This window comes from Nyctibius grandis, chromosome 4 (genome assembly GCF_013368605.1).
Source record: "Nyctibius grandis isolate bNycGra1 chromosome 4, bNycGra1.pri, whole genome shotgun sequence".
NCBI classification, from domain to species: Eukaryota; Metazoa; Chordata; class Aves; order Nyctibiiformes; family Nyctibiidae; genus Nyctibius; species Nyctibius grandis.
The window spans coordinates 23384136-23672493 of NC_090661.1; positions in this window are offsets into that span (position 1 = coordinate 23384136).

Genomic DNA, 288358 nt, shown 5'->3' on the forward strand with positions numbered 1-288358 from the left:
CTTGTAGCTGATGAGGATCTGGGATCAAATGGAGCATCTCAGATGTCTGAGCCTGAGCCACACATAACTACTAGAAGGAAGCAGTGAGTGACAGTGGTAGGAGACTCCCTACTACAGGGGCCAGAAACACTCCTCTGCTGACTTGACTTGTAACCTTGGGAGGTGTCCTGGTTTTGCAGGTATAAAATTTATAGAATCAACTTTCTGTTACATTTTGTTTCAGTTTGTGGCCAGGTGTGATACAGTGATCAAGGCCATTACCAGTAAGCCAGGGCAGCTGACCCAGGCTGGCCCGCAGGTGTATTCTCTAACATTAATGTCACGTTCACTATAAATGGGAAAGATTGGTTGTGGGGGAAAGCTTTTTGCTCCACCTTGTGGTTACTATCCCTGGAGGGACTTGCCACCACTCTATGAGCTAAGTATAGTTTTTTGTCTTTTGTATTAATATTCATTTTCTTATTTGATTAAATCTGTTTGAATTTCAACCCACAAGTCTCCCTCCTTTTCCCAGTTCCCTTTCTCAGCTGGGGAGGGGAGATTGGGTGATAGAACAACGGGTTAGTGTTTAGCCCTGTGTGCAGGCTAAATGGAGACAGGAGGTTTGTTGGTTTGTTGCTTGCCAGGGATTTGCACTTGGAATCTTGTGGAGAGACTACAGTGGCTCTTTTGCCCTTTGATTGCTACTCTGCTGTTGTTCCATGTAGGCACCAGTGATACTACTGGGGTGACCTACGAAGTATCAAGCGTGACTGTAGGGTTCTGGGGGAAGTGATCAGGGGAATGGAAGCCCAAGTGGATTTCTGATCCTGCTGGTAAAGGGAAAAGGCCTGAGGAGTACTCAGTAAATCCTGTGGGTTGTGCAGGTTGTGGTGCAGCAAGGTTTTGGTTTCTATGACCGTGGGACCCTTTTTGAGGTTCAACAGCTTTCTGAAAGAGAAAGAATCCATTTGACTAAATGGGGCAAAAATATGTTTACCAACAAGCTGGCCAACTGAAGCTGAAGAGAATAATTTTGAGGTTTGATGTGTAAACAAGGTAGTACCTGCAGAACGTCTTCAAGGGGAAAGCCCTTAACATGTACTAGGGAATTAGCACACTTGTCTGCCTCTCTGAAGTGCCACTGCACTAATGTGAGCAGAATGAGGAGCAAACAGGAGAAGTTAAAAGTCTCTGTGTAGTTACAGGGCTAAGACCTCACTGGGATAATGGGGACGTGGTGGGCCTTTATGCAGGAGTGGTCTCTAAAGGAATGTTCTTGGCCTTTCTGGTGTGATTTCAACTATGGTACAGTTTGTGCTTGCTAATATTTCTCTAATTTTTATGAGGTCCTTTGATCTCCTGACAGACCGGTAACTATACTAGATGGAAAATCTGATTGTTTTCTCCCTGCAAACAATTAAACGAAATACCTGTCACAATCACAGAATGGTTAGGGTTGGAAGGGACCTCTGGAAACCTAGTCCAACCCCATGACATAGCAGGTTCTCCTAGAGCATGTTGCACAGGGTTGCATCTGGGCAGGTTTTTAATATTTCCAGAGAAAGAGACTCCACAACCTCCATGGGCAGCCTGTTCCAGTGCTCTGTCACCCTCAAAGTAAAGAAGCTTTTCCTCATATTCAGATGTAACTTCCCATGTTTCAGTTTGTGCCTGTTGCCCCTTGTCCTGCTGCTGAGCACTACTGAGAAGAGTCTGGCCCCATCCTTTTGACACCCACCCCTAAGGTATTTGTAAGTATTGATAAGATCTTCCCTCAGTCTTCTCTTCTCCAGACTAAACAGACCCAGCTACCTCAGCCTTTCCTCATAAAAGAGATGCTCCAGTCATCTGATTGTCTTCATAGCCCTCTGCTAGACTCTCTCCAGTAGCTCCTTGTCTTTCTTGAACTGGGGAGTCTAGAACTGGACACAGTACTCCAGATGTGGCCTCACTAGGGCAGTGTAGAGGGGGAGATATCCTCCCTCAACCTGTTAGCCACGCTCTTCCTAATGCACTTAGGATACCATTGGCCTTCCTGACTACAAGGGCACATTGTTGGCTCATGGTGAGCTGCTTGTCCACCAGAACATCCATGTCCTTCTCTGCAGAGCTGCTTTCCAGCAGGTCAACCTCCAGCCTCTACTGGTGCATGGGGTAATTCCTCCCAAGGTGCAGGACTCTACACTTGCCTTTGTTGAACTTCATGAGGTTCTTCTCCACCCAGCTCTCTAGCCTATCCAGGTCTCAATGAACAGAAGCACAGCCTTCTAGCGTATAAGCCATTCCTCCCAGTTTTGTGTCATCAGCAAACTTCCCGAGTGTACACTCTGTCCCTTCGTCCAGATCATTGATGAATAAGTTGAACAGGACCAGACCCAGTACTGACCCCTGGGGAACACCACTAGCTGCAGGCCTCCAACTAGACTCAGTACTGTTGATCACAACCCTCTGAGCTCTGCCATTCAGCCAGTTCTCGATCCACCTCACTGTGCACTCATCTAAGCCACACTTTCTGAGCTTTCCTATGAAGATGTTATGGGAGACAACCTTGCTGAAGTCAAGGTAGACAACATCCACTACTCTCCCCTCATCTACCTAGCCAGTCATGTCATCATGGGAGTCCATCAGCTTGGTCAAGCATGACTTCCCCTTGGTGAATCCGTGTTGACTACTCCTAATAACCTTTTCCTCCACATGCTTAGAGATGGCATTCAGGATGAGCTGTTCCATCACCTTTCCAAGAATGGAGGTGAGGCTGACTGGCCTGTAGTTGCCTGGGTCCTCCTTCTTGCCCTTTTAGAAGACTGGAGTGACATTGGCCTTCCTTCAGTCCTCAGGCACCTCCCCTGTTCTCCTTGACCTTTCAAGGATGATAGAGAGTGGCTTGGCAATAACATCTGCCAGCTCCCTCAGCACCTGTGGGTGCATCTCATCGGGGCCCATAGATTTGTGGGTATCCAGTTTGTCTAAATGATCTCTAACTTGTTCCTCCTCAATCAAGGGAAAGTCTTCCTTTCTCCAGACTTTCTCTTGTACCTCTAGGGCCTGGGATTCCTGAAGGCCAGCCCTAGCAGTAAAGACTGAGGCAAAGAAGGCATTCAGTAGCTCTGCCTTCTTTGTGTCCTCTGTCACTAGGGCAGCCTCCTCATTCAGCAGTGGGACCACTTTTTCCCTAGTCTTCCTTTTGCTGCTGATGTACTTGAAGAAGCCCTTCTTGTTATCCTTGATGTCCCTTGCCAGATTTAATTCCAAGTGGGCCTTGACCTTCCTTGTCGCATCCCTGCATACTCTGACAACCTTCCTATATTCCTCTCAACCGGTGTGTCCCTTTTTCCACATTCCATAAGCATCCTTCTTCCATTTGAGTTTTCCTAGAAGCTCCTTGCTCGTCCATGCAGGTCTCCTGCCCCCTTTGCTTGATTTCTTACTCATAAGGATGTACCAATCCTGAGCTTGAAGGAAGTGATACTTGAATATTGACCAGCTCTCATGGACCCCTCTACCATCTAGAGCCCTAACCCATGGGACACCCCCAAGTAGGTCCTTGAAGTGGCCACAGTTAGCTCTCCTGAAGTCCGGGGTTGTGATCCTACTTATTGCCCTGCTTCTTCCATGCAGGATCCTGAACTTCACCATCTCGTGATCACTGCAGCCAAGGCTACCCCCCCACCTTCACATCCCCAACAAGACCTTTGTTATTTGTTAGTACAAGATCTCTGCATTGGCTCCTCCACCACCTGTGTTAAAAAGTTATCATCAATGCTCTGCAGGAACTTCCTGGACTGTGGGTGCCTAGCTGTGTTGTCTTTCCAGCAGATATCCAAGTGTTTGAAGTCCCCCATGAGAACCAGGGCCTGCGATCGTGAGGCTACTTCCAGCTGTCTGTAGAAGGCCTCATCTACTTCCTCTTCCTGATCAGGTGGCCTGTAGTAAACACCCAAAACAGTGTCACCCATATTAGCCTGCCCTTCAATTCTTTCCCATAGGCTCTCAACTCGTTCTTCATCCACCTCTAGGCAGAGCTCAATACATTCCAGTTGCTCTCTCACATAAAAGGCAACTCCACCTCCTCGCATTGTTGGCCTATCCTTCCTAAAAAGTATATACCCATCCATGACAGCATTCCGGTCATGTGAGCTATCCCACCATGTCTCTAACTGCAATGAGATCATGACCCTGTGATCACACACAAATCTCCACTTCTTCCTGTTTATTCCCCATGCTCCCTGCGTTGGTCTACAGGCATTTCAGAGAGATAGTCAAGCATGCAGGTTACCCAGAATAGGTGCAAGAGGATCCAACATATCTATACGTACACTTGAGGTGGTTGGCCTTCTGGTTTCTGTCTTGGGAGGCAGCTCACCAAGTTGGCCAGCTTGCTACCAAAGATTCTCTTGCCTCTTCTAGACAGGTGGATCCCATCCCTCCCTAATAGGTTATAGTTATCAAAGAGTGTCCCATTTTCATAAAAGCCAAAACCCTCACAATAGCACTAGCCATGAAGTCAAGAGTTGATTTATGTTATATGTCTATTTCTGGCTGCCCCCTTTCCTCTGACTGGTAAGATGGAGGAAAAGATAACTTGGGCACCAATACTTTTCACTTACACCTCCAGGGCTTTGTAGTCTTCCTTGATTCTGCCCAGGTTCTGGCTTGCAGTGTCATTCATGCCCACATGAAAAAGCAGCAGTGGATAGAAGTCTGTTCTCTTGACAAGTTGTAGCATCCTCTCAGCAATATCTCGCACTTTAGCGCCTGGAAGGCAGCATACCTCTTGTGACTCTCTGTCAGGTCGGCAGATGGGTGCCTCACTGCCCCTCAACAGAGTGACCCACTACAAGCAGCTGTCATTTCTTTTTGCGGTATCCACTGCGTGCTGCTGGTACAGTTTCACCTTGTGGATCTTGCTCGTGGGTATCTGTAGCTGTTAGAGCTTCATATCTGTTCTTGGTTGTGATACTGGAGGGTGGAGACTTAGGCAGAGTCCCATTTTTGTGGGTCACCAGCGTCCAAGGAGCCTCTTTCTCAGTGGTGCCTTCTAAAGGGGCGTGGTGCCTTCTAAAGGGGCGTGGTGCCTTCTAAAGGGGCATGGTGCTGATTCCACCTACCTATCTTTGCCTCGACTCCTCTAATACTGCACAGCCTTCTAACTGTTTCTTTCAACTCAGCCACTTCACGTAACAGATCATCAATCCATGCACAACCTCCCTGCATGCCCTTCTGTCTGAACTGCTGCATAAACTGTGCACCATGCTCTGTTTGCCCGCTCTGGTCGCTGGCACTCCCTAGGCCACATTTGTAGGAGTGGCTGCAGTTGCTCTGGCAATGGCCACACCTGGTCAGCGACTTTCCGTGAGAGCTGCTGTCTCCTGGCAGGTCTCTCCGTTGTTCCGGCGTTTCTGTGCCTCAGGAAAACCCCTTCTGCACCAAGATCTGCCACTCTGCTGCAGGATGGGCTGGCTCTGGAGCAGCTCCCCTCAGTGACTGATAATACAGGCTATTTTGCGACAAGGGTCCTAGGGTATTTGAATGGATATAGTAGAAAGGAAATACAAAAATATACATTTCTCCTTATCCTTTGTCCAAAGGGAAGTAGGTCATACTAGCCATTTAAAAAAAAAATCTTAAAGTAGATAATTGTTAAATTTCTAATACAATTTAAGTGTTTGATACGATTTATCCCTGTTAATATTTGTGAGAGGCCAAATTTAGACTATTTTTAGAGTAACTTATGTAAATTTGCAGCCATTTTGACAAGATTCTCTGTGTGTGCATCTGTGTGAAATATTCATGAAGCACATCCAACTATCTTAATGGACACTTATTGTCATCATGTATGTGCCCCTAATTTCAAGATGATGTTGTAGTTACTGCTTCCAGGAACCCAAACCCCATTTTTGATAAGTGAATGACTTTGTGTTTACTGAGTTGAAATTTGGCAAGCAAACTCATGTCCCTAAAATACTACTTCAGTTTATTGCAAATTGATTCTACTATGAAATGTTAAACTCATGCTCTCCATTTTCTCAGTTCTCAAGGGGCCAGCTGAGTTAAATAATGGCTACAGAATTGCTTTCAAGGGTTCTGATAGATGTCATACTGATATTTCACATGCCATTCTTCCTGCTTGTTCAAAACAAAAGTAGGTTTTCAAGCAGAAGGGAAAAATCTATCTGAACCCATTTCAGAATAAACTATACGCACTTGTATGAAAACAAACTTTTTATTTTATTTCTATAAATTCATATTGCTTCACAACTATTCTCAGGAAGCCTAACTACAACAACATTTTCTTGCTACGGTTAGGTTTGTATAAATATAAATATAATAAATATAAATATTCCTTCTCTCTTTCTTTGACCCTTTTTTCTCCTTATGCCTGAAAAAAACTCACTGAAAACGAGCTCCAAGGTAAAGTTTCAAACAATTCAGAGGATTTAAAATGCATTATATTAAAAATAGAAATATAATTTTTTTTGAACGTATTTACCCAATATAATGATTAAAATAATTTCTTGAGGCTTAAAACATAACAATTACATAGCATTCAAGAAATCACTCCTATATAGGGAGGGTATGTACATGTCATTTTTCAATCTTCTTTAACCCAAAGCGGTTCATATATTTATAACCTTAAGTATTGTCCTGGTTTGGCCTAAACCAGGCCAATTTTCCTTTCAGTGATTTTTTTCCTTTCAGCTAAGTCTCTTCTAAGTAACTGCACTTTCTGAAAGTAACTGCATGTTTTGCAGACAGTGTCTGCTTCCAGAACTGATAACGCTCAAAGTTTGTAGTTATCGCTGAGGCACTGGTAGGGATGTTATGCAGAAAGACTCTTGCTGTACTTAGTCTTAGAGAAACCAAGGTCACTGCTAAATTCCTCACTGCTTATGAGTGAAGAGCCGAAGAGGGGTCGCACCTGCAGGGAGGAGCGGACAGGGCAGGTGACTCAAAATTGAGCAACGAAGGTATTCCATCCCATACACGTCATTCTCGGTATAAAGTGGGGGGATCACGAGGGTTTTGCTCTCTTTCTGCTGTGGCCAGTGTCTGAAGAGGACTCTGTCCATTTTCCTGCTGCTCCTGATCCTGATCCGTGCATTCCTGAATCCAGCTCTCAACCGTCGCTAGGCCCAGCCTGGGCCTTCCCAGAGCCTGCCCTGCAGTGCCAGTGGTGACGTGGCTGACATCGGGGGAGCTCGATTTTGGTTTTGTATATATATATTTGTATATATTTGATTATTTCTATTATTATTATTATACTCTTTTTTATTATTATAGTTTACTAAAACTGTTTTAACTTTTCCAACCCGGAAGTCTCTCTCCCTTTTCCCTTTCCCTTTTGAGGGGAAGGGTTAATAGAGAGCATCTGCTACAGGCTTAATAACCGACCCAGCTTTAAACTGTGACAAGTATATAATCGAAGAATGATTTGACACATATGTTACAATAGTTTCCTTACTTGGGAAATTATACTGTATTCCAAAACATGCTTTTAACCAAAATGTCAAATACCAAAAATGAAAAAAAAACCCACATCTTTTTTGTACCTTTTATTTCATTTTTCCTTTTAACAAAGTATCAACAAGTTAAAAAAAAAAAATAAATCAAAGACCAAACTTCTGACTTAAGATGTCCTCAGACACAAACCATCAATGTTGACAAGCGTTCCTAACATACCTTGGGGGAGGGGGAAGAGTTAGGCTTAGATGTGTCCTTTTATCACATTTAGTGTAGGAAGGAAGATACATTCTATGGTTAAGATGCAGGGTTGGAAGTTAAGCAATCCAAGGTAAATGTTTAGCTACAGATTTCCCATGTCATCTGCAAATCAATTGAATGTTCTGGGCCTTCTCTTCCTCAGGATTGCAGGTTTTGCACTGGTGTATTTCTAGTGATACTATTGCAGGGAACTGAGGTCCTAGAGTTTTCATTTTCCAACTTTTAAATAGAGATAGTGATGTTTCTTATCTTCTTATCCTTGGGTTATGGGTCTTCATTAATTCATATCCATGTATTTTTCTCCAGGGAAAAGTTGTAAATGTATCACTACAGAATGTTGATATATTGATTAATTGAATACAAGAGGCTACGTAGTTCCAGGAAGAAGGCAAGTACACAGGAGGATAGAAAATATAGGCTTCATTGTTCACATATGCTAGTGTGCTATGTAAACCTGGCAATCATTTCACCTCTCTGTGCCTGTTCTTCTGATTCCATTTCTTCTACTTAGAGAACAGACTTTTTAGTACAGATATTGTGTCTTAATATTCCTCTCCTTAGCATGATCATACTTTTCTTTATTATGGTTTCTAGGTGCCTCCTTAACAAAAATAGCACAGAAGAAAAACATTTTACTTAGTTTCTCTTTTCTCTAAATCTAGAGGTTTAACTGCAATCAGACATGGAATGTAAAAATAAAATTAAAACAGGCCCATAATTACCCACTCAATTTCCATTGTTCCCGCTTGTAACTATTTTTTCAAAAACGGTTAAAGATATCTAAAATGTAAAATCTTGAGTTCCAAGAAATACTAGTGAATTAAGGAAAATGTAAAGAACAATATATATAAATTTTAAAGTATATTAGTAAGAAAATCAACCAAAATATTAGAAAGCTGTATCTGGACTGTAGCATTCAATGAACAGTGGGAAAAACCCCAAACCTTTGGATAAAGTATCCACTACCAGATTTTCTCCTCTCTGGTTTGAACTAAAGAGATAGTGTCATTTTAAAGAAGTATGAGAATAATTGAATGCTTTATTTTAATTGAAAATATAATGCAAAATATTTTCTACAGAAATTCTCTTGTTACAACTCATTGGAGACTTCCTCATCTTTGGATTTGCTGATGGGAACTTAGCTGCGTGATTATGTTACATGAATTGACTATTCATAATGAAAAAGTTACTCTTGTTTATTTGACGTGTTTTATAAAGTACTAGGGATAATCAGAAACTTATAAAATCAAATTCTGAAACCCTTATTCTGACAAAAATCTCTGACAAGAGATTCTCAAGGCAATGTGAGGTTTACCTGGAGAAGACTGATTCTATTTGCCTGACTGTATTCAAAGCAAGTCCTCAAGTGTTTAATGGAACAAAAGCTAAAGAACTTGATTCATGCAGTGCTATTGACTCCATCCAAAAATCATGGAGGGAATGTAATGGGCTTTTAATTCATTAAACTTTTCAGTTAATGTATTTATGCTTCTTTTAGTTTGCTTCTTTAAAAAGCAACTTTAGAAACTAGATTTTCAAGCTGCTATCTTCAGCATTATGGACAGAAACTTCCATTTTGTAGGTAGTGTTATGTTATGATCTGCTGCAGTTCTAAGAAGAGCACCAAACAGAATGAGACACACTAATATTGGATAATACCATCCATGATTTGGACTGAACAAATATACTTTTGAAATGATACACTAATGAAGATTCCTTGTAATGCCTTTGTTGAGGGAGTTATATTTATACAGAACATTCCACAAGACAATTTTGTGTCTGATGTTGTTACAGTACATTTTGCCTGGAGATTCCAGATTGGGTATGTCCAAGAAACTACTTATTACCAAGTATTAGACTAAGAAAGAATATTTTTGGTTTTAAGGCAATAACACAGAGGAACAAACGCATTTGGTAAATGTCAAGAACCGATAAGGTTCCACTGGACGGGCGGGTTCACTAGCTACAATTGATCAGACTGCAGTCCTCCTCAGTCAGCCCTGCCCAGCCAGCATGGGTCAGAGCCCCCTAAAAACTCCACGGTCAGCCCCACCCATAAGAGTTAGAGCCCCCTAAAAATAATTTCCCCCCCCCTTTCCCTTCTGGTGCACTCAGGAGCAGCAAAGTATTCCCCTCCCCTATGAAAGGGTTCTTAGTTGACCCTTGAGACGAAGATAAAGCACAAATGAGGCATGATATTGATTCATAGTGGGCTATGTTTACTTGGAGAATGATAAGTGGATAATGATATTTTGTGAAAGAGGAGGAAAGACACAGAAAAGAAACCAAGACACAGAAGGAAAAATAAGCTGAGATTACAGACAGTATAGCAAGGATAAGATAGTCACCACCCAGGATCCAGCGGCGTCCCACAGGTCCTCTGTCTTCGGTGTTCGGTCTTCTGGTGATGGTCCGGCACCATGTGTCAGGGGTGGTCTTCCTTTACATCACTAGGTAAGGGTGTGGGTTTTGTCATCTCGACAACAGTGTCTTGGCAATGATGTGGTTATAGTTTTGCATATGCACATACGACTCATGCACTGTTTATGCACCTTAGGCCTTGCTTGTCACTCGGAGTAAACAGGATGTTCTTGGTGGGCTGCTTGCTCAGCCTGGACAATGGTCGGTGACTGATAAGTAGAAGAGTGGTGTGCTGCATCAACAAGCTTGTGGATTCCACAGTGTCGCTGTCTATTCGGTCAAGCGAGTGCACACAAGCAAACTTTGAGACAATCGCTTTACATTTCAGTCTCTCACAGTAAAGCCTTCCTCTTGACCATAAAGAGACCGAAAGGCCCATTATTACAAAAACACAGAAACGAGAGATATATTTTTGTTGTATGTTTTAGTTTTAATGTACCTGTGGGCCCACAGTATTTTATCTAGTGATTGGTTTTTGATTCAGTGTCTGTAAGTATGATTGTCCAAAGTTCACTGGATAAATAATTGCCCAGGTTTAATTTTTCTTAACTGAGAGATAAATAAATGAATGCAGAAGTCAAATAAATCATCTGATACACAAAATTTACTTCTCCAGAATTTTGTCATACTTTTTTGATTCTTAGTTATAATATGTCCCTAAGATGGCTTATATTGAAGTTTGGGAGTACTATTGAGATTTTGGTGGTGCTAGATATTGTGCAAACAACAATAAAATTATCTTACACCAAAAAATATGCACAGTGATGGTTGATTAATTTTTTGAATTTTCAGTTCTGTCTTTATTTTGAGAGTTGAACTTGACACTTGTCTGTTTAGGTCCTACCAATATATTTTTGGAGACCAATTTTTGTCTTCACTTTTACACAATCAGTTATCAAAGCTTGATTTCATGTGAAATGTAAGGTAAACTGCACATATTTCAAGAAGGCTGCTGGCTGTTTCTTGAAGTGTTAAATTATGCCAATAAAAATATAACTAAAGCTTTCATCTTAAGATTCAGCTTCCAAGTTAAAATAAGTGCAGTTTAACAGAAGTTTTTACTCGCATTGCATCTTAAAAGAGACTAGCCAACATAGAACATATTTGCTCAGGTACTACAAGTATCTTATTCATGATTCTACAGACTGTTGTATGGCATAATTTACTGTATTTATTAGTAACTTAATTATGATTGTGTTTATTTTTAAATTACTGGTGTCATTGTTTAAGTCTGGTCTGGCTATTAAACTGGTGGCAGATGCTCTCTATTAACCCTCCTCCTGTTAGTTTGCAGTACAACTGAAAACATTACAATCTTAGCTTTCTAAAACTTAGTTACCTTATCTAAGTGTTCTGGTTTGGACTAGAATGGAACTGATTTTCCTTTCAGTGATTTTTCCTTTCAGCTGTTTCTTCTATGTAACTACACTTTCTGAAACTAACATGTTTTTCAGACTGGATTTTGTAGGATTGATAACGCTTGAAGCTTACAGTTATTACTATGGTAACGGTAAGAATGGTATGCAGAAAGGCTCTTGCTTATACTTATTTCTCTAGAAACCAAGGTCACTGCTAACTCCTCATTGTCCACAAGTGAAAGACTGTAGAAGAGTCGCACCTTTGGGGAGGATTGGACAGGACAGGTCCAATCCCAAAATTGACCAACAAAATGTTCCATCCCATACATGTCATTCTCAGTTTAAAGCTGAGGGATCATGAGGATCGCCCTCTCTTCTGTGGCCGGCATCTGATCCCAATCCATGTCTTCCTGAATCCAATTCCTGTATGCTGCTGAGTGTAGCCTGGGACTTCCCGGAGCCTGCCCTGCAGTGCCAATGGTGACATGACCATCACTGGGGGAGCTCAATATTGGTTTTGTATATATTTGTGTCTATTTAATTATTTCCATTATTATTGTTATACTCTTTTTCATTGCTATTGTTTATTAAAACTGTTTTAACTCTCCAACCCGTAAGTCTCTCTTACTTTTCTCTCTTCCTTTCCCTTCGGGGCAAGAAAAGTGTTAATAGAGAGCACCTGCCATATGTTTAATAGTCAGACAAGATTTAAACCTTGACACTAAGCTATCTGCTTACACGTCTGCTAAAACAGGCAGCAATTTGAATGCAGGAATTTATTGCAGAAATGGTTTTCGCTGTTATCATTGACCAGACAGCTGATTTGTAATTGCATGAAATTCTAGAAGGCTACTGAAGGTAGTCCAGAGAAATTAAAAACCCTAAAGTGAACTTCTACTCAGAATCATCCTCTAGCAGGAGGCATCTGTCTGCATAGACAATATGACTAGTCTCTTAATTCAAATTAGGTGCCTAAATGTAGCAAGTATAATTATCCTCCACCAACTCTAAAACAGAATTTTGTGGATCATATGGTCTTTTACATTTTAAAATTATATCAGGAATAACAAGTCCACACTAAGCTCTGTACATGACAACAGTTCAACTTCCATGTAAACGCTAAATGTTTCCACCAGCCATCTCTCTAGGTTGCACCCAATGATTTGCTGTCTGAAAGGTGCCATTAGAAGTTGTCAGAACCCTGAAAGTAGGAGAGGAAAATCAGATGGCAGAGTAGGAAGGAAAATAGGACTTGAAAATGCTTTTCTTCAAAGAGAATTGACAGAAAACTTTGATCTCGTTTGTACATAAATGGAGCTTTGAAGAGCTTAGATATTGCCTACCTAATTGGGTGCCAAAGTTCATTATCATACAGTCCCTGACTGTTCCAAAATTCGATATTCTTTTTTTCTAACATTGATTTTTATCTAAAAAGTGCTGCAATGACTTTCCCAGAGGCAAGTTCCACCTTTCGGAGTAAAAGAATTACCTTTGATTTCTAAAAGAATTAGGCTAAAGTATCTTTTTACTCTTTGTCATTGTAAGCTTTGGGTTTTGTTTTTTCCTCTAGTGAGATATCATTTGAATTATCTTTTAATTCTGATGTGCCATGGGGAACTACCGGAATGTGATTGTGTTTGTCATGTATTTTCCAGCTGAAAAAGTGAAGTGGGGTGACAAGTTCAAGCTCACAGTGTCTGGTGTGGAAAAGGACTTCAGTTCTGCTATAATAGTATTAAAATAAAATTAAAAAAAAAAGCTTGTAGTTTTAGGTGTCATATGAACTGCAAAATTTACTTTAGCATGTTTGATATATTAAGGAAGAAAAATTCCTTTAAGTATTTGAAACCCCTCCGATACTTACAATATATGGAAATGTCTTACAAATATCACCATTAATACTTAACTAAAGAGAAACGCAGTAAAACAATTTTATACACAATAATTTCCTATGGATGCCTATTATTGCTGTGAGTACTAGAGGAGTTAATCTTTGTTTACAGTCCTATTTTTATATAACAAATTGTTGATAGTATGAACTAGCAACAAAAATAATAATCCTGAAGAAGTTATTATGAGAGTCTTTTGGAATTGTTTAGCTATTTCTTTCAAGAGACTAAATTTTCAAAACATTTCAGAACTAGATATTTTTATGTGATCGTTGCCAGTAGTAGGAACACTGCGTGGTTTTAGTAATCGTCTGGTTACTTGCAGACCTTTACTTAGGAAAGCAGTTAAGTGTGCTGAAATCACACTTTAAAATACTTTGCGTGTCTCAACTCTTACTAGTGACTTGCTCCAATATTGTGTTGAGAACCCATTGCACAAACACTTGCTGTATGTTGCGTTTCTGAGGACTGCAAATGACCAATTGGTATTCACATTAACTGTTTATTTAAAGGTAATAATAAACTCCAAAGTTAATTTTTGCATGCCAATGTGCAAACAGAAAAGCAGAAGCAAAAATACATATCAAGCAAATTGATTTTTTTAATCTTGTTTTCGGAGAACAGATTGGGTTAGAACCATGTGTTACACTTCCAAGCATATCTTCTCCTGATTTTGTTCTCTAGGGCAGAACTATCATTGAGATCAGCTATGTCTACTTATCCTCAGACTCTGAAAGTATTTAATGATGATGTTTGTCAACTTTTTAAAGGTATTTTGAAGAGAAAACAATATTATTGTATTATAAAATACTAATTCCATTTTCTCGTTAGCACATCTAAGTTTAAAAATAATGAAAAAATCTTAGGGGATTTAGTGGAAATGACAATGGATGCAGATCTGACACTTTAGGTCTGGCTTAGACATTTTCAAAATAACTATGTTTTTAATTGGAAAATGATAAAGAAAACCTTTTTTTATATCCTTTTTTCCCTTATGTTTTGAAGTGTAGGTTTAATATAGCTTAGTATATTTTTTCTGTTTTTTTCTTTTTCCCTCATTTATTTGGCAAGGAAATTAGTATAGCATGAAAATAATAGAAGCTTCTTAAGCAATTTAAAGGAAGTCCTTTTGCGTAGAATATTGTTTTTTATTAACAGTGGTCATCAAATACGTGGTAGTTATACAAGGGAAGGGTGCTAATTTTAGTTTGTTGGCAAAGTCTTACAGTTGTTGATTGTGTTCTGCCTTCATAAATTGTATTTGCAGGCAGTTGTTTTATTTGCTTTTTTCCTCAGCAAATATGTTCTTTTGTGAGCAAAGACACTATAGTTTGTGTCTGCTGATCTATTTTAAAGATGTTTGTCAGATATGCATAGCTCTCTAAAGTTCCTAAGCATTTTGTAAAAAGTGACTGCTGGATAGAAATGATCCTTATAGTAATGCATTTTCTACTGGGAAAGCAGGGGGATGAATTCAGCACGTATTAGACATTAAAGAATCCAAATGGAAAGGAAGATATTAACAATACTCTAATCATCCTAAAACCTGTTGCTGGCATTGGTAGCTGACTAGATATCATAACTTCTAATATAAGACATAAATCTTGAGGAAAAGCGCTTTTGTTACTTCTGTTGCATATAAGGTACATTTTTGTCCTCAGTAAAAGAAAACCCTCAGAGCCTTAAAATGAGTGTTTTAAAATGAAAAAATGTGGTATTTATACCACAACAAATTAAACTTACATTATCATTAGTTTTTTAGCAACTGAATTATCCACAGAAAAAAAAAAACACAAACAAAAAAAATCAAACAAAAACAGAATTAATCAAGTCAATAAATGCCAGTGTCAATATAGTTCTCTCTTTTTGTTGGTAACTCTGTGCTGGGTTGATGTTGGCCAGCTGCCAGATGCCTGCCCGGCCTCTCCCTCACTCCCCCTCCTCAACAGGACACAGAGAGAAAATAAGATGAAAAAGCATGTGGGTTGAGATAAAGACATGGAGATCACTTACGAGTTCCTGTCATGGGCAAAACAAACTCAGCTTGGGGAAAACTAATTTATTCTACTGCCAGTTAAAATGGATTTGGGTAATGACAAAGACAAAATTAAAACACCACCTTCCCCCCTCCCCATCCTTTTTCCCAGGCTCAACTTCACTTCTTCACTCCTGATTCCTCTGCTTCCCCTCACCTCTTACCTGAGCAGCTCCTTTCTGCAGTTCCTTCTGCATGGGCTCTTCACCAGCCACAGTTACTTCAGGAAATACTCAACTACTCCAGCATGGGGTCCTCCATGGGCTGCAGTATGGTTATGTGCTCCAGTGTGGACTTGTCTGTGGGCTGCAGGTATCTTCCACAGGCTGCAGGAGAATCTCTGCTCTGCCTGGAGCACCTCCTCCCCCTCCTTCTCTGACCTTGGTGTTCACACTGTTGTTTCTCACTCTTTTTTCCCCCCTCTCCTCTCTGTTCTCTGCCATTTTTGTCTTTTCTTAAATATGATCTTACAGAGAGTTTATTTTCTCAGCCTCCTTGGGAGTTGCTTTTTATCTCGCAGTCTGTATAACTAAAATTATTATCCTTGTCTTTGCTATTTCCCTTTTTAGTTTTCTGACATCAATCTCTTCATTACTTATTCTCTGACCTCCACAATATTGTCCCATTCTTTTCCATCAGAAATAATACATCAGCTTTATTATTTTTCTTAATCGGTCTGGCTTTATCCCTTTTCCTTTGGTCTCCTCAGTTAAAAACCAAATGCTTTTCCCATATTCACTTGGAATTAGCATATCTTCAAGATCCTATGTAAGTTTTATTGCATCAGAAATAACATCTTCCATTTAAAATGTGTTTTCTTTTACATGTCTATAGGGAGGATAGTCTCTGTAATACTCTATTTGCTAGACTTACTTACATTTATTATGTTTTCTCTACTTGACACCATAAAAAAATGGAATGTATAGAGACACAAGAGGAAGATAACCTCCAAAAGCTATTACAGTTATTCAGTAAAGACCTCTGCATAACCCTATGTTTTTTTTATAGTATTTGTTAATCCTCCATTTTGATGTGCACTTATACTTGCTGAATAACAACACATTTAAGAAGGCAGATATAAGTCAGTCACTTGCCCAAACTCAGATAGTACTAGAATAAAAAATAAAAATCATAAGCTCTATTCTCTTATAACTTAAGTCTATAATTACAGTCAGTACTGTAAGTGAAAAATGTCCCACATGAAAATCTTTTAAATTTCTCATTTTGAACCAAGAAAGCTGCTGTTACTTACAGACTCACATCTTTTTTTTAAAAAAAAAATACAAATAAATTAGTTTATAAAACTTGCTTGTTTCCCTAAAGTAAATATCAATGGTTGATTAAGGAACCTTCCTTTCAGGGTGAGTAAAGAGTTCCATTTCAAAACTACTCGTTAGTAATTGTGACTAATTAGTGTGAAGAATAACGAGGTATCTGAAATGAGAGTACCAATAATTAAATTGATTGCATGAATTCTTGGTTTAATAAAACCCTATTATTCTCATATGTAATTGGCATAAATTTCATTTGTATCTCCTTTTTAGTAAGTTTGACAATGCTATCAGAAGGAAAAAAAAAAACAAACAACAAACTAATTGCAAATGGATATGAGATTCAATTAAACCTCAAAAGCCTGCCAAGCCAGCTTTGTGTATAAAGCTAATGGACACAACAATACCCATTTATGAGTGGATGATATGGAGAAATTGGAACAGCATCTTTCATACCTGTGGGGAGAACTAGAGGTTTCTGGGTTTTGTAATGGGCCAGATTTTTCAAATTGTAAGATCATAGAATTTTTACTTGTTATACAAGGAATTACAGTTGCTTTTATAGAATAAGTAAGATTAGTGCCTAAGAGATAAAGCCAGTTTACGATATGACAAGAAAATGGGATTTTTTTATTTTGATGTCAAGAAGATTAATTAATTGATTCTGCTTTGTTTCCACCAAGAAAACACATTCTGTTTTATTAATCATCACTGAAGAATAAGATGAGAATGATCAAGAAATAAATATTTATAACAAGAATGTTCTGAACTAGAATGAAAAAATGTCTCAAATAATGCATACATGGAAGACAAAGTAGTCAGATGTTCAATGGAACTTATTGAATACATTATTAAAAGAGTAACACTTGTTTAGGAAGAAGAGGCTGGATTAAAAAAAAAAAAAAGGGGAATTTTCTTTATATTTTAAGGTTATTTTGATTTGTTTTCTGGGAAATTCACGAGAGTCTAACATGCCAGCTCTCTCTCTGTAAAGGTAATGAAGGAAAAAGAGGAGGATATCATGATAAGCTATGTTATAGAAACATCTATTCAGGAAAGAGGTGAATAATGTGCTTGGAGGGGTGTTTCTAAACAACTACAAGAATTATTCACAAAGTAGGAACTAGTGATAATAGGAAACTTTGATTATTGAATATCTGTTAGAAAAGCAAGGCTCAGATAACTTGAGATGTTCTTGGAAAATCTTGGGATCAGCATTATCATAAACTGTAGGAAATAATTAAGAGATGAGCTATTTCAGATTTAATTTTGACCAAAAGTGGTAGAATAACAATAGAAGTGAATTTCAATAGTTTCTGATTTTAAGAAAGGAGTAATAACAGTGAAATGAAGACAATGGAGTTCAGAAAAAGCAGACCTCAATGACCTGAGGAAACTGATTGTTAGAGACTTTGGAGACTGTCCTAAGGGATAAAGGGTTGTAGCAGAACTCAGAGGTACTGAAAAAAACTGTACTAATTCAACAATGGTAAACTGTCCCATATCAAGAGAAAGACAAGAATCCTAGTAAAAGATCAATAGGGCTGTATCAGGAAATCTCAAGTTTTCTAAAATTAAATATTAAGAAAAGCCACGCACAAATAAGAGAAAACAGGATTTGAAGAAGTAACTCAGGCTTATAGGAATGAAATAATAATTAAAAAAACTAAAACATGAGTTTATAGCCAAGAAAAAGACTTAAAAGAAAATGATAAAATGTATAGAAGTAAAGAAAATATGTCTGTTCCTAGATGGAAGGATATTATTGCTGATGAAGAGAAGACTTCAAATATTCAGCTCTGTCTTAAATTCAGTCTTGACAAAAGAGGTTAATTGTAACCACATAATTAATGGAATTTAATTTTAGCAGTGAAATATAATATTACAGGGTAAAAATGCTTCTTGTTTTGTTTGTTTTTTTTTTTACCACATTTGAAACTCGGGTTTTTATTAACCAGTGCCAGGAAAAATGCAACAGCCTGATCATAGCAAGAAAGATTCTTCTATTATGCAGTTTTATGAAATATTTTATTTTATTTCTAAAAAAAAAAAACCTATTTATTTGCTTTCTAACAGAGTAATGTTTTTGTCTTATTTGAGTGTCTCCAAACTCACAATACCATAGCAGATAAACTGAACTAGGAGTTATCAGGTTTTTTTATGCCAGATAAAATGGCTATTGTTCCTTGTTTTTTTGTTGTTCTTATTCAATATGTGTGTAGGCATGGTGAACCATAAGGGGCCCCATGTTACCTATGCTATTTAGAAATATCTAAAGACAGTCCATTCTCTGAAGATTTTTACTTTTACATATTTGAGAAGTTCAATGCACTCATATGAACAGATATGTATTGAAGGAGGGGAAAAACGGGGAGGCGCGCTTGCAGGTGTTAGGCGACGGTCCACAGTAACAACACAATCTCAATGTGAGTATGGAAGTTCTCCGTTTATTAGCAAAGAACGCAGCGGTTATATAGACTGTGTACATGCTAATCACGTGCCCCGATCGCACTTGTGATTGGTCTATAGATTTACATCCTCAGAGCCGTGACCGCCCCCCCGCTGAAGCAAACGCCGTGGAGCCCCCCCGCCCTGCACCGCTCAAGGGGAGTCCAAGGTCGCTAGCTCTGGGCTTAACCCTTGCTCAAAGCCTGGGTTGCTCAGACTGCTCAGTGGCACAAGATTGTGCCCCTTCTCACTTCTACAATTCCCCCTTCTTGTTTGTGAGCAAGCCAGGCCTCATTTACAAGTTTCATTAAAGCTTTCTGCAAACAAGAAAATAAACATGGTAACACTAACAAGATAACTGCAATCACAAAAACTCCTGTAAGAACCATTTTTACCAGTTCCATCACCCATCCGCCAATTCCCAGGTCTCCAAGCCAGTCATCCAGGAATCCATGGTGTTCACGTAACCGGTTTGTGGATTTTATCAAATCCTGGACTTGCTTATGAATAGACTGAGAAGAATCATTTAAATCCATACAACACATCCCATCAAAGTCTTGGCACCCATGTCCATGCATAAGCAAAAAAAAATCTATAGCAGCTCTATTTTGCAAAGTTGTATGCTTAACACTGTCTACATCATTTGCTAAAGCTTCTAATACCCGGGATGTTTTATTGACCCTTTTTCCACTCCGGCAGGCCAACCTTTGCATCTGCGAGATAGCATGTGCAGAAGCAACCCCGGGGGCAAAGATAGATGCGAAGATTGTCTCAGTTTTTGACCATAGCTCTACCTCATCGTCACACTCCTCATCAAACGCGACATGCCCTGTCACCAATAATGGCTCATTCATGGGCAGTCATTTACATCTGTTGCGTCTCCTCGCCCCTCCGATTTCTTGGGGAGGTGTGGTTTTACTGATCGGCTCAGCACCCCAATTGGTCCCTGGTCAGTGGCCACGCACATATATCCCCGGCCACTAAGGATCACTGGCACCGGTCCTTTCCACTCCCCTGTAGCAGGTTCCCGATAAATCACCTGTAACTGAGGTATAATGGCGTTATTATTAAATTTCAACTGCTGGTGATGTACTACAACTGGTGGTTCTTCTCAGTCCCCTGTTAAACACAGAAAATTCAAAGTAAACAATACTTTATGCAACCGCGATGTTGGATCAGTATCTACCTCCTTCTGTCTCCTCAAATATTCCTTTAAGGTTCTATGGGTACGTTCGATGATCCCCTGACCTGTCGGGGAGTGTGGTATACCAGTAACATGTTTCACTCCCCAGCGTGTTAAAAATACACGAAACTTTTGGCTGGTGTATGCTGGCCCATTATCTGTTTTGATCTGTTCTGGCACCCCCATAACGGCAAAACACGCCAACAAATGTTTACAAACCTGTTGCGCCTTTTCTCCGGACATTGCGGATGCCCAGATTAACTTCGAAAAAGTATCTACTGTGACATGTACATATTTTTGTCTCCCAAACTCCGGAATATGTGTTACATCCATCTGCCATAGCTCAAGTGCTGCCAAACCCTTCGGGTTTACACCAATACCAATGCCTGGTCCCTGAGCCCCACACCTCGGACATGCTTGAACAATAGATTTTGTCTCATTTTCTGTTATACCAAATTGTCTCTGTATTCCTTTTGCATTTTGATGGAAATGCTCATGACTTTGTCTAGCTTGTTGAAATTTGTCTAAAGGAGGAATATGGCAAGCAGGACTAACCAGAGAGTCTGCCACCTGATTGCCCTTCCCCAAACCAAGATCCCATTGATGACTCCGCACATGTACTATGCAACAATGCGCACTGCGTTGTCGCATAATAGACCGTAATTGCAAGAATAACTGCCCAAGGCGGGGATTTTGTGTGTTTCGGAGCAATGCCTCCTCCAAGCGTGGGATGACACCTGCTACGTACGTAGAATCTGTGACTATATTTATAGCCCCATCCAGCCAATTTGTTAAGGCCCAGCCTACGGCAGATAGTTCCAGAGTCTGTAAGGTATCATCGGTCTGACCATACAGCATGTGGTGTACCCAATCCCCTTTTTCCTGCCACACGCACACCTCTTTGCGCTGTTTCTTTCCCGCATCTGTATAGACTGTTAACCCTTCCACTATTGGTGTTTTCTGTACTTTAGATTTTTCTATCCATTGATTTTTCTGTAATATCTGCCATAATTTGCCTTTCGGTTGCTGTGAATGGACTCTTCCTTCGTACCCCAAAAACGCCTCCTGAATGGGTCGAGAATTGCGGAACCACCATTCTAGGTCTACAGCACTAACAGGAATACTAATATCCGCTGGATCCAGTCCCGTTAATTCTATAATCCTAGATCTACCCTTTCTCACTAGTTCCCCTATGGCTTCTGGTCTAGTCTGTATGCTTGTCTTCGGTTGTACACTAAGGAATACCCATTCCAACACCCAAAAAGCTTCATCTTTATCGTGGCATTTGTAGTGCCATTGGTTGTAGCCCTGGGGGAGTTCCCCCTTTTTGTTTTGCCACTGACAAATGACACCACAAACCATATTTTCACTGTTAATTACAAGCAGAGACACAGGTAGTTCACGAATGCTTCGCGAGGACCATGCAGTTTGTAGTTTGACGATGATTGACCGCAACGCGCTTTGTTGAGTCTCAGACAGCTGTATGGTGTCAGCAGGGTGTGATCGTCGCAGCAGTTCGGTGAGGGGGGCGATCTCGGTATTCGAGATACCGACACAGTTACGGACCCACTGAATATCTCTGAGAAGCATTTGTACATCTTTCAGGTTCTTCAAATTTGTGTGTAGTTCCACCTTTTGAGGTCGGATTTGAGCATCCAAAATTGTCCATCCTAAATATTTCCAGGGATCAGTTCGTTGAATCTTTTCTGGTGCAATCACGAGACCTTTCTCCGCCAACGTTGTTAGTTTGTGGAGACTTTCTTCTGAAAAAGGATCGGCCTGGCATAACAAAATATCATCCATATAATGATAGATGATAGTCTGTGGCCATAGCTGGCGCAATGGTTTCAGCGCCCATGCTACATAGAGCTGACATAACGCAGGTGAATTTTTCATGCCCTGCGGTAGAACTACCCATTCATACCGCTGAGCTGGTTCCACTTTGTTGATAACAGGAATAGAAAAGGCAAACATCATGGTGTCCTGAGGATGTAAAGATATGGTGAAAAAACAGTCCTTCAAGTCTACAATCAATATATGCCATCCTGCTGGTAACATGTTAGGTGATGGAATACCTGATTTCAATGTTCCCATTGCTTGCATTTGCTCATTAATTTTCCGTAAATCATGTAATAATCTCCACTTTCCACTTTTCTTAGGGATGACAGAAATGGGTGTATTCCAAGGACTAGCTGAGGGTTTGATATGTCCTGCTTTTAACTGTTCCTCTACTAGTCCCTTAGTAATCTGCAGTCGCTCTTCAGTCATAGGCCACTGGTCAACCCACACAGGCTCATCTGATAACCAAGTCAAAGGTGGATTGGGTGACTGCTCTCCAGCGGCCATTATCAAAAATGGGTGGTTGTAAGAACCGCACCAATCTGACTTAAGACATCTCACCCTATGAGTGCTTCCAAAACCCCAGGTAAGGACAAGACATAAACTTTCAAAGTTACGCGCTGTCCTTCTGGAAAGTGTAAGGTCACAGGGTGGTGACTAACAGCTGTCATAGAATTCCCGCCAACGTCAGCAACATGTGAATCAGGTGTTTCTAGTGTCCAATTCCTTGGCCAGACACGTCGACTGACAATGGTGACGTCGGCACCTGTATCCAGCAAGGCCTATACCTTTATACAGGTGTTGTTCTGAGACATTGTGATTGACATATTTGGTCTGTCGTCCATTATCGTGGTAAAACATACCGCTGGTCCTGTGGAGCCAAATCCACGATCTCCACGGTAGGTAGTCATATTAGCACCTTGTTGATAGGCAGAAAGGTGGATTATTTGTCCAATTCGACTACCTTTTGGTACAAACATAGGTGGATTAAGTGTATACATCATAATATATATGATCCCAGTATAGTCTGCATCTATGACTCTTGGAAGTATTATAAGTCCTTTTATACCAGCAAAAGATCGTCCTAACAAAAGTCCTCCCATGGGATCGAAATTCCCGCTTAGCGGACCCTGCACATTAGTAGGGACCTTCTGTACTTCTTGACTCCGCAACGTGACATCTACCGTGATTTCCATGTCGAACCCCAGGCTTCCTCGGGTTGCTGGTTGGTGTTGTTGTAAAAAGCCTTTGGTTCGTATGATGGGTTGACTTGTCTCCTCACGCGGCCCCTCTCCGTGCTCCTTTGGAAGTTTCCCTGACACGCCTTAGTTGTATGATTATTCCTCTGGCAGGTATCACACCAGACAGCAGCTCGGCAATCTTTTCTGACATGTCCATTCTCTCCATATCGATAGCAATTTCCTTGAAAGGATTGTCCCGCTCGTGTTGGTCGTTGTGTCCCTCTTTGTTGTACCAGCGCTGCCAAAGGTTGAACCACTTCCTTAACAGCACTTTGTACGGCAGCAGCAATGGTATTGCTAGCTCTTTGCACATCAGCACGTTCGACTTGCTTCACCATTTCCTCCACTCCTGCACCTTTAGGTAAGCTAGTGAGCAACTGTTTAGTTTGTTCGTGTTATCAAAAGCCAAAATCTTTAACATCTGCTGCCTGTTATCATCATCAAGATCAGGATGATTCATTACGGCTTCCCATAGTCTATTAATAAAGTTCTCATATTTCTCCGTAGCTCCTTGAACCACCGATCCGAATGACGGGATCGCGGAGCCAGGCAAGGCTTGGAATGCTTCAAATGCAAGCTGTGCAGATTTTTGTAGTACTAATGCCGGTAACTGTAACTGTGCTTGCACCGTAGAATAAGCTCCTTGTCCTGTGAGAATGTCCATAGTAATTCCATGTAAAGGATCATTTGGATCGTTCATCCTTTGTGCAGCTTCATTGGCTGCTCGTTGTGCCCATTCTGAACCCCACAAAAGTAACTGAGTAGGTGTCAGCAACAGTTTCATTAAATTCCGGGAGTCATGTGGGCATAAGAGATCAGCAGAAAAAATCCAGGAGACTATATTCCTCGTAGCGTCTGATTTTACTCCATACTGGGTAACTGCAGCTTTTGCTTGTTGGAGAATTTTCCAATCATGTGGTTCCCAAGTAGCTACTCCATTCTGTTGTAGCACTGGAAAAGCTCCTACTCCTCCTAGATCCGCAGCAGCACTCCAGTGTCCTTCTAATATGGCATCACGAATCACCCCACTCCACCTCGGTGCCCTAGGTGCAGGTGGAAGCGGAGCATCCCTGGAGTTGTCTCCGTTTTGTTGCTGTACCTTTAAATCCTTTAATTCCCACAGGACCTGCTGTAAAAGGCCGGTGGTGTCCGTTTCCGGGTTCCCATGGTCAGGTGGGGTAGATGACGTTGATCTTGACGGACGGGGCGAAGGCGGAAGGGGCGGGTACTCCAGCGGCGCCGAGGGGAGGGGCCGGCCCCCCTCTCCGCCCTCCAGCTGGGCAGAGTTGGGAGCAGCTGACCACTCCTCCTTCTCCCCCTCTTCTGGTTTCCTCTCCCTTTGCCGCGTGACTCTCCGAGAGCCAAGTTTCTCTTTGTTTGCAACCTCCTCCTCTAAATTCTTACAGCGCCATCACTCCCGGGAGACCGCCGCCTCTACCACCGCACGGGCTTCGGCTACAGACGGTTGTATCGGCGCCGACATGCCCTTAACTGCCGGTAACCTGAATAAACGAGCCAGAGCCCAAGGAGTTTTTTCCTTTTTAGCGGGGGGGGGTGGACTCCGGGGCCGCCCGCATCTGAGCAGCCGCGCGGGCGACCTCTCTTTCTGCCCTCATAGTTTTTAAAGTCTCTATCATGTTTTGCCAGAGTCCACGCACCTCCTTAATTTCTTTTTCCTCAGGGTCCCTCTCAAGAGTCTTTTCCCACATAGTGTCTCCCATTTCTCTCCATTCCTCCACAGAAAATACAAGCGCTGTGTCTTTAAAATGTCCCCAGCGCTGGCCCAACTTTATCAGCTTAATTAGCTGTTTCTCCGCTGTTTCGCTCCCTCTCTTAGAGAAGATACATGCGAGTAACGCGGCTGCAGCCTCTGTCTCCATGGCTGCCCTTTTTCCAGTGTCTGCTCTGCCTTCTTTGACCCGAGCAGCACCAACCAGTGTCTGCTCTGCCTTATATGACCAGAGCAGCACCTTTACTCTGGGAGCTGAGTGGCCAACTCTTCCAGTGTCTGCTCTGCCTTATTTGACCCGAGCAGCACCTCTCCCAGCTGTCCTTTTCCCAACACCTCCTGATCGCTGCTTACTGCAGTCTCGGAGAGAGCACACCGAAGGGAACCATCCTCTGCTACCAGTTGAAGGAGGGGAAAAACGGGGGGATGCGCTCGCAGGTGTTGGGTGACGGTCCAGAGTAACAACACAATCTCAATGTGAGTATGGAAGTTCTCCGTTTATTAGCAAAGAACGCAGCGGTTATATAGACTGTGTACATGCTAATCACGTGCCCCGATCGCACTTGTGATTGGTCTATAGATTTACATCCTCAGAGCCGTGACCGCCCCCCCGCTGAAGCAGACGCCGCGGAGCCCCCCCGCCCTGCACCGCTCAAGGGGAGTCCAAGGTCGCTAGCTCTGGGCTTAACCCTTGCTCAAAGCCTGGGTTGCTCAGACTGCTCAGTGGCACAAGATCGTGCCCCTTCTCACTTCTACAATGTATAAGTATTTAGTGCTGAATAAAAAAGGCAAATTAAGAGTGAAGGAAAGAAGACATATCACCTTTTTTGAGTGGAAGAATATAAAGACTAAGTATACATAGGTAATTTTGCGAGTATTAAATAGCAATGCCTCTTTAGGCTCTTTTATCTTATTAATGCACTGTAAATCTGCATGTAAATATATATGATTAAAAATACAAATAACAGCTCTAGAAAACTGTCTGTTCAAACTGTCTGAGACTGTTCTTAATGCAGTGTGACGAACAATAACAACCACAGAGGTTTTTGTATGTTCTTGCTTTCTCTACTGCATTATTAATCCATAGATATAGTATACTATGAATTTTTTGGTTTGCCACTGCTGCTGTTCAGATACACTAATTCCTTTTTTAGTTTTACTTTCTTATATAGAGAAATAGTGAGTTTCTAAAGTTGTCACAAATACACAAGCCTAATGCCTTACTGATTACTCAGAGTCCATGGCAAAAAATACATAATCCTAAATAGAGATGGTCTGATATCATGCTAGAAGATATTACTGCTGCTGTTTAATAATATAAGATTGACTTACTGTCTTTATCATGACCAAGATCACACTCTTATAACACCCAAAATGACACACTGAAAACTGTTACTGAAATGCAGAACTTGGAGACTCGATAATCAGTTCAGTAAAAACTCTCTCCTGCTGGAAGCTACTTTCTCCTGTGTTGCACTCAGACCACATGCTCTCTTTTCTGTGTAGTCAGGTTGAAGACACATTTCCAACTCTTTGAAACAGCCCCCAGCGTAACTTCAGTGTCTGAGCAAGACCCCTTGGTTACCTCCTCTCTGAGACTATACCTTCAGTAGCTGTGGTCTTTTCTGAACTCTCCAAAGAGTCCATAGGAAAAGCTGTGTTAAAACTCATAGAGTTTGTGAAGAAATAATGTAACCAGAAGTAATTACACTGATTCATGAAACCTTTTCAAAACAAAGCAGTGTTTATTATTTAGCTGGCATATACTATACAAAGTTCTGCTATTTGTGCAACCAAGCCAAACCTTAGCTTAGACTGACTTAGCAACATTATCTCCCTTGCTTGCCCAAAGATTCTTCATTTCTGTGTTCTGATCTACTGTAAAAGTTAATAGTCAAGCTGTTCACACTTGGCTCCCTGGCTCCTGGTTATTAAAATCATGATGCCTACTTATTGGCCCCCAAGATGGGTGGATAGCTTTTCAGTTAAAAAAAAAGCGAATTTCTCATATTAAACATGAGCTCAACTTTTAAACTCACAGAAAGAAAAAATTATGTTAAAGTCTCAAATTATGTGTTGATGACATTCAGCCATCATTTCCTTCCATTTTTTTTAAAGCTTACTCAGATGAGTCACACTCATACATTCATATAGAGGTTTATTTTCCTGGTGATGTATTCTTGTCGAGTCACAGATGTCTATGCAGCCACCTATAATGACAGCAGTATTAATGGGACTTTTGAAATACTGTACATTTGAAATACCAATGCAGAGGTTATCACAAGTTGCCATGAATTTGGCAAGTTCTTGGTCTTCCATTTGAGTGTGGTACAAATCACTCATAAGTGTGTCAGATGAATAAGCAATTATTCAAAAACCCCAAAGATTATTTTTTCCTCTATTATCTGCATTTACTAAATGGAAGCTGTCATAGGAATATATAACTTTTAAAAACTGTACAGTTGCTCTATTTTACTCTCAGGTCGACCACATATGCACAAATTCTGTCTCCTCACTCTGCAGCTGCCAAACTTCCAATAGTTCTTTGAAGGGATTGTATAAAGCCAGGGTTTATGAGCTATAATTTGTAAAGTCTCTTTTAGAGTGCTATGTTAAGGATGCAGTGTCCATCAGCAAACTCTAAAGAAAACATTGTTTGAGAACAATATGCTTTTTCCTCTAAAGGATACCAAAGATAATCTACCAAGGATGTTCTTTTTCTACTAAAATCCTGTCCTTACACTTCTCTTGTTCACTCTTCTGTTCCCAGTATATGCAGTCTTTCAATGGGCATTTGGTTAACCCCAAACTTTGAAAATAACATGATAATTGCAGTATGCCAACTATCAGTTGGAGCAGTTCTCCCCTTTAATTCTAAAATCAGGATGCAAGCTCTCACCTTCCAGTTCCCATTATGACCAGCTCCCTTGTGAAAAGCAAGTGGTATTTTAAGTATTATAATAAACCTTCTTTGTAGTTAGGATTTAACCAAAGAGCTAATTGAAGTAAACTCAACTATATCCTGGTTTCAGTTTATTGTCAGAACAATAAAACATAACATCATACACATGTATTAGCAATTTAGGCTGAATTTTTCACTGATATCCAGAAATAAGGATAAAGGGCATATAGTATGGCACCTTATGACAGAGTCCTCAAATAATCCCTTTCTGCACTGCTTATTGTATCATCATCTGCAGTGAAATGTGACTGTTAACTAAAGCTAGTCCATGGTTTAAATCACCCTTTTTCACCAAGATCTGTGCAGCTGAGCCATTTGGCATTTTTATTCAAGGTGTATAAAATAATAGGATCTTATATTCTTTAGCCAATATACTTCAAAATAAGGTGTCAGGAATAAGCCCTTTAACCCATCCCCCCAAGCCTGCTACTTACTTATTTAATTAATTAATTTATTTATTCATTCACACACACACACACAGAGTTTTGGTGTTCCACAGAGAAGGGCAGCTTCAGGTCTTCTATTTGGATTTGTGTTGCAATACAATGTCTGATAATTTCATCTTTTATTTTCTTTATTCATTCAAGGAGATCATAAAGTCTAATAAAGAGCACAAAAACTTACTGGGATGTTTTGGTGTTAGATCGAATAACAGGAGAGGAAAAACATCAGTTTCTCATTAGAACAGTGCAAATATATTGATTTCTTTCTGGTCTTGCTGCTGAACAGGTTAAATTGACATGAAATAGTTTTCTGTATGTGGTTTTAAATTGCATTTGTAAATGTTTGAGTTGTGGAATGCTGGTGCCTCTAAATTTCTTCAATAACCAGTGGTGAGAGAGAGCTGCTTTCAGGGTCTGAATAACCCTTGGAGAAGCCTTTCATTGCTTAATGAACATAGAAGGAGCCTAGAAAAACTGGTGTTCATAGGACAAAATTAGCTTTTGTAAACAGCCCTTTCTTGTTGAAATAAGATCCACCAGCTACCAATTCTTTTTTTTTTTTTTTTTTAATTTGTGCCAAGCCAGAATGCCTTATTTTTAAGTGATTAAAGTCAGATATCAAAAGGCTAAATGCTCATGGCTAGAATCTCTAGTCCACTGAATAACAGATTGCATATTAACAATCCTAGGTCATATTTACTTGTCTACACGGGAGTCTCACAGCTCCTGGTGCAGAAGACAGAGTGGATTCAGTTACCCACTTTCAAAGCTGTATAGTGAAATTGGGAACCAGCATTACTGTCACACCACTGAGGAATATGGTAATTAGAGTTCAGTTTTTATTGCTGTTTTTGTTTTTTATTTTACTTACCTATCTGAATATTTTTTACTAACCTAAACCTGAAATGCTTTGAAAGTGTCAAAACAAAGTTAACTGATCCAACACTCAAAATAGTAATTTTTTGTTTCAGCTGAAGCTGTTTGGTTAATCAGACACAAACTATTTCAGTCACCTTGCAATTATCTTTTAGGCTGCTAACCAATGGATCAAAAAGTCTCCAAACAAACAAAACACAGACAAGAAATCCTCCAATACAGCTGTAATACTAGTGTCTAAATGAAACCACAGAAGTATGAGGTTTGGGAAAACTGTTGTGTGCTATGCCTGAGTACTGTTAAGGGAGGCCAGTATTAGAATTTAATGTGTTACCTTCTCTTTTGATAACACAGCAGAACATACAAGACTTTTGTCAAGTCATAAACCAGATCCTGATTCTCTTAACAGAGACTGTTGACATTCACAGAGTAGCTCTCTGTTAATAGCAGTGGGAGAACAGAGAGTCAGTTTTGTTTTCATTCATGATAAATTGCTAAAAGGAAGATTTTCCAAAAAAAGGTTTGTCTGTATTTGGGATGAGATCCACTTTACCCTTCTACCTAAAAGTTTCCCTTTGAAGAAAGATACACACTTTTTTTCCTGCCTAAGGTTTTATAATAATCTGTAGTTGTCCAGAGGGTATAGAGTGAGTCATGAGAACTTTCTCTGTAAATATTCTGAGTTTGGAACATTTTCCCAGGAACTATCAGATGTGAGTTCTGAACTTTCCTCAGCAGGTACATATGCAGTGTTTTGCCACTGGATCACATTTCACTTTTCTTCCTAAAAGGGATGGTCAATTAAAAAGTAGGCATGTATGACTAAGGTATGTTCACAGGATCCTACCTTACATTTATAACTTTCAGATTCACAAGGTTATGTAAAGACCCAATCCCATAAAGCAATGAATGTCTTCCTCAACAATTGAGAACTCGCAGCTCATATTCAAAAATGTCATTCCAACATGTAGCCATTTGAGGTTGAGCAGACTGTTAAATGGATGGCAAATGCTCTCTATTAACCCTTTCCTTCCCCAGAGGGAATAGTAAAAGTGAGAAAACTCATGGGTTGAGATAAAGACAGTTTAATAGGTAAAGCAAAAGCCATGCACGCAAGCAAAGGAAAGAAAAAAAAAAAAAAGAAAAAGCAAAGGAAAAAAAGAAATTCATTCACTACTTCCCATCTGCAGGCATGTGGTCAGCCATCTCCAGGAAAGCAGGACTCCACACGTAACGGTTACTTGGGAAGACAAACTCCATCACTCCAACTGTTGCCCCCTTCCTTCTTCCCACAGCTTCATATGCTGAGCATGACATCATATGGGGTGGAATATCTCTATGGTCAGTTAAGGTCAGCTGTCCCATCTGTGTCTCCTTCCAACTTCTTGTGCACCTCCAGCCTACTCGCTGGTAGGGTGGTGTGAGAGGTGGAAAAGGCCTTGACTCTGTAAGTGCTACTCAGCAGTAACTAAAACATGCCTGTGTTGTCAACACTGTTTTCATTACAAATCCAAAACATAGCCCCATACCAGCTACCACGAAGAAAATTCCCAGCCAAAACCAGCACAAAGGTATAACACACTTGACACCAAAGTGAGTATTTCACACAGAACTGTTAACAGGAATTATGACAGGACTCTTCACAAAACATTTATCTATAAGTTACTAAAAATATAGCAATGAAAACATGACGACTTTAGCTAGATGATCTGTATAGCACTAAATCTGCAATTCCCACCTCTTCTGTTTGAGATAACAGATTTCTTTAAATCAAGGAGACAGGGAAATGTGCAAACACAATGCACTTTACAACACGGACATATCCTCTTTGCTAGCTTCGCATCTTATATAAAAGGAAAAAAAAATTGGTCAAACACAATACCTGCCATGTTCTCCTTTACTTCCACTTCCAGCATTTGAAACACATATTAAAATTAAAGCCCTGATGAAACATTGATGTATTAACTCTACTGTAAACTGTTCCTTACTAGCAACATGGTCCTTTGTTACATTTCAATAAGTTTTCAAAATTAATATCTGTCAGTTGTACCAGAGGAAGTTATATTAAAATTTATCTGGTGTGTTTCTTTTATATACTGTGAAAGAACTCTGTAGTTTCAACAAAATCTTTTGCTTGTTTTCTGTTGAACAGATATTGGTGACCTCTACTGAAGGAAAATCTAATTCAGGGTCCAGTGACATCCATCACTTTGCCACAGCGAATTATTGTGGGTTAGTTCACAGCTGAATACTTCAGTGGAACTTAAACCTGTCATGGGTTAGTTCACAGCTGAATACTTCAGTGGAACTTAAACCTGTCATTTACTCTGAGTTAGTCCAATATGTTTGTCTTAAATAGATGCAGACTCACAGAAGAGTACTAGTAGAAAAGAAGCATTTTTCCTCATTTAGTCCAGTCAGAATTTCCTTAACAGCATGGGCAAAAAGACAAGATAACACATAACCTAGCATTAAAAAAATATACACAAGGTGCTCTCACCCATGCTTCTCAAAGGTGACAGACTTTGCATTGAGTTTTTAGAGCCCATGAACACATCACTTACTTAGAAGAAGAGCAGAGATTGTCTTGATGACTCTTTCATATCTATGCACAGCTGATTTCATTGCTCCCTGGAGAGGGTGCAGCTGAAGTGTTTCATGGTGCTTCAGAGGCATAGGGTAAAGATAAGCTATGCTAAATATTGAGGTATTACTTGAACAGGGTATATTAAATCTACATTACCAATGACACTATGCCAGCACTTGTCTGTGAAGAGATCGCATCTTGTACTTGTGGTCAAAAAACCCCTTTGATCAGAACAGTTTCAGGGCTAACTCATGCCCAACTCATGAGTTAACTGTACACAAGTTTTGACTAAACCACTAAATATGGCAAGCCTGAAAAATAGCTAGGTATAGTTAAAAAAAATCAGAAACATGAAGAGACTTGAATCTTGTATTACTTGTGTGTGTAAAGTTCTGTTGAATTCATATGGGTCTCTCTGAAAGGTTTTCCCAAGAAAACCCACGGGGGGTTTTCCCGGGGCAGGACCCACCAGGAGCCGGCAGGTCTCTGGGAGAGTCACTGACAAGGCCTGGGTGTTGCCAAAGCAACCACGGCCACATCTACAGAAGGTGGCCTAAGGAGCATCAGTGACCAGGAGTGCTGCAAACAGTGGGCAAACAGAGCGTGGCACATCAGCCAGGGTGTGCTGTGGCAGTTTGCGCAGCAGTTCACATGGAAGGGTGCCCAGGGAGGACGGCTCTTCAAACGAGGGACGTTCCACCAGCTGAGTGGGAGCCTGAAGCACACAGAATCCAGCAACTGTTCTGTGACCATCAGTACAGGTCAAGCGCATACACCCTGCCTGACCCTTAAGGCAGAATGGTGGACACTCGTCTGAGTGCAAGGGCTGCAGTTCCAGCTTGGGGATCTGCAGCATTGACCCCAGCAGTGATGATGCCTCCACCCAGACAGAGCTGCTGAAGGGAGAGGCTGCAGTACAGAACTCGGACTGCAGGAAGTGCCTAAGCCTTTCTCTTGGGGCAGGGATGGGCAGCAGACCTGCCTGCAATAGGTGTGCCCAGGTAGAGGACCTCCTGCAGCAGGTGGCTGAGCTGCAGGAGGCAGTGAGGAGGCTGCATGACATCAGGGAGGCTGGGAAGGATTATGTAACTGGGTCCAAGCACAGTCTGCAGTGGCCTCACAGTCCACGGCCAAACAGCCGAAAACCCAGCAGTGGCATACACAGAAGGAAGCAAGGATAACATTGCAGAAGAATGGAAGGTTGTAAAAGCAAGGATCAGCAGGAGGAAGAGACGTGCCCCAAAGCCTGAGGTGCCCCTGCAGAACCACTTCATTGTTCCGCAGATTGAAGAGGAAAGACCCATCACAGCAGGAGAGATACTAGATCTCAGTAAGGCAGCTTGATGTGCTCTCCGTGTAACGACCAGCGCTACCAAGAAAAAACGGTGGGTGATAGTGGTAAGTGACTCTCTTCTGAGAGGTAGAGAGGTGCCTATTTGCTGACCTGATGCACCCTCTAGAGAGGTGTGCTGCTTACTGGGGGCTTGCATCAGGGATGTCAGTGAAAGGCTACCAAGCCTCATGCAGCCCACTGATTATTGCCCACTGCTGGTGTTTCATGTGGGCACCAGAGACACAGCCAAGAGCCCTCTCCAGAAGGAAATGGGAGACCTGGTTACCCGGGATATGGAGAAGGCTGAGGTACTCAACAACTTTTTGGCTTCAGTCTTCACCAGCAAGTGCTCAAGCCATACCACCCAAGTCCCAGAAGACAGAGGTTGGGACTCAGAGAATGAAGAACCACCCAGTGTAGGAGAACATCAAGTTTGAGACCATGTAAGGAACCTGAAGGTGCACAAGTCCATGGGACCTGATGAGGTGCATCCACAGGTCCTGAGGGAACTGGCAGATGAAGTTGCTAAGCCGCTATCCATAATTTTTGAGAAGTCATGACAGCCTGATGAGGTCCCCACTGACTGGAAAAGGGGAAACATAACCCCTATTTTTAAAAAGGGAAAAAAGTAAGACTCAGTGAAGAACAGGCCAGTCAGCCTCACCTCTGTGCCCAGCAAGATCATGGAGCTTATCCTCCTGGAAACTATACTAAGGCACATGGAAAACAAGGAGCTGATTGATGACAGCCAATATAGCTCCACTTAAGGCAAATCATGCCTGACAAATTTGGTGGTCTTCTATGACAGGGTTACAGCATTGGTGGATAAGAGAAGAGCGACTGATGTCACCTGCCTGGATTTGTGCAAAGAGTTTGACGCTGTCCCACACAATACCTTTGTCTCTAAATTGGTGTCTACGTTTAGCCTGCACCCAGGGTTAAACAATAAACAGTTTTTCTACCACCCAATGTCCCTTCCCCAAATTAGAAAGGGAATTGGAAAAAGGAGGGAGACTTGTGGGTTGAATTTAAACAAATTTAATGAAATAAAGAAATCAACATAAATGTCAACACAAAAGAGACAAAATTATACTTATCTATAAAGCACCAGCGAGTTGCTCCAGGAATCATAATTGTTGGAAATGAGGGAGAGAAAAGGCACAGAAAGCAGGAAAAACCCCACCTCTTCCCAGCAAGCCCTCCCTGTTATAGTGAACTTGATGTTAATGATATAGAATACACCTGTGGGCCAGCCTGGGTCAGCTGCCCTGGATTTAACTGCTAACGGCCTTAATCTCCATGGCTGGCCACAAACTGAAACCAAATCCTAATGAAACCAGCACAGGATTCCACCCCTTATTCTATATCATTTATATGAAGTCACTACTATTTTCTCCATCCCTCAACATACATACACATCCACATATACACACAGATATTCTCTCCAGTCCACAGGCCATCTTTCCAAGAAGTCCATTGAATTAATTCAGTCTAAATCTGTGGGTTCCATTTCTCATAATATTTCTCAGGGCAGGAAAAAACATTGGTGTGGGATTCACTCGATTGGCAGCTCAGGGCCAGGCCTCAATACGGTGTTATAGACTGTTGAAGTGGGAACAGCAGAATGGTATATTGCATCTTGATCTTGCAGCATGTGTATCTGCTGCAGCCCATGTTCAAGGTCTGGGGTGATTCTTACTGTAATAAGTTACACTTAGCATCATACAGTTCAAGTTATTGTCTATTTTTGCCCAGAATCAAATCTCCTTGGGGTACACATTTAACTTCCCAGTCCTCCTGCATCATCCACCACGTGCACCCAGGTCCTTGAGCAAAAGCAATTCCACGCATAGGTTTGCCTTTGCTCGAGGCAAGAGTAATGCAAACTGTTTTCCCCAACATATTTCTTGCATGAACCACAGGGACTTTATCCCCCTCTACAGTGCGCAACAGTTCACATTGAACAGGACCAGCCCGGTTGACAGATCCCCTGGTATTAACTAACTAGGTGGCCTTTGCTAAGTGTTCATCCCAATTTTTGAACATCCCATCACCCATTGCTTTCAGTATAGTCTTCAACAGTCCATTACATCGTTCCACTTTCCTGGCGGCTGGTGCATGGTAGGGGATGTGATATATCCATTCAATACCATGTTCTTTAGCCCAGGTGTCTATGAGGCTATTTCAGAAATGAGTCCCCTGGTCTGACTCGATTCTTTCCAGAGTGCCATGTTGCCAAAAAATCTGCTTTTCAAGGCCCACAATAGTGTTACGGGCAGTGGCATGAGGCACAGGGTATGTTTCCAACCAGCCGGTACTTCCTTCCACCATTGTGAGCACATAGCACTTGCCTTGGCGGGCTTGTGGAAGCAAGATGTAATCAATCTGCCAGGCCTCTCCATACTTATATTTCAGCCATTGGCCTCCATACCATAGGGGTTTTAGTCTTTTGGCTGATTTAATTGCAGCACAAGTTTCACATTCGTGGATGACCTGTGCAATAATGTCCATGGTCAAATCCACCCCTCGGTCATAAGCCCATCTATATGTGGCATCTCTGCCTTGATGGCCCGATGTATTATGGGCCTACTGAGCTAAAAATAATTCACCTTTATGCTGCCAGTCCAGATCTGCTTGGGACACTTTGATCTCAGCAGCTTGATCTGCCTGCTGATTGTTCTGTTGTTCCTCAGTGGCTCGACTCTTGGGTACATGAGCATCTATGTGACGCACCTTCACAACCAGCTTCTCTAATCGGGTAGCAACATCCTGCCATAATTCCGCTGCCCGGATGGGTTTGCCTCTATGCTGTCAGTTGTTTTTCTTCCTGTGCTCCAGCCATCCCCACAAGGCTCCATGAGTCAGTATACAGGTAGAATACTGGCCATTTTTCTTGCTCAGGAATATCTAGAGCCAGCTGGATGGCCTTTACTTCTGCACACTGACTCGACTCACTATCTCCCTCAGCTGCTTCTGCCACTTGTCGCATAGGACTCCACACAGCAGCTTTCCACGTTGGCTGCTTGCTTGAAACACGGCAAGATCCATCGGTGAACAAGGCATGATGCTTCTCATTGTCTGATAGTTTATTGTATGGTGTAGCCTCTTCAGTGCGCATGACCTCCTCCTCCGGCAACATTCCAAAAACCTTTGCCTTCCGGCCAGTCCATTATTACTTGCAGAATTCCTGGGCTATTGAGTTTCCTTATGCGGGCCCACTGAATAATCAATGCAACCCTCTTAGTCCACGTAGCATCAGTTGCATGATGTGTAGAGGGGGTCTTTCCTTTAAACATCAAGTTCAACACTGGCAATCGGGGTGCCAGGAGGAGCTGTGCCTCAGTACCAATTACTTCTGAGGCAGCTCAAACTCCTTCATAGGCTGCCAGTATCTCTTTTTCAGTTGGAGTATAACAGTCTTCTGATCCTCTGTATCCCCAGCTCCAAAACCCCAGGAGTCGACCTCGAGTCTCCCCTGGTGCCTTTTGCCAGAGGCTCCAGGTAGGACCCTTCTCCCTGGCTGCAGTATAGAGAACGTTCTTTACATCTGGTCCCGTCCAGACTGGTCCAAGGGCCACTGCATGAACTATCTCTTGTTTAATTTGCTCAAAAACCTGTTGTTGCTCTGGGCCCCATTTAAAGTCATTCTTCTTCCAAGTTACTTCGTAGATAGGGCTCACAATCTGACTATAATGGGGAATGTGCATCCTCCAGAAGCCTACTACGCCTGGAAAAGCTTGTATCTCCTTTTTGTTAGTTGGCAGAGACATGGATGTTATTTTGTTGATCCCATCCATTGGGATCTGATGGCAGCCATCTTGTTACTCGATCCCTAAAAACTGGATCTCTTTTGCAGGCCCCTTGACCTTTCCACATTTGATGGCAAAACCAGCTTCTAGAAGGATTTGAGTTACTTTTTCCCCTTTCTCAAAAACTTCTCCTGCTGTATTACCCCAATCAATGATGTCGTCAATGTACTGCAGGTGTTCCAGAGCTCCACCCTTCTCCAGGGCAGTCTGGACCAGTCCATGGCAAATGGTGGGGTTATGTTTCCACCCCTGGGGCAATCAATTCCAGGTGTATTAGATGCCCTACTAGGTGAAGGCAAACTGTTACCCACACTCTGCTGCCAAAGGAATGGAGAAAAACATATTTGCAATATCAATCGTGGCAGACCACTTCACTGCCTTTGACTCCAGTTTGTAATGGAGTTCTAACATGTCCAGTACGGCAGCACTCAGCAGTGGTGTGACTTTATTCAGGCCATGATAGTCCACAGTTAGTCTCCATTCCCCACTGGACTTTCGCACTGGCCATATGGCACGGTTGAAAGATGAGCGCGTTTTGCTGATCAAACCTTAGTTCTCCAGTTGATGGATCAGCTCATGGATGGGGATCAGTGAGTCTCTATTAGTACAATATTATCATCGGTGGACTGTTGTAGTGTCAATAGGCACCTTCTGCTCCTCAACCCTCAGCAGCCCGACAGTAAAAGGGTCCTCTGATAGACCAGGCAGGGTAGACAGTTGTCTAATTTCTTCCATCTCCACAGCCACTACACCAAATGCCCACTGGTACCCCCTTGTGTCCTTGAAATACCCTCTTCTCAGGTAATCTATGCCAAGAATGTATGGGCCAGTCACAATATGGTGCATCTGCCACTCAGTCCCAGCCAGACTCACTTCAGCTTCCAATACAGTCAGCTCTTGGGAGCCCCCTGTCACGCCAAAGGCACAAATCGATTCTGTCCCTTTATAGTTTGATGGTATTATGGTGCATTGTGCATCAGTGTCCACTAGAGCCTTATACTGTTGTGGTTCTGACATGCCAGGCCATCAAATCCACACAGTCCAAAAACCACGGTTGTCCCTATCCTCCACCTGGCTGGAGGCAGGGCCCCTCTAATCCTGAACATAGTGTTCGTTATAGACATCTTTGTTCGAGCAGCACACGTAGATTTGATCCCCATTATTCACATCTGGTAAACAGGGATATGAAGTCCATCTACATTGTCTGGAGAGCTTCCCATTGGAAACCAGAGCAACAAATTTCCTGGAAGAAGCCCCGTTCCTAATCGGTTCACCTTGTAAATTACGTACACATGTCTGTAAAGCCAAGGTAGGTTTTCCATCCCATTTCCTCATGTCTTCTCCGTGGTCACACAGGAAAAACCATGGGGCGCCTCGTGATGTGTACTGTCTTTCTTGAGTAGGTCTTGCAGGGGAACGCTCTCTCCAGACGACTGAGACATTCTTCAGTACAAGTGGGGAGTGGGGTCTGTCTTCCATCTGGGACAATTTTTCCAACACCTCACCAAGCAGTTCTGTGGATTTGTCAGACTTTTTTTCCACAGTGGAGACACTGGCCCGTGTGGAGGAAACGAGGTTGTCTGCGTATTGCTTCATCCAACTATCTATGTCACACACTGTTGGTGTGTCAGCATCTGCCCAGATAAATAATGCTAATGAGTTGCTATACATGGTGGCGTGCTCAGTACCCTCTTGTGCCATATGGGTCCGGTAACTTTGAGTGCATCTGGATCTGTAGGTGTCTGCAGGTCACTCAGATCAGCAAAAATCAGCTCCCACACAGCTATTTCCCTTAGATTCTTAACACCTCTCTCAATGGTTGTCCACTTGCCTGGGTAGTATATGACATCATCCCTAAAGGGATACTTGTTCCTCACACTTCGCAGGAGTCACTGCGAGAGAGTGAGGGGCTCTGCACCAGTTGCAAGACACCTATCAATACCCACTTCTCTAGCCATCTGTCCCAGCTGCTTGGCTTCACTACCATCTAACTCTAGACCATCATCTCCATTATCCCAACAACAGAGCAGCCAAGTAACAAATTGCTCGCCTTCATGATGGCTGTAATATTTACGTCTATCTCGCAGCTCACTCAGGGATAGGGATCGAGTGGTTACCTCTGGCTCGGCCTCCTGTGATGTCCCTGGTCAGCCATCACGACCTGCTCTTTTTGTCGTTTTCGTCTTCTGTACAGGGGCGACTGATACTAGCACTGGCTGAGTCCCTAAGTTAGCCACATCACCCATCACTGGAGGCTGATTAGCTGCAGCCCTCGTTGCCAAAGTCTGTGTCATCGCAGCAAGTGCTTCCTGGAGTTGTGTAATTGCAGTACCTAGTGCAGAGATATGAATAGCCTCTGAGGTAGCCAGGATGTCTGCTGTAAGGACTGTCAGGGTCCGAGTATCTGCAATTCCAGTCGTGGGTGCCGGGGCAGCTGCAGTGTCTGTCACAGTGGTAGCAGCAGCTGTGCTGTATCCACACTTATACCGATGTTTAAGCGAAAGCAAGAACTGAAAAACATTCAAAAGGCCTGACAATATGAGCATGGTGGTTGAAACATCCTAAGGGTATTCAAAATTTTCAAAAGCCATGGAGATCAGCTTTGAGGGAAAAAGAACATGCATATCACCCACACCCATTCCATAGAAATCAGAAATGGTCACAGTTCCAAAAGAATTTATAATACCATAAACCAATGCCAAACCACACAGCAGAGTGATACCTTTAAGTCCATGCCCAGAAGTGACAAACCACACAAAACCAGTAACAAACAGCACCAAAACCACACATCTGATTAGCCATCCCAAAAGCGACTTTAAAACCAACCACCAGCAAATTCCACCCAGCGGCCCTGCCACTGACATCAACATGATGAACGTTTGTGACAAAAACAGTCAAAACTGTGAAAACTTCAATGCCCCGAGACTCTGAGATCAAAAGCTTATGGTTCTCCCAGGTGATCTATTTACATTGGACATCAAATAAACTATCCTCATTTAGCCTGCACCCAGGGCTAAACAATAAACAGGTTTTCTATCACCCAATGTCCCTTCCCTAAACAAAGAACGGAATTGAAAAAAAGGAGGGAGACTTGTGGGTTGAAGTTAAACAGATTTAATGAAATAAAGAAATCAATAGAAATGACAAAACAAAAGAGACAAAATGATACCTATCTATAGAGCACCATCAAGTTGCTCCAGGAATGGGAGAGGGAAAAGAGCCCCATATCTTCCCAGCAAGCTCTCCCTTTTATAGTGAAATTGAAGTTAATGATATAGAATACACCTGTGGGTCAGCCTGAGTCAGCTGCCCTGGATTTAACTGCTAAGGGCCTTGATCACCATGGTTGGCCACAAACTGAAACCAAATCCCAATGAAACCAGTACAATTGGAGAGACATAGACTTGATGCATGGACCACTCGGTGGATAAGGAATTGGCTGGATGGTCGCACTCAAAGTGTTGTGGTCAATGGCTCGATGTCTAAGTGGACACCGGTGACGAGTGGCATTCCTCAAGGGTCAGTATTGGGACGGATGCTGTTTAACATATTTGTTGGCAACATAGACAGTGGGATTGAGTGCACCCTCAACAAGTTTGCCAATGACACCAAGCTGTGTGGTGCGGTCGATGTGCTGGAGGGAAGGGATGCGATCCAGAGGGACCTTGACACGTTTGAGAGCTGGGCCCATGCGAACCGCATGAAGTTCAACAAGGCCAAGTACAAGGTCCTGCAAGTGGGTCGGGGCAATCCCAAGCACAAATACAGGCTGGGTGGAGAATGGATTGAGAGCAGCCTGAGGAGAAGAACTTGGGGGTGATGGTTGATGAGAAGCTCAACATGAGCTGGCAATGTGTGCTTGCAGCCCAGAAGGCCAACCGTATCCTGGGCTGCATCAAAATAAGCATGGCTAGCAGGTCGAGGCAGGTGATTCTCCCCCTCTACATCATGCTCGTGAGACCCCCACCTGGAGTACTGCGTCCAGCTCTGTGGTCCTCAACATAAGAACGGCATGGAACAGTTGGAGTGAGTCCAGAGGAGGGCCACAAAGATGATGAGAGGGCTGGAGCACCTCTCCTATGAAAACAAGCTGAGAGAGTTGGGCTTGTTCAGCCTGGAGAAGAGAAGGCTCTGGGGAGACCTTCTAGCAGCTTTCCAGGACCTGAAGGGCACCTACAAGAAAGCTGGAAAGGAACTTTTTACAAGGGCATGTAGTGATAGAATGAGGGGGAATGGTTTTAAACTGAAAGAGGGTAGATTTATATTAGACATTAAGAAGAAAATCTTTCCTGTGAGGGTAGTGAGACTCTGGCACAGGTTGCCCAGAGAAGTTGTGGATGCCCCCTCCCTGGCAGTTTTTAAGGTCAGGTTGGATGAGGCCTTGAGCAACCTGGTCTATTGGAAGGTGTCCCTGCTCATGGCAGGGAGGTCTGAACTAGGTGATCTTTAAAGTCCCTTGAAACTTGAACCATTCTATGATTTTATGAAGATTTCTGCATGATCTTCAGCTGAAAGGAATCAGGACCTCTTTCCTGTCTTTGACTTAGTATCTTTCACTTTTTATATTATACCTTATAGAAATGCAGGCTGAATTGATTATAGAATATCCCTTTCCTTATTATCAAATTCTACTTGACATTCTGATGTCTCTTCACTCACTAGTGAAGACAGTTTCCTTTCTGGTCAATATTTGGAAGTTAAAAGATGAGGCTTGTTGCTCATAGAAATCACCAATATGAAGAATATTAGCAGATTTTGGATACTTAAAGGCAAAGAAATTGCTTTTGTCCAGCCTCTTCAGACACAAAGTGGAAAACTTTGTCTTGACTAAACGAGACTTCATCAAATGAAGAGCAGAGGCTAACAGTTGTTTTATAGCCACTGTTGGCTTTTGTGTAGAAAGGATTGAAATGGACTCATTTTTTTTGTTTCAAGAAGAGACTATCCATGCCCATCCCACATGTCAGTGTTCGCGAGAGGGCACGGAGACACCGCACGCAGACCAATATGATCGTTAAGCAGATCTCGTTTATTTACGTATCTGAAGGTACATTTATACTGTTCCACTGAGCGTACATTTATACTATTCTATTTTTGTACACACTCTGTGTACATGTCATTTCTATTATGATTGGTTAGTATGCTTTGTTCACACGCCTCTATATTAGTTCTGATTGGCTTATGCTAAAAAGTTATATCTTGCAGGTGCAGCATTCTTTCTTATTTTTCAACTTCCCTACATATCTTGTTGGTCTCATAGCCGAGGCCCTTGTTCTGTATTATGATTGGCTAGTTCATCACCACCCCATTACCACCCCCTGGACATGCCTGGACATAGCTCGTTCAGTACCTCGTTCCCACCATTGTCCCGTGGGAACCCCACAAATCCCCCTTTTTGTTTTTGAACGAGCTATGTCCTGTTTTGTCTTTGTTTTTTACTTAATCCTGATTCCCTGTGTCTCGCAAAGTCCGGTCAGAGAATCCCAGCCTTGGTTACCCATAAATCCTGCTCTCTGTTGTTGTGCCAAAAAGGCTGTATTGACCATTCGTTGTACAGTTCTCTGCAAACATGCAAACAAACAGGGTAACACAAGTAGGATAATGCCTATTATAAACATTCCCATAAGCAGACTCTATCTACAAAACATGCAGTTTTCTTCAGAACATACTGTTATTCTCTATTATTCTAGCTGAAAGGAAAATTACTGACAGGAAAGCTGATTCTGTATAAAGGTAACACAGAGCAGGCCTTTTAGTGCCTACTCTGAGGCCTACTCTTGCTAAACCGTTGCTAAACCATCCGGTATCAATTTCCCCCTTTGGAAGTAGTTAGATTTATTATCTCACTACTTCCATATACTCTTCTCAATGATTGTCTTAACACAACCCACGCAGATCCCTATGATAACTGTAATCACAACTACATAAACTATTCCCTCTAACAATGCGGCTAGCTATCCTTTTAGAGACAATCCACCTAATTCTTGCAGGATTTTGTTGAGCCAATTATTTTCTGCTGCATCCCTGATTGCCCTGCTGTCTTCTACTACTCTCTGTCGAACTGCCTCCCAATGTATTACAACTGGGGGTCGCTCCTTATCTCCTGCTAAAGTTAAATGGTTAAGTACATAAACAGCTTTTGCAAATCTCTCAGAAGGTTCAGTCACCTCTCCCCCTTTTTTTTTTTGCAGAAGATGTTTCAATGTACTATGAGCATGTTCCACAATCGCCTGACCTGTAGGCGAATGCGGAATCCCAGTGATATGTGTAATACCCCATAGTTGACAAAATTGACGAAAAATCTGTGAATAATATGCTGGTCCATTATCAGTCTTAAGTTGTTGTGGAACCCCAAGACTTGCAAAGCACGCAAGTAAATGTCGTTTGACATGACGACCTGTTTCCCCAGTTTGTGTTGTTGCCCATATTACATGTGAAAACATATCAACAGATACATGAACATATTTGAGTCTTCCAAATTCTGCAATGTGAGTAACGTCCATTTGCCACAGTTGCAACGCACTCAGTCCTCGAGGATTTACCCCTATTCCAATTCCCATGCCAATTTTCTGACAACTAGGACAAGCATTAACTAATTCACGTGCTTGTGCCATGGTGAGGTGAAATTGTTTCGCTAACATTTTCGCTGATTGATGGAAGAATTGATGGGATAGGCGAGCTTGTTCAAATAAATTTGGTGATATTTGCGTATAGGACACAAGTGTGTCTGCTTTAGTATTGCCAATGCTCAAACCTTGATCAAATTGATGACTAAGAATGTGAGTAACAAAATAAGGTACCTCTCTGAGGTTTATTGCCTGATGCAACTGTAGCAAAATGGTGTAAAGTCGCATATTCTTCACTGGTCGTATAAAAGCTCTTTCAATTCAATTTACAATGCCTGCTGCATAAAGAGAGTCAGTTACAATATTTACAGGTAAGTCCTTCCATTTTACAAAGACCTGGTATATTGCAAAAAGTTCATATGTCTGCAATGAGTCCTCAGTTTGCCCTGAGAATTTGTAATGTTTCCATTGTCCATCCTCTTGCCAGGTAATAACTGCTGAATGTGATCGCTTTCCTGCATCAGTAAAAACAGTTAGTCCAGTCACAGGTATCTCTGATCTGATAGGTTTTTCTTCCCAATCCTGTTTGCAAATAAACTGTAGCTTTTTATCTTTTGGCAAATGTGTTAACAATTGTCCAGTAAAGTCCTGTAAGGCTATTCGAAAAATAGTTGACTGATTTGTTAACCACTGTAGATATTCCTTCTTGATAGGTAAATAGATAACATCTGAGTCTAGTCCAGTAATGTCTAGTCTGGTAATGTCTAGTCTGGTCGAGCATTGCCTTCTGCAATAAACCCAGGCAAATTAGTATGATTTCTTACATGTAAAACATAAAACAATGCAGTTCAGATTTGAATTTCTTGCCACAGAGCTCGCAGCAATTCAAAAACACACTGATTACATATATGCTCTATAACAGATCTATCCAATTGTTTTACAATGCCAGCTACATATGCTGAATCAGTAATCAAATTAAAGGGAATGGGAAAATTCTGAAATATTTTTAATACAGCTCGTAATTCTACCACCTGAGGTGAACCCTTTTGTTGTACTACCATAGATTCCCACTTGCCATCAGAATACCAGACAAGGCCCGCCTTGCCTCTGTTCCCAGATCCATCTGTAAAAATGGTAATTCCATCCACAGGAGTGTCTGTACACCACACTCCCGTGGCAATTGGAAGTTCCGCACTCAATTTTATAACAGGATGGGAGGGCAAGTGGTAAACAACCTGTCCCGAGAAATTCTCCATGGCTGTTTGCAAAGCAAAGCTATTAGCCATACACCACTCAAAATATTGAGCTGCAATAGGAACGGTTAGTGATGCAGGATCTCTGGCCACAAGCTCCCGACATCGCATCCGTTCTTTGATGGTAATCTGTGCCAATAGCTCTGCAATCAGGGGAACAGTTTTCTTTGTTCTTAAAGGTAGAAACAACCATTCCAATACATGTAACGAATTTGATCATTCTGAATTCCATTGACCAATTATTGCATACGGAATTTGCCTATCAAACAAAGTGATAATTTGTATTTCCTGATTCAAATCAATACGATGTACAAATTTGGAATGTAGCCTGCTTTCTACTTCTGTAATCAGTTGCTGTACCTCTGCAGTAGTCTGTCATGGTGTTGTTAATTTTGTGTCCTCTGCTAACAATTGGAATAGAGGCTGCAATTGTGATGACGTAAGCCCCAAGTACGGCCGCAGCCATAACTTGAGCCTTATGTTCCACAGTACCCACTTTTGCACATGCCTTTATCATAACATTGAAATCTGTTTTTCCAGGTAAACCTTCAATGATCTTTTGACAATCAGCATTAGCATTATCCCTGTTTGCCACAGGTCCAAGGCTTGGCAGCCGCACAGGTTAACCCCGCGTGGAAACACCAGCCCTGCGCTCTGCAGCTGGTTGTTATCAGCTGACCTTGAGCATTATACTTAGACCTGCACAGCTTCACAAAATGCCCTAGCTTCTCACAGCAATGACACATCAAAACAGAGTTATCTCTCCCACTCAGCTTCGACTTCTTAAGGCAGTTTTTCTTAAAGTGACCTTCCTGTTCACGTGTATAACAACAATGAACTACCTTAACTGCCACCGCAAAAGTTTTTGCTAAATGCTCCATCTGAAATGTAGTGGTTCCTATTTTCCTGCAAGCATCCATTAGTTCAGTTAAGGTGGCGTTACGATTAGCCATCCCTGCAACAACTTTTCTGCAGTCCTCACCTGTGTTGTCTTTCGCTAAGTATAGTGTAATGCTTCTTTTACAATTTTCCAATCTAACAGTTGCCAAATATTTCTTCCCTCAGGACCCGCACCCACAATCACTGGATACGCTTGTGGAATTATAACTCCTTCTAATAACGCATCTCGAATGATCCCTTTCCATTTCACTCCTCCCTCACCTCCCCCCCCTTCCCCTGTATACGCGGGCGCTGACTCTCTCCCTCACCTCCCACATTACCAGATGGACGCAAACCTCCCCCCCAGCCCTGATTTAAAGGTGGAGTAGGGATTTGCAAAGGAGGTTGAGGTGGCCCTAATACTTGTCCTGAACACAGAGGGGGGGTTTTGGGGAGACATAGTCACGTGTCCCGAGGCGTTGGCTGAACGGTGCTGCTGCAATTCCATCTTTAATTCTTCCAGTCGTCTACCAAGCTCTGTAACGTCAATTTCGTGTCCATTTCGTGATGGTAACGGTCCTTTAAGTCCTTGTGACTCTGGTACTGCTGACTCTGTAACTGGAGACTTTAAAGGTGGTTGTTTAGCGCCAGAATGTAAACTTTGTTCAACAGACTCAGGAAACGGCGAATCCGGTAAAGGTGGATACAAAGCAGGTTTACCCTCCTTCTTGTCCTCCTTCTCAGCCTCATCCGTAGAGAGATCAATGAGAGGAGGAGGGGGTTTTGGCCAAGTCTCCTGTTCAACGTCTGAATCAATTAGTCCAAATCGAGTTCGTGTTTTAGGGCGCACTACCGGTTCTGATGGATCTGTAGGGCGCACTACCGTTTTTGATGGATCTCTATCTATTTTACTCGCTCCCCGCTCCTCAGCTTTTTTCACAGCCGTCCGTACCGACGGCGATAAAGGAGCTGCCACCGGTACAGCCACCGGGGCCGTGGGAGGTGTTGGTCCCGCAAACAGTGAGGGGGTAGTAGACGTCTGCGGTCCTAAAGCCATAAAAGCTGAATGTGTGACTTCTCTCTCTGCTTTTATTCCCTTTAACGCTTCACTAACCAGCTTCCATGTGGCAGACAATTTAAAGGCTTCCTTATCACCACTTGACACCGTATTCCAGAGAGAGTCACCAATCTTCTCCCATAAAGGCACTTCAAAGACATCATTAAAGGTTGTAAAATGTCCTTTGTCTTTTGCCTAAAGCAGTAACTGCTTTAACGCAGCTTCGTCATATTTAATTCCTCTCTCAGAGAGTATATGTTGGAGGAGTTTCACCACTGCCACTTCTGTCTTGGTCAGGGTAGACCCCATTCCTCCCCCAGCTGCCTGGGAAGCCCTACCCAGGTTTTCCTTTGCTAGCAAAACTCGGGCTTACCGCATCCGTTCCTGCCGGTGCGAAAATCCAGTGCCGGGGCAGCACTCTACAGCTGAGTTCCTCTCATCCCCCTTTCGGTCCTCTGTCCTCTGCTTCTCCGCAGTCTCCGGGCCGAAGAGTCCCTGTTCCGGGCGCCACTTGCCAGTGTTCGCGAGAGGGCACGGAGACACCGCACGCAGACCAATATGATCGTTAAGCAGATCTCGTTTATTTACGTATCTGAGGGTACATTTATACTATTCCATTGAGCGTACATTTATTACTATTCTATTTTTGTACACACTCTGTGTACATGTCATTTCTATTATGATGGTTAGTATGCTTTGTTCACACGCCTCTATATTAGTTCTGATTGGCTTATGCTAAAAAGTTATATCTTGCAGGTGCAGCATTCTTTCTTATTTTTCAACTTCCCTACATATCTTGTTGGTCTCATAGCCGAGGCCCTTGTTCTGTATTATGATTGGCTAGTTCATCACCACCCCATTACCACCCCCTGGACATGCCTGGACATAGCTCGTTCAGTACCTCGTTCCCACCATTGTCCCGTGGGAACCCCACACCCACACACCAAAAAAACCTCCTAGAAAACAACATACCTTTCATAGGGAAAATACAGTGTGGATTATAACCCAGTAGAAAAATTACTGACTACCCTGTTTCTGTCCTCTGCCAGAAAATCCTGTTGCAACAAGGTAAAGAGCATCTCATTCAATGTAATGAGGAACATTCACAGAACAATAATTTCTGAAGTGTAAACAAATACAATCGTATTTATTACAATATTTGAGCTTTGTAAGTCTCTCTTCTATTGTTTTCACAGTCTCAAGAAGATGGAGATTCATAACATACATCTTATAATACTCCTTTAAATAAAGATATTTTAAAAAATATTTAATTTAAATCACTTTATACTGCTTTTTAGTACAATATATTTATTAAATATCCTAAACACTACACTTTAATTTGCTTTAGCATTACTTTGAAATTAATTTATTGCTGACTTTTTATCTACCTAGTGACAGTGCTTTAACTTTTGGAACCAAAAAATCCATTTTTTAAATTTGTTTGAATTGATAAATTTAAATAATGAAATGAGAATAGCTCCTTGGTAGGGAATAGGAGAGAAAGTGTATGACTGTGGGCTTTGTGTTGCTGTTGTAAGTACGTACAGTTAAAATTGCTGCAGAATTTTCATTGATATGTCCTAGTCATATTATAGTATGCAGACAGGGGAGTAAAATTTTACCTGAGTTAAAGAATCATAGAATGGTTTGGGTTGGAAGGGACCTTAAAGATCATCTAGTTCCAACTTCTCTGATGTGGGCAGGAACACCTTCCACTAGACCAGGTTGCTCAAAACTCCATCCAACTTGGCCTTGAACACTGCCAGGGAGGGGGCATCCACAAGTTCTCTGGGCAACCTGTTCCAGCATCTCACCACCCTCACAGTAAAGAATTTCTTCCTAATATCAAATCTAAATCTACCCTCTTCCAGTTTAAAACCATTAACCCTTGTCATGTCACTACACACCTTTGTAAAATGTCCCTCTCCAGCTTTCTCGTAGGCCTGTTTTCAGGGATTATTTTCAGGGATCCCTGTTTTCAGAGATTATGAGACTCTTCACTCCTTGTGACAATGATTGAAATGATTGAAATTGTGACTACTCAATAGTCTCTGAAAATCAGAGATTAAGCACAAGAGGAATAATTAATCTTTTATGGATATCTCTAATAAAACTCCTACTAATTCCAGTAGGAGCAGAATGTGGCTTTCAATCAGCAGTTTTGGTCCAGCTGTAAATAGTCCAATTCCTGCTATTTGATACTTCCAAATAAAAGGTTAGTCATGCTCCAAAACTAATGTAAATGCAACTAAAATAAAGGTTAATTTTCCTCTCAGGATTACATTGTCTCAATGTTTCACATGCAATTTCTTTAAAGAAGATGTGTTCAAGCACATGTTACCTGGCAGTGCTTGGAAGAGCATCTGGAAATGTTGGTCTAAACTGGGTAATGCATTATTAATTCCAGATAATATAATAGTAAAATTAAGGTACCTTCTTGAAAAATTACTCTGAGGCAGAATTTATCTTCTGTACTTTGTCCAAAGGACAGAAAGCCAGTTTAGGTGTATTGGCCAGTGTTGTGTAGCTCTAGCAATTATATAGAGAAAACTACCATTAATCTAGGTTGTGTCCGTTGGAAACTACTGTCAATAAAGAATAAAATGTTTCTGTCCAGCTCCCAGTTTGCTGCTGGAGAATTATTTACTGTTGTCTCATGTCTCCTTTATTATTGCAAAATGGCCGCTTAGCTAAACTGAAAGGGATTTGAAATCAGTCTTCACTTACTCTTCTTATAATCCCTCTCCATTCGCTACTATATGATCAGAGTTGCCTTGTATGCTGAGACAAGGAGTTTGCAAGGGATTTTGCAGTGGCTTGGGTTTTCTAACCCCCTCCATAGCTTGCAGTACAGATTGGGCACTAACCAATCTGAAATACAGGCCTGTTCTTTTATTTTCTGAAGTATTTTAAAGTCCTGATATTTTGCACTTTATATTTCTAGCTTTCTGGCCACTGGTGCAGGAATTAAACACGAAAAGAACTGGCTTTCTCCCTCCCTTTAAAGTTTGCCTATTTTCCTCATTTACGAAACCAAAGAGATATTTTTCTCTTAAACATTCTTCTCCTCATTCTGCTCACCTCACCAAAAATACATACACTAACAAATCTGTCCTTGCATTTAATGTCATAGTGGTCCGTACTTTGAAGATGTAGACTGAAACAAGTCTGTCAGTTCTCTGACTCTGGGTTGGTTATGATCTATATCACAATAAAATAAGAAAATAACAAGGACACTGTGCCATTTGGGAAGTGGACAGCATGTCTAGTTATCAGTGAAAGTGGTCAAAACTAGGTAGACATAATCTCATTGAACATTTTATGTAATAAAATACCAGCTGGTAGACAGAAAATAAAATCCCATTCTTGGAAAGCAGTTAACTAGTGGCTGACCTCTAAAACATGATCTAATAATCAAAACAATAAAATATAATAATAATAAATGTAAAATAGAATCATGACTATTCTAACACTAACTAGAGAAGGGAAGCAGGCAACATAAGACAAAGTAAACATCTAAATTGAGTATCCATGTATCTTTACATTTCTTCTGTTTTATAAGAATTGTCAGTAGAGACTTGGAAGTATAATTTTTCTGGCCACTTGAGAAGACCAAGCTTCTGGATGCAAGACGCTTAGTTAAACATTAACCAAGTTCTTGATTACTGAATTCAATCCAAGGAGTAATTGTGTACTCTAATGAGTGGGAGACACCGCTCAGTTACTATGTTAAACTAAGAGTTTGTCTCAGAAAGAGCATAAAGATACAGCTCATAAAATAATCTCTAACTCTGCATAGATCTAACAACAGAGGAACATCAGCAGCATAATTTCATTAGTGTAGAAGATTCAATAACACAGTAAGAAATGTATTTATACCAAAAATTTTACTCTGTTTATTCTAAATTCTCTAGTTTTAGAATATGAACTAAAAAATTTTTATATCAGTACATTTCTTACTGTGTCATTTACTAATTTCCTGATTTATTCTTTACTGTGTTATGTCCTAATAACTGGGGCATATTTTATTTTCTGAGAGAAAGAAGTAGGTGGAGGATCAGAACCTGAATATCTGTGGGTTTTTTGAAACATTAGTATGACAAATAAATCATACATTCAGCAAAACTTCGTTCTCTGAAGAACACTGACAAAACATACTAGTGATTGGAAATTAAAGTCTACATATTCATCCATTTATATACTTTTTAAATTTTCCTGAAAGCTTAATGTCACTGAAAGGAAAAAAAAAGAAAAGGGGAAAAGAAACAACTCAAAAGAAAAGTTAGGTAGAAGCAGAGGGGAAAAAAGTTGAAAAGGAGTTTCCATGTAAAATATTAACCATCTGTGAAGTTTTTGTTTGCTACAATGTTTGGATATTAAAACTAACTTACCATGATGCATATTATAATAAACTAAGAAAAAAATATTTTAAAAAATATTTTAGTTAAAAGAAAACAAAGCAATGCAGACTGAAAAGCATGCAAATAACTGAGTCTATATTTTGTATTTCATAGATGAAATGAGGCTACAGTTTCTCTCTCATAAGCCACTTGTACAGGTGTAAAATATGTCAAGAAAAACAAAGCTATGATAATTACTGTCCTCACAGTAACTCCTATCTTGCTTGCTGGGAGTCAAAAGCTGGCTAAGTCATGTACTGTTCAAGCAGTAGACCAACAAAATGTTCATCACTCCTGGAGCAATTTGCTCACAAGTGCCATTGTTCGTTACTTTTTTGACTTTTGAAAGACACCCTAGGCTCTTGAAGTAATTGACATTTAGCACTTATGAAGTACTGAGACAAGTTCCTTTAGTAACCCACACCAAAGTTAGGAATGCATCGAATAAGAATATCATGAGTCATATCTTCAGCATTATGGATGGTACATTGAACTAACTCTAGTGTAGAATAATCTTTAACAGAATCTTACAAAATCACAAATGGGAGTTTGAGTTTAAAATTTAAAATCAGACAGGAGAAAAATACACGTTTTCCATGTCTTGTTAGCCCTTTAGATTCCCCAGAGATTTTTAAAATATAATTTTATGATGTTGAAATTACTCTTGTATTGTGCTACCACTTGTGCTATCACTTTTTTTGCAGTATCACTTTTTTTTTTCATTCTTTTTTGTTGTTGTGTTTATTTTTGATTTTTGTTTCTTTGTTTGGATTTTTTTTTTTTCAAGCTTATGGTGCAATTTTCAAATTGTCTGCTTCCCACCATAAAAAAGAAAATAAAGAAAGCAGCTTAAAACTCCAGCCAACATCCAAATGTAATCAATAACTATTCTATAAAGTATTTTTTAGGAACTGAAGCACAATATCATCTTTTTCTGCTGTTGCATTGGGTAGAAAATTTTCCTTAATATTCTAGTCTATATAATTATTGATGTGCATTGTTAAGCAGGTCTTCACCCAGCAGAAGTTTTTTCTCAGTAGCAAGAAAAGTGACTGCAATATACCCTGTAACTTTCTCACAGGGTTTTCTGAAAGCTAAATATTTTTCAAAACATTTTGAGTATCTTGATTTATAGTTTCTTTGGAATCACATCATTCTCATTGTCACGTTAAAGCCTTCCTTACCTTTTTTTTCCTTTGTGCATTTTTTACTGTTATTTAAATGGGTTTTTGGGGGGGATTATAAGCATTATATAATAATATCTATTCGTCAGCCTCTGCAAAGTGATAGTAATGTTTTTACCAGCTCAACAGAAAGCATTTTGCAAGTGGCTGTCTGAAATCCTACTGTACAAAATAATGGTGTCCTCCCTGGCTTCAGTGTTCTTGCACAGCTGACTTCATTTACAACATTTGAGCAAGACTTGCAACATCAGACTATATGTTTGATAACAGGAACGTTTGCAGTAGGGCAAAGCCTGGGTGTATATTGATCACTTGGCTGATGGGTCCTACATCTGCTGTAGTAAAGAAAATACATATCTAATGCTACATCTCATCTAAAAGGAAAATTTTTTCTTCTGAATTGGTAACTATCCAACAGATGGCCAGATATTTCAAGGGGTACTGCCAAAATCTGATCAACAGAGGATCTGAAACAAGGATCAGCTTTAATGACGTTGAAGCTCCTTGTGTAACTTCGAAGAGAAAAAGGTTGCTGCCATGTATTTTTTTTTTCAGTACGCAAAATTGCTATATTCTTCTGTACAAAAAGCAACTGTATAGTACATTATGAAAAAATAACAATGCTTTACCTTTTATAGCACCTTCCTTCTAATGATTGAAGTATATTTTAATGTTGAATAATGAAATTTCACAATACCCTTCCTAGATTCAGGTATACGAGGAACTGAGGGACAGGAAAGTAAACACACTTGCAAAATTGCATCAGGGACAAAGCAAAGATACTGGGAAAACTGAGTCAGTTCTTTATGGGTGTGGGGGTTTTGTTGTTGGTTTTGATTTTTTTATCTTTCAGTTTAAAAAAAAACCCTTGTCCCTTAGGTTGTTTACATTTTTTCATATTAAAACAAATAAAATAATAAAGTAAAACTGAGATTTCTTTTCATGCCTGTTTTTATATCTTTCTTGGTTATTTTTAAAACACAGGCTTCTAATAATTTTAAGTATCTCCCCTTTTCCTTTTTTTTTCCCCCTTTTTTAAATAATTGTGATTTTGTTAATCAAGTAGTCTACACTGCATCGCTATGGCTCTTTCTTCTCTGATTTATAACAGACACAATAGTCATGTGTTTTATTTAAGTTTTTATGATGTTCCAGAGATTTCAGAAAATAAGTTCAGGCCTATTTCAGTGTACTCAGTTTTACTTAAATTTGCTGACATAGTAAAAGAAAACTTCTGACCAGAGGATGATACTGTAATATTAGCACTGAAAAGAAGAAACAAATAATAAGATTCGATCGTTTAAAACCTTGTTTAAAATGTAAAAAGAACTAGATCATACCAAGGAAAACAATCTTAAATCACTAGTCCATTTTAAATAAAGAATAATATAAACACAAGTGTGAAAGTGTTATAAATTAGGCATTATATTCTTGTCTTACACGAATACACACATAGCCCTTAAAAAGGTTAGGAATATTAAGTACTTGGTATTTTTGAATGACACTATTAAATTTTTTCTTCAAGAGACTCTAAGCAAATGATTAACTTAAATATGAGTTGTGAAAGAGGAAAGAAATGCCTCTCCTCCTTCAGTCATATTTAGACCACTAGGCTGGAGCAGAACTTAGAAGCCTAGCTCATTTTGCCACCAAAGGCATATTAATTCTATTGTTTCCATTAGATATTTGTCTACCAACTCTTAAAATACTCAAATCACAGAGAGTTTGTAGTTTTTCCAGAAAATTGATTATTTATTAAAAAAAACTCCTTCTATTAAAACCCCTGATTTGTTCTTAACGTAAGTCTCATCATATTTACTGTGAGCCACAGTTTGTTCCCCTCTTGGCTAACAGCCCACTCAGAGCACTTAATACATTTGTGTTCAGTCTTCTCATCCTTACACTTAGCAGCTCCCACTCTTTTGATCATTCTCTAAGCATCATACTTACTAGACTTCTACTCACAGTCTCCTTCTCTGTCCTCAATCACCCTCCTTGAAGTGCTAGTCCAAAAACAGGACTCCAGCTGAGGTTTTGTGAATATTCATAGAAACTGTATTTTGTTTCAAATCTGCCACGAGTTTTTTCTTTTCACAAAAAGCGTAACCTTGTGGTCAGCTTGCGGACGACTAAATCTCCTAAATCTCATTCTGAAAAGCAGCTGCCTAGCTAGCTGTTCTCATTTACTGCTTCTCCTCTACACATGAGGCCTTTCACTTTGTCGTAGGAGGAAATGAGATGAGATTGATAGAATTTGTTCTTGGCTAATCAGTATTTGCTGTCAATCATTTCCTTGTTTGCTTTTAGGAAGTGTTTTTCTTTTAAAAATCATAGAATCACAGAATCAATCAGGTTGGAAGAGACCTCAGGGATCATCGAGTCCAATGTTTGCTAATATAATTGTAACAAGAGAAGCAATGTAGTACCAAGGAGTTATTTTTGATGAGAATTTGCGCTATGTCTACATATGAAGTCCTGTAGTATGTACACAAGTTGAGCTTGAATCAGCTTCCCTCTTGGAGGAGCAAAGATCAAAATCACACACTAAGAAACCAGATAGATGTTGCACTTGCAGTATGGGCACAAGGTCATTTAACAGTTAAATCTCTGTCCTGGTTTGGCCTGAACCAGGCCAATTTTCCTTTCAGTGATTTTTACTTTCAGCTAAGCCTCTTCTAAGTAACTGCACTTTCTGAAATTAACTACATGTTTTGCAGACAGTGTTTGCTTCCAGGACTGATAACGCTCAAAGTTTGTAATTATCACTGAGGCACCGGTAGGGATGTTATGCAGAAAGGCTCTTGCTGTACTTATTCTTAGAGAAACCAGGGTCACTGCTAAATTCCTCACTGCTTACGAGTGAAGAGCTGCGGGGGGGTTGCACCTGCAGGGAGGAGCGGACAGGGCAGGTGACCCAAAAGTGACCAACGAAGATATTCCATCCCATACATGTCATTCTCCATATAAAGCAGGGGGATCATGAGAGTCTCGCTCTTCTTCTCGAGCCTTCTCCCCCTTCTTTTCCCTTCTGATATGGCTGGTGCCTGAAAAGGACTCTGTCTGTTTTCCTGCTGCCCCCGATCCCAATCCGTGCATCCTTCAATCCAGTTCCCATCCATCGCTGGGCCCAGCCTAGGCCTTCCCAGAGCCTGCCCTGCAGTGCTGGTGGTGACGTGACCGACATCGGGGGAGCTCGATCTTGGTTTTGTATATATTTGTATATATTTCATTATTTCTGTTATTATTATTATACTTTTTTTTTCATTATTATAGTTTATTAAAACTATTTTAACTTTCAACCCGTAAGCCTCTCTCCCTTTTCCTTTTCCCTTTCCCTTCTGGAGGAGGGAGGGAGGGTTAATAGAGAGCATCTGCCACCAGTTTAATAGCCAGCCCAGCTTTAAACCGTGACACTCTCTATACATGCACGTTGCTTACTCAAGACCAGCAAATTTTCAAAAATTTTTCTAGGTGAAGCACAATATTCTAGAAGCACAATAGACCCCTGAGAGATCACTGAACATTGAAACCCAATCATTCCCTCTTCACAGCATTCCAGTAAGTAACCTAGATATACCCAGTAACAACACTGAAGGAAATTGAGGTAATTATAGCTTTTTTTTTCTGAGCAGCCTGTGATGGAACTTATTAGATTCAGCTGCCTTGAAAACAGACAAAATATTTAAATACCTTTTAATCTTTTCTTATGAAAGTTTTATTTCTTTGTGTCTGATATTAACTGTGTTTCCCACCTAGGTTTCTCTTTTTGTGGGTGTGGCTAATATAGAAATATACTAAAAGCATTAGCCTGCTGGACTTCATTTTGTTATAGTTTGTCTGGTGAATGGTTATTTTCCTTGGGCTTTCTTTTGTTGCTAGTGTTCTGGTTGATTGATTTCTATATGATTTATTATTTGATTTTTTTTTTGCTAGCTGGCTGTGTCTTAATTATTTGCATATGTTTTTAAAATAAGACTTAATTAAATTGAAAGTGGAATTCAGATTAAAGCAAAATACTTGACATTTGCAATAAATCTACAAGAAAATCTAGAACCTAAATCTTAAGCAAACCTAAGTAAAAAAAAAAAAAAGAATACCTGTTATGGTGAAGAATACCCACATCTTCTTCTGTCATTATTTTGGTAGCTAAGTACTTGTTCAGCTCTGAGGTACCCTTTGGAGATAATGGATGAAATAATCTCTGGTTGTATGTGGAAATCCCAGTTGAAATTACCTGTATCTGTGGGAGAAGAGCATAGGGTATGAGTGTGGTGATCTTGAAAGCTCAGAGACAGGTTAATAAAGTAAAAAGTTTTGGCAAGGAAACTACAAGGGAGAAGGGGTAATAAACAGGATTATGAGCTCCTCTTCTCTGAGAGCCACTTGACCTGCAGTGACAAATGTGTGCTAATGTCACCCAGCTGCTAGCTGCAGCAGGCATTACTGTTGTTCCTGGGACAGTGAAATTCTTGTCATGGACGTGTAACCAAGCTACAGTCACTGTCATCTTGTTCTAGAATCTCATAATTTAGGAGACGCAAAAATTCTAGAAAGTATTTTAGCTTCAGGCTTAATTACAACGTCAAGAGTGTTATTTAATTTTATCCTTGGGATAGGCCTTGTCCATGCTTAGAATTGTGAAGGAATGAAATCCCTTTTAGTACAGTTTTTTGTATCTTCTGTTTCTGAGGACTGGATATCACCATCTCCCTCATACCTATTTGCACACCTTGGGAAACGACTGTCCCATAAAGCCTATTCTCCCCATCCTGCTCTTCCATTTCCTTGATGTAAGTCATGGTTTAAAGCTGGGCCGGCTATTAAACCTGTGGCAGACACTCTCTGTTAACCCTCCCCTCCCCTCGAAGGGAAAGGGAAAGGGAAAAGGAAAAGGGAGAGAGACTTCCAGGTTGGAAATTTAAACTAGTTTTAATAAACTATAATAATGAAAAAGAGTATAATAATAATATTGGAATAATCAAACATATACAAATATATACAAAACCAAGATCGAGCTCCCCCGATGTCGGCCACGTCACCACCGGCACTGCAGGGCAGGCTCCGGGAAGGCCCAGGCTGGCCCCAGCGATGGTCGAGAACTGGATTCAGGGATGCACGGATCAGGATCAGGGGCAGCAGGAAAAAGGACAGAGTCCTCCTTGGACACTGGCCAAAGGCTCAAGCCGCAGAAGCAGCCCGAAGCAGCAGAAGCAGCCCAAGCAGGCAGAAGCACACAAAACCAGCATGCGGAAGGAGGGAGGCCGAGACCCTCGTGATCCCCCCGCTTTATACCAAGAATGACGTGTATGGGCTGGAATACCTTCGCTGGTCAATTTTGGGTCACCTGCCCTGTCCGCTCCTCCCTGCAGGTGCGACCCCCCCGCAGCTCTTCACTCGTAAGCAGTGAGGAATTTAGCAGTGACCTTGGTTTCTCTAAGAATAAGTACAGCAAGAGCCTTTCTGAATAACATACCTACCAGTGCCTCAGTGATAGCTACAAACTTCGAGCGTTATCAGTCCTAGAAGCAGACACTGTCTGCAAAACATGCAGTTAGTTTCAGAAAGTACAGTTACTTAGAAGAGGCTTAGCTGAAAGCAAAAATCACTGAAAGGAAAATTGGCCTGGTTTAGGCCAAACGAGGACAATGTAGCTTTTTACCCCTTTATTCCCATGAGTAGTGTCTGAAAGGAAGACATGGGCTGCTATAATTATTTTTTATTTTCTGTGCCATATATCTAATCAGATCTTAGATATCTTATTTACTATTGCACAGTTTTCTAATGGGTTATGGTTATGTAAATGAGAACACAACTTCTTTAATCTTGCTTGATTCCTTCCTCCCAGATCAGTTTAGAATAACAGAAGTGAGCTGCTAGAAGTGAGTGTCACTGGATGTCTCATAGTAAGCTAATACCAGGGCTTTTTTATTTTGAAATTCTTTGCTGTGTCAAGCAGAAAGATGCTTTTATTTAACACAGGAAAAAAATTGGATGCCTGAGGCACTTGCGTTCTATTCTCATCTGTCATTAATTCACTATGTGTCTTAAGCAATTCACTGAGATCAAGCTGTTTACATTCAATCAGCTAAATATATCTGAATAAACAGCATGATTTTACAATTTTTTAAATGAATCTGCAAAAATTGTATCAGAAAATCATACTTCACTATTAAGTGCTTTCATGTGAATTTAAATTCCTAACTTTTCTACATTTGAAATGTTTAGACTGAAGATTTTGATTTTTCCCTGGGTTTCAACTTTTATTTCATGAATATAAAATATCCACATTATAGCTCTTCTAGGAAATGCTTGGCCTTTTAAAAGGCTGTAATACCCTTAGACGAAAATATTCTATAAAAACAAAATATGATAAAATTCATGGAGAAGGAACAAATTACACAGTGTAGGAAATAAGTAAATAGTTACTGTGTTCTCTTTCTCCCTGTTCCATCTATCTCTCACCTACAAAATCAGGAAAGAAGTCACATGCTGTTCCCTAATCCCTGTGATTCTCATCGGCAACCTAGCTCACTTATGATTTTCTGCTCAGCTATGTTGCACATTGTATCAGAGCAGCATGATCTGGATCAGTTTCAGACAATTCAGTCCCCTGTTATACATTTCTCTCTTATTTGCTTTTGACCAATGCTAAGAGCATAAAAATCAGCAAAAGTTACTGAATTTTTATTGAAATATAAAAATTTCTAAACCACATTTTTGGATCAGACGCTAGGCTTTCGACTGGGTTTCTGCTTGAAACCTTAAATTCTGCATGCATTAGAAAATATTTTCTAGGCAAAGCTATATTTTAAATGAGGATGGTAAAAGTCAAGAATATCTTTAAAGCTTGGATTCATTCTGCTGATGGTACAAAAATATGAAACAAAACCACCAAACTTGAATTACATTTGTGTCAAGAGAAGCCAGTTACTAAGTGCTGATCATACAACCTGTGCTCTGGCTACCATAAACAGATGGGATTAAAAAGCCTCTCTCTATATATACCCCAAAGAACAGATGGATATGAGGACTCAGATACTGTTTTCTCTGATCCATCAGCAATTTATCATCTCTTACCATGAAGTTAAACTGACATGACCTTTTGGGTCTGACCCATTCATCTGCAAGTCTCTATTTGTATGCTGTGACTTGAAAATGTTTTCTGGAATAGCAACTAGTGTTGCAAAGAAAGAAAAGTGTTTCCACAGACAGAAAACCTTAAAACAAGTTCCTCTACAATTATTTAAACATTTATATATAGTTATATCTAAATAAATGGTAAGTCAAGATAGTATACCAAAACTTACAAATATAAAAGAAATTTTTTTCTTTTATTTCATTTTTTACATTTACTCTAAGTTAAATTTTGTGTTTCTTACTTCTTTGAACTAGTTAATCAAGTCGCCTACTCCCTATAATTTATTTACAAGATTAGATTGTCCAAGACTGATATAGATTTCAATTATGAAGCTGTAAATCAGATGTAGCTCCAGTGAAATGACTGTGAGAATCAAATCTGTTACACAAAATAATATATTTCCCTCTTAATTGAACTTTGTCCAAAATCCTAATTAGGAATTTTTCTTTTTATTTTGTACCTATTTCTATTGTATCTGCCACTCCAGAGGTCTGAATTCTATTATAATGAGAGGAGAAAATTTAATCTTAGCCTGCCTGGGGACTTTACAGTAGATGTCTCAAAACCTCTTTTAAAAAGTGCTCTTTCTCAAGCTATCTCCTGCTCACGGTCCAATAAATTGCTTATTGTATCAGGAATCCCTTCAGTTCTCTGTTCTCGTCTTTTTTCCAAGACCATATCTTTTAAATCATCACATGCGGGTGTTTCTGTTGTTTTTTTTCCTTAAGTCAATATTTCTCCACTTCTTGGTTTCTCTTTTCCTAAAACCTGTTTAGTCTGAATTTGGTAATCATTCTGGGCCCATAGTGTTTGAAATATCATTACTCAGTGAGGCAGTTCCAAATTCTTTTTACTGAAATGGTATTTTCTACATCTTCATTCATTGCTTCCTGTTTCTGAAAGCCAAGTCTCCTAAAATTCCAGATATCATAAAGCTTACCTCACACATTCAAGCCTATTTATTCCTTTGAAAATCAGAATGGATCAATTAAAAACCAGCAATGGTAACAAAGATCAAAGAAAATTACATGTTCAACCTTTGAATACTTAATTATGTGAAGGCTTGTCTGTGGTTTCTGATAATTCCAGTGTAGACTGAGATAGAGCTTCATGTACTTCTTACACAAATAATTTCTCTTTGAATTGGAGGATGAGCCTAATAGTCTGCTTCATTATGCAATCTGAAGAATATAAAAAAGAAACGTCTGAAAAACCACAAACAAAGAGTAATGGTTATATAATTATAAGATGTTCCAATATCTTATGTCAGACAAAAGGATCTTAAGTCCTAAAGTTATGTATATGTAAACTGGTGAAGTCTTATTGCTGAGCCCAGACCATCCCCATCTGGGATTTCAAAACTTGCATAATGACTTTCCAGGGTCAGAGGTGTGTCATCAAGATAAGCTTTAGTGACTTTTCATACTTTTGAAATTATCTGCTTCAAAACTTGTTTTTTTGAAGTACATTCTGCCTCTAATAAGAAAGGGATACTTTTGCTGTGACTTTTCTTTTTCCCTTCTTCTGACTTATAAGCTAAATGATTGCTTCTGATTTAACCTTGACTGATTTTTAGTGTTACCTGTACTCACCTGCCAACTCACAAGATAACCAGTCAAGCACTAAAGAGCTAAAGCTTCTTTAGAGTTGTGAATTAAACATTAATATACAACAGAGAGTTAGGATAGATATACCTACTTCTGCCTCTTGGTAGGTAAAAATAGAGCATTAACTCTTTTTTTGTTCCTAAGAAACCTGGACAAAAAGTTGGGGGAATTTTTCCTCCATGGAACTACCACAATCCACCTGAAGTCAGTTATCAATCTCTTAAGAAGTAACACAAGGTATTTCATGGTAATATGCTAATGACACTGACCAGCTAATTCTAAATGTTTAGACAACTCGACAGTGATTTGCTGTATTTCTATAATACACTTTTGAAATTGAGACAATCTCAGCTAAAAACATTGTGTATAGAAAATGTATGTTGCCTTCTAACTTAATGAGTTAAAGCCCAGAGCTCTAACTGGGTCAGACAGGCAGTCTGGAGGTGTAGGAAACCCAACCCTAACAGAAAAACTCAAGACATCACTACTGAATGACTTCTTTCCCTTCTATATTCCTAGTGTGTTCATATTTGAAGTGAATCTGAAATAAAAGTGCTATTTCTCAGTATTGCTATCTTTGATTGGTTAAGACCATCTGGTTCATTTCCTAGTTGATAACAAACTTGAAGGACACATTCTGGCTGATGACAAAGACAGCATAGAGTCAGATAAGGATCAGATAAGGACAAGACTGGTGTCTATACGTTAAGAAGCAGTCAGGTAACATAAAGGTTCTCTGGGAATTTTCAGCAAACTTGCATCAATTATTTCTGAATTAAAATTCCTTAACCAGGAAGATTCACATCTTTATACTGGGATATTGATATCAAGTAAAAAAAAGAATTGTTGCATGTGTTAACAAAGTTGTGGAATGATCTCACATGCATTTGTGAAAGGCATGACATGTATGTGGGAGGCCTAGTAAGCGCCAGACTATTTCTGTCCACTTAATAATAATTGTATTTAACGCACAACTATCAGCTAGTGTTTTCCCTTTATAGACTTCATTTGATGTTCTTCCGCACTGATTACATACCTTATAAACCGTAGGAGGAAATGAACTTTGATAGATGATTGCAATTAGGATGATAATATATAGTTTTGATTAATCAAGGGAGTTTGATTAATTTTGATGTTGAACTTAAAATAATCCTATGCTGGAAGAAAGAGCTCTTTGTTGTCATTCAAGATTGGTAATAATACAGAGTTACGGAAATGCTTATTTACGACTCCTCCAAACACTGAGCTGTAGATTTCCTAAATTTTGTCTGGAAAAGATAAACAAGAGAAAATACTGTATAGTGAATTCCACATCAGTGATATACTTGTGAGTACATACATTGTATGCAATGTCTGTCTATTGCCAAAGATCTCTGGAATAACCCCCATTTATTTATGTGTTCCATTTCCTAAAAGACTTCTGTAATTATGATGTTCAGTATCTTTTTTTCTACTTTTTTTCCCTATGTTATCTATGGCGTCATTTCCACAATAGTCACACTAAGTGTGACTCTGTGCCATCCACAGTTACGTTCTCTTTACAGTCTGTTAGATACTGTATGCCTAAGTAATTTTTAACTGGAAGTCAATTCTCTGTATTGATTTCTGCAGATTTTCCTAAATTTCCTTAGAATTGTCAAGGGACATACTGCATATGTATTTAGTTAATCTTTTTGGCATAATTCCATATTAGTTAACGTGAGCTTTCTACTTCTTTAACAAATAGGACAAACACATGCAGCATGAGAGACCAGGAGAAACAATACTGGGCAATGCACACTGCATATGAACAAAAGGACGTATTAAAAAGATGAAAGAAAGGAAACCATGAAGTTACGATGAGCCACTGACTATCATTAAAATCAAACCAGTTAATCCTGGCATTTTTATTAATTTGAGGACAACTAGTAGAATTAATAGTTATTCACATCAGACAGCAGAGGTACCCAATTTTGGAGCTAACACAGATTGTGATGGGGTCAAGAAATACAATTTTAATTACAGCATGTGCTAAACTTGCATTACAGATTGAATTTGTTTCTCCTGTATTCTCCTGAATTACTTCTGTGTCAATAATTAACTTTATGTAAAAGGTGTGTATTCCAGTGCCAAGCAGAATTACACCTACTTGTGACAGAAAGGCACTTATAATGCATTTCATTCTGTTTTATTGATCTAGTTGTTGTTTTCTACTGTAAATTTAAACAGAACTGCCAGGATTACAGAGACTGGGAGAAGTGATAAAGATACCTTTCAAACACTTTCTGAGCGTGCCTGGATGAATGCAGGGCACAGAGCATCTGTTCCAAACCAGAGAAATACAAAGGTTATTATAAAAACACAACCTAATGCTCCCTTCTGGCCTCAGTGTTTGGTCTGGCATATAGACATTCTCATCTCTATTACACATAGCAAGGAAAAGCACACTGAAAACCTGTTATGGTAATATCATCATTTGCAGTTACGACTTAGTGGAAAACTTCTATATGTTATGCATGAAGGTTAGCATACAGTGACAAATAGAAGCATGTCTTCAATGCCATTGCTCCATGCACAGCCAAAGAACACTGAAGATCAAATACAAGTTGAGCCACAGACATGAGATATGAAATGCATTACAAAATTTATTGCTATTGTAATGACAGAAAGGAACATTCCAGCCCCAACGGATATGAAACACTTTAAACAGTTGAGAAGATGTTCCTAGGGATAAATGCTAACTTATTTTGCTTTTAGCTTTTGGCTGCAATACTTTCATGTAAATACAGAGGCCTGCAAAAAAAAAATGAGAAGCCTTGTCTGTGTTTCCTGGAGTTAGAAAAATTTTAAACCTAAGTAGTGAATTGTTATCACTAGTTCTTAAATGTTCTTTTGAATGCCTCTTTGTGGCTCTCTCTGAGGCTTCCTTACATTCCTGCCTGGCCTCAGGTGCGTGATGTGGTGATGGCTATAACCAGTATCCCCCTCAGAAATAAGAAGCTTCATATTCCAAGGCCTCAGTCAATGCATTCACTCATCAGAATTATGTGGACTCTCAGAGGTGCTTTTCAGAACAACATAGAATCTCAATTGATGCATACAGTATACAGATAAACGGGAGAACAATTTTCTAATTTAGATGTAAGCACAGGTGTCACATTTTTGTTCTGGTTTCAAAAATGTTCTACAGATCATTTTTTATGGTTTGCAAAAACTAAAGGATGTTTTGGATCATACTGCATTAATTTAAAACACTAAAATCAGGAGCTCAGAGACTGTGTCTAGCTTTCTTAAAAGCAAACTAGAATAGTTCTAATACTTCACAACTCAGTATACCTATACTTATTCTGAAAGAAATGTCTCAATCTTAGCTCCTTTAAAATCAAATCAGTAAAGTTTATGAGGGAGTTAAAAGCAAACTGATTTAAGAATGTATCACTAGACAAACAAATATTGCTCAATAGGAACTGTACAATGAAGTTGAGCAACATGTCTCTAAAATTTGACCTGTAATAGCATAGTTTTTGAAGACAGAAAAAAACCAAACCCCAGGCTTTTTCTTCTCTTTTTTTTTTTTTTTTTTTTTTTTTTTTTTTTACTTTTTTTTTTTTTTTTTTTTTTTTTTAAAAAAACCAAGGGAATACCAATATTGCTGTAACTTAAAATAGAAGTATAATTTTTTGATGACTTAACTCTCAGTACTATATTCCAGATTTAAATCTGATTTAGGTATGAAATTTAAAAGCATTGCTACTATTCTCTCTCTTAACAGCTGCTGATTCATATAAAATACAAATCACCATGTTGCCAGCATTTTCAGCACATTCTGTTACAGCAGGAACAGAAGGCTCTTTTGGCAAGAAAAACTTCTCCTGTTTGAAGAAGTTTGCACATTTGAGTTTCTTTTATCTAAAAGCTATCAGTATATCATGTCTCTGACTAGCCAAATAATCTCATATAAAAACATTAAAAGAAAAGGATGAGTTGTTTTTTTTTTTAAAACCAGCATGCCTAATCAGATTCAGGTTACTAGATTTCAAGGCAGTGGTGTGTTCATTTATTCTTTCTTGCATGTTCAACTAAGTTCTAAACTTCCATTCTGGATTTGAATATTTTAAAGGAAAGAAAATAAATTTTATATGATATGGCACCAAAATGGGTCCAAGATCCCTTTGCTAGTACAGTGGGCTGCCTTGAAAAGTACAGAAGTCAACACAAACATTTACAGAGGCCTTCTAGACCTATAAACTACCTGAGCATGGAAAATATTTTTTCTAAGAATGCCCAAATGAGTTATAAAAGAATACTTTATTTTTATGTTCTCATGGTCCATTAAACCTTTTTTAATGCAGTATTCCTTTGAATCAATGATTTGAATGTACCAAAGTACAAAAAGCTGCAGTTTTCACCAAAAAGTGAGCTTATTATTCAAATATGTCTATTTTCTTCATTTATTCACTAGACAGTGTTAGCCTTGATCTTAAAAATGTGGACTAGGATTCTATGATTTATTCAGGCAAACAGACCTTTCAGGTTCTGGATGAAGTGCTGGACACAATTCATCCACGTAGGCATTCCTATTAGACTCTTGTCATTTAATACGGTGCTTGTGAATCTTTCCTCCTTTCTGCTCCAGTTTTTTAATCTCAGATTCTGAAAATCTGTGTCCAGTTCTGGGGCACTGTGTCCAGTTCTGGGCTCCTCACTTCAAGTAAGATGTTGAAGTGCTGGAGAGAGTCCAGAGAAGGGCAACAAAGCTAGTGAAGGGTATGTCCTATGAGGAGCAACCTGGAGAAAAGGAGGCTGAGGGGAGACCTTATTGCTCTCTACAACTACCTGAAAGGAGGTTGTAATGGGATGAGGGTCGGCCTCTTCTCCCAGGCAACTAGTGACAGGACTAGAGGACATAGCCTCAAGCTGCACCAGGGGATGTTCAGGATAGACATTAGAAAAAATTTCTTCACAGAAAGGGTTATTAGACATTGGAATGGGCTACCCAGGGAGGTGGTGGAGTCACCATCTCTGGAGGTGTTTAAGAAAAGACTGGATGTGGCACTTAGTGCCATGGTCTAGTTGACACAGTGGTGTTAGGTCAAAGGTTGGACTTGATGATCCCGGAGGTCTCTTCCAATCTAGTCGATTCTGTGAAATGACTACAATATTATAATTCAGTGTCTGTGTAGCACTATTCTCAGTTAGAGACTACAAATGCAAACTCTCTTTTGGGACTAAACATTGCAGAAGATCATGCAGAGGAAATAATTTCAATACAGATCTGGGTTTTTTGAGAAAACCATTGCATTTCTAAATCTGTTACTGTTGGAAGATAATGATGAGCAGTTCCTGGCTTCCAGACCCTCCAGCACTGAGACATCATCATCATCATCTAGTTCCCACCTATTTTTGAAGTCCAAATCAGCAGTAAATACTTCTCTGTATAAAGGCATTATTTTGACACTATGACAGGTTGATACTCTGGTTGAATTCAGAACTAAATGTAGCTGTAATGACCAAAATTTTCTTCCTCATATATAGGCAAGATACCTGCAATCATCTGGGATATCTTCCTTTAGCAGTGGCTAAAAGGTATTATAGTAGTGGCTAAAATATTACCACATGAGACTGGCAAGAGAGCTTAGACTCTAAAAGGATTTATCTGAGAAAGTACAAAAGAAATAATACCATTTCTTACATGTGCTGAACCGAAGGAAAGAGTTTTAGTTAGAACCTTGCTCAGAATAACGCTTTATTCTGTAAGCTAACATTTACGCCAGAACTGCGATGTGCAACCAGCACTCTCAAGGTCTCCTTTTGGCATTTAAACCTCAAGTATAACCTTTGTTTTATCCTATAGTATGCTAAAAGGATTTTATTTACTGAAAGCAAAATCTTAGTCTCCTGTTGAGGCCTGGGGCAGCCAGTGTGGTTTCACATCACAGCAACAGGATTTTTACAGCTGTACAAAAATGTACACACATTTTCCTTTGTATACCAGAAACACAGTACATCAAGACTCCTCATAGTATTACACTTCAGTTATAGCAGAATGATCTGGAAAGGAACTATAAGCATAATTTTTGACTTTGTCTTGGTTGCCAGTTGACCACAGCCAGCAACTAAGCACGTACCAGCCACTTACTCACTGCCCACCCACCCCCCTCCCCTGCTTCCTCCCTAGCAGTATAGGGGAGAGAACTGGAAGAGGAAAAGTGAGAAAAAAAATGTGGGTCAAGATAAAGACTGTTTAATAGTGAAGTAAAGAGAAAAAAAGCAAGTGATACAAGGGCATCACTCACCACCTCCCACAAGGAGACTATTGTCCAGCCAGCCTCAAAGAAATGACTACTTTAAAAAGATTACCCGCCAGTTTTGTTACTCTAAAGATGCAAGATGGAGATTTTTTTTAAAAAAATTTTTCTTTTTTATTATTTCATCTGCCTCTCTAATTCTTCTCAAAGGGAGTTATATTACACAAATAAAATCTGACCTTATAGATTTCTATTCATTTTTACAAGTCATGAGCTTCGAGCTGTTCAGATAATGTCAGCAGCTGTTCTTGATGTTTACCCACCCTGAACTGTCCATTTGTCCCTAACAAATAAAGAGTTCTAATGAGCTTATTATTGATTTTTAAGGGTTTTTTTTAAATTTGTTTTCATACACACACATGGGAATACTTTGCAATGTAGTAACTTGGGATGCACAGGAGGGGTCAGTTTCTGTTCCAATAACTATTATCATGAAAAATACTTTATTCCAGGTCCTTTTTAAGTGCAGGAAAAGTTGTAGCTGAAAGACAGACCTTGACTTTTGCCATCTAGGGCTACTTGACTTTGTTAGCTTAGCCACTAACACAGAAGGCCTGTTCTGAGCATATTTAGAGGTTATAATAAACTAAATAACCTTTCTTGAGGATGAAAAATATGATCTTGTGGTTAGTGTTCTAGATTACTGGTACCTAACTTAATCTGAGAGTTTAAACAAATCACTTTTTCATTGTTCATTTTCTAAAAGGCAGTAAAAAGTCCTCACTTCTATTAAAATCAGATATAAGTGAATGTCTTGACAGATGCCTACCTCAGGCATGTAGGTTTTTATATTATTATGCACATGTTGTTAATTCATTTCCTAAAGCATTTAGGATCATTGGAATTTTCTTGGCCTAAAACTCATAAATGTGACAATTTCGCTTTCAGAAAGCAGACAGTTGTTGGCTTTAAGTCCTAATAATGGCAGCTGTCTGTATACATTGGGTTTTAAGATATAAAACTATTTTATATTTACTATCCAAAAACTAAGGCACCAGAAACTATTCTTTTCATAGTTTTACCTTGCAGCTTTCTGTAGGTCTCCTTTTTGTCTCTCAAAATTACGAGGCAAGAAGCTATTGCCAGGGAGCAGCAAATTGAGCTGTGAGCCAAGGATGACAGCAGGAGAGACCAGGGCAGTGCCCTGCAGAGTGAGGGGTGCAATCCTAGCGCACCTGACAAGAAGGGCAGAGCGGATCTGGGGATGGTAACCAGGCTCAACCAACAATTCAGTCATCAGCAGACAAGTCTGTAGTGGTAGAGCAGATCTGAAATCAGGTGCAAGGTACAAGGCTGAGCACAGACATGGCTGCAACAGGTCAGATAAGGGTTAAGGGCAAAGACCTGAGCTAAATGCAGCTCCCAAACAGAAGGGTAATAGGGAGAGGATGTAGACAAGACTTTTCATAGAAAAGGAAGCATCTGAAAGCATCTTCCAAGATCTCAGAGCTTCCCCATATTAGCTTTTAGCCCAGGCTAAGGGCCTGGGGAGGGGAAAAGCAGTTGCAGGGTCTGCTGAGGCAGTTAGAGCCTTGTCAGCTGTTCAGGTACAGTGAGCCTGAGAAAGTATAGACCTGGTGAAGGCTTCTTATCTTTTTAGGCAAAATTCAGATTTACTACAGAGCTAGAGCAGATTCAGCTGGGAGAAGATGGATGAGCAAAAGTCTGAGAGAAGGTAATGTAACTTGCAGGAGCTAGCACTAAGTATCTCTCTGCTTTTTTCTACTCTCTTCAGCTATTCTGCTCTAGTGCTTGGTCTGGGCTGTTTGCTTTCAACCTGGATTCAAATATACAAGTCTGAACAAATCAAGATTTTGTGCTTTAAAGATGAGCAGTACCTGGTTACATTGCATCCTTTAGCAAAGCCATTTCTACTCAAAGAATACTTTGAATAGTAAACACGCAAGGGATTTGTGAAGGAACAATAACAAAAAAAAATGAATGTTTCTTCATGAAGATGTTACTCAGATACAGCTCTGTGAGAAATATCCAGTCCTTGATTGCTTAAATATAAATTGTAGCTCCAAAAGAGATAATTTCAGTGGATTTAGGAGTTGGTTGGTTGCTTTTACATTTATAAGAATCAAGGTATTATTTTCTAAACAAGACATTGCAGTATCAAATTAAATGTGAACTATCTTTGTTTTAATATTCTATTTTTAATACTTTTTTTTTTTTTAATCCACTGAAAAAGAGTAATGTTACTGCCTCTTCGAACACACAGCAAGTTTAAAGCTGTTGCTGGGACCACAGGTGGCAGTACATGTTTAAGTATAATATATTTAAGCAACTTGTGTCAGTATAAGAAGAAACTTGATCCTTGCTTGTTCTCATTCAGCTAATCAAGATCAAATATTGTATTTCTTAGACTGTGCGAAAACAACCCTGATTTCAAAAGGTTGCAGTATGTGTAGTAAAGTAATATTAGAGAACATGAGAATGAGACATGTTTATGTCCTAAAGTAACTGTGATTATAATAAATAACGCTGTAGAATAGGAAAAGTTTCTGTATATTGTCTGTTCTGAGTTCTGATTGATGTTTTTAGGCAGATGAATGAGGTTATCAAAACTAGATGTTGATGGATTTGTTAATGGCCTCATTTCTACTCAGGCATGTATGAACTCTGGCATTTTTCTAATCTGCTTTGGATTTGTTTACTTTTACTAAAATTAGACAGCGGTTACTGACAGCTTTTAATATAACTACCAGAGGCTGATTCAGGCTTTCAAAAGACTATTAATCTGAATAAATGTATACTAGAAAAATGTTAAGAAGCTATTTACATCCAATAACAAAATATTATTTTTGTCATCTGTGACAGTTAAATAATATATCTGCAATAGTTAAGTATTTTAATTTCTGTAGCACCCTTTACTACAGCTGTCTGAGATATGAAGTGGTTCATAGTGAAACCATAAAGTGGAAAAATCTGCAAACACTCTGGCTCATGTTAGACTCAAACAGGTACAACTAGAAGAGCTATTAGGCTTTATTTTTCCATTTGAGGCCCAACCTTCATTAGCAAAGCAGCATCTAGGCATTCGGGGATAGTGATTCAAGGCTTCCTTCTATCTGCTAATCTTCCTAAACAACCAGAGAGCAGTATGGGAGAGAGCGTGTGTGAAAAATGATGTAGCTACAATACCATTATCCTTGATTCTTCTGGATATTATTTACTATTTCTTTTTATAGTGTTAGGGGAAAAAAAAAAAAGTGATGATTACACATATGAAAATAACTGGAGTAGAATTTCTTGTCTCTAGAAGGAACTGACCTTGAAGCCAATTTCTGCAAAATACATAAGTAGCATTTTATTGCTAAAAGGCTGTGTTTTATGAGTTAGTTTTCTAGCATAAAGTGAGTATCTAGTTCACAGAACTGTTCTAAAAACACTGTCATGTCACTATTCTCAGACTCTAATGACTAGATTACTAGACAACTCTATTTATATAGAGATTATAGTAAAGAGGTTTTCTACCATTGTTATCCCATATGTGAAAGATTTTTTTTTCCCCCGCCTAAATATTATGTGACCCCGGGACATTTATACAGAAATGTCTATTCCTCCTCTGCCTTTATTTTACAAGGTTAATGTAAAATGAGTGAGGCCTTGAATGAGCAACTCTCCAAGGACCCTATTAGGAGTCTTTTCTAAAGCATTCTCTCAATTAATTCCTCTTTCTCAAATATATACATATATTATAAGTGTACATATATTAAAAAAAAAAAAAAAAAGGTTGAATATAGTATTACATTAAAACTCCTATCAATGCTCTGTACAGTGTAATTATTAACTTCCTTCCTTTGGTGGAAATATCTTACTAGAAAATGTATGATATATCCTAGGGTTACATTTACCTTCTCCATATCTGACATTCAGCCACTGATTAACTGATATCCTCAGGTTTTTTCTGGCACTTTCACTTCCAGTTCATCATCTCAAAACAATACTTCAGCTCTGTTGTCTTCAAGTGCTGGACTTCGCATGCAATATCATTACACTTTTATCCATTTTCTCTGTAGTATCATTGAGTTGCCTCAAAGTTAACTAGCTTTTTTTCAGTGACAGTGCTCCTCCAGTTTTTAATCTTAGCATATTTCATTAGTACTCTTGGCCTTTGTGCAATTATTAATGAAAATGTGATTAAAATCCAGCACCTAAAAAGGGATGTCTCTAGATAGAAAGTAAAGGTCTTAAGGTGTAAATGGGATGGTAAGATGTTGTAGATGCTTTGATACACCAAGTAGAAGAGTTGTATGAACTTGTATATAACCACACTGTTTCAGAAGAGATTTTGCATGAGTTTTGTTTCAGAAAATAAAATTAATAGTTCACTTCAGACATTATCATTCCTTGGAAGACGTAACATTACTTGGAAGATGGTAATAAATTATACTTTCTCATGATGAATTTTTCATATTAATTTACTTTGTTGAAATATGAAGGAGAATAGACTCTTTTCCCCTTAACGTTTCTATTGTTCTATTAGATTTTTTGAGTCTAGGACAGGAGATGAACTTGCAGGTTATTTCTATTGTTTTCTTACATAAACTTTAACTGATGTTTTGCCTGAGTTAGAGTGGCGAAAAAATTCACTTTTCTTCCAGGGGAGAAAAAAACCCAGCATATGTTTGGCATCATTAGTCCTAAAGAAACTACTATACTGGCATACCTAGAGATAGAGGAAATACTTTTAAAATTCTGTTATTACTACTTTACAATTAAAAGAGGAATTTTCTGAAACTACTTTTTTTTTTTGGTGTTTCAGAAAGAAAATATAACCTCTTAATTCTATGAGATATAAATAATTGTATGAAAATCCTTATCCTGAGGTGCTGTGATTCAAAAAGAGTCATTTAAGGCATTACAGACTTTGGCTGGAATATGAGCCTCCCGTGCAATGCTTGGGGATCAAAGGTTTTAACTGGATATACAAATGAGAAAACAGCACATAGTAGACTCCTGTTACCTTTTTCTCTTAGCTCTACTGTAACTGTTTCTCAAATGCTGCATACAATTTTGCTATCAGTCATTTAAAGAGGAAATTGACAAATTATACTCAGAAAAAAGGTCAATCCAATAGGCAGACTCCATTTGACTTTTCAATGAGAAGTTTTGGTCTCCCTACTGATACACCAATCTAAAAATGAAAACGTTATCATCCAGTGACCCAATGGATGCAAGTAGTGATCCTAAATTCTAACATCACCTTAGCCACTTTTAAGAATGAAAAAATATTAACACCAGGAGCTCCACAACTGCCAACTTGTGTGCTTTTTTAAAAAAAGAAAAAAAAAAATCTCATAGCCCACCTTTCTTTTTCAGATAAATCTGGGATAGTGTTCTTGTATACATTCAGACTAGAAGTCATGTTTCTATACATATTTTTAACAGATATTCCTTATTTATAGGCTAAAGTTACACACGTTCTAATCAGAATTGTCAACAGATATAGATAGGAAATGATAAAGTTGTGTTAACTTATCGGACCAAAAACTTGGCTTTTTCTTGAGTTGTTTGATGGTCCCTTATAAATTTAAGAAATAAATAGAGCTTCCTGTTCCCTTTTTTTCTGATTTAAACTCCCCCCCCCAAATTTATCACAACAGTCAGTGCATTTGGGGCTTCTAAAAGAAGTGTGGTACTCAGCAGTTCAAGGACCAGACAGGACAGGTAAAAAATGCTCTACTTGTCACTCTATTGCATGATTCACCACTGTTTCTTTCATTGTAAAGCACTTTACATATGAAAGGTCTTACTGAAGGAAATTCTTGATTTAACCTTATTTATGTTAGCCTCAAGGTATGGCAATATCACCTCAGTGCCTAGCTGGAGTGGGGGGTTTTGGTGTGTGGTTTTTGTTTGGGGCTTTTTGTGGTTTTCTGGTGGTTGTGGGTTTTCTTTTCTTGTTTCTGAAGCAATCCTAGAGGTAAAACACAGCAGTCTTTCCAGTATCTTGTACAAGGAAAAGAGTGAGGCTAGAAGCTACACTGATATGTTGTAAATAAAGACTCAACAAATTCTGTTATGTATACTTCAAATAGTGTAGGATTAAAAAAAACAGTAGAGGTTTTTTGACACCTAGGAAAGTTTAGAAATGTTTGAACTAACCAGTCCTACTGTTTCATCTGCAAATAGCTGTATGCAAGTTAAGTGCTTTTGACCACTGCTTTCCATTTTCCTGATTTTTCTCAACAGAATATAACTTCTGAAAAAGTCGTATACGGAACTCCTCCATAGACATGACAGAGATTCTATTATGACATAAAGGCACTCTTGCAACATAAGATCATCTCATCTTTTGAACACTACCCACCTGTGAAATTATTTTTTTTTTTATTTCAGTTCTTTCCTATGAACTAAGGAAACATTCCACACCTCCACAAATGACAGAACTTTCATAGATTTTATTGATTTTACATTCCATGAATTTTTCAAAGTTTATCATTAAGATAACATAAAAAATGTAAGTTCAATTTATTAATAGAAAATATGCAATAGCATTTCCACAGTAAAACATTTGATATCACATTTTGGTTGGCAATGAATGGAATAGTCTGGCAATTCAAAAATCACAGAATCACAGAATGTCAGGGATTGGAAGGGACCTCGAAAGATCATCTAGTCCAATCCCCCTGCCAGGGCAGGATTGCCTAGACCATATCACACAGGAACGCGTCCAGGCGGGTTTTGAATGTCTCCAGAGAAGGAGACTCCACAACCTCTCTGGGCAGTCTGTTCCAGTGTTCGGTCACCCTCACTGTAAAGAAGTTTTTCCTCAAATTTAAGTGGAACCTCCTGTGTTCCAGCTTGCACCCATTGCCCCTTGTCCTGTCAAGGGATGTCACTGAGAAGAGCCTGGCTCCATCCTCTTGACACTCGCCCTTTACATATTTATAAACATTAATGAGGTCACCCCTCAGTCTCCTCTTCTCCAAGCTAAAGAGACCCAGCTCCCTCAGCCTCTCCTCATAAGGGAGATGTTCCACTCCCTTAATCATCTTCGTGGCTCTGCGCTGGACTCTCTCTAGCAGTTCCCTGTCCTTCTTGAACTGAGGGGCCCAGAACTGGACACAATACTCCAGATGCGGCCTCACCAGGGCAGAGTAGAGGGGGAGGAGAACCTCTCTCGACCTGCTGACCACACCCCTTCTAATACACCCCAGGATGCCATTGGCATTCTTGGCCACAAGGGCACACTGCTGGCTCATGGTCATCCTGCTGTCCACTAGGACCCCCAGGTCCCTTTCCCCTACGCTGGTCTCCAACAGGTCTGTCCCCAACTTGTACTGGTACATGGGGTTGTTCTTGTCCAGATGCAGGACTCTACACTTGCCCTTGTTATATTTCATTAAATTTCTCCCCGCCCAACTCTCCAGCCTGTCCAGGTCTCTCTGAATGGCTGCGCAGCCTTCCGGCGCGTCAGTCACTCCTCCCAGTTTTGTGTCATCAGCGAACTTGCTGACAGTGCACTCTAATCCTTCATCCAAGTCATTAATGAATATATTGAATAGAACTGGTCCCAGAACCGACCCTTGAGGGACTCCGCTAGACACAGACCTCCAACTGGACTCTGTCCCATTGACCACCACTCTCTGGCTTCTTTCCTTCAGCCAGTTCACAATCCACCTCACTACCCGATCATCCAGACCACACTTCCCCAGTTTAGCTGCGAGGATGCTGTGGGAGACCTTGTCAAATGCTTTACTGAAATCGAGATAGACCACATCCACAGCTTTACCATCATCTATCCACCGGGTAACATCCTCATAAAAGGCTATCAAGTTGGTTAAGCATGACTTCCCCTTGGTGAAGCCATGCTGAGTGCCCCTAATGATCCCCCTATCCTTGATGTGCCTAGAGACAGCACCAAGAACAAGTTGCTCCATTACCTTTCCGGGGATGGAGGTGAGGCTGACCGGTCTATAGTTACCCGGGTCCTCCTTCTTGCCCTTTTTGAAGACTGGAGTGACATTCGCTTTCCTCCAGTCCTCAGGCACCTCTCCCGTTGCCCACGACTTAGCAAAGATGATGGAGAGTGGCCTAGCAATGACTTCCGCCAGCTCCCTCAGCACCCGCGGATGCATCCCATCAGGGCCCGTGGATTTATGGATGTCCAGATTGCTTAATTGGTCCCTGACCCAGCCCTCATCAACCAAGACAGATTCCTCCTCTATACTGACTTCTTCTGAGGCCTCAGGGGTCCGGGGCTCCTCAGGACAGCCTCCAGCAGTATAGACAGAGGCAAAGAAGGCATTCAGTAACTCTGCCTTCTTTTTATCCTCTGTCTCCAGGGCCCCCACCTCATTCATCAGTGGGCCTACATTGCCTCTAGTGTTGGCTTTACCTGCAATGTATTTGAAGAAGCCCTTTCTGTTGTCCTTGACCTCTCTTGCAAGGTTTAATTCCAAGGAGGCCTTAGCTTTCCTAGTTACCTCCCTACATCCTCTGACAACAGACTTATATTCCTCCCAAGTGGCCAGCCCCTCCTTCCATGATCTGTACACTCTCTTCTTCCACTTGAGTTTGCCCAGCAGTTCCCTGTTCAACCATGCAGGTCTCCTGGTACCCTTCCTTGACTTCCTACTTGTTGGGATGCTCTGATCTTGAGCTCGGAAGAAGCAGTCCTTGAATGCTAACCAACTATCTTGGGCCCCCTTACCTTCTAGTACCCTGTCCCATGGGATTTCCCCTAGCAATTGCTTGAAAAGGCCAAAGTTGGCCCTCCTGAAGTTCAGGGTTGTGATTCTGCTAGCTATTCTGTTCCTGCCACATGAGATCCTGAACTCTACCATCTCATGGTCACTACAACCAAGGCTGCCCTCAACCTTCACCTCTTCAACCAGACCCTCCTTGTTAGTGAGGATAAGATCCAGCAGTGCTCCTCTCCTAGTTGGCTCATCCACCATTTGCATCAGAAAGTTATCATCAATGCACTGGAGGAACCTCCTGGACTGAGGATGGCTGGCTGAGTAGGCCTCCCAGCAAATATCAGGGTAGTTGAAATCCCCCATGACAACCAGGCCCTGTAATTGAGAGACTGCTCTCAGCTGCCTGTAGAAGGCCTCATCACCCTCCTCATCCTGATCCGGTGGCCTGTAATAGACACCCACAACAGTATCACCCCTGCCAGCCTGCCCCTTAATTCGCACCCACAAACTCTCAACTCGCTCCTGATCTGCCCCTGGACAGAACTCAATACATTCTAGTTGCTCACTCACATAAAGAGCAACTCCACCACCTCTCCTTAGTGGCCTGTCTTTCCTGAACAGGACATAGCCATCCATGACCACATTCCAGTCATGCGAGGCATCCCACCAAGTCTCTGTAATTGCCACTAAATCATAGCCCCCCGACAGAACACGGATTTCTAACTCTTCTTGTTTATTCCCCATGCTGCGTGCATTGGTGTACAGGCATTTCAGGGAGCGAGCTGAGCACACCGATTTCACCCCAGGGGGATGGGAGGCCTCCTGGTCTACCTCAACACTAGAGCGTTGCCCCAGTGGTGCAAGCCCAGCTACTACCCCATCCCCCTTCGTATCTAGTTTAAAGCTCTCCGAAAGAGCCCTGCTAATTCCTGTCCCAGAACCCTTTTGCCCCTACGACATAAACCTTTCCCATGTATTACTGTCACGCCTGGTGTCTTATAAAACCAGCCATTATCAAAGAACCCAAAGCCCTGCCTGTAGCACCAGTCTCGTAGCCAGGCATTTATAGAGAGAATCCTACTATTCCATCCCACGTCATCACCTGAAAATGGAAGGAGGGAGGAGAAAACAACTTGTGCTCCAGACTCTTTCACCAACCGTCCTAGGGCCTTGTAGTCTTTCTTCATCCCCCTCAGACTACAGGATGCAGCTTCTTCCCCACCTGTCTGGAAGATCAGCAGGGGGTAGTAGTCTGTGGCCTTCACCAGGTTGGGGAGTTGCCTGGTGATATCCCTGATTCGGGCTCCAGGCAGACTAAAGACCTCCCTGTGATGGGCATCAGCTCTGCATATTGGGCTCTCAGATCCCTTTAGGAAGGAGTCTCCAACCACTAAAACTCTTCTCTTCTTCCTTGTGGAGGAGGTAGCTATACACCCGTCAGGTTTTTCTGACTGTGGTGGGACCTCTGATATAGGTTGCCTCTCCACCACATCCCCGTTGGACCGGCTGTATTCCACTAGGGCTTCATATCTATTGCTCAGAGGCACCTGTGGAGGCAAGGTAGGCAAGGAGGGCACTCACCTTTTGCCACAGCCATAGACTTGCCTCCACTCACTCCTCTCCTCTAGGTTATCGTTTTCCACCTGAGAGGGGCAGAGTACAGGGGTCCCTCGATCCTGGGAGCTCTCCGGCAGGTGCTCCCATTTTTGTTGCAGGGAGGGCAGAGCCTGGCTCCAGCAGTCTATTTCCATTTCAGCCACCCGAATGCTCCTAAGCCTTTCTACTTCGGCTTGAAGCCTTTCAACCTGGCTTTGCAGCTGTGCCGCTCGCCCGAGCAGATCATCTACTTGCTCACAGCGCACACAGCCCCCTGACACCACAGAGACGGTGTAGCATTCCCTGCAGCCTGCGACCTGCACCATCGCCTCCTTCCGTGGGAGCTCTGTCTGGGTTCCCACATCCATTTTGATCTTCTTCCACCGGGTAGATACCATTGTTCTTTCACAGAGCTGGGAAATACCTGTTGGTGACACCCCTGGTTCACAGCTCCTTGGCACCTTCCTCGCCTTGTGCACTGGGAGGGAGTCAGTGCCCTCCCCAACGAGCTGCAAACAACTGCAGCCTCTCCTGCCCTGGGACACACCCAGTCATTGCTGACTCACACAGTCACAGCTGAGTCTCCCTCTCCCGTCTGGCCAGGGACTAGTCCTTGTCCTCCAGGAGGCTTTTTATCACCCGATAACAGGGGGTGGAGCGTTTAAATCGCCCGCGGTGCCTCCGACTACGCCCCCTCCTCTCCTGATTCGTTGCCGGGAACCTCCGGGTCCGGGTCCGGGGTCAGGAGGAAGCAGCTCGGGGCTGATGCTCGCGGGGAGCTCAGGGGGGGCCCAGAGTACGAAAAACCGCCTGGTTAAGCCCGATGTCGCCCTCGCCCCCGCACTAACCTCAAGTCGCTGCCGCCGCTTTCGCTGCTGCCGCCGCTGTCAGCTGTTTGTTCTGGTTTCACCGCGTTTAAATCGCCCGCGGTGCCTCCGTGGTGCCTCCGGCTACGCCCCCTCCTCTCCTGATTCGTTGCCGGGAACCTCCGGGTCCGGGTCCGGGGTCAGGAGGAAGCAGCTCGGGGCTGATGCTCGCGGGGGGCTCAGGGGGGGCCCAGAGTACGAAAAACCGCCCGGTTAAGCCCGATGTCGCCCTCGCCCCCGCACTAACCTCAAGTCGCTGCCGCCGCTTTCGCTGCTGCCACCGCTGTCAGCTAAAAATGTACCTTTAGACATTGATGTAATGCTAGTGAGTGTAGTTTACAGGATTGGGATTTTAGAACTTCATTAATTGTGTGCCTTACTTCAGATGGTGTAAGGAAGCAATCAGAACAGTGATGAGCATTATGAAAGGCTTAGATGCTTGTATGTATCTAATAAACATGCTTCAGGGGGCTCACTTGCATTTAGGTTTTATTCATATTGTCATTTCATCAAAGCTGAAGAAGCAAAAACTTTGGATGAACTTGAATCTATTGTCTGGAGTTTTTGTTGCTATTATTACATTTTAGTTGACCATTGTGAATTCAGGAGGACTGAGAAGCCACTACAACCAAACAGATCTGTAATCTACCTATACTTTCAGAAAAAAATAATTTTAAAAAAACAACATTCTTTTATAAAAACTTTAAAATGATATATTTGATATCCATTAATAACTATAAAGAAGATACTTTAAACAAGCAGTAGTGTATCTTGTAGGCAGATCTGACATGAAAATTCATAGTAAAGGCCCAGTAAAATAAAGTTTTATAACTGAAAAGTAGCTGCTAATACAAGCCAGTATTTAATTACTTTTCAGAATTAAGTTTAAAGCTTATCTATATAGAAACAGAATTAAGGTTGGTTTAGATTGACTTCTTGTCACGGTTTAAAGCTGGGCCGGCTATTAAACCTATGGCAGATGCTCTCTGTTAACCCTCCCCCCCCCACCAAAGGGAAAGGGAAAGAGAAAAGGGAGAGAGGCTTCCCGGTTGGAACGTTAAAACAGTTTTAATAAACTATAGTAATGAAAAAGAGTATAATAACAATAATAGAAATAATCAAATATATACAAATATATATACAAAACCAAGATTGAGCTCCCCTGAAGTCAGCCACATCACCACCGGCACTGCAGGGCAGGCTCCGGGAAGGCCCAGGCTAGGCCTAGCGATGGTCGAGAGCTGGATTCAGGAATGCACGGATCGGGATCGGGGGCAGCAGGAAAACAGACGGAGTCCTCCTTAGACACCGGCCATAGCAGAAAGAGAGCGAGACCCTCGTGATCCCCCCGCTTTATACCGAGAATGACGTGTATGGGATGGAATACCCTCGTTGGTCAATTTTGGGTCACCTGCCCTGTCTGCTCCCCACTGCAGGTGTGACCCCCCTTTGGCTCTTCACTCGTAAGCAGTGAGGAATTCAGCAGTGACCTTGGTTTCTCTCAAGAACAAGTACAGCAAGAGCCTTTCTGCACAACATCCCTACCGGTGCCTCAGTGATAACTACAAACTTCGAGTGTTATCAGGCCTGGAAGCAGACACTGTCTGCAAAACATGCAGTTAGTTTCAGAAAGTGCAGTTACTTAGAGGAGACTTAGCTGAAAGTAAAAATCACTGAAAGGAAAATTGGCCTGGTTTAGGCCAAACCAGGACATTCCACCCCTTATTCCATACCATTCACACCATACTCAGATCACCACTAACTTTTCATTTTACAATATATACAGATAACATTAGTTTATGATTCATCTCTATACAAAAAAAAAAAAAAGTTCATCAAGTTCATTTAGTTCAGGATTGTGGGTTTCCATCTGGCTAGGAGTCTCTCAGGGTAGGAGAGATGGTATGAGCTTTGTCACAGTTCGTGCCCACGGGTTGCAGGTTAAAGATGTCAGTCTCGAGGAGGTTACTGGACGCCACTTGCAGCTAGCTTCAATCACATCACCACTGCTTCAACCTGAAAGACACTTATGAACACTGATAGTATCATGCAGCAATTAACATCATGCAGTTCAGAATTAAGTATTCTCACCCAGGATCAGATCACCTTCAGGGACACATCGGACTCCACCATCCTGCAGCATCACCCACCAAGTACATCCAGGTCCTTGAGCAAAAGCAATCCCATGAATGGGTTTACCTTTGCCCGTAGCAGGAAGAACCCAAACAGTTTTTCCCAACAGATTCCTTTCATGCACCACAGGGACTTTATCCCCTTCTACTGTATGTAAAAGATCTGAATGAGCAGGGCCAGCTCGGTTGATAGATCCCCTGGTGTTAACTAACCAGGTAGCTTGTGCCAAATGCTTATCCCAGTTTTTAAAGGTTCCACCCCCCATTGCTTTTAGGGTAGTTTTTAACAGCCCATTATACCGCTCAACTTTCCCAGATGCTGGTGCATGATAGCGGATGTGATATACCCATTCGATGCCATGCTCTTTGGCCCAGTTATCTATGAGACTGTTTTTGAAATGAGTACCATTGTCCGACCCAATTCTCTCTGGTGTGCCGTGTTGCCACAAGATTTGCTTTTCGAGGCACAGAATAGTGTTCCGGGCAGTGGCATGGGGCACAGGGTATGTTTCCAGCCATCTGGTGGTCGCCTCCACCATGGTAAGCACATAGCGTTTACCCTGGCGGGTTTGAGGGAGTGTGATGTAGTCAATTTGCCAGGCCTCCCCATATTTATATTTCAACCACCGCCCCCCATACCACAAAGGTTTTAACCGTTTGGCTTGCTTAATTGCGGCGCATGTTTCACAATCATGGATAACCTGTGCAATAGAGTCCATGGTTAAGTCCACCCCTCGGTCACGAGCCCATCTGTATGTTGCATCTCTCCCTTGATGACCTGAAGTGTCATGAGCCCACCGAGCTAAAAATAGTTCACCTTTATGTTCCCAGTCCAAATCTATTTGGAACACTTTAGCAGTCTGATCTGCTTGTTGGTTGTTTCGATGTTCCTCAGTTGCCTGACTTTTAGGTACATGAGCATCTACATGACGTACCTTCACAACTAGTTTCTCTAGCCGAGCAGCAATATCTTGCCACAGTTCAGCAGCCCAAATAGGTTTACCTTTACGCTTCCAGTTGCTTCGCTTCCACTGCTTTAACCACCCCCACAAGGCATTTGCTACCATCCATGAGTCAGTATAAAGATACAGCCTTGGCCACTTTTCTCGTTCAGCAATATCTAAAGCCAGCTGGATGGCTTTTACCTCTGCGAATTGACTTGATTCACCTTGTCCTTCTGTGGCTTCTGTGACTCGTCGTATGGGACTCCATACAGCAGCTTTCCACTTCCGATGCTTTCCTACAAGACGGCAGGATCCATCAGTGAACAGGACATACCATTTCTCATCCTCTGGTAGTTCATTATACGGTGGGGCTTCTTCAGCACGTGTCACCTCCTTTTCTGGTGGCATTCCGAAGTCTTTGCCTTCTGGCCAGTCCATGATCACTTCTAAGATTCCTGGGCGATTAGGGTTTCCTATTCGAGCCCTCTGTGTAATTAATGCAATCCATTTACTCCAAGTAGCATCAGTTGCATGATGAGTAGTAGGAACCTTACCCTTGAACATCCAGCCTAGTACTGGTAATCGGGGTGCCAGGAGAAGCTGTGCTTCAGTACCGATTACCTCTGAGGCAGCTCTAACTCCTTCACATACTGCCAGTATCTCTTTTTCAGTTGGGGTGTAATTGGCCTCGGAACCCTTGTATCCTCGACTCCAAAATCCTAGGGGTCGACCTCGAGTCTCCCCTGGCACTTTCTGCCAGAGGCTCCAGGTAGGACCATTGTCTCCAGCTGCAGTGTAGAGCACATTTTTAACATCTTTTCCCGTACGGACTGGTCCAAGGGCTACTGCATGCACAATCTCTTGTTTAATCTGTTCAAAAGCCTGTCGTTGTTCAGGGCCCCACTGAAAATCATTCTTCTTTCTGGTCACTTGATAAAGAGGGCGTACAATCTGGCTGTAATCTGGAATATGCATTCTCCAGAAACCCACAACGCCTAAGAAGGCTTGTGTTTCCTTTTTGTTAGTTGGTGGGGATATAGCTGTTATTTTGTTGATCACCTCTATCGGGATCTGGTGACGCCCATCTTGCCATTTAATCCCTAAAAACTGGATCTCCCGTGCAGGCCCCTTGACCTTGCTACTTTTTATGGCAAAACCAGCTTGCAGAAGAATTTGAATTATTTTCTCCCCTTTGTCAAAAACTTCTGCTGCTGTATCACCCCATACAATAATATCATCAATATATTGCAAATGTTCTGGAGCTCCACCCTTTTCTAGTGCAGTCTGGATCAGTCCATGGCAAATAGTAGGACTGTGTTTCCACCCCTGGGACAGTCAGTTCCAGGTGTACTGGATACCTCTCCAGGTAAAAGCAAACTGTGGCCTGCACTTTGGTGCCAAGGGAATAGAGAAAAATGCATTAGCAATGTCTATGGTGGCATACCACTTGGCTGCCTTTGACTCCAGTTCGTATTGAAGTTCTAGCATGTCTGGCACAGTAGCACTCAGAGGTGGTGTAACTTCATTTAGGCCACGATAGTCCACAGTTAATCTCCATTCTCCATTAGACTTTTGCACTGGCCATATAGGACTATTAAAGGGTGAGCGAGTCTTGTTAATCGCTCCTTGATTTTCTAATTGTCTAATCAGTTTATGAATGGGGATCAGGGAGTCTCGATTGGTGCGATATTGTCTTCGGTGCACCGTGGCAGTAGCAATTGGCACCTGTTGTTCTTCAACTTTCAGCAACCCCACAACAGAAGGATCCTCTGAGAGGCCAGGCAAGGTAGACAGCTGTTTAATGTCCTCAGTCTCTACAGCTGCTACACCAAAGGCCCATCTATATCCTTTTGAGTCCTTAAAATACCCTTTCTTAAGGTAGTCTATGCCAAGGATGCACGGAGCATCTGGGCCAGTCACAATGGGGTGCTTTTTCCATTCATTTTCAGTTAGGCTCACTTCGGCCTCCAATACAGATAACTCTTGAGATCCCCCTGTTTTTCCCGAAATACTGACAGATTCTGTCCCTTTATGATCCAATGGCATGAGGGTGCACTGTGCACCGGTGTCTACCAGGGCTCGATACTTTTGTGGTTCTAATGTGCCAGGCCATCGAATCCACACAGTCCAATAAACTCGGTTGTCCCTCTCCTCCTCCTGGCTGGAGGCAGGGCCCCTCTAATTAAAGACTGGATTCGTGCTGCTCACGGGGATTGGACCTTCATTTTCCCTATTCATATTTGGGAAATAGGGACCTGAGGCGCATCTACCCTGACTGGGGTCCTGCTCATTGGTAACTGGAGCAGCCATCCTCCTAGGAAAATTCTCTCTGGTATTTCTGTTAGCTTGCAACTCACGTACTCGTGCCTGTAGGGTACTGGTAGGTTGTCCATGCCATCTGCTCATGTCCTCCCCATAATCACGCAGGGTAAACCACAGGATACCTCGTGACGTGTTCCGTTTCCTTTGAGCCGGTCCAGTAGGAGGGCGTTTCCTCCTAAAGGCTGCAACACGGGCCTGTGTAGGTAGAGATTTAAGTTGATTCTCGATCCTGGACAGTTTTTCTGACAGTTGTTTCAATGATTCCTTGTCTTCCTTAGAATTCACTTTTCCCACAGCCAAGACACGGGCCTGCAGTGGGGAAGAAATACTATCTTCATACTGTCGCATACAGTTAGCCATTTCGCCCACACTAGGTCATGCCATAGCATCTTCTCCCCAGACTAATATTGACAACGTATGGGTATGTGTCGGTGGAGCATTCTTCACAACCTTCCGTAACATGGATCGGTTGCATTCCACTTCATCAGGATTTACAGGATCTACAATTTCCCGTGGGTGTCTATAAATGATCTCTTGCACAGCTAGTTCTCTAAGGTAGTTAATACCTTTTTCTATAGTGATCCAGTTGCTTAGGTGGCTCATAACATCATCTTTATAGGGATACCTGCTCTTTACAGCTGACAAGAGTCACCTCCAGAGACTGATAGTGTTTGACCTTCTTGGAAGCATCTTATCAATACCACTGTCTGCACAGGGATCCCAACTGTCTGGCTTCTCTACCATCCAATTCTATGCTATCCGCCCCATTATCCCAGCATTGGAGCAACCAGGTAATAATTGGCTCACGGTCATAACGACTAAAGTCTTTCCTTATACTTCGCAGTTCTTTCAGGGATAAGGAGTGGTAGGTTATCTCTACGTCCGAGTCCGATTCCTCCTGTGATTGTTCTGCTTTAGAAGGATCTTTCTTGTGTGATGGGTCTGCTTTAAAAAGACGATCAAGGAAACCCCCCTCTGTGTCAGGCCCTGACTCTGACTGAGAAGGGCCCTCACCTGGGTCCTGTGCTGGCTCTGCCTTAGAAGGCTCTGAGTCATCATCCTTCACTTTACTAGCTGATTTCTTTTGGTGTTTTCTCCTGGTTACAGGGGCAGCATAATACCTCCTGCTGTTGCTGCACTGACATCTAATCACATAGCACACCAGTAACACATTCAGGACACCCAAAAATAACAACATGCCCTGTTCGAATTTTGTAGGGATCAGCTTGGCAAAAAAGGAGCAGATACTATCAAAATCAGTTAAAAGACGCCCGGTGTGAGCAGCTACCGATTCGCGAATAAAGCTGCCCATCATTGTATCATAGAGATAAGAGATCGGAATAATAACTGCCCAGTCTATCACGACATAAATCAGTATCACAACGCATACCGAAACGACACATTTCGACCAGCATGCCCTGTTAAACCACATGTAAGCACTAACACACAACGCATACAGCAAGTAAGGTATGATTACACTTAACTGTCTTAACTGTAAAACAAGCTTTAAAAAGAAAAAAGGTAACACAAGGTTCGCAAATGACATTATCATCTTAGCTGTCTGTTTTAATTTCCAACCCCTCGTAAATCTCAAAGGAAGAAATCTGATACTCTCTTGGCTGAGCTCTCTGGATCTCCTCCCACTAGAGCTGGGATTCGACTTATCAGAGCAACCTGTCGGAGCTTCTCTTGAGCCCCACGTTGGGAGCCAATAAATCTGTCACGGTTTAAAGCTGGGCCGGCTATTAAACCTATGGCAGATGCTCTCTGTTAACCCTTCCCCCCCCACCAAAGGGAAAGGGAAAGAGAAAAGGGAGAGAGGCTTCCCGGTTGGAACGTTAAAACAGTTTTAATAAACTATAGTAATGAAAAAGAGTATAATAACAATAATAGAAATAATCAAATATATACAAATATATATACAAAACCAAGATTGAGCTCCCCTGAAGTCAGCCACATCACCACCGGCACTGCAGGGCAGGCTCCGGGAAGGCCCAGGCTGGGCCTAGCGACGGTCGAGAGCTGGATTCAGGAATGCACGGATCGGGATCGGGGGCAGCAGGAAAACAGACGGAGTCCTCCTTAGACACCGGCCATAGCAGAAAGAGAGCGAGACCCTCGTGATCCCCCCGCTTTATACCGAGAATGACGTGTATGGGATGGAATACCTTCGTTGCTCAATTTTGGGTCACCTGCCCTGTCTGCTCCCCCCTGCAGCTGCGACCCCCCCTTCGGCTCTTCACTCGTAAGCAGTGAGGAATTTAGCAGTGACCTTGGTTTCTCTCAAGAACAAGTACAGCAAGAGCCTTTCTGCACAACATCCCTACCGGTGCCTCAGTGATAACTACAAACTTCGAGCGTTATCAAGCCTGGAAGCAGACACTGTCTGCAAAACATGCAGTTAGTTTCAGAAAGTGCAGTTACTTAGAGGAGACTTAGCTGAAAGTAAAAATCACTGAAAGGAAAATTGGCCTGGTTTAGGCCAAACCAGGACACTTCTACATTTTGAAACATATGTTGTATTGCATGACTTACTTCAAATTCATAATTCTGAATTATCTTCCTTTGGAAAACTAAAGCGAACTTTTTCTTCAATTCATTTTGCAACTAAAATATTACATAAATGCAGCATACTATAGTGGTACTCCACAAAATCCTCCATTCATAGGTGTCTAGTTGTGTGCTAGAAAAGTTCCTTTAGGCACCTACAGATCCACCTAAAACTGTCATAATTTTGCAGGCTGTGCAGGTGCCTAAAATCTTAGCCTGTTCAAGTCAGAAACTGTCCATTCTTCTGCTTTATTACCCTGAGAGGACTCATAAACATGTAAAGGTGCTTTGAGCACCACTGATTATGTTCCTGTGGGATTCAGCTTAGCACAAAAAAAATTGCCACCTAATCAATGTGTGTGATGACCTGTGTTGCATTCAAAGGAGCAATTATGGTGATTGCCAAGATAGTGCTTTTTGATTGGTGTCAAGTCTGCCTGTCTAATGTCTCCAAATAGCAGGCTGCTGCAGGGAGGCATAAACAGTACTAGTAGTTAGATAAAAAGCAAAAGGTTTTGAATAGATCTTTTAGATGAAACACACCACTGAAATATTTAAAAATTGAAATTTTAATCGGTTCAATTAGTATTGAAATAATAATAACATGCACACTTTATTCTAGAAAGAATTTCTTAACGAAGCCACTTTGATTTAGGTCAGTGCCTACACATACAGTTGAAGGGCCTAAATCATTAAAACACGTGACTTCTTTCTCTCCATTCAGAGGATACTGTGGATACTGCATAGAAGGTCTGATGTTTCACTGATTCAAAAAAAAAAAAAAAAATTAGTCCAATTCATACACAATTTTTACTCTGTGTGCATGTGTTTTGCAATGACATCCTAATTGTAATCAAAGCCATTAAATTAATGTCCTATTTCTGAAGTGCAAGCTTGCAGGCAAACAATTCTAGGTATAGAATCACAGAATCAACCAGGCTGGAAGAGACCTCTGGGATCATCGAGTCTAACCGTTGCCCTGACACCACCCTCTCAACTAGACCATGGCGCTAAGTGCCATGTCCAGTCTTTTCTTAAACACCTCCAGAGATGCTGACTCCACCACCTCCCTGGGCAGCCCATTCCAATGTCTAATAACCCTTTCTGAAAAGAAATTCTTTCTAATGTCCAACCTGAACCTCCCCTGGTGAAGCCTGAGGCTGTGTCCTCTTGTCCTATCGCTAGCTGCCTGGGAGAAGAGGCCGACTCCCACTTCACTACAACCTCCCTTCAGGTAGTTGTAGACTGCAATAAGGTCACCTCTGAGCCTCCTCTTCTCCAGGCTAAACAACCCCAGCTCCCTCAGCCGTTCCTCATAGGTCAGAACCTCCAGACCCTTCACCAGCTTGATCGCCCTCTTCTGGACCCTCTCCAACATCTCAACATCTTTCTTGAAGTGCGGGGCCCAGAACTGAACACAGTACTCAAGGTGCGGCCTCACCAGTGCCGAGTACAGAGGGACTATCACTTCCCTAGACCGGCTGGCTACACTATTCTTAAGAGAGGCCAGGGTGCTGTTGGCATTCTTGGCCACCTGGGCACACTGCTGGCTCACGTTTAGCCATCTGTCGATCAGCACCCCCAAGTCTCTTTCCACCGGGCCGCTCTCTAACCACTCTTCCCCCAGCCTGTAGTGCTGCATGGGGTTGTTGTGGCCGAAGTGTAAGACCCGGCACTTGTTCTTGTTGAACATCATGCTGTTGGTCTCGGCTCATCTATCTAACCTGTCCAGATCCCTCTGTAGGGCCTTCCTACCCTCCAGCAGATCAACACTCCCACCCATCTTGGTGTCATCTGCAAATTTGCTGAGGGTGCACTCAATCCCTACATCTAGATCATCTATAAAGATATTGAACAGCACCGGCCCCAGAACTGAGCCCTGGGGAACACCGCTAGTGACCGGCCGCCAGTTGGACTTTGCCCCATTCACCACCACTCTCTGGGCTCGGCCATCCAGCCAGTTTTTAACCCATCGAAGAGTCCACCTGTCCAAGCCCCGGCCAGCCAGTTTATCTAGGAGGATGCTGTGGGAGACAGTGTCGAATGCCTTACTGAAGTCTAGATAGACTACATCCACAGCCCTGCCCTCATCTACTGAGCGGGTCACTTGGTCATAGAGGGAGACCAGGATGGACAAGCAGGAGCTGCCTTTCATGAATCCATGTTGGCTGGCCCCGATGCCCCAGCTGTCCTGCATGTGCCATGTAATGGCACTCAGGATGATCTGTTCCATCACCCTGCCTGGCACCGAGGTCAGGCTGACAGGCCTATAGTTCCCTGGATCGTCCTTCTGACCCTTCTTGTAGATGGGCGTTACATTTGCTAATTTCCAGTCAGCTGGAACTTCTCCCGTTAACCAGGACTGCCACTAGATAATCGAGAGTGGTTTAGCAAGTTTGTTTGCCAGTTCCTTCATTACTCTGGGGTGAATCCCATCCGGGCCCATAGCCTTGTGTGTGTCCAATTGGCACAGCAGGTCACTAACCATCTCCTCCTGGATTACGGGGGGTTCACACAGCCCCCCGTCCCTAACTTCAAGCTCTGGGGGCTGAGTCTCCTGAGGACAACCGGTCTTGACATTAAAGACAGAGGCAAAGAAGGCATTGAGCACCTCTGCCTTTTCCTCATCCCCTGACACTACACTACCCTCCTCATTCAGCAAGTGGTGGAGGCTCTCCTTGACCCTCCTTTTGCTGTTGATGTATTTGTAGAAGTTTTTTTTGTTATCTTTGACCGTAGTAGCCAAATCAAGCTCTAATTGAGCTTTGGCCCTTCTAATCTTCTCCCTACACGACCTGGCAACATCCCTATAGACCTCCCAAGTTACCCGACTTTTTTTCCAGAGCAAGTAGGCTCTCTTTTTTTCCTTAAGTTCTAGCCTAAGTTCTCTGGTTAACCAGGCTGGTCTTTTTCCCCGACGGCTTGTCTTCCTACACACTGGGACAGCCTGTTCCTGAATATTTAGCAATTCCTTTTTAAAGCACGTCCAGCCTTCCTGGACTCCTTTGCCCTTCAGGACCGATTCCCAAGGGACTCGGTCCACCAACCTCTTAAACAGGCTAAAGTCTGCCTGGCAGAAATCTAAGGCAGAAGTTCTGCTCTTGCCCCTCCTTACTTCTCCCACTATTGAAAACTCTAACATTTCATGGTCGCTATTCCCAAGACAGCCACCGACCCTCACATCTCCCACTAGTCCTTCTCTGTTTACAAACAACAGGTCAAGCAGGGCCCCTCCTCTAGTGGGCTCATTTACCACTTGCATGAGGAAGTTGTCCTCCACGCATTCGAGGAACCTTCTAGATTGCTTCCTCTCTGCCATGTTGTATTTCCAGCAGACATCCGGCAAGTTGAAGTTGCCCACAAGTACAAGGGCTGGCGACCGGGCGGCTTCTGACAGCCGCTTGTAAAACACCTCGTCCGCCTGCTCATCCTGGTTGGGTGGTCTATAAGAGACTCCCACCGTATTGTCCGCCCTGCCGACCTTTCCCCTGATCTTTACCCATAGACATTCAACCTTGTCATCCTCATCATCTTCCTCAATTTTGACACAGTCCAAGCACTCCCTAACATACAACACTACCCCACCGCCTCTCCTGCTTCTCCTGTCCCTCTTAAAGAGCTTATAGCCATCCATAGCAGCACTCCAGTCATGAGAGTCATCCTACCACGTTTCTGTGATGGCAACCACATCATAACCTTCCTGCTGTACAGTGGCTTCTAGTTTTCCCTGTTTGTTGCCCATACTGTGTGCATTGGTGTAAATGCACCTCAGCTGGGCTAACAGTCTTGCCTGTCACCCCTAGGTTTATTTGCAGTTGCCCTGGTCTTATCCCCCTCCCCCATTGAACCTAGTTTAAAGACCTCTTAACCAGCCCTGCCAACTTCTGGGTCATAACTCTTTTCCCCTTCTGATTCAGCTGTTTCCCATCTGGCATTAGCAGGCCTGGTGCCATGAAAGCCACCCCGTGGTCAAAGAACCCAAAATCCCACCTACAGCACCAGTCTCTTAGCCACTTATTAATCTGTTGTATTTTCATAGTCCTTTCCCTATTTTCACCTAACACCGAAGGAATTGAGAAGAATATAACCTGTACACCTACCCCCTTTACCAAACGCCCCAGGGCCCTGAAGTCCCTTTTGATAGCCCTGGGACTTCTCCCTTCAATCTCATCCCTACCCACCTGGAATACTAATAGTGGGTTCTAGTCAGAGGGCCTCACCAGTTAAGGAATCCTCCTGGCAACATCCCTTATCCGAGCCCCAGGTAGGCAGCAGACTTCCCTGTGAGTTGGGTCTGGCCTGCATATGGGGCCCTCCGTTCCCCTTATCAGGGAGTAGCCTATAACACTTACTTTTCTTTTCTTCTTTTTGGAGCTAGTTGCAACCCTCTTACTTGGTTGCTTCTGTTTACGTAGCCCCGTAGAAGGTCCTTTACCTAGATTTGTGTCTTTCTGACGCTCAGGAAGACGCTCAGGCTCCAGCACCTCATACCTATTCTTCAGGGGGACGCGGGGAGGGGAGGAAGATCGGGATGGGATTCGCCTGCCACCCCGAGCAGGGACCTGCCTCCATTCCCCCCCATACCCTAAGTCTCCTCCTGCTCCTTGTGGAGGAGGAAAAGGATCCTCCACTATCCGGGGAACATTAGGCCCGTCCATTTTCCCCGGGACGGGCAGGGAACAGCACTGCCCGCCAACATTTTCCTGGGATGCTCTTGTACTCCTTAACCTTTCCACCTGCTCCTTGAGTTGGGCCACCAAGGAGATCAGGTCGTCGACCTGTTCACACCTCACACAGGTGAGGTCTCTCTTACCCTTGAGTGCCAGGGCCAGGCTCTGGCTCTCCCTGCAGCCTGCCACCTGCACCTCCGCATGCTTCCGTGGCAGGTCCGTTTGGGTTGCCATGTCCTTTCTGGCACCCGCAGAGGACTTATGGCCCCGCCGAGTGGAAACCATACCTTCTTGCCCGCCTACCCTGCTCACCCTGCCTGCTCAAACTGCCGCACAAACTGCCGCGCCCCTGTTTGCGCACTCCGGGTCGCTTGCGCTCCCCAGGGGCCCTTCAAATCTCCCGCGGTGCCTCCGGCACCGCTCCCTCCTCTCCTGATTCATTGCCGGGAACTCCTGGGTCCAGATGGGACTCGGGGCTGCTGTTCGGGTGGCCCTGAGTACGGAACCCGCTCGGTACAGCCTGATGTCACCCTCGCCCGCACTCACCTCAATCGCTGTCGCTGCTGCCGCTGCTGTTGCCACTGCCGCCGCTGCTGCCGACTCAAAGGAACAAGGAATACAATTTACTTTTTTTTTTATTAATGACATGTAACAAGGTTATTGGTTATTGAGCCCAAACGTCTTTTACACTTGTAGAAACAAAGAAATACAAACAGATAACCAATGTCAGACAACATACTTTAGGGGTTAGAACTCTCTTCCTGCATGTCTTATAGTACACTTCATTATTCAATACAAGAGTGAAAAAGATCAGCACGGGGGGTAAATGAAAGACTAAAAAAGTGAAGCATATCACATTTTTCTGCTCCAAGTTAATATACCTTGTTAATTTTTTGGCCTGCTTGTGCTTCTGTTGATTGAAGACACAGTTTCTCTGTGGTATCCTATTTTATTTAAAATGTAGTGCATTTTAAGTTATTGTTTCCTCTGCTCGACTTTATTACCTCTTACACTCTACACGTTTCAGGTGAGAGGCAGTAATCCATTACACATAACTGGAACACACTGTCATTCAAAGTAACATGCCTTACCCATGAAATTGCCTTCATTAGAGGTGCCTTAAGGGTAACATTTTGAGGGTAAAGTGAGAGTAAGGGTGTTTTGCTTTGTTTGGGTGTTCTAACAATCTAGGAAAACATAGATACTGTAACTTAACATGCATATTTAGTATGGTAACAACTTGCAGAAAGAGTGTTATTTTCTAAAAAGAGCTAAGTCTATCACTGATTAGGATCTAATTGTACTTTCCTACCTGATAAGGTTCAGATGTGGTTCACCATACCCCCACCGCACCCTATTATCTCTTTCGTGTTATTCTTGGTTTATTTCTCAAGTTCAGAGTATGGGGAATTTTATGGCATTTAAAGACGTGCCGCTCTTGAAAATGCTAATTCAGGCAACTGCTGTCTCCTTTAGCTCTTCTTTCCTGAGCTGGAAGTTGACACTGCGTAACTGGATGAACAGCCCTCCACTGTATTACTGACAGAATGAACATACTCTTCTCTAATTGCAGGCTGATGAATCATAGAATTCTCAGGGTTGGAAAAGACCTTTAAGATCGAGTCCAACCGTTAACCTAACACTGCCAAGTCTACCGCTAAACCGTATCCCTAAGCATCACATCTACTCATCTTTTAAATACCTCCAGGGATGGTGACTCAACTGCTTCCTGGGCAGCCTGTTCCAATGCTTGATAATCCTTTCTCTGAAGAAATTTTTCCTAATATCCAGTCTAAACCTCCCCTGGCAACTTGGGGCTTTTTCTTCTGTTCCTATCACTTGTTACTTGGGAGAAGAGACTGGCACCTGCCTCGCTACAACCTCCTTTCAGGTAATTGTAGAGAGCCATAAGGTCTCCCCTCAGCCTCCTTTTCTCTAGACTAAACAACCCCAGTTCCTTCAGCTGCCCCTCACAAGACTTGTGCTCCACACCCTTCACCAGCTTCATTGCCCTTCTTTGGACTTGCTCCAGCACCTCAATGTCTTTCTTGTAGTGAGGGGCCCAAAACTGAACACAGTATTCAAGGTGTGACCTCTCCAGGGCCGAGTACAGAGGGACGATCACTTCCCTACTCCTGCTGGCCACACTATTTCTGATACAAGCTAGGATGCTGTTGGCCGCCTTGGCCACCTGGGCACACTGCTGCCTCATATTCAGCTGTCTGTCAATCAACATCCCCAGGTCCTTTTCCACCAGGCAGCTTTCCAGCCACTCTTCCCTAAGCCTGTAGCATTGCAGGGGTTGTTGTGACCCAAGTGCAGGACCTGAAGCTTGGCCTTGTTGAACCTCATACAGATGGCATTGGCCCATCGATCCAACCTGTCCAGATCCCTCTGCAGAGCCTTTCTACTCTAAAGCAGATCAACACTCCTGCCCAATTTGGTGTCGTCTGCGAACTGACTGAGGGTACACTCGATCCCCTCATCCAGATCATTGATAAAGATATTAAAGAGAACTGGCCCCAACACTGAACCCTGGGGAACACCACTTTTGACCGGCTGCCAGCTGCATTTAACCTCATTCACCACAACTCTTTGGGCCCGTCCATCCAGCCAGTTTTTTACTCAGCAAAGACTGAAGCTGCTTAACTTCAAATTACAAAAACTAAGTCTGATCTCCCAAAAACTACTTTTCATAAATTTTACCATCAAGTCTCCTGAAAACAGCCAGCAATCACCAGGGTCAGTGGACAGTGTGACAGCGAGGTGTGGATTACTCTAACAAAGACACGACTGAGTGATGCAGAAGGAAAATGCAGTCAGTTATCAGCACTATGTAACACAGAAATATTGCTGTCTACTGGTGAATTTGTAACCTGACATTTCAGCAGAATACATTTCAGAATACAAAGTAGTGATTTCAGCATACTTCTAAAGCTTGTTCTTTCACGAATCTTCATGTACATGCTACTGCCTCTGAACAGAAAGTAAGACAGATGTGTCATTTCTGAAATTCACACCTCGCTTTCAAGGAAGCACAAATTCTGGTTCTGATAAACCTCACAGGTGTGGGTGTCACTTAACAGCAAAAACTTTGAAATACAGTTTGTGCGTTTTCACTGCATTTTAATAGTAATCAATGTCAATCGCCAGCTCATTACAAACCTTTTCATGGATCATCAGAAACACAGTGCCTGAGGGGATGGCCTTTCTTATTTCATTGAAAACTTGTTGTACCTTCTATTTACTTTAAGGTACAAACTGTAGTCTAGAAAGGAGCAAACCAAAACAATTACTACATCACACTAATTATTTTTTGCTGGACATAAAACTCCCTAATGATCCTTAGCAAAGAACAATTTAGGAATGAGTGTTGCGTGTAAAGGAACACCACGTTTAGATCTATGTTTTTTTGCTTTACCTCACAAACCTAAAATTAAAGAACACTGTCCTGTCTTTCAAAATCATGCCATCTTCAAAAATTACACCATGACAATTGGTCATCTTTGTTGAGCCTTTCATTTTATAATTATTGTGAACACTTTTCTGCTTCATAAATTTTGCTTCGGTTAGTGTTTGTTTGTTTAGGGGGAGTGGGTTTAGTTTTTGGGGTTTTTTTTAGTGATTTTTTTTTTTTTTAAATCTAGACAAAAATTGAGGTAAATATTTTTGACTGTGCCTCTGAGCAGCCAAGAAGGTACAGAGGAAGTTGGAAGAAACAAACATGACTATGTGAGCAGTCTAAGTGGCTGACCCCACATTGTAAATCAAAGCAGTTCTATGATTTACTCCAGCTTACGAAGTCTAAACCAATTCACTGTAGAGTTTTCCAGCACTGGAGTCATGGTTACAAAAATACCTGCCCCAGCCTTAAGTATTTTGAGGAGATTTAGACATTGATAGTTTAGGGTTGTTCTGCTAGTTCATCAATATATGAGGAACTCAAGTGTACTGTGGGAAGCTCCCAAGCTGGGAGAACTAACATTGGTAGATTTATTTTATTATTTTTTTCTGGTCCAAGAACATACTTGTGTCTCTTAAGATTTAGTATTTGCTTCCTTATCACAGTAGAAGTCTGGGATTTAGGAAGCCTGGGTTCTGAGAAAGAAAATATTCTTATTATATGACAGGTCTGTGAAACGAGCAGATTGTCATGCATTATTATTCCAGTATGCTTTAGTTCAACTTGAACATGATAACACAGGCCACTTACTCAAACAGATCAATGGATAGAGCTGTTGTCTTCTGACTGTTACCCTCATTTTGGAAAAATTCCCCCTTGTTACCAAGATTCTGAAGCAGGAAGGAGCTGTGCTGATAACGAGAGAAAAATATAAAGTAAACAAGTAAAATAATTGTTTGAATATATTTTCCTGATTTCCTTCCCCAAGCCTCACCCCACCCCCATTCTGTATTTTCTCTTTCTCTTGAGGCAGGAGGAAAGTGAGGTCAGATACTATTAAACAATGGACACACTGAGTCTTACAATCAAAAGGATGAAAATTCAGCCTTTGCTTTAAATGCGTGTCATTGCATCCAGCAATCTTTTTCACTCATTTTATGGTGTATATTCATCCTTTTGATTACTTGGCACAGTTTCTTTAATTTTCTTGTTAGACTTTTTAAAAAATACGATAGAAGGATTCCCTTAAGCTTATGATTTCATAGAATTCTTTTTCAAAACATCTTACATTAAAGTATCTAGTAAATTGCCAGTTAGTACTCTTTGGGCTATTTAAGGTTGCTCTGCTTTCAGTAGTGCCTTTACAGATGTGTAAAACTTTGCCTTAGTTATTAGAATGTGCTGTTAGATAGATCAACTGACCTGGTTGTGTCAAATGACATATCTTTGGTTGTACCGATCTATGAGTTATGAATATGTTGAACACTGGACAGAGAGATCTCTGAACTGGATGAATGTTTTCTGCTGTGTTATATGTGAATTATTGGCATTGTTCATGCAATGTGTTCATATTGACAAATTCAGCATGCAATTGCAGATGAACTCTTGGAAAACTGAAGTTTTAGACATGCCAGAAGAAAGAGTGAAATTAATAAAGTAAAAAGTCAAGTGCGGTATGCTGAGCATCATGCAATCCATGTAAATACTTGAACTACCTTTAAATAAGTAAAAAAAAAAATCTCTATATAAATTTTTTTTCAGAAGTATAACGTTTTCCTCTGCCTTTTACCACCTGCTCTTCTAATCTCATTGGACCTCTATGTACTTCTTAAACATGTTCTTTTTTTCCTGGTGACTGCAGTCATGGTGTCTGTCTTTGGACACAACTGCACAGGAAAGCTAGTTGGGCCTCTGTGATTATGGAACTGAATAAGGTGCTACAGCCCAAAGGTGGTAGTATTTGCTTTTTCAGATTTGATGTACCTACCCAGCTTCCATTTCAGTTATTGGTTCTATGGTATTCATGAGTTAACCAGAACAAATGGAGAGAACAATGTATTCAGGAAATAAGAAAATAGTGTGAATTCTACAAGATGTTAATGTACCTTTTTCATTCTTTATTTTCAATTGTACCATTAATGAGGCCTGATATTCCCACCTGGCAACTACTTGACATAAATCAAAAGAATTTTGGTTACTCCAAGAAAGATGATTGATTAGAGCTGCCTTTTCTTTAATTGCATGTTTGTTCATTTAGAATCTAATACAAATGATTATTTTTGTAATTACTAAATCTTTAACTGGTTTTAGGGAAAGACAACCAAGAAACTAGAAAACAATATTTTACAGGTATATAACCTATACAGTCTTTGTGAACAATCCTTTAACTTCATTTTGAAGTTTTTACTACATTTCTGTTAGTTAAAATGCATTTACTGTTTCACCATAATTAATTTTTGCTTCTTCAGAGGCAACTTGAAGTGGAACTTTTGGCTTCAGTGGAACAAATTGCAAAACTTAGGACAAGTCCTGATGCTTCCTGTTCAGGTACTTCCATATGCTACAATATTGCAATTAGAGAGCAGAACTGTTCCTCGTACTTATGAACTGGAAAACCTGCTAAGAAAACAGGTTAAAACTAAATTAAAAGGCATAGATATACATTTCTGTGTGATTAACCTTAAAATGCACCTATACGCTTCAAAATAGATGTAAACACATAAAGAACTCCCACACACTTCTCTCATCTCCTTTCCATCAAAAACTTCATCACGCATAGTATGCCAAATACCGCAAAAGCAAATGAGTTTTCACCTCCATAGCAATGACTCTGACCACAGAAGGCTTGTAATGCTTTGTATCTGCTCTAGTATGCATTATCATCTGGTGTCCAGTTGGAGAACTACAACGTGTGTGTGTGTATATGTGTGTGTATATATATATATATATACACATGAACACATCTACATACATATATGTGTATGTGCATGTAACAGTGATGCACATTTTTAATGCATTACTAACTGGTGTCTGATGCTAATATTATATCATATTGAGCTCACTCAATATTGAGTCTTCTGAAGGGAAGTCACAGTGGCAGGATCCTGAAACATTCAGTTTACTTGTTTAGCTACAAATTATTCAAAAAAAAAAAAGTGTGCCGGAAGCTTTTGTTAAACTTAATGTTTTGTTAATTAAATATAGTGAACATTGATCCAGAGCCACAAAGAATGGTTATATTGTGGAGGTACTGAACTGGAATTCAACAGTTTGGGGCTTTGATTTTTGGTTTCTTAATGTCGTTTTTGCTCTTTCTTCTATAGTGGAGTCAGAAGCAGTGATCTTCCATATAGATGGTACTTAAGAAGGCCATTGATTACTTTCCGATTCATATTCTAGTTCTGAAAGAATATATATGTATTTGTGATGAGGTTAACTCCCAGGTTTTAATGGTTTAAATTCATTATAAATATGACTAATGAAACTCGGGAACTTGTATTTCATATTTATAGATATCTATCAGCTCATGTGAAGGAATTTCTCTATTGACTTCCAAATTATTTATGAGATGCTTTATTTATCTGATGGTACCTGAGACTGACAAAAATAAAGTACTATTTTTCTCCAGGAAAATCAGTCATGCAACTGTTCAACAGTGTACTAGTCAACTGGGTCAAAAACTTTTTACCAGAATTGTTAGTTGGGAACAAAACTGAAAGGAGAAACAAATTGGATGGACCATTGTTCTGGCAGATATCTGTGAACATAAAAATCTATAAGGGGAAAAAGACCAGTATACATCCATATCAACACTAGCATGGAATTCCATAGTTCATGTGGAATAATGTAGAAATCAAGGTTGGTTTTGAGAGTGAAGGAGATTGAGTCTGTCCTCAAAAAGTGAATTGACAAGTAAATACCATTGGCAATTCATATTGCAGTTACATTAACTTCAAATTAATTCATCTTGATTAATGTTGTTATGATTAATATGAAAGATATTAATAATGATTAACCTATTTATTGCAGCATCTTGCTGACTGGGATAATATTTTGAAAAAGTGGCACTAGCATTGTGCATCTGTCTTTGCTATTTATGTAGACCTAGATGCAGAATAATTTATAGGACGACCACTACAGCTCTAAAAATGTAGGCTTCATGAGCTTGGCTGTTTGCCATTGCAAATTCACTGGCATGTGCCAACAGGCTTAATGAATGCCAGATGAGTTTCTGTTTCTTCATTTTGTAAGCTTGTGTTATTACATATCTATATATTTTTCTTCCTGAATATAGACTAACTACTCAAAAGTGATGGCCTTAACTTACATACTTTAAGTGTCTTTTCCAAGAGTCATTTAAAAAAAAAAAAGTTACACGCAAATCAAGAATCCTCTTTATTCATGTTGCTCACTATCGTTTTTTAAAAGATATTTTAACCTCTTTGAAGTTATCTAACCCACTCAATAGGACTATTAGATATAGACAAAGTTAGACATACATATAACTCTGCAAGACCGACATCTGAAACTTAAATGTACATGGTGTCTTGCATAAGAGTGGAATAAATACCTACTCTAAATGATTGATAGTTAAAGTTTAACTACTTTCCAAATGCTCCACTTAGTAGAGGAGAAGATAGTGTGCTTTTTCAATTGTAGTAACACCTAGAAAACAGCTGACTTTTTGCATTTTCAGAGTTTGTACAAATATTAAGGACTTAAACACCATTAACATATTTCTAATAGAAATTAGTCACAGAGACATCATTTTTCTAAAATAAATGAATGTAAAGAACAAAATATTTTCCTCTCTGTTCTTTTAAAAGACATTTTATAAGGATTTGACATAGAAACAAACAAATCTAATTCATGAATGAAAGAATAGTTCGAGAAAAGTTAACAAGTGACTGATCACTAAATAGATTAAATCTAATTATAGGATTGGAATTAATTCTGTTGGGCATCAGGAAAAACATTATGTATTGTGGCTTATCATTTCTGTAATTAAATGTGATTTGGAGGGAAGGAAGTAGTGCAATATGGCAAAATATGTGCCTGCTCTTTTATACAGAGGAATAATTAGACATGTGCTCTAGACAATTCTGAAAGCTGGAGAGCTGGCGGGGGTTTTTGTTCATTTGGTTTTTGATACAGGATTAAAAATTTGCCAAATATATTGTTAAATTACAGGTTTTCTTGTTTTCTTCAGCTTTAACTCAGAAGCCTAGTAATAATAGACCCAAGTTTACAAGAATACTAGAGATAACGCATGTTCCATTAAAAAATTGCATTATTTTTTAATGGGAGGACTTATACATTTACATGTGCAATTTTAAGGATGTCTTCTGCTGGCTACTGATGTTTCAAATCTGCAGTCTAAATTCTTCAGGAAAAACAAATTCCTGAAAGACAGTAAGAGAGCCTATTAGTGTCCTTGAGTGTATTCTTCCTGTATTAGGTGAGTAATCCCTTGATACTGCTCCCACAAACCACTCAGCATCAGATATGAGAAAGCACTGAAGATACTTAAATTATTTTTAGAATGACATTACTATCCTACTGAATGAAGCATGGCGGTAATGCATGTCTAAGAGGTATCTCAAAGCTTTACTGTTCACATAGTTCCTCTAGAGTTTAGCTAGCCTCCCTGCTTTAGGGGAGGATTTTTAGATAATCTGTCAGTATATAATTATTATTTTTTTTTAGCAATGAAACATTTTAGTAATGTGAAATGAACGAATTCCCCGACCCATCTCAGAATCAGCTGCTCAGTATGCACTGTGCACTTGTTCAACAGCACAAGCTTTAAGTGAAAAATAAAAAATACAAAGGTTCTTCTCGTTACTTTTCTTCACCCATTAGATTGCCTTTTTAGAAATTCCCACTTTGAGGAGAGAGCTATAACCCACACTCCCCATTTCACTAATATTTTTCTGTACAGGGGCAGGGAGGGGAAGCACCGTGAGGAGAGGTGAGACGGTGCAGCATTCTCTCCAGATCTCAATAAGAAAGGCCTGACAACAAATGGCTTAGCAAGATAACTCCTTTACTAAAACAAAATAGCAAGAGGAACATAGATAGTGAGTAAATATTTCATCCCTTCAGATGCTGAGCACCCCACACTTGTGCAGCATCAAAGTTTGGATGGATTTTCCCACGGTGTGCTGCACAAAGCAGATGCTGTCCATGGAAAGAAGCTCTCCCTCGTAGTCACTCGAGTTATTATATAATTTCCTTACAAGAAAACAACTCTATTCCTAAAGGATCTTCTCATGAGAACTTCATGCTTGTGGCATAATCGTCGGTACCAAGTGGAGCTGCCTGTAGTTTCCTCTGTTACAACGAGCTGGCTGAGGTTATTCTGCAGCCAAGGAATTTGTACAGCAAAACACAGGCCTGAAAGCCACACCGTGTGCGCAGCACAGCCCAGCACAGGCCTGTGCCTGCTCAGGTTAACTGTTGCGTGGGTCACTAGCTCCTAAACATGCAACAGTCTTCCAGTCAGGATCAATACAAGTATCCTGTTATCATTATTAAGGGGCTTAAAACTTTTAACAGAATTCTAAAAACCGTCAGGTGAAAATATGTGGTCTTTGTATAACTTTACAGTTGTGCATGTGTGCTATGAAAATCTGTAATGATCATAGAACTCAATCTCATTCTGAATAAGCCTACAGTCCTGTAGAGACCTGATGGATAAGGTGGCTGGAGAATCATTGTGATAACTGAATGTGTTCTGGAGTGCTTGGAGGTGGAAGAATAAAAGAGAAGCTTACCTTTCTGAGAGCAACTTCTACCTTCAAAAATCAAGCTGTAAAAGGTAGTAGAAAACAGATCCATTTAGTCCATATCATATTTGTGCCATTGGACTTTGTAGTTCTTCGTTAACAGGTTCACCCATTAAATCTTTTCCTAGTTTGCCTTCATAATAAAACTTTGTAAGTCATAAGATCCCTTTCAGAGATAGGTATAGGGACAGGACTGAGGTTGTTTTTTTTTCTGTTTGCGTTGACCAGAGTTCTCTTTTTCAGTCACTACTGATGGAGAGGGATGAATACAATTGCTTACTGTTAGTGTGAATACGGGCATCTAAGGAAAACAGGCAATTAGAAAGAGCTTTTGCTGAGATATAAATAAAGTTATGCACTGCTTTAGAACTTGTCTCATTTTTAAAAATCCTTTAATTAACAGAGATGCAGCCTATGCAAAGTAGTGCACTTTATTTTCTGTTGACTTCCCGACCTTTTGATGAATCTGAATTGATTCCTGTTTGGACTGATGTTTCTTTTAGAAAACAATATTGAATAAAAAATGCACAATTACAGAGAATCCACCATAATATCAGTTAATTTTTCTGATAGCTAATTAACTCTGTTAAACAATGGGTGTTGTGATCTAGTCTGTACTAATCTACATACAGTGATAACCAAGGTATCCTTCTGGAACAAAGTTAACCTTCTGGTTGTAGGCTACCAGATTGTAAAGCCATCTCTTGCTTTTCATTTCCAAGTTTATGTTCTTTTTAGGTTGCTACAGTAGCTCCTTGAGATTCTTTTATTGCAAGGTTCTCTTCATATTATCAACATTTGCTCTGATTTATGGATACCATTGTTACAGTAGTAGTCAACAAACGTCAAATGAAGGGTTATATGTTCTCCTTGCTACACACTGAGTACAGCATGTACTACATGCTAATGGCTGTATAGCCTCTGAGTGTTATAGACTCCCCATCCTAATGTCATCTTCACATCTATTATGTTGCTGGAAATTACTGACTGCCGGGCAATCTCCATTTCTATTTGACCTTTTGAGCCTTTTAATTTTTCCTTGAATCATGAGCACTAATGTTCCTTAAGCTACTCAGAGATTTCAAGGGCTGGAGCTGATCAATAGAGTTATTGCTGCAATCAATCTGTGCATTATCAGTCATCTCCCTTTGGTAAGGTTTAGGCCTCCCACTGTCTTTTCCACTGACAATAGAGTTGTGCCTGTGGTAACTTTCAATCTTGAGTGTGTGTGTGTTTAAGCTAGGAAAAAATCTTTCAGCACTGAATGGGGAGAGTTTGGGTGTTGCCAGAAGCCAGCACAAGCTTCATGTTGTTATAAGAGGATGCACTGTATGTACATGATATATGCTGGTATTTGCTTGCATGGAAGTGGTAAGCAAGCATTTTTTCAGTCTAATTCTTCAAGCACTTAAAGATTTTAATTTTTTTCTCTATGTAATATGAACACCAAGAAAGCACAATATGGCTTAAAAGCAGGAATGTGGAAACACGTTTATTCCTCATAAAAGTTAAATATGGCAGTGCCCAAGGCAATGTTTTGTTTGCAGCTTTTTAGATTTCCTCTGAGGGTGCAAATTTTTTAACAACTCCATGTTACTTTTATCTTATCTTTCAAATATTTAAAGGAAAACCTAAATTATCTTGCATGTGCTCTTCTATAGTTTTGTGTGGTATATGGCTATTTCTTCCCTTAACTTAATATTTCCTTCAGAAATTCTGACATGCTAATTACTAGATACACCTAAACCAAAACGTCTCTCTAACTGCATCCATGCATGGCACAGGTACAGTACCTTCTTACAGCTCTGGTGCTTGATGCTGTGGTTTCATAACTCATTTTTTCTATTTCTTCCACTTTTAAAAGATGTGAATGACAGAAATCACTACCTGTGAAACAGAGTGGGTAGACAGAAGAGGAGGGCAGCATTGTGCCAATCTAAGACACAAAAACCTCTGTGTACAGTGTTCTTATTTACTGAATTATACTGAGAACTAAAAATGGAAAAAAAAATGTTCTATTCTTATAATTATGGATTGTAGATTCACTGTGTTTTACTTCTGGGCAAAACAATTTTTTGGATTAACAGTTTATTCATTGAAGGAATTGGAAGTGAATAATGGTTAAAATTATTTCTGAATATTGGTCAAATTCAGGCAAAATTTTTAGATTACAAAATGAAGGGAGATTTTTGACCCATTTTTATTTTTGTTCTGAAAAGGTCTCAAAATCAAATGGATCCAAAAGTAACGTAACAAGAATAAAAAGTATGCTTTGCTAGTCTAAAAGCCAATATATAAAATTTAATGTGAAATTTGGGAAGGAGAGTTTATTAGAAAAACATAAATGAATTTCATTAAGAGTTATTTTAAGAACATATCAGTCTTGAATCAGAAACAATAGTTTGTTTGCACATTGGTCACATAGCACCACTGAGATTCTCTGGCTTAGAGTCTCAAATTGTTTATTTTGTAAAAAGGACCCTTTGTTGTGCTTCTTTAGTGGTGACTAAGAGAAACAATACCAGCTCCATAAAGGACCTTTACCTCAAACAAATGTTGGCCTAACACATGAAACATAGATCTATATTGAATATGGATAACTGCAAATAAATATGAATGTGAAAGTGTAATAATGAAACTCAAGGACATTCTAGTTGCATGCTTGTAATCTCCTATTTATGCATTTTTCATTCCAGATGAATTTCCGAGATAACAATTTGCATACCTTTTGACTATCAATTGACACTGAGTAGAAGTCTATTTTGAGCTCTCTATGTACATTGGTCCAAATACTGAACACAGAATTTGAAGTGCGGCCTCACCAGTGCTGAGTACAGGGGGATGGTCACTCCCCTACTCCTGCTGGCCACACTATTTCTGATACAAGCTAGGATGCTGTTGGCCGCCTTGGCCACCTGGGCACACTGCTGCCTCATATTCAGCTGTCTGTCAATGAACATCCCCAGGTCCTTTTCCACCAGGCAGCTTTCTAGCCATTCTTCCCTAAGCCTGTAGCATTGCAGGGGTTGTTGTGACCCAAGTGCAGGACCTGAAGCTTGGCCTTGTTGAACCTCATACAGATGGCATCGGCCCATCGATCCAGCCTGTCCAGATCCCTCTGCAGAGCCTTTCTACTTTAAAGCAGATCAACACTCCTGCCCAATTTGGTGTCGTCTGCGAACTGAATGAGGGTACACTCAATCCCCTCATCCAGATCACTGATAAAGATATTAAAGAGAACTGGCCCCAATACTGAGCCCTGGGGAACACCACTTATGACTGGCCGTCAACTGGATTTTACTCCATTCACCACAACTCTTTGGGCCTGGCCATCCATCCAGTTTTTTACCCAGTGAAGCGCACGGCCATCCAAGCTATAAGCAGTCAGTTTCTCCAGAAGAATGCTGTGGTAATTGGTGTCAAATACTTTTTTTTTTCTTGAAGAAAAACAGTGTTTCAAAAATCCCCTAATCATTCTAGTGACTTGCTAGAAGAAACCTTATTCTACTCTGGTATGATTTGTGATTTAAGTGTATTTGTCTGCCATAGTCATAGCGTATTCATTGCCTCTCGTTAGCAGTGCAGAATTCACAAAGGCACAACGTGAAGTAATATACTGCTGGTGACTCTCTTAAACTGTTCAGATAGAAAGAGATAATGAAGAATCGACTTAGCCAAACATTTAGGGTCACACGTAAAAATGATCTACTTTATGATGACTATTCCTGCAGTGTTTTCAGAAGAATGATTAAATTAAAACCACTTTGAAAGCAGTTAAAGCTTGAAGCTTAATTTTATTTCAGTATTCACTAATTTTTCTCCACATACAATAAGACAAAATCTTATGGCATTCCGGTTTCTGATAAAACCAGGATGCTGTTTCGCGTTGGATGCTGTTTACCATTTAATTTCAGGATGTTTACTGAAGTTCTGCTTGATGTACGATAATGTGAGATGAGAAATCCAATTTTTTAAAATGAAATGTTTTCATTGGGAATTGAATGTTGTGAGGCTGGCAGCTCCTCAAATGATGCAGGAAAATACACTAAATAAGCTCTTTTGAAGAGCTAAATGTAGCCAAGACCTTGTTTCCTAAGGCCTACTGAATGCAAAGGATGTACTTAATGTGGGAACTACTTAAAGAAGTAACTGCAAACAAGTGAAAGTATAGAGCTGTTCTACTGTGCTAAAACCAAAGTGTATTTATGTTTCTTATACAGTATTGGAAACAAGTTTGAAGTGCAATACCTTATTCTAGTTATTAACATTATTATTTCTGCCTGTGATCTTTTCTATCTTAGCGAAAAAGAAAGTTTTCAGTAGCTATCACAAACCAGCAATTTTTCATGCAAGAGAATCTAAATACACTTCCAGAACAAGCAGCCCTATCAGCTGTTCCTGCTTGTTACAAGTGAACTTTTAGATAAAACATCTTTAAACAGAGGACTTGAAGTCTAGAGGAAAATTTTGCAATTTTCTCACATCTTATGTTCTAAAAGTTCTACTTCTAAAATATTGTCCATAGACTACTCTTTTTGTGGCATGTCCAGCAGCTGTAGAAAGCATTAAAACATCCAGCTGCTTTTCTTCATACACCAGATGGAATAAACAATCACGACAGAGAAAATAGAAAAAGAAACATGTAAGTCCAAACAAAACTCTGTAACACAAAGTCAGTTGGGTTAGTGAAAATGATCTTTCTCATCTCACTTGCAAAAATAACTGACACAAATGTCTGAGAAGTCTTCACACATTCTCTTTTCTTGACTTCCCTCTGCGTGAAATAGCAGTATTAAATCCATTTATCTCTATCATGGTTTCAGAAAATATTGTCACAAGGACCATAGAAAAATTTGTAAGCAAAGGAAACTAATGACCTTATTTCTCAAAAGCCACTGAATAGCCATTGGATAGTAAAACCTTGTCAGTTCTGAATTAAGTGACATCTAAACCACTAAAATTCTCTGAAGAACCTCCCAGAACAAACATCATTCATCAAACTGTACTTTTTATGAGTATGAAATTTATTGCCTTAGAATGGTCATCTGTTTCTGGATGATTTGACCTTCTACTTCTTGGTGGAGATCCCCTTAAGTATAAATGACTGAAAGTGGAACCTAGCTATGTCTTGTTTGTATTTCTGCAGTTCATAGGTTTAGTTAAAATTTCACACTTCCACTACCAAGACCTTATGTATAAAACTATCACTGCATACCACTTCTCTCCCGAAGATTGTTTGTAACCTTAGGCAAAGAAAAAAAAAATATATGTATATATGTGTTCATTTTGTGTTGGGGAAATCTTGTTTGTCCTTTCAGATATCTATCTTTGATCTCCAAATTTATAATACTAAGTTTTGGGAGGAGAGTAAAAAGAGTAATTTCCTCTTTCTTTAACATATTTTAGTCATATTTCTTATTACCATTTAACTATTTTTCTTAGTGCTGAAGACAGTCTTTTTAAAGGGCAAAAAACAATAAATCCAATTATTATACATGCACAGTGTCAGTTATTAATAACTGAAGTGCACGTTTGTTTAATTTGGTCCTTTACATGTGAGGTGTTTACAATGAACACTACAAGTCAGCAACTTCTGAAATCGGCTTCATTTTATTCACCTTTTCTAGAACTGCAGCCTAATCTGTGCAAAGTCTGATTCATTATATTTGAGGTTAATTATTTTTTCTTTAACATCCTCTTCTGCTAGGAGTAGAATCAGAATTTAACCTTTGAGATCTTTTAACTGTTCTGTTCAGGTTATTTGGGAGTATACACTCAGTTTACCTGCTGTTTTGGTAATAAATGAAAATTCATCCTCCTAAGAATTTTGACCTGGTTAGTTAACTCAAGTGCTAAATAACAAGTGCACTTGTTATGGACTTACTATGGACTATGTTACCTGCTAATGGCCTTTGAGGTCCATTACCATTGCTTGGCAGATGTGTAATAGTGTATTCATAGATTATAAAAGTGTATTAATAGATAATGAATAATAGTATATTAATAATTTATAAAATAGATGAGCTGAAGGACATTTAGAACTGCTTGACAGCAGCATTTAAATGCTTTTGAAAGTTTGGTCTTCACACCTGTTAAAAATATACTGATTTTCTTAAAGTTTTAAAAAATGTATGGCTAAGTACCTCAAACATTTGTTGAACAAAAGTCATCAATTAGTCAAATCTTAAAACTGCCTAAAACTGTACATAAAATTATTTTAAATTTTTAATAAATTGGCAAACTTTAGGTACTGTGAAGGTCAATAAAGTAGTATTTTTGTTAAATTCTAGATTTCGGGCATCTCTGATAAGAGCTAGGAATAGAGACCGTTTCCCTAAATATGAGATCATTGGAACTTCTTTAAATAATTGTGTGATAAAATACTACTGCTGCTGAACGTGATCTTCAAAATCTTTCAAATTTTTTTCTGAAGCTTTGGAGTGAATGTCTTTGTTTCCATTCCACAGGCTATAAGAAACAGCTGTTATTAAGATATCTGCCGCAGCTCCCTGAAGCTTCATATAGCATTCCAGGAAAAAAGGAAAAAAATCGTAATGCCTGAGGTGTTGTAGAAAACAAGATCCTTTGAGGGGAGCAAATGAGCTCCGTATTAATTGAGGAAAGCTGCATCTGACTGGAGTGGAACAAGCAACAATGGAGAGTGTAAAGAAGGGAGAAAGAATATTAAAGATTTTACTATTTTTTTAATTCCCTTTCTGTCTGAGTTACACTTATGAGTTTTCACCTCTTTCTCTCTTAGATATACATGTGTGTGGCGAGGGACATGTATGAGGGGTTCTTTTCCTCTTTTAAGATCAGTACATTTTTATTTTGTTGTAATTTATTTTTGGCCCACTATTAGCTTGATGCACCAACTGGTAAAGGCCAAGTGTGAATTTGCTTGACAACACAGCTTATATATTTCTGTCAATTTTTGCCTGCTGAAAACATTCCTTTCTGCAGCAACCAGCAACAGAAAGAACAGAAGCCAAGAATCAGTGACCAGATCTTTCTTTGCAAATTGTCTCATGTTGCAGATTTAGAACCTAGAGAGGAGGCAGTTTATGCATCTCCATTTATGAAAGACAATGAGATTGAATTGAATTCTTTTACTTTCATTTCTGATTATTTGAAGGTTTCAAACAGAAGACAAACTTCATTGTTATGAGCATGATGGCAAACAAATCACAATGTGAACATTCGGAAATAATTCTTTTTGTTTGGCTCACAGCAGACCACAGAGATTAGACTTAAAGTTTTGAAATGTCCAGTTTTCGAAGCTGGTAAATATTTTCATCTAATTAGCACAGAGTAGACTGAGGTACATGCTACTTAAATATAAAAATATGAGATGAAGTTCTGGATTTGAATGAAGCATTGTTTGAAAATATACAACCGTGCAAAAAACAGTATTCTAAATCCACAGAAGTATTTGCACAGATTTCTGTGAATCAAGAGTTCTGTATCTGGTGTCCTTGAGAATACATTTTGTGTCATAATACAACACCTGTTATAGATACGTTTCTCCTTAGGAAAACTGTCTTCTAAGCGTGAGATGAAGAATATGTGACTTGCAATCAAATTTGCTCAGTTAGCAGGAAAAACATTTTGTTTGGGTTTTTTTTTGTTTGATATGACTTTGAAATTCAGATCCAAAAAAGACAAACCAGATTTTTTCAATCTTACACATCTTTTTAATAAAAATTCTAAAGACTGTTTTTTCTGTTTGTATATTTATAGCTGTTCAACGTCATTAATTTCAAATTCTGCCCTCTTCTGTCTCACAGAACCTATACACCTCAATGGTGATTCAAGAATCCAGTATTATCTTTATAACTGAAATCTTCACTAATAATGACATAACTGCACAAATGATAACCTAGCTTACTTTCCTATGGTTTATCTGCTCAAAAGTGACCCATTTTTTTAAAGAAATCAAAAATTAAAATGAAATCATACATTATTCTTTTGACATAAACAGGTTAGTATCACAGAAAAAAAATGAACCCTCCATGTTCCAGATCCACTCAATACAATAATGCCTCTATAATTGTTCAAAGCTCATCTTTCACTTTTCCATGTTGTATCATTTTCTTAAAATAATTGTGCATTTAGATCATCATGGTTTTTTAGCTGTGTTGTGCTTTATGTCAGGTTTCACTGGTTGATATGCAAGTGAACTTGCTTTCTGTGTTGGCAGTAAGACAAGCATCTCTGGATTATACTTGCTCAGTGACAGCACAGCTTTCTGTTTTTTTCTTCCTTAATATGTAGATCAATGTGTACGTTTATGAGACATATGCATGCTGATATGTATCACTTTATAATGAAATAATTGGTATAACATCATGTTTGACCCTTTTGTATAATGAGGAAAGAAAGTCTTTGTAATGGAAACACATACATGATTACTTATACATAATACTGTAATCAAGGAGGGAGAAAATGAAAAGAAAAAACAAGTGCCAATACAATAATATTATGATATTTAACATTTTCTGGAAATGTGTTAACTATGGACTATGGGTGTTTTTAAAGACATTGCAGTGTAATCACTCAATTATTTGAGTTTTTGAGAGATGAACTTCCTTAATTGTATGGTACAATGGGATTTCTGAAAAGCTAGGAATTGGGTTTTCTGTTTAAATGTCATTAAACTTTATATAAGTAAAAAACTTGAGTTTTAATGGGATATCAGACATTCCTAATTTTGAAGACTGATATCCTCAGCTGTCTTGTTTTCTTTTTTTAATAATTTGGTGCACAAAAAAATTCTGATGCAACTCAGGTAGGTTTCTTATTGAATTTGTCAGAAGAAAATGCACATTATGGGCTTTTGTTTTCTACTATGTAATCCTATTTCTGACTGAATATTATTTTAATTAAGCATTAAATGAATGCTCTAAATGTTTTCATGTAGTGTATGACTTGAAAGATATCTTTGGTACCAGGACTGAGTGATTGCGAAAACATAGATGAACAATGAAGAAAAGCTGGGTTGAGATTGAAGGAGAACAAAGGGTATCAGCTGAGGAAACAAGGGATCTTAGAATGGGGTATACTTTTACTAGAATTTGGTAGAGGTGTTGAAATAAATAAAGAGAAATAGAGAAGGATTTTGGGATACTAGTAAAATAGAAGACATAGATTGAACAAGGATAAGGATGTGTTTAAAAAGTATATGAACAATGTATTTTCTAACTTTTAAAGCCCTCACTTTAAAGCCTTCATCTTTGTTTTCTAGTTCAATTAATTGGATATAATATACATATAAATAGTACTGAAATAATTTTATGATCGTTTGCAAAACCAAATTGTTTAAATACATGTCGCGGTGCTGATAATTAGGAATTTACATGCCTGTCATATTTAATTATTTTGGTAGGATTTACTTCTAAAATTCTCATCTACTCATTGCTGTTTAATATGAGATCATTTTGAGCAAAATTTAAGATTGATTCTCTTCCCAACCCTCCAAAAATGGGTAGAGTGAAGAAGTTACTTCCAAGTTAGTTTATCTTACAGAAAAAAAGGATGTATCTGACATGGTGGATTTATTTATGATACCTAGGTTTGCAATGTATAGCTTTTGGGGAAGTCTACATTTTGAACTTAGTCTTTCTTTTGGTATTTCTATGAGGTCGACTTATAACTCTTATTTCTTTTATTTGTTCCCACTATATTGTTTTGGTCTTTTTGGTGGTTTGTTTTTGTTGCTTTATTTTTAATTTTTTTTTTTAGAATACCTCATCTTCCCATATAAATATTTTGTTTCTGTCCGTAATAATCTTTAAGAAACTTCATTATTAAAATTATTTTATCCCGAAAAATCACAAAATAGTTGATTTTAGGAAGTAAATCTCTGGACATAATTGAAAATATTGTGTTAACAAAATCGTTTTTGTACTTGTAGGTCTGACATAAAACTACTGCTTCCTTTGGATTAATTACTTAATGAGACAAGTCATGTTCACAGAACAATTGTTTTTTCTGGTTATAATTATGCTTCATTATCTTTGTAACTAAATCACATTTTTCCAGTCTTGACTTTTTCTATCTGAATTAAGTGCTAAAAGAACACAAATATTTTTGTGGTAGTGCAAATACTGGCCGAATATGAAAATTCTCAGTTTGAACTGAATCCTCAGCCTTGTAATGCAGAGAGGAATTACTTCAGGGCAAGGTGGTAGGATTGGATGGCTGTTACAAAGGAATTCAAATTTTTTGTACTGTACCCTGTGCATGCAAACAATGGAAAGGCTGAGATGGCCTGTTCAGCTTTGTATCGAGGCAGAGTGGGGCAGCTGGTGCAGGCTGAGAAAGCCTCCTTTAACTGCTGTCCAGCAGCTGAGGTTGCTCTCCAAGTTCCAAGAGTTCTCTTTCTGTGCAACGATGAACCAATGTGGTTCAGGGCAACCTGCTACATCAAAATGGGTTAAAAGCACTCAGACTCTTTGATAGTTGGTTGTAATTATTGCCTTCCAACTGATATATACTAACTGTGTGAATGCTTCCAATTACCTTCATGAAAACATCAAGCAAGTTAACTCAAATCACTTATGTTGTTATTCACTGTTCAGAGTATACCTATTATATTCTAAGACAACTTAAATTCAAATAAAACAGTTACATACAAAAAAAAAAAAGGTAATAGGAGATGACTTGCACAATACTTTGAATATTGAAGCAAATTGTTACAGAAATTGCTCAGAAAGTATAAAATATGGGTTCATCTTCCTTTTTCATCTGAGATGGCTCAAACCAAAGCTTGTACTTCGCATGAGAGTTTCTTGATCCTAGCGAATTAAGTGATGCTAGATGAGGCTGTTCTCCATCCTTTCTGTTTAAACTGTGCTACTGGACAGTCAGGACTACAGGGTTCCTGTGACTTAGAGTGTGCTAGTGGAATCAGAAACCTGTAGTGCATTTGAGATTCTCCTTTGAGTGTTCTCATCCTGTTCCCAGTTTTATGTATTTTACTTAATAAGTATTTAATTCAAACACATAATTGAGACCCTATCATTTAGGGTAATCAACTGAGATTTTTACAGTTAAGTTTTATACCGCTCCATGATAAACCAAGCTACAGTGTAGTGCTTCCCCTGGGCCCAATTAATCTTGGCTTCCTTTTTTCCAAGTGAACAGCTCCAACAAGACAGATGTGTCTAAGTTGTTTGTAATGGTTCTCTCATGGGAAGTAGGAGATGCAGGTTCAAACCTCTTAGGAAGGAAAGAATATTAAATCTAAAAATCTGCTACATCCTGCACACACTTGAACTGCCAAACAACAATAAAAAGGCCAAACCCATTTCATTCTTTAAGAACTTATGCAGGAATTACCTGGTTTCATGATCCCGCGCATGATTACATATGAGTGCAGGACTAAGATAATTAGCCAAGTCACAGTTCCTGCAGTCAGAAGCAAGGTGCAAGCATGATTCTAGGTGCTTGGCAAACCTGAATAGTTAGTTTAACAAAGCTTTTCAGAATTTGTATTTTATTTTAAAAATTCCGTACAGGCCCTGTTCTTGGCTAATCAGTATATTTTATATCTACAGATAATGAAATGAAATTCTGAAATGACATTATAATTTAACCAACTATATTGATTTTAAATCAATACACTTTATCCCACTTTTATCTTCAGAAAGCTTAGATATTTATTTCTATGATAATATTTTTAACCTGTATGCTACATTGCATATAGTGTGGGGAGCTGCTCCAGAGCCAGCCTGTCCCGCAGCGGGGGGGCAGATCTTGGTGCACATGGGCTTTTCTTGAGGTAAGGAAATGCCAGGACAGCAGCGAGACCCACCAGGAGCTGGCAGTTCTCGCAGAGAGTCACTGGTGGAGGCGGGGGTGTTGCCAGAGAAACTGTGGCCCCTCCTATAAAAGGTAGCCTTGGGAGTTCCAGCAACCAGGAATGCCACAAACAGGACAAGACGAGTCAGCCAGGGCGTGGTGCGGCAGTTTGCGCTGCAGTTTGTGTGGAAGGGTGTGCAGGAAGGACCCTGCAAACTGCCTGTGCGTCCACAGCCCAGGGAAGTGCGCTAGGTTCCCTGCCACCATGGTGAGCACTAGCCTCAGAGCCAAAACGAGCATTTCTGCAGAGGAATCCCATGTGAATCTGATGCTTCCACCCAGATGGAACCAGTAAGGAAAGAGACTTCAATACAGGTGGTAGACTGCAACGAGTGCCCCAACCCTTCCCCTGGAGAAAAGGTAAGTATCTGCATAAGATGTGCATGGGTTGATGATCTGTTACATGAAGTGGCTGAGTTGAAAGAAACAGTTAGAAGGCTGTGCAGTATTAGAGGAGCCGAGGCAGAGATAGGTGGAATCAGCACCACTCTGAAGAAAGAGGCTCCTTTGACCCTGGTGACCCACAAAAGCAGGACTCTACCTTAGTCTCCACCCTCCAGTATGATACCAAGAACAGATACGAAGCTCTAACAGCTACAGATACCCACGAGCAAGATCCACAAGGGGAAACCGTACCAGCAGCACACAGCGGACACAGCAAAAAGAAATGACGAGTGCTCATAGTGGGTCACTCTCTGTTGAGGGGCAGTGAGGCGCCCATCTGCTGACCTGACAGAGAGTCACAAGAGGTATGCTGCCTTCCAGGCGCTAAAGTGCGAGATATTGCTGAGAGGATGCTACAACTTGTCAAGAGAACAGACTTCTATCCACTGCTGCTTTTTCATGTGGGCATGAATGACACTGCAAGCCAGAACCTGGGCAGAATCAAGGAAGACTACAAAGCCCTGGAGGTGTAAGTGAAAAGTATTGGTGCCCAAGTTATCTTTTCCTCCATCTTACCAGTCAGAGGAAAGGGGGCAGCCAGAAATAGACATATAACATAAATCAACTCTTGACTTCATGGCTGGTGCTATCGTGAGGGTTTTGGCTTTTATGAAAATGGGACACTCTTTGATAACTATAACCTATTAGGGAGGGATGGGATCCACCTGTCTAAAAGAGGCAAGGGAATCTTTGGTAGCAAACTGGCCAACTTGGTGAGGCGGGCTTTAAACTGAAGGACTCAGGGAGTGGAGTTCAGAGTGGTAATGTTCCTGCCGTCCCTTCCAATGGGGGAATAAGCCAGGCCAATCAGAACAGCGAGCAACGTTCCATAGTTGCCTCCCAAGACAGAAACCAAAAGGCTCACATACCTCAAGGGTATGTATAGATATGTTGGATCCTCTTGCACCTATTCTGGGTAACCTGCATGCTTGACTACCTCTCTGAAATGCCTGTAGACCAACGCAGGGAGTATGGGGAATAAACAGGAAGAAGTGGAGATTTGTGTGCGGTCACAGGGCCATGATCTCATTGCAATTACAGAGACATGGTTGGACAGCTCGCTGACTGGAATGCTGTCATGGATGGGTATATACTTTTTAGGAAGGATAGGCCAACAATGCGAGGAGGTGGAGTTGCCTTTTATGTGAGAGAGCAACTGGAATGTATTGAGCTCTGCCTAGAGGTGGATGAAGAACGAGTTGAGAGCCTATGGGAAAGAATTGAAGGGCAGGCTAATATGGGTGACACTGTTTTGGGTGTTTACTACAGGCCACCTGATCAGGAAGAGGAAGTAGATGAGGCCTTCTACAGACAGCTGGAAGTAGCCTCACGATCGCAGGCCCTGGTTCTCATGGGGGACTTCAAACACTTGGATATCTGCTGGAAAGACAACACAGCTAGGCACCCACAGTCCAGGAAGTTCCTGCAGAGCATTGATGATAACTTTTTAACACAGGTGGTGGAGGAGCCAATGCAGAGATCTTGTACTAACAAATAACAAAGGTCTTGTTGGGGATGTGAAGGTGGGGGGGTAGCCTTGGCTGCAGTGATCACGAGATGGTGAAGTTCAGGATCCTGCATGGAAGAAGCAGGGCAATAAGTAGGATCACAACCCCGGACTTCAGGAGAGCTAACTGTGGCCACTTCAAGGACCTACTTGGGGGTGTCCCATGGGTTAGGGCTCTAGATGGTAGAGGGGTCCATGAGAGCTGGTCAATATTCAAGTATCACTTCCTTCAAGCTCAGGATTGGTACATCCTTATGAGTAAGAAATCAAGCAAAGGGGGCAGGAGACCTGCATGGACGAGCAAGGAGCTTCTAGGAAAACTCAAATGGAAGAAGGATGCTTATGGAATGTGGAAAAAGGGACACACCTGTTGAGAGGAATATAGGAAGGTTGTCAGAGTATGCAGGGATGCGACAAGGAAGGCCAAGGCCCACTTGGAATTAAATCTGGCAAGGGACATCAAGGATAACAAGAAGGGCTTCTTCAAGTACATCAGCAGCAAAAGGAAGACTAGGGAAAAAGTGGTCCCACTGCTGAATGAGGAGGCTGCCCTAGTGACAGAGGACACAAAGAAGGCAGAGCTACTGAATGCCTTCTTTGCCTCAGTCTTTACTGCTAGGGCTGGCCTTCAGGAATCCCAGGCCCTAGAGGTACAAGAGAAAGTCTGGAGAAAGGAAGACTTTCCCTTGATTGAGGAGGAACAAGTTAGAGATCATTTAGACAAACTGGATACCCACAAATCTATGGGCCCCGATGAGATGTACCCACAGGTGCTGAGGGAGCTGGCAGATGTTATTGCCAAGCCACTCTCTATCATCCTTGAAAGGTCAAGGAGAACAGGGGAGGTGCCTGAGGACTGAAGGAAGGCCAATGTCACTCCAGTCTTCTAAAAGGGCAAGAAGGAGGACCCAGGCAGCTACAGGCCAGTCATCCTCACCTCCATTCTTGGAAAGGTGATGGAACAGCTCATCCTGAATGCCATCTCTAAGCGTGTGGAGGAAAAGGTTATTAGGAGTAGTCAACACGGATTCACCAAGGGGAAGTCATGCTTGACCAAGCTGATGGACTCCCATGATGACATGACTGGCTGGGTAGATGAGGGGAGAGTAGTGGATGTTGTCTACCTTGACTTCAGCAAGGCTTTTGACACTGTCTCTCATAACATCCTCATAGGAAAGCTCAGAAAGTGTGGCTTAGGTGAGTGCACAGTGAGGTGGATCGAGAACTGGCTGAATGGCAGAGCTCAGAGGGTTGTGATCAGCAGTACTGAGTCTAGTTGGAGGCCTGCAGCTAATGGTGTTCCCCAGGGGTCAGTACTGGGTCTGGTCCTGTTTAACTTATTCATCAATGATCTGGACGAAGGGACAGAGTGTACACTCAGCAAATTTGCTGATGACACAAAACTGAGAGGAGTGGCCGATACACCAGAAGGCTGCACTGCAGTTCAGTGAGACCTGGACATGCTAGAGAGCTGGGTGGAGAAGAACCTCATGAAGTTCAACAAAGGCAAGTGTAGACTCCTGCACCTAGAGAGGAATTACCCCGTGCACCAGTAGAGGCCGGGGGCTGATCTACTGGATAGCAGCTCTGCAGAGAAAGACCTGGGAGTTCTGGTGGACAAGCAGCTCGCCATGAGCCAACAATGTGCCCTTGTGGCCAGGAAGGCCAATGGTATCCTGGGGTGCATTAGGAAGAGTGTGGCCAGCAGGTCAAGGGAAGTTATCCTCCCCCTCTACACTGCCCTGGTGAGGCCACATCTGGAGTACTGTGTGCAGCTCTGGGTTCCCCAGTTCAAGAAAGATAAGGAATTACTGGATAGAGTCCAGTGAAGGGCTACAAAGATGATTAGCAGACTGGAAAACCTTTCTTACGAGGAGAGGCTGAGAGAGCTGGGTCTATTCAGCTTGGAGAAGAGAAAAATGAGGGGAGATCTTATCAATACTTACAAATACCTTAGGGGTGGGTGTCAAGAGGATGGGGCCAGACTCTTCTCAGTAGTGCCCAGCAGCAGGACAAGGGGCAATGGGCACAAACTGAAACATGGGAAGTTCCATCTCAATATGAGGAAAAACTTCTTTACTTTGAGGGTGATAGGGCACTGGAACAGGCTGCCCATGGAGGTTGTGGAGTCTCCTTCTCTGGAGATATTCAAGACCTGCCTGGACACGACCCTGTGCAACGTGGTCTAGGGGAACCTGCTTTGGCAGGGGCTTGGAATAGGTGACCTCCAGAGGTCCCTTCCAACCCTAACCATTCTGTGATTCTGTGATATGGATGTGGAGTTCTAAGAAAACTATGCAGTAAGGCTCCTACACTGTAAAGAAAAAAGAAAAAAAAAAAAAAAAAGAAAAGAAAAAGGTGAACTCCTCAGTTCCAAAGGAAACTACTGCAAAGCTCAATGTTGAATATTTACATATAAATCAAAATTTGGGAGCTTTTGCCCTTCCTAAAATGTCCATAAGTATAAATGGTTTATTAACACAATAACTAACACTTACTAAGATTTACTTGTTATAGGGAAAATTAGCATTACTAACTGGAGACCTACAGTTGAGATTAGATGAACGGGGACAATAATCAATAGTGCTTGCTTGTTTAGGAGTTTAAGACAACATGTTTATCTAAGTGACAGATATAGGAGAGCTAAGACATGAGTTAGGAACAGAAGCAGAGTACATGCAAATGCTTTAATTTTCGTAAAGAACAGATTAATAGAAATGTTTTAAGTTTCATCTCTCTAAAAACAAACAAAAACTATGCTAAACATTTGAAGACATCCATTTTTAGATTCATTCACTTTCCAGCTAATAAGTATTATTACTTTCTAATTTCTATTGCCAACTCTTTAGCATCATGTTGCTTGTTACTTATCATAAATAACAATGTTCTACTAATAGCTTTTTAATGAGTAATAAATAATTGCTCCATTAATACAAAGTGCAGTACTTTTTTCTACTCTTGGACTCATTCTTCTCCTGCTTCCTATGCATATATTTAAAAAAAAAAAAGTAGATGCTTGTATTATTTTTAAAAATGCAAACAATCCTGAGATAACTATCTAAAAGATACTTGCTGACAGATTGATTCTTTAAGGGCATGAAGATGATGCAAGTTCTTTTTCCATCTTTATGACTTATTGATATCCTATGAAATTACTTACTTTTTCCTCATTGAATTTACATTTGATTTTCCACATTCATTTGGATAGAAATAAAACAAAAGGAGGTTGAAATATCTAATTAGGCCAATTCTCAATGGATGCCTCGCTTGAATAAAAACTTATCATTCCATGATAATTATTAAAAGTATGGAGAAAAAATGCAGATCAAAATCCATAAAATTCTAGGGTAATTACATAGTTGTTAAAATATCTGGGCTAAGAAATTCAAGTAATAACTATTTTTATCACAATAAAAACCACACAAAATTTGCTCAGTTTATTCTTTCTCTTCCATCCCCCCTTTTTTTCCCCCCCTCTGTTTTCAGTCAGTGCTCGTTCAGGTATAGGGCCCATTAATTTTGCATTTTCATAGAATCATAGAATGGTTTGGGTTGGAAAGGACCTTAAAGATCATCTAGTTCCAACCCACCCTGCCATAGGCAGGGACATCTTTCAATAGACCAGGTTGCTCAAACCCCCATCCAACCTGGCCTTCAACACTTCCAGGGAGGGGGCGTCCACAACTTCTCTGGACAACCTGTGCCAGTGTCTCACCACCTTCACAGTAAAGACTTTCTTCCCAATAGCTAATCTACATCTAACCTCTTTCAGTTTAAACCTGTCCCCCCTCATCCTATCACTACATGGCCTTGTGAAAAGTCCTTCTCCAGCTTTCCTGTAGGCCCCCTTCAGGTACTGGAAGGTTGCTAGAAGGTCTCCCCAGAGTCTTCTCTTCTCCAGGCTGAACAAGCCCAACTCTCTCAACCTGTCTTCATAAGATAGGTGCTCCAGCCCTCTGATCATCTTAGTGGCCCTCCTCTGGACTCGTTCCAACAGCTCCATGTCCTTTTTATGTTGAAGGCCCCAGAGCTGGATACAGTATTCCAGGTGGGGTCTCACGAGAGCAGAGGGCCAGAATCACCTCCCTTGACCTTGCTGGTCACACTTCTTTTGATGCAGCCCAGGATACAGTTGGCTTTTTGGGCTGCAAGCGCACATTGCCGGCTCATGTTGAGCTTCTCATCAACCATCAGCCCCAAGTCCTTCTCCTCAGGGCTGCTTTTAATCCATTTTCCACTCAGCCTGTATTTGTGTTTGGGATTGCCCTGACCCACATGCAGGACCTTGCACTTGGCCTTGTTGAACTTCATGTGGTTTGCACGGGCCCACTTCTCAAGCCTGTCAAGGTCCCTCTGGATAGCTTTTTTATGCAGAATTCACTAATCCTTCCTCCAGTACATGAGCACAGTCAGAAAGATTTCATACCCTTTTACTTCAGCTGAGATACTGGCTGATTGAAAGCTGAGAATATATGGAATAAATACTTCAGGATTTCAGTTTGTGAATAGGATTTTGCTCCTAAAGCAGGGAAGAATCTGGATGTATATTTTACATGAATTTAAACTTGCAACTTCAGTGGTCTTAACTGGTACACAGCTCTTGATTAAGCTCTATGCAGAGATAAGTCTTTTTCTTATGGGAATATATTTAAGATATACTTAAGATGTAGATATAGAATTCTCTTCAGTTTTAAGCTCTGAAAAATCATAACATGAGGCAAATTTTTCCTGCGGCTGTATTAGTATCGTCTTGGTAAATTAGTAGCTGTCCTCAGTGGTACAGGATAATGACATGCAAAATTGTGTTTATTATTCTTGTTTTCTGATGAGTTTCTTCTTGTTTACTGTGCCTCCTATGGGGCTTTATTTTCCAGTATTTTTCTACCTGCAAAATTCTTCCGTCTCTAGATAAATACTCCTTGTGACACTATGCACCAATTTAGAAATGGATTTTATGCCTACAATGTGAATTCCGTTTTTGTTTAGGGAAAATTCTGTGTATTTTTTTCCTCTGCTTCTTTTGGGGATTTTTGTTATTGTTGTGTAAAGAATATACTATTTTCCTTCAATTGTTTTTAACCGAATGCCCTTGATCTCACCCCAGATTATACTGTAGAAATATAACCTGTTTCTTCTGCTGACTAAAACCTTCTGCTTTATATTGAGAAAAGTCTGTGTATATAAAAATAATCTCCGAGACGCACAGCCATTTTGACAGATTTACTAAGTGAAGGTCCCTGTTCTGCTGGTTGTTTTGCACATTGCTTTATCTAAATCAATCTAAACATGCTGATGCAAAAATTGGGCCAGAACTGGCCCAGCATCTTTAGAATTTCCTTGCAAATATTTAATGTAATTGTAGTTCTAGCATACTCAGACTTGCCTTGGATAAACAAATACAGAATGATATTCCTATAACTTGTCATCAAACTGACTTCTTAAACATTAGGATCTGTTTAACATTCCATATACTCAGGGGATATAAGAGACTGCACCAAGCCAGGTTTCATCCAGAAGCCCATTGAACATCATGGTGAGAGACCTGACTTGTAAACCCTTCTGAGAGGCTTAGACCTGGTGCTGTACTAACATGAGCGTGCAACTTTTGAACAGATGATACTCATAAGTTAGGAAAGGACTGCTGAGGGTTTTATTGTAGTCGATGGCTGCACTGACCATAGAGACCATGAAGTGATAGAATTTAAGAAGCTAAGAAAAGTAAGGAAAGAGAGTAGCGGATTAAAGGACTTCAGGAAAGCAAGCTTCATCTTGTTCAGGGAAGTAGCCGGCAGGATCTATGGGAGGCTGCTTGAAGAGCAAGAGAGAGATGACTGATTTTCAAAGACAAACTCATTATAACACAGAAGCAGTCTGCTGCATTGTACAAGAAAATGTGCAGGTGTAATCAGAGGCAGTCTGGATGATTGGTGAAGTCGTCACTGAGCTCCTATGCAAAAGGAAACTGTTATGGCAGGGATGTAGCCAAAGCAAAAGCCTGAGACAACCAGAAATTATAACTACAGGTCAGGAGATACTCAATATTAGGTTGCCTTGAATCTAGTAAAAAATTTTATTGAAGCTGGATGATCTATCAGTATTTTAAACACTTCTGTCAATCACAGCAATCTCTACTTTCCAGAGATAGGTCTAGACATATATATGTATGTATATGCACATATATAGACACACATATATATACAATATACACACATGTATATTCACTTGCAACAGTGGAGACACTCTACCAAGAATAAACTGTAAACCTCCTCCAGCTACACAATGACAGAATTAAGAAGTTCAAAGCTCAACTGGAAATGAAATTAAGTAGCATGAAGGGCATAAAGAAATTGGATTTGATTGGAAATCTCACTGGCAGCAGCTACAAATGACATTCCTCAAGGGATGATACTGGAGTTGATTTAACATCTTCATTAATGACTTGAACGGTGGGATAGGATACATTGCCAGCAAGTCCACTGATGCCACTGAACTGAGAGTGGTAAACTGGAGAGCAGGGCTGCCATTTAGAAGGCTCTCAAACAGCTGGAGGTTCAGGCAAAATGTGAAATCTTGCTTTTAGGGCAGAATAATTCAATGCAACAGTACAAACTGGATAGATACTGGCTCTGGAGAAATGGATCGGGTGGCATACAAGCAATTGAATGTGAGTTAGGAGTGCACCCTTGTAGTGATGAAGTGTAGCCAGCAAGTGGAGAGAAGTGATTATTGCACTCTACTTGATACTTATGAGACTGAATCTGGAGTACTATGTCCAGTTTTATACCCTAATAAAAAAGAAATGCTGTTTCTCTTTTATGAGATTAATTCACAATTTTACCATTTGATTTTAAAATCTAAGAGTGTTCTAGCAAGAATTCTACCATTTGTGGAAATGACGTGTGATTCCAACGAGAGCTAAAATGAGTTGCCATATTGATTACACAATTTATGTTAGAATTGTAGGAAAACTTAGTTTGGCATGGATTGCTGGAAATCAGGACAGGTTCTTCTGTTCATTAATCTGGTACCCTGCTGTTATATATGTTGCATCTTATAAATTATATCACCATTTATTATATTTAATCTCAGAAAATATAACTTTGGATTTTGCCTTTACAATAATGAATAAAGGCTGTGATTCCAGGGAATCACAGCTCTTAGGATTAAGAAGATTTGTATAATATTAGCTAAATTTATTCATGGGTACTTCATATTTATTTGCTCTATTACTATCGCTCTTCTGAAACCTAAATAACTACTTCATGGTGTTTACCTACTTTCATCTTTATGGACAGTAATCTTTTCCCCCACATTCTGTCAACCTTTATTTTGCTGGGCTACACAAACAAAATTCTTCCAGTTACCACTTCTGTAGCAGCCTCTACTTTCTTTCGATCATTTTAGTAGTCATGCCCCATACCTCTTTTATTTTGAATTAGTCTTTCTTTACTGGAGCTGATCAGAGCCTAAAATGAAGTCATATTAGTGATTTTTGCAATACTATTAAAAGTTCTGATTGAAATACTTTCAATAGTACACCCCAAATATGTTTTAATCTTCTTCACCATATTATACTGACAGCTCAACATCATCTGCACATTGAAAAGTACCATGTAGCCCCCTTCTTCTACCTGATGAGATCGTAAGTAATACCAGACATTTTATTTACCAGGTATGCTGCCTTGCTTCTGTATAATTGAATTCCACTCCATCTCTTTTACTTTCAGGTTACTCATTGCTTCCTCTATGAAAATCTGTTCATCTCACATGAATGATGCCACCAATACAGCTTATCGACACTATCCTATTCTTAGTGTTGTAGTTTGTAAGTGAAATTATATAAAATACTGTTTCCAGGCTAATCCTCCAAGGATTAGCAGGATGTTATACATCCTCTTATTATATTCTGTCTCTTATGATAAAATTTCCCCCTACCTTTCAGTTCAGCTACAATGCCAATCTTCCACCATCCCACAAATTAAGTATAGAATAGCACTATAACCACTTATTTACTGAAGAGCTGATAGATAATATACTGTCTCAGTATAAAAATTCAGGAGTAGCAAAACCTGTTTAGAACTATTTTTGCTGACCTTGATAATACAAAATAATTCCAGTACCAACTGTGTCTATCACTTTGAGTCTAGGGAAGTACATTAATGGCTGGCAACCCACATACAGAGCTTTTTTCCTCCAATCACTCATTGTTGGAAAAAATAGAGAAAAGAAAGTGTGACACAAAATAGAAAGACGACTCCCTAACTAAAAATATCTTTGAAACATGCTCCATTTAAAGAATTACTAAACTCTCTCATTATTCAACATCAACTCTGAGAGTAACAAAGAAATTAGTAGGAGTCCAAATCTGAAAATAGTGATTGGATACTGGATGCAAAGTTTCCATCTGAAATATGAATAATTAAAATTAATAACAAATCTTAAAGCAGTCATTAAGTAAATCCAAACTCCTCCAGATCTTTACTGGATGAACTCAAACTCCTTTCTCTTAATTACTTGTTCTTCATTCAGAGGCTCTATATAATACAACAACCATTTTTTTACTTTTCAAAACCTGGACGATGTTGAACATGTTTCTTATATTCATAATGTACAGGACCTAATATTTTTTCTGAAAATTCTTGCTACAATTGCTTTTCTTGAAAGGAAATTAAACTAAACAGTCTGAAGCATGTCCTTTTAGAGCAAAATTTGGTTACTTTGGGCTTCTTAAAAAGCAGATAACTCTTATGGCACTTAACAAAGTTAAAAACAATCTCAGATCTGGGCAAGCGTGGATGTTCAGAATGAAGAAAAAAGTATGGAGAAGTACTGTGCTAGGATGAAAGCCAGGTGAATTTTACAGGCAAAAATTGTGCAAGTGAAATAGGTAATAGGTTCTGCAAATTAGTGTTAATTGCTGGTAATACGCAAAGCAGGCAAATGTTCTGAAAGCTTTGTTTTTTCAGCTTCCTGCACATTGCTATGATGTTAATCTAGCATAAGGCTATCTGTTCATCTCAAGATCAGGAAAATGGATATGTTGGACAAAATTTTTAATATCATCCATACTGCCTTGTAGTTTAACAAGAGTTTAATCTGCTCTTCTGAATTCACATGTGACTTCAGTGACAGAAGGAAACATCAGTCTAATAACTAATAAAATTATTTTTGTCATAGAATGGGCCAAGTTGGAAGGGCTCTCAAAAGATCATCTGGTCCAATCTTTAATGGAAAAGGGAGCCTAGATGAGATTACCTAGCACTCTGTTCAGTTACATTTTGAAAACCTCTAGTGATGAGGACTCCACCACATCCCTGGGGAGGCTGTTCCAGTAATTGATTGTTGTCATCGTAAAAAATTTCTTTCTAATATAAAGATGAACCTCTCCCAGTGCAACCTGTACTCATTGCCCCTTGTTGTCTCTGTGGTTTCTCGTGAAGAGAGAGACTCTGTCCTCCTTGTAGCTGCCCTTTAAATACTAGAAAACTGTGATGAGCTTACCCCCTTTTTAAACCCATGGTCAGACATCACTTGCTGAGAGTAGTTGGACTTTATAATTCAATTTGTATCCTGAAATTATTTGCAAAAGCAGTGGTTAATTCAAAATTATTTCTTATTAAACATCATACTGTTATAAGAATAGCAAGGGATCAACGTATTAGTGCATTGCTTTTGTGTTTCACTACACTATATGTTAAAATGAGGTTTCATGCATCGAATTTTTGTGGTTTGAAAATCTCAGTGATAGAAATACTAACAAAAAATATATGCCATATATATCTGTAGATGTTATATGTAAAGAAATTTGGATGTTTTATTTCAAAACATATCTGTATATGAAGACAGAACCTTAGTGTCTAAAATATCAACTGGAATAAGGAGATCTGCACATTCCATATATATGAACCATGGTTTCTTATATTTTAGGTAAGTAGCCTAACCATCATTGGCTATTTGGGTTTAAGTACATCCTGTCACATATTTTTCAATTAAAAATATGTTCAACATGTAAAATGTATTGATGCAGCCCAGGAAAAATAAAGTAAGTAACACTTAATATCCTAAAAATATTTTATGATCAGAAAACTATTTTCTATGTGTTTTCTTATCATACTGCTTATTATTCTAATAGAAGCTTTAAAAGAATGTTGCTTTAGAACATGCAATACAAATTGCCTATGCATGCTTGGCATGCCTTTGTGATTGTGTAGATACTTTAATAAATGGGTAAAATGCCAGATTGCAGTGCAAGGAGTAATGGAACAGAAAAAGCAATATGAGGCCTAATATTCAGACATATAAAGTTCAGGATATTTACTGGATTGACACCTTCTTTGTAGTCTTTAACCATAAAATACGTAGCACCCGGAGGGGAAAAAAACACAAGTGTATTTATCAATCTTTACTCTGGTATCATGAAGTGTTTTTTCATTATTTAAATTTTCACAAAAACCCTTTTCAATTGTTTACTTAGATCACTAGTATCAATGAGCAAAATATGAGAAACTGGAGCATTACTATGTCATTATCAGATTAGTTTAGACGTTTAATGAAAAAATATTCAGTCATATTACATTTTCACTTCCTCCCCTTCCAATTTAATCTTGTCTCTAAGAGTAAATAAAATAAAGTTTGTTGATGTCTCACTTGTGAAAGTACTCTGCAAATATAATTTCTCTCTAAAGAGAGTGAAATTATATCACCCAAATGCTTCACCGAATAAGGGATCATTTGATTTTAGATAGCTCTTTTTAATATAGAAATTCTTGTTTTCCATTACAGTTGTATTGGTAATAAATTGTAGCACACAAACAGAATAGTGGATGTAATTCCTGGGTCTTCGGTCTGAAAGTTTCTGTCTGAAAGTTTCTGTCTTCTGTCTGAAAGTCTGTAATCTCAACACTTGGCATGTGAAGTTCAGACTGTCACCAAAGTTTTTTCCATGATTTTTTCAGGCATTCCTAAAAAGAGCACCTTAGCTCTTTAACAAAGATACCATACATTCTTCAAGAATTATATTTTTTTTTTATTGTTTATTCAACAATAACCCCATTAAAATTCCCAGCATGCAACATTCTTTACTCATCAGTTCAAACCTGCTTAATTAGAATGTTCTCATTAAAATAATTAGTGCCTCTCCTGAAGGGCTAATCCATTGATCTGTATTACTTCTATGTTAAGCCTTACACTAATGCACTTCCCAAGATGAAGATCTATCAATAATAAAAGACCATGAATGAAATGCTGATCAAAGAGTTTTCTAGTTCTGCATGTAATTTTATTAACAGAAGATGTTTGTATTAATAATATTCTACTGTTACTGTATCTTTCATACCCACAACCTGCTCTACATCTGTATCAAACTAATATTTCATCACGTCTGTTTCATATGATGCATAGAAGCTAGAGGACATGGCTTAATGCAAATATCTATCATCCTCTTTCTCCTCCTCCCTGTTTTTAAAACATTTTCAGATATGACCAAACTCTTTCTGCCCGACCAAAATCCCACTAGCCTGAAACAGAATTTCCAAAATTGAAAGTGTCAGTAGGAAATTTCAGGGTGAATAATTATTGTTTGGGAACTGAAAACTGTACAGCTAGTGTTGGGTAACTTTAATTAAAGACAGAGCTAGCCCTTCAACATTTGTGTATTGTGGGCTGAACCAGCATCTGTGGAAGGCTACATTTCAACTTATTGAACGTATATTAATCAAGTAATAATGATTGAAAGAGCTGTAATATTGGGAGGATTTTCTCTCTGTTTCCCTACACTAAAGAGTTCAAAAAGAAAAGAATGTTTGATCCTGCTCAGCTCTGTTCATCATTTTTATTACATATGAACGCTACAGAATGCTGATCTGTGCAGGCTCAACACACTTCTAACAATGTGTTTATCTATGTTTTTATCTAAAACTCAACATTAATTCTAACGAAACACTATTGCGATTATTAAGTTATAGCCCTGGGAGCCTGGTATCTTGTGTCTATTCTTGTTTTTCTACGGACTTGCTTCCTGACTTGCCCTCACTCCTTTGAACAAAGTATTTAGAAACTTCAAGCTATATTCCTAAATCCAAGGGTAAGCAACTCCCTCTAGAATTTCCTAAAAGACTTACAGGCTCTAATCATCTCTAGTCAACTTAGAAAATATTCTACAATATCTCCAAGTGTCAATACTAGAAAAGGGAGATCAGTAATTCATTCTTTTTTTTTTTTTTTTTTTCTGTATTTTTCCAGGATATCACAGGACACTCCAATTTATTAACAAAGGTAAAAAGCACATTTAACTTTCTTGATAAACAGCTCATTGGACAGTCTCTTTTTTTTTTTTTTTTTTGATAAAATGCATTTTGTAGAATATTTACTCCTGGATTCCCTGTTCATTTTCTGTCTTTTCAATTGAATTAGGCAACTAACAGATCTAAAAATTGAGACAAGAAATTATCAGTATACCTGAAGCTGGTGGGTTGTTTCCCTAGTTAAAATTATTTGAAATCAGAATATTTGTTATGCTATGAAATAAACCCTTTTGTTAAACTCAATACAGCAGTATTGCAAACAGTAATTTCTATCAGTAAGAGCAGCCAGTATAATAGACTCCACTAGAATAAAGCAACAATTATGGAATTTGCATTTAAAATCTAAATAATAATTCTGCAGTTTGAAAAGGAAGACTGCCACCCCCTGTGCACATATTAATAGCTAAAGATCCTAAGATCCAGAAAAGCTAGTGTATCTTTCCCATACACAGATTAAAAGACACAGTAGAGAAAAAGTGGCAGAATGAAAACAGTTCAGGTCAGTCAGAGATTGAACATAAAGAAAAGATGAGAAAAGATTAAACTGAGAGTTTGTACAGAAAATTCCACCACAAGCAAGCAAAAGTTAGCTTTTATCTTTCATCCTGGACCTACTCTGTTGGTCCTTGGCTGACAATGTGAATATCATCACATGGGTATGCCATACAAAGTTATGCAGATGATTCAGTGTAAATGTGCAAGAGAATTTCAACAAAGAAATTCAGATTCTGTTCACTTACAGCTACAGGTGGTAGAATTCTCTCCTGAGCCAAAGAATCATCAGTGTTAAAAACGTTATGATAGCAATTGGATCAAATTTCTTTATCTTTTCTGAAATCTATTTTTTTTAAATTACTTGACTGCTTTAGCATTTTTATTGTTCTTTGTGTTAGGATAGTAGGAAAGCATTCTGAGTGCTTCCAAAATTAATGAAAGTTGCAGGTTGTGCAGAGAGATTGTCATGATAGTGATGTCTGGGTAATTAGTGAATGGCAATCTTAAATGCACTAAGTTCATTTATATATTTCTGGTTGGAAGCAAATAAAACAAATACAGATTTTTAATTCTGGAATGAAGTATTAGCAAGCCTCTGAAAAGTTTAGGAGCTGAAACTTAAATTAGTATGTTTAGTACCTGTATGGTTTTTTGAATATTTTTAACAGTGCAACATAGAAGAAAAATAAAATTTACAGATAAGAGTTACCTTAGACACCTTGCCTTGGTAGTAAACAACAACTTGTTCACTGATATTTGAGAATCACTATTATGCTACAATTATTTAATAAGAGGCATCTTTAGAAATGTCTTTCCTTACATTTTGATACACAGTTTACCAATAATCTCGTAGAAGGAAGAAGAAATAAAATATCTTACATAAGAGCAAACATATGAACAAAAGAATAAAATATCTCTTGTAGGAATATTTGCATGTGTAAGATATCATTAAAGTCAAAGCTGAAAGAAACTTAGAACTGTAATTCAAAATTTCTATACATTTGAACAGGAAAAAACCCACAAATACATAATATCAATATTTTCTGTTAAAGGCATTTAAAAAAATTTATTTCATGATTTCTTTTACGTATTGGTTTGATGTGTCTAGACCTGACCTTTAAATTTATAATATGACAAAATTTAATTTAGAAACGAAGGCTGTTTTAAAATGAAAAATTGAAAGAATTGATTCTGAGAGACAAAACACTGCTCTCATGGAGCACTGTTTCCCAGAAAAAGTTTGATGTTATTCTTACCAGAGTTTTAAAAATTTAAAAACAAAAACTTTATGGAGCAATATTAGGATTTATTAAACTTTTATTGGAAAAAAATATTTCTTCACTGTCATGACAGAATTGTCACAAAAAAACTTGAGAACCTCCAAGACAGTTTTCCATATAGTACACCTAGAAAAAATATGCTTAATTGAATTCTTGCCTGACATGAAAACAGAATTTCTCAAAGGGGACATAAATATATGTAGAACATGGCATTTTTACAAGAAATGGGCTGAAGTCTCACTACTGTTAGGCTCAAGAATGAGCTGAAATGCTCTGTCTTTATAAGAACAAGACTTATAAAAATCCACTTCTGTTTCAGATGATCTGTTTCTGCAAAATTTCAGAAAAGATGCAGATGGCATCAAGGCAATAGTATAACCTGTAGCAGCATAAAACCTAGGGCAAATATGCCTTCACTGAGCTCTGGTCTGTTATAATCAGACTAAAGGTGGTATTTATGATTAGCTCTGGAGTTATGCTACACAGAAATGTGTGTAGTCACACCCTTATAAATCTGTCTGTTTAAATCACTGTTTCTGCAGAATTTTTATTCTGTGGTGTCGCAAATATCAGAAGATCCTCAACCCTATCTAGTCTTGAAATTGTAAAGTTGTTGGTGCATTAATAACTGAATTCTGTATAGTGGTGACACTGCTGTCATTACATAGGGAAATGATGACTCGTGGTTATCCATGACTGTGCATGTATTCTTGCAGCATGTGTTCCCCATCACGGTAGCTCACCTTTCCTATCTGTTCACATCAGTTTATTATCATTTCAGCCTGATGAAATCTACAAAATACATGACCAGATGCCCTTTGTGCATCTGGGAGCAATGTAATATAGAAATAATTCCATTAACAGAACAGATTTCCATGACACTATTTTCATTTTTAACACATGTAATTACATTAAAAAATGACAACAATAAAAGAGAAAGAAGAATCATTTTATATGGGTAAGAGTGCAGCTTAGTCATAAACGAAAAGTATCATATTCAAAGGACATGTGGATAAAAGCAGTGCTTATTGCTTCCTTTATTATAGATTAAATAATTTATCAGCTCTGCATCCTATTTATTGATTCTCTGAGAATGTAGAAGGATAAGGAAATGAAAATATTTGATGCACTTTCCTGCATTTTTATCAAATTCACTACTTGTAATTGATTTGTAATTTCAAATACTGGAAGCAAACAGTTCTTGTTCCTTCTTCCTACTGGGAACACTACTGAATATGTCAATACTTTTCTTTAGGAAACCTGGCATTTTTCAGAAGCTAATAAATTTTTCAGATAAGACATGGAAGTTCTATCATCTCTTAGTCTAGATTTATTCTTCAGGAACATCATGAATATGTTCTGCTATAGTAGGCATGATATTGCAATTCCAAATCACCATTCGTTTTACATTGCAAAATTGAAGTATTATGTCTTTTTTCTTCCCTTGAGCTAGCTCAGTACCAGTTGCCAAACCAGTGAACACAATAAGGTGGAACAAAGTATAAAAAAAAGACCAAACCACAAAAATTATTCTCACATTTCCTATCTTTTCTGACCTTTCTAGACCATTTGACTCTTTTTTAGCTTTTAATAAAGTGGAGTGCATCATACTCTTCCCCAAACAGAGGACATGCCTAACGTAGTGGTGCACAAGAGATTAGATGAATCTTACTATTCTCTATTTCCATCAGCAGTGCTTTAAAGAGAATCATAGTCAATTTATCGGGTTACTGTTTGCAAGAGTCTGACATTAACCTAACTATCTTCTTCGAAACTGCATTTCAGTGATTATATGGTCTCTCTTTATGTTTAAGCATCCTGTCCCTCTTACTGAAAACACCACTTTTGCTACTATAAAACTGCATGGTTTTGCCTTGGAAACACAGCAGTGGTGGAGTAATTCCCGTGTCAACAAAGGAAAAATCCAATTTTTGAGACACATGAAAAAAATAACATGTCAGTTTGCTGTCTTTACAAGATTTGAACATTGGCTGATATAATAGAAAGATTACCTACTTACTGTGAGAAGCATCTCACTCTTACTAAAGCCTATAAATGTTTTCAGATGTTGAACCAAATCCTTAGATAGTGTATATCAATTGTATTTATTAAAGGAACTACCCAGACTTACACTAGCTGGAGGTATTATCCAAATGTTTTCAAAAGAAAAGGATAGGTCTCTTATCACGACAGACTAACAGTTTTTCTGCTTGTGTCACAGTTTAGCAAACTGAAAGAATAGTAACACTGTCCACCTCACAGATATAGAGAAGAGTACTAGTTATCTTTTGCAGAAGTGTTCTAGCATGTATTATGCATATATCATAATAATTGTAACAACAGAAACAAATAAAGATAGGTAGCAATATGACAGTTTTCTCAGTCTAGAGAAAAGACAAGCCAGATTTCAGAGGACAAAGCCTTGGTAAGCCAAAAAACTTCTACATCTGCTCAGAGCTTACTTTGACAACAGCAGACTCAGTCATCAACTGAAACAAGTTTGCACTTGGAAGACCTGAAGAGGAAAAGTGGCTTACTTTTAGGCCACATTATTGCTCCCCCAATACTGCAAATTGCAGTACTGTGCATGGAGTGACAATTTAGCTACAAAGAAACCAGGTATTACATTAAAGCCGTGTAGTCATGGCAGCACAGCACTTGGCACAGGAAAAGTCACCCTGGTAAGTACCTTTTTTCAAGATAAGGAGAAAACAAAGAAGTCTCTCTCTGCTACTGTACTGTCCACTAAGGAGATACTCCTTGGATTGAGTCAATACTGTACCTGAGATTGTTTTCTGTAGGACTGGGGTGCTGATGAATTACAGCAGCTGTTGGCTGCTACTGAACCAGTATCCTCCATCCTCCTCTCTGATCGAGACTGTAACCTTATTGTGACACCTTCTAGTTCCCTTCACATACTTGACATGCTTTGTATTGGAAAAAGTTGGAAGTAGAGTACTTGCACTTTTAAGAGTTAATGTTCCCCTTTTTGGAATATTTTGGTACAGAGAGAAACATTTCTTCTGTCAAAATCTATTTCCTTTAGCATTTCTTAACCTATTGTTTTACTGTTTAAGACTCCTCACAGCTCTAACACTGATTTTCCATTGATAAACACCAAATAACACATGTTGGAGCTAATCACATAAGCTTTTTCTCACCCCAAGATTCTTCTTCGGAAGTGCAAATTTTCAGATATCCTCTCAGGGCAGCTTTTGTCTCTTTTACGCCTGGTGGTGTTAAGCAGCTGGGACACGGACCAAAGGCTAAATACAAGCATGTTTCTCATTGCATTGTCTAAAGACTATATAAAACTTATGACATTAACGTGTCGTGAAAATAGATGTGTACAAATTTTGATGGTCTCACTCATGTATATTGTGTAAAGTTTTTCTCCAGTTACATTGCTGCATAAGGTTTCAAGGCCCATATACAAGCTTTTGGTGTTGTAGAATTTTAAAGATTATATTGACTTCCCCAGAAAGCTATGCAAAATAGTTTATTCAGGTAGCAACATCTCTGCTACTATTTTATAGACTAAAAGTATTTCTGTATTTCTTTCAAATAGTTCTATCATTTCGAATTTAGATTTTCTTCCAAGAAATCATAAATTTAAACTAAGTAAAACATTTCTGAAATATCCTTTTAACACTTCAAATGTCAACAAAGAAAATAAATTGGTATGGTCATACTTTCACTGAGGCTAAACTAAATCAGTAATACATCATCACTAAAGATTTACTAAATTATACATCAAATTATTTAAATATACAGATGGTGAGTCTAATTCTATTTTCCATTTTTATAAAAAAAATCAAGGAAACTTTTTATAGCACAGTAATCTTTATTAATTCTAGCAAGTTGTTTGTAGAATTTGTTGTAAAATTAAAAGATGTTTCAATACCTCACTGAGCTGATAATTAGAAACGTTCTTCTAATTCCACCCTAAAACTGTTCACATATGTTTGTACTTGTGCCAGTGCTATCTTTCTGCTTTAATATTATTTCCATCCGATGCCACTTTAAAGAGATATATAGTGTTCCTTTAATCATATAAAAAATACTTAAAATGTCTTTTTTTCATCCTGCTCTCTCATTTTCAAGAAGAAACAAAAAATCCCCTTCCTTCACCTCCCTGTACATCTTTACCATGTACTGAAAAAAACTTTATCAATGTCAAATTAGTCCTCTTTTTTTCCTTGACAATAAGCTGTAAAACTGACATTGCAGGGCTTTTCTAGAATTTTTCCTCCTTCCCCAAAACCAGGCTCCTTTAGATCACATAGAAGAACAAAGTAAGCCATAGGCAGACAAAGGGATTTTCTCTTAGTACGAGCATTGTGAAGAAAAGCCACAAAGCTGCCCTCCTACTTATTCCTTACTGGACAGATGTTGAAGATTGATCTTACAACAAACTAGTGATTTTACCAGTTCTATTACAAATCATCCTTAAATTTACATAGATAGGTTCCTGAACTTTCCTTTCTTGTTTTTCTATTTCATTATAGCCCTTTTAAACTTTATTGTAGCAGCAATTTTCCACCTAGGTCAGTGACCATGGAGTTATATTTGAGTCAGCCAAGATGCAAGATATTTAGGGGAGATTGCAATATATCATATGGAAAATAATAGTAGAATTCACTACTCATATACAACATAAGAACATATATTGTTCATACAGTGTTTTTAAATGATTCAAGCTGCTATGCATAATATTTGGGGACATACATGCAAATTTGATATTTTCCATTTTAATTTGGATTTTGTTCTACTTTTTCCTTCTTAAGTGAAAAGAATAAAAATCAACCAAATAAAAATTACATCTATCACTTCTCAGAAACAGAGATTGCAAAGTCACTTATGAGAGTTATAGACTGATAGCGGAATAGTAAATTTTAACTTCAAAGTGGATTTCCTCTTCTGCATTCTTTCTCTAGATACATTGTATACCTGAAAAAAAAGGTTAGGAAGGAAACCACAGGTGTGTCTTTTTATTAGGGACAATCCATTTTTATTAAAATTGTATGAAAAGAGAAGGAAAAGCTTCACATCCCTCAAATAATTTCACTAGCCAGACTACAAGCTCATAAAAGTCAATCCTCCTAACAAAGTTTTGAAGTACCTTTTCATTTTGTTTAATAAAATTTTTTTTTATAAAGCCTCCTGTCTATAAAAAGTACAAGTAGTTTTTATTAGTGAATCACAGTGACTTTTTAAGATAATGAATTCTTACAAGAGTAACCTCTTCCCAAGACTTTAATTATTCCCTTATGTCAGTATGTGTTTCTTTTCTGTTTACTTTTAAAGTGAACTATCAAAAAATAATATTCAAGGAGCTTTTCCTGATAATTAAAACAAATTCAGACATGGCCATTAATTTATTTGAATAAGAGTATAACTGTAAATTTTTTCCTATGATAACATTTTGAGAAGCACAAACCTTCTAAATTAATTTCTTAATAACTGAGAGAGAGGAAATGGTGTGCAGGTCTGTTAGATTTGATACTATCAACTTGCTGACTGACCTTGAGTGGCATTTAGAACGTGTTCTTGGAAACCTTTCACCATATGACTATTTTTTACTCAAAACAGAAAACTTGCTGAATTAGAAATGCACCTTTTTCAAACTGGATTACAACTGGCACAAGTGCAGTTGGGAAACAAACAGGATCCTTCATGTGAGCTGACCTGTTTGGATATTTGCGACACTGAAAAGACTGTATGGCTTCTGCATCTGATTTGCCTATCAGGGACTGAATAGGTAAGAAGGATGAGGAGAGATGGGTGTATTACTTTTAACAGCCAAACCACTGGAATAGGTTGTGTTTTGAAAATGATCGTTACTTGTTTTGTGTGTGTGTTTGTGTGCGGCAGGGGGGGTGTCAGAGGAAATGAGCTGCCAGGTAATTCTGAGGGATAGGTGATTAAGGATTTGAGGGTCATGCCCCAAACTACTGAATGTCAGCAGTTTGCACAGTTGTCATATGAATGTAATAATTCTTACCTTCTCCTCAGAGAGAAAGTGTGTAATTAGTTATCTAATAAATGCATGTAAAGCACTTTGAAACTCTCAAATGAGATAATTCTTTTACTGTGAGTAGGCAAAAACGCAATTCTCTTTAGAGCTTCACTTTCTTTTTCAAGCTGCGATATTTATTGTGTGGACCATAAAATCTTTAAAACATCTTGTAAATCAGTTAGTGATTTACAGTATAGTAAAGACTCTGTGTGCACACACGTATTTCAGATCAAAATATTACCAACGTATCTTAGCCTGTGTGAAACTTAACATGACAAAAAAAGAAGATAATACTTGTTGCATAGTTATGGCTAAGTAATTTTTCCTCCTTGAAAAAGAAATGTCAGCTAAAGTGGAAGGGTTCAGAGTGCAATGAAATCTGGGCTTATCCAATGAATGGAGTGAATTTGTGTGTCAGATTCATCTCTGTGCTGGTACTGACATAAGACAAAGAAATGTCATCAGAAGAATCTGACACCATTTGCAGCATGGGACAATTTAGCAATACAGGATAAGGTTATTAGTAGTGGATACTTGAGGCTGAATGCCTGCTTCTCTTCCCCTGATATGTGCAGCAAGGATTCAAAACCAGGACAGTAAGTTCACTGAATTCCCATTATCTATTGGCTGTCATATACCTCAGTATGGACATTTTTTTTTTCCCCGCTTCAGCTCTTCTTGCTTGTTCTAGAATGTGTATTATTTGTACATTGTGATTAGAGCCTGCATACTTAGTTTGACAACATATATGTTTTTCTCAGAATGAATCTCAAAATGGGTGCATTACTACACAGAAAGGTAATGTTTCCCACTCTGGGAAGAAAGAGATTTATGGTTTAGGAGTAAGACCCTGAAAGAAAGGTTTATTTATGAGTCAGATCTTCCAGAATATGGTATAAGTTTCCATTTTCACAGCAATTACTCTCTCAGTAATTTCATAGTTGATACAGCTATCAGTCCAAGATTTGTTGGTTGTCTTTTTCATTTTGGAGTGTTTCATTTATATTGTGTGTAACATAATATTAGTTTAAATAAATGAACTTCTCCTTTGGCTGCTTTTTCTTTGTATATCTTAGGCATTTGGATTTGGACTTTCAACCTTTACTCATTTCAGTAAGTCTTTGTTCATACATTATATCCAAATATGACTTAAGATCTGAAATTCAAAAGAAGTCAATGAAAATACTTTGAGGCATAAGTAAGAATAACTTCTTGACACTGTGAGTAATGTTTGTATCTTCAGGTCCTAAACAGTATGGTGATCTGGTGGCAACTAAAACGTAATGGATAGAATTTCGCATTAAAAAGAGCTGCTGGATTTTACTGTCCTCTCTGCTAAGTAATCATATGTAAATTGTGATTGTTATCTAAGTTCTTAGTTAGTTTTAAGCAAGAAATTAGATGCATTTGGTACATGGAACAAAAAGACATTAAATTAGGGGTTACATAATCTTTAGAAAAAGGTGCCTATTAGTCAGCTATAAAAATGCTTAAGCCAGCTCAGTTTCTTCTTTCAAGGCTGAAAGATCCCTATGCAGCTGCACTTCTTCTTGTGCACATGACTAGCATAGTTTATTTTTAAGGTTCCAGGTTATAGTCAAAGACACCCCTAAGTTTCCTGTGCAGTACTGGAATGGGTATATTAGATGTTTAGAGTATACTTTACATTTGCAGAATCAATCCTTCACAAAAAACAGTTGTAGATGTTTACCTTCTTGAAACCAAAATAGCTGGGGTGTTGTAGGGAAGAGGACAATAATGTTAATGGATATTATCTTCCATTTGACAAATTATACAGAAGTGTTATTCCTCTGTGTACAGGAACCTTAGCTCTCTGATTATGAGTAGTATATATCTGAATCACCTGTCAAAAGCTGAATTTTGAATGGCAATAAGTTTCTGTTCTTCAGAAGTAACTACGTTGCAATTAACCAAAGCTGTTCTCTTTCTTTCCGTTGTGCAGTGACACAACCGTGGTGGTCTACAACTGATAAAATCCTAGATAACGAGACAAAAAATATTTTGCTTTTGATGGACAAAATAGTTTTAAACTGACACTGTTAGACAGTATAAACTGCATTCTCAGGTGTTCAGACTTCACAGTTTGTGACTTCTTTCTTTCTTGTAATTTGCAAACCATTGCTAACAATTAGTGGCATCTCTTCAGTGAGTACCTGACAACTTGAATTTGAAGGACCTGCCCTCAACAAATAGCTATTGGATTTCATGAAGTATTAAAAAGTGAAGGCTGAGATTAACTTTTATTTTTATGTGAGCATGCACATCTGTGTGTTTATTATGGATTATACTGACTTGATTTTTTTCTCTCTCAGGAAAAGCTTGTGTTGAAACAGGAAAGAAAAACAAGGGTGATTGGAGAAGTATTTTTCTGCCCATATTAAATTCTTAGGAAGGACTGTTTTCCTTAGACAGCAATTAGGTTCAATGGATTAATTAGAAAATAGGGAAATAAAATCTTACACTACTACAATTATGAACTGTCCTTGGAGTTGTACATATTTTGGGCCTCTATACACTCTTCTTTTTTCTTAAGCCTGAAAAGATCTAGAGATTGAGACTGTCAGCTGTAGGTAAAGGGAATCAAAGTTTAATATCTGGTCTTCATGAAAAACAGCTTTCCTATAGCTTTCTCATTTAAACAAGAGTGCTTTTCGTAAGGGAGCATATGGTCTTGTTAATGTGAGTATGGTCATGTGCTATTTTGCTCATTTTAAGTAGGTTCTCTTGCCAAGGTCAAAATTAACATATTTAAATCAAAGCCAAGAGCCATCAGCCAGTCAGTAATTATCTTAGAGCAACCACAACAAGACAATAATTTGCTATATAATTAATAAAGCAGTATTATTACTCTCAAGTATTGTCACCTATTATGGAGTTGAGGAAAATAGGTATAGAAGATTCTTAGAAAAGTTCTATATCTGACAACTCCTGATTACAGATTTTTACTAAATCTGCTAATCTTTAGTCACTCCATATTAATTTTCTGTTGATGGTCTACCTGTGGTTCTTTGAAAAAAAAAAACCAAACCAGCTACTGGATAGCATATAAGTGCTCACTCTGGAGACATTCAGCATATCTGCTCCTGTGCATAGGATAAAAGTCTTAGCACAGTCTTGTGGTTCTTCTTACAAAGTGTCTAATCAATATGATGATGTTGATCACCATGCCAATAGTAGCAAAGTACCAGAAAATCCACAACAGAAAATTGTAGGTCACAATACTAGTTCCCAGCTTACTGCCTTCAACTCCCCAGGTAGCATGAAGTGTTAAAGCTGATGAAGTCACAACAACAGAGGAAACAAAAATCAGGTCTATGCTTAGTAACAAAATTATTTTTTCCGATTCTAAGTAGGTCTTCTGCACAACTATTCAGAAACATAACTTCTGATGATAGTAATCTCTTGTATGAGAGAATAGTTGTTTCTGATTGCTTTGTTACTACGGAGAAAAGAGCTGTGACGCAAGAGCTGTTAAGAGCAGATGTGGCTGGAGGTTAAATGCATTTCAGTGGATTCTGATGGAGAAGACAAGCAACCCACAAGCTCAACATGCAGAGAGTTGGATGTAGACAGTCATACGCTATGTGTGCACACTTACAAGAAGCTATATTTGCAAAACTAGTTTTGCTGGAAGTCTATCATTCTATAACGAGAAATATCATATTGAATGTGGACAAAATTATTTCAATTCCCAACTCTGACATTCCATTGACAAAGATATTCTGCATGAGTGATGAGGATATACTCATGCTTTTATGTGAAAAGTGGCATTTGAGCTAAAGCAACTGCTAATGCTCTGTGCAGATATTCAATTTTCATGTTTAAAGTAAACAGCATTTCAAATATTTAAAATTTACATGAGAATTTGAAATATGAAAGAGAACCTGAATCTGCTCTTCAAGAAGTTGGTGGGCACTATTCAGGTTGCTTGAGACATAGTGATTTGAAGGTTTATAGAAAATGAAATTAGAGACTTACTTGGGTGTAAATATCTCCCAGCATGGTTTTAGACTGAGGATCATGAGGATTATGCATGCTTCAAAGACACAATTCAAGCAACGCAGAGGTTTCTAGCAGTGGAAACAGTATCACCCAGCATATGGTATTCAGTTGTATGTCATAGAAGGTTTTTTAATGTTTTTGTTACACCCTGTTAAAATAAACAACCTTTACAAGGAAGACAATATATCAGAGCTCTGAAATAAAATCAAGTTTTGCTTTACAGCTGGAACACAGGAGGTTCCACATAAATATAAGGAAAAACTTCTTTACAGTGAGGGTAACTGAACACTGGAACAGGCTGCACAGAGAGGTTGTGGAGTCTCATTCTCTGGAGACATTCAAAACCTGCCTGGATGCATTCCTGTGTGACATGATCTAGGTAATCCTGCTCCAGCAGGGGGATTGGACTAGATGATCTTTCGAGGTCCTTTCCAATTCCTAACATTTGTGATTCTGTGATTCTGTGATTTGATTATTTGATTATCTGTGTTTGCTTTATCTGATTTTATCTGAATTGAAATTCAAATGAAATTAGAGATCTGTACATAACTTTCTGTAGAAAAAAACAAGTAACAGACTCAGCTTGCAGCATGGCAAATTATCAGGAAAAAGAAAAAGCAGAAAAGGAGAAAACAAGGTAGTAGTGAATGAGGTGTGCACTCATATTTTGACATGCATAGACATTATTCCTGTTCGAGTTTGAAATCCTGCCTGCATTCTGCAAGCTTCTCCTTGTGTTCGAACAAAACTTTGAGACCCCAACACACAATGCAACATATACTGCAACTGTATATGAGAGGCCTGAACCTAACATCTGAATAGTCTGGTTTATGTCCAACTCAGCAGCTGGTGCTTCAGTATGTAACGTTTGCTACCATGAACTGAGTCTTTAGCTACCCTTTATGCTCCTGTGTGTTTCATTTTGTGCTGAGTTATAGGAAGGTAATGACTTCCATTTGACTATGTGAAAGTATGGGAGAAAGTCTTTCAGATGATAGGCCAAACAAGAAGGGATAAAGCCACGGCATATTCCATTTCACAGACTACTGACTCTGTCATCATAATCATCATCAACATCAAACAGAGAACAAAATCTTCTTGGATTTTCAGTAGGGTAGTGACACTTTGAAACAGGGCTGCATTTATCACTAGATCTCTGCGATACAATCTGTGTTTGGAAGTGAATGCTGAGAAGATGAGGCCTTTTCTCTCAAGCCTACATTCTGACGACTGATATTATCGTGTGTTCATGTGGGTATGTATAAATACACACACGTGCACTTGCATCTTATTAAATCTCAGATTTACGTTGCTCTTCTGCTGGCAGCGTTCCCAAGGCGTTGACCAAAAGAGGCCTAAACTTGCCGAAAGCACAGAGAGAAGGAAATGCACGTTACTAAGCATGTAGTGAACAGTCAAAGTATGAACTTACAAAAGCTATAGCAGAGGATCAAAGATACAGTTTCTGTAATTTGGTTCAAATGCTCAAAAGATACGCTATGTCTCATCTGGATAAAACTGTAAGCAAAAGGTGAAGTTTGATAGACTTTTGGTACACCTCTGTGAAAGTGCATTATCTTTGCATGTTGGATCTGATCCTTAAGTCCACATTCACACTTTAATCTGGCTTTATATCAATATTTTTGACTAGTAAATGCTGCAGAAAACTCCCTTTGACTTAGATTCTTTAGTGGTACTACTATGGATTGCAAAATTTAGACATAAAAAACTTCTTCCAGTTCTTTCATGGACAGGAATAAATATTATTTTCAAACTCATGTCCAATGGCATTGAATTCATATTTAATTTTTAAAAATCTTAATTAGCACTGTCCGACATATTTATTAATAGCTGGCCAAAAAGAATTTTAAACTGATTTAAAACACATTTTTGAAATTTCAAATCTCAAAAACTGTTGCGACTTTAGGCTACACAAATTTTGTAATAAAGAATTTGTGCCTCTGCAACTGTTTCATATGAGCATGAAGGAGAAACTTGACAAGTTATTCTTGAAAAGAATTTACTTGAATGAATATTCAATAATGGTTAATAATTAAGGATATGAGTTATATCTTAAATAAATATTCTTGAACTTTCTTTAATTTTTCTTTATACATTTTTTCATGTATTCCTTGACCAATTCTAATGGTGAAAGGACAATTTTTTTTTGGGAAGCGTTTTTTTTCAATATTCTTTTGTCCCTACTCTTTGGACATTACTGACACAAGCAGTGTTGCTTCTCTTTATAAAAATTATTTCTTCTCAATTCATAAAATGTTACAAAGTGCTATTGTAAAACCAGATTTTACAATATCATGGCTTGATATTTTATATGCTAATATTAAGCTTCAAAAAAACAAGTAGCCATTGTAAACAATGCAGTAAACCTTCCTTACCTTATTCTCTATTTTTTATGAACATCAACCCATGAGTAAGGCATAAGAAGATTGACTTGTGTAGGCCTAATTTAAGAAGGAAATCCCTATTTACACTGCTTCACCAGTGGTATCATTTGTTTCAAAAATTTAGCATAGAATCATTAACTTCCATAATATTTCACTATCATGTAAGTTAAATTTGCTAATCTTTTATTTTAATTAACCTGATGACTGTAAAGAGAAGAATCTGACAGACCTGAGTCTAACCAAGGACTGCCATTTGTGGTAAAATTGATGTAGATCAGAGTTCTCCTTCACTTTGAAGAAAATGAATTGCTGTCTCAATTTGCTAGTAATACTATTTATGAATTAACTTTCATGAGTAAAATTTGATAACTAAGGCTGCCATAAGCATGCATTATGGGGGATAAGTTTTTTTCATAAAAATTTGCAACTTAATATATAGCCTTCTGTTATCGTTAAGGCTGGGCAGGCTGTTAAGCTGACAGACAGATGCTCTTTATTAACCCCTTCCTGCCCCAGAGGGGAGAAGGAAAAGAGAAAAGGGAGAGAGACTTACGGGTTGGAAAAGTAAAACAGTTTTAGTAAACCATAACAAAGAAAAAGAGTATAATAAATAATGAACTATATACAAAACCACCATTGAGCTCCCCCCGATGATGACCATGTCACCTCTGACACTGCAGGCAGGCACTGAGGAGTCCCAAACCAGACACCAAGCAGAGGTGGAAACAGGGTTCAGGAGCCAAAGGCAGAAGCGTGGGCGGAATCCTTCCTGGATGCTGGCCACAAGGAGAGGAGACTGTGACCCTCATGGTCCCTCAACTTTAAACTGAGTGTCATGTGCGTGAGATGGAATACCCCATTGGTCAGGTTTGGGTCACCTGTCCTGTCTGCTCCTCCCCACAGGTGCGACACTTTTATGGTCCTTTCCTTTGTGTAACAAAGAGACCCAACACAGACCCTAGTTTCCACGGCCACAAGTGCGTGTAATCAGCTTCAGAAAGCACAGTCCCTTAAAAGAAACTTAACTGAAAGGTCTGTCCTAGGTCAAACCAGGACATTCCACCCCTTATTCCATACCATTTACATCATACTCAATTCACTACTGCCTTTTTCCATTTTCAAACATATTTACAAATGTCACTAGTCTATGATTGTGGATTTCCATCTAGCATAGCAGTCTCTCAGGGCAGGAGAGATGGTATGAAATTTGTCACGGTTCATGCCCACAGGTTGTGGGTTAAAGATGTCAACAACAAAGATGTTACTGGTTGCCACTTGATGAAGCTAGCTCCAGTCTCATCACCAGTGCATTAACCTGAAAGATACTTTTTGAACACTGTTAGTGTTGTGCAGTGATTAACAACATACCATTCAAATTTGCGTATTCTAACCCAGAGTTAGATCCCCTTGAGACACACATTGGACTTCGCCATCCTCCAGCATCACCCACCAAGTACATCTAGGTCTTTGGGCAAAAGAAATCCCACAAATGGGTTTGCCTTCGCCCAAAGCAGGAAAAACCCAGACAGTTTTTCCCAACAAATGCCTTTCATGCACCACGGGGAATTTATCCCTGTCTACTGCATACAGAAGTCCTGAGTGAGCAGGGCTAGCTCGTCTGATAGACCCCCTGGTGTTAACTAGCCAGGTAGCTTGTGTTAAGTGCTTGTCCCAATTTTTAAATCTTCCACCACTCATTGCTTTCAGGGTAGCTTTTAATAACCCATTGTACCTTTCAATTTTACCAACGGCTGGTGTATGATAAGGGATATGATATACCCACTCGATGCCATGCTCTTTGGCTCAGTTGTCTATGAGATTGTTTTTGAAATGAGTCCCATTGTCTGACTCAGTTCTTTCTGGAGTGCCTTGTGGCTACAAGGTTTTCTTTTCAAGGCTCATAATTGTGTTCTGGACAGCGGCATGGGGCACAGGATATGTTTCCCCCATGGTTGCTTCCACTATGGTAAGCACATGGTGTTTGCCTTGGTGGGTTTGAAGGAGTGTGATATAGTCAAATTGCCAGGCCTCCCTATATTTATATTTCAACCACAGGCCCCCATAACAAAAGGTTTTAACTGTTTAGCTTGCTTGATTGCAGCACGTGTTTCACAATTATGGATGACCTGTGCAATAGCATCCATGGTTAAGTCCACCCCTTGGTCACGAGTCCATCTATATGTTGCATCCCTTCCTTGAAGATCTGAGTGTCATGGGCCCATTGAGCTAGAAATAATTCACCTCTATGTTCCCAGTCCAGATCTATTTGGAACACTTTAGCAGCCTGATCCACTCGTTGGTTGTTTAGATGTTCCTCTGTAGTCTGACTTTTAGGTACGTGGGCATCCACATGATGCACTTTCACCATTAGTCTCTCTAGCCAGGCAGCAATATCTTGCCACAATTCAGCAGCCCAAACAGGTTTGTCTCTGTGCTGCCAGTTGCTCTGCTTCCACTGCCTTAACCACCCCCACAAAACATTTGCCACCATCCATGAGTCAATATAGAGATAAAGCCTTGGTCACTTTTCTTGTTTGGCAATGTCCAAAGCCAGCTGGATGGCTTTCACCTCTGCAAATTGACTGAATTCACCTCATCCTTCAGTGGCTTCTGTGACTTGTTGTGTAGGACTCCATACTGCAGCTTTCCACCTCCTGTGGTTTTCCTACAAGACGGTAGGATCCATCAGTGAACAGGGCATACCATTTCTCATCCTCTGATCATTTGTTATATGGTGGGGTTTCTTCAGCAGGTGTTACATTCTCTTCTGGTGGCATTCCAAAGTCTTTACCTTTTAGCCAGTCCATGATCACTTCCAATATTCCTGGGTGATTGACGTTTCCTATTTTAGCCGGCTGTGTGATTAATGTGACCCATTTACTCCAGGTAGCATCAGCGGCATGATGAGTAGTAGGGACCTTACCCTTGAACATCCAGCCCAGTACTGGTAATCGGGGCACCAGGAGGAGCTGTGCATCAGTGCCAATTACTTCTGAAGCAGCATTAACTCCTTCATATGCTGCCAGTATTTTTTTTTCAGTTGTAGTATAGTTGGCCTCAGAGCCCTTGTATTCTCGACTCCAAAATCCTAGGGGTTGACCTCGAGCTTCTTCTGGCGCTTTCTACCAGAGGCTCCAGGTAGGACCATTGTCCCTGGCTGTGGTGTAGAGCACATTTTTAACATCTTGTCCTGTCTGGACTGGCCCAAGGGATACTGCTTGCACAATCTCTTGTTTAATCTCTTCAAAGACCTGTCGTTGTTCAGGGCTCCACTGAAAATCATTCTTTTTTTGTGTCACTTGATAAAGAGGGCGTACAATCTGGCTGTAATCTGGAACATGCATTCTCCAGAAGCCCACAGTACCTAAGAACACCTGTGTTTCCTTTTTGTCCACTGGTGGGGACATGGCTGTTGTTGATCACCTCTGTTGGGATCTGGTGATCCCCATCTTGCCATTTAATTCCCCAAAACTGGATCTCTTGTGCAGCTCCCTTGACTTTGCCTCTTTGTATAGTGAAACCGGCTTGCAGAAGAACCTGGATTATTCTCTCCCCTTTCTCAAAAACTTCTGCTGCTCTGTCATCCCATATAATGATAACATCATTATATTGCAAGTGCTCTGAAGCTCCACCCTTTTCCAGTGCAGCCTGGATCAGTCCATGGCAAATAGTAGGGTTGTGCTTCCACCCCTGGGGCAATTGATTCCAGGTGTACTGGATATCCCTCCAAGTGAAAGCAAACTGTGTCCTGCAGTTTGGTGCCAAAGGAATTGAGAAAAATCCATTAGCTATGTCTGTGGTGGCATACCACTTGGCTGCCTTTGACTCCAATTCATAGTGAAGTTCTAGCATGTCTGGTACAACAGCACTTAGTGGTGGCGTAACTTCATTTAGGCCACGATAGTCTACTGTTAATCTCCATTCTCCTTTAGCCTTCTGCACTGACCATATAGGACTGTTAAAATGTGAGTGAGACTTGCTGATCACTACTTGATTTTCCAGTTGCCGAATCAGTGTACGAATGGGGATCAGGGAGTCTCGGTGCGATATTGTCACCAGTGCACCGTTGTGTTAGCAATTGGTACCTGTTGTTTTTCTGCTTTCAGCTGCCCCACAACAGAAGGATCCTCTGAGAGGCCAGGCAAGGTAGACAGCTGTTTAATGTTCTCAGTCTCTACAGCTGCTATATCAAAGGCCCTTCTATGCCCTTTCAGGTCCTTAAAATACCTTCTCTTGAGGTAGTCCATGCCAAGGATGCATGGAGCATCTGGGCCTGTCACAATGGGATGCTTTTCGCGTTCATTACCAGTTAGGCTCGCTTCAACCTCCAATACCGATAACTCTTGAGATCCCCCTGTCACTCCAGAAATGCTGATGGATTCTGTCTCTGTATGATTCGACAGTATTAGGGTGCACTGTGCGCCAATGTCTACCAGGGCTTTATACCCTTGTGTCTCTGATGTGCCAGGCCATTGGATCCACACTGTCTGGTAAACTTGGTTATCCCTCTCCTCCAGCTGGCTGGAGGCAGAACCCCTCTAATCCTGCTTACTCGTGCCTGGGAGGGAGAGATTAGAATCCCATATATGCTGACTGGAGATCTGCCCGCTAGAAACTGGAGCAACCACCTTACTGGAAAAAAACCCTCGTGTATTTGTTTTACCTTGCAAGTCACGTACTGCTCCCTATCCCATGTACTCATGTCCTCTCCATAGTCACACAGGGCATGCCACTGGTCATCTCACAGCATGTTCTGTCTCTCTTGGGCTGGTCTTGTGGAAGGGAGTCTTCTCTTGATGGCTGCGATACAGGTCCATGCAGGTGGTGAGTAGGATCTATTCTCCATCTTGGACAATCTGTCAATCAATCTATAAAAAAAATTCTGGGATTTCGTGGTCAGTTTTTCCACCGCTGAGATGCAAGGGGAGGGGAGAGACTGTCTTTATACTGTTGTATTTGGTTAGCCAAATCACCCATGGTTGGTATCTCTCCATCTCCTCCCTAGACCAATATTGACAATGTGTGGGCAAATGTTGATGGGGCACTCTGCACCAACTTCTGCAGCATAGGCTGGTTGCATGGCATTTCATCAGGATCTATAATTGTTTGTGAGCCACTATAGATCATCTCTCTCACAGCTAGTTCCCTCAGGTACTTGATACCTTTTTCCATGGTGGTCCATTTACTTGGGCGGCATACGGTATCATCCCTAAAGGGGTTTTTAGGGCTGACAAAAGTCACCTCCAGAGGCTAGGAGTGTTTGCCTTTTTCCCGAGTGCCTTATCAATGCCCCCTTCTCTCGCCAGGGGTCCCAACTCCTTGGCTTCTCTACCCTCCAAGTCCAAGCTATCGGCCCCATTATCCCTGCATCAGAACAGCCAGGTGATAATTGGCTCACCTTCATGGTGGCTAAAATCTTTCCTCATATTCCGTAGCTCCTTCAGGGATAGGGAGTGGACTGTTACCTCTGCGTCTGACTCTTCGTCTTGCAATGGCCCTGATTGAGAAGGACCCTCTCTCTCACCTCCATCCTTGCTTTCCTCCACTACACGAATTAATTTTCTTTTCTGCTTTCTCCTAGTTACAGGGGCAACTGATACTGACACGGGTTGAGTAGGAGTGGCCATAGTGGCTGTCGCTGAGGTTGGCGTAGCTGTAGTGTCCGTTGCCGAAGTTGGAGTAGCAGCAGTGCCCGTTGTGGGGGTTGACATGGCTGTGATGCTTGTTGGTGAGGCAACACACGTTGTAGGAGTTGAGGTGGCTTCACAACACCTACACCTGCACTGATGTTTGATTTTACACCACACCTGAAAAACATTTAGGAAAAACAATAATAGGAGCGTGCTACTCTGGTGGTCCCAAGAAAAACAAAAATTGCCAAAAAATTAAGACACTTAACTCTGAACAATACTCTACAAAAACATGACAAAAAACTGTGCCCAACAACAAAGACATCAGCATATTAGGAGCTGTTTTAATTTCCAGCCCCTTGGGACTCAAAGGAAGAAATCTGATATTCCCTCGACTGAGCTCTGTGTCTCCTCTCCACCGGAGCTGGAATGCAAATTATTCAGGGGACCTGTCAGAACTCCACTTGAACCCCACCTTGGGTACAAATAAATCTGTCGACATTTAAGGCTGGGCGGGCTGTTAAGTGGATGGCAGACGCTCTCTGTTAACCCTTTCCTTCCTCAGAGGGGAGAAGGAAAAGAGAAAAGGGAGAGAGACTTACGGCTTGGAAAGGTAAAATGGTTTTAATAAACCATAACAAAGAAAAAGAGTATAATAAATAATGAACTATACACAAAACCACTATTGAGCTCCCCCTGAAGATGACCACTTCACCGCTGATGCTGCAGGGCAGGTGCAGGGGACTCCAGAATCAGATGCAGCAGCAGGTGGGAACAGGATTCAGAAGCGAAGACAGGAGCATGGGCAGAGTCCTTCCCAGAGCCAACCACAGGAGAGGAGAGTGCGGCTCCTGTAGTCCCTCAGCTTTAAACTGAGCATCACGTGGGTGGGATGAAATACCCCATTGGTCAGGTTTGGGTTACCTGTCCTGTCTGCTCCTCCCCACAAGTGCGACACTTTTATGGTCCTTTCCTTTGTGGAACAAAGAGACCCAACACGGACCCTAGTTTCCACAGCAACAAGTGCATGTAGTCAACTTCAGAAAGTACAGTCACTTAAAAGAAACCTAACTGAAAGGTCTGTCCTAGTCCAAACCAGGACACCTTCTCTGCTTTTGCTTTGCCAGTCCAAATGCTAGCTTGTCCCAGTGCTGTTGTAGACATTCAGAGTTGTCTGAACCAAGATGTGTCAGCAGTTTTTGTCATCATAAAGTGTTACCACAATAGGATATACATCTGGCACGTAGCCTGGAGGAATAATAGATCTAAAGCAGATAGTAAACAAAAGTAAACATGAGATGCCAAAACCAGTTTCTGACAGCACACTTAGGAAATCCTCTAGAAGCTGGAATTTTTAACACTGCTACTATTGACCATAGTCAGATGAAATTCTGTCATGTCTTATAACCTGAAAGAGACAGAGACATGTTGGTAGCTGGCTGGGAGAACTCCAGCTGCCACGTTCCTGTTACAACATCTGGATATCACTCACTCAGAATATGCCATAGTTTTCTTCGGCTTGTTAGTCAGTGATTGCTTTTGTATTGTGCTAGAGGCCAATATGTACCTGGAAGTGCAAGTTTTTGGATGACACATAAAAAGATTCTTTAAAAGATCCTATACTACTTTTACTTACAGGGTAGGGATTTGAAACCTGTTCTTCTGTCTAAATGCTAACTTGACTAATTTTTTTTAGTTTTCTTTTTTTTTTCCTTTAGAACCTCTACCTGAATTGTCAGTGGTTAGGGCTATAGTAAAGATGCTGTGTCGTTTGTGGCTCTGAACTTGACTAGTCCTTGACTCTTCTGTAAAAGCTGCATTTCAACTTGAAGTGGCTGTTCAACAGTAATGGTTGAAGTTATATGTAACATAGATCTGTACATAAAATTATTTGGGCAAATATCATAGCTGGTATGATTCAGTTTTATATATATTAATAAATATTAAGAATGCATGGTACTTATATTCATTCATATTTACAACTAAGTGTCAATGGAAAGAAGCTTAAGAATAACACACTTTAGAGATTAAACAGTGGGATAAATACTTCATAAGGAGGTAATGAGTTTAAATCTAACTCAAACCTATAGTTGCTTTATTACCAGACTTTTTTTCATGACCTGCATGAAATGGATGTGATGTTTTCATAGTTTGGTGCTTACAACCCAGCAGAACAACAAATTTCACTAACTGGGCTCTGCTTTTGGCATGCCCAGATGGCAGCTTGGCTTCGTTTGTAATTGGCTGACTTATTTTCTTGACATCCATACTAGATTCCTCCAGATCCAAGAAGGACTTGGAGTACTCCATATGGTTTTTTTGGGGGCTGCAGTTTGCAGTGCTGTCATTTAATATGTGTTGAGTTAGTGAATAAACTCTTGAATGTCTGAGCAAATCATCATGCCTTTCATTGGCTCTAAATGTCTAAAGGATTTTAAAAATTATAGTGCTGAATATTTTCTGATTCATTATTTCTTTTCCCTTTACCTTTATTAGTCATTTTGACCGTGGCAATTGCAATTAAATACTTATTTTGTGTTTGTACCGAAGTTCTGTCTGTAATACCTCTTTAAGTCTCTGGTGTGGTACACTTGATATTTTCCCATGGCTCTCATAAAGTTCCAAACTTGTTCCAAATTTATGCCCTTATGTTTTTTTTTTTTTGATTCCTCTTCTCAGACTTTAGAGCCAAAGAGTAATTGGCAGGGTTTATTGGTCTTCTGCACTAGTAGTTACACCATTGGGTTTCCCCAATTGCTTTATTCCTTCTCTTGGCACAAGATAATCTAGAATGTGTTCCCTTGGACCTTCACACAAAAGCATGAAAGAGCACCAACAGGAGATGATGTGGTGATAGCAGCCAGTTTGGCATCAGAAGAGGCAGCATCAGGAGCCTCAACAGGAGCAGAGAGCACTTTTTGTGGCAGTACTCTCTCGTGTCACAACCTGTTCTTGGCTTTCTTGCACGAGGGAGGTTCTTCTGGTTTGATTAATTCTGTTTCAATTTCTCTCTATGGAAGTTCTTATTTAAAGAAGAGAAAGAGGATGAAAGCTATTTTTTCTGCCTTGCTTCAAAATATATTTGAGTGCTGTTATGCAGGTTTCTGTTGCAGAAGTACTTTGTAAATGGATCCCACACAGTTCTCTATACAGATCAGCCACAGTAAATGAAATTAATAAAGCAGAACACTACAAAACCAGAAATTGGAGATGAAATAAGTGTAGAATACTTAGTGCTTTCTTCTAATGCAAGAAAATATTACAGTATTTTTTCCAAGCCACTTAAAACATGCCAAGTGAAACAACCCGTGGAGCTTCTCTAGTGAGATTGTGCTGTTATTTAACAGGTCTCAATAAGGAAATGTTTATTTTATATTCACTTTACGTTTTCACCCTTGGTTTCACCATAACTACTGCTTTTAGCAGTGAATGAAGTTCCTATGTTGACTGCAGCCATTTTAAAAATTAAAGTCTTTGTCTCAGTCCTTTTAGAAAAATTATTTTATTATTACAGGAAATTTCTGATGGAGTACTAGATTGGATCAAATTCCTATTGCAATAAATTCATATCATTCAGAAAAATAATGAAGGCTGCTGAAGACGGCTAGTATTCCATCAATTTGGTTAAAATATTATTTAAAAAAAACCCCAATAATTTGTTGCATATTATTATTACGTTATGAATTATTTATACAGTGATGTCTTTGCTCTTTCACCAACTCTAGATATTTTGCCTGGAGTATTCTTAAGAACAATTTCCAACCATTCTACTTCCATATAATAAGTATACCTTCATATTAGTCAAATAGTTCTGATCCAAGTGAGGAACTGCTGAAATGCCTTCAATATATCTCCCAGTTTAGTCTCAAATCACTTCTTCCTATAATTAGTCACGCATTCATGGCAAATGTTACTGGTCATGTAATTCAAACAGGACTGAGCAGTATAGTAGGAATGAAGGGTTTTGACTGTATTTCGGATTCTTTCGCTATTAATAAAATTGGGAATAAAAGTCTGCCATTGATTTCCTGTGTGCTTGTATTACTCTGCAGCGTTTGTACTACTAATAAAAAAGAAATTCCTTATCATTTCATTTATAAGCAGAGGAAATTGGCTATGCAGAATAAATCAGCAAATGAGAAAATTATGGAATTACATATTTTTTACAAAGTCATTTCTCTTACTGTTTTATTGTAGTATTCCTTCATTCTAGCTCAGATATAAACTGAGTAAGGTCCCATCTGAGAATTTATAAGAAAAAACTATAGGAATCATTATAACAGAATCAAAGTTTGCTGTGAGTGAGACTACATGAATTCTGTCTTACCATCACTATAATTTCTAGAATATTATTCAAGTTCTGAAGTAAGTCTTGTTTTCTCTTACAACACAAAAAGTAGGTTGCCACCTGTGCCTCGCAACATATCTGTAAATAACAGATTGCACCAGTTAGTACTTTGCTGGCGTGCATTAAAATGAATTGCAACAGTGGGAATGATTTATATCAGAATGCACTGTTTTGGTTTCTAAAGTTGATAAGCAGAGAAGCATAAATTATTAAACTGAGTTGCAGCTTTGCAGAAAGGCAAGTAATCAAGATTTGCTTGTACAAAACAAGAAAGCTGTGATTAATTTCATATGATGATGATCGCCCACACCCCACCTGTCCCCAGCAAGCTTTCCCTTTTATAGTGAATGTGACGTTAATGTTATAGAATACACTTGTGGGCCAGCCTGGGTCAGCTGCCCTGGCTTACTCCTGATGGCCTTTATCACAGAATCACAGAATCACAGAATGTTAGGGATTGGAAGGGACCTCGAAAGATCATCTAGTCCAATCCCCCTGCCAGGGCAGGATTGCCTAGACCATATCACACAGGAACGCGTCCAGGCGGGTTTTGAATGTCTCCAGAGAAGGAGACTCCACAACCTCTCTGGGCAGCCTGTTCCAGTGTTCAGTCACCCTTACAGTAAAGAAGTTTTTCCTCAAATTTAAGTGGAACCTCCTGTGCTCGCAGCTTGCACCCATTGCCCCTTGTCCTGTCAGGGATGTCACTGAGAAGAGCCTGGCTCCATCCTCTTGACACTTGCCCTTTACATATTTATAACATTAATGAGGTCACCCCTCAGTCTCCTCTTCTCTAAGCTAAAGAGACCCAGCTCCCTCAGCCCTCCTCATAAGGGAGATGTTCCACCCCCTTAATCATCTTCGTGGCTCTGCGCTGGACTCTCTCTAGCAGTTCCCTGTCCTTCTATGAACTGAGGGGCCCGAACTGGACACAATACTCCAGATGCGGCCTCACCAGGCAGAGTAGAGGGGGAGGAGAACCTCTCTCGACCTGCTAACCACACCCCTTCTAATACACCCCAGGATGCCCTTGGCCTTCTTGGCCACAAGGGCACACTGCTGGGCTCATGGTCATCCTGCTGTCCACTAGGACCCCCAGGTCCCTTTCCCCTACACTGCTCTCCAACAGCTCTGTCCCCAACTTGTACTGTACATGGGGTTGTTCTTGCCCAGATGCAGGACTCTACATTTGCCCTTGTTATATTTCATTAAATTTCTCCCCGACCAACTCTCCAGCCTGTCCAGGTCTCTCTGAATGGCTTGCGCAGCCTTCCGGCATCTCAGCCACTCCTCCCAGTTTTGTGTCATCAGCGAACTTGCTGACAGCGCACTCTAATCCCTCATCCAAGTCATTAATGAATATATTGAATAGAACTGGTCCAGAACCGACCCTTGCGGAACTCCGCTAGACACAGACCTCCAACTGGACTCTGTCCCGCTGACGCCATACTCTCTGGCTTCTTTCCTTCAGCCAGTTCACAATCCACCTCACTACCCGATCATCCAGACCACACTTCCTCAGTTTAGCTGCGAGGATGCTGTGGGAGACCGTGTCAAACGCTTTACTGAAATCGAGATAGACCACATCCACAGCTTTACCATCATCTATCCACCGGGTAACATCCTCATAAAAGGCTATCAAGTTGGTTGAGCAAGACTTCCCGTTGGTGAAGCCATGTTGACTGCCCCTAATGATCCCCCTATCCTTGATGTGCCTAGAGACAGCACCAAGAACAAGTTGCTCCATCACCTTTCCGGGGATGGAGGTGAGGCTGACCGGTCTATAGTTACCCGGGTCCTCCTTCCTGCCCTTTTTGAAGACTTTTTATCACCATACCACAGCTGGCCACACACTGAAACAAAATGTAACAGAAAAGTGATTCTATAAATTTTATCCGCACGAAACCAGGACAATCTTCTTGTACCAAACAAGTATCAACTGTGAAAGTCTCAAAATTAGAGTACTTGACTGAAAGGAAATAACACAGAAACATGCTTAGGGGCATATCTAGAGCTACAATTTTAGATGGATGATTTCTCAAGGTTGACAAAATTATCATGAAACATTTAGGTACAGTAAGTAAGGCAAACAAGGGGGAAGAAAGTAAAATTAAGGGACTCTATACTTGCTGTAAGATGTTCACTTTTGTCCTGTGTTTTCATTCTACAAGAAAGCAGAGGGTTATCTTATGAAAGCAATGAAGGTCATTGTTATTGAATCTAAGACAATATGGGTCAACTGGGAAAGTCTCTCCATTTTTTCAAAGCTAGTAGGAGTCTGGTCTGTACTTTCATACTGATCCTTGGGAAAGAAATTATCTTCCCTTATTTCTTGATGATTTCTTTACTACTGTTTTACTGTCTGGGAGTAGTAGGATTTCACCTAGTTTTCTCTGTGCTGTTCGCTTCAAAATTTATCTTTGTGAGTATCCCCACTGCTGATGTCTCTTCCTGGAAATACTTTTGCTTAATTTCTCCTGCTTAGGAAGATTTTCTTCTTTCTCTTATCTAATCTCAGCATTCTCTTTTTTTATCATAGGAGTTGTTTCATCAGTTGTAAGACATCTTTAGTCAGCCTTTAATAAGAACTCTCCTTTCTATATTATCACTTCTCAAGTTTTCCTTCAGTGCTATCATTGCTTTCCCTTAATCCTTTGTTTTCTCTAAGCACAAGACATTCACTTTCTTTTTGCTTTACTCATATATCAAGAGCGTGAAGTTCCAAAGGAAAGAGAGCACAAAGAAATTCATATCTGAGACACTCAGAACTATTTTAGCACTTCCATAGACATTGCAAACAGTCTTGTTATTTAATGACAGCCCCAATTCTCTTTCTTACGGGTTTTCAATACTTCCAGCATTTGCATCAACTGCAAATCTTCAGAAACAGATTTAAAATATTTACAAGGCTTTGAGTGTTTTACATTTACTGTCACCTTGATCTTGAATGTGGGTTCTTGCCTTGATTTAGCAACACTCAAAACATCTAAGTTCTATAGTTTGCTTTGAATATAACAAAATGAAAGAAAAAGTCACAGAGGAATAAAGAGTAAACTTACATGTTTCTAAAGAATGATATCTTAGCTCATATAGTATAATAAAGGATCTAATGAAAGTCCCACTGGAAAAATCTTTAGAATGAGTTCTTGGGGAGATAAATTGAGGGACAGAGAATGAAGGAAGTATTCTTTATGAAAGCAGAAAAACTCCTCCAATAAGCAATGGATATAAAATATAAAGGATGCTAAAAATCCTTCTTGAAGTAGTTGTGCGTTCATTAAATCACACATGATGTTTAGCTACCATAGTGATATACTTTCCTTGTTGCTGTTATTACTACTGCTAGTCTATATTTATATATTAAGAATAAGATCTCCGCCCATGAAATATCTGCCAAACAGACATACAAGTCAGCTCTGCACTGCTGTCCATATATGAGACACACTAGGTTCTGGATCTGGGAACAGTTTATGGACTACGCCCTTTATAACTTGCAGAAGAGGTTATAGGATAGAATAGAATAGAATAGAATAGAATAGAATAGAATAGAATAGAATAGAATAGAATAGAATAGAATAGAATAATTCCAGTTTGAAGGGATCTACAACAATCATCTAGTCCAACTGCCTGACCACTTCAGGACTGACCAAAAGTTAAAGCATGCTGTTAAGGGAATTGTCCAAATGTCTCTTTAAACTCTGACAGGCTTGGGTGTCACATCCAATCTGGGAGAGAGGGGTAAATTTGTTAAGAAATGAGCCCCCTTGCTTTCTAGCCAATCCTCAGAGATTAGAGGGACTAGGGGTGGCTAGGCCAATCTCTTAATAGGTGAGTTAAATGTTGGGGGAGTGACTCAGATTCACAGATCCCCAGGTGTGGATTAAGGTGAAACAACACTCAAAGTCTGTCTGCAAATCACAGCTTTAATAAATAGTTACTACAAAGTGAAGTACATTATATGTATTTGCACATATCCGTTCAAGCTGTATGATTTAACACCAGCTTGGGGTAGGCTTTGCGTTACCTAGCAGCTTAAAGAAACTAGAAAGAGGGGAAGAGGTAGAGAGGAAGGATAAGGGGGGATAAAGAGAGGCCGATAAAGAGATCACCAGTCCAGGTTCCAGCATTGGTCCAGCTGAGAAGGGGTCTCTGGTCTGTAGGAGCACTCGTCCAGAAGTCCCTACCCTGCTGTACTTACCTTCCCCTTTTTATTATTATCCTTCAATGTGGACCACTTCTTATTCAAATTAGAGCCTCACTTGCTATGCAAATTAGCAAGCATACTCAGTCTATCCTTCTTTTGGGTTGGTGAGCGTATTGAGTCAGTGGTCAATGGGTCAGTGGTCACGATCTCCCCCTGCTGGAATTACCTTTCCCCCAGTTACTGCACATTTTTGTTGAATCATCCAGCTGTTTGCAAGCTGCTACTCTTATGCTGTGTAACTTGTGAGTGTTTGAGATATTCCTTGGACAGGCTCAGGGGATCTCCACTCACTGTTCCCTTATCGAGTTTCACCTCTTATTGTTGTCCATACCCTTCTGAGAAAACGGTTCTTTGTTTCAGGGAGTTACAAGTAGCCTTGGTGTTTAGACTGTTTGTAAGTTCGGTTGGTCTCCTACACTTGGGGCATCGACCACCTTTCTAGGAAGCCTGTTCTAGTGTTTGACCACCCTCTCAGTAAAGAAAGGCTTCCTAACGTCCAATCTAAACCTCCCCTGGTGCAGCTTTGAACCATTCCCACACGTCCTATCACTGGATACCAGGGAGAAAAGATCAGCACCTCCCTCTCCACTTCTCCTCCTCAGGAAGGTGTAGAGAGCAATAAGGTCACCCCTCAGCCTCCTTTTCTCCAAACTAGACAAGTCCTTAGCCGCTCTCATAGGATATTCTTTCCAGCCTTTTCACCATCTTTGTTGCCCTTCTCTGTATGCATTCAAGGACCTTCACACTCTTCTTAAAATGTGGGGCCCGGAACAGTACACAGTAGTCAAGGTGAGGCCACACCAACACTGAATACAGCAGGATAATCACCCCTTTTGACTGGCTGGTTATGCTCTATTTAATGCACCCCAGGGTGCAGTTTGCCCTCTTGGCTACCAGGGCACACTGCTGACTCATACTGAGCCTGCTGTTAACCAGCACCCCCAGATCCCTTTCTGCAGTGAGCTGTCCAGCCACTTCTCTCCAAATTTATACCTGTGCCCAGCATTACTCCATCCTAGTGCAGAATCCAACATTTTGACTTGTTAAATTTCATCCCATTGATCATATTCCAATGCTCCAATCTATCTAGATCCCTCTACAAGGCCTCTTGGCCTCCTGTCCCTCAAGAGAGTCAACAGCACCTCCCAGTTTGGTATCATGAGCAAACTTGCTAATGATGCATTCATCTCCTGCATGCAGATTGTTGATAAATATATTGAACAGAACTGGCCCTAGAATTGACCCTTGAGGAATACCACTTGTGACCGGTCACCAGCCAGATGTAGCCCCATTCAACTACACCCCTTTAAACTCTACCCTTCAGCCAGTTCTTCACTCAGCACACCATAAACCCACTCATCCCACAGTTGGACAACTTGTCCAGAAGGGTGCTGTGAGGGACCGTATCAAAAGCCTTACTAAAATCCAGAAAAACTACATCCACCGCATTCCCTTCATCCACTAGGAGGATGACCTTTTCATAGAAGGATATCAAATTAGCTAAACAGGACTTTCCCTTTGGGAACCTATGTTGACTGTGCTTGGTGATTGCACAGAATAATCTTTAAATGCCTTCCAATAGTACCCAGTATAATCTTCTGCATAATTTTTCCAGAAACTGAGGTTAGACTAACAGGTCTGTAATTCACTGGATCTTCCCTCATGCTCTTCTTGTAAATTAGAATAACATTGGCCAGCTTCGAGTCAGCAGGGATCTCCCCAGACTCCTAAGACCTTTGGTAGATGATAGGAGTCCTGCCATAACATCTGCTAGCTCCTTCAGAACTCTGGAATGAATCCCATCAGGCCCCATGGACTTGTGAACATTCAGCTGGTACAACTGGTCCCTTACAATTTCAGTGTCTACAAATGGTAATTCACTGTTCTCACACTCATGGTCCTCCAACTCAGGGGACTGGGCAGCCCAGGTAGACGAGTCTGCATCAAGTACCTTTGTCCAAAAATTCCTTTGCTCTAAACTCTGACAATTAAGGTACCAGCTGCTCTTCATTTCATTAAGAATATAGGAATAAAGGCATCTCTGTACTGAATCATATATGTTTCATTTAAATATCTGTATGATTTCTAATATTAGGCATCCCTACATATTTTGGAACGTAAAACCATTTCTGCCACCCCAGAATAATTGAGCTGAGCAGGTACAAAGAATCTCCCTCCCTTCTGCTTTCATGTCTTGTATAGGCCTGGGGAAAAAGCGATCACTACAAACAGGCAACATGAAGAATAGATCTTGTGGCCCACAATAGTTTAATCTATCTTACTGGAACTTTTGTCCAGTTACACTATCTTTAATTAGTACAAAATCATATGGGATATGCCCAGAAGAGCAACAAACCTGGTGAAGTGTCCAGAGCACAAGTCTCATGAGGAGCAGCTGAAGGAACTGGGGTGGTTTAGAAAAGGACTCTGAGGGAAGACCTTATCGCTCTCTACAACTACCTGAAAGGAGGTTGTAGTGAGGTGGGTGTCTGTCTCTTCTCCAAGGTAACAAGTGACAGGATGAAAGGAAACTGCCTCAAGTTGTGCCAGAGGAGGTTTAGTTTGGATACCAGGAAAAATTTCTTCACTGAAAGGGTTATCAAACATTGGAACAGGCTGCCCAGGGAAGTAGTTGAGTCACCATCCCTGGAGGTATTTAAAAGACGTGTAGATGTGGCGCTTAGGGATGTGACTTGGCAGTGCTAGTCTTACGGTTAGACTTAGAATCATAGAATCATTTATGTTGGAAAAGACCTTTAAGACCATTGAGTCCAACAACTTGATGATCATAAAGGTCTTTTCCAACGTAAATGACTCTGTGATTCTGTGATATAAGAAACAGAAGTTCAACTTTCTAGTGCTTAAATCACTGGGTTATTGTCCAGTTGTTACATGTGATTGTAGCTGTGATATTTTTCTCTTTTCTTCCAAATTTGGAAAGCTTTGAGTTTATTCCCATTACAAAACACAAAAATCTTGGAAGTGGCAAAAACATTCATGAGATCTCTTCCCCAATTTGATTTGTTAATCTATCTTCTCAGGCTCCTTTTGAAACTCTTAGAAAGAGATCATAATATTAAGTATGCGTTAAAAAATAGGCTATATTACTATACAGTTAGATAAAATGAATGATTTTTCTGGTAGTTTGTAGTCAGTTGGATCTCATTATTCTTCTCTTTCTTCTAGTGTCCATAAATGGTGAACAGTATCAACTACAAGTATGATCTTACATTTTTTATTATAATGCATTCAGCACATCCTTAAAAGTACAAAACTCTAATAAGACTGTTTTAAGACCATAGCTAGTTTAAATGGTTCATGTTGCTTTTAGAATGTGATAAGCACTTTGAAATTAGCTTCTATTAATATAGATACAACAGTGACCACTTATACCAAAATTACCAGTAGTAAGTTAGAATAAATATATATATATCTATATATAGTGATGTTTGCTTCAGTTTAGTGAAATCTGAGACTATGGTAAAACCTATACAGTTTCTGAATGCCAGAAAAAATAAAGACAAAACTGTATTAATTAACTTATGTGAATACAGTTAGTACAAACACAGGAAATGCAGCCTATATTCCAAAATTATAAAAGTTCAGATTTCTGCCATTTTATAACAAGACAGTAACTGGGTGGGAAAATACTTGAATTTGATTCATGACAACTTAATTTCAGTCCTTCCTCTGGAGTAAAGTGAATGGAGTTGGCTTTAAATACTTAAAATGTTCTCCTAACAACTGGGCTACTAAATACTTGTGCCTGTCTAACTCCTAGCTATCTCCTCAGAAAAATTCCTTACTGAATTCCTTTGTCAGAGCTTTTAAGAAGTTTTCTTTTTGTACTAGCATTATTCTTATCCTCATTCTCTATGAAACATCTACGGACAACTGCTTGAGTCACACCATTTCAACACTATTTTGGGATAGCTATATGTTAATTGAAAGAAAAATAATCAGTTAAGAACAAAAGACAGAAGGTAATAGAAAATATGTTGGGGTAAAACTGTATAAATTTCTGCTAGCAAAATACTTAAGTAACATTTTAAATTCAAACCTGAAATTCAGTGGATTATTTGATTTTTTTTTTAGCAATTTACTATAGTTTGTTGCCAATCAAACTAATGGTTGAAGTGTCTAGAGCACAAGTCTTATGAGGAGCATAAGTCCCTTGAAGCCAATCAGATTTTTTTTCGTTTTTTTGTAATAAAACTATTAGTGCATTCAATACAGTCATATTTTTTTGTAAAGTAGTCCTTGTACCTGTGATACCTTTACAATTAATGAAGTATTATAGATTTTTTAGGAAAATAAATTTTTTTTCTGAATTTCATTCATACTCCTTTTCTTGGTTCTGACAAAAATGAAAATGGTTTAAAAATGTGAAACTTCTTACGAATAATTTGGTTTTATTTTGAACAAACACTTCACCACAGGCTTTAGCTTATTAACCTGTTCTAGTATTACTACAGATATATACCTGATTCAAAGCAGTGTTCTAGAGAAAGGTTGCTCAAATCCATACTTGAAACATGTTGTGCACTTAAATATTTGTGTTTTGAGCTAGAATGCAGAATTAGGTAGTTGAAATAAAAACTGAACTTTCCCAAACTACGTATGAAATCTTCTCTATAACACTAAAGATATACTGTATATCTTGGATAAATTTAGTAAATGCATTTTATTCAATGCATTTACCCATTGAGTAAAAAGCTCAAATGCATTTCAGTAGATCATCAGAAAAACAAGCAGAGCATGATCAGTGCTGAACAGAAAGTGTTAGGACTAAAACATTCATTTCTCCTGCTGCCTAAAATGAAAATCATAGGGTAGGAGAAAAAAGCGATAAAAAACCCACTACAGAGAGTATAACCAACATCTCAAAACTGTTTTCCACTATCTAGTTTATCAATCTACTAATATAGCCCAAAAGAAAGTAGTTAGATTCATGTTTCCAAGAGTTCCTAAATAAGCAGGTTTGATTAACTTTTGTTACAACGGGTTTATTAATTTCAGAGCGATGATGTATCAATTAAAACTAATCCATCTTAGAAGTCGGAACAGTTGAAACTTCTTTTATTCTCAGGAAGGGAGTTCATGAATCAATAATCACAAAACATTGCTCAGTTGCTCCATTTACTTTCATCTTGTGAGGAGATTAATAGCCATCTTTGCGACACCAGCTGCTTTCTATTTATCAAAGGGATGCCAGGGGCTGGCAGTTCTTTTGGAGAACTAAGGGCAAGGCAGGGTATGAATAGCTAGCAGCACCTTTGAAGTCAGGCAGGGGGAGGAGAAACAAGTGCTAGTTTATACACCTGATCCTCCCAAGCACTCCCCCTGTAGTCCCTGTTTGGGCACAAGTTTTTTGTTATCCTTCTCAGCTTCGTTGGTGGCCTAGACATAAGGTCAATAGATTGTGCTGTTTCAAAGAACTGCAATTTAATCTCATTTTAATGTTTCTCCCCTTGCTCCCCTGTCACACCTCAACAAACAGCAAGGCTACCTTTCAGCAAAAACTATTGTAATTAATGTAAGTGTACTGTGAGTCATGGAATTTCATTTTGGAGAGTCATTTTGCACTTCACATCTCTACTATCTGTGACTACGAAAGATTCATGCATCTCACCACTTCATTTTAGATTTCAACATGACATATTTCCATATATTGGTCTTTTGTTCAGTCTCCCCATAGTCAGAAATACATGGTAAAGTACAATGATGTGTTTTAATTTTTTTGTTGTTTTTTTTTAACCATTTCTTTCCAATGTGAGTAAAAGTTTTACTATCTTGGGTGATATATTAAGTGACCAAGCTACAGTTCAGTCTGTCATTTATATTTCTCCAGATTATCGAAAAGATACATAAAAAGTTATATATCGTCATCTTGATATCACTTGGATTTTAACTCTGTTCTCAACTGCAGTGAAGATGGTAACTTTAGACCAAATAATTTAAGAATGATTTAAAAACAATTTCACACTTCCAGAGTACTGAAATTGTTAATGGTTTACAGCTGATGCTAGTAATATAGACACAAGATATAAAAATTTCCATTTTATATTTACATACACAGAAAAACCCACATGGCTTCAATATACTTCAGGTTTTAATACTGAGCTTTCTATACTTATATTCAGTAAGTTACACAAAATAATGTTTTGAATATTCTTCCGAATTTCGCAGTCAGTATTCTTTAGTTGCCGTTCAGCTGCCAAGATTGAGCACCATGTAATCCTTTATGCATTTCCAAAGCATAATTTAACAAAGTGCTTATCCTGACTTTCAGTAAATGTTTGAAACGTATCTTTTGAAGTTCATCTATCTCAATATTTTAGTTCGTTAGTGGGAAAAAATATTTGAAAGAATAATGTATAAGTTAACTTGATACACTTCACAAAATATTATTTTTAAATTCTTATAGTAAGTTTTCACAGGTGAAAATTACATAGCATTACTCCAGTCATGGTAAGAAAATAACACTTCTATGCAATGTGAAAACTATTATCTATTACTTCAACTGAAACAGAATAATATTTGAAATGTGATTACTGAGTGTTTTCTGCAAGCTGCTTACAGTGCAAATTGCTTACAGAAAGTAACTATCAAGATAGAAAAATATGTAGATTGTTTCGTAAGACGAGAAATGACCATAATTAGCTGAATAAGTAAAAATAATTAGAATTACACTTTTCAAGATTAGTGTATCTTTTCTCTGTCTTAAAACAACTCTCTTATCTTTTTTTTTTCTTTTGAGGTGTCCTTGAGTGAAAAAGGAAAACAGACCAAAAGTACTTTGGAATTATAATGTAAGGAAGTTTTATGAAAAGTAGTAGTCCTTACTGGAGTGAGAAATAAATGGGTCTCTGACGAACAGTGCAGAAACATTCAAACTAGATCTGTGTTGACCTGTCTCCTGAACAACAAATGAAGTCAAAGAGGCAGGCAGATTGAGTCTCTGTATTCCAGGGGCCAAACAAGGAGCAATGTAGTGCTTTTTCTGAGCTAATGGATGGTGGTAATTACAAGGTGGTGATTTATCCAAACTAATGTGTTCCAGTCTTCATTACTGGTATACCTATGTTCACATTAAATATAAGACATCTGCACACAGTTTAATTGTACCATTGTTTCATAGGATCACAGGACAATTCAATTTGGAAGGGATCTTGAGAGGTCTTTAGTCCAATCTCTTGCTCAAAACTTGGTGGACTGTGAGGCTGGCCCATGTTACTCAGGGATTTATCTAGTCTGGTCTTGAAAACCTCCAATGATGAAGTTGAACCAACTGTGTCAACAGTATCTCCCATACCAGGCTTTTGGAGAAAAGGAACTGAGTATCAAGTTTACCTGGAATGGAAGAAAACACCAAGATGAGAATCGTGGAAGGGTATAAAGGAGAAGTTCATGATAGCCATTACCATAAGCTATTTATTAAAATTTGACTTATTGGCTTATTGCAAATATGCAAAATTATTCTAAGAGATTTGTGTCACCAAATATCTTTCAGGAACTCATTCTTAATGGTAAATCTTTACGAAAACAAAATAATGTCAGAATTTTGTTTGGGTAGTCTGTGCCAGTTTAAAAATACCAGTCATATTCTTAGATTTCTAAGGTCTAAATGCTGATGATCTGATCTACACCAGTGAACAGGAGCTCTTCTGAGATCTCCAGAGGTCAGAGAGAGTGTTGAAGTGAAGGATTTCATGAGATAATTTTCCTTTAAATATACACTAATGACATACGTCCTTTGATCTCAACTGGCCATATTGTGAAAGCTAACATGTAATAAGAGCTTAAAATACAGTCTTCCGAAATTAGTCAGCTGGAAATACTGAAGTTTTGCAAGATCTTCTCTGTAAATTACTGTTGTGCCATTAAAGCCTGTATTCCTGTGAAAATTCCTTTTAGCCCAAAGGTATTTTTGTAGAGTTATGAATGTTAGGGACTAACATATGAGCACACACGAAATCAGCAACACTAGAAACACGCCTCTCTCTCTCCCACTGCATATAAGATCATCCATGTAAAGCAGTATAATAGATAGTGGGTGTCTAAAATTCTTCTGGTTTTCTGCATATGAATAATCAGATCACAGGCTGTAACATAGTTTTGGATTATGTCTTTTAAGTGACTCTTAGCTGTGACAGGAAACTTAGTAATAGGAAAGACTAATTTTGTTTCATGTGTTCTGGTCATACACAATTCACTAGAGGCACAGTACGATCTCATTAGTCTTCCTCATGCCAAGAGTTTTCTCTCATTGCATTGATGCATGTTTCACGTAAGTTTTATTTTCTTTTATGTAATATGCTTCCTTCTTGGAAATAAAAAGACAATCTGTCACTGGAAATAAGATAATTATGTATAATTTTGTTTTTATCATTATCCGTATTGCATTACAGTACATCCCTGGGCAATACGAATACTTAAGTTATGCGGATAATATCGCAATGGACTTTTTGGGTAAAGCATATATATATATTTTATTTTCATTATGATTAGCTAAAGCATTACAGTCTAATGGTTATACCAGGGAAATCTGAGATACAGGACTCCTGCTTTTTGTTAAAACTGGCAAACCACAGATCAGCACTCAACTCTCAGCTGATTTGGTACATTCAGAAGGATACCATACAAACACAAGCAATAGACGTCTAGACTGGATCCAGACAATGTAGGTATGTTTCCCTTTTTTAATGACAAGCTAATAATTGCATGTGTATGTGATACCAGTGCATACCCAGTTTTGAATAAAGGTGCTTGCCCAACTAGTAGATTTTGTTCCAGATTTATATACATCTAAAGACAGCTTGGCCTATGCTATTAGTTATAGTTAGCTTTTACATGTCTTACACAATTCTAAACAAAATCAAATTATGTGACCCCTGTACAATAGTATGCTTTCCAGGAATAGAAAGTCCTTTTTCTTTTCAACATCAGTGAGGGTACAACTTTCTAATACATAACTAAAGGCTTCACTAGCTCAGCTGAGCCATGGATATCCTCTTGTTATAAGAATTACTTTTGTTATGCTCTAAAACCTCTAAAGTCATTTGTGTTTGTATCTGTGGGGCCTCTGGTATCATCCTGTGCCTCTACTTTCAGCACTTCTGTTACAAACATAGAGACCATTACAATTTCATGATTCTTTACCCTGATAACTTAGAAGGGGTAGTAAGTTATATAGAGATACATGTACACATAAATATTATATCTTCTTATATTAAATAATGTATATGAAATATGTGTTTATGTTTTACATACATAATGCTTTTGCAACCACACTTTCATTAACACCTATCTAAACTTCTTTGATTTTGTTCACATTACAACAGTCTGGCAGTTCTGAGATGTCAGCTCATTATTTCTTTGCCTTTTATTTCAATCACTGAGTAGTGAGATTTTTCTGTGCACTAATGCCTAAATATTTCTAGTTATGTAATTTTTTTCAAGTCAAATATTTTATTCAGCCCAAAATACAATGCTTAAGTTTTTCATTTGTGCAGGAAGAAAACAAGCCAAATTGAACAATATGATTCGTGTTTTATAATTACGATGATTATGTTTGAGGTTTACAATAGTGATACTAGTAATAAAAGTTTGATTTTGTCGATGCGCTTATCAATTTATTTTTCATGAGGCTCCTTCATGAACAACTGCAATGACTTTGTCATGAAGAACTACACTTCTACATTTTTCTCTCTGGCCAAACCAAAGAATATTTACTCTACATTTTAAAATTAAATGAGTTGAGAGGTAATTTATTTTTGAAAGTTTTTTTCACTGATAACAGTTACTAAATATGTTTAACAAAATTTTTAAAGACTAATTACAAAGAAGAACACATTCTAGTGCTGTAAAGCCTTTTGGGGGAATTTGGGGGTTGGAGAGTAATAGAGCCTGTAAATATACATTAGAGGTTATTTCAGCATTAGTTACCAGAAAAAATCCTCTCCTGGATTTTCCCGTAGAAGGAAATTGGAGGTGTGTGATCATCCAGACTTTTGATCATGCTGAAAAATTCTACTATGGGAGGCAAGCTGAAGATGTACATTGTAATGCCATAGCAATGATAAGGAGAGTAAAAGAATAATTTTTTTCTACATTCCCTTTGAGCAGATTCTTGCTATTGATTATAGTGAACACAGAACCTGTTTTTGCTACTACCCATTATTTCAATGATCATGAACTTTTTGGCATGGCAAAGCAGATATACACCTCTTCCTGACAGAAGCACTTTGTCTTCCTGATTATTCACATATGTTGGACTTCATTTGAAAATACATTATCATATGCATATAAATGTTCCTGAGAACAGCTTAGGGAAGGAATAGGAAAGCAGAGTATTGTATTATGAAGAGGAGAATTTGGGGAAATAATTTGAAAGACTATTTCAAAGACACAAATTTAATATAACTATTACTGCTTTTTACAGATATTTCCTTTCTTAAGGTTCTTAGAGCCTCATGACGATAGCAACACTATTATTAATTAATGAGACACTGTTCAGCTCTGATTTCTCCCTTTCATAGAGAAAAGCTGGTATGTTTGAATGAACTTGAATTTTAACTATAAGAACCCTCATTGTGTGGGCTTTTTCCCTTTGTTTTTCATCTTGCTGCCTTTTGGGAAATATATTAATACATGAAACACTGGAATTAAGGCATCTGTTTTCTGTCTTTTGACTTTCAGCTAGCCTTTAAGTCGTAGAATCTACAGAACTGCAGGATCTCATATGAGAATAAGGCCACCATTTAGTATGAAAGATGATTAATGTCCCTGCACTGCTACCCTGAGGAACTGACCTTCGCACTGGTGAAATCTGAGTCGGTGAGAAATCCCTGTCTCATCTTTCATTGAAATTGCCCATCATGGCCACAGTGTGGCTGAGATATAGGACAATTAAGTGAATCACAAAATGAACTTTTTTCATGAGTAAGTGCAAGCTCTCCCATGTGTAGTTTTAACAAATAGTAACTGTGTAGGAACTGAGACAAAGGAAACGTGTACGTGTGTGAGGGGGAGAACTATGCATAATGTATGGTTATTTTTCCTTTCTCCCTCACGTGGTATTTCTGTTCTTAAATAGCTCAGCTGTAATATTAGCAATTACATGAATCATGCTACATGATTTTAACTTTCTTGGTTGTTATATAACAATAGCTTAGAAATTTTAGAAATCACTTTCATTATGGCTGTGAAACTGTTCAATTATTCAATTTTTTTTTAAGAACAAACTATTTTCTGAGTGTTCTTTCTGTTACTTTTGGCAAATTATCCCAGCTAATATATCTGTCATACTCTGTCAGTTCTACATCTTAAGAGTAATGCAATTAGAGACTGTTACTTTTTTAAAATTTTGTGTTACATTTATACCTTGTTCCTTAAGCATCCACTCCATGGACTTCCAAATAAACAGATTGTGTGTAAGCAGTGTCTTCTTCCAGTATTTTCAGGAGTTACTTGTTTCTCCTTTCATCTCTGGGAAAATGCCTATCATGTAAAGTCAATGGGAAAAATATTTAAGTAGTAAAAGACGTAAGCAGTAAAAAAATTCTATTATGTTAAGCCAATACCAGTAAAGCCAATGGCAAAAAATATTGTTGAATTTACTGATACAAAGGCAATCCCTAAATGTGACTGATATTGATGAAATACTTCAGATAGAATAGACATACAGAAAGGTCAACAATTAACAGTGAGACTTCATTGCTGCAGAGGAGACTTCTGGTAAAAAAGTATCTATTTGATTAATTGGCATTTTAATATAGTTAATTTTAAATTCCTGATCTAAGGAAGCCAGGAGCCTCCATGTTTTTATAGATATGTGCCATAACAGAGTCAGGAATAGAAGAGGAAGAAGTTACAACTACATGGGTTCTAAGTGTTGCTGGAAACTTGCATGAATTTCTTGTCTCTGTTTTTAATAGTATATTAATATTCATATCATAATGGCAAAATAAGGGGTAAAGGATTTGCATGTTTGCATTTAGGAGAATAAAAAAGAAATACCAAAGTCTTTCAGACTGCATTTTGAAACTAGAACTGGGCTGACTGAAAAATTCCAAATGAATAAATAAACACCTATATCAAAAATCTTAAAATCTTAAGGAACTAAAAAAAACCACAGCCTCAGAAGGTTGCTGAGTGAGATTGTGCAGCTGTTTGGGACTCACATCTGAAATTCTGATAACTTTTTGTCTAATAAGTATTGAGTAAGTTTTGCTTGTTTCTTTCTTGGTGCTATAGAAATGTTAATTGCATTCTTTTCAGTACTTTTCCGTGTCATGGCCATCTGTGTTCCAAACTACAAGTGTCCTTTCTAGGATGTCTGCAGCAACTCCTTCAGATATTTTACATTTATTCAAATTAATTTAGATTAAACTGAAAAAGAGTATATATATATTGGATATAAGGAAGAAATTTTTAATGATGAGGGTGGTGAGACACTGGAACAGGTTGTTGAGAGAAGTTGTGGATGTCCCATCACTGGAAGTATTAAAGACACATTGCATGGGGCTTTGAACAACCTGATCTAGTGAAAGGTGTACTTGCCCGTGGCAGTGGGGTTGGGCTAGGTGATCTTTGAAGGTCCCTTCTATGGTTTTATGGTTCTATAGTTCTATGATTTTACATATGTAAAATGCTTTGAGAACTTGTTTTGGGAAATGAAAATTGTTGCCCAAATTCACTGTAACAGACTGATTTTTATAGCTAGTAGAACTGCGGAATAATTCCTTTTTCTTTTTTCTTGTTTTCTTTTTTATTCTGAGGAAGTTCTTGGATATTCCGTTCTTTCTCTCCTTTTCCTTATCCAGAGAATTTAGAAAATCATACGAGTGTTTTTTCTTACTTTTCTTCTACCAGAAGTTCTGGTTATTAATTTACCTCATTCCAAGCTGATTGTTAATTAACACTAGAGTGATGAGCTCAAAAGAAGAGAGACAGACATGGAAGCAAGAGAGAGTTGTGATGCCTTGCAGCTCAGAATTATGAATTTAGTGCCTGTTTCTCCTCTGAACTGTCTCTAGGCTTTGATTAAATGGATATACTATTCACTTACTGGCTTTTCTGTAATATCTGTTTGAAAAACTGAGTGTTTCAGAAAAATCTTTTCTTCTGACAAAATGTTCTTCTTTTCCTTGCTTACACAATAAGCACTTGTCTGCAGATCTGTGTCAGGGTCTGTGCCAGTCATCACTGGGCGAACGTGAGGGCAAGTGCAGGTTGAGGACCTGGGGCTCCCAGGGAAGGAGGGCTAGCCCTGGCAAGACGTTTCTGCAGAACTGCTTCCCCAGGATCACCAGCTGCACTGTCTCTCAGCTGACCCCTCTGAGTCTCAGCAGCCAAAACTTTAGGAGAGTAAGAATGCGCTCATAGCCCTGGCAGTCACTGTAAACTCTGACTGAATTTAGCTGAATCTCTTCAATGTTAGATATGCTTGAATTCAGCTCCTGATTATTTTTGCTGAGTGCCAGTTATGAAGAGAGCCAGAACCTCCTCTGAGCAGGTGAGCTCAGAGAGAAGACATGCTCTCCCTTCTTAGCATGTCTTCCATACCTATGAAGTCCATTTGTTTTAAAACTCTTTCATCACCCCTTCTTTCTCACTTTGAGGTGAACAATTATTCCTTCTATGATGAAAGAAGAAACAACAATCACAAAGTTAGGTTTGCAATTTGACATTGGTACTGACCCTGTGTCCTGACATTGCAGATAATAATATTAGATAAACTACTTAATTACTCCTGAACAATAAAGGTCTCTCCTGGAACTTCACCCCCTATCAGTTGCTTATAGTCACATTTATTCACACTAGTCTATGTGAAATAGACAGTTACAATAATTATCCAAAATAGAGGAAGTATTTTTCCTTTTTATATTAATATTTCAGAATTTAACAGTACTCTAAAAATCAATTTGACACTCAGGAAAAGTGTTGGCAGCCTTATGTCTTTATTTACAGAGGCTACAACACTGGCAAAATTACAAGCTTCCATCATAATTCTCCAAAAACAAGCCAGCTAAGTTATTTGCTCTGCTTCCTTACTGGGTCTTTAATTAGGAAATAATACAGGAAGAAAGGTTTATGCAGCTTAAAGCTTCATGAAATGGGAAAGCAGAGGTGGAGAGGGAAAGGAAAGATGAGTGAGAACACTTTCTTCTTGAATTATTAGATTTTGTAATTGTCTATGTTAAAATTTGTAGGTTTATGAATATACACACAAGATAATAAAATAGCTTAATGAAAGACACAAAATCAAACAAGTTAATTAATTTTCAAATATTTTTCTTATTTTAACAGGCCATTATTCCTGCCCCTAAATGTATTTCATTGCTGATATGGAGAATATTTCATCCATATTGTTTATTTTCTTCTCAGTCTACCTACATTAATATATTTTGCAGAAATGCCTACATCTGGATAGTTTAAGACCCCAGAGGCAATTAGGGTAGTATTGACTATATACGGGTTCCACTGAGCTTCAAACTAGACAATTGTTGGTTTATTTTTCAATATAAATCAGAGCAGGCCTCATAATAATTTATGACAATTGTCTACAAGTTTAAGTGCTGTTTCTAGCAAGCGGATATCCTGACATCATAACAGTGGCTAAGAACTATTTACTCTTTCTGTACTTCTAAAACTAGTGATCTGCAGTGAGACAAAATATTTGGCAGTAATGTAGGATTGAGCAGAACCTGAGGCTCTAGAATTTACATACCAAATAATTGTTCAGCAGTTGCGCTGACTGTAACATACTGCTGTAGTACGATGAAGTTTCAAATCTGCAGTAATGAATCAGATATTCAAAGACTTTTTTTTCCCAAAATCAAATCCAAAAGTCATCAGACAGTAGCTGTTTTTTTTCAGTACAGTCAAGAGTACATACTCTCAAAAAAACAATTAATTTATTTATGTATCATAAATTCTGAAATACACTTACAAAAATTATTAACTTATTAATGATCTCACTTCGCAATTTGAAATCTTATTCAAATTCTACTGAGTTATACAACAAATCATTTGAGTAATTCTTTTGGCCTATGTAATTATTGCATAAAACTAAGATTTACGCAAAATTTACACAAGCAATTTAATTTTATTAGTGTCACATAATAAAGTAATCAGAGATGATACCTGCAGCAGTTTTTCACTTAAAACAAATAAAATAGAACTTTTTAAAGCATCTTGAAATATATAGCTAGCACTTATGAACACTAACAATTAATTATAGAGTCATATAAGAATAAACATGTGCCTCCAACACACATTTATTTCAGCCTTTTGTAAGCCTGCAGTGGTACATTGAAATATGACAGCAGTAATTCTGTATACCATGGGATGCTGTATGCTATGGGAAAGTTAAGAAGAGTTTTGGAGCTTTGAAGGAGGTGAAACTGTAGACTGTAAAATGGGAACAGTAGTGCATCTGCACATTTTTGTGTGCTGATAGTCCAAGTATACATATATAAGATTTACGATTTATTGTTGAACAAAAATAGTTAATTCTTGTTTACTTTTCATTAATTTATTTTAATTCCATTGTTTTTTTCAAAATTCATCTCTCTAGCCCTTCTGTGAATTCTGTTATTCTGCCTCTTCTTCAGAGCAGAGGGTTATATGGACTCATCAGAGGTCACAGAGAATAATGTTCCAATTTGCATATTGTAGTTGGCCAGCAAAGTAAATGTGTGAGAACTGAATACTGTAAAGAGCTCTGCTTTGTCCAGGAGAGGTTAGGTCTTGAAAAACAACTTTGTATGCTTTGCATAAGTATAAAAATTGCACATAACTCACAAATGCATGTGCAAATACATGCACAGAAAAATTACTTAGTAGAAAAGCTGTTCTCATGTAAGTGTGCATGGATGCTCTTCTGACGGATGTAGTGCAAAAGAGAGCCCATCATGAGCAGCATATGCCTCATCCCTGAAAGTTCATGAGATCATCCTCAAAATAAATGACAAAATATAAAGGAGTTATTTCTTATACAATGTTCAATTGAATGACAGACACTAAATCCACACATTGTGAAGGACTGTTTTCTCAGGCAGTAGATGTTTACTCTCTACAACTCTTGGCTACTTTTACAGTTTACAATTTCTCTGAGAATCACAGTGAGACCACAATGAAACACAACTTCAGGTGTGGCAATATAAGTTAAAGATGTAGGTATTTTATCTCTTTTACTGCATGGAATAGGATCAAGTTTATATTATTCTAGTGGTAAAGAAAACATAAACTTCAGTGAAAGATTTCCTCTGCTCTGCACACTATGCATTGTCCATCTTGTGCCCTGAGTAAGTCAGGACTCAAACAGACATTATGAGCATTAGTTTAATAATTGCTTTATTGTCACATGCACATATATCGAAATGTATATAGTAAGTGTAAAGCACATTAGATTCCTTCAGGATAAAAAAGGTCCAAATAGAGTGAACAAGGTATTATTAACTTTCACTGGACAGTTTGATAAAATAAGTTAAATTTACTAAATAAGAACATAAATAAAGTTGTATTTTTTAGTCAGCTAATAAAAAGAGTTTGTCTCAGTTTTTCTGATGTATTTTCTAATTTTCTCATATTTTAGAGATTTCACAAATCAGATCACTAATATTAGCAATCATTTGCTTATTAATATAAAGACATTAAGATAAAAGAAAATCAATACCTTTTTTCTACTATGGTGAAGAGTTGTGTTTAAACAAACAAAAAAAAATTTATGCAGTTACTTTAATGTTTTTTGTTTGCATGCTCTGTGAAGCTAATTTCTCTTGCTGAAAGACACAGATGCAAAGACATGCATGTCAATTAACATCAGCCAGAGGATGCTTCAAAGAGACTTTTTCCTGAAGAATAAAAAAAAAGGAGGAGAAAGAAGAGAAAGTTAGTTGCATTAGATGCACAAAACATCAAGCTCGGCTTCAAATGACAGTATATATATATACATAAAAATAAAGTTATTGCTAATAAAAGTTGTCAAAAAACATTGTATTGATAGAATACCAAATTAATTTGCAGTTGTTCAAAGAAAAAAAAATAGCATATTGAATAAAACATATGACCTCTGTGAGAGTGTTTGTCCCCAACCTAGACTTCATTTACTACTTCTCTTGCACTATAGATTATCAATGAGATTTTTTAATCTTCAATCCACATAAAAAGCATCAATATGAAAGGGATGTAAAAAAGACTACTCTGCATTTTCTAGAGTTTTCTGAATAAAACTTCTTATAGTTGGAGAAGAGTGAAGAAACTAAATAACATAGGAGACAAAATAGTGTAAGTTGCTTTGCAATTTCTAGTTTTTCTTACCTTAGTTTTGTTTCTGCTTTGTACTTTTATATCTCATCCCCTGACATATTGAAATCCCATTTGTGAGAAAGCAAACTTAGTTGGGCTTTCTTGGCATAGAAGTAGTGCAAATACCAGTGGAACCTATAATAAATAAAATAAAGGTTGACATGTGAGGAGGTTTATTTTGTTGGTTTGTGTTTTTTTTTTAATTTACATAATTCTCGTGCCAGAGATTCATTTAGTACTTTTATTAGAGGTTTCACCCTAGCATGAAATCTCAACAACATTTTGCAAGGGAACAATCTTTGATACTCAATGCTATTCTAATAACTGGTCAAGGAAGGAAAATTGTCAGCTTTTTTTGTGCATTAACTTCCATCACAGTTGCTGCAGTTCCTCTTCTGTCTGGAATACTTCTAGGGTGTGCGTTGGGGAGCTAGTCTTAGATCCGAATTCTGCACCAGATTGCTTCTCTTTCCTTTGCTCAGACTAGTACAATGTTTTACTGTAAGACTTTAGTTTTCCTCTTGAGCCACTTATTAACATAATTCTTGTCCTCTTGATTTCATCTTGAAAAATTCAGTTGTATGCAGTTATCCGATAACTAACAACATCAGGATTCCTTTAATAATTACCTTCTTTAGAGTTCAGCTAAAATGTTTTTAATTGTGACCACAAGAAGAAAAAAAATAGCAATCATATTTGCTGTACAAGAAGTAATAATATTCACAGACAGAATGCATCAGGAAGAGGAAGAGAGAAACAGCTTTAGGAACCTTTAAATGTCACAAACTATTGAACAAAACTTCATTAACAAAATGGTAACAAGGTTTTTATTCTAGCACCCCTTTTGAAAAATTCTCCTCTTCTTTCCCTTTTGTGTCTAAACATGATGTTGCTGTTCATGAAACATGCCAGATGGACTAAACTGGAGATACAGTTCGTGCTTTATCACAAAATAAATTTAACAGAAACACCCGTTTCAGTCACTCTGATCTGATATAGGGAGTTTATGATGTAGGACATTTAAGGCCATTACACTCGCCTAGATCTTCCTCATTTAAACCAAGATGGTGGGGGAGTTTTGTGTAGCACCATGTAGAACCATCTATTACAGATAATTTGTTTTAGAGTAAACCTAGATACCTATTAGTAAAGTAGTATATTAAAGGGTCCCAACTCTACCGGGTTTCTCTCAATCTCAATTTTTACTCTAATACTGATTCCTCCAGTGTCACAGTTAGTAGAAACAGGATACATCCAGAGATTGCCTTTTTTATATTCACTGTAAATGCTGATACTGTCTATTTAAAGTAAAATTTCAGAGCAGTCTTTGCCATCTTCTTTTTCCTACTTAGTTTTCTACTGTTAAAATGCTGTTGCAAATTTATAGTAAAATGTGTTAAGATTCCCAAAGCAAAACTTTTTGCTTTAGGGTAGCATAATATTCTTCATCTAGGGACTAAGTGATTAATTTCTCTTTGTGCTTTATTCATGAGCTGGAAAGGACTACACTTTTCCCTCCAAAGAATCCTTGTTTTCACGTTTAAAAGTAGCCATTAATTTGTAAAAAGGAGCTGTCACAGATGAAGGATGAAGACAAGAGACCCTACGAATATTAAAGAGGAAGCAACACCTGAAACAGGACACAAGTAGCAGGAGATAGTTATATTAATGGTAGATATTTCATGAGGGACAAGCTCAATTTGAGCTCCAAGTCATCATATTTAAGAAACTCCCTTTCATTGTCACAAAGAGTGGTAGCCTAGCTGCCCAGTCCATCTGAGGAAATGGATTTACTGGGGACTTAGGTTCAAACTGATACTGAGGTTCCCACATGCCTTTGAATGGAGTAGGGAGCTTTCATATACCCTGTGCTATATATCCCTGAGGAGTGACAGCTATTCCAGGACAAGTCAGATTATCTCTATACAGATTAATTTGGAGCAGTTCTCCCTTTGGAGACTCATGTCATCACAACTAAGTGACTGGGAGAGAGTAGGGAAGACTGTCAAAGTCAGACTGTCAAAGACTGTCAAATGCAAAGTATTTGATACTGTTCTACCCAACATCCTTGTCTCTAAATTGGAGACATATGGACGTGATGGATGGACCACTCAGTGGATAAGGAATTGGCTGGATGGTCGCACTCAAAGAGTGGCGGTCAACGGCTCAATGTCCAAGTGGAGACCGATGTCAAATGGTGTTCCTCAGGGGTCGGTATTGGGACCGGTCCTGTTTAACATCTTTGTTGGCGACATGGACAGTGGGATTGAGTGCTACCTCATCAAGTTTGCTGATGACACCAAGCTCTGTAGTGCGGTTGACTTGCTGGAGGGAAGGGATACCATCCAGAGGGACCTTGACAGGCTTAAGAAGTGGGCCCATATGAACTGCATGAAGTTCAACAAGGCCAAGAGCAAGGTCCTGCATGTGGGTCGGGGCAATCCCAAGCACAAATACAGGCTGGGCAGAGAATGGATTGAGAGCAGCCCTGAGCAGAAGGACATGGGGCTGATGGTTGACAAGAAGCTCAACATGAGCTGGCAATGTGCACTTGAAGCCCAGAAAGCCAGCCATATCCTGGGCTGCATCAAAATAAGCGTGGCTAGCAGGTCAAGAGAGATGATTCTCCCTCTCTACTCTGCTCTCGTGAGACCCCACCTGGAGTACTGCGTTGAGGTCTGGGGCCCCCAACATAAGAAGGACATGGCCTTGTTGGAACGAGTCCAGAGGAGGGCCACGAAGATGATCAGAGGGCTGGAGAACCTCTCCAATAAAGACAGGTTGAGAGGGTAGGGGTTGTTCAGCCTGGAGAAGAGGAGGCTCCAGGGAGACCTTCTCGCAGCCTTCCAGTACCTGAAGGAGGCCTACAGGAAAGCTGGAGAGGGACTTTTTACAAGCGCATGTAGTGATAGGATGAGGGGGAATGGTTTTAAACTGAAAGAGGGTAGATTTAGATTAGATATTAGGAAGAAATTCTTTACTATGAGGGTGGTGAGACACTGGCACAAGTTGTCCAGAGAAGTTGTGGATGTCCCCTCCCTGGCAGCGTTTGAGGCCAGGTTGGATGGGGGTTTGAGCAACCTGGTCTAGTGAAAAGATGTCCCTGGGAACGCAGGGGGGTTGGAATTAGATGACCTTTAAGATCCCTTCCAACCCAAATGATTCTATGATTCTATGAAGACAAAAAGTTGGTTCTGGAGGGAAAAAAAAAAAACATAAAAATAATTTTGATAGAAAAGGACTCTCCACTATAGCATGCTGGGAATATTTCACAATGAGAATATAAACTACTTCTGCTAATCTATTCTTTACTTATCTAGCTGTACTTCCGTGCATGTTGTCTGTGTGCAATATATTCAAAAGCAGCTTGGCATACTGGGCAGTCTCTGATGGTTTTAGGGACAGAGGAAAAGCAGTAGGGATCAGCAGGCATGAGCTCTGGCTGTGTGTAACATCTCCTGATAGAACTAATGGCATATGCTGGGATATGTTGCAGCATGCTGTGGTTGGACAGAATAGTCTTACTTGGTTGCTATGGGGGTTTACATTCACTGCTAGCAATAGCAATTCATGGCTCCAGGCAAAGCACATGGTGTCTTTGAGACCCAATATGAGTAGGTGTCCATTCACTCAGGCAGGTCTCTAATCCTCACTGTCTGGGATAAGATGGCTCTGGATGAGACTGTGTGCACAACCTTTCTGTAATCATGATCTCATACACAATTCCTCTGTGTTGCTGGAGGCCACCTTGTGTGAAAGCATAATCAATCTTGCAAAGCAAGAAGAGGGCGAGTCCTGCCTGTCTTGAATGTTTTGTGAATTCTGCTATCGGGAAGTTGGCTCACTGGAACTTTTTCAGGTCTGAGTAGTGCCAGATGCTGTGCTATTAAAAACTGCTGGAGTAGGGAGTATGTCCCTCACTGTATCTGAGGTGGTTTCTTATCACTCCTGGCTGCATTCTAGCCTCATCAATACCACAAGTGTTACCAGAAGCAGACGTAAATCTGGCTTCATATTCTTATGTACTGCAGAATTAGCTGAGAATATGTGTCACTACTACCAAAAAAAAAATCAGAAAGTATTTTTCTTACTATATTTACTATTTGTCTTTATATTCCTCAGTATATTTTTGAAGTTTTTGAGGGGAGGGAACTGTTTTTGCATTGCATTCCTTATAGAAGGCCCCAGTTGAAGATCAAATTACATGTGGGCTCTTAAAGGCTGAGTTGCTATAGCATTTCTTAAGTGGGCAAAGGTTGAATACTTTTGCTGAGGATTAAACATTGAAACTGCAAGTAAGCAAAGAAGAAAATGGCATGGCCAGACTGCTTGGAGAATTGCATCAGTTTTTCCATGGTTTATGATTTTGTATCATGTCAAGGCATGGGAACTCCTGTTGGGTTATGAAATAATAAACTGTTACAACATGGAATATGGAGTGTTTTGAATTAGCTTGGGAAATTAAATGTAAGACAGTGCTGTGTACTTAATGATGAGATCCTGTTGATAGGGACATAGCTCTTTTTAGACGTCTTGTGCTTTGTAATGCTATAAGAAGTAAGAAAAAATCAATAATAGTAAAACACCCATACACTATTTTACGTGTTTACATATACATAAATAATAGAATGGCATAATTTTCTTGCCTGCTTATTGGTTGTCTAAGCCAATAAGATATATTACGATATATTATGAACTGTCCAGAAGAACAGAGAACCATATTGACAATGGTTTCTGTGGCAACCTAACTAATTTTTAAAGATAAATTTAGTGATTTATTGTCTGCCCTGTCTCCCTGCTGTGTTCAATGCATTTCCACACAGTTAGCTCATTTCTTGAAAAATCTATACAAGCCCCATGTTAAAATGAATTATAACCATTCTGCTACACAGAAAGCCATCCTGTAAAACCCTACTGTTGTTTCTCTTCTTTTAAATGTATTACAAAGGAATAACAAAAAATAACAATGGAGTTACTCCGTTAGATGAAGTGAAAAGACACATTAAATTTAACCTAATTATATTTTTCCAAAATTTATGAGAGAAAGATTTTACTTGTAACCTAAGAAAAATAGTTTTAAAATAGAATTATTTTGCTTTTCTTAAGTAATTCTAAGAATAACTCAGTGAAAAGTATGTAAAGTGAAAGAAATCTAACTAGATTTGTCATGGATTAAAAACACTAATTCTTTACAATGTAATTTATAAAATATGTCTTTAATAGTTTGCTCTATCATAAACACAAACAACTTGAAATCCTATTCATTTTTTAGAGAGGGAGACTTGACATTTTACCTGCCTGATTATTTCATTAGGTTAAACAGGAACAGGAAATATTCTAGTCTTTCAGACAAAATCTGCTGAATGAAGGAGCTTGCACTCTTCTTGAAAGACAGAAATAACTCTGAAAATATGTTTTTGCAAGAAAGGAATATACTGTGCAGTTTCAGAATAAATGCATCTCTGACTGAAATTTTGCTGACGTCTATGCTGGTGCAAAAGAAAATAAATTAAAACAGTAGAGACAATAGTAAAAGAAAAAGAATGGAGATTTCTTTTTTACCCTTGTTGAGAGTGGAGACAACTGGAGGAGACTCAAAATGATAAGAATTCCTATAACAACTAGACAAGATCCCCCCTAGCATAAAAAAGACCTATAGAATAAAATCCTAGGTGTTTTCCTAGCAAGGTGCAGTTGAACTAGGAAATGTATGAAAAAAATTTGAAAGATGAAGACAAAGCAGACTAGGATTCTTCTTCCTGGAAAAGACATAAAATATTGGAGATACGATAGAAAGTCTCACAATGAATAATATGAAGAAGGTAAATAAAGGATTTACGTTCATATTGCAGGAAATACAAATTACTCAGTAGTTCTACGTTTTTTTAAAAAAAAAGTGCTTTTGTTTTTTTCACTATAAAACAGAACAAAAGGATGCAATCCCAGCTAAGGAAGTTCTAATCACTGATTAATGGAAGAGCATACCCAAGTCAACATGACATTCAAAATGCTTTTTTTCATCTATTCGGCCATTTTACCTTCACTAGTATAACAATTCAGAATAGGACACTGATCTATACTGAGATTTTATCTGACAAAGAGTATTAGCTATAAATTTTGTGTGCCTTGTACTATATTTTCTGGAGGGGTGAGCATGCCTCAAGCGTATGTGGGAAATTCCACGAATATAACTCCACTGCTTATGGGAAAAAAAGAGCTGTCTATCTACACACATTTTTCAGCTCAATTCTTTTAATCTGATAATGTGTGCTCCACATATCCAAGGACTCATTTATTCAAGGAGAATTGAAATGCCGGGGCAATTTACAGAGAGTACCTAAGCATGCAGGCAGTGCTTTATTCTCTTCTCAGCCTCTTATCTCGGAATCAGTATATTCAGAAGATCCTTTGTAGCCATCATGCCAGAGAGAAAGTTTTCTTATATCCCAGTTTTCTTATAGCACATGCTGATAGCACTTTGTAGACATTCTAAGAATTCTATGGGGTATAAAGTAAACCCATATTGAAAATGAAGAAAACCATGAGCCTTCCTTAATAGAAAAAAAGTGATCAGATAATTTTATGAAGAAAGAATTTGAAAAGTTCTTTTCTGTGAAGGACAGTCCTTGTCTGTAAGTCCTTCAGTACTGAGGATATCCAGTAATGAATAAGAAAAAAAACTGAGAGAGAACTATAGGATTTGCTTGTATTTAAACCTTTCTTTGTAGACAACTAGGCTATTAATTGCACATATCAGCTAGAAAAAACTGTAGCTGGTATTTTGTGCTCTCTTTCACCTTCTGAGAGAAAGAGAATTTGCATACACCCCTTTTGTAGATGAAGGATTTTACACGTGCGTCTTATCCCTCAGCTTTTAAGTTCTTAAGTCTGAAGAGCTCTTCTACTAGTACTGCAGTTATGAATGACAGCTGAGAGACCTGCATATACTCCTATCTGTCTTAAACGTTGAAGGTTCTGATTTCTCTTGCACATCAAACAGTTGCTTGTAAAGCCAAAAGACAAGTAAGACGTAGCCAGGCCATCACCTGTTAGTTGTTGCTTAGATTTGAAGGAAACACATCCCTTCTAGAAGTAAACCAGAACAAATAAATAGACTCATCCTTCTGAATCTGTATGTGAATTTTAAACTATGCTAATTTTATACATAACAGTTGTTCCAGGCAGACTCTATTTACAGTATTCCTGTAGTTAGCAAGACATTGATATTCTCTGGCAATGAGCGTTTCCATAAGAAAACCTGCTATTGTGGTGTCTCATTCCAATGCATCAGTTATATGTTATAATGGTTTGATAAATTAAATATAAGAGCTGAAATTGAAAAAAAATCTAGCTCTTTTTCATTATTTGAAGTGAGAAATTTGCAGAAGAGCAGTATCAAAATATGCATGGTAAAAGTAGCTAATATATAACTTTCAGAACATACAAGTTTGAATGTTTTACAATGTGGCTGATCATAACCATAAGCTAAGATCTTTCTGCCACGTAAAAGAGAAATGGATACATTGGTCCTACAAGTCTGATCCTTTCTAGTACTAACAACTGGTTAAATTAAAAGAAATCTGTAAAATTTATGCTATAATAAAGTGAAGAAGAGAAGGATCTTAATCTTTGTTATCAAGTCCTGGATTTGATTGCATTTGGCTCCCTGTGTTCATCAGAGACTTTCTTATGGCAGTCTTTCATTGCACAAAGACTTCTTTTTGCGAAGACTCCAGTCCCTGTTACTCTTATAAAAAAGTTAAGAAATGCATTAATGCAGGTTAGGCTATATGTAAATGTGGTGTGATTGGATACAAACATGAAAATACCAAAACTCAAAAGGAAGAAATGGACAGATCACATTGTAGAAAGAAACTGTGTCTGAAAGATACAAACTGATTGATCATAGCATCAAAATTTAGTTGTGTGCCTATATTAAGAATTTTTGAGAACTTAAATCTATGCAGAAAGACACGTTCAAAATTTAATTAGGATCTTAGGTTGAATGAGTCTGGGCACTAAAATCATACACATTTTTATGTGTACATCTTGGACCCTTGATAGAAACATAGAAGAGACCATATATTTACAATCTTATATTTTAACTGCAATTGTGACAAATCTGTAATTCTTCATAGAAAAGTGCAACTCCATAACATATCTTTTTTCTTACTGTTACATAATCATGTGAATATACCTTCTCCTTTAGTATACTGGGCTAACTTTTGTTCATGTACTGAAGGACAAATATACCTCTTTTCATTTTCTTACTACATTTCTAACTGCACTTTTATTTTTTTATTAACCACAGATTCCATACTTTGAATTGATAAATGGAATTGTTCATGAGGCTTCAAAAAGAAAATTTTCCTTCCCTTATTTAGTTATAGTCCAACACAGTTGTTCAGATCCAATGAAGACCTAAGTTTTGATCCAGAGATAAGAACACCATCAGAGGTTTCTACTCTGGATTCAACTTTAGAAAGGGGTTTACAAAGCTGGGCATAGAAGCAGTTAAGCTTAAGGGGAACCATATGAAATACACCCCACCATAAAGGTTGAAAAAATTTTGAGAGTTATAAGAATTATTCAGATAGATCAGAAGCTGGGGAAGACAGTTGATGAAACAATGTCAAAATGGCTGAGAAGAATTGCCTACAGTATCTAGACAGAGACTGGACTGGCTTTCTGAAAAGCTGTGTATCAACTTAACCACTTAAGGGCAGATAAGCTATGGAATAAGATGAAGGGGGAAAAAAAAAAATCTTAGGATGCAAAGGGAAGTCAGCAGGGCTGAACCATGGAGAATGACCAGAAGAACATCATGATACAAAGTTAGGGAGAGACATGCAGAGGTGTAACATGAAGGCAGAGGTATCTTGAGCACAAATGTGAAGAGAAGTACTTCAGTGAGTTATTCACAGGAACATAAAGTACTGCACAGCTTATCAGGCTTTGAAATATGGCAGCTTATCCATTAACAGATCCATGGCTGATGGAATATTTCATAGCGGTGGGACTGTGTTTGGGTATACACATAAGTTATTTGTCTTGTAATATTTGTGTAGTTCCATGTGACCATTGCATTATATGTTATACATAACAGTTGTTCTAAGAAGATACTGTTTGAAAGGTTCACCTTTTAGTATTACTAAATATACTGTCCATTTACCACTTGTTGTGAAAATGCAATATTTTCTCAGCTTCCTTATATTGCTTCAATAATCTACAATGGCTCCCACAAGCCACTACAGAACAGTTCTAACAATCATTATCAAGGAAATGGTTAATTCAGCTAAGAAGTGACTTTTCTAAGCTATGGATTTGCATTTAAGGAAATGGGAAGGATGTAGATGAAAATTAAAAAAAATTGGATTAATTTTTCTGTCAGTTTAATACAAGTACATTGATTGATCAGAAAATACATTGTACAAAACACCTTCCAGTTAAACTATGCAAAAAACTGCAAAAAAAACCCCCAATGTTTAAGTTCTTTTTTGAAATTTAGTGATGAGCATAAAGGAGACTCAATGGCTAAAAGTAATTTTTGCTTATGAGTATTTTGTACATTTCTATGATACTGTTTTTATTTATTTATGAATTATGTATGTTTTGTGGCAACATTGCTAAAGTACAACCAAATGAAATTCCTACTCAGCACTTATTCCAATCTTTGGAAATAACCTGGCTGTATTTTATGAAGTTGGGTACTATTAAATTAATTTTGGTCCAGTACATAAATAATTTTATAAATGCAGCTTACATAATTTTCCTTTCTTGTCATGGAATGACTGAGTATCCTGTAATACCACTAAACCGTCCTGTGCCTCATAGCAGAAAATTTGTTCAGCAACATTATACTTATTTCTACTTCAACTATTCAACTGTGAAGTGATTCACAAGATTGCTTCAATTTAGCAATCCTCCTGTCTGATATGGAAATCTCAGCGGACAGACAAAGGATATAAGGTTAAACCACTTTCATCTGTGAATGGGAATTCTCCCCTTATCCTCAGTGATACTGTTAAAAAGAAAAAACACATACTTTCAACGGCTGTATTTAGGTATTGCAGCTTTAATATATGCATCAAATCATTTGTAACTGAAATAAAATTGCTCTAAATTCCTGTGAAAGCAGCTGACAAAAGCCCCCTTTTATTAATAACATTTGCTTTCTACAACTACATTTAGAAAAAAAATAAATTATAGCCCAACATTAAGTAAACCCCTACTGTGCTATCTTTTTATTGGGGTGAAGGATCACTAACGTGTTGTTTCTGACTATTCTCAGTTATGCCAGGCACAGAACTTCAACAAATAACTTCTGCAACACGAAAGAGTTCAAGCTGTATGGAAACCTTCCTTTATTTTCATTTTGCTTTGTTTTTTAAAAATAGCCCCGAGCAAGTCCTATATTTTGGTCTTTTAATTTAATTTAAAAAAAAGACCATAAACTCTTTATCAAGTACTTTCCTTCTTGTTCTCACTATGTGAACACACAACTGGCATAGATCATGATCTTTATTTTTAATAATATATCTATGTTTGGTTTTTTTGTAAATATAAGGCAACATATTGTTTAACCAGAAATTCTTGTTTGGGTACCAAGAACATTCAGAAATTATAATCTTAAAACAAAATTTTGTGACACCTAGGTGGCAATTGTGCTTCAGGAAGTACGTGAAACAGTATTTATAACGAAAGATCAAGCTATCATCTTTTTACATTTCCTGAAACTTTCAATAGAGGCAACTTTAGATATAACTTATTTAAATTTCCCTCAAAAACCCTTTCAGAAAACCAAAAAGAGAATGTTAAAAAAAATTGACTAGATAAATTGGGGTGAAAAGTATTACCTAAATATATAATCCATTAAGCAATTAAAAAACTTTCACCACAAATGCTGTGACCCTCCCTTTAGTCACTTTGTTATTCCTCAGCTCACAATATACCCTGTAGATAACCTTCAACCTGTAGGTAACCTACACCTGTGGTCAGTGCATGAAACATTTTGCTGACTCACCAGGCTTTGTGAGGCCTGTGAAAAGGCAAAAGCAGGCTTGTTTTCTTGTCACTTTCTTGTTTTCTTCTAGCTTGTTTTTCTTCCAAGATTTTTTTTTCTTACTTTTCCTCTCCACTGTATTTCCTTTTTGTTATTCCAGCTTCTGGGTTCTTTTCCCCTCTGTTCTGATCCTTTTCCTCCTGGAATGTCCTACTCTTCTGTTATAACTAATTTTTAATATCCCAGTCTCTAATGATCACTACCTCTATGTCTGACTTGTGACATTATAAACTCCTCTGGATAAAGACAGGTATATTACTGCTGTGGTTTCCTTTTAAAAGAAATGAAGGAGGATGTTCTTGACATTAGGTATTACCATTTAAAATAAAGATCTTGAAATCACTGTGACTAGTTCTTTCAAACAGTGGGCTCAGTCTGTGGGAACAGTAAAAAAGGTAAATAGAATACCAGGAACTATTCAGAAGAGACCAATAAGACAGAATTGGGATATATTATTATGACCATCTAAAAATTTTGCCAATCCCATCTCAAAACAGGATATAGTAGAACAAGAAAAAGTAGAAAATAACACAAATAGTTAGAGGCATCTGTTAGTATAATCTCTGAGATAAATAAGGTAGGCTTTTAAGAGAAGCATGGTTTGTCCAAGGGAGTAATTATGGAGTGTACTGAAACGGCCTTTGTGATGACATCTGTTCACTGATACATTTTGTTGTTTCTTCCAAGTGGACAATACTGTCAACAAAATTATCCTTTAGGCAAGGAAGAAATTTACTTCCATGCTAATCTAAGAATTATTTAGTATATCATTTTGTGGAGGCTGACCACACTGTCCCTCGATTACCCGTAGTTCCTTGACATTTTCTGTTTCAAACCTGCAATTAATAACTGCATATGCTGTAAAGCATAAACAAATCCACATCATTGGGTAAACAAGAGCTCAGAAGCAAATTTCCCAATAAACCAATACTGTAACCTCTATCTTGGAAAAACAACATAATACGGAAAGGTTATCACGCTTCAAAAAAAAAAAAAATCAATCAAGTTAGTTCTACATATGACCATGTATCTCCCAGACATGGTTCCCTCCATTGATAATATTTCTCAAATTTTCCTGTCTCAGAAGAAAGCTGGACTCACACTAAAAGACAGGACAATAAAAGAAATCCTCTAGAGGAAACAAGCAGAGACTGGGACCTGTGGAGATCAAGCCTGACACAAAGCTTGAAGGGAAAAATCACGTTCTGAGAGGCTTATTGATCAAGTTAAAGTCCATGAGTCAATCTGACAGAAAAATCTTCATTTAGCAGCATAAATTTGTCTTTATACTTCCTGAATTTGAAGCCAGGTAAACAGTACTCTACAGAGATGTTACATAGTTAGTTTCACTTCATTCACAAACAGTGGTATTCTCATTCCTGATTTCTCTGTTTAATACGTTGGAGAGTTAGAGAAAGAACAGTAGGCATATTCGTGAAAACTGTGACTTGCCTTGGTAAAGAAACCTAGTATCTAGATTGTGCTCCTTTTGATGTTTTTCTAGGGAAGTGAGAACTAAACTGAGTTTGACTCTTGATCTATCACTTGCTTTGAGTGAATTCTGGTTAAATTGTAGGTGAATTAGTATGAAAAATCAGATATGCCAGGGTAACTTCTGTTCTTCAGATTCTTTTAAACATGAAATTTTCACTCAATTATAAGGAAAAAAATGGAGTGTAAGTAAGCAGTACTTGCAAAGTTTAGTTTGATCCAAGAAGAATGAATTCCTATTCAAAAAACAAAAAAAAAACGAAACAAACATCTGTTTCCTAGATAAATGAGTTATCTGGACCAGTGGTGGTTTTTATTTCTTTCAAGTTCCTGATAGTCATGTGGGCTCTGTCACACTGAAGTGCACTTGATTTAATGAATGAACTTGACTTTCTCACATAATTGTTCCCTTTAAAATAATTTTAGTAGAATTTGCTACGTGAATTATTATAACAGTAAACTTGCTTAACTGAAGAGACCAACAGCAGTCTCCTACCTGAAAAGTAGAGTTCAGTTTGTGAATTTTGGTGTCTGTATGGCTCACTGGGTTAGCTTTGCTATGGGCTCTAGGTTTTGGTTGAAATGGAACTAGAACGACTAGAATGGTTAATGTAAACGTTAACTTCAGATTTTTTTTTGTTATGACAGGAAAAATATCTACAGCTGGCACATGGTCCATGTGCGTAAATGAAATATGCCCAAAGGCATGAATACTGAAGAAAAGCATTAGAAAAGCTGAAGCAGATTGGAGAGGGTCATGTTCAAGTCCGGTGTATACCCAATAGGAAGCAAGTTTACCAATTAATCATGCCTGTTCCACAGTGTAACTTGTCATTTTCCAATTAATTGGAGATCTTGAAAAAATACATACGTGCAGCCCATTTGTCTCGCTGGTAGTATTTTAAATTGTGATTGTTTGGTATGTCACGGTTTTTCTCATATTTGGTGGTGGTGTACTTCCATTAAAATGAGATATTCTGATAGAAGGCAGAACTGAAACTCAGTAAAAAAAATCAACAAGAAGTGTCTCTATAAAGGCGAACAAAAGTAAGTATTTTCCTTTTTTGTATGTGATTAACTTTGGATGGTTGTGTTTGTTTTGTCTTAAGTGCTAACAGAATTTTTATAATTAGTTTTTCAGAATTTATTATGTATATATATGCATCTAAAGAATTATAGCAAGTACCTAAGGATTATTTTCTTTATAGGTATACAGTTGTATAGACTTTACTGTATGTGTTGTAGAATCAAATTAAAACCTTTATTCTTAACAGTAGTGAATCGATGGTGGACTTTATCTGGTGAAAAAAACCCTGATAATTGACTTCTTCTATGTGGGTAACACCGAGAAAGGTCAGTTACATGTTCCTTAGCAAATATGCCATCTACAGTCAGTTAATATGCAGTTTGTAGATGTATGTGCCCTCTTATGTTTGTGGTCGTGTTTTCTAAGCTAAGAAAGAAATTTTGTATCAACGCAAGTAAGCCAGTAAATAACAGTAGGCATATTTTTTTATAATTAGAAAGAAAGGAAAAGCATGCAGCATCTAATCATAAGTTGTGGAATTCTTTGATAGGGGGATTCAATAATTGACACTCATATTTTTTCAAAAAATATTTTTAATAGGATTGGATAATTCCAAGTTTAATACAAAATGTATTTTATGCATGATCAGATCAAGATAATAAAATCTCATGCTTCCAGGTATAGGCAGACCAATGCAAGAGCAGAAGAATTTACATAGCTCTCTCTCCTCTTATGGTAGATATCTTGGAAGATTTAGTCCTGGTGTTTCATTTTACTTTGACATAATTGTGAGGGGAGAGTGGGGGAGATGGAGGGATGGATATTTCCTCGTTTCAACATTAGATATCGGCCTAGGATTATGGGAGAATGATTCCGGGTACTGAATGAGTTGTCAAGATATTATGGCATAATTTATGTTAGAACAGTAAAAAGAAAAGGAGCAAGGTATAGTTAAAATGACAAGAAGTTTCATTAGGCAAAAATTTTATATTCTTTCTTTTCATTCCACATTTTTAAAGAAAAAATTTTACAGCTTGATTAAGAGATTCACAAAACCAGGATTTTATACAGACAATAACAAAGTGTGTATTCATCCCTATTTGTGAAAGCATAATTTTCAAATTCCAGTCTAGACAGAGTTTGTATATTTTTACATGAATGTTGACAAAATAAATAGAGCTTTATAAAAGTTGAAAGCTTCTACATTTTAAGATTTAAAAAGAAGAAAAAACCTTTGTTATTTGCTTCTATTAAACTTGGTTCATTTTTCCTTATAAAATTAGACACTAACTGTTCATTTTTAATTTTTGTCCTCTGAATCTTCTTCATATGTTCCATTTTTCGAACATGTGGCCTCCACAAGTGTAAATCCTCCTGACTAAAATTTCAGGAATAATGAACTGCAGTCTCACTCATATCTGGTATTTCCAAAATCATAAATTAACTGTCTTGTAACCTGATGTTCACCTCAGTTCTTTAGCCTGATACAGTCGTTCTTCAAGGCATTGTAGTCTTAGCCATTATCCTTAGCTTATTATTTCCATTAATATCTGATCGAAGACATTTAGTACATTGTCTATCACACTACATCAGATTGCTCTGGTCAATAGCTCTTGCATACTGTTGAACTGTGATTCACACCTGAACTTTTAGGTGAAGTGATAATTGCCAATGTAGCTCATAGGGCTGTTCGTGCAGTACTGTCAGTAGAAGCATATAGATGGGTTAGTATGCTGCAATAACAGATAAAAACTGTTACCTCTATAAGCATAAACTAGACAAAGTAGGAATGCTAACACAAAGAGGAGAATGATCAAGCTTGAAAGTAAGGCATACAACAAAACTGGCCAAGGCAAAATTATGTGATGCTCATGAAGTAACATGAATTATTTTTCTCAAAACCGAACCAAACTGACACATGCTTATTATTAACCAGAGTGCTATGCTTATAGATTCCTTCCCAGGAGGAATCAGTCTTTGTAGGCCTTTAAGACCATAAGAGATTCTTATGATCTTTTGACCTTATGTCCTTACCAGACATGTAGATTTTGAACTCCAAATTTCTATGTCTTTCATAATGATATACAGTAGAAATAAAACATAGAAGCATGATTACTGACATTCGATTATATTTTAAAAATTTTAACCACATAAGAGTCATATTCCTTTACAACTATAATAGCTTCCCTTATTTACAGGAAAAATGAGTGTCTATGTCTTTTGCAATAGTTGTAAGGAAAACGCTTTCTCAGATTATCGTATTCTAAGAGTAGTCAGTGGAATGGTGTCAATGAAAAAGGATTTACTGATCTCTCAATTCATCATGGTCATCTGTTCAAATTAATGCAGTGTTGAGGGAAGCAGCTGACTTAAAAAGTACCAACTCATACTCCAGTCTGTTGTTCCTTCCTTTGAGCCCAAAGGTGTTATATGTTACTCCCCCACTTCTTGCAGTTCCACTGATGTGAAGAAATATATTTTCATGTAGAGAATGCAGGATCCCAATTATGTCAGTCAGCTGAGGTAGTATAAAGTCTTGAATTAGTTGCAAATAACAGACAGTAACACTAAGATCAGTTTATCTCATTACACCATGAAAATATGATGTGTCCCTATGCTCATAATTATGTTTATTCCTACACAATATTCCTTGAGAACTTTCAGTGGTGTCACAGTTTAAAGCTGGGCCAGCTATTAACCCCATGGCAGACGCTCTCTGTTAACCCTCTCTCCCCCACCCTAAGGGAAAGGGAAAAGGGAGAGAGACTTACGGGTTGGAAAGTTAAAACAGTTTTAATAAACTATAGTAATGAAAAAGAGTATAATAAGAAGAATAGAAATAATCAAATATATACAAATATATACAAAACCAAGATCAAGAGCTTGGAAATCCTCCTCAGGCAAAGTTGCTCCCCCCAGCACCAGCAGAGGGGAAAATGCAGTAGCTCCCCCTGCAGGCTTTTAACTGGAGAATTGGCAAAGCTGGTACCAATCAGTGGAAGACAGGAGGGCCCGTCCCTCCTGGGCCCCACCTCCAGGAGGCAGTGGGTTAGTGATAAATAGGAAAGTGAGAATGACATGTATGGGATGGAATACCTTGTTGGTCAATCGTGGGTCACCTGCCCTGTCTTCTCCTCCCTGCAGTTGTGACCCCCTTTCTGCTCTTCACTCGTAAGCAGTGAGGAATTTAGCAGTGACCTTGGTTTCTTTAAGACTAATCGGCCTGGTTTGGACCAAATCAGGACATTGCACCTCTTATTCCATACCGTTCACGTCATACTCAGATCACCACTACCTTTTCATTTTCAAATATATATACACATATCACTAGTTTATGATTCATCTTTATGCAAAAAGTTCATCAAGTTCATTTAGTTCAGGATTGTGGGTTTCCATCTGGCTAGCAGTCTCTCAGGGCAGGAGACATGGTATGAGTTTTGTCACAGTTCATGCCCACGGGTTGCAGGTTCAAAATGTCAGTCTCTAGGAGGTTACTGGACGCCACTTGCAGCTAGCTCCGGTCTCATCACCACTGTCTTAACCTGAAAGACACTTATGCAGCAACAACATACAGTTCAGAATTAAGTAGTTTCACCCAGAATCAGATCACCTTCAGGGACACATCGGGCTTCACCATCTTGCAACATCACCCACCAAGTACATCCAGGTCCCTGAGCAAAAGCAATCCCATGAATGGGTTTACCTTTGCCCATTGCAGGAAGAATCCAGACAGTTTTTCCCAATAGATTCCTTTCATGCACCACAGGGACTTTATCTCCTTCTACTGTATGTAGAAGGTCTGACTGAGCAGGGCCAGCTCGGTTGATAGATCCCCTGGTGTTAACTAACCAGGTAGCTTGTGCCAAATGCTTATCCCAGTTTTTAAAGGTTCCACCCCCCATTGCTTTTAGGGTAGTTTTTAACAGCCCATTATACCGTTCAATTTTCCCAGATGCTGGTGCATGATAGTGGATGTGATATACCCATTCGATGCCATGCTCTTTGGCCCAGTTGTCTATGAGACTGTTTTTGAAATGAGTCCCATTGTCCGAATCAATTCTCTCTGGCGTGCCATGTCGCCACAAGATTTGCTTTTCAAGGCCCAGAATAGTGTTCCGGGCAGTGGCATGGGGCACAGAGTATGTTTCCAACCATCCGGTGGTCGCCTCCACCATGGTAAGCACATAGCGTTTACCCTGGCGGGTTTGAGGGAGTCTGATATAGTCAATTTGCCAGGCCTCCCCATATTTATATTTCAACCACCGCCCCCCATACCACAAAGGTTTTAACCGTTTGGCTTGCTTAATTGCGGCGCATGTTCCACAATCATGGATAACCTGTGCAATAGAGTCCATGGTTAAGTCCACCCCTCGGTCACAAGCCCATCTGTATGTTGCATCTCTCCCTTGATGACCTGAAGTGTCATGAGCCCACTGAGCTAAAAATAGTTCACCTTTATGTTCCCAGTCCAAATCTATTTGGAACACTTTAGCAGTCTGATCTGCTTGCTGGTTGTTTCGATGTTCCTCAGTTGCCTGACTTTTAGGTACGTGAGCATCTACATGACGTACCTTCACAACTAGTTTCTCTAGCCGAGCAGCAATATCTTGCCACAATTCAGCAGCCCAAATAGGTTTACCTTTACGCTGCCAGTTGCTTCGCTTCCACTGCTTTAACCACCCCCACAAGGCATTTGCTACCATCCATGAGTCAGTATAAAGATACAGCCTTGGCCACTTTTCTCGTTCAGCAATGTCTAAAGCCAGCTGGATGGCTTTTACCTCTGCGAATTGACTTGATTCACCTTGTCCTTCTGTGGCTTCCGTGACTTGTCGTATGGGACTCCATACAGCAGCTTTCCACTTCCGATGCTTTCCTACAAGACGGCAGGATCCATCAGTGAACAGGACATACTGCTTCTCATCCTCTGGTAGTTCATTGTACGGTGGGGCTTCTTCGGCACGTGTCACCTCTTTTTCTAGTGGCATTCTGAAGTCTTTGCCTTCTGGCCAGTCCATGATCACCTCTAAGATTCCTGGGCGATTAGGGTTTCCTATTCGAGCCCTCTGTGTAATTAATGCAATCCATTTACTCCAAGTAGCATCAGTTGCATGATGGGTAGTAGGAACCTTACCCTTGAACATCCAGCCTAGTACTGGTAATCGGGGTGCCAGGAGAAGCTGTGCTTCAGTACTGATTACCTCTGAAGCAGCTCTAACTCCTTCATATGCTGCCAGTATCTCTTTTTCAGTTGGGGTGTAATTGGCCTCGGAACCCTTGTATCCTCAACTCCAAAATCCTAGGGGTCGACCTCGAGTCTCCCCTGGCACTTTCTGCCAGAGGCTCCAGGTAGGACCATTGTCCCCAGCTGAGGTGTAGAGCACATTTTTAACATCTTGTCCCGTACGGACTGGTCCAAGGGCTACTGCATGCACAATCTCTTGTTTAATCTGTTCAAAAGCCTGTCGTTTGTTCAGGGCCCCACTGAAAATCATTCTTCTTTCTGGTCACTTGATAAAGAGGGCGTACAATCTGGCTGTAATCTGGAATATGCATTCTCCAGAAACCCACAACGCCTAAGAAGGCTTGTGTTTCCTTTTTGTTAGTTGGTGGGGACATAGCTGTTATTTTGTTGATCACCTCTATCGGGATCTGGCGACGCCCATCTTGCCATTTAATCCCTAAAAACTGGATCTCCCGGGCAGGTCCCTTGACCTTGCCTCTTTTTTATGGCAAAACCAGCTTGCAGAAGAATTTGGATTATTTTCTCCCCCTTTGTCAAAACTTCTGCTGCTGTGTCACCCTATACAATGATGTCATCAATGTATTGCAAATGTTCTGGAGCTCCACCCTTTTCTAGTGCAGTCTGGATCAGCCCGTGGCAAATAGTAGGACTGTGTTTCCACCCCTGGGACAGTCAGTTCCAGGTATACTGGATACCTCTCCAGGTAAAAGCAAAATGTGGCCTGCACTTTGGTGCCAAAGGAATAGAGAAAAATGCATTAGCTATGTCTATGGTGGCATACCACTTGGCTGCCTTTGACTCCAGTTCGTATTGAAGTTCTAGCATGTCTGGCACAGCAGCACTCAGAGGTGGTGTAACTTCATTTAGGCCATGATAGTCCACAGTTAATCTCCATTCTCCATTAGACTTTTGCACTGGCCATATAGGACTATTAAAGGGTGAGCGAGTCTTGCTAATCACTCCTTGATTTTCTAATTGTCTAATCAGTTTATGAATGGGGATCAGGGAGTCTCGATTGGTGCAATATTGTCGTCGGTGCACCATGGCAGTAGCAATTGGCACCTGTTGTTCTTCAACCTTCAGAAACCCCACAACAGAAGGATCTTCTGAGAGGCCAGGCAAGGTAGACAGCTGTTCAATGTCCTCAGTCTCTACAGCTGCTATACCAAAGGCCCATCTGTACCCTTTTGGGTCCTTAAAATACCCTTTCTTAAGGTAGTCTATGCCAAGGATGCACGGAGCATCTGGGCCAGTCACAATGGGGTGCTTTTTCCATTCATTTTTAGTTAGGCTCACTTCGGCCTCCAATACAGATAACACTTGAGATCCTCCTGTTACTCCTGAAATACTGACAGATTCTGTCCCTTTATGATCCGATGGCCATGAGGGTTGCACTGTGCACCAGTGTCTACCAAGGCTCGATACCTTTGTGGTTTTAATGTGCCAGGCCATCGAATCCACACCGTCCAATAAACTCGGTTGTCCCTTTCCTCCACCTGGGTGGAGGCAGGGCCCCTCTAATTAAGAAATGGATTCATGCTGCTCACAGGGACTGGAGCTTCATTTCTCCTGTTCACACTTGGGAAAAAGGGATTTGAGGCCCATCTACCCTGACTGGGGTCCTGCTCACTGGTAACTGCAGCAGCCATCCTCCTAGAAAAATTCTCTCTGGTATTGCTTTTAGCTTGCAACTCACGTACTCGTGCCTGTAGGGTACTGGTAGGTTGTCCATGCCATCTGCTCATGTCCTCCCCATAACCACGCAGGGCAAACCACAGGATACCTCGTGATGTGTTCTGTTTCCTTTGAGCTGGTCCTGTAGGAGAGCGTTTTCTCCTAACAGCTGCAACGCGCGCCTGTGTAGGTAGAGAGTCAAGTTTATTCTCTATCCTGGACAGTTTGTCTGACAGTTGTTTAAATGAGTCCTTGTTTTCCTTAGTCAGTTTTTCCACAGCCGAGATGTGTGCCTGCAGTGGGGAAGAAATACTATCTTCATACTGTCGCATACAGTTAGCCATTTCACCCACACTAGGTCGTGCCATAGCATCTTCTCCCCAGACTAATATTGACAATGTATGGGTATATGTCGGTGGAGCATTCTTCACAACCTTCCGTAACATGGATCGGTTGCATTCCACTTCATCAGGATCTACAGGATCTACAATTTCCCGTGGGTGTCTATAAATGATCTCTTGCACAGCTAGTTCTCTAAGGTAGTTAATACCTTTTTCTATAGTGGTCCATTTGCTTAGGTGACTCATAACATCATCTTTACAGGGATACCTTCTCTTTACAGCTGACAAGAGTCACCTCCAGAGACTGATAGTGTTTGACTTTCTTGGGAGCGCCTTATCAATACCACCATCTCTGGACAGGGATCCCAACTGTCTGGCTTCTCTGCCATCTAATTGCATGCTGTCTGCCCCATTATCCCAGCATCGGAGCAACCAGGTAATAATAGGTTCACCGTCATAACGGCTGAAGTCTTTCCTTATATTTCTCAGGTCCTTCAGGGATAAAGAGTGGTAGGTTATCTCTATGTCCGACTCCTCCTCTTGTGATAGTTCTGCTTTAGAAGGACCTTTCTTCTGTGATGGGTCTGCTTTAAAAGGACGATTGAGGAAACCCCCATCTGTGTCGGGCCCTAACTCTGCCTGAGAAGGGCCCTCACCTGGGTCATACGATGGCTCTGCCTTAGAAGGCTCTGAGTCATCATCCTTCTCTTCACGAGCTGATTTCTTTTGGTATTTCTTCCTGGTTACTGGAGCAATTGGTACAGATTCGATAGATGCTGGGGTCTGAGTAGATGCAGTGGCTGTCTTGGGAGTGCTGAGACTCGTTAGAGTCTGAGTAGCTACAGTGGCCATCTTGGGGGGTGTAGCAGCTGTGGTGCAGGCTGCCGAGGCTTCAGTGGATTTAGTGGCTGTAGCGGCAGCACATGCTGTAGGATCTGAGGTGGCTGCATAACACCTACAACTGTCCCTGCACCGATATTTAATCTTATCCCACATCAGAAACACATTCAGGACAACTGAAAATAAAAACATGCCACCTAGACAGCACCATCCTAATTTCGCAAAATCTAGTGGAATCAGCTTGGCAGAAAAGGATAAAGTACTATTTCCCGAAGTAAAACTGGAAGTGTAATCATTAACAGAATCAGCTAAAGGACGCCTGGAGCGTGCAGATGAAGTTACTGCTACTGATTCACGATTAAAGCTGCCCATCATTGTGTCATAGAGATAAGAGATCAGAATATTAACTGCCCAGTTTATCACACCATAAATCAGTATCAAACCCCATACCAAAACAATACATTTCGACCAGCGCCCACTGCTAAACTGCATGTAAACATTCATAAAAAGCAAGCAATAACACAGTGCCCACAGCAGGTAAGGCATCATTGCAATACTCAACTGTGAAAGAAACTCTATAAAAAGTCGAGATAACACAGCATTCAAAAATGACATCACCATTTTCACTATCTGTTTTAACTTTCCAACCTTCATAAATCTCAAAGGAAGAAATCTGATACTCTCTCAGCTGAGCTCTCCAGGTCTCCTCCCACCAGAGCCAGGATTCAACTTATCAGAGCAACCTGTTGGAGCTTCTCTCGAGCCCCACATTGGGCACCAATAAATCTGTCACAGTTTAAAGCTGGGTCAGCTATTAACCCCGTGGTAGACGCTCTCTGTTAACCCTCTCTCCCCCACCCTAAGGGAAAGGGGAGAGAGACTTACGGGTTGGAAAGTTAAAACAGTTTTAATAAACTATAGTAATGAAAAAGAGTATAATAAGAAGAATAGAAATAATCAAATATATACAAATATATACAAAACCAAGATCAAGAGCTTGGAAATCCTCCTCAGGCAAAGTTGCTCCCCCCAGCACCAGCAGAGGGGAAAATGCAGTAGCTCCCCCTGCCATCACACCTGCAGGCTTTTAACTGGAGAATTGGCAAAGCTGGTACCAATCAGTGGAAGACAGGAGGGCCCGTCCCTCCTGGGCCCCACCTCCAGGAGGCAGTGGGTTAGTGATAAATAGGAAAGTGAGAATGACATGTATGGGATGGAATACCTTGTTGGTCAATCGTGGGTCACCTGCCCTGTCTTCTCCTCCCTGCAGTTGTGACCCCCTTTCTGCTCTTCACTCGTAAGCAGTGAGGAATTTAGCAGTGACCTTGGTTTCTTTAAGACTAATTGGCCTGGTTTGGGCCAAACCAGGACAAGTGGCATCATTCTTTGACAAGATAAAACCAGAGTGGTCAGAGTATCATACAGTATCTTTAGAATTTTCCCATAGTCTTATAAAACTCTTCTACTGAAAAGAAAAAGTTAAATGCTCCCATTTCTGTAGGTCTTACTGCTCTAATTAGGTGGCAGTGCTCTAAGACTTGTGATGCTATTGCAATTAAGGTGCTGGACTTAAATTTAGGAAATGTGAGTTTATTTCTAGTTTTGTAAAGCTCTCTTTCTAGCCTTCTCCTCAGATCATGCCTTATTTTTTTCATTTATGTGGTAGAGAATGATTATTATTCCTAATTCTCAAAGGTTTCAAACTTTCATGTACTGATGCTGTTCATAAAACAGTGGTTACAGCCACAAGACATCATATCTGTTAAAAAGTAACTATTAAAAGTTTATAATGTATATTTTGTAGAGAAGATTAAACGGCCTGGGAGGGAGCCCTAAACTGAAATCAGTATTGCCCATTGTTTGTAATCCAGACACTCTTAAAACTTCCAGGCATGTTGAGCTGTCTTCAGAACTAAGCTTTTATTACATTGTTTTATCTCTCAAACTTAACAGTTTATGTACCTGACCACAAATAATGCATTCCAAAATACATAGTGAATTATTAGTTTTGTTCTGTTTAACAAATGACACTTGTTAGAGTTCACTGCATCTACACTGAATTTATCCATTGGGGGATGAAGAAGATGAAGGGGTTTTTTCTTTATTGTTATGGACATATATGATACATTCAATACAAAGTTCACAAGACAGTGCTATATAAATATTGAGCTTGAAAGTATTTTTTCTTTTGTCTATGTAACAATAATTGAAGAGGTTTTCTTTAAAACCACAATGGTATATACAGGCTCTAGCAGAATTGCTCAGGATCTCAGTGTCTCTGCTAAAGCAACATTTAAAGAAAGATGGTAGCCACAGCCAGTTGATGGCTAAGTGCAAATTTGAAAATCTTGTTTTGAAAATACACAGTTCATTTCACAGCTTTGGGACAGACATGTTCCTTGCCTTTACAATTCAACAATTTCTAGCTGAGAAAATGGGGATTATTCTTTTAAAGAGAGATGAAAGCTTTTCTTTCTTATTTTTCAAAAAATTGTTGCTCTTATTGGTGTAAAAATCTCTACAGATAATAATTCAGAACATCTTTATTCCATACATCTCCGCAGGGAATTTCATTACATGTATAATATATAAACCACAGTAAATGTTAACTCCCTTTATTTAGAATACTTTTTTTCCTTCTCACTTTCTCTCCCTTTTATTCTTTGCTCTGCTTTCTTTTTCTTCTTTCTTTATTTCTTTGCTGTTTGATAGAATATGGTTAGAGTTCATAATACTGTCTATACATATTGTTTTAACAAATGGGTCAAATATAGACAAAAGTCTATATGCTAGTCAAGGACTTACTATAAGACAAAAACTACAGATATTCCAAACCATAATTTTAAAATTAAAAAAATTACTTTGAATTCCAAATATTGCAAGAAAGTTCTTTGCTATATCTGTATTTTTCTAAAGTATCAAGAGATTCATCACACCCAGCAACACACAGATCTGTTTAAATTTCTTCTTAAAATTACACTGTCTCTGAGCTTCAAAGGCACAGCTGTATATCTACAGCTGTCAATGAAAGCTTAAACTGAGGAGAAAGAACCAGGATCTCTGTGTTAGCAATTTATTAGAATTTCCTGTAGAAGAAGGAGGAGGAAAGAGCAGGGACTTTACGTGCCTGTGCTCAAACAAATAAATAAATAAAAAAGAGAGAAAAGAAAAAGGCCAGAAATAAAGAATAGAAGTGAGCAGTTTAGTTAAGAGCGAAGCTAGAACTGTTCTTCAGTATTCACTTTTGCCCTATCTAGACTTGGTTCAGCACTGTAGGAACTCTTCAGCTTTTACAGCCTGTGCCCAGGCTGCCAGCCCCAGCTCAGTTCAATGTGTCCGTCTGTCTGCAGGCAGTCCCTGAGTTTCCCACGTCTCTCTATGTGGTACTTTCCAGCTGAGTTTTACTAGAATGTAGCATGCTTCTATTCTCTTTGTGCACTGCCTGTGGCTGAAAAGGAGTTGGTTTCAATTATTTATTTATTTTTATTAAAAGGCAGTAGAATTAAAGATGAGCCAAAACAAACCCCAAAGTGTTGGCTCCTTTTGTTAAGTGGAAATCAACTGTGTCCAGCTCTCTATCTAATCCCCACATTAAAATCAAATGAACCTCTGCATCTGAGTTCTTCTGAACTTCACTCTTGGGAGGTTAGCCCCATCTGTAATAAAATCCACTCTTTTTTTTATACACAGAAGAAAAAGAATATAATCCCCTTGAACAGGGAAGCAATATCATATTAAAAGATACTCTTGCTTGACAGACTTTTTTTTCTAATGCTACAGAACAGACTGCTGTGACTACTGAAGAAATCCAGTTTCATATGCTGTAAGTACAACTAGATCCACTTTCAGAGTAGAGGTTCTGAAATAGGATATACTCAATAGGCCAGTCCCACTGCCCTGCGTTTCTGATGTGCCACAGTATGTCTTATCAACAGGCCTAGTGGTTTCCTTTGAACAGATAATAAACCCTGCTTGGGTTTCATCACTCTCATTCTTTTACAAAAAAAAAAAAATCTTTTTCCCCCTGCTGCCGCAGAATACTTTGGGGAAAGAAGTTGGCCCTGTTATCTTCATGCACTGCGGAGTTTATTAATGAAAGAATCAATTGCTACCACCATGACACCTTTAAAAACTTATTAAATTACAGCAATAATTTTCTGTTAGCCATGCTACTGATCTGTTTGGGTTTAAAGTTATGGCTCGTTAGGTTTAGCGTCTGCTTTATGCACACTGTTTTCTCATTATGAATAAATCAATAAATCAGTTAGGGCAGTAAGTTTTGCATAGGCTTGCAGCAGAGAAATTGAAGATTACATTAGTTAACACATGATGCATCAAGTAACTTTTCCTACTACAGGCCTACCTGGAAAAGAGAATAGTGGCAGTGTCAGGATATGAAAAATAAGACATCCCACTGAATGGGGGAAGAGTTTGGCATCCATTGGAATTAGACTTCCAGGCTATCTGCAGATTTGAAATAAATATGCTTAGGGGTAGGGATTCTGGGATGGTTAACCCTGTCCTAAGTCCATGTTACTTTCAGCATCTGAATGGATGAGAAAGTATGTGAAGCTGATCTTTCCTATCTGTATAGATGACAGTGCTTATGCTCACAGTTGGAGAAAACTGATCTCAGTAACAGGCCACATCAAACTATAAGGTATTCACTTAGCAAATTCCAATCCAGCTCTCTAACTCATGCCAACAAAATTGCAGTGTACATCACTTTAACTTTGCACAAACTCTTGGAGGATTTTGGCTATTGTAGGAATAAAATGTCTTTGCTTCTGGACAGCTAAGTGGAATTTCATGGATAAAGTGGGAGTTTGTGGCTGCAGGGTGATCACTGCATAATCTAGTGTGAATTCACAGATGATCATGCAGGAGTTAGGGCTTCTCCCCCCACAAAGGTGGCAGGATCAACAGCGCAACTGAAGTGCATCTACACCAATGCATGCAGCATGGGCAAGAAACAGAAGGAGCTGGAAGTCATTGTACAGCAGGAAAACTATGACATATTTGCTGTTATGGAAAAATGGTGGGATGACTCACACAACTGGAGTGCTGCAATGAATGGTTCTAAACTCTTCAGAAGAGATAGGCAAGGCAGAAAAGGTGGTGGGGCGGCCTTATATGTTAAGGAGTGTTTTGACTGTCTAGAGCTTGAGGGTGGTGACGATAGAGTTGAGTGTTTATGGGTAAGAATCAAGGGGAAGGCCGACAAGCCAGATATCATGATGGGAGTCTGCTATAGACTGCCCAACCAGGATGAAGAGGCAGATGAAATATTCGATAAGCAGCTGGGGGAAGTCTCACAATCAGTAACCCTTGTTCACATGGGGGACTTCAACTTACCAGATGTCTGCTAGAAATACAATACAGCAGAGAGGAAACAGTCTAGGAGGTTCATGGAGTGTGTGGAAGATAACTTCCTGACACAGCTGGTGAGCGAGCCAACTAAGGAAGGTGTCCAGCTGGACCTCTTGTTTGCTAACAGAGAAGGACTTGTGGGTGATGTGGTGATTGGAGGTCATCTTGGGCATAGCGATCATGAAATGTTTTCAATTCCTGGAGAACTAAGCAAGTTAGCAGAACTGCTACCTTGGACTTCCAAAGGGCAGACTTCGGCCTTTTTAGGAGCCTGGTTGACAGAGTCCCTTGGGTGGCAGTCCTGAAGGGCAAAGGAGTCCAGGAAGTCTGGACACTCTTCAAAAAAGAAACCTTAAATGCTGTCGTGGTTTGGACTAGGACAGATTTTTCAGTTGTTTCTTTTCAGTGACTATACTTTCTGAAGTTGACTACATGCACTTGTTGCCCTGAAAACTAGGGTCCCTCTTGGGTCTTTTTGTTCCACAAAGGAAAGGATCATAAAAGTGTCGCACCTGCGGGGAGGAGCGGACAGGATAGGTGACCCAAACCTGACTAATGGGGTATTCCATCCCACCCACATGATATACTCAGTTTAAAGCTGGGGGACCACGAGGGTCATGCTTTCTTCCCCAATGGCCGTCGTCCTGGGAGGACTCTGCCCACGCTCCTGTCTTTGCTCCTGAATCCTGTTCCCACCTGCTGCCGCATCTGGTTTGGGACTCCCCAGCCCCTGCCCTGCAGCATCAGCAGTGACACGATTGTCATTGGGGGGAGCTCAGTACTGGTTTTTGTATATGGTTCATTATTTATTATACTCTTTTTCCTTGTTACTGTTTACTAAAACTTTTAACTTTCCAAGCCGTAAGTCTCTCTCCTTTTTCTCTTTTCCTTTTCCCCTCTGGGGAAGGAGAAGGTTAATAGAAAGCATCTGCTGTCCATTTAACTGCCTGCCCAGCCTTAAATGGTGGCAAAGGCACAGAAGCATGCCAACCCCATATGATGAAAGAAGAGCCAGAAGGGAAGAAGACCGGCCTGGCTGAACAGAGAGTTTTGGCTGGAACTCAGGAAAAAAAGGAGAGTTTATGGCCTTTGGAAGAAGGGACAGGCAACTCAGGAGGACTACAAGGATGTTGTGAGGCTATGGAGGGATAAAATTAGAAGGGCCAAAGCCCAACTAGAATTTAATCTGGCCACTGCTGTAAAAGACAATAAAAAATGTTTCTATAAATACATTAGCAACAAGAGGAGGGACAAAGAAAATCTCCATCATTTATTGGATGCGGGGGGAAACATAGTGAAAAAGGATGAGGAAAAGGCTGAGGTACTTAATGCCTTCTTTGCCTCAGTCTTTAGTAGCAAGACTAGCTGTTCTCCAGGTACCCCTGAGCTGGAAGACGGGGACACGGAACAGAATGAAGCCCCCATAATTCAAGGGGAAATGGTTAGTGATCTGCTACAGCACTTAGACATGCACAACTTCATGGGGCTGGATGGCATCCACCCAAGGGTACTGAGGGAGCTGGTGGAAGTGCTCACCAAGCCACTTTCCATCATTTGTCATCAGTCCTGGCTAACCGGGGAGGTCCCAGGTGACTGGAAATTAGCGAATGTGATGCCCATCTACAAGAAGGACCAGAAGGAAGATCCTCAGAACTACAGGCCTGTCAAGTCTGACCTCAGTGACAGGGAAGATTATGGAGCAGATCATCTTGAGTGCCATCATGTGGCATGTACAGGACAACCAGGCAATCAGGCCCAGCTAGCATGGGTTTATGAAAGACAGGTCATGCTTGACTAACCTGGTCTCCTTCTATGACAAGATGACCTGCTTACTGGATGAGGGAAAGGCTGTGGATGTTGTCTACCTAGACCTTAGGAAAGCTTTTGACACCATTTCCTACAGCATTCTCCTGGAGAAACGGGCTGCTCATGGCTTGGACGGGCATACACTTCGCTGAGTAAAAAATGGCTGGATGGCCAGGCCCAAAGAATTTGTGGTTGAATGGAGTAAAATCCAGGTGGTGGCCAGTCACAGTGATGTTCGCCAGGGCTCAGTACTGGGGCCAGTTCTCTTTAATATCTTTACAAATGATCTGCATGAGGGGATCGAGTGCACCCTCAGTATGTTTGCAGATGACAGCAAGTTGGGCAGGAGTGTTGATCTGCTTGAGAGTAGGAAGGTTCTGCAGAGGGGTCTGGACAGGTTGGGTCGATGGGTCAAGGCCAATTGTATGAGGTTCAACAAGGCTAAGTGTCAGGTCCTGCACTTGGGGCCCAACAACGCCATGCAATGCTACAGGCTTGGGGAAGAGTGGCTGGAAAGCTGCCTGGAGGAAAAGGACCTGGGAGTGTTGATCAACAGACAGCTGAATATGAGGCAGCAGTGTGCCCAGGTGGCCAAGAAGGCCAAGAGCATCCTAGCTGTATCAGAAATAGTGTGGCCAGCAGGACTAGGGAAGTGATCGTCCCCCTGTACTGAGCACTAGTGAGACCACACCTCGAATATTGTGTTCAGTTTTGGGCCCCTCACTACAAGGAAGACATTGAGGTGCTGGAGGGAGTCCAAAGAAGGACAATGAATCTGCTGAAGGGTCTGGAGAACAAGTCTTATGACGAGCGACTGAGGAAACTGGGGTTTATTCTGGAGAAAAGGAGGCTGAGGGAAGACCTTATCACTATCTACAATTACCTGAAAGGAGGTTGTAGTGAGGCAGGTGATAGTATCTTCTCCCAGGTAGCAAGTGAGGAAACAGCCTCAAATAGTACCAGGGAGGTTTACACTGGATATCAGGAAAAATTTCTTCACTGAAAGGGTTGTCAAGCATTGGAACAGTCTGCCCAGGAAAGTGGTTGAGTCACCATCCCTGCAGGTGTTTAAAAGACGTTTAGATGTAGTGCTTAGGGACATGGTTTAGTGGTGGACTTGGCAATGCTAGGTTAATGGTTGAACTCGATCTTAAAGGTCCTTCCCAACCAAAACAATTCTGTGATTCTATGATTCTATGATAATGCAAACAATGGAATTTTATGTAGTATTTTTTGCAAAAATAATGTATGTAGTGTTTAAGGATAGAATAATAGAATCTTAGAATCATAGAACGGTTTGGGTTGGAAGGGACCTTAAAGATCACCTACTTCCAACCCACCCTGCCACAGGCAGGGACACCTTTCTAGTAGACCAGGTTGCTCAAAGCCTCAACAACCTGGCCTCTAAACACTGACAGGGAGGGGGCAGCCACAACTTCTCTGGACAACCTGTACCAGTGTCTCACCACCCTCACAGTAAAGAATTTCTTCCTAATATCTAATCTAAATTTACCCTCTTTCAGTTTAAAACCATTCCCACTCATCCTATCACTACATGCCCTTGTAAGAAGTCCTTCTCCAGCTTTCCTGTAGGCCCTCCTTCAGGTACTGGAAGGCTGCGAGAAGGTCTCCCCTGGAGCCTTCTCCAGGCTGAACAAGCCCAACTCTCTCAGCTTGTCTTCATAGGAGAGGTGCTCCATGCCCTCTCATCATCTTCGTGGCCCTCCTCTGGACTCGTTCCAACAGCTCCATGTCCTTTTTATGTTGGGGGCCCCAGACCTCAACGCAAGTACTCTAACGTGGGGTCTCATGAGAGCAGAGTAGAGGGGGAGAATCACCTGCCTCGACCTGCTAGCCATGCTTATTTTGATGCAGCCCAGGATACGGTTGGCCTTCTGGGCTGCAAGCACACATTGCCAGCTCATGTCTGAGCTCCTCGTCAGCCATCAGCCCCAAGTCCTTCTCCTCAGGGCTGCTCTCAATTCATTCTCCACCCAGCCTGTATTTGTGCTTGGGATTGCCCCGACCCACATGCAGGACCTTGTACTTGGTCCTTGTTGAACTTCATGCGGTTCGCATGGGCCTACTTCCTTAAGCCTGTCAAGGTCCCTCTGGATGGTATCCCTTCCCTCCAGCGTGTTGACCGTACCATACGGCTTGGTGTCGTTCGTCAAACCTGCTGAGGGCACACTCAATCCCACTGTCCGTGTTGCCAATAAAGATGTTAAAACAGGACCGGTCCCAATACCGACCCCTGAGGTACGCCACTTGGCACTGGTGTCACACTTGAACATCGAGTCGTTGACCGTAACTCTTGGAGTGCGACCCATCAGCCAATTCCTTATCCACTGAGTGGTCCGTCCATCAAGTCCATGTCTCTCCAATTTAGAGAAAGGATGTCATGCAGGACCAGTGTCAAATGCTTTGCACAAGTCCAAGTAGATGACATCAGTCACTCTTCCCCTATTCACCAGTGCTGCAACCCCATCGTTAGAACGCCACCAATATTTGTCAGGCACAATTTGCCCTTAGTGAAGCCATATTGGCTGTCACCAATCACCTCCTTGATTTCCATGTCCCTCCAGTATATTTTTCAGGAGGATCTGCCCTCATGATCTTGCCAGGCACAGTGTTCTGTGTTTGGAATGCGCTCCTGAAATCAAGCTTTAGTAACACAATTCAAATAAAATAAATAATGAATCAAAGGATACATAAAACAAATTTTGTATTAGAGCTTTCTTTGGAAATGGGAGGCCTAAGGTGTGGCCCCAAATTTAGCTGCTATGGGATGCTATTGCTTCAGCAAATCTTGAATGATTGTGTCCAAGTGTTCCTGCTGAGATTTGTCTATAATGTATGTTTGATAGAACTAGGCTAATACTCAAATACATTTACAGAAAGTAGTAGTTCAAATTTCAAACAGTACAGAACACAACCATTCTTGAATCCTAGCTGTTTGCTTTTCATTGCAACTCAAATATTTGTAATTTCTTAGAGAAATCACAGCAAAAACTGATTATAAACTGGAAATAATTTCATGTTCTTTTGGCAAAAAAAGCAAACCCCAAACCCAAAACTGCTGGCTTTGAATTGAATGGTGACTGTTCATACATGTCAAATGTCACTTTTCATATAATTTTTCTTCTAAAAATTAAAGAGACCCCCACAAGTGTCTGAGATACAAAATTTTCTCTTTGGAAGATGAAAAAGTGTATTCTCTGTGCATCCACACAAGCAAATCTATTTCTTTACCCCTTCTTATTAAGACTTCTATTCAGTCCAAAGTGATAAGATCCCTTCCAGATTTCATCTGTCATGATTCAGCAGAAGCTATGTAGGAGGAGTTGACCACAAAATCAGCCTTTCAAAAAGAGAATTTGGCATATTATTGCTAGTGCAAATAAAGAAAGGTGCCAGGACTACAGAGACAAATAAGACTCTCAGACTCTGAGATACACAAAATGCAACTCTGTCAAGGCTTACAGTGAAATGCCAAAATTGAAGTAATCAACTTTTAAACTTTTTGATCAGCATTCAGATGCTTTCAAAGGACAAAAACAATCCAGTTAACTCCTGCACATTGATACTGAGAGAGGTAACAAACAATACATAATGTGTAAAAAATAAAAAATGTGCCCATGAGCGTATTTTTCAAATTATTTTGCACAAGAAGTTTTGCATGAGTTAATTTGAGAAAACTTACATAAACTTTGACATTAAAAAGAAAACAACAACTTGGAAAATAAGTTTTGTGAATAGAGTGCTAGCAAAAAATGTACAAAAAAATAAGATGCTACTAGATTCATTGGATAAAAGGTATATAACTTTCATACTAAGATTATCTCTCATTTTAATTTGTCTGAGTCACAGTAAGAGGTGGAAATTTGTTGCAAAATCTGTTATTTTTTTAAACTATTATTTATCTTCCTGGTTTTTTTTTTCACTCTCTTCTGCCTGTAAACATGTGACAGACGTATTTTTATCTGATTGTGGCTATAAAAAGAAAGAAAATACGTATCTCTCTGAGCAGTCCTAAGTAGTATGAGACAAATTATATGTTTAATAATAATAATAATAATAATAATAATAATAATAATAGTAGTAGTCCTGTGTTTTTTGACCAATATTTCTGGTATGGGTCATGTTAACATCACTGACTTTCTTCATTTCTGTAGTCTGAGTGATACCAATGAAATATTAATCAGCAGCTCTGAGTACTAATGAATAATAATCATCTTTCCCTCAGGATATACTCATTCATTCATTCATGCTGTCTCTATGCTGGCATGCATCAGTGTTTGTTTAGAAAAGACAGGCACTACAGGAACCAATAGTTCTGATGGTTAAGACAGATTCAAATCAAAAGTAGCGCATGTACTTTTCACAATGATGGCAATTAAATATTGGAATATCTACAAAGAGAAATAGTGGATTCAACATCTTTTCAAGTCTTCTCAAGCCTGGATCCTTTTCTAAGAAGTTTCAGTGTTAAGGATAGTTATGTGAAAACATATTGGTTTTGCTATAGTAGAAGAGTCCCCAGCAGAGGATTCAGGAACTTTTTCATTTTTTTGCCAGAGAATCTTCCTTGTGTTGTATCATGTGAGATTTTTCATTACCCTATTTCATAGTCTAAATGGTATTGTTGGTGAAATTCAGATAACACTCTAGCCTTCCTGAAGCTGAAGTCACCATATTCCTAGTATAACATTTGTTAAAGATTTGCTACATTGCTACTTAAATTTATACTGCTGTTTCAAATTCACTTTTGTTCCCTACTTCACAAGCTCGAGGAGGAGTTAGAATTTCTCAAGGAAACTAACTTTCTACAAATTTGCTGACTTTGTAGTCTCTAAAAATTGACTAAATATCATGAAGAGAATTTAATTTCCTTCCAGGATTGTTACATGTATTATTTATTTCTAAATAATCAAACACAAAGTTTGTAAGAGACAAATATCTGAAGCACCAATATTTGATGTGAAACAGGGCTAACACAGACTAATAAGTTCTGATTCTCTTTGAGCAGCAATACCTGTATGCTTCTTGGTTACTTCTGGGAACTTCACTGTCCATTGAAACCTGAGGATCTGGACATTTTGGCTGAAGCTGAATGAAAACAGCTCCATTATAATTTTATACATGTAACCATATTGTAGTATTTTTATTAGGTAAATATAATTTTTAGTAATCTTAGCTAAACTGAAAAGTAACTTACAGTGTGATCTAAATTCAGGATATTTCGTACCTATTTCTTTCCTTTTCCAAGATCACCGTTAAATACCTCAATTTCTGGAATTGTTAAGCTCTAGTCAGCCAAGTGGAGAAGGTTCCTCTCTCCTGTTATTTTCATTCCTGGGAATATGAAAACAACTTACTTGCAGTTATCTAAAATTACAGTCTTTTGTTGGATCTCTAAAGTAATTTCAAGTCTTTGAAATCCTCCTAACTCATTTATCTTCTTCTTCAAGCACCATTTGCATTTAACTGTCCATTTATTTATAAGGCACCTCCTGACAGGAGCTCAGAAGCAGTTGTATGTCTTAAACCCTTGGGAGTCTCTTGAAAAGTTGCAGATCTGGGAATTGTAATAACTCATCTGTTTGAGTGACAGCAAATTTGACTCTAACACTGAGCAGCCCAGCCAGACTATGATTACTGACATGGCTGTGCAGTCACAGCCTCCTGAGAGATGGAGGTGGTGTGGACGGTAGCTGCACAAACATTCCAGTAGTGACATGTAAGGAGACAGAAGAGGTAACTTCACAGCATTGCTTGTAGAAGAAACAGGCCAGGTAAACACCTTCAAACTGCTGTCTTCTTAACACAAGATCTCCCCAAGAAGCAAAAAGTATGTAAGTGTCAGTGTTACTCTATGAATTACAGAATATCTCTCTTCTGCTTTCTGTGAGATTAGAACATTAATGTTTTGCTCTGGCCTCATCTCAGCTCAGCCAAAGGAATTTCTCCTTTAATTCAAAGCAGTACTACATTGCAGTTTGACTGCAGAAACATAGAATAAAATTAATTACCTCTATTGAAAACATTGTAACAAGCAAGAGAACAAGGTAGATTTAAAAAAAACCAAACAAACCAAGAACACCATACATTTTTCCCCAGCTGACTACTTGAACAAAGCATTGCATTCCATTTCCTCAGTCATTGGATACTAAGAGTGCAGACAGCACAAAGGGTACTTAACTAAAGTCATAAAACCATAGCTCACTACTTCAAACGTAATAGTATTATTTGGATGAGCCCAAACCGACCCCTGAGGAACGCCACTCATCACTGGTTCCCACTTGGACATCGAGCCATTGACCATAACTCTTGGAGTGCGACCATCCAGCCAATTCCTTATCCACCGAGTGGTCCATCCGTCATGTCTGTGTCTCTCCAATTTAGAGACAAGGATGTCGTGCAGGACAGGGTCAAATGCTTTGCACAAGTCCAGGTAGATGACATCAGTTGCTCTTCCCCTATCCACCAGAGCTGTAACCCCGTCATGGAAGGCCGCCAAATTTGTCAGGCACGATTTGCCCTTAGTGAAGCCATGCTGGCTGTCATCAATCACCTCCTTGATTTCCATGTCCCTCAGTATAGTTTCCAGGAGGACCTCCTCCATGATCTTGCTGGGCACAGAGGTGAGACAGACTGGCCTGTAGTTCCGCGGGTCTTCCTTTTTTCCCTTCTTGAAAATGGGGGTTATGTTTCCCCTTTTCCAATCAGCAAGAACTTCACCAGACTGCCACAACTTCTCAAAACTGATGGATAGCAGCTTAGAAACTTCATCCACCAGTTCCCTCAGGACGCATGGATGCACTTCATCAGGTCCCATGGACTTGTGCACCTTCAGGTTCCTTAGATGGTCTCGAACCTCATTTTCTCCTACAATGGGCGGTTCTTCATCCTTCCAGTCCCTGCCTCTGCTTTCTGCAACTTGGGTGGTGAGGCTAGAGCACTTGCGGGTGAAGACTGAGGCAAAGAAGTCATTGAGTATCTCAGCCTTCTCCATATCCCAGGTAACCAGGTCTCCCGTTTCCTTCTGGAGAGGGCCCAAATTTTCCCTAGTCTTCCCTTTATCACTGACATACCTATAGAAGCATTTCTTGTTGCCCTTGACATCCCTGGCCAGATTTAATTCTGTCAGGGCTTTAGCTTTCTGAATGTGCTCCCTGGCTGCTTGGACAATTTCCCTGTATTCCTCCCAGTCTACCTGCCCTTGCTTCCGCCTTCTGTAGGCTTCCTTCTTGTGCCTGAGTTTATCCAGGAGCTCCTTGTTCATCCATGCAGGCCTCCTGACATTTTTGCCTTCCTTCCTCTTTGTTGGGATACATTGCTCCTGACCCTGGAAGAGGTGGTCCTTGAATACTAACCAGCTTTCTTGGGCCCCTCTTCCCTCCAGGGCTTTATCCCAAGGGACTTTCCCAAGCAGGTCCCTGAAGAGGTCAAAGTCTGCTCTCCTGAAGTCCAAGGTAGTGAGCTTTTTGTGCACCCTCTTTGCTGCCCCATGGATCTTGAACTCCACCATTTCATGGTCACTGCAGCCAAGGCTGCCCTTGAGCGTCATATTCCCCACCAGCCCCTCCTTGTTGGTGAGAACAAGGTCCAGCATGGCTCCTCTCCTCGTTGGCTCCTCTATCACTTGGAGAAGGAAGTTGTTGTCCATGCATTCCAGGAACCTCCTGGACTGCTTGTGCCCAGCTGTGTTGTCCTTCCAACAGATATCGGGGTGTTTGAAGTCCCCCATGAGGACCAGGGCCTGTGAATGTGAGGCTAGACCTCTCTGTCTATAGAGGGCCTCATCTGCTCGGTCTTCCTGGTCAGGTGTACTTCATAGTATTTTAGCTGACATTCTATAAAAACTTTTTATTATAGTGCACATTTCTTTATTCTTTAACTAGAGAAGGACATCCCTAACTAAGGACATGTGTTCACACTTATGGAATCTGAGTGCTTACTCTACACCTCTTTTTTCAAGCTTGCTTACTTTATCCATCTCTTCTTCTTACTGCTTCAGGTGATTCTTGTACAGCTTCCCTCTGTGCTCCTTTCTTTCTTTCTTCTTCATAATTTCATCAAATTATTTTTTGTAGGTGCATATGGCATATTTGTCACCATGAATAATTTGGCAACAGAATACTGAAGGGAATGCATACATGTTTTTCTGCTTACCCTTTGAGATTGGATTTTTACCTTCCTTTCATACTTTTATAGGAACAAAAAATGATTGTTCTTGAGTCAATACATTTCATACCAGCTTCTGGCACCAATATACTCTTCTTTCAGGAGAAAAGATTAACACAGATTTAGAAAAATCTGTGATTTCAAATTTTGTAAGGACTATGTAGTATCTTATAAGATCTCTATTTTCTTACATCAAGGGTTAAAATGCAATACCATAATTCTATTAAAAGCATGTAAAACTGTAAGGAATACCAGTCTCTACCCCAAGGAGTTCATTGTTTAAATATTCAAGGAAAACAAAGGACAAAAAAAAACCCCAACACAGTATTATTCCTGTTTTGGAGACAAGGTTTAGTAAGGAAAAATAGTTTTCTCATCAGAAGATGACAGCAGAACTGAAGTAAAAACTGCACTTGAATTTCATAGTCTTCATTCCAGATGATCCAGCAGGACCTGGACCTAATCACCTGATGCACATTTACTGAACTTTAAATCTGCATGTATCTGACTTGATTGCTTCAATATTTCAGGCCTGATTCTCCTTTAACCCTTAGCTCTATCACTGATGCACATTGTGCAAGCTCACTGAGAAGTAAAACAAGTTAAAGCAAAGTAGCTGCCATACCGTATGTTTGCAATGTGCTTCACTTTTCTTGTGTTGATGCTGTTAAGAAAAAAATGGCTCCAGATTCGTCAGACTGATTTCCAATATTAATCAATTTTAATTTTCCTTGAAAGGATTGACTAACCAATGAAGTGATAAGTGATAGTAATATCATTTATAAGAAGCCAAAAAAAAATTATGTACTATCTCTGCCTGTTTTCACATGTTAATTTGGACTCTGCTTGATTAAAAATTAAGGAGGAAGAAACAGTCATCATGTAGACAAATTTTGTTGAGGTTTGGAAAATCCCCCTGTTTCTTCCTCCTTTCACATATTCAGGCTATGTAATTTCTGATTTTTACCTTGAGTTTCTACACAATTGCATTATTTTAAGTTAATAACATCCTGAACTTTGGAATTGTTTTCACAAGAAGGTCAAAAAGTCTTTGAAGGCAACATGAAAAACAGAGATAAAAGAACTTCATATAGCAGTCCTTAAATGAGCATTTCATTACAGCCTTTGCAATCAAAAAGAAAAAAAACCTTCATACAGTGCCATTTAAACATTGGTTATATTACATGAAAATTTGGAAAATTGCCTTAGCTTCTTTACTATGTCAGCCTGACAAAACTGGTCATAGTCTGCATCCCCAGAGAGGTAAATGACCAGACAACCCTGAGAGCATGCTTCAGGCTGTCCCTAAACATCTGGATCTGTAAACAATGTTCATATGGTGTGATTTAGGATTAGGAAATTCAAACCTTAAAGGACTTCCACACATCCTGGTGTGGAAATGTAAATTTGGAAGATATACAAACACCGAATTTTTTCAGGTCCATGCTGTTGCAAACCTTCTGGGCATTTCTGATGTTTGGTTAGATTTCTGCAGAAGTCGGAAAGCTATGAAATCACCTTCAGTAAAGAGAGAACATCCTAACAAGTCTCAATGAGCATTGTTTAATGAGGAAGCTTAAATAAAATCTGAAACAAATCCTTGTTAATTTATTGTCAGCTGTAAACCAAATTTAAATTTGTTCTTTTCAACCAAATTTTCAGCTTTTACAAAGGAGATAGAGAGAACTGTATGGTTTGATTAAATCATAGATCTAGGGGAGGGAGACAGAATAAGCAAGAAGTATGTCCAGGAAAAGCAGAGACCTTCCATGGCAGTATATACAGTATTGTAAGAGGCCAAAGGTACTAATAAATATAGTGGAAAAATAGGTTTTCAGGAGACAGAAAGTATGTTTGGGCAGAGTAAGAAAAGATGAAGAAAAGAACAAAATAATGATTTCAGAAAGGAGATGCATAGATAATACTCAGAAAAAGTGCCTCTAGTATTTGTCTATGAGCTGTGCAATCCATGAGATTTTATTATTTGTGGAAATGCATATAAAAGTAATCAAATGGGACAAAATCTGTGTCTGATAAATGCCAAACCACAAGTCGTTCAGTTACCTTAACAGTTTTGGACTGTTCCTTTAAGACTTAAGACTCTGTATAAACTTTGGGAAATGTCATGAAGTTGCTACTATCATCTGCTGACATTTGAAAACAAAACATCCTGTGTCAGTTCTGGATTTGACTGGAACATACTTGAAACCTTAGTTATCTTAAAAGAGAAAAGTTAAATTTGAAAATATTGATAATCCTCTTCTTTGTATTAATAATAAATACCATCACTGCAGAATAAACAAACAGGAAATGGTTCATCTAGAAAGAAAAAGCTCTTCAAATTCAAATCTTTAATTAAGTAGAAAAGGCTGAAAAATATCACCAATGACCATATGACATTTGTTTGCATGTCGGGGCTGGGGGGGATGTCCTTGTGCCTATTTCATCCTAACTTCCACATGAAAGGAGTTTTTAATGAGGGGCACTGACGGACATGTAATATAGTGACAAACAGGGGATTTTTTTAATCAGTTGCCCATATTTAACTCTCAAGATATAACAGCCTTTTAAAGGAAAACAAAATAGCCTGATCCTGAATATTTTCTAACTTGATCCTTTTCTTCTAGCAAAGGGAGTTTCTTGGAATTGGAGGATCCTACAGTTTATTTTACCAAAAGTCTTTTCTAAATGGTGGCTTGTGTCTAAATGCATGCCACGCTTTCATAAATTGCTGCAGGGTTATCACTTTAATTGGCACTCAAAATTAGCATTCAGTAGTAGGGAAAAGGAAATATTTCTCTGACTTTGCAACCTTTTGGGAACGCAACTCTTTTCCAGAGTATTTCTGAACAACATATATGTATGTTGCAAATCAGTTCTCCAGTACCATCTGACATTTACTGTGCTTGTTAAATCAGCTTTTCGTCAGGAGAACAAGCAATACAACTAAAAACAAGGAGCCAAAAAGTATCTTTTAGAAATTAAAACAATAAAAATCTTAACACTCTCCTCTTGAAGGCCAATGGAGCTGTGGGGATTGATGAGCATAAACACTACAAGAATAAGCTATTGGTGCTGCAGAAGTGTCTACTAGAGTTTCAGAGCTAGAGCACCTTTTAGAGTGAAAAATGCTCAGGCAAACCAGAAGTACCTTCTTAATTTTGCTTAGTTTCATTAATTTTAAGTGCTATGTCAGCTTAGAAAGGCTAAGAGGGCTGACCTATCTTGCTGAACTAGCTGGGAATGCACTTAGTGCTAAGCAGAAAGATCAAGAAGCAGCTGAGTGTTTTAGAAAAAAAGAAAATAATGTGTTTAAGTGTTTAGGTTTTTTCTCTCTTGCCTTTTCTAATGTGAACAGTTGCAAACATTCACATTGGTCTGCAGTTTTCTGACAGAAAGAAGACAGAAACACAAGTTTTCTTGACATATTTCAACTGATACAGACAACAGTTACAATTTTTGATAACAGGTGAGCATGAAAGGGTCTGCTGCTTTGTCCAGCATGAGAATTATCGTTCGTTTCCCCTTTTCAAATACTAAAAGGAAAGTCTACTGTTCTGGTCTCTGTAAGATAAACAAAATTTTTCAGTGATACCATCACTGGCTCCACTATACTGGAGGGACCATGTTGTGTTAACATTACCCACCGTAGAGTTAAACTCTCACAGCATCTCTTTGACCGATGGGAAGGTTTTGCCTACACTGGGTGATTTTTACTTTCAGCTAAGTCTCTTCTAAGTAACTGCATTTTCTGAAACTGACTGCATGTTTTGCAGACAATGTCTGCTTCTAGGACTGATAATGCTTGAAGTTTATAGCTATCACTGAGGCACTGGTAGGCATGTTATGTAGAAAGGCTCTTGCTGTACTTATTCTTAGAGAAACCAAGGTCACTGCCAAATTCCTCACTGATTATAAGTGAAGAGCCGCAGGGGGGTCGCACCTGCAGGGAGGAGCGGACAGGACAGGTGACCCAAAATTGACCAATGAAGGTATTCCATCCCATACACGTCATTCTCAGTATAAAGCGGGGGGATCACGAGGGTCTCGCTCTTCTTCTTCTCCCTTCTCGCCCCCCTTCTGCCATGGTCGGTGTCTGAAGAGGACTCAGTCTGTTTTCCTGCTACCCCCAATCCCGATCTGTGCATCCCTGAATCCAGTTCCTGTGCCGATAATGACATGACTGACATCAGGGGAGCTCGATCTTGGTTTTGTATATATTTGTATATATTTAATTATTTCCATTATTATTATACTCTTTTTCATTATTATAGTTTAGTAAAACTGTTTTAACTTTCCAACCCATAAGTCTCTCACTCTTTTCCCTTTCCCTTCGGGGAGGGGGGAGGGTTAATAGAGAGGTCTGTCTTTGGTTTAATAGCCAGCTGAGCTTTAAACAGTGACACTGGGCAAAAAGATAAGACTGAACTGTTAGTCTAAATGGATTTTTATTTCCTTTTAGGCATACTGAAGAGGGTTTACTGTATATTACAAACACAGCTTTAAAGAGGAAATCTTCTGGAATAGACTACTAAAATCTTATCTGTAGTGAATTTTTGGTTTAAAAGTACTGTTGCTGTTGCTGGTACAGCTGTATCAGTATTAACAATTCCGGAAGCCTTGCTAAGATGACATTTTCAGCATGCAAAGTTAAGGGGCAGAGGTCAGAAAACATCCAGCAGAAACAGATAACTATTTCAACTACCAGTGACGGCATTTACAGAGAAGAATAACCTGTATGGTAACTTTGTTATACAAGTTGACACATACTGCACTGTAAATGGCCATTATTTCAGATTTATAGAATGGAAGAGTGCAGGGTTGATGATTCATATAATGACTAAATTCTGGAAGTACTAAATGTTGCTTCCCTGTCATAGATGTACGATAAAATTAGTTGGTATTCCAAATTCACCTAATAGTGGAAAATACAATATTAAATGACTAGCAGCCTGTCTGGCAGCCTCCATAAAGGGGTCAAAATCTGCATGATTAATGGCAGATGAGCTGTCCTTTCACTTGTTGAGTTTTTTTTCAAGGTAAACTTAAAGAAGTTTGGACAGAAATTGTAGAAACTTACTTGTCATTTTCTACTCCTTCCCCGTGGAGAGAAACTTTTCAGTCTGGCATTTCTACAAACTCTCTTCTATAAAAATCTCTTACAGAGCTGCAGGCTTGAGACATTCCTAACTTTTTGACATTGATAAAAGAAAACACTTTCTTAATTATTTATCCATATGCCAGAAATATGCAGAAAAGAACAGAATTATCATTTCCCATAGAGCCTTTTTTATTCCAGCAATCTGGGAAAAAAAGCATTTAATAAATAAATCAGAAGAGTTTTTCATCTGCTGGCACTGCAGTAAGTATATAGACAAAAAGAACACCTACAGTGCCTTTCCGATAGCTTTCATACATTGGATGTCAGATATCAGTGACAGGATAGTGCTGTCTGCTTTTCCATGGACACTGGGGTAATGCATTTTTCTTTCACAAGTCTTTGCACTTCTCTTTTTCTTTTCCTGTAACATCAGACACTAACTGGATATTAAAAGCTCCAGCTTAAATTTCATGATGTATTATGCCATTGAAAACTTAAGATAAACCTGTTAAAGAGAACAGACAAACACGAATTTTCCAAGTGCTAGTGTTCAGCTTCTGGTGCTCTGAGCATGAAACTGTTTTTGGACACTCTCTCTGCTCACTCTCTCTGCCTTTTCCTTCTTGTGGGCATAGAATATGTTCTTCTCAGGCTAATCTACTCGAAGTGTTATCAAATTTATTGTACTCACTGTAGCTGTTTTTGCCTATTATTTGTAACATCAGTGATATGTGACCAGGTTTTAATATATGGAAGTCATCTTTACTAATTTTAAATAGTCTTTAATCCCTTTTGGATTTTCTCCCCTTCAAGCGTTAGTGAAAGGGAAAGGAACAGAAAGACATTGCCATCACACTGCTCACAGAAAGCTTAAGCTGCAGAGCTGGGTGCAGACCAAGATGGGTTTCCCAGCTGGCTGGATACATTCATCAGGACACTGCAGGCACCAGCAGTCCCTGCAACCTCTCCCCCTGCCCATCCTAGGGGCTGAGCTGCCTGTGCTCCCCCAGCTCTAACCCATCACATCAAAGCAACCACCATCAGTCCTCTGTGATGAGCTGACTGAGAGAGAGCTGTGAGTAACCTTGCTGGGGGCCACCTCCCATTCCATCCTGTGCTGTTTTTTGCTGGGATAGAGTTAATTTTCTTCATAGTAGCTCATATGGGCCTATGTTTTGGATTTGAGCCGAAAACAGTGTTGGTAATGCAGAGATGTTTTCGTTATTGCTGAACAGTGCTTACACTAAGCCAAGAACTTTTTCAGCTTCTCATGCTTCCCTGCCAGCGAGTAGGCTGGGGGTGCACAAGAAGCTGGGAGGGGACACAGCTGGGACAGATGACCCCAACTGACCAAAGAGTATTCCATACCATATGACATCATGCTCAGCATATAAAGCTGGGGGAAGAAAAAGGAAGGAGGGGACTTTCAGAGTGGTGGTGTTTGTCTTCCCAAGTAACCGTTACGCATGATGGAGCCCTGCTTTCCTGGAACTGTCTGAACACCTGCCTGCCAATGGGAAGTAGTGAATGAATCCCTTGTTTTCTTTTGCTTGTGCACGCAGCTTTTGCTTTACCTATTAAACCATCTTTATCTCAGCCCACGAGTTTTCTTTTACTCTTTTGATTCTCTCCCCCACCCCACCCAGGGGGAGTGAGCGAGCAGTTAAGGTTAAACCATGACAGTCCTTTTTGGTGTCCAACGTGGGGCTTGAAGGGCTCGAGATAATGACAGATTGGATTGGAATGTCCTAGATCGAATTTATAGCTGTTATTGTTTAGCTATTAATTGGCAGGTTCCTGTGCTTGCCATGGGGCTTGCTTGCCTTACTGTAAATTAGAGACTTATGCTCTTTAGTGACTGCTTTCTGCTTTCATCTCTTTCTGTACTGCTGTAGTGCTTATCTTCTTACTCTGCTGTGCCTGGGAACATTTTGATAACAGCAATGGTGATGGGCCTGGGCTGGCAGATGGCCAGGTCATCGCTTCTGTTTCTGTGCTGCTGTACTGGACAGGCTGGAACTCCAGTGTGAACCCAGGTCAAAGGGACTGTGACCTGTGGATGAGTCCATGGGGGAGCAGGACACCCTGAAGCGTCTGTGGTGGTGGATGAGTCCACTCCAGAGCAGGTACACTTTGAAGCGTCTGTGGCTGTGGTTATGTCTGTGCCACAACAGGTGGGCACAGAATCTCTGAAGGGATTGTGGCTCAAGGATAAGTCCATACTGGAGAAGGTACACCTTGAAGCATCTGTGGCTGTGGATAAGTCCATACTGCAGCATGGACTGCAGCATGGACCCTGAGCATCAGATGCTCATGGTCATGCTGGGGCACCTCAAAGCGTATAGCCATGGATAAGCCCATGATAGAGCAGATACTGCCCTGGAGGTACTGCAGCCATGGCTGAGACCATGTTGGAGCAGGCACTCTCCTGGAGGGACTGTGGCTGTGGGTAAGGCCGTGCTGGAGCAGGTACATCTCTGAAGGCGTTGTGGCCCATGGATAAGGCCGTGCTGAAAGAGGTGCACCTCAAAGCAACTGTGGCTGTGGATAAGTCTGTGCTGCAGCAGGTATACCCCTGAAGAGTCTGTGGCTCATACATAAGGCTCCACTTGGAACAGGTACACCCCTAAAGGACTGCAGTCTGTGGATAAGTCCAAGATGGAGCAGGGGCAAGGGGAGAAGTTCATTGCAATGTTAAAACCAATGATCTGGTCCAAAGGGACCAGGGGTGGAGATTGTAATGGAAATAACTTTAAATTGTTGTAATCCTGGATTTGAGTTACATGTTATAGGAATTACACGACACCTCCACACCTCCCCTCCAGAGCAACATTTAGTTCTTGCCTGAACTGCACAGCAGGTTTATTGTGCCTGGCTGTGTCTCTTGCTGGTCCTCACTAGACCTGCTGACCTGGCTTCCCAGATAAACCTTGGACCTGATTCATGACTGCAGATTGCTTTGGCAACCTCTATCTGGCCCTGGTTACTCTCTCTCTGGACCTTCCCCACTCTACTTGTTCACATCTTGCAGGTTGGTGTCATTGCTGGTCAGGCTGTGGTCTTACCACCCAGCTTGCCACCAGTTGGGGCTCCCCAGTGGAGACATCTACTTGTGCTGCCCAAGCACCCTCCCCTGAACCTAGGACCATCTAAGGGCTGAACCAAACCACAGGGTGTCTGCCTGCCTCTGGCCTCAGCACACTCTCCAGAAAGACGTTTCTGTATGGCATTTCTTGCAGCAACACCTCCCATAGCTGAAGCCAGAAATGATGACAAATGAATGGCTATAGTGATGCTAGACACGTAAGGATTTATTTTGGCAGATAAAGTCCCTAGGGATTAACTCAGATACATCTGTGTCTCTGTGCTTGACTGCAGGACCTCTGGCCCTAGGTTTTGAATATCATTACGAAGCTTGGGAATTATTTATTTATTTATTTTCCCCACAGAAGTTGTATACAGTTCTGGAATAGAAGTACTTTGTGTTCACACTAATATAAATAATAGTATATATTGCTGCGCATAAATTATATATTGCTGTTGGTTAATTGTTGTTCTCTTTACTTATCTAGTGGTAATATAAGGACAATTTTTTTTAACACTCAGTGATAAGAAGGAATTGTCTAAATGCAGTGGCACAAATAAGTAGAATGGGATTTATTGTGACAAGAGGTTGCTTCTGAGAGGCTGACTGTGAAGGTTTTTTTTCTTAATTTGTTCTTGCAACGTGATGGAAAACCACTAAAATGAGAGGGACACTATTTCAAAGTCATTGTGAGAAAAGTATACTTAATACTAACTTTGAATGTGTATTTCACATGTTTGAACCGGTAGGGATGCCTGGCACTCGGAACAGCCTCAGTCTTAACTGTTAATTCTCCTGACAACACAGACTGTAGGTTTGTTTTGCTTTGAGTTAGTTATTCTTATGGATTTGCTGATTTAGACTTGAATAGATGTTGTGGGTCATACCTTGAGCTGACATGGGTACTTGAATTAGCTACTGCTTAAAGTAACCTTTAATAGCTGACGCCACCTGATGCTTTGAGGATCTCGTCTGTACACTTCTAGCCTTCTATGAAAATGCTATGGATTATTTTAAAAGGCTGAAAGAGGCCATGGTCAGCCTTGGTTTTGGAAAACTGTCTAGCTCTGAAGACCAGGAATGACCTAAAGCTCCATCTTAATGTCAAATTTTCAAACTTTCCAAAGACTTTAATGACAGAACCATTATTATATGAAAATTGTTCAGTGTTTTGTGTTTAATTAGCTTCAAACTGGGTTCATGTAATCTCCTGGCAAAAAAAATAATAACTCAAAAATCACCATTATAGATGTCCATATCAAAAGAAGTGCCAAAAAATAATATCTCTGTGAATGAAGGAAAGTATTCTGAAGTGCACACCTAGTGAGGAATTATGTACACTACCTGAATATCACCATTATTATCAAAGATCAGTGAAGAGGATTTTATCAGAAGCTTGAGTTCCTCTTGCAATGCCCTGCAAAATTGCATTTAGAAAGTTCTTAACAAAAGTTTTCTGGAGATAAAAAGATGTCTCTGTCTAAAACTATCTGTATTGCACCGGTTTTGAATTCTGCTTTTACTTATTCATTTGCTTGCTTGTTGCAGAGGGTTTTTCTGTTTGTTCCTAAATCAATCTTAAAATGAAGGTACATTAAAATTGTACAGCAATTTCTCATTTCAAGAATCAACCTAGAGCTACAAATATGATACTCTAATCTTAAACTTACTATGTCCCTATTATTTCTCAGAAAGTATTTATAAAGTTCAAACTATTATCTTAGGTGTAGAAACTTCATAATCTTACTGATGCTTGATAAGATGGAGCAAAGGTGTTTTTCTTGGGAGCTTTAAAAAAAAATCACCTTTTGATCTCAGGCTAATTAACATGTATGAACCATCTCCTGCAGGTAGAACCTTAATAAAGACAGAGCTCTCTAAACTTTTCTAGTTTGCTTGTGATAAAACTGAAAAGTATCACTTTAAATTTGGCTTTATTCCTCCGAATTGCACATTCACATTGAAATATATATTATATATGAGTGTCTGCAAATATACACTTGTGTATACAAATGCATATATACACATATGCAATACACCTCTGTCAGTAAAGAGAAAACCATTCATTTCTGAATTTGAGAAACAGGTGTGTAACCAGCAGCCTATCTGCTCAGGTTATGCTATGATTCTCATAGTCACAGTTCATTAACGCTTTCAAACAATAAATGTCAAAAAGGTCATTACAAATCTACCAAGATATATATAAGTAGAAATATCTCAGAAAATAATGTTTGATTTACTAGATACATTTCCTTTGAAATATTTATTGTTAAATATTTACTATTTTTAAAACTCATAGTTACAACAGCAACTCATAAACATATAAGTACAACTAAAGTACCTGACAGAAGTATCAGATGTATACAGCTTACAAGATGATCAATAAAACCAGAGTGAATACAAAAACATTGCAGAATTTAAGTTAGTGCTGCATAGGAAATCAAAGGTACACAGGATATTAAACAATATTAAGTTGTACCTTGTGTATTGAATGCAACCAGGCCATTTAATGAAAAAGATCCAAAAGTGACCAGGGCAGCAGGCAATCACTTTTGTTTTCTCAAAGCTAGTGTCTTGGACTTTCTAAAAGCAGTTTTTCCAAATTGTGAATACTAGATCTTCTTCACTAAATTACAACCATGCATTTGTCAGTGATAAATAGGAAACATAGACACTGTAAACTTAAATGAAGAAAGTTCTTTATCTACTCCAGACAGTTATTATATTCAACGGACTAAATCCACTGCTGGTGTAATTTGCTAATGATTTACGTTAGAGATTAATTTTCCTTATAGCTTCAAAGACTGTTAAACAGGATGAAGTTTAAATAGACAGCTACCTGTTGAATAGATAGTTCCTACAAAATATGTAATGTGTTTATGTGGTGGGTTGACCTTAGCTGGCCACCAGGTGTCCACCAAGCCACTCTATCACTCCTTTCTCCTCAGCAGGACAAGGGAGGAGAAAATAAGATGACAAAGAACTCGTGGGTCAACATAAATGCAGTTTAATAATGAAAAACCAAAGGAAAACAAATAAATTTATTCTCAACTTCCTATCAGTAAGCAATGTCCAGACCCTTCCTGGGAAGTAGGGCTTCAGTACGCATAGCAGTTGCACCAGAAAACAAATGTCTTAATAACGAATGCTCCCTCCCCTCCTCCTTTCTCTTAAATTTTGTTACTGAGCATGATATCATATGGTATGGAAGAGCTCTTTGGTCAGTTTGGGTCAGCTGTACTGGCTATGTCATCTCCCAAACTCTTGTCCACCTCCAGCCTACTGGCCTTTGGAGGCAGAGAGGCCAAAATGTTGAAGAGAAAGAAGACAACCTTGATGCTGTGCAAGAATTTCTCAGCAGTAGCCAAAACACTAGTGTGTTACCAACACCTTTCTAGCTGCAAATACAACGCTTAGCACTATGAGGGCTGCTATGGGGAAGTTAACTCCACCCCAGCCAGACCCAATACAGTTTATTTCATACCACTTTTTTTTATGAAACATGACACATTCTCTTCAGATTGTGATCTCTGTAGTTTCAACCACTGGATCAACGGAAGTCATTTGACTTCTCTGGACACTGGCTCTGTGCACAGTGATCTTTTTTCAGGCATTAAAATATTCCTTTGGTGTCCCAAAACAAGTTTAAAAGTTCAAAAGGGAACAAATGGATTCAAGAAACCAATAACAATCAATATAGTCTCTAATAAGGAGAGTTCAAAACTAGCATCTGTCTCTTTCCAAATGCAAGCAATTGTATTAAAGATCTAGATTAGCAGGAGAAGCTGAGCTAACAGCATGCTATTGACTAATTTGACAGCTTTTCAGTTCTGTATGCATTTCAATTGATTTTTTAAAATGGAAAAATGGTGAAGAAAACTTCCCTTGGTATTTAATTTAGTATTGCACTGAAGGGCACTTAGATAAGTTTACAGTACACAGTATCATGTCAATGATCAGTTTTAACACTTGACTTAATGTGCGTTTTGCTTGTTTGTCGAAGTTTCTGCTGTTTTATCCTCTTTGGTTTTGGGTTTGTTTCATTACATCTATTTCTTTAGAAAGTCCTAGAAATTTAATTTGTTTTTTTTAATACTATTTCTAGATATAGATAGATGAGATCTTGAATTCATAGAATCATTGTACCATAGAATGGTTTGGGTTAGAAGGGACCTTAAAGATCATCTAATTCCAACCCCCCCACCATGGGCAGGGACACCTTTCCAATAGACCAGGTTGCTCAAAGCCCCATCCAGCTTGGCCTTCAACACTTCCAGGCAGAGGGCATCCACAGCTTCTCTGGGCAACAAGTTCCAGCATCTCACCACCCTCACAGTAAATAATTTCTTCCTAATATCTAATCTAAATCTATCTTCTTCCAGTCTAAAACCATTACCCCTTGTCCTATCACTACATGCCCTTGTAAAAAATCCCTCTCCCACTTTTCTGTAGGCCTCCTTCAGGTACTGGAAGGCTGCTAGGAGGTCTCCCTGGAGCCTTCTCTTCTCCAGGCTGAGCAACCCCACCTCTCTCAGCCTGTCTTCATAGGAGAGGTGCTCCAGCCCTCTCATCATCTTCGTGGCCCTCCTCCGCACTCGTTCCAACAGGGCCATGTCCTTCTCATGTTGGGGGCCCCAGACCTCAACGCAGTACTCCAGGTGGGGTCTCATGAGAGCAGAGTAGAGGGGGAGAATCACCTCCCTTGACCTGCTGGACACGCTTATTTTGATGCAGTTCAGGATAAGGCTGGCTTTCTGGGCTTCAAGTGCACATTGCTGGCTTATGTTCAGCTCCTCGTCAACCATCTCCCCCAAGTCCTTCTCCTCAGGGCTGCTCTCAATCCATTCTCCGCCCAGCCTGTATTTGTGCTTGGGATTGCTCTGACTCACGTGCAGGACGTTGCACTTGACCTTGTTGAACTTCATGCGGTTTGCAAGGGCCCTCTTCTCAAGCCTGTCAAGGTCCCTCTGGATGGTATCCCTTCACTCCAGTGTGTCAACCGCACCACACAGCTTGCTGTTGTTGGTAAACTTGCTAAAGGTGCACTCAATCCCACTGTCCATGTCACCGACAAAGATGTTAAACAGCATCAGTCCCAATACCAACCCCTGAGGAGCACCACTCATCACTGATCTCCACTTGGACGTCGAGTCATTGACCGCAACTCTTTTGAGTGTGACCATCCAGCCAATTCCTTATCCACCGAGTGGTCCATCCATTAAGTCCGTGTCTCTCTAATTTAGAGACAAGGATGTCATGTGGGACAGTGTCAAAAGCTTTACACAAGTCCAGGTAGATGACATCAGTTGCTCTTCCCTTATCCACCAACGATGTAACCCCATTGTAGAAGGCCACCAAATAAGTCAGACATGATTTGCCCTTAGTGAAGCCATTTGTGTTTAGTGTCTGTATTTTTATAAACTATTACAAACTATTACCAGTTGGAGGAAAAAAAAATTCTGAATATTCCATAAAGTATAAAATGCAAATGCAGAAAATAGATCTGTTGAAATTCTTTTATTTTGATTCATAGTATGAGATTGAAAAAAAAGTTAACTTACATATTAAATTTAAAATAACTTCAATTTAAAACAAATATTTAAACTGTTTATTTTAAAAAGTATCAAATACAGCTTTTTGGTATTATCAAAAACACTTCCTTGCTCTTCTCATGGGAAAAAATTCCAGTAAAATTTATCTGAGCTTGCAGATTTTCAGTTTTGTGAATTCTGGGGCTCACAACACTTTCTTCTGCATTTTCTATGATTTTCTTGTTTTAATGATATGTGACTTACGTAAATGAATCAGAAGATTCAGTCTGAGTCTTCATATAAGAGTCTATGAAAGTCTTGGTGTAAGCTAGTGTCAAGTTTTTTTGACAAAGTAAACAAGAGGCAGTGGGAATATTGACACTGACAGATTTCTATCAACTGAATTTTTAGGCCCTTAAAAAAATTTGAAAGGAAGAAAGCTCTTCATGAGACTAAATTCTTGGACAATATGGAAATAGTCTGAAATGAGAAGGCTGCTGTATTAAGAAAAATTATTATTTATAGTTTGTTTTAAAAAAGCAGAATCTACAGATCACAGAAGGAAGATGGCTTCAAGTTATTCCTCTGGCTTTCTACAGAAGAAAATCACTCATCTGAACATAAAATTTTGAAAGTGTAACAAGAGGAAATATTAACCAAAAAATAATGAAAAGCATGACTGAACATGATTTTATCAAGCATGACTTTTCTTCAGGTCATAAACCACCACGTAAACACAAATAATGGAAATTAAATACAGAGAAACTGTGCAAGTATAGTGAGACCTCCATAATCAGAAATAATGGAATTAATTTTTCCTGTATGGTCTGGCAGAGGCTGTCTTTTGATCTTTACAACACAGCAAAAGACTTATCTATTCTTTCAAGTAACATTTTGAAGAAATGTCTTATGTTTTGATGAGGGAAGGATTATTAGTTGTTTTTTTTTTCCCTTCCTCTACTGAAAAAGTAATGTTTTATTTGAATTGTGTACTTGTGCATATACATTATACATTTTTGAATGTAAAATAGAATAAAATACAACAGAGCTCAGAACTCTGCTGGATATGACTTTTAAAGCTCACTTTGAGACAAAACCTAATTCACAGAATCAAATATTTAAACTACCACTGTTGAGTTCACCTACTGTCAACATTTATAATCATGCAAAGGACATATAAAAGGTTATCATTAAGCTTTTGTTCTATATATCTTTTTTATTCACATTGTACAATGATGTAAAGGATAATACATGAAAATAAACAGTACAAAGAAAATATTAATCCTGTTATGTTTGGATAAATACCTATTTTATTCCCCTAATCTAGAGTGAAATATAGTACCACATGTTCTGCTTTCACATTACGTTGGATAAGGAGTAAATTATGAGGCACCAGAATTTCTAATTAAATTGAATATTTACATTTTTTTAATGGGAAGTTAAAAAAAAAAAGTGAGAAAACAATAGAAATATAAAGCTAATTCAGAACAACCTTCCCAGGATCACCACTGCAACCACTGGAGTGAATAAGAGGAAGAGAATTACCAAGTTGATGTTGCTCAATAAAAATGGCTCCAAGAAAGGTGTTTTACTGAAGCAGGAAAAGCAATCTCAAATGTTTAAAATAAATAAAACAATGGTGCTAGCATTTATTGGGGGTTATGAAGTGAGTAATCAGCCCTACATATTTTACAAAAATAACATGTAATTGAAATCAGTGTAGACTCAGTCAACTTGAGTTCGTGCACGTCAATCACAAAATGGCTCTGCCAAACCACTACTTGCTAAAAGGAAGACAGACACAAGGGAAGAAAGGAAGGAAAGAAGGATTTCTTTAAAAATTCTCCAAAAAGTATTGTGGCTATTTTACATTTGATTATGCAATTCCTTAAAGAGACCGAAATCTCCTATTGTGCTTTTGAAAGCTGTTTATTCACCATTTCTTTAAATATTCAAAATGTTCATAGACAGAAATTACAAATATTTCATTTAAATTCAGAGATTTAGGAAAGATTTGTAGTTAAGCAAAAAAGCTTGAGAAATGAACTAAACTCTTAGCTGAAAACCTGTGAAAGACTGTTTATCATTATGTATATCTACAGTTATGTTTCTCCTTCTTCCTTCTCATTTGGTTCACTTGCATGTCAGACCTTAGAGCTTATGAGCAAGCCAGAATATTCAAAGCCCAAATAAAGACTATTATTTCTTCCAACATGAACTAAGTGCTTAACCTCCACTGAAGGGATATCCACTTAATGCCAGCATATTTGACTAACTCTTTTGTGTCTGTTGAGCAAGTGTCTCAAAGACAGAATGGAATTGACAGAAAAGCACTAAATAAAATGACAAGTAGGTAGCAGCATCACAAATCATGAAGGCTTGAAACTGGCATCTCTTAATTTGGTTTTGTGACAGTAAGAATCAATTCATATCTTCAGTTTTTTTCTTCATACAGCTGAGAATTACCCCACCTTGATCCTTAACCAAGGATTATATCTTGAAGACACCACCTCTTTGGATCACAAAGATGTGCCAGTCAGAAGGACAGAGTCACTGACTCAGTTGGCTCTATGCTCATCCGAGGTATGCCTGATCCTTAGCAAGTCAGGTGAGGTCTGACATAAGCCTTATTTCTTTACCTCTATTTATTACTGAAGCATAAAGAAAAGCAGATCTTTTATGTCAAGAAGGACAAGCAAGAGCAAAAGACAACTTTTTGTAAAAGGACTATGTAAAAAATGAGAAAGAGACATTAAAAAAAGAATGACATATGAGTAGAAGGTATTTTTTATGCCAGAAATTTTACAGACGACATTTCCACAGCAGAGAAAGTGTAAAATATTTTACCCAATTTTTTTCCACGTTATATTAACTCAGTATGTGATATTTTTTCCCTGAAAACAAAGTACAGTTCACAGTAGTTAAGGGAAAAAATATTTTCTATACTCATAAGTTTTCTGGAGAAAAACAGAAACTTTTTCTTTAGTAGTTGTTCTTAATTAAACACTATTCACTAACATATAGAATATACTGATAGAATCCTAATCTTCCCAATAAAAGAGTTATAGTTCTTGGTAAATGTTATTTATTGATGGAAATTATATCGCATAAGAAACCCAAAGCAAAGCTTTGGAATCACTCTGGTATTCAGAAACTAAGTATTTGAATTTTACACATTACTCTTAACTTACCCAGAGTTCAAAATCCTGAACTAAACTCTGTAGGGTGTTTTAATAAGAGAAGAGTTTTTTCATCGAAGTTGAGTAGTTTATTTTCTTTTTTTCTGTGTGGTTTTTATCTGAACACTGCTGATGAGACAATCATTTTTACCATACGTTTGTTGTTTATAAAACGATTTTAATAATTTGATCTGTTATCTCCTCTGATAACATCTACAAGGCATATGCGTTGCTGAAGGGAAGGAAGACTGAGCATAAGCCCACATGGCTGTACAGTCACAGTCCTGCTAGTGACTAGTTAAATCTGTGCAGCAACCGCAAACCTACTGGGCCACAGGGACACCCTTAAGTGCACCACATGGCAGTATGGGGGATATAAACCTGTTGGTTTTTGATTCTGTAAGCACAGGTATTTTGATAAAACAGTTTCAGGTTTGCGTTTCTCATGTTCTGATACCCATTTCTGCATGAAGCTGTTATACTAGTTCTGCTTTGAAGGCCCCCAGAATTCTCATGCACATGAATAGAGGTGCTAAGGTCAAAATTTGTCCTATAAATATATACAGAGTTGGCAGTGTGCTTGCTGACAACAGAAGGTAGGCTTTTCATGATATTCATGTTTAAAAATCACAGTGTTGTTCTTTGAAAATGATTTTTCTACTTTAAATTTCCTTCAGTTAAAAGTTTTAAATTGATAGTATGCTAAGAGGTCGTTTATGAAATTGTTTTTCTTGTGTTTTTAAATCTCAATATCAAATAAGTTAATCATCACAATTGTGAGATACTAGCTTGAAATAATCATAACAATAAAAGCAACATCAAAAATAAGAACTGTTGACAAGGTGCTTAGTAAATATTCTGCCATTTTCAAGGAAGTGAACTGGCTGTGGATATTTTGTGTCCGGCTTAGAGCTCATTGCACTCAAACTGGAAATGGTCCATTCCTCTTCCACTCAACCAGTCTGGAAGACTGGGATGTCCGCTTGATTTTTAAAGTTAGTCTTCTCATGGCAGTAGATGGAAGAGGATCAGTCTGCCTGATCTTAGTCTTAGAGTTTGTAAGGAAAGTTTAATAAAACATCCTAAGGATGACTAGAAGATCCAGGTTGAGATCCTTAAAAGTCACAATCTCAATTCCAGGTTTTTATTGCTTGAAGTTTGTTGTAAATCTGTATCTAGTACATGACAGCAGAGGACATTGCCAGTATATTAGAGTACATAGACCAGGTAATTTCATTTCATCAGTGTAACAGGGACTGCAGTGTGATACAAGAGGTGAAATACCCTACTGTGAAGCTAAGGATTGGCTGTTTGGTCTTGTGAAGTTAGGCAAACCAAGTGACCATCTATACTTAGAGCATATTTTCTGCAACTTGCCAGGAATTGGCATTATTGGCAGTTCTTATCGACATTTTGGAGTATCTTGCAGAATTAGAATAGAAGTCATTTAAGGAAGATACTGATTCCTAGAAAAGTTAATAATATATAATTAAAGAAATTGAAAGACATAATGGGAAAATGTGGGATAAATTGTCAGCTGCAATATTTTCACAAATGCTATCTGTAAATGAAAAGAAGTCGCCTAACAGAGTTTAAGAGACTTTTGGACAATGGCCTTAACAGCATGCTTTAACTTTTGGTCAGCCCTGAGGTAGTCAGGCAGTTGGACTAGATGACCATTGTAGGTCCCTTCCAACTGAAATTCTATTCTATTCTATTCTATTCTATTCTATTCTATTCTATTCTATTCTATTCTATTCGATTCGATTCGATTCGATTCGATTCGATTCGATTCGATTCGATTCGATTCGATTTGGTGTGATTTGATTTCATACTATATTTTATCCTTCAATATAAATTATTATTTATGCTGATAATTTTGGTGGGACAGTATTGTTTACAATGAGCATCTTTTTGACTTTTTGATTTTCTGTAACATCTGTGGAAAGCACCTCGTTCTACATTTAAACTGTATGTAGATGTCATCTTTCACGCAGAGCTCCTTTGTACACAGCTTGACACAGTAGAATTGAAATCTTAATCTCTGCTTTCTTTCAACAAATCTATATATCACAGAACCAGAATGTTAGAAGCCAGCCTCGATAAACTTATGTTCCAAGATCTTTTCCAGCTGAGCCTCACAAATTTCGACCAATGAGGTTTCCATTGATTCCCTGAAAGACAATACTACAGCCTGTTAAATATCACCACAAGAAATTATGGATTTTATGTGCTTTGCAGATTACCTTCCAAAATTCTATGTGTGTGTATTTAAATCAATACACAAAGTCTTCTTTACTGGTGACAACCAGACGGTTATCTTTAGCTTCATCAGAAACCAAAATAAATATATTAATTTTAACCACTAATTAATATGCTAGCCATTTGTCAGGAAGACCTAATGACCTAATCATTAAACCGTCATTCTTCACTTTACCCCTTCATTCCTTGCAGTGTTCACTGCAGTAGTGCAGTCTGACAGTAAGGTACACAAACTGCTGCCAGGGGCCAGCTCTCTGCAGCAGGGGAAGGCTCTAGGGCCAGACACTGCAGAATCCATGTCCAGAGGATACAGTACACCAGACTTCTCTAGTACTTTTGATCTTTTTTACATGACTGTAACAGAAGGATCCTTATTTCTTTACACTTACATAGTGATTTCCAATGTTAGGATCTAAAAACATTTCATATGGTCAAGGAATTCCCTTCCATTATGAGACGCAGACAGCAACAGAGGCACCCACCTTACATTAGTGAGCCACGTTGTATGGCTACATCTTACAGACCTAGAGTTAAAATGAAACCCAAACTTCATCTATGAATGCTTTGTCATATCTGAAATCCGAATAACGTTATAGATTGCATTTCCTAAACCCCAATACCTCTTTCTGCTCTATTTTAGCACTTATTCTGATGTGGTAATGACTGTTTATGGTTCAAGGCCACAAAACTGGTCTTGTTAATTTTACTGATGTGGCCTATAAAGCCTAATTGGTTGTGGGCATTACCAGACTGACAAAACATATTTTGCAGTATTAATATTCATTGAATTCAGATAATGGTCACTTCAATAATGTCCAAACTATTAAGTAAATAAAAAAATACACCATCAAAAATCAAAGTGAAAGATGAACATTCTTTTATAATTATCTTTTTTTGCAGTTAAAAAAAAATAAACTAACTAATAAAAGAAACGTCTATCAAGAGCTATTAAACACAAAGCTGAAGACAGAATGTGACATAAGATGTTAAATTCCAAATTGATGGAAGCTGAGAAGGTACCCAGGGAAGTCTTGCAGTGTAAGTTTCTCTATTCTGATACTTTTTTTCCTAAGCATTCACAACTGGCTATTTTCAGAAACAAGATAATAGGCTGAATGGATCATGAATAGCTGTTCTATTACATTCTTTGGCAGAATAAACCAGTCTTAAAGAGATAATTTTAACCATTTTTAAAATGCAGTCTTCCCCACCATCATTTGTTATGCAATTTGATACAGTAACTGAAAGCAACTGCTCAATTTGAATCTACAGAAGAATGTAAATATGCAAGTTCTGTAATTCATTCACCCAGAGATTTAACCAGCATGTTGGACTAAAAAAACATTCTTTGTCAAATATGCTAATACAACAAATACCAAAAAAAAAAAAAAAAAAAAAGTGTTTTCTTTCCTTATCATTCCCACATTTTTAAATAGTATGCATGCTAATTGCAGAGTAGTTTTTGTTGTCAACTTGTGGTGTGCTCAGCAGTCAAATGAGGACATTGCAGAACAGACTCCACCTCCTTCCATTCAGTAGTGGTGGTAGGTGATGATGGAGTCTGTACATCTTCTTTCCCTTTACATTAAACCTTGCATCTTCTCCAAATGTGAGTGTTCCAGGTCACATGGCCCTGGAAGACTTGACATGCTTTCCAACATATCCTATGGCAGTAATACTCTAAATATGTCTGCTGTGAAGTACTTACAACTGCTCAGGCATTGAATAATATAGGGGGCGTATGGAAGAGGAATTGAAGTGTACAGATTCTTGGGTACATCTGAATGATAGTAGTTATACGAACATCCTGTGGCACATATAGAAAGCGTTTATTAAGTCCTGAATACTTCTGTAACTTAAGTTGTAGTTTTGTTCCCCATCCATAAGCAAATATTTTGCCTACTGATCATATGGCATTCTATTTCCTTGCAGATTTTTTCAAATGTCATTTAAAATTTGCATGAATTGTCTCACTGACTTTTAGGTACTATTAACTTTTTGGATTATTTACAGCAGAGATTCAACTGGCAAAACCAAAGCCACTTGAAATAAAAAACTCACTTATGCCTTCAATGTTCAAGCAGTATTTAGACAGCATTGCAGAACAGTTCATTATCATCTATATATTGAATAAAAGGGACCTTAAGTATCAGATAATATGAATGCAAAGAATTTTAACTGAGTAAAATAGCTAATCACTTTCACTTTCTCATCTGTATAGTGAAAGACTACTGTGACAACACTTAAATAAACACTTAACATGAAATGCCGCTGATGATGACGTTTTACAAATCAGTTTCCACTATTTAACTGCTTAAGCTTTAGAAAGTCCAAACTTTTTTTCTAATTAATTCAGCCCTTCTGACATGGTAATCTACATTGTAATGGGATTTTACTTCCTTAGTGTATCTTCTAAGACTTATTCTATCTTTATTACACCTGCAAATCTTATGCCAGTGATTATCTTTTGCTATAGTAAAGGCATATGGATTTATAGGGGGATAGAACTTCTTGAGGTTTTTTCCCTCGTTTTATGATTTGGTGATTTGTATTTCAACCACCCTACTAGAATATCTCTACTCCTTTCCCCTATCTGTTCTGCTTGTCAAAACGTACACTATAATCTATACTTACCTCCTTTAAAAATGTAAAGACATCATTTTAATTCCTTTAAACAAAAGTGAAATTGCCCTTTGGTACAACTTTAGACATCACAACATCTTTCAAAAAATGTTGATTAAGCATAGCTGAATAGTGTATTTCTGGACACCATTTCTGTTCAGTAGTCAAGTACTTAAAAATAAGAATCTGAAAGAGATAGTTTGAAAATACTTGTTAAGTATTTGGTTAACTTTTTTTGGAACAATTCAATCTTGTGAATTACTGCTATTTTTCTCTTATTCTGTGTTCTTTGATTCCAAACAGGCATGAAACAGGATTTATCTTGTCTCATTTCAAATTTCTTAAAGATTGTGTCAATCTAAGCTAGTTGTATAAATTCTCTTTAATGAGAGAACTAGACATTGTAGGCAGACAGTTTGCTTAAGCTGTCTTAGATGCTTATCTTCAGTGAGACGAATCACTCCCTGAAGGTGTTTATTTCTCTCCATTGACTATAAAGGAGGACTAGATGACTAGTTTAGATGACAACTTTTAGTTGTCTGATGTCTACTGAGATGGATCCTACACAGTGCCCAGAAGCATTCTGGTTTATGAGGCATTGGAGAATTACTCCTTCGAATACCAGATTTCCAACAAAAATAGTCTACATTTCCTGAGACAGATTTACCTCCCCCTGTAATCCTTCAAAGTTGGTTTAGAAATGTTTAGAATTTAAAAAACTTATTAAAGGCTTGGCAAAAAGGAGAATTTCGCCCAAATGTTTGCATTCAGTGTTCTAAAGCCATATTGTAGAGGATGAAATATGTTATGCAAATAGAAATAAAATACAAAGATTATAAGAATACTTTTATATATTCTTGATGATAAATCCCCTTTTGGCTTAGGGTGATGATAATACTGAACAGTTCAAAACGGTCTTGCTGGTTTATTATTTGCCACTAACTCATACTTAATTTTTGCTTTGTCACCTGCAAATCACCTTGATATATACAGTTTTTAAAGTCCACACTCCGTCTTTCATTGTGAAAGTGCTGGGATATAATATACACCCACAGAAGTAACCATCAACCAAAATTCATTCTTTTCTGTCAGCGTTACAAGTTTTAAATATTTCTCCTGCAAGTTCTTATCATTGAGATAATACCCTAATGGGCAGTATTGGGGTAGTGTTGCTCATCCATTTCCTGCATGAGGTAATTCAGGGAAAGATAATGAGTATCCTCAACAGAACATGCACTTCAAGATGCATACAGGAAATACTGGAGATGATTGACAGAACTCATAGAGCTGTTGCAAAGGGCTGCTGAACTTGAATTTCAAATATTGTTTAAAAAAAAAAAATCCAAACAAACCAAACAAAAAAAACGCAACAAAAACAAATACAAACAAAACAAAACAAAAAACCCAAACCTCTTGACTAGTTAATTTTATTCTAACAGGATTTATATCATCTTATGTATGAATTACTGTAACTTTGCGGGTATCACCGCCTTCTAGCAAGAATAAACTCTAAACCACTTGCGTTGTCTACTTTGACAGAAATCACTTCATGCACCCAGATTGCAGGTCAAATCAGCTTTATCTGGTGGTCCAGTAACAGGCATTGCTACAATATTAATAATATTAGTAATTTTAGATTATATTAATAAAAATAAACCCATGACGTTAATTTTATCTTCTCAGTCTGTAGAAGACTATTCAACATTGATGCTTGTCATTTGACTCATAGCAGTGTTTAAAAACATTGTTCCCTTTACACTAATAGGATAGGATAAGACTTACTATTATATTTGCAGACATCAGGTTATATCAGGGCTGACCTTTGTGTAGGGAAATAGATTGGACCCATTGTAATTTCAAAAATGATGCAAAGCATCTAATATTGTCTGTTACACAATTGTAAAACAAAAACCAAGCCAGCATCTGCTTAAGTGCTTTAATAATTACAGTTAAACCGAAGCACTTTTTAAAGTTTAAAAATACATATCAGTACTACATACTAAATCAAATTCTACAAGCTCTATTTTCACCCAAAGCATTTTAAATGAGATGAGTCATCTATAGTCCTATTGATGAAAAATGTGAGAATTCATCATAACCCATGAAGTTTATAAAATATAGTCCAGAAGATCACTTTTTAAGCACTATTTTGCATTTCTATCCTCTACAGGAAAAAAAGTTGAATATTATTGAATATTATTGAACATGATGCTAACAATTTACTTTAAATATACCAAGGGAAAAAAACATTCTACAACCAAACTAAATAGATTTATTTTAGGTCTGTCACAATATATTTGGAATATGGCCTATTCAAGTAGATGAAACCAACATTCTGATCAATGTTAAATTGCTATAATCTGGTGGAATATGTCCCATGTTTGCACAGGAAGAAGGCTGTTTTTATTTTTAAGTATTGTTTGCATGGAGATAATAACATAAATGCATATATACATGCATATATGTGTATAATATCACACAACATCCACCTAAGAGAGTCTGTGATTTTGCATGTACTTACATGTACATGTAGTGTACTTACGTGTCTATTCACACAGTACTTAGGTGAATGTGTACAAACATTATTGCAGAATTGTGACAAAAGTCAGTATACTGGAAAATGCTCTGCTTAAGATCCACTTTAGTCTTTCTGTACATCTGCACTCCGGAGAGATTGTCTCTATAGAGTTGGAAAGTGGACAAAGCTTTCACTTCCTTCACATGCAGCTGCCTGAGGAGTCTGATCTAGTTCTCATCAGGAAACACAGCGATGCACTGGCAGGATATGACACCCTGAAAAGCACAAATGTAGCTGCTTGATATTTAAAATTGTGTCACAGGAGAAGGAAGACGTAGTGGTGTTTCACCATTGTGCCTTTTCTAGTGGTCGTAGCAATCAGTCCACTCTGAGACACTCCTGTTCATTTACCATATGTTATGCCTCACTGATTAACAAGATGATAAAATCCTAAGATTGAGGGCTGGGACTCCTCCCTTCAAGGGATCTTATCTCTGAAAAGGGGCCTCTTGAACCCTTTCTTCCCAATCACTATGATTTATGCACAGTGGAACACCTTCAAGAGCAGAATCTAAAGCTAGCTTAGATATGTACATTTAAGCCTTTCTGATGATCAAGCCCAACTAGCCAGAATCTGATCATGTTTCAAAGAATGAAAATCTTCATTTTCATGAAGTAGCATGAATGAAGTACAAAATCAGAATAAGGTGCCTCAGATAACTATATAACGAGGAATTTCTGTGGTGTATTCTCCAAGCATGAGAGGGGAGAAAAAATTAGTAAAACTACTGTCTATAGAACTGTAATTTATTCATGGTTTCTAAGATGCTTATGATGCAGATCCTCATTATAACAGCACATTTTAGAAACATTGATGCATTCAGTCAATCAACATGTCTGTGAGGTAAGGGAATATAATTATTCTAACTTTATAGGCAGGGAAATTGAAGCTTGGAGAAGACAAATGACTTGTCCATGATTACACAGCCCAGGCAGAGAAGCACAGTTCTTGAGTTTGGCTTGTTACCATTTTCTAAATTTTCCTGCTAAAGAATGAATCACTGGTGAGACATTAGTTATTCTGAAGAGTGACAGTCAAAGCATTTTTCCTGATTATCCATTTTTCCTTACTGTGAGGGGCATGGGACAATCTCAGTTATGGTAATACTGTGATCCCTATGTCTTCCAGAACAGTGCTTTACTCTGCCAGAACCTGACTGCTGCTTGCCATTCTTTTTTCCACTCACTAGGGAAACTCTATCAAATTTCCTGTGAAAATTAATATGTATATTTCTTGTTGAAGGGCAATAATGTTCTTCAGAATGACAGAAACTACCTTGGTTTGGTACTTGGAAAAAGGGAGAAGGTCCTCTCATACCTCTTGTCATTTCTGATAGATGATAACACAAGACAACACTCACCTTGAAAGAGTGGATTGCACTATTGGCATTTATATCTCCTGTCATCATCCTAAATTCCTCTGAGAGCACCACAGACATGAGGTTTTCTATGGCTAACAATACAGAAACAAAAATATTCTGGATAACAGTAGTCAGATATGAGGACTTTAATTTTGTTATGTGAATAATTTCAGATAAAGTTCATAATGATTAAAATACATTATTACTTGTAGACAGCTCTTCCATAATGAAATTGGTGCCTACCCATTTCTTAATAGAAAAATACTCATTTCATTTAAAAAAAAAATCACTACTATTGGTACTAAATAACCTTTTCATTAAATCTTTTCAAAGCAGAGATCACTGTGGTGGAAAGAGCCAAGACAAATACATTTGTTCCTGAAAACAGGAAAAGTTAAGATGCTCTGACATGTCCTTAGGATATGTGGAGTTAGTGATGTACCTTTGCCAGAATGAAAGGAAAAGAAAAAAAGAATACGAAAAGCCACCATGCCATCTCAGCCGCTGTTCTTTTCGTAGACGCAGGCTCAATTCTCTTTCCTTTCTTCAAGCATAGTCAACTTCTCGTTAATAGCATGTAAATACAGTAAATGCAGCTGCTAATGTGTTGCTCTCTAGTCATTTGTGGCAGTTGATTAAGGAGAGAAATGTAAAAGGTTAATTTTCTAATTACATACTCCCCCGAGGTAAATTATGAATGTTATCACATCCATTGACACTCTATAATGGGCACTTTTTACTGTGGAGTGTTTTTCTATGAAACTGTGTATTTTCATACAGTTTATTTTTTAGTAAGTAAGAAGATGGAGGAAAGGAAAAAAAGAATATCCATCCTATCAACATTTCTTAACTCTTTCTAGAGAGCTTGCTAACAGGATGTTAAAGCTTTTCAAAAAAATCTCTTTTCCCTTTCTTCTCACATCTCATTTGTAATTTCCGTAAAACTGCAATGAATTGAAGAGAAAACAATGAGACTGGACTAGAAGACACACTAATGTTGAATGGCTCTCAGTAAAAGTTCTGAAAAGCAGCTACATCTGAAACATATCAAATAAGAATTTCCTTTGGACACAAATGCAGTGTTTTCCAGAAAAGAGCTACCTGAACTCACCAATTATAAGACCCTTTAATTGCCACCCAGGTGCTGACCCCACCTAATCCGAAAGCTGCTTTTCAGGCTCCTTGTGCTTTCTGAATAAGGGTCAATGCATCCAGCTGAGTAGTCCTAAAAAAAATCAAGTGTGTTTTGCTAGTTTATCTACTACAAACTTTTCTGTTACCACCAAATGGTGGAACAGAAAGCAATATGGACACAGTTGATCACCAACCATTTAAGATGTTAGCTGTGTTTTTAGTCTAAAAACAGATGGTTTTCATTTGATAAATTTGTCATTTATTAAAGATAATAAAATGAAAAGTGAGGAAAAACAAGCCAGGAAAGGGAGAAAGGTAAGATAAAAAATGATGAGGAAATTTCCCTCAGTATTTTTGCCTATCCCTGATGTATATGTTAAAAGAGTAGAGCAGGGGAATGTTATGCTCTATGAGTCTCATATCATTTGGATCAAAATCAGTCATGACTCCACCGTAATCAGAAGTACTACATCAAGGTACTGCCTTCCTTCCTGTTTAATGGGATATGCAGGTAAAGTTTATGGTTTCCATTGAGTTTTATTCAAGAAAAATTTTTACATGGAAATACTTTAACTAAATTCAATATTTTGATAGTTATTAAACAAGTGCAGCTCACACACATATCTGCTTATAAGAAATGAAACATCTAAAACATAGAAAAACAGAAATAAAATTTTAATTTCTCAGAAATCATTCTATTTCAAAATTTGTCATTCATTACATAGCACTGAGATATATATGAATGCATTGTTATAATTTTTGTCAAAAAATAATTTTCAGGCCCAAATTTTTTCAATAGAAATTTTCAACTATATCCAATGAGCCTTTTAACATAAAACAGAAATTTATTTAGTGATCATATGAACTAAAGTTGTGCTGTACTGAAAACTTACTAGATAAGATACAGAGGACTGAAAATAGTATAAAACTTGAAACTAGCAGATTAGACAGAGAGAAAAGCTGGGAACGAACTTTGAATTAGTTGAGATCATGGCCGTGTTTCATTCCCGGTCAGTGGACAATAATCTATTTTTCATGCAGCACTGACACACAAGTAGTTCTTATCTCCTTCCCAGCCTCTAATATAGGGAGGGTTTATGGCCCTTTATTGCTATGTGACCTTTATATCTCCTCAAACATTTTTATCACTATTAGCTTTGTCTAGTCTAGACTGCATACTACATCTAGTCCCATGAATTTAAAGGAGAATAAACAAATCATTTTGTGTGTCTGAAAATTAGCTACTATTAAAGGCTACACAGAGTTTTACTGAAACTCAGTTGACTTATTCCCAGTTACACCGATGAAATATTTGGCCCTTCCATATTTTCAACATCAGGCTAAATTTCTGCTCTTTCTGTCCTTTTCCACTTTCTCTTTTCAAAAAGGAATTCTGAAGAATAATCTCTGAAGTTTCATACACTTTATTTCTCCCATGTCAATTTACTATAACTGTTTATTACAGAAACTAAACAATTTATTTCCAACTTTTGATGTTATAACTTATGAAAATCAACCTGTTTCCTTCTTTCTGTCCTCCAGTACATCACCCTCAGAATAGTCAACTAGTGGAAAAAATAAGTTGATGATTTTAAGCTGGTAATGACTGATGGAACAGCTAAAAGGACAGAAGAACAGAGCTGATCTCTCTAAGTTGCAGTAGATCAGCAACTTAGGAGAGAAAGAAACCAAAGAGGGTTTTTTGTTTGTTTTTAATTAAATTAAGGTTACATGAGATGCAAAGCTTAAATTTAAGGTAAGAGGCTTAACAATAACTCTGTGGAGCCTATTTAAAGGGTATGGAATGTTTCTGCTCTATGACACTGATCAGTTGTCTAATCTATCCCAGCCAGGTAACAAGTGCTTTTCATGAGTGAGAGTCTGATTCAGTCTTTCATCATACAGGAGTTCTCTGATTCCAACACATTTTAGACCAAACTAAATACAGAAGCAATCAGAGGTCAGACTGCAGCTTCTAGGTAACAGATGGCCACAGAGCACTGTCAAGACTCCAGCACGTCTACCTGAAGTTTTACGAGACACTCTGATGTGGAAGCAAAGAACAGTGTGGACTGCTGATGTGTGATGAAGTTGAGACAGGACAGACACACCAATAAACATCAGCTCCAAAATGGTACAAAAAGACACATGCCAAACCTATGCATAGTCACCAAATTAAGAAGTAACTAGAACATGTGAGGACAAAACAGCTGATATCCTTTGTTCTCCTTGTCATTGCAACAGATCCTGGACCCCACATGTAGACACAAGCATTGTGGTGCCAGATTGTGGCTGGACAGACTGAACACCTCTGCCGTGGTGCCTGGCAGCAGGACAGACTTCTTGGACACCACATGGAGTTCTAGTGTTTGTGAGTATGGAACAGTGAGAGAGAGAGTAAGGGATACCTGCTTTGTTCAGATTTTCATTTTAAATAAAATCACTGTCCCCTCCTATAAAGTCTTGCATTGATATTTGCTACACTGTTGATAAAATACTCCAACAGTATTTCATATGTGTGTATATATATATACACACATATATATGACAGAAAGGTCCTGGTGAAGTAAGGGGAAAACGGAGGGGGGCGTGCTCGCAGGTGCCGGGCGACGGACCAGAGTAACAATCTCAATGTGAGTACGGAAGCTCTCCGTTTATTAACAAAGAAAGCAGCGGTTATATAGACTATGTATATGTTAATCACGCGCCCCGATCGCGCTTGTGATTGGTCTATAGATTTACATACTCAGAGCCGTGACCGCCCCCCCCCACCCCGGACGCAGCTCTGCTTCCCGCCGAAGCAGGCACCGTGGGGTTCTTTGTTTTGCACCGTTCAAGGGGAGTCCAAGGTCGCTAGCTCTGGGCTTAACCCTTGCTCAAAGCCTGGGTTGCTCAGACTGCTCAGTGGCACAAGATCGTACCCCTTCTCACTTCTCCAAGCCTCTACAATTCCACCTTCTTGTTTGTGAGCAAGCCAGGCCTGAGTTGCAAGTTTCATTAAAGCTTTCTGCAAACAAGAAAATAAACATGGTAACACTAACAAGATAACTGCAATCACAAAAACTCCCGTAAGAACCATTTTTACCAGTTCCATCACCCAGCCGATTTCTCGGGGAGGAGTGGTTTTACTGATCAGCTCGGTACCCAAAGTGGTCCCTGGTCGGTGGCCACGCACATATATCCCCGTCCACTAAGGATCAATGACACCAGTCCTTTCCACTCCCCTGTAGCAGGTTCCCGATAAATCACCTGTAACTGAGGTATAATGGTGTTATTATTAAATTTCAACTGCTGGTGATGTACTACAACCGGTGGTTCTTCTCGGTCCCCTGTTAAACACAGAAAATTCAAAGTAAACAACACTTTATGCAACCGCGATGTTGGATCAGTATCTACCTCCTTCTGTCTCCTCAAATATTCCTTTAAGGTTCTATGGGTACGTTCGATGATCCCCTGACCTGTCGGGGAGTGTGGTATACCAGTAACATGTTTCACTCCCCAGCGTGTTAAAAATACACGAAAATTCTGGCTGGTGTATGCTGGCCCATTATCTGTTTTGATCTGTTCTGGCACCCCCATAACAGCAAAACACGCCAACAAATGTTTACAAACCTGTTGTGCCTTTTCTCCGGACATTGCGGATGCCCAGATTAACTTCGAAAAAGTATCTACTGTGACATGTACATATTTTTGTCTCCCAAACTCCGGAATATGTGTTACATCCATCTGCCATAGCTCAAGTGCTGCCAAACCCTTCGGGTTTACACCAATACCAATGCCTGGTCCCTGAGCCCCACACCTCGGACATGCTTGAACAATAGATTTTGCCTCATTTTCTGTTATACCAAATTGTCTCTGTATTCTTTTTGCATTTTGATGGAAATGCTCATGACTTTGTCTAGCTTGTTGAAATTTGTCTAAAGGAGGAATATGGCAAGCAGGACTAACCAGAGAGTCTGCCACCTGATTGCCCTTCCCCAAACCAAGATCCCATTGATGACTCCGCACATGTACTATGCAACAATGCGCACTGCGTTGTCGCATAATAGACCGTAATTGCAAGAATAACTGCCCAAGGCGGGGATTTTGTGTGTTTCGGAGCAATGCCTCCTCCAAGCGTGGGATGACACCTGCTACGTACGTAGAATCTGTGACTATATTTATAGCCCCATCCAGCCAATTTGTTAAGGCCCAGCCTACGGCAGATAGTTCCAGAGTCTGTAAGGTATCATCGGTCTGACCACACAGCATGTGGTGTACCCAATCCCCTTTTTCCTGCCACACACACACCGCTTTGTGCTGTTTCTTTCCCGCATCTGTATAGACTGTTAACCCTTCCACTATTGGTGTTTTCTGTACTTTAGATTTTTCTATCCATTGATTTTTCTGTAATATCTGCCATAATTTGCCTTTCGGTTGCTGTGAATGGACTCTTCCTTCGTACCCCAAAAACGCCTCCTGAATGGGTCGAGAATTGCGGAACCACCATTCTAGGTCTACAGCACTAACAGGAATACTAATATCCGCTGGATCCAGTCCCGTTAATTCTATAATCCTAGATCTACCCTTTCTCACTAGTTCCCCTATGGCTTCTGGTCTAGTCTGTATGCTTGTCTTCGGTTGTACACTAAGGAATACCCATTCCAACACCCAAAAAGCTTCATCTTTATCGTGGCATTTGTAGTGCCATTGGTTGTAGCCCTGGGGGAGTTCCCCCTTTTTGTTTTGCCACTGACAAATGACACCACAAACCATATTTTCACTGTTAATTACAAGCAGAGACACAGGTAGTTCACGAATGCTTCGCGAGGACCATGCAGTTTGTAGTTTGACGATGATTGACCGCAACGTGCTTTGTTGAGTCTCAGACAGCTGTATGGTGTCAGCAGGGTGTGATTGTCACAGCAGTTCGGTGAGGGGGGCGGTCTCGGTATTCGAGATACCGACACAGTTACGGACCCACTGAATATCTCTGAGAAGCATTTGTACATCTTTCAGGTTCTTCAAATCTGTATGTAGTTCCACCTTTTGAGGTCAGATTTGAGCATCCAAAATTGTCCATCCTAAATATTTCCAGGGATCAGTTCGTTGAATCTTTTCTGGTGCAATCACGAGACCTTTCTCCGCCAACGTTGTTAGTTTGTGGAGACTTTCTTCTGAAAAAGGATCGGCCTGGCATAACAAAATATCATCCATATAATGATAGATGATAGTCTGTGGCCATAGCTGGCGCAATGGTTTCAGCGCCCATGCTACATAGAGCTGACATAACGTAGGTGAATTTTTCACGCCCTGCGGTAGAACTACCCATTCATACCGCTGAGCTGGTTCCACTTTGTTGATAACACGAACAGAAAAGGCAAACATCATGGTGTCCTGAGGATGTAAAGATATGGTGAAAAAACAGTCCTTCAAGTCTACAATCAATATATGCCATCCTGCTGGTAACATGTTAGGTGATGGAATACCTGGTTGCAATGCTCCCATTGCTTGCATTTGCTCATTAATTTTCTGTAAATTATGTAATAATCTCCACTTTCCACTTTTCTTAGGGATGACAAAAATGGGTGTATTCCAAGGACTAGCTGAGGGTTTGATATGTCCTGCTTTTAACTGTTCCTCTACTAGTCCCTTAGTAATCTGCAGTCGCTCTTCAGTCATAGGCCACTGGTCAACCCACACAGGCTCATCTGATAACCAAGTCAAAGGTGGATTGGGCGACTGCTCTCCAGCGGCCATTATCAAAAATGGGTGGTTGTAAGAACCGCACCAATCTGACTTAAGACATCTCACCCTATGAGTGCTTCCAAAACCCCAGGTAAGGACAAAACATAAACTTTCAAAGTTACGCGCTGTCCTTCTGGAAAGTGTAAGGTCACAGGGTAATGACTAACAGCTGTCATAGAATTCTTGCCAATGCCAGCAATATGTGAATCAGGTGTTTCTAGTGTCCAATTCCTTGGCCAGACGCGTCGACTGACAATGGTGACGTCGGCACCTGTATCCAGCAAGGCCTGTACCTTTATACAAGTGTTGTTCTGAGACATTGTGATTGACATATTTGGTCTGTCGACCATTATCGTGGTAAAACATACCGCTGGTCCTGTGGAGCCAAATCCACGATCTCCACGGTAGGTAGTCATATTAGCACCTTGTTGATAGGCAGAAAGGTGGATTATTTGTCCAATTCGACTACCTTTTGGTACAAACATAGGTGGATTAAGTGTATACATCATAATATATACGATCCCGGTATAGTCTGCATCTATGACTCTTGGAAGTATTATAAGTCCTTTTATACCAGCAAAAGATCGTCCTAACAAAAGTCCTCCCATGGGATCGAAATTCCCGCTTAGCGGACCCTGCACATTAGTAGGGAACTTCTGTACTTCTTGACTCCGCAACGTGACATCTACCGTGATTTCCACGTCGAATCCCAGGCTTCCTCGGGTTGCTGGTTGGTGTTGTTGTAAAAACCTTTTGGTTCGTATGACGGGTTGACTTGTCTCCTCACGCGGCCCCTCTCCGCGCTCCTTTGGAAGTTTCCCTGACATGCCTTAGTTGCATGATTATTCCTCTGGCAGGTATCACACCAGACAGCAGCTCGGCAATCTTTTCTGACATGTCCGTTCTCTCCATATCGATAGCAATTTCCTTGAAAGGATTGTCCTGCTCGTGTTGGTCGTTGTGTCCCTCTTTGTTGTACCAGCGCTGCCAAAGGTTGAACCACCTCCTTAACAGCACTTTGTACGGCAGCAGCAACGGTATTGCTAGCTCTTTGCACATCAGCATGTTCGACTCGCTTCACCATTTCCTCCACTCCTGCACCTTTAGGTAAGCTAGCGAGCAACTGTTTAGTTTGTTTGTTCGTGTTATCAAAAGCCAGAATCTTTAACATCTGCTGCCTGTTATCATCATCAAGATCAGGATGATTCATTATGGCTTCCCACAGTCTATTAATAAAGTTCTCATATTTCTCTGTAGCTCCTTGAACCACCGATCCGAATGATGGGATCGCGGAGCCAGGCAAGGCTTGGAATGCTTCAAACGCAAGCTGTGCTGATTTTTGTAGTACTAATGCCGGTAACTGTAACTGTGCTTGCACCGTAGAATAAGCTCCTTGTCCTGTGAGAATGTCCATAGTAATTCCATGTAAAGGATCATTTGGATCGTTCATCCTTTGTGCAGCTTCATTGGCTGCTCGTTGTGCCCATTCTGAACCCCACAAAAGTAACTGAGTAGGTGTCAGCAACAGTTTCATTAAATTCCGGGAGTCATGTGGGCATAAGAGATCAGCAGAAAAAATCCAGGAGACTATATTCCTCGTAGCGTCTGATTTTACTCCATACTGGGTAACTGCAGCTTTTGCTTGTTGGAGAATTTTCCAATCATGTGGTTCCCAAGTAGCTACTCCATTCTGTTGTAGCACTGGAAAAGCTTCTACTCCTCATAGATCTGCGGCAGCACTCCAGTGTCCTTCTAATGTGGCATCACGAATCACTCCACTCCACCTCAGTGCCCTAGGTGCAGGTGGAAGTGGAGCATCCCTGGAGTTGTCTCTGTTTTGTAATCCAGGAGCGGATGCTCTTAATTCGGGTCGCTGTACCTTTAAATCCTGCAATTCCCGCAAGACCTGCTGTAAAAGGCCGGTCGCGTTAGTTTCCAGGTTCCCACGGTCAGGTGGGCTAGATGCCGTCGATCTTGATTGACAGGGTGAAGGCGGAAGGGGCGGGTACTCCGGCGGCGCGGAGGGGAGGGGCCGGCCCCCCTCTCCGCCAGCCAGCCAGGCAGGGTCTGGAGGAGCTGACCACCCCTCCCCCTCCTGTTTCCTCTCCCTTTGCCATGTGGCCCTCTGAGCGCCACGTTTTTCTTTGTTTGCAACCTCCTCCTCTAAATTCTTACTGCGCCATCGCTCCCGGGAGACCGTCGCCTCTACCACCGCACGGGCTTCGGCTATAGACGGTTGTATCGGCGCCGACATGCCCTTAACTGCCGGTAACCTGAATAAACGAGCCAGAGCCCAAGGAGTTTTTTCCTTTTTAGCGGGGGGGGTGGACTCCGGGGCCGCCCGCATCTGAGCAGCCATGCGGGCGACCTCTCTTTCTGCCCTCATAGTTTTTAAAGTCTCTATCACGTTTTGCCAGAGTCCACGCACCTCCTTAATTTCTTTTTCCTCGGGGTCCCTCTCAACAGTCTTTTCCCACATAGTGTCTCCCACTTCTCTCCATTCCTCCACAGAAAATACAAGCGCTGTGTCTTTAAAACGTCCCCAGCACTGGCCCAACTTTATCAGCTTAATTAGCTGTTTCTCCGCTGTTTCGCTCCCTCTCTTAGAGAGGATACTTGCAAGTAACGTGGCTGCAGCCTCTGTCTCCATGACTGCCCTTTTTCCAGTGTCTGCTCTGCCTTCTTTGATCCGAACAGCACCAACCAGTGTCTGCTCTGCCTTTTTTTTGACCTGAGCAGCACCTGAACTCTGGGAGCTGAGTGGCCAACTCTTCCAGTGTCTGCTCTGCCTTATTTGACCCGAACAGCACCTCTCCCAGCTGTCTTTTTCCCAACACCTCCTTTTCGCTGCTTACCGTAGTCTCAGAGAGAGCACACCGAAGGGAACCATCCTCTGCTACCAGTTGAAGTAAGGGGAAAACGGGGGGGGGCGTGCTCGCAGGTGCCAGGCGACGGACCAGAGTAACAATCTCAATGTGAGTACGGAAGCTCTCCGTTTATTAACAAAGAAAGCAGCGGTTATATAGACTATGTATATGTTAATCATGCGCCCCGATCGCGCTTGTGATTGGTCTATAGATTTACGTACACAGAGTCGTGACCCCCCCCTCCCCCGGACGCAGCTCTGCTTCCCGCCAAAGCAGGCACCACGGGGTTCTTTGTTTTGCACCGTTCAAGGGGAGTCCAAGGTCGCTAGCTCTGGGCTTAACCCTTGCTCAAAGCCTGGGTTGCTCAGACTGCTCAGTGGCACAAGATCGTGCCCCTTCTCACTTCTCCAAGCCTCTATATCCTGGTATGGGAGCTGCATCAAAAGGCACATCAATGTGTAGAATTATTAACTGGGTTCACAAGAGCTAAGTTTCAGGTAAAGTTGCTTGCTTTTTACTATTCTTCTTTATATGTTATATTTTGACTATGTTGTGTAAATCTAATAATTAAACTGGCTGATAACAAGTAAAACCAAGGAAGAGCATACAAAGAAAACACTGATGATGGTGACAGTGTCTCTGATGATGGGTTTATTGCTCCTCTGTTGTTTGGAGAATTAAATTGATGTCGTACTTATGAAGAAAAAAAGCCAAGGAGAAATAGGAATACCTACATTTGTCCAAAACAGCCCCAAAGTGAGAACCAGGCCTTTTCAAATACAGAATGTCTAGTTAATTCTTTATATATCAAACACATTTTTTTGTTTACTGGCATTGCCATCCAGAGGGACCTTGACAGGCTTGAGAAGTGGTCCTGTGTGAACCGCATGAAGTTCAACAAGGTCAAGTGCAAGGTCCCGCAAGTGGGTCGGGGCAATCCCAAGTACAAATACAGGCTGGACAGAGAATGGATTGAGAGCAACCGTGAGGAAAAGGACTTGGGGGTGATGGTTGACGAGAACTCAACATGAGTCAGCAATGTGAACTTGAAGCCCAGAAAGCCAGCCTTATCCTGAACTGCATGAAAATAAGCATGTCCAGCAGGTCAAGGGAGGTGATTCTCCCCCTCTACTCTGCTCTCGTGAGACCCCACCTGGAGTACTGCATTGAGGTCTGGGGCCCCCAACATAAGAAGGACATGGCCCTGTTGGAACAAGTGCAGGGGAGGGCCACAAAGATGATGAGAGGGCTGGAGCACCTCTCCTATGAAGACAGGCTGAGAGAGGTGCGGTTGTTCAACTTGGAGAAGAGAAGGCTGCAGGGAGACCTTCTAGCAGCCTTCTAGGACCTGAAGGAGGCCTACAGGAAAGCTGGAGAGGGCATGTAGTGACAGGACAAGGGGTAACGGTTTTGGACTGGAAGAGCGTAGATTTAGATTAGATATTAGGAAGAAATTATTTACTGTGAGGGTGGTGAGACACTGGAACAGGTTGTCCAGAGAACTTGTGGCTGCCCCTCCCTGTCAGTGTTCAAGGCCAGGCTGGATGGCTTTGATCAACCTGGTCTTGTGGAAAGGTGTCCCTGCGAATGGCAGGGGAGATGGAGCTGGGTGATCTTTAAGGTTCCTTCCAACTGAAACAATTCTATGATTCTATGATCTACATCCTCAGGAACGAAGTTAACATGGTAATTTGCTGCCCGTGTGTACACTTATCTACCATCAAAATACTTTCATCCCTGGTGTAAGCATATCCATTGTAATGGAATTATACAAAACATTAATTTGGCCCATGTTATTTATTTATTAATGCAGTAAATGCTATGACTGTTCACCCATCAAATCAAGCCAAGTATTTACCCGCAATCCATTCTCAGTGCAAAGACTGCTAAGCAGCTGGGGCAAGAAGGGTGACTGTAGGTGAAGCAGCTCTGGTACGCCACAGTTTATATGTACTCTCCTGTGACTTGTATAGATTAGCTGAAAAATCCTAGAGAGCAATAATCAGCTTATTGACAGTGCCACAAGAATGGATATCAGCACAGAGGAGAATCTGATGTCTTTTTTTCATCTCATGCCAGTTTTTAAAGTAATAAAATAAAACTGATATAACACAAATGTAGATTGTATATATACACAACAGGGAGACTGTCCCTTAATTTAAGGTTCAGTATTTAGTTTTCATATCTAAAAACCTGTTGCTTTTTATGATGAGATTACACCATTATTAGTGATGATAGAAAGAATCTGAAATTAACATCCTTCGAATGCTAACTTCAGCTTCCATGAGTTTAAAATTGGCTGACAATTTCACATTTTTACATTAAATTTATAAATTTTCTCATAGGATTATATTCAGCAAATATTATACAGTAATGATGTACCATTTTAACAAAATTGGCTTCAAATATACTGCTCATTGGCCCTGCATAAACCTTCAACTTATGTTCTCTGAGCTATCAACCAGCATAATCATTCTGATGCTATTAATTATGTGTCATCTGGAAGCCTTGTTGAACTGTTTTATGTTTGGATTTTTTAAAAATAAAATTATTTAATGATTTTTTTTCATTTAGGGATTTTTGTTTTCATTATTAATTTTAGTAAGTCAATAAATGTGACAAATGGATCTTAACCACTGGTAGTTACTACATGTCTGTGTTCACAAATTAGAAGTAGAAGGATAGTACATGAGTTTAGGAGCTGAACTGATGAATAGGAATTTTGGTTACTTCGAGTTAATACTATTAGTGATTAGACAGTGGTTCCCTTTCCTGGTAACTTTGATCGCATAAGCACATGCCTGGGAAAGCCTCAAATGTAATTTGCTGTAACTTTAAAAAAGCAGGGATAATTTACCCGATCCCTTAAGACTAGAAGGAAAAAAAAGATGTTTTTTCTGCAGATTTGATCAGATCAGATTGAGAAAGTGGCAACTTCCAGGAGCAAAGAGAATTTCATGAGAATTTAATGAAATTCTCAGAAATGTCCAGGAATGGTAAGGAAATTTAAGCTACAAGAAGTTGTATATGTGTTTCTCTTTTAAAGAGAAAAATTGTTTGCAATAGTGTAACACAGTGTTTTATGCTCATCAGCTGCCACATATGCCTGGGGAAAGAATTTTAAACTAGATTGGAACTTTATGGCAAATGTATTTAAATAGTTGGAGTACTGTGGAAAAAGAAACTCTGGGATGGGCAATTTTTTACATGAATCACAGGCAGCATTTGTCTAAGAAATGCTTTGGATAAGATGTGGAAAACACTGTGGAATTTTACTCAAGACCGGGGTGACTTAAATGTCTAAATCTAACACAGTGGTCCTTTAAAACCTCTGTTGGTGAATGTTCACTGGATAATGAGTGTCCTATATGTTTGGTTTGTGTTTGTTGCCAGCTACCACAAAGTTTTGTATCTTTCATTAATACATAGTTATCCAAATTTGTTTGTGGTTTTGAAACTCAGAGGGGCAATGAGAAATACATTTCTCTCTAATTCCAACAGGAGATACAGGCAAACACCTCTCTTTGGGATTATGTCGTGATGGTCAAGTGGTTATATGAAGTTTCAGCAAATATTCAGCAGTATTTTGAGGATTTTTTGTGGTGGAGGAGGTTGTTTTTTTATTTCTTTTGCTGGTTTGGAAACAAAGCTCAGAAATTAATGTTAATTATACTGGTTGGTTAGTGTTTGATCTAGTTCAGACTTAGCCTCACTTTATTTTGGAAAAGGGATTTGCTGAGTCAGAAGATGAAGATTTCTAAAGATGCATGTCACTCCATTTCAGTTCAATCTATTTTGAGGATGAGGTGGAAAACCCCACTCACTTAATAATAATCTAATTATACATTTGGTTTGACTTCTAAAATGCAAGGACATAAACACATAGTAAATAAATTTATTAACCTTGTAAAATCCTTGAAAGGCTTCAGTGTTTATTTCAACTTATTCTTCAGACTCATAGCTGAGTCTGAAGCACTCCACCTACTTTCAGTTTTACATCTTCCTTCTACTCAGATGTTTCCTAAATATAGAACTGCTGACAGGAATCTTATGGCAAAATGTCCAGCGTGTCTTTAAATATAATGGAGATGTTCTTCACTTTAGCCCTGTCAAGATTGCTGGCAGCTGAAACAAGGGACAGATGTCCGTCCAGCTCTATCTGCACCCTATTGAGATGAACAAGTGACAATATGCTCAAAACTAATTTAAATAGGTTTAACCTCAGGAAACCCAAGAACCTCTTAGGTGTCTTCACTGATGTGCAGGCAGATTTTGTGCTTTTTCATGCATTGCTCCTTGGCATAAAGATCTCAGTGCTCTCACACAAGTGCCCCAAGCACAAAGATAGCAGAACTGCCTGTGAAAAAGCTGCAAGGGCATTCTGTTTTTTGACACGCAAGTGATACCAAGCACCATGGATTATTTGAGAATTCATCCATCCAGGGGCTCTTCACCAAGCATGTCTTTTTAAGATAGCATGATACTTTCTTAAGCCATATATAGAACTAAACCCTGAAAGCTATTGGGCCTTTGGCCTAGGCATTTTAGCAAAAGAGAAGGAAGCAGAAGACCAATGGGTGACTGAAAGAAAATCCAGTAATATTAGCGAGGCTAGGTGGATAAAATTTGAAAAGAGAATGATTTAACAAATAGATTCTAACAATTATGGTACTATACTGCTGTTCTGATGCAGGTGGCTCTGGAAAATGCTTGGGAGTAGATCAGATTTTTTCCGTTCTTTCCTTATTCTGTGGCATTATAAATTTTTCCAATATTCTTTAAAATTAGACAGAAGATACTTGAGGCAAAAGCATTTTATATACTCAGCAAGTTCTTTCCTATGTGCATCCTTTCAGGCTATGGTTCCACAGTTATTAATACTAGTTTTCTACATGTTGTATTGCCCAGCAGGATCCATATCAGATGGAGAGATATGACTGCATTTATGTTTAATTAGCCAAGGCGCATAATAAGGATATGCTGATGACATTATGCTGTCAAACTAACTTTATGTTTACATAAGATCACATGTAACACAAAAAATGCTGTTTTTTTAAAAGAATCTGAATTAGCAAAGAAAACATACACTAGTTCTGCACTGGTGACTGCAACATTCCTATTCTGGAGTTAGTAACCCGGAATTTGGATACATTGTATCTTTGAAGCACATTCTCAGACTCCCTTTGCCTTTTTATTAGGAAGAGCAGAGGTCATCTTAATTGTGTAGTGCAGAACAAACCAGAGTGTTCATTCGTCCATCTTTGCTTGCAACTCATTTTGAAAACGTCTAATGAAAATTGAATCCTTACTGTTTCATCAGCTGTGCTGAGTGGAGGAAAATAAAAGGTTTCCTGAAGGGTATCAAATTAAACTCTCTTATGTTAGGTGACTGTATGGTAGCTCAAATCTTATAGTACCTTGAGAAGGATCTTGATGAGGTATCTTAAAAATCAAATGAAGCAACAAATCCCTTAAATTTGGAGAGAGAGATGTATGCTTGCTGTGATTTGTAGTCCTGCATGCTCCTATGATGAGTGTGTTTGGTATTGTATTTTTGTGAAAATAAAAGACTGAATGAAAAACAGGCAAAGGAGAAGGCACACAAACAAACTTCTGTTTTTTGTCCCTGGAGGGGGACTAAAACACGCTTGAGATGAAGAACCAGAATCAAAAGTTTGGAAAAAAGTTTTAGGTCACTGACAACCTCTATGTCAGAAATTAAATACTCGTTCTACTTGGACACATAAGAGATCTGATGCAGACTACATGCATATCTACATATCTGGAGATGTTACCTTCTTATTAAATATACCTGCCACAGGCAAAAAACACTATTAGCCATACCACAGGCCTATTTAAAAGTGTATAGAGAATTTATCTATTTATTCATTGGTTTATCAATAAGATATTAGTACAGAAAAATCTACTAAATACATGTAGGTTGCACTATGTTAGCATTGGGAATTTCAATTGGTACAGTTGAACATTTTATAAATACAGCTAGGAACAAACCAAATTCATCATCGTTGCAGAAAACCACTTGGAATAAGAATCACTTATGGTTTTCTGAATGTAATTTGTCCTTGAATTAACTTGATCATCAGTTGAATTACAACCTGTTGTTGACAATCATCATTAGCACAAATAGAAACACAGGAAAGTACATCTGAATGTAAGAATCAACATTTTTACTATGGTTGAGCACTGGATAAGTTTGTCCAGGGAGGCTGTGGAGTCTCCATCCCTGGAGATATTCAAAAGTCAACTGGATGCAGTCCTTGGCAATGTGTTGTAGCTGACCATTCTTGAGCAGGGGTTGGGACAAGATGATCTCAAGAGGTCCCTTCCAACGTCAACCATTCTGTGATTAGTAACAAATCATGGCCTTTTCATTGTTAGTTACACAATTGAAAAGGCGTAATAATTCAGAAAAAGAAATCACTTTGTTTGTGAACTCTGATTACCTAGCTTACCCCTTAGTACTATTGGTCCAAGAGAAGGGCAAAACCAAATCAATGGTGAGTATATTTGTGAGTATGTTGCCTAAGATCCCTTGATTTTCATGTGGACACTCGAAAAAGTTTAAGAAAAAAATCGGAACAGTCCTGTTCATATTCAGGATTCATATAAATACCAAATTTTTAACAAACCCCTATGAGAGTGTTTTCTTTTTATGACTTCCATTTTGTTCCAGTGAGTTTCTCAATATGATTATATAGTCCACTATTTTCAATGTGCAAAAAGCCTGGGTGTATATTCAGGCTGAACTCTTTGAGTACACAAATAGCAGTGGGACAATATTTTATAATGCTTCAGCACTGAGATCTCACTTGGAAGTTGCTAGCAGAGTGATTGTGCTAGAGTTTAAGATTAGGGACAAGACTTCTAAAGCTGCTCAAATAAACATTTTAGGTACACAGATCGATAAAGGTAGGAAAAATATTTTTAGTCAAATAATACTGTTAGAAAGAAAGAAATATCAAAATATTTAATGCCTTCAGTTTGTGTTCATCTAAACACTAACATGAAAAAGCAGAATGAAATTGTAAGTCTTACGTCTTTCAATGTGTCAAGTTAAATGGTTAGATTTTGACTGACGTCCAAATAACCTAAATATTGTTTTAAAACCTTCAATTTTGATTGGCGTGTTTTCTAATTAGAAAGTGTTGGAATTGTAAGTGAAATTTCTTTGCGATGTTTTCCTGTTTTTTATTCTTGATGCAAACATGTATTTTAGATTTTAAATAACAAATGATGGTTGAAATAGAAATTTCCCTGAAATAGAGTTTCTGTAATCCCACCATCAACAGCCTTACCATAATTGTCAGCAAAGCTGAAATACTCTTTATATACATATCTTTAGGATGAGCTGTAACTTTACAGGTCCTTTGGCAAACGGTATGATGTGTTAATTGATGATTTGCAAGGAAATTATTCATGTTAAGCTTTCATTTAATTTATAACAACAATGTAAGAGATTACATTAGTATTGCTTCTAAACGGTGGATAAATGCCCTGCCTAGCAGTGTGTGAAGCCTATTCAGAGTAATTAACAGGTGTGAACTGTTGTTTGCTGGGATAAGCTTCCCACTGTGCAGCTCTTTATTGGTTGCATGCTGCTTTCTTGCTGTATTACTGCTTCTAAATGAGTCAATCTCACTTTAATGTAGGATTTTACATATGTTAATTTTTTGTACGCTTGTTTATTTTCAAAGTAGTTGAGGCAATAACAATGAATCTCTTCAAAAAGCCTGTATTTCTGCAAGCTTCTGATTACCTTGCACCACTCCAACCTGTTTTGTGTTTCTCTTTTCAGCAGGGTCTGATTCAATTAAAAGCAACTACTATAGTAACTTGTAGGAGCATCAATCTTGACTCCTTAACTGTAAGACCAAAGCCTGTTCTGTGGCTTAGAGAATCGTAAATCTGCTGCACTGGGTTCTTTACCCAGAATTACATAAGAAAAGTGCAGGGAGTACAGATAAGTCTACAGACTTCTGTATCGATGGGCACTGCCAGCTCTGAAATGAAATTTTGGCTTTGAAATTCTCATACATCATTGCAAATTCCAACTGAGGTAATCTGTAAAGACATAAAAGAAGTCTTGAGTTGTAAAAAGTTTAGGAGTTTAGAAAGTCAAATTAAAAAAATGCAATTTTTTTGTAGCTTAGGCATGAATTGCTATTTTTCTATCAATAGACTGTATCTGAATTCCATCCAAGGATTTCATTATATAAATCTCTAATTAAAACTTGTCCATATTTTTTTTCTACTATTTGTGTTCTAAATTTAGTTGAGGAATGGCAGGTCCAGATATAGAAATCAGATGAACTAGTGTTTTTTCCACATGTCTCTCTTTCACATGATTGTTGTTACAGAATTGTTTAAAATGTTTTTACATTTTATAATGACATCATAACAAAAATTAAAATGTCATCCTAGTTGATTCTGTTTTATCAGTTATTACAACCAAGATGGCAATTGATTCCAGTTATTACAAAAAGAAATACTTTACCATATTTTATATCTTTTGCCTTCCTTGTTAATATAGGTCTGAGCACTTCTAAAGAGTTATATTTCATACATTTACAGCTACAGAAACAGTTAGTCTGATCTCTTGTATAGCATCACAAATTTCAACGACAGAGCTGGAAGGTTGGCCTAACTAGGTGAAGATGTGCATAGCCTTCAAATTTCTTTTAATGAGGACTCGGGACAAGCACTTACCCTTACACTTTCTGACTGCTTCATTTTGCTGGTGACTTTTTCTGCCACCTTAGAAAATCCAGTTTGAAATTTTCAAGCACAAATAAGTGACATGGTTTGTTTTTTTTTCCTCTCCAAGCTACCCTAACACCAGTAATTTAATGTGGCTGAAAGCCTGATGTTTTTGCTGATGCGTGGGCAGATCCTAGGGCATCTGCTTTCCACTGGTACCTCTGGCATCCATAAAATATTGTCTTCTTGATTTTAAAGTGTATGTGGACTTTCTGTACTCTAGTACAGTTAAAAGGCTTATTTCTTTCTCCTTTCACCACACAAGAACCCACACCATAGAAGAATTAAATTGTTCAGTCATTCTCTGAAAAATGAAAAATGTTGAAGCAATTAAATGCATTGTTCTTTCTCATATATTAAGTATGTTATTTTAGATGTTATTATGTGCCAAACTATAGAAAACTATGGCCTTTTTATATGGAGAATGAGCAGCTCTGAGTTAATACTACCCTCTGGTTTCCCTTTCTGGAGAGAAAAATATATTTATGAAACCTTATCTTCTTTCATTTTTAGTGGTGTATTGAGTATCAGTGGTCATCAAACAGTTCAGCATTTACTAGAAGACTGTATTCTGGACAAAGCACTCAAAGCTTCTTGGCAAGACAGTTAAAATGTTGATCTAAATGAGGCCAAAGATATTCAATTAGGGTGTTGAATTCTTCTTAAAAGAGAAAATTCTGTCTGCCTAGAAAGAAGCTTTTGGTTTGTTTAGTCAGACTGGAGTGTAATTGTATTGTTGGACTGTTTAAATATTTGATAATATGGAATCTAATTAAAAAATGCATATGGTATCTCTTTCCCCCCTGCTCCAGCCCAGAGTTCAGTTTAGTAACTAACATTATTCTTTAGATTATTCCTAACTACATCTCACAGAAATTCATCAATACTTGTAAATTCTGCAGGGAATTATTCCTTATATTATGTTTCAACACTTAGAAGATTAACATGCTGTCTCAACAATTCCGCGTTTGCACTGGTAGAGTTGGATTATGAAGGGAAAAGAGCTGCTTCATAATTTACACAGTTGAGATCTGTAGCAATCCAGTAAGTCTGGAAAATAGAATGCAACAATTCTATCTGCAGAAGTTATCAAAACCTCCACAGCTATTGGGTGCCAATACCTAAACTGCTAGGCTTATCCTCTGCCTTGTGCCTCCTGTTTGGTCACATCCCTGCTCTGTACTGCAACCTCAGAAGTGGGGCCATGCTCACTGGCTGGCTTTTTCCCAGGGGACTGGAGACAGAGATGGATGTCCATCCCTCCTCTCCTGCTGGCAGTGATCCCACACATTTCTCTTCTCTTCCATGTAACTCTGGTCTGTCTGTTTAAAGTTTTCCCTCAGTAGTCCAAAAGATAGGCTATCATTGATGAATTAAAAGTAGCAAATCTTAATCAATCATCTACTACATTTTTTCTCTCTGCACTCTTCAACCCATCAACCAGTGCTGGAGGCAGAAACTGAAGGGATACTGAACTGACTTCAGGGTTTTTGTCATTTCCAGCTTCTGTGTTTTTTAATATGGCTATCAGGTATCATGATGATGAGTTCATTAAAGAGAAAAGGAGAGGAGAAACTATTATCCGTTCTACTAGAATCCCTTGACATTAGATAGACATCTCTACTTTTCATCAAACAGCTTTACTAATATTATTGAACACTGCGATATAAAGTCCTTATTCATAACACTATGAAGAGCTCAATGTGTGGCTGATGTTACATATGCATTCCTCACCTTTTTAAATTGATCCTGGTTACTTCTTCTAAATAAGAATACCTAATGCAATGTAGTTGCTGTTCCTCTGTGACTTCTGCATGCTAATATCACTTTTGGAGCAAAATGCCCTCCTTGATACCCACTGAAATGCCTTCATTACAAGTTTGAGAAGATACCTTATGCCTTTTGCCATCTTTTTGTAAAGGGAAAGAAAACTTAAATGCTTTCTGTGTCTCTTCTTGAATACATATACTCCATAATCAGCTACCTACACTTTTTCTTTAAAGCCAAATATTTTGAACTGAAGAATTTTCATACTGAATAGGTTTTCTGACCCTTTGATAAGTTTTATCTTTTGAAGAATTTGAATTTATATATACACACATATAGTGACTAACACTGGACAAAGCTTTTGTAAATATGCCTTTACTCAACATAAAGATTATGTATGTAGATTTATTATAATCTCCTTTATTTAGGTTTAATTAGCCTCCCATTTAATAACAGTTCATATATTTTTCAGACAATGTTCATGTGTTGATATTTAATTTACAAAAGCTGTATTTTCTGGCTAGAAAAAACAGGAAAGCAAGCTGTCAGAAGTATGTTCCCCTCCTTTTTCTCTTACTTTACTCTCTCTGCCACTTACTTTGCCTGTTTATAAATACATATATTATATTCCAAGTACTGCAGAAGAGATTTATCAATAATAGCTGATATGTTAAAATGATTTAGTCTAGCTTTATCCATGAATTGGTTGGGATCATGAGGAAATATTTTATGAAATTGTTTCACTGGTTGAAATTATCTCAGAACAGGTCATCTTTAGGCAAAGCCATATGGAATATTCCAAAACGTTTAGACAATCAATAATTTACTCATTAGAATTTTTTTCCAATCTCATGATCTCTTTAGGGTAATTAATATCAATAAGAAAAAATTGTCATGAGAAATACAGGATAGATTTGTTTTCAACAGAATAGAGTGCTTTTGTATTTATTTGTGTATTGATAGTAGAGCTGATATACATTTTTCTGGTGTTGCAGAATTTGAAAGGCAAAATGTGCATGTTCGTGCACGCGTGTGTTGGGAGAGGGATTCTCTTTGTTACATGTGCAAAAAATATATCCTGCATAATAAAAATACTGCCACTAAGAAAAAATATCCTGCATTTCATAGTCATCGTATTACCTTGTCAACATATATTACTTTAAGTCCCATTCTGAATTTTTATTCTCATTTCCGCATCCTGTTTAAATCCCATTGCACTGAGAAGATAGGATAAAAGTTGCTGCCAAATACAGTCATAAAAAGTGAAAAGTGAGAGTGCAATTTTATCTTTCATAAAGAGTTTTTTCCCAATATTTGATAATGTCCTTTATATCCACCATAATACATAACTACTAAGACTGGACACATCTATTAGCAAGTGGTTAATAGCTGAATTTAGAATATGATATTCAGGGAGAGTGGAAATATGGTGTCTGGAATGTATATCTGTAAAGACAGAAAATCCTTTGGAGAATCTCAGAAGTTCCAAGCTTGTTGTCATATTTGTAAAAAAACACAATTATTTTTATAATAATTCAGCAGTGTGTGAGATTTATTTTAGCTGGAGATCTCGAGCTTAAAGAACAGCTTTAGGGCTGAGCAGTGACTATATAATTATAAACACTGAGACAAACAGGCAGGTTTCCTCTGTATATCATAAGAGCACATGTTGTATCACTGCCAAACTAGAAAGCTTTATATACAAGAGAATTTCTTTTTTTTTTTTTCTTTAAAAAAATAAAATGCACTGACCTCATGAGCCTCTAGCATTCTCTTTTTTTTGATGAAGAGATGTTTCCTATCTGGACTGCGCAGAAAAAAAAGTTTTATGAATAATTGCTTGGCACACCCATTCTTTAAAGTTGGCATGTTGTACTCGGGTAACCAAGTGTCCCATTCCAACTCAGTTTGATTTATCGCGACAAGCAGAATTATTGATTGTAGGAAGAAAAATATGATATTTTCCAATACTTTGAATGTAAATAAATTTAATTTTAGAATGTGTTTTGAATGACATTTTGGGTTGGAGGAGTTGTTTCTTTTCTGTATTATGGCAGGAAAGTGTTCTCCAACAAATTTATATTTCAGACATTGAGTTCTGTAAGCATTACTACTGAATGTTGTGGAAAAACTCTGATCTCAGTCCTGCTGTAGGATCAGTGTGTTTTTTGGACCCTGGCAGAGCAAAACTGAGCTTGAGCAAATTCTGACTTAGGCACGACATATATTTATTGTAAGACTGATTTTATGATTAGTGTTTATTAAAATAGTAATGTAACATTTCAGAAGCACAGTTGGCTTTTACTGCGATCCATAGCCATATGAGTGTCTTGAAAAGTGGGTAGAGGAGTGTGTATATTTGACATAAAGTAAATAGTGGTAAGAATAAGGAGAGTAGCCTAGGTGACAAGTCTTTCATGAATCAGTTCAGAGTATACTTCATACTGTGTGGAGGCACTTAGCAAGTATTAAAACTCCTAGTCTGGAACACCCCATATCTGTTTCTTATCTAGCTGTAAAATTGCTCCAGGCATGTTAGCTTCCCACGCTTACTGCTACAAACACCTTGTCAAGGCATGTAGATACCTTTATACATTACAATGTCACAAAATGCTAGTCTTATAAGAGAACCCTGAGGGCAGCAAAGCTTAAAAATAAAAATAGAAAGGCAGCTCTAGAATTGCATAAAAATCAACAGTAATGGACCTGTAGAGTTCAGAACAGAATTGCTTTACTGCTCTTCCTCAATCTTCTATTTTTTCTTTCAGAATGCTTAGTGGTGTACATCTAATGAAAAACTCTAGCACTCAGACATAGTCAATGATGGGAGTCTATATGGGACAGGATGGGCCACGATATAGCTTCTTTCTTAGACAGGTTTATTAGTTTATTGACTCAGGACTTCTTTGGCTTCTTTCATGGGGGCAATTGATTTTTAGAAAGGCTGAAGAACTATGCTCTAGTCATATCTAGACATGTTTTCTAACAAACAGGCTATCAGATATGAAACAAAATGTTTATTCTAGTCCTAGAGACATACATTTCTAAGCAGTATCCTGCAGCAAATTTGCTCCATTCCTACATAGATCCTAAGCACAACTCTAAGAGAAATGACAAAGTTGTGATACCCAATAGAAAGATTTAACACATGATGAAACTTCTGTTAGTACTATCTGCTAGAAAGGAGACAGTAACCTGAGAATTTGCAGTAGTCTCCAACCTGTGGTTCAGGAAACTGCTTTTCCATAGGATTCAGTGAGCTGAGCTCACAATAGTTAATCACTATCAGTACAAAAAAAAATAATTACAGAGCAATCTTGCTTGACGTGGAGACCATAATTCCTACATACTTAACAGAAGATTGATTCTGGTGATATATGAGTTAAATTCATATCATTATATTTTTTGTGTGTGATAATAGCACTGATCAAGAATGTAGGGCTGCTAGTGCAAGGTAATGAAACTGCAGTTTTACATTTACTGTATCCAGGTAGCAGCTAGCTACAGGCCAAATATATCAACAACATTAAACCTTCAGAATTTACTAGTGACTAGTAAACCAAGTCCTTGTTACTACCAGAAAATACAGTTTTAGGGAGTCAACTGAACTGCTGTTATACTTTAAAAATTTTGTGGTTTTACTGCCTCTGACCTGAAGAAATTCAGAAGAGCATCTGTTTAAATTGTAGTGTAGCCAAAGCAGAGGCCTGTGATAACTGTAAATTATAAGCTCATTAACCGGGCTATAATTAATATTAATGTGCCTTGAACCCAAATATAAGCATACTACAGTAGCGTTACTAACAACAGTATAGAAGTACTTCATTAGACTGTAATAACATAGCAAGATATAATGGATAAATGTTTTAAGTAAGCGTATGAACAATGTGACCGCTGTCAAGGTGTGAATCATCAAGGATCACAGACGTGAACGCCACATATCAGGTCATATAGTATTCTATACTCACAACTAATTTAGCATATAAATGTTTCGTAATGAATGAATTTAGTAAATTTTGTGTTACAATATAATACTCATGTCATGTATCAGCCCTCTACACTTCCATCACAGTGATTTAATTCCCTGATACATAACATTACCCAACCTATATTTGCTTGCAACAAGAATGTCAAGAGATATTTTGTTCCCTACTTCCTGTTTAAGCCATTTAACTGTATTAATCAGTTATCCTTATTTCACACTGAGTCATTAATGTGAACACAACATAGAGTTGTGCTTTTTGGCCTGGCCTTCCCATTTCATTATTAATGGCATTCCTTTTCAGGAACAGCAAATGAATATTCCCTTCCCTTGTAGTAGCACAATTAACTAAAATCTACCAAAGGCAGAAAAGTGCAACAAAAATTGTAGTCTCCTTTTTGGTCGTGCAGTGTGATGACGGTAATAGGAAAGATAGAAAAAAATATTACTAGTAACTTCAGTCACAGATCATCTAGGTCAGGGTAGATTTCTTTAAGAAAGGCAGGTAGATTTCTTTAAGAAAGGCTGCCAGATTTCTTTAAGAAAGTCTACCTTTGAGGAAATGAAGAGCTTTTATTCTTGTTAGTGATAACTGTATGTGGTAAGGAAGATTACTGTTTCTTGCCTCTCTGTGTTAGCAGTCAGGAATGATCACAAAGCATGGAGGCCAGTAAATAGGAAAGTGGTTATTTTGTAAGCACTAGGGATGTGGAACGCTCTCCCTCTACAGCTGCAACTGTTTGAAAAATGTGTTTAATAAAGCCTCACATATTTTTAAACTGATTAGTATTTTAAGGCACAACTCAACAGTAAAGATCCAAATCACTGAGCATAGTGGGAGGTTGTATGTTCAGCTTCTTAAGTCATCAATCGCTTTAGAAGAGTTCTTGGAATGCTGTGTAAAGGTAGAATACACTATGTTTTCTGCCTCTTTGTCTTCACAGAAAATATATGTTTGCCTTTATATATCTCATTACTGTAGGGATCGGCGATCGGAAGATCACGAGGTGTACGGAAAGAATAGGGACCGAAAATGCCAATGCAGCAATAAAACTGCTGACCACTTAAGTCCACACCATCGGAGTAAACATGTTATTGTCTGCGGCTTAGCAATGAGGAAGTAGCAAGCTTGCTCAGAATAAGTGTTGCAATAAGACTCGAACCAGTGGAAAATTACTGGTGGGCGGTACACAGATCTCTAGGGTATATGAAGCAATGTATCACTCTAAATAAACGCCATTTGCAGCATCCTCATATTGGTGTTTGTGCTCTCTTGGCCCAGAGGCTGGGGATGCCTCTGTGCCACCTTCGCCGAACGGGTTATTGTTGAAAACTGCATGCAACAAGTGGTGACCCCGACGTGATACTCGAAGGTGGCGGACCGCAGGCGGTCGACGGCTCCGGAGCATGGACATGATAATTAAGGTCGTACAGACGTGTGCTCGCGAATGGGGTGTTTCTGTGAAAACGTCAGCAGTTAAAAACTGCATCGAGCGGCTCCTGAAAGAGGGAGCGATTAGCTGCCCCGGGGATGTTTTATTCCCCGAGGGCTGGGGTCAGTGCACCTCCGCTCTGGCGGAGTATGCCATGCACTCAAAAGATTCTAAGGCTCTAAAGGCCTGGGGGGATATCACCCGAATCTTGCGTAGGGCTCGGGAGGAAAGGGACACATGGAAGGCGGCGCGGGAAGCATTGTTCTGTAGTGTGGCGGCTCAGCAAGAGGAGATGGATCTGGGGGAGGGAAAGGAGAATGAGGAGGCAGCGGAGAACGAATCGGGTGATAATAAGGGTGATACTAACGGTGTTGATACTGAAACCTCTGATGATGGGAACTTGGGAATGCGAAAACAAGCCTATCCTGTAGTGTCTAAGAAAAGAGACCTGCTAAAACCACCTAAGCTTGTTCCTTCCCCTCCGTCTGTTTCACCATCGGCACCCCCTGGTTATCCCTGGTCAGAATTAGAGAGAGTTAGGAAGGAAACTCTAGAAAGTGAGGAGGAGCGTGGTGGCGAGGAGGAGCGTGGTGGCGAGGAGGAGCGTGGTGGTCCTTTGGAGAAGGAACCTAAGCGGGGCCAAAATGACGAGTATAGAAATCATTTGGTACTGGATGATGCATTAGATTGGATACCGGGAGCACTTTTACGTAGGAGGGAACTAACAGAAGACGAGGAGGAGTGCGCCCCTGATGTGACCGCACCTAGATCATCTCTGGTGCAAGATGGCGCTGGGCAAAGAGGTGCCGCGCCCAAACTAAGTCCCCTCCCGGAAGTGGAGAGGGAGTCAGACGCCCCTGAATCTTCCGATTCGGAGGATTCTGACTCCTTACAGGGACTGACACAACAAATGCGGAAGTTAAAAGGGGCAGAGAAACCGCGTAGCAGCAGCCCGCACAGGGCAATGCAGGAAATGTACCAGTTACTGACTTGTATGGAAAAGGAAATGCAGCGGCAGCGCCTGATGTTAGAGGGTATAAAAGAGAAGGGTCAGCAGGGTACAACGCCCCCCAAAGAAATTCCATTAACTGATTGGGGGCTCATAGCCACTGAATGTGTGTTGGGAGGCCTTAAAGTGCAAGTACCTCAAGTCTGTCCTGTCAGGACAGTGGCCGGTGGAGGTGCTGTAGAATGGATCCCTCTGGATACCAAGGTAGTACAACCATTGGCTAAAAGTGTTCAGGAAAATGGATTAAGGCATGCGATTACTCAAACGCTACTTGATACTGTGCATGCTAATGGAATGCTACCCTGGGACCTGCGTCAGCTGGCACGTATGATACTATCCCCTACCCTAGCCACTATGTGGAAAGAGGCATGGACAAATCGCCTGAGGGGTGTCGTAGCTGCTGCAACCAGGGACCCTAATCATCCCCTGAGGCGATCAAATTTACAACGGCTGAAGGGGTCCGATCCAAATCAGGTCACTCCCCAACAACAAGCTCTGCAGCTAAGAGGAAGGGAATTGTCCGCTACAGCTGAGGCTTCTCGCAACGCCTATAATGATATTGCCTCACTGCAGAAAAACCCCGAACCGTGGACGAGAGTGAAGCAAGGAATAGGGGAAGGATTTATGACTTTTTGTGATCGCTTGCAAATGGCTTTAGAGGAAGCAGAGTTGCCGGTTGATGCCAAGCCTGCTATAATGTTAGACTGTGTTAAGCAACAATCCAATGACCAAGTTAAAGAAATCTTACGGGCTGCTCCACAGGGGGCGACCCTCAGTCAGATAATCAAGTTTGTGATTGATCAACAAAACTCAATTCCTAAGGCTATGATATCTCAAGTGGTCCAGGCTGCCGTAGCAGCACATTCTTCAGTGCGGGGGGGAAACTGCTTTAAGTGTGGCCGCGCGGGGCATATGAGAGCGCAATGCCCATTAGGCAAGGGACCAGTGGGGCAACCCCTGGGACCTTGCTGGTACTGCGGGAAAGCCGGGCATAAAGCAAGAGAATGCAGGAAACGGCAGGGAAACGGATTGCGGGGACGGAGGATGGGAGGCTGTCCATCTCCGCAGAACCCTCCTCCCAGAAATACTCACCCGTCGCAGGTGAGGGTTGTGGAAGCTCCGGGGGAAAACAACGAGAACAGGTGGCCCTGGTGCTAAACTGTGACAAAAGACCCAGAGCAATTATTCAAATAAGGGGACCCCCTCACGCCCGTCCAAAATATATTCAACTAACCATGTTATGTGATACGGGCGCGGATGTTACCTGCATCTCGGACCGCTACTGGCCTCCAACATGGCCAACAGTAAAGGAAGGCATGTTGGATGGAGTAGGGGGAACGACCGAGGCTGTGCGCAGCAGCCACCAATTAACCTTTTTTCTCGAAGAACCGGGAAGGCAATTGAGGGTTGCGACAGTGAGTCCTTACATCACTAACATAGCAGAACCTTTACTGGGTCGTGATGCGTTACACCAAATGGGTTTTCAACTATCAAATTTAGGATAGGGGCCACTGCCTATCTTTTAAGCCTTGAATTTGCTATCCCTCTTACCTGGAAAGCGGAAGAACCTGTATGGATAGAGCAGTGGCCCTTAACCTCTGAAAAATTAGAGGCAGCTCAGCACATAATAGCCAAATAATTAGAGCAGGGACATTTAGAGGAGAGTTTCAGCCCTTGGAATACCCCTATTTTCATTATCCAGAAATGAGACAAATCAAAATATCGGTTATTACATGATTTACGGGCAGTTAACCAACAAATGGAAGATATGGGAGTATTACAGCCTGGTCTTCCTCTGCCATCGGCAATTCCAGAAAACTGGCCCGTCGTAGTAATGGATATAAAGGACTGTTTTTTCTCCATTCCTTTAGCCCCTCAAGATACCAAACGATTTGCCTTTACTCTCCCATCCGTTAACCTAGGTGACCCGGCAAAAAGATATCAGTGGAAGGTGCTTCCACAGGGAATGAAGAATTCCCCAACCATTTGTCAAAATGCTGTTGCTAAGGTTTTAGCGCCCTTGCGCAACAAATTCCCTCAGGCGATATTCTTACATTACATGGACGATCTATTAATTTCGGCCGCCACAGACCAGGAATTATCCCAAGCAGAAAAGGATACTGTAAATCAATTGGCAGTAGCAGGACTCTACATACAGGAAACCAAAACACAAAGAGGTGACTCCATAACCTACCTCGGAACCCAAATTTTCCCCCAAAAGATAATACCGCAACCCCTCAGTTTTAACCTGCACATAAAAACCCTCCATGATGTGCAAAAATTAGTAGGTACCATTCAATGGCTGCGTAGCTTGGTCGGTATTCCTAATGAGCTTCTCTCCCCTCTCCTCGAGTTGCTGAAAGGCAAACATCCTTGGGAAGAACGATGTCTTACGACCGCTGCACAGGCAGCTCTTAAGAACATTGAGCAAATTATCTCCTCTAATCATCTCCACAGGTGGAATCCTCCACAACCCATTGATCTATACCTAGCAATAACAGATAAAGGTGCAGTAGGAATAATAGGACAGGGCCCCCCGGAGAAACCCAAAGTACTCTGGTGGATACTATCTAACCAGCTTTCCAGCGCTTTCATGTCACATCTAACCGCTCTGGCACGCATGATCACAAAGGGACGAACAGCTACCCTGAGACACTTCGGAAAGGAGCCACAACTAATATGGATTCCTCTTAAGAAAAATCAATGGGAGGAAGTGGGCTGCAGGCAAGAAGCAATTGCAATAGCCTTAGAAGGCTACCCTGGCGAGATTAAGTGTGGCCCTACCCTGGAACTATATAAACATATTCCTCTCTTGCGACCTAATTTAGAACATCGAGTGCTTAGTGAGCCAAAGCCGGGTCGCACAGTTTTTACAGATGCTTCATCCATCACCAGCACCGCTGTTGTCGTCTGGAAAGAAGAGGATTCCTGGAAGAGAGTTAAAATCACCGAGCCTATAAGTAGTGTACAGCACTTGGAAGCCCTAGAAGTAGCCCATGCCATCAGTTTGTGGCCAGAAGAACATACTAACATTGTAACAGACTCTATGTTTGTTTTCAAATTGTTGTTACACATGACCACCCCAGGCTGGGCAGGCACTGCGATTGCAATAATGCTAGAAGAAGCGTTGCAAAGACGGTGCTCCACTGTGTCAATAATACATGTGAAAAGCCATGAAAATTACACTGGCTACTACCAAGAAGGTAATAATCAGGCAGATACAGCAGCGAAGGGCGTATGGACACTGAGTCAGGCAAGGGAGGTACATAATCACCTCCACATCGGCGCAAAAGCCTTAGCAAAATTTTGTGACATTCCGTTGACGACTGCTCGAGATGTCGTTGCCACGTGTCCTTATTGCCAACGGTCTCCATTGTGGGGCGCTGGCGTCAATCCAAGAGGACTCCAACCCAATCAAATCTGGCAGACAGATTTCATAGTATGCCCTCTCCTCAAGCCTCGTCCGTGGCTTGCAGTGACAGTAGACACACACAGTGGTTACATAGTCGCAACGCAACACCGCAAGACGACGGCTCGGTCAGCCCAACACCATTGGACGACTGTTATAGCTTGGCTAGGAATCCCAAATACAATTAAAACAGACAATGGGTCCTGTTTCACTGCCTCCTCCACAAAAGACTGGGCTAACAAATGGGGGATCCAACTTTTGCACGGCATCCCCTACAATAGCCAGGGCCAGGCGATTGTGGAACGTGCAAATAAAACCTTAAAAGACCGTATTCAGGTTCTTGGGGAGGGGGAAGGATACAGGAGTGGGCAGGCCATACCGAATCATGTTCAACCCGAAATTCTAATGCGAGCGTTACATTCATTAAATTTCCATATAAGGGGGGATGAAACTAAAACAGCAGTAGAAAAACATTGGGCAAGGAAAGCAGTAGAATAAGGCCCTGAGATAATGGTACGGTTCCCTGATAAGGGAGAGTGGGAAGTGGGATGGCAATTAGTAACCCAGGGACGAGGATATGCTGCCATCAAACAGAATGAAAAAATACAGTGGGTTCCGGCCAGATGGATCTAACCGAATTTAAAGCACTCACATTAATTGTATAATCTTGAGTCTTCTCTTACAGGGCACGCACTAGATGACAACACCCAGCGAAACAGTGCGAGCACAAATAACCTGTCCGACCTGCACTAGGTGCGATCCTTGGACCCTACATCTGTACCCTCAGTGCAAAGGACGGTGGTGGGTACGGGCATCACAAGTAGAAAAGTGGTGCCCTAAATGTTTACAACAACACCTTCAGGACTTCAGACTCGCGGTAAGAGTTTTGATAAGGGATTGGCATAGCACACACGGTCCATCTCTAGCCCTTGGCACACCACAGAACTCGGATGAATGCGAGGCATGCATTGATAAGGAAGTTGACTACGAGAAGGAATTTGGAAGGGCCACTGCACGTATTTGTGTCGTGTCAGTGCAGTGCAGCCGTAAGAATTTCATACCGGTCTTCTGGCGGGTAAAGGAACATAAGTGGGAAAAGACAAAGAAACACTGTGAGAAACGGTATCAATGGAAGGCCCAATCAAAGTCATATTGCTAATCATGGCTTATGGGGGAACACCGCTGACAATGGCATATGATACTGTGTATCATCCCAAAACACCTTGGGAGGGCAGTAACAATATCTGGGTTACACTAATGAAAACACTGAATCAAACGCACTTTTGCGCCTCTTTAGCTCAGCCCGAACAACCTTTCCACACTTGTTTAGTGGGAATACCCCTAAACGGATCAGAAAGTGCAGAGGTATTATCAGAAATACCAGGAAATATCAAAACAGTATGTAATAAAATAGAGAAATGCATCAGTAAATGGGATGTATGGGATGACATATTACCGGTCAGTCCACTAGAACCCCAAGAATTGGATATATTGGGGACTCTAGGGGCAAAGGCTTGTGTCTTTTTTAATTATTCTGAAGGCCACAACTATACAGATTGGAACAACGGCACTGGAAAGCAAAATGTGACCCCTAGTGGTGAAACATGGAAAAATAACTCCGTCTGGTGTCACCGGACCTATGGCAAGGGAGGGAAAAACCCAGATGGCGGTAATTGGCAGATTCCAGATATTAAATTTCCTAGAAAGCTACCAAAAGGCCTATTCCTGATTTGTGGAGATAGAGCTTGGCCAGGTATACCCAGTAAAAAGATAGGAGGTCCATGTACATTGGGTAAGTTAAGCCTACTAATGCCTTCTCAAAAATTGATATTAAATCACACCCAATTACATCGCCTTAGACAAAGGCGGGGCACGTCCTCGTTTCGTGAGGATTGCCAGGAGGAGGTAGAGTTGTGGTCAAAAACGGAAGCAATCTTTGCGTCTTTCTTTGCACCGGGGGTTGCCTCGGCGCATGCCATAGAGCAGTTGAGAAGGTTAACCTGTTGGAGTGGAAAAAGGGTCAATGAGACTTCCAAAATCTTAGGAGCCCTGGCAAATGATGTCGATAGCATTAGGCATGCAACTTTGCAAAATAGAGCTGCCATAGACTTTCTTTTGCTTATACATGGACATGGCTGTGAAGACTTTGATGGCATGTGCTGTATGGACTTACAAGATCATTCACAATCGATTCATAAACAGATAAAGCAATTAATGGATCAGTCTCAAAAGCTTAGGGAAGATACGGGTTTCTTTGGCTTGGAGGGTCTTACTGAGTGGCTTGGACTAACCGGATGGATTAAGACTTTACTCAAAAGTTTGTTCTTTGTTATTATCATAGTTGTTATAGCACTAACAGTTTTCTCCTGCTTGCTCTCCTGCGTTAGGAAGGCCTTAAGTCAGATGACGTCGCAAGTATTGGTTGTGCAAGAAAATCCTACAAGGATGGAGGAAGACGAGAATCAAGAGGTTAAGGACGAGGTACAAAGGCTTTTACCGAAAGGGAAGGAAAAACACACACTGACATACGAGCAAGCTCTGAAAGAAGCAACGTCAGGACTGTAGGCAATAAAGGGTACCAGATAAGCACGCTATAGGGCAAGGCTTAATCCTTCGAGTGGCAAAGGAACTTGTTTTGGCATGGGGAGGGGGAGATGTAGGGATCGGCAATCGGAAGATCACGAGGTGTACGGAAAGAATAGGGACCGAAAATGCCAATGCAGCAATAAAACTGCTGACCACTTAAGTCCACACCATCGGAGTAAACATGTTATTGTCTGCGGCTTAGCAATGAGGAAGTAGCAAGCTTGCTCAGAATAAGTGTTGCAATAAGACTCGAACCAGTGGAAAATTACTGGTGGGCGGTACACAGATCTCTAGGGTATATGAAGCAATGTATCACTCTAAATAAACGCCATTTGCAGCATCCTCATATTGGTGTTTGTGCTCTCTTGGCCCAGAGGCTGGGGATGCCTCTGTGCCACCTTCGCCGAACGGGTTATTGTTGAAAACTGCATGCAACACATTACCTGCTACTGAACAGAATGTCCATCCTGTCAAACACACTTTTCCACACGCTTCTTTTTGATCTCAGTTTATTGACACTTTAAGCTTAGACTCTGCTAAGTTTGTCATGCAATATGCAGTAATCTATGTTTTGGAAATGTTGTTTTCTAAGTTCCCAATGTTTAAAAAAAAGATATACCTAATTAGAAGAGTGACAGGCAATTTGTTCTTTCTCCTTTTATTTTTCTTACTTGTGCCTGACATTTTTATGCTATTTGCTCTCTGCTCCCAAAGCACGGGGCTTCCTCTTCCCCCCATACCACTTACCATCCTTCTTGTTTCTTCAGGTAGATGTCCCAACAATTTTCAGTCCATTGCCATTATCTTTTCATTTGTTTAGCAACTTTTGTCACTTGTATGCCTTCTGTGAGCAAATCGACCTGTCTTTCTTTGCCCTTTTGGTGGTCACATTGCTCACAGTTATGTAAAATGCTTAGAGATTGTGGCTGGTTGTGCCATCACAGTGTTGTAAAATACCTGTTAGAGTTGTTAGCAACGTATACGTATATTTGGGTTTAAGGCTTACTAATACCAATTGCAACCGACCTAATGCACTTAAAATTTATAGATGTCACAAGTCTTAGCTTTGGATGCATTCCTGATGCCTTTTCATTTCAAAAGATATTTAGATGTCTAATATCTGCTGACATACATATTTTAAAAACATGTCTCTTGTGCTCAGATTTTCCAATATGGCTTCTTTTTTAAAGCACTAAATGATACTAAATATTTAGCTAGCTATCCTAGGATTCCTCTTGACTAACTTGAGCTTAGATTAGATGTCTTGTTTTTAGATGACTAATCCTTTGTGCTTCATCCATAGTCAACAGAAAGAGAGGCACAACAAGAAGTGATTCATCTCTTTCTAAAATAGATGTCTCAAGTAGGTGGGCTTCATCACAAGTAACTACCCCTTCAACTGAAAAAAAAAATCTAAAATTGATAAAAAAGACATCCATAAAAGGGGATTTGTAAAGTTTTCTACCCTTTCCAGAGCAAACATGAAGTATATATAAAATTAGACTATGTGTTATATTATTCTCTATGATTTGATGCATACTAATGTTTGATTTTCATTTTTGCACTGAAGAAATCACATACTATGCTGTAGCAAGAAGCAGATGAACGATACTGCTTTTTTAGGGTCATAAAATAGATCTATAAGCAACTCTTATGGAAGGTACGGACAGCTAGTTTGGTAAAAAGGGAATTACTATCAAACTGATCAAAATTTCACACTAATGCAGAGACTGAAAAAGTTTGATTCATTTGTTGTCTTGCCAGTACCACTGTTACTACTGCTATTGGTATCTTTGATAAACCAAAATGTTTATAAAAGGTTGCACAGGGGATCTTTCTCACTAAATGAGTATCATGAAATGTTGCTAACTTTGCATAGTTGTTGACAGAAAAAGAATATATTATTATCCAATGTAGCCTAAGACAGACGATTCAGGATGTATCAGGGTGAAAGTATTTATGCTATTCCTGTCTTTTAAAACTTGAATAAGAAAAACCTGTAGGTTCTGTTATCCTATAATGCAGTTCTGTAGTTCAGCTACTGCATTACAAAACCTGAAGAATTCTGGATTATAGTGCATTTCATATTGCATTCAGCTATCAGCATAGTTTATCAGAAAGAAAAGTGAGTATCTTCTAATTTTCCTCTTCTGGGATGATAGTAAAACTTCAGTTACTTAGATAATTTCTCTTTTCTTTGTCTTTCAGGCTACAGGCCTTTCAGATTATAACATGAATGCTTTCTCAGCTGAGAGCAGGTGAGGGATTTTTAGGTACTACTCCAGGAAGGTATTACAAGCTGCCATTTCCTATGACACCACTTGTGGTTTCCAACAAGACAGAATTCTTCATTGCTTCACAACAGCTTTACATGTTTGATTTTCTGTTCTGTTTTGCTTTTTCTGATGGCAAATCCTCAGTGCATGAGAGTCTCCACTGAATCTGGTTCATTAATTTTACAGAACTTAGCAGGCATTTGATGAGTAAGTGTAGTGACTTCTTCCCTACCTTCCAGGGTGATAAGAGCCTCTTTAGGATAGCAAGGTATTCATTCTTGACTTTGGTATGGATTTTAACCTTTCAGCTCATATTGGCATAGAGGTTTGTAGTATAAGCACTAGGGACAGTATGAATAGAGAACAAATTGGAATAGCGGAGCCTAAAAGCACAAGGAGGAATGGTAGAAGTCTTTGATGGCACCCAGGCCAGCAGGGCGTTAGGGGCACAACATGTCCACAGGCAGCTTCTCTGGATGCTTAGATCTAAAAAAATAGGAGGGAAGCCAAAAAACAAGGGTCAGCCTCTACTTATTTTCATTCCTGTTCTCCTAGGCATATTTTGGTTTGTCCACCTAAGTCTTCTCTCTGAAAGTCTTGTGAAGATTCTGGTTTTCTTTTTCTGTTTTTTTTTCAGGTCACATTTTTATTTTTGCTTTTGTGTGAATTGTTTAAATTCAGATAAACAAAATTAAAATCACATTTAAATATCAATTAAAACATCAATTTTTTATCAGTGCTATTAAGTATATTGCCTATGACATTTGAGGAATTAACAATGAACCAACCATATGCCTCAGGCCTGTGTAATTACCAAGACTGCCTCAAATTCTGTGGTTAAAATATGTGAACAAGTTGAAAGTCCTGAAGGCAGCTTTAAACGAATACAATTGCATTAGAATTTTTCAGAATTTCTTATTGTCATTGTAATGCATGCTGTCAAATATGTCTTTTTATCTCCATTGAGAAAAACCAGCAACATGAACACTATGCACACAGAGCTGACAAGTACTTGCCTTTTTGTTCAGGGCAAAAGTGTATGGTGGAATGAACATGGTGTGTTGAAGTGCATAAATCCTATTTCATTTAAATTCAGTGTCTGAAATGCAAAATGCCAGATTACTAACGGCCTACTTTTCAGTCACATGAATATTCACTCTATTTAGAAAATAAAGGTAGTGTCCAGTGTTGAGAAATAATGCTATTATGTAGCAGATATATGAAAAGTTAAGTAGTTTATTTTTATATTAGGTTGTGCACCTACTGTTGTAGAACCTGCTGGTTCCAACCCAAGTTCCTGCCTTAATCAGGCTGCAGATAAATTTGGTCCAATCTCTATGACAAATACTTTGGAAGGTACTGGAAGAGTATAACCAAGTCAGTATGCAGCAAGAGGAGTCTGCATTAAACTGGAGAGATCAGATATCTCTCGCTGTCACTTGCTTACTTGTTAGGTGCTGAGAATACCTACTGGACATTGTGATAGAAGTCAACTTCTTCCTCAAAGCTCAGGAAGTTTAATGCATACTTTTTAGGCTCCTATTTGAGTAGGAGAATATTCCACAGCAAAGGATGGCATGGATGGGATTGAGAAGAGATTGACCTACAGGCAACAGAATGAAGTGGAGAGATGATAGACAAATTCAGGTTATAAAAGAAGATAACTAGACATGGGTCAAGTCTTTAAGCTGATTTTTATACTCAGATCTCATGAAGAAGTATGAGAAGAAAAACAATAAAAAGCTGTTTTTTTCTGTCCAGGGTATGACCCATTTGATGGCTCTTCCTTTGTCTTTTCTCCAGATATTTCAGATGAGGAGTCTGTTATGTTCTATGTAGTTTCTCATAAATATATCAACTTCACAGTTCTTGTCAGAGCTGATGGAAGCTAGCCATCTCATATCTCTTGAACTGACGAGAGCCCATAATCTCTTCTTAGTTAATATATATTATCAAATATATATGCATATGTTGGACTAATCCGAACACAGCTAATGTTCTTAAACAGATTTTAAGCGACTCATCTAAAACAATATGTGCCTTATGTCACCTTTCAGAGAGAAAACAAGTCACAGGCTTTTTTTGGTTTCATATTCTGGTAATTATGTTTACTTGCTGTGATTTGTTCATGGAAAGGACCTTAGTCTTCACCCACACAATATGTAAAAAGTTCATTCGGTTGATAAACATTTATTCGGTGCCTACATAACTTGGCTAACAAGCTAGGTCCAATATAATTAGAATGCAACAAATTAACATAATTAGTGGTAAAACCAGTGCTGTGTAGATCCTTGTCTCACTAGTTCAGTTTAGTTTATTTTAACTGTGAATATAGTTACCAAATTTCTTGATTAGCAGCCAGACTGAAACAGTTCATTAAGTTTCTGCTAATTTAATTGTATGACATACAGAATCAAAGTAAAGGCTTTCAGCTTACATTTAAATTTTGACATCAGAACAGACCAAAATATTAAATAAAAAGTTCTTTGCTATTTAGTCATTGAGTAAATGTTCTTGTTGATTTCATTTTCTCATGTGAAAAAAAACAAAAGAAACAAAAAACAATGAAACTATTACATACAGTTACCATTGATATAGTATGCTTGTACTTACTAGTTGCTTAAAGATGTATGTAGGATATAGTCTGTTAGGATGATGTAGTGAAACTCATATTCATGGTAGAACATTTACTTAGTGCACCTGTACTTAAAGGTAGAACATTTACTTAGTGCACCTGTACTTAATAATTGCTTAAAGATGTATGTAGAATACATTCTGTCAGGACATAACTAGTCTATCTTGAAGAAAGAAAACATCGTCTTTCCTCACTACATATAGGGAGGGTAGTGTGAGGAAAAACAACCACCCAAGGCCAGCACAACCACCTTGTCTATATCTAGGGAGACAGCGAGGCTGGCCAGAAGAAAAAGAACAAAGGAGTATCCCGAAGAAGAAGGACTTTGATGTGTGGCCTGGTTAATGGAAAAGAATGACCGTTGTCAAACGTAAATCAACCTTGACAGAAGCATTAGTTTTTAAAATTAAGCATTTATGTTAATTGTAATTAGATATAGTAACCAATGAAAAGTGTGTAATGCAAATAGAAGGATGATTTCATGTAATTTTAGTGTACAAAAATGGTACTGGGATTTGCAATAGGGGGGCTTGATCTGTGGATAATTCCACCTTGCACCCTGCGCAGAATAAATACAATATCTCTCTTGAGTGTGTGAGATTGGTTGATTGCATGCTGGGCTCGAATCTGCGTTTTGGACAACACCATGGCAACAAAAGTTGCTCAAAGCACAGGAGTCTGTTGTAGAATTTTCAAATATATAATTTTTAATTCTAGACAAGGCTCTTTACATATCAATTTTAATATAAAGAGATTATTCTCTCTCCAGTACTACATCAAGAGTAATGTCACAGTTTAAAGCTGGGCCAGCTATTAAACCAGTGGCAGATGCTCTATATTAACCCTCCTCCCCACCCCGAAGGGAAAGAGAAAGGGAAAAGGGAGAGACACTTATGGGTTGGAAAGTTAAAACAGTTTTAATAAACTATAATAATGAAAAAGAGTATAATTATAATAATGGAAATAATTCAATATATACAAATATATACAAAACCAAGATCGAGCTCCCCCAATGTCGGTCACATCACCACCGGCACTGCAGGGCAGGCTCTGGGAAGGCCCAGGCTGGGCCCAGCGATGGACAGGAACTGGATTCAGGGATGCATGGATTGGGATTGGGGGCAGCAGGAGAATGAACAGAGTCCTCTTTGGACAGCGGCCATACCAGAAGGGGGCAAGAGGGGCAAGAAGGTCCGAGACCTTCGTGATCCTCCCACTTTATACTGAGAATGATGTGTATGGGATGGAATACCTTAACTGGTCAATTTTGGGTCACCCATCCTGTCCACTCCTCCCTGCAGGTGCGACCCCCCTGCGGCTCTTCACTTATAATCAGTGAGGAATTTGGCAGTAACCTTGGTTTCTCTAAGAATAAGTACAGCAAGAGCCTTTCTGTATTACATGCCTACCAGTGCCTCAGTGATAGCTATAAACTTCAAGCATTATCAGTCCTAGAAGCAGACACTGTCTGCAAAACATGCAGTTAGTTTCAGAAAGTGCAGTTACTTAGAAGAGACTTAGCTGAAAGTAAAAATCACTGAAAGGAAAATTGGTCTGTTTTAGGACAAACCAGGACACGTAAAAAAATGAGATTTACTGTTACTGTATATTGAATTACTGAGCATACCACACAAATTAAAAAAAAAAGAATATAAAAAAAAAGAAAAGAAGCTACCTTATCACAACTTCACAGCAACTGTTGGCTATCTTACCTAGTCAATGGTTCTAAAATAACCCATTTACTCCCTGTAAAAATAAGAATTCGCTTGTTACTTGACAGGTGTTGGAAACCTAGGCCTCATTTAGGCCCCAAACTACTGATGCATATTACATTTCTGAATCACTGTTTCTAAAATCCATACAGTACCATGGTGCCTGATTAATCACAAGAACTGGCTTTTTGTTTTTTCCTTTTCATTTTTTAAGAAAAAAATAAGTCATCAAAAAGTGTATTTTAGTAAGCCTGAAACTTCATTTGTTTTTAACAAAATTTTTGGCAAGAAATTTGCCAAATTCTGTTCTTCAGTATTTCTATAGTAACAAGTATCTTTCCTATCAGGATGAGCAACTCTAACATCACACAAATATATTCAGTCTAGGAAAATTTGCTATGTTGCCTCAGTTTATCTAAACCATTGCAATTTGGGAAACTGAGAAGAAGATTCTGGTTTTGGCTTATTTCTTACAACAAATAGTTACAGTACAGATAAATTTCAGATATGTACACTAAATGTCAAGATTAGAAATATTCATGAAATGACAGGTATCACAGACAAAGATTTGGTTATATGATAGCTCATGCATTTGAGGAAAAGGGAAAGGAAGAATGGAAATACTGCCTCGTACCATCAAAGCATAGGTAATGTTGTCTTTCATATGTTAGACTGCCTATCTGTCAAGTTTAGAGGTAAAAATATGAACTGAACTAAATGATCTTCTAAAGTCTCTTCATAACTTATTTTCTATGACTGATCTTTAAAATTTTCTTTCTGATCTGTTTATCTAATGCCTCTCTGTAACTGTTCTACATATTTTCTTTTCTATTCCCTCAGACACTCCAAAAGAGAAAAATTAGTCTATTCAAATACCAAACAAAATCACCACTCATTCAAGTTAAAGTGGATTTGAACCCAAGTTAAGCAACAGGATTTTGCCCTTCATCATCTAAGAACAAGACACAGTTGAAAAGTTCATTATGAAATTGTCATATTGATGATGTCTTTGTTCCGTGTATATTTTAAAGCCAGAAAGACAGACAAAACCTCTGTCGACGTAATTCCATCAGAAAATCACTTAAAAGACTTTTTATCCTCCGCCTACACCTCTAAGAGAATGAATCTTTCTTTACTGAAGAGGGCTTGTTCTACTCAGTAATATTACCTTTATCCCCAGGGTAGTCTTTGACTTTCAGTGCCTGACAGCTTCATCAAAGTTTTCAAATTGCATTTTTCTCTGTTTCAAAGCACAAGATTTTTGCTAACCTTTAACTGGAATCAGGTCACCAGCAGTTCTCAGCCACTGAGCCCCAGTGCTAATGAAGTTTTCATACTGACCCTTTCATACCAGTATTTTGTATTGTCTTCATTTTTAAACCATATCTATTGCAATTAGGTGTTCGAGTCAGAAATAATCACGTAGGCTCGGGTGGGATAAAAATGGCAGTCATTTGGTTAAATAATGGTATTTGGAGAGTTCACTGCTGCAAATAATATGCTAATACACAGAAAGATGCTACTGCTACTTTAAGGAGGGTATATAGTAACTTCTGATTCCTTTGTGTGTGTGTATGGAAATCACAATATGACTAAGCCTTTTAGTGAACTTTAGCTGCTTATGTTCTACTGCATAAACAAAATACTAAAAGATACGACTGAAGTGAAACTGCATTTTTTCAGAATCATGGAAATTAGACTCACTTGCACACTGTAGCTGTTTTGCCTTGCCCAGGTACACCAAGAGAGATCTGGTGCAATTAAAGAAATATGGTGGGATTTTTTAATGACTAAAAATCTTTCAGGACACCAGTGACAGAAATGAACTTGATTCAAATCAGAACCCATAGTCCAGAGCTTAGAACTGTTCTTGTCTTGGAGCTTAACACTACTGGAGTAAAACAGGACAAAAGCAGAAACACAATGTCAGACCATCTACAAGACTGTACACAACTCCAGCCCGCATATCACATACCAGACAGGTGATTTGTGCTAAACAAGCTACAAATCATTAAAAAGGTTCAAACCAAACGGTTACAGTACAAAGCAGGCAGTCTTTCATCCATGAAGAGTGTAGTTCTTTTGTATTTTTTTTTAATTTCAAACCTTTCCCTTCACAAGTGTTTAAAAGCTATTGTTTTCTGTCGCATCTGCATGTGAAGTTAAGTAACACTGTTTGAATGCACAAACGTAATCACTATTCGTATTACCTTTTTCCATATTGGGCATATTTCTAATAACTTGCATGTGAAAAATATCGAAAAGTAAGTACATACATTTGCAATACAAAAAGATACGCTCAAAATAAGAGGCAAATATTTTAAAGTAAAATTTCTGTTCTTGGCATTTGTAATAATCCTCTTCACTTATCAATCATAATCTATAAATACATTCTTGTAATTCCTTTCTTCATCTCCTTCTTTGCCATCATATTAAAGCTCTCATTCTCACCTCCAAAGCTCTGCAGAACATTATGTGATCTTATATCTCAGATCTCACTACATCCCTCCTCATTTGTTTGTGTTGCTGTGATTACTGGTGTCCCTACTACTTAATTTTATTTTCCTATTTTAATTTTCAGAATTTCTGCCATGCAGTCCCATGTATAGAAAACAACTTATAGAATTCAGTCTTCCCACAGAGACCCAAACTCTATGTCAGACAGAAGTTTTCTACATATGGACATTTTATAAGAGAAATAAGAAAGAGAATTCTTAATCTTCAACTGGTGTGTTTGGGTTTTCACCCCTGGAAGAAGAGTTATTACATATCATTGCCTCATTCTCTAGGATGATCCATTGTGAAATATGTCGTATAGTTTTAAAAGCAGAGGACTTAATTTTGTATTTTAACGTGGGAAAATTTGACCATGTCAGACTGGATGACTAACAAAGTATAGAATGGTCACACTTAGGTCATCAGTTCTAATGTAAGGCAGCTACTGGTAACTAAGCATAGGTGTTAGCAAATGGCCACCAGATGGACTGTATAAAACTATTTGCATTTCAATCTAGATGTTAACTGACAAGTGTCCACTTCTCATAAAAACTTACCACTGAATTTGCCAACAGCTTGCAATTAGTAGTCTCAGAATAGAGGTGAGGACTGAAAAGAGAAGCCCAGAAAGCATTGCAATTTTTTCATCAGCAATGCAGTGCTTCAGTCAGGACTGAAATACAGTTCAGGACTCCAGTGCCCCTTTAGTTACCTAAATTAGGAGATTAATCTACATAGGTGATCTCTGTAGTGAGTAAAAGGAAGAAACTTTTCTGAACTAAAATTCAGAGTAACCGTATCAGTTGCTGGAGTGACCTGACTTTCTCCTGGTTGCAGAGGGAACCTAGAGAGCTTAACATGTTAATACAAATTCACTAAATTAAAAGCTTAAAATTAGAGCCTCCTATTTTCCACCAGAATGACTTTTAATCAATAAAGTTAATAGCTAATTTATTTTCATATTTCCTTAGAGCCAGATCTCACTGAATATAAGGCTATTTAGTCTGAAAACAGTGTGTCAGAAAGACTTTACTGTAGCTCTGGACTGTGAGCGGTAGCTTGTGTAAAATTGGTACAACTGTCCCTCATGAATGTTTCAGGATTACAGGGGAGTGGAAAAGTTAGGATGAAATTAGGTTAGGACTCAACAGGAGATAACAATTATGTTTGCCAACAGTGTCTGTTTATAAGCTGAATAAAGTCGACCAGTTTGAGTTGTGTGCTGTTTAGCTGGCCACAAGTCAGAAATAGTAGAACAAGAACTGTCCTTCCCCTCTTTTGCAGAGATAACCTCTGCTTCCCATAATTGATGTTTGATAATATGCATCACAATACAAAATGCAAATAAATAAAACAAATGCTAAGTCACTTCCTTACTCCTCATCCTTTCCAGACCTCAAGCACCAATCCATCATCTGAATCACCAGGTGGCTTTTTCCTTTATAGCACTAACTCAACAACGTGGAATGGATTCAGTGTTCTGTAGCAGTACTTATAATACTCATCTACAAATATAAATTACCACATTAGTAACAGTGAAATCAAGACTAATTTCAAGCTTTGTATGTATTCTGCACCCCATCCTTTATGGTATAGTAGATTGGTTGATTTTAGTTATTATAACTAGTTTACGTACATTGGAAAGCTTGTAAAGTTTACGTACTTTGACAAGCCATTGGAGTATTAGACTCCAGTTTATAACTGACCAAGTTAGCATCAGACTAGAGAGCATTAGACTGTCAGAGCAGACTCAGAAGTGAGTGAAGGACAGAGAGAAGGACAGTGCTGCACCCTGCTGGTTCCTACTTCTGTAAGTCTGGTAGAAAGTGGAAGGCATAGGCATAGGAGGAAGTTATGAGGATGATGTCTGCATGCTGATAGGATCTGTTTCTGGCAATCAGACTGCTGAAAACATCTGCACCACTAGATACAAACCCTATGCAAAACTGACAGCTTCTTATACATACCATCCTTTCTGGTAACTCCCTGGAGTTACTTCTTGAAAAAAAGCCTTGAAAAGAATCAGTCTTCTCTGTTTCTCTTTTATGAACCAGTTTAGTTAACTTTTTCATGAGGAGACCATTTTCAGTACATCTCCCCTCTCACAATATTCCAACAGCCCTGGGAACCAACAAAGAAAGGGAAGTCCAGACTTTGTGGCTGTACTTAGCTGCACACATGATTGCAAGAGGCAAGATTTGTGTTCATACAGACTTGTTCTCAGAGCTTTATTTACTCTGAGGAAAAAAAAGAGAAATCACACGAAGAAATGCCAATTATGTGATCAGACAAACACAGTTGATACAGAAACCTCCTTCAGCAAGGATTAAGATCCTTTCTGCAAGGATATTAGGCTTTTTTTGTGGTTGCACTTAACATTTCCTTGGGTACGGAATGCAAAGGAAGAGGAATGACCTCAGTGAAATAGCTTCCGCATATAAAAGCACTGTGGAGGGGGGAAAAAAGCACCTTTCCACACAAACTTTTGTGTTGAAATCATATTTTGACTGCTTCATTCATTACACATTGCACTGTTTCAAGATTGCCAGGGAAAAATGTACCACCAGAGGATTCTAGTACATCCTTTTTATCCCACGGGCAAGCTCACATGGTATCATTTATGTTTTTCTTGCAGATGACATCTATTGCTGTGGTGTTTTTAATAATTCCCTGAGGTGAAACTGGATGACAGAATCATCCATTCAAACTGTCAGAAGGAGAAAATTCAACACATTTATGATAAGTAGATGAGAACTTTATTTGTTTTGCTGATGACATTTGGTTTATTTGATTGATAACTTCTACCATACAGCCGTCGATGGGATCAGCTCATGACATTATCTACATTGTCCTCCTGTGCCTAAAGCTGTGTCCAATTAAGGAGTTCTGATTTACAGGGCTTTTTACAGGACTTTTTATTCCAGTTTCTCAGTCTTCATGTTATCAAAAGTTCAGTTTCAGATTTATCTGAAATATAGCTCTAATGCTCTAATACTATGGAGCTAAGAAATCTGGCAATTTTTTCAGTGAAAACTCTGGATTTCAGGATTGCTGCCTACTACAATCACGACTGTTGGTGAGAGATTAGATAAGGATAGGTAGAATAACAGATTAACAGAATTCAGGTAAGGTTTATGTTGTAAAAATTTTACATGTCTACATTATGAGCATCTCATATTTTTTAATCATAAGTGGTGCCATAATTCATCTTACGTTTGTACTATATTATTTGCTTTACCTTTTTTTCTCTTTTTTCCCTCTGCGTTCTGTTGAAGAAAGATACAATCAGTCAATTTGCTTTTATTTCTTTTGTGATTACTGTTACTGCTGATACTAAAAGACTTAGTTGTTATTACTGAAGTCCTTCCTATTCCTTGTTTTATTTTATCCATGAGTTATGTCCTAGCTAACAGTCAATAAACAGTTTGAGGTATGGACTACTGTTCTCAACCAATCTGTACATAACCTTACACCACAGGCCTAGAATTGATTGTGACCACTAGTATTACTGCAATGGGAATATTAGCATGTTTAACATTAGTAGAGCTGTAGGAAAAGCTGATTTTTTTTCTGTTTTGCTGGCTGAAGAAGCCGAACGAAAAAAAACTGGGGCAGGAGAACTTTCAGGTCAAACAATGCAACCTGAGACTGAATGCTTCTTGTTTAACTTTAACCTTCTACAAAGCCAAATGTTTAGACTGAGAAACACGTGCTCCATCTATAATCAGTGGAAACAGGTTTATACAGAAGATGATTCATCCAGCTGTTATGAACACCTATACAAAGATGAAAAATATTTAGAGATAAGTCTCTCACTCTTTCTTTCTTTTCAGTAGCTAGATATAAAAAGAAATGTTCCTAGAGATGCAGATAGACCAGATATTATTGTTTATCTAAACAGTATTATTTATTTGGCCAAAGTTAAATGCAATGAATCCCACTTTAATTGCCTACCTTATAGGGTGTGGACATAGTATAAAAATGTAAATTTCTAAATAAAATACTGTTTAATTTTAAAAACTGATGTTGAAAACCAGCTTTATTTCCTGGCCAAATTAATTTTATAAAAAAACTGAATTTATATTTTATGTGGACCTGATAAAAATTTCACATGAAAATTTGATCCAATTCTAACACAAGTTATTGTGTTACTACAAATATTCATTTTGTTATAATTAATTGATTCTTTCAAAATAACACTCTGTTTGCCATATATCATTATCCTCATGACACTTGCATAATAGAGTCCAAGTATTTATATATGTGTTTCAGACTACTGTAGAAACAGGGATGGTATTTGGAATGAACAATGCATATGTCTGGTACAGTGTTGAATTCTCAAGATATTTATCCAGCACTGCTTGCAAGTATGTGAGCTATGTGTTGCTGAACAACAGGGCTCTTATTTATGTCTGTCTTCCAGCATTATTGACCAGTGAGGAGAGAGAGTGTATAAGTTTTCAAAAGAATCTGGAGAAAAGGAGTGCTGGAGTCTTAAGTCCATCTATGAGCACTTTGAGATACCAAAGCACTACATTTTTATTTGAAAGTCCATTTCTACCTATAACAGTAATTGAACCAGAGGGACTTACATGCAGATCACTAGCATGGCAGTACCTTCAACATGAGGGCCCTTCAAGCACTAAGTTCAAGACCCAATAGAGTAGACTGGCTTGCCCAAGATCAATAACTCCTCAAATACAAAGTCTTCTGCAAGACTGCTGATACAGGGATGCCCAGGGTAAAACAGAGAAAGCAAAATCAACTTTCAAGTGCACAGCCTTGTCCTCTGCCATACCCAAGAATGATGGAAAGAGTTGTCATCATTGCTTTTCTAGTGTCATCCACCTCTGCCTCCAAAATAGTAGCACAAAGTCTGGAAGTAAAACACAAAGAGATCAGTAGCAGTACAAATGATGGTGAACAGATGACCATATGGTACTTCTGCAATTTTCTCTGTACGTTGTGGTTGTTGTGACCAATAGAAGCTACCATAATTTGGAGTTCAGCTTGGACAATCATCCAGACCAGATACAGCAACTTCAAGGCCAACTTAGTGCTTTGGCCGTTGAAATACAGTAGAAGCAGCATACAGCTTTCTTTAAACTACTCAATGAGCTAGTGCCTGAGCACTTTAAAGTTTCCTTTTGTGTCAGAAAATACTACAATAACATTGTAACAAAAATTGACAGTACTTAAGGTGAAACTTTAGGATCTTGAAAAAGGCACTTTCCATTAAGGACATGTGCTTACACATCTTACATTAGGAGAAACAAATCAGAAACAAATCAGCTCTGGACTGGTCTCTCATGGAGGCATCATGTTTCTGAGCTTTCAGCACTAATCTTTCTAGAAAATTACCTCCATTTTAGTATATGAGTGGTTAAGGACTATCATGAGAGGTGGCTAAGCACTAAGGAACATAAAAGCCTAAGCAAATTAGCTTGTGACAGTTTCATCCTCATTGCTTTTTTCCTTCTATGTTGTTAGAGCACAGTGTAAACTCCATGAATACACTTTATCACACTCTGTCTGCTCCCTGAGGTTACTGGTGGCCAGGTGGCAGTGGACGTGAGGATTTTACCACACAGGCACAAAAATAAGATCAAGCATCTTAAGAAAATTCTGTATTAAATGATTCATATCTGGTGAACAATTGCATTCCAAGTTCACAACAGAAACAGCACACTAGTGATACTTTTTTTATTTTCTTAAAGGGTTTGGGATATGCACTGAACAGTGACACTATCAAGAGAATCCAGGGAAAGGCACTTGTATTAGAGCCAACTTAACTGGCTTCCTTAAAGGTGGCTCACTAAAGGGAGGATGTGTAAAGGGGAAGGTTCTCTCATGAGGTTGTCTCACTGAATCACAGTGCCAGCAGTAGTTCACAGCAGTACCAGGGCTCATGATACAAGCTTAAATGATTATTTACTTTATATTCTTGTTAACAAACAAAAAAAAATGCTCAAATCATAGAATCACAAAATGGTTTGGGTTGGAAGGAACCTTAAATATCATGTAGATCTAACCCCACTGACATGGGCAGGGATACCTTCCACCAGACCACGTTGCTCAAAGCCCCGTCCAACCTGGCCTTGAACACTTCCAGGGAGGTGGCAAAAATAATGTTTTTCTAAAGGAAACAAAAATATCACAACATATGAAGCGTCTAACTCGTAAGACAGAAATTATCATAGTGATAAAGAATAGAGAAGTTTGAAAAGCAATATGATAGCAATAATTGCCTGAGTGTATACGCACTACAGCAAAGGCATTTGGAGAATAGTTACTGAATCAAAAACATGTGTGATCAGATGTTTCTGTAACACATGATGATCAGCAGTGCTTATGACATGTTGTATCCAATATGCCTTAGGACTAGTTAAACTATCGAAGCATAAATATTTACTTGGTTCATGTGTTCCAAGGTAGCCCTTAAATAATGAAACAGACAAAAAGAATTACAAGCAAAACAAAATGGAAAAGAGAGTTACCTTATGTATGGAAATTGCCATCAACTATTCTTTTATTTTCACTGTTTGGGGTGGTTTGAAAGAAGCAAACAATCAAAATCATATGAGATATAATTTAAGCACAAAAGGCCATTTCCATATCTGCCTGCATACTTTGAAAGGGCAAGATGAAGTAGGGTCTGCTGACCTGTACAGGAGCCATGGCAGTAATTTAAAGGAAAGGCAGTATCTTGAATCATGTGGCTATCAATCATGTAAGCCAGAACAATGTTACTGCATTTTGACTTTGTCATTGCTCAGGTACATGCTAGAGCGGAATAAAGCTAGCAAACTGAACTCACAACGTCTTTGAAGACTCTCAAAAACAGATTTGAACCCTTTGGTTCATTTTCTCTTTTTCTGGCCAAGGATGTCTCTTTCCAATTTCTTTAGTTGCACAGCCACATCACAAATACACAATCCAACTTTGTTCCAAAGTAAATGTTGTACTTTCAAACAGGAGGGATTTCTCAGCCTGCAAAACAACTAGTTAAGGGAACGTGACACTCTTCCTATTATATGCAATAAGCACTATACATGCAACTTAAAGCCAGTTCAGCTTTTCTCTCCAGCAGAGGTCAACATCCCGTCTTGGTTACTTTGGTGTGATGGTTGAAGACAATTACAGTTAAGTTACATTTTTATTTAAACTGGTATTTCAAAGATAAGAATTTGATCCTAACATCTTCTGTGTAGAATTGTTTATGCAGGAAGACCGTCGTAAGATGAATGAAAATTCCTACATGAATGAGGACTTGGTCATGTAAATCAGTTGATCACACAACCCCATACAGCACTACTGGCTGGGGGAAAGAGGTGGCTGGAAAGCTTCCCATCAGAAAAGAACCTGGGAACCTGGCTGAATATGAGCCTAGCAGTGTGCCCAGGTGGCATAAGGCCAACAGCAATTCCTGGCTTGTATCAGAAGTAGTGTGGCCAGCAGGACTAGGGAAACGATCGTCCCCCTGTACTCAGCACAAGTGAGGCCACACCTCAAATACAGTGTTCAGTTTTGTGCCCTTCACTACAAGGAAGACATTGAGGTGCTAGAGCGAGTCCAAAGAAGGGCAACATAGCTGGTGAAGGGTCTAGAGCACAAGTCTTATGAGGAGCGGCTGAGCAAACTGGGGTTGTTTAGTCTGGAGAAAAGGAGGCTCAGGGGAGACCTTATTGCTCTCTACAACTACCTGAAAGGAGGTTGTAGTGAGGTGGGTGTTGGTCTCTTCTCCTAAGTAACGAACAATAGGACAAGAAGAAACAGCCTTAGGTTGTGCCAGGGGTGGTTTAGATTGGATATTAGGAAAAATTTGTTCACCAAAAAGGTTGTCAAGCATTGGAACAGGCTGCCCAGGGAAGTGGTTGAGTCACCATCCCTGGAGGCATTTAAAAGACTTGTAGATGTGGTGCTTAGGGACATGGTTTAGTGGTGGACTTGGCAATGCTAGGTTAATGGTTGGACTTGATGATCTTAAAGGTCCTTTCCAACCAAAATAGTTTTATGATTCTATGATTCTAAATAAGAGGTTTAAGATACAAACTGTAACCACCCAAACTGTCCTTCCAGAAATAAATATTTTGTAATTGTTGATCTTTCTAAATTTAGAGGACTTTTTCTACTTTTAAATAAAGTCATCTCCAATGCTTTAATGAGTAAAGTATTACAAATGACATTTTGGTTGCCATAGTGACATATTTTTGCTTATACATTCCCAGGCTGAATGCCTTTTTCTTTTCCCCTTGCTTTGTTTTAGCAGGACAAAGGCCACAGCTATAATAAATGCAACTTCACTTTTCTGTATTATACATAAATCTAAGAAAAAGGATATATGCCCTAAAGTAGAATATGTTCATACTTAATTACTGGGTGCCATTATTGTGAAGGCGTAATGTGGCTGACAAACATAGTGCCTCCCTGTTCCGTGGAGTAATTAATAGTGTTGTTTATTGCAGAATAAGTTTTCCTCTTTTGTCAGACACAATTTGTTAAGTAAATTAGATACTGAAATGCATATGGGCTTAAAAGATAGTGAATAATAAAGTATTAGCAAGGATTTAATGATACTGAAATAGCTGGAGGGAAAAGTAGTATTCTCTTGCAACAGTTTCCATGGTAATGACTTAAAGCTTTCAATATTGAAGGGAAAAAAGTTATAATTTAAAACCTGTATGTTTATATATGTATTTTTAAAACAGGGATGCATCAGGCATACCAGTACTCCATTTCAGACAAAATCTTTCATCTCAGAATTCACTGCAGTCCAAAGCACCATCAGTGGACAGACATTTCTGTCACAGAAGATCTGTCGCCATTGCAAGAACTAAAGTGCATTTGCTTCTCAGTGGAGCTGAGATTGTTTTAGCAAATACTTTTATATTTAAAAAAATCCACTGTAAGAATTCATTCTGTCTATATTAAGCCTAATTACATGTAATCATCTAGCTATAAACAGGTGAATCACTTCTTCTTTGCTGTCTAAATTTATCAGCCCATCAAACTATGACTGTGGAATACTCATACACAAGAGTCATGTGGAATACTTCTGCATCACTGAAATTTGGTCCTCTTGAGGTACTTCTCAATACATCAAACCAATATAGAATAACTAATAATAGAAAAGACAAAAATTACATACTTCAGATTCCCAAATTAGGTCTTAAAATTTCTCTTTCAAATAATATAAAATGAGCACTTGGATTGTTATTGTTTTTGAGAATAAGCACCCTCTTGACAAATTTTCTTTCCCATGTATGGCAAATTAATGTAAATGTTTAAAAACAAAATTTATACGCTTCAGTTTATAAATGGTTCTTCTAATTTATAAGGACTGTAAACAGACTACACCTTTTTTATGCCAAGTATAGCTTTACTTTTAATGTAAAAAGAAGTTTGTTGTTTCAATGTTTGGGTAAAAGGAAGTGCAGCATGTTAATTTAGAAGATATTGACTATAAAGACTAGTGATCAGGAATATTCTGGCTGAAATGTTGTTTCCAAAAGGCTATGTGAAGATAGACATTTTTCTTTTGACTAGAGTCAGAAAATTCCACCTAATGGCTCCAGAAAAACACACGTGTTCTCTCAGCTTTTTACAAATCCCTCATAAGAAGCGGATGGCAATACTTTATTCTATTACTTTGTGGTTTATCTTTGAAGAAGAAAGCCATCCAGAATGTTAAGTTTCTTTGGGGAATCTCTAACTATTCGGTTGAAAAAGTGGTAATAGTCAGTATATTTATACACTCATAGAAATAAGAGAAAGTATCTAAGAAATTCTTAATTGTCTGTTTTCTTTTGTCAGTAAATTTATTTTTAATCCTTTTTATTTAAACAAAAATTATATTGATGAAGTTGTTCTAAGACTGCCCCAAGACCAAGTACCCACCACCACTGTAGAATCCTCACAATGGAATAGAAACATCACAAATGAAAAATTAAGTTGCAGTTTATAGACATGGATTAGAATGGGGTTTATATTATGACCTAACTTGAAATCAAATACCTGTGAGGTTCTATAGATTGGATATCAAGAAAAACTATTTTTCCTAAATGATATTTTTTAACTACTTTAAGATAATAGAAACAAGTAGAACTGTGAATACGATTTAGAACAAGTCATTTGTTCATTCATTTTAGTTGATGATAGCTGTATTAGAAATAGGACTAAAAATATAGAAATGTAGGTTGAGGGGTGGGAACAGGGGTTCTAACTAATCTCCAAATCAAAATTTGTATTTGAAATTATATTTCAGATTATTGGCAGAGAGATCAGAAGTCAGAAAGAATTAGACTGAGCTCAGCCACTCTGAAATTAAAATTTGTCACTGATATAATTATACGATATTCTTCAGTGTAAATTATCTAGTACTTATATATTACAAAAGTGTTATTTTCATATGGAGAATCACCTTTGAGAAAATGGATTATTTAATTCATGTACGACAGGATTAAATCATCTCTTATGCCTTTTTAAAATGGATGAAGAGGATCATGGGCCTTTCTTTTGCATGCAGC